This window comes from Oryctolagus cuniculus, chromosome 16, assembly GCF_051225735.1.
Source record: "Oryctolagus cuniculus isolate XC-2025 breed Fujian yellow rabbit chromosome 16, ASM5122573v1, whole genome shotgun sequence".
In the NCBI taxonomy this organism is placed as follows: domain Eukaryota; kingdom Metazoa; phylum Chordata; class Mammalia; order Lagomorpha; family Leporidae; genus Oryctolagus; species Oryctolagus cuniculus.
In genome coordinates this window covers 3375782-3647192 of record NC_142882.1, presented here as the reverse complement: position 1 = coordinate 3647192, position 271411 = coordinate 3375782, and the positions used below count along the sequence as shown (strand labels likewise).

The following is a 271411-nucleotide window of genomic DNA, read 5'->3' as shown; positions in this document are numbered from 1 at the left end:
TCTCTCTTGCACATTTTAGAATCTTTTCTTTATGTTTCACTGTGGTGAGTTTGATTACAATGTGTCATGGTGAGGATCTCTTTTGGTCATGTTTATTGGGAGTTCTATGTGCTTCCTGTACTAGGATGTCTCTGTCCTTCTCCAAACCTGGGAAGTTTTTTGCTAGCATCTCCCTAAAAATACCTTCTAATCCTTTCTCTCTCTCCATGCCTTCAGGAACTCCTAGAACTCGAATGTTAGGTTTTTTAAATAGCATCCTGAAGATTCCCAACAATATTTTTTAATTTCTAATTTCCTCTTCTTTTCTTTCATTTGACTTTATACTTTCCTGTGCTTTGTCTTCTAAGTCCAATATTCTCTCTTCTATCTCACTGATTCTGTTTTTAAGGCTCTCTAATGCGTTTGTCATTTGATCTATTGAATTCTTCATTTCATTTTGATTTCTCTTCAATATCACAATTTCATGGTCTACTAGTTTTCCTCATTTCATTTTCATTCCTCCTAAAGATTTCATTTTCAGAGAGAGATTTTCTATCCTATCCAGTAAGGCTTTCTATAGTTCATCAATATGAATTTGAGAACTTCTAAATGTGCTTATCATAAATTTTTTGAAACCTGAATCTTGCATTTCTTCAATCTCATCTTCTTCATAATCTTGTTTTGGAGTGTCATGTTCATTTTGTGGCATCATAATGTCTTCCTGTTCTAGTTTCCTCAGTTTCTGCATTTATTGTTTGGCATTGTGGAGATATCCTTTAGTTTCTTCTTTTTTTCCTCACTGTGGTGGCTTTTCTCATTATACTAAAACTCTAGATTAAGTGGACTGTCTGCATTTTATATATCCTTAGAGGCTTGTTGTGAGTGTGGCCAGAGAGCTCTGTTCAGTTCTTTAGGGTTAATGGTGTGCCAAAAGTGACACACCCAGGTTTGATGTGGTAAATCTTCTCTATCTCTCTCTTTTTTTTTATTCAGAAGGGAACTAATTCTGCACAGCTGAGCTATTCTCCTTAAAGGGAACCAGTGCCTGAGTGCTAGCCCCTGTGGATATAATATTCATCCGCTCTGTCACAAGGACAACACAAAGGATCTGTGCAGTTCTCAGTGTAAGCTCAGATTCCCTGCAATCTCCCACTGGGTTGCTAAGGTTACTGAGTTTGTGGCATCTCCTACCGAGGGTAAGTCTCAGGCACTCTGTGAATTCTCCCACACACCCTGCATTTTTTTTTCACAGTCCCAGTTCATAAGCTCCACACATTCACTAGGTCTTAACCTCCTGTTATTTCTCTCCACCAGAGTCAGATTTTTCTGCTTGGCTGTGGGCAGGACAGTCCTGAGCTGGCACAGCTGTTACATAGTTCCAAAATGGTGTCTGCTCTTAGTCTTGCTCACCTTTGCAAGGTGAGTGGGGAGAGAGAATCGTGTCCAATCCAGTCCCTTTTATTTATTTATTTTCTCTTCTCTGGTTATCCTGGTGAAATTTCCCCCACAGGGCTTCAAGCCTCGTTGCCTCTAGGCTCTTTCTGCCACTTTTCCATCAGTGTCTCGGGCTATTGCAGTTTTGCCTCAACTCCATTTCCAGTGCTGGTGCGTAGACTCAGCAGCTGGGGTCCCAAGCTGTGGGCTCCCCGTGTCCTCCATGTAGGTCTACCATGTCCCACTAGTTCCAGAAGAGTTTCCTCTCCAATTTTTCCCCTAACTCTTTCCCAAAACTACAGTATCTCCACTTTTATTAAAATATCTTTTCCCAGACGATTGTGCACTCCCTGCCTATTCTGCCATCTTGGAGCCATGCTATATTTGATATCTAAAGTAAATACTACAACAGGCTCTGGAATGCCCTCTCTAAAATTCATGCACAGCTAGGAAGAACATTCAAGTTGTCAAAAAAAGCATGACTAGAAAAGGCACATCATCTTTAGCACTGCATCTAAATGTTTCCAATATTCACAAACTACAATGATTCTTCATCTTATCATATCAGTAAATGTTCTTAAAATAAGAGTCACACATGGGACAGGCGCTGTGGCTCACTTGGTTAATCCTCCACCTGTGGCACTGGCATCCCATCTGGGTGCCAGGTTTTAGTCCCAGTTGCTCCTCTTCCAGTCCAGCTCTCTGCTCTGGCCCAGGAAGGCAGTTGAGGATGGCCAGAGTGGTTGGGCTCTGCACCCGCATGGGAGACTAGGAGGAAGCACCTGGCTCCTGGCTTCAGATTGGTGCAGTGAGCCGGCCATAGTAGGATGCAGAGCTTGAAAGAAGGGAAACACTGAAAAGGGTGAACCTCTTTAGAGAAGCCTAAAACAATAATAGGATGGACTGGAAACATTGCACTGCAAGACCTGTGATGCTTTACAATTAAGACAGTCATGCATTTGTTTAGAACACTAAGCATATGTTAAAGTAAATCATTACTAGTGGTATCAGTATTTATTCAAAACAGGCCTTCTTCATTCAATTTTCCCTACAGAATTGAACATAAATAGCATTGATGTAAAGAATACTATGCATTTCTACTTTCTGGGATCTGACATTTCGCAAAGAATGTGAATGACATGTCCCTTGTATTTATTTCTGATGTCCTGTGTGTCGAGTCCTAATGAATAGACCAGATCATGTACACAGTTTGTTGAAGGTCACTTTGTCCTTCAGAGAAAGTGACATTTTTTTCTTTTCTTGGTTCATGTTGCAACATAATATGCATGTATGAATTTATATTATATACTTATTCTCTCTATATTTATATATATTCTAAAAACTTTTGTACAGTTGCTATATAGTATTTTATTTTATTTTATTTTTTTAACTTTTATTTAATGAATATAAATTTCCAAAGTACAGAATATTGATTACAATGGCTTCTCCCCCCATAACGTCCCTCCAACCTGCAACCTCCCCTTATCCATTCCCTCTCCCATTCCATTCATATCAAGATTCATTTTTGATTCTCTTTACATACAGAAGATCAGTTGGGCATACATTAAGTAAAGATTTGAACAGTTTGCTCCCACACAGAAACATAAAGTGAAAAATACTCTTTGAGTACTAGTTATAGCATTATATCTCAATGTACAGCACACTAAGGACAATGATCCTACGTGAGGAGTAAGTGCACAGTGACTCTTGTTGTTGACTTAACAAATTGACACTCTTGTTTATGGCATCAGTAATCAACCTAGGCTCTTGTGATGAGTTGCCAAGGCTATGGAAGCCGCCTGAGTTCACTGACTCTGATCATTTTTAGACAAGGCCATGGTCAAAGTGGAAGTTCTCTCCTCCCTTCAGAGAAAGGTACCTCCTTCTTTGATGACACATTCTTTCCACTGGGATCTCACTCGCAGAGACATTTCATTTAGGTTTTTTTTTCCCCCAGAGTGTCTTGGCTTTCCATGCCTGAAATACTCTCATGGGCTTTTCAGCCGGATCCACAGGAATTAAGGGCTGATTATGAGGCCAGAGTGCTGTTAGGACATCTGCCATTCTATGGGTCTGCTGTGTATCTCACTTCCCATGTTGGATCATTCTCTCCCTTTTTTATTCTATCACCTAGTATTTGCAGACACTATTCTTGTTTATGTGATCCCTTTGGTTCTTAGTCCTATCATTATGATCAATTGTGAACAGAAATTGATCACTGGGACTAGTGAGATGGCATTGGTACATGCCACCTCGATGGGATTGAATTTGAATCCCCTGGTATGTTTCTAAGTCTACTGTTTGAGGTAAGTCAGCTTGAGCATGTCCCGAATTGCACATCTCTTCCCTCTCTTATTCCCACTCTTACATTTAACAGCAATCACTTTTCAGGTAAGTTTGAGCACTTAAGAAGACTTGTGTATTGATTATAGTATTCAACCAAAAGTATTAAGTAGAACAAAAAAAAATACAAAGAGGGATAACATATTAAGCTGCTCATCAACAGTCAGGGTAAGGACTGATCAAGTCACCGTTTCTCATAGTGTTCATTTCACTTTAACAGGTTTCCTTTTTGGTGCTCAGTTTGGTGTCACCTATCAAGGAGAACAAGTGGTATTTGCCCCTTTGGGACTGGCTTATTTCACTCAACATAATGTTTTCCAAATTTCTAACAGGGATCACTTTTCAGTTAAAATTTAAACACCTAAGAATAGTTGTGTGTTAATTACAGAGTTCAACCAATGGTACTAGAACAAAAAAATACTAAAATGGATAAAGTATTACATTGTACATCAACCGTCAGGACAAGAGCTCATCAAGTCACTGTTTCTCATAGTGTCCATTTCACTTCAACAAGTTTCCCCTTTGGTGCTCAGCTAGTTGTCGCCAATCAGGGAGAACATATGATATTTGTCCCTTTGGGACTGGCTTAATTCCCTCAGCATGATGTTTTCCAAATGCCTCCATCTTGTTGGAAATGACTGGGTTTCGTTGTTTTTGACTGCTGTATAGTATTCTATAGAGTACATGTCCCATAATTTCTTTATCCAGTCTACTGTTGATGGGCATTTGGGTTGGTTCCAGGTCTTAGCTATTGTGAATTGAGTGGCAATAAACATTAATGTGCAGACTGCTTGTTTGTTTGCCAATTTCATTTCCTTTGGGTAAATTCGAAGGAGTGGGATGGCTGGGTTGAATGGTAGGGTTATATTCAGGTTTCTGAGGAATCTCCAGACTGACTTCCATAGTAGCTTAACCAATTTGCATTCCCACCAACAGTGGGTTAGTGTCCCTTTTACCCCAAATCCTCTCCAGCATCTATTGTTGGTAGATTTCTGTATGTGAGTCATTCTAACTGGGGTGAGGTGGAACCTCATTGTGGTTTTGATTTGCATTTCCCTGATTGCTAGTGATCTTGAACATTTTCTCATGTGTCTGTTGGCCATGTGGATTTCCTGTTTGGAAAAATGTCTATTGAAGTCCTTGGCCCATCTCTTAAGTGGGTTGTTGGTTTTGTTTTTGTGGAGTTTCTTGATCTCTTTGTAGATTCTGGTTATCAACCCTTTATCTGTTGCATAGTTTGCAAATATTTTTTCCCATTCTGTCGGTTGTCTCTTCACTTTCCTGACTGTATCTTTTGCAGTACAGAAACTTCTCAATTTGATGCAATCCCAAATGTTAATTTTGGCTTTGACTGCCTGTGCTTCTGGGGTTTTTTCCAAGAAGTCATTCCCGGCACCTATATCTTTCAGGGTTTTTCCAATGCTCTCTAATAATTTGATGGTCTCAGGTCATAGATTTAAGTCTTTAATCCATGTTGAGTGGACTTTTGTGTAAGGTGAAAGGTAGGGGTCTTGCTTCATGATTCTGCACATTGAAATCCAATTTTCCCAGCACCATTTATTGAATAGACTGTCCTTACTCCAGGAATTGGTTTTGGACCCTTTATCAAATATGAGTTGGCTATAGATGTTTGGATTGATTTCTGGTGTTTCAATTCTGTTCCATTGGTCTATCCATCTGTTTCTGTACCATTACCATGCTGTTTTGTTTACAACTGCCTTGTAGTATGTCCTGAAATCTGGTATTGTGATGCCTCCAGCTTCATTTTTGTTGTACAAAATTGCTTTAGCTATTCGAGGTCTCTTGTGTCTCCATATGAATTTCAGCATCATTTTTTCTAGATCTGAGAAGAAGGTCTTCGGCATCTTGATTGGTATTGCATTGAATCCATAAATTGCTTTTGGGAGAATGGACATTTTGATGCTGTTGATTCGTCCAATCCATGAGCATGGAAGATTTTTCCATTTCTTGGTATCCTCTTCTATTTCTTTCTTTAAGGTTTTGTAATTTTCATCGTAGAGATCTTTAACGTCCTTGGTTAAGTTTATTCCAAGGTATTTGATTGTTTTGTAGCTATTGTGAATGGGATTGATTTTAGAAGTTTTTCCTCAGCCATGGCATTGTCTGTGTATACAAAGGCTCTTGATTTTTTGCATTGATTTTATACCCTGCTACTTTGCCAAAATCTTCTATGAGTTCCAATAGTCTCTTAGTAGAGTTCTTTGGGTCCCCGAAGTAAAGAATCATATCATCTGCAAAGAGGGATAGTTTGAGTTCTTCCTTCCCAATTTGTATCCCTTTAATTTCTTTTTCTTGCCTAATAGCTCTGGCTAGAACCTCCAGAACTATATTGAATAGCAGTGGTGAGAGTGGGCATCCCTGTCTGGTACCAGATCTCAGTGGAAATGTTTCCAACTTTTCCCCATTCAATAGGATGTTGGCTGTGGGTTTTTCATAGATTGTTTTGATTGTATTGAGGAATGTTCCTTCCAAACCCAGTTTGCTTAGAGTTTTCATCATGAACGGGTGTTGTATTTTATCAAATGCTTTCTCGGCATCTATTGAGATAATCATATGGTTTTTCTTCTGCAGTCTGTTAATGTGGTGTATCACATTGATTGTCTTGCGCACATTAAACCATCCCTGCATACCAGGGATAAATCCCACTTGGTCTGGGTGGATGATCTTTCTGATGTGTTGTTGCATTCTATTGGCGAGAATTTTATTGAGGATTTTTGCATCTATGTTCATCAGGGATATTGGTCTGTAATTCTCTTTCAGTGCTCCATCTTTTCCTGGCTTAGGAATTAAAGTGATGCTGGCTTCATAGAAAGAGTTTGGGAGGATTCCTTCTTCTTTGATTGTTCTGAATAGTTTGAGAAGAATTGGAGTTAGTTCTTCTTTAAATGTCTGGTAGAATTCAGCAGTGAATCCATCTGGTCCTGGGCTTTTCTTTGTTGGGAGGGCCTTTATTACTGTTTCAATTTCTGTCTCAGTTATGGGTCTGTTTAGGTTTTCGATGTCTTCCTGGTTCAATTTAGGTAGGTTGCATGTGTCGAGGAATCTATCCATTTCTGATAGATTTTCCTGTTTGCTGGCATACAAGTCCTTGTAGTAATTTCTGATATTCTTTTTATTTCTGTGGTGTCTGTTTTACGTTTCCTTTTTCATCTCTGATTTTATTGAGTTGGGTCTTTTCTTTTTTTAGTTAGTTGGACCAATGGGGTGTCAATTTTGTTTATTTTTTCAAAAAACCAGTTCCTCGTTTGGCTGATTTTTTGTAATTTTTTTTTGGATTCAATCCTGTTGATTTCTTCTCTGATTTTCATTATTTCTCTTCTCCTACTAGATTTGGATCTGGTTTGCTGTAGGTTTTCTAGATCCTTGAGATGTGTTGAAAGCTCATCTATTTGGTGCCTTTCCAATTTCTTGATGTAGGCACCTATTGATATAAACTTTCCTCTTAACACTGCTTTTGCTGTGTCCCAAGTTTTGGTATGTTGTGCTGTTATCCTCATTTACTTCCAGAAAATTTTTGATTTCTCATTTAATTTCTTCTATGAACCATTGTTCATTCAGGAGCATGTTGTTCAATCTCCATGTGTTTGCGTATGCTCTAGGGATTCCTGAGTTGCTAATTTCCAACTTCATTCCTTTATGGTCTGAGAAGCTGCATGGTAGGATTCTAATTCTTTTGAATTTGCTGAGACTTGCTTTATGGCCTAGTATGTGGTCAATCCTAGAGAAGGTTCCATGTACTGCTGAGAAGAATGTAAAATCTTTAGCTGTAGGATTGAAAGTTCTGTATATATCTGTTAGATCCATTTGGGCTATAGTGTCATTTAAATCTACTGTATCCTTGTTGATCTTCTGTCCTATTGATCTGTCTATTTCTGAGAGTGGAGTATTGAAGTCCCCCAGTACTATTGTATTGGGGTCTAAGTCTCCCTTTAAGTCACTTAACAAATCTTTTAGATAAACCGGTGCCCTGTAGTTAGGTGCATATACATTGATAATTGTTATATCTTCCTGTTGTATTGATCCCTTAATCATCATATAGTGTCCCTCTTTGTCTCTCTTAACAGTTTTTGTGGTAAATTTTATGTTGTCCAATATTAAGATGGCTATGCCCGCTCTTTTTTCATTTCTGTTGGCATAGTATATCTTTTTCCAGCCTTTCACTTTCAGTCTGTATGGATCTTTGTTGGAAAGATGTGTTTCTTGTAAGCAGCAAATAGATGGGTTTTGTTCCTTAACCCAATCAGCCAATTGGTGTCTTTTAACTGGACAGTTCAGGCCACTCACGTTCAATGTGACTATGAAAAGTGGTAACTTTGCCCTGCCATTTGCCAAAGATAAGTTCTAACATATGCTTTGAATTCCCTGTGATCTTTTGCTGTGAGGTTTCCTTCCTTTACCTTCATTCATATTGATGACCGTGTTTCTGTGTGTAACACATCTTTAAGCATCTTTTGCAGGGCTGGAAGAGTGGCGACAAATTCTTTCAATTTCTGTTTGCTATGAAAAGTCTTTATTTCACCTTCATTCACAAATGATAGCTTTGCAGGATATAATATTCTGGGCTAGCAGTTTTTCTCTCTAGTACCTGGGCTATATCTCGCATTCCCTCCTAGCCTGTAGGGTTTCTGATGAGAAGTCAACTGTGAGTCTGATTGGAGATCCTCTGAGAGTAATCTGACATTTCTCTCTTGCACATTTTAGGATCTTTTCTTTAGGTTTCACTGTGGAGAGTTTAATTACAACGTGTCGTGGTGAGGATCTCTTTTGGTCATGTTTATTAGGGGTTCTGTGAGCTTCCTGTACTAGGATTTCTCTGTCCTTCTCGAAACCTGGGAAATTTTCTGCTAATATCTCACTAAAAAGGCCTTCTAATCCTTTCTCCCTCTCCATGCCTTCAGGAACTCCTAGAACCCGAATGTTGGTTTTTTTAATAGTATCCTGCAGATTCCTGACAATATGTTTTAGATTTCTAATTTCCTCTTCTTTTCTTTGGTCTGACTGTATCCTTTCCTGTTCTCTGTCTTCTAAGTCCGATATTCTCTCTTCTGCTTCACCCATTCTGTTCGTAAGGCTCTCTATTGTGTTTTTCATTTGATCTATTGAATTCTTCACTTCATTAGGATTTCTCGTCACTATCACAGTTTCCTGTTGTACTAGTTGTTTCGTTTCATTTTGATTCCCCCTTAATATTTCATTTTCACAAGAGAGATTTTCTATCTTGTCCATTAAGGATTTCTGTAGTTCAAGAATTTGTTTTTGAGAACTTCTTAATGTTCTTATCAATTTTTTGAGATCTTCTTCTTGCATTTATTCTAACTCATCATCTTCATAATCTTGAATTGGTGTGTCTTTTTCATTTGGGGGCGTCATGGTGACTTCCTTGTTTTTATTGCCTCGGTTTTTGCGTTTGTTATTTGGCATATTGGAGATATTTGGTTTCTTCACTGTGGTGCTTTTTCTTGTTATACTATGACTCTAGATTAAGTGGACTGTCTGTCTTTGATGGAGCCTTAGGGCTTGAGATGGGTGTGGCCTGAGAGCTCTGTTTGGTGTGCCAAAGGTGACACTCCCAGGTTAGGCATGGTAGATCTCTCTCTCTCTCTTTCTTTCTTTTTTTGATTCAAAAGGGAAGTTATTCTGCACAGCTGAATGAAGTTGAAGGTAGTTAGCAGGCAAATGATATACCCACAGGAGCCAGAGATGGGAAGCTCTTTCCCAAGGACCACACAGGGTATCTGTTCTGCCCTCAGGGTGGGCTCAGATTCTCCTTCACTCTCCCACTGAGTTGCCAAAGTTACCGAATTGTAGCGTCTCTGGAGAGTACTCACGTGAATTCCGTGAGTTCTCTCCCCCACCGTCTCTTTTTTCACAGTCTCAGTTCAGTAGCACCACAAATTTACTAGGTCCTAATCTCCTGTCAATTTGCCCCACCCAGAGTCAGGTTTTTCTCCTAGGTTCAGGGCCGGTGCAGACCTGAGGTTGCTCTGCTTATGACGTATGTCTAAGATGGCACCTGCTCTTTGTCTTGCTCGCCCTTGAGAGGTGAGCAGAGAGAGAGAAACCCGTGTCCGTACCAGTCACCTTTTTTTTAATCTCTCTCTCTCTTCTAGTTAGCCTGGTGAACTTTTCCCTCCGGGGTCATTCCCTCTAGTCTCCTCTCTCCGCTTGCCTGCCGGTGTCTCAGGCTATTGAGGTTCGGCTCACCTAACGTTCCAGCACTGGTGTGTTGAGTCTGCCACTGGTGTCCCGAACTTTGGGCTCCCACGCTCTCCATGCAGGTCCACTGTGAATCACGCGTTCCGGAAGAGTTTCTTCTGCTGTTTCCTCCCCTACTCTTCCTTGAATCTGCAGTATCTCCACTTTTATTAAACTGTCTCTCCCCAGACTATCAGTGTGCTCCCTTCCTATTCCACCATCTTGCCTCCGACCGAATGCACAATTGCTATATATTATTTTATATACAGTTTTTTCCAGAGGAAGTGACAGTCTTTCAGTTCTTGGTTCATGTTGCAACATCATATGTACGTATGTATGTATATTATATAGATATTATCTCTATATTTTATATATAGGTGTTGTATAACCATGTATAGAGTTTCTATATATTGTTTGATATATAGTGTCCATAAATATTTGCTATCCACATTGGTCATTCATACTTTGTACATAGAATGAGGTAATTTGGAAATCCTAGCTGAATGTATCAAATAATATTTAGTTTTTTATTTCATATTTTTCTGTTTCTCTCCTCATTCTTCTACATGTCTGTCAATTGCTCATCCTCTCATTTCTTTCACCATCTTCTGCCTGGTGCCAAATGGTCTAGAAGGCTATTTGGTACACTGGGCATTTGTGATCTGTTTTATGCCATTTTGATCTGTTTTATGCTGTATTCCTTATCTCTAAGAACAGTTTATCAGGAATTATTGTATATTCTAATATTGGTGAATCTAACATTGGATGGTATAGTGTCTAAAACTATTGATAGTTCAATATGGCTTGTTTTCCAATTATCATCAACAAAGGTATTTTCTCCTGGGTTTGCATGTCTAATATTTGCACTGAAATATTCCAACTGTATTATAAAGCTGACTTTAATATTAAATGAGAATTGAATGAATAAATACACTATTGAATGTATAAAATCTGCAAACAGGGGAAGACGCTGTGGCACAGTAGGTTAGCGTCCTTGCCAGAAGCTCCAGCATTCCATATGGGGGCCGGTTTGAGACTCGGTGCTCCATTTATCATCCAGATCTCTGCTATGCCCTGGGAAAGCAGCAGAAAATAGACCAAGTCTCTAGGATTCTGCACTAGGAACTTCTGCCTCCTGGATTCAGATCACTGCAGCTCTGTCAAATGTGGCCAATAGGGAAGTGAATGAACAGATGGAAGACCTCTCTCCCTCTACCTCTTCTCTCTCTGTGTAAACTCTTCCAAATAAATGAATAAATCTTAGAAAACAGCAAATGTGTAACTCATTTTATTAAAATATGAATATTACAATGTCCACCAGGTGACAATGAAAACACAGAAATGAAAAGTTTCAAGGAGAGCTTTTATCTGAGATGAGTTTGTGTTTGTGAACATGAAACACAGGCTAAGAAATTTATACACAGTATTATTTTTGAAGAGAGGAGGATTAGGAAAAGTGTGAGTGTGTAGTGGATATAACCACCACTTGTAACTATGACATCCCATGTGGGTGCCAGTTCATATCCTGGCTGTTCCACTTGGAATCCTATTCCCTGTTAATGATTCAAAAAAAGCAGTAGAAGATGGCCGAAGATGCTGACACTCAAATGGACAACTGAAATGATCTTGCTTTGACATGAACCAGCACTGGGCCACAGCAGATATCTTCAGAGTCTATCACCAGATGGAAGGTTTCTCTGATTATCCCTTCCTTTTCTGTAATTGGTGCTTCAGAACAAAACCATTTTAAGAGAAACATAAACTGTTCATAAGAAGGTTACATTCTGCAAGTTATTTTATAACATCAGAATGCAAAATTGGTTTTAAAATCTTTTTTTAATCTTTTCTTAACTTTTATTTAATGAATATAAATTTCCAAAGTACAATTTATGGATTACAATGGCTTCCCCCCCATACCGTCCCTCCCACCCGGTTTTAAAATCTTAATCTCTAACAAATGAAAACTGTGAGAGCCTTAGGAGCTACACTTCAGAACATCTGTATCCTTGGAAACTATTCTATCCCTGAATCCTTTGAAAGCATTCTTCTCAGGTCTGAAAAGAATAATGTAGCACTTTGGAACAAAGATGCAGCCCAGGAGCCCTGCACTGGAGCACAAGATGGAGAAGACCTCCACAGCCACCATGACCTTCCCCTTGGTTCTGTGGTAGACAGGCAGGAAGGTCACCCAGACACTGCAGAACACCAGCATGCTGAATGTCAGGAACTTGGCTTCATTGAACTTGTCAGGCAGATTCCTGGCTAGGAAAGCCACAGTGAAGCTTGCCAAGGCCAAGGAACCCAGGTAGCCCAGGACACAGTAGAAGGCAGTGACTGAGCCCTTGTTGCACACCAGGATGATGTGGCCATGCTCAGAGTGTGCATCTGTGTCAACAAAGGGAGGAGAAGTCCCAAGCCAGATGGCACAGAGAGCAAGTTGGATCAGGGAGCAGATGGGGATAATGGAGTTAGGTGCCCCTGATATCAGCCAGTGTCTCATCCTTCTCCCTGGGGCAGTGAAATTGAAGGCCAGAATCACAGTGATAGTTTTGGCCAGGACTGTGGAAACAGCCATGGTGAACACCACTCCAAACGTGGTCTGCTGGAGGACACAGGTGGTTGTGTTGGGATGACCAATGAACAGTAAGGAGCAAAGGAAGCAGAAGATGAGGGTGATGAGAAGGATGTAGCTGAGACAACGATTGTTGGCCTTGACTATGGGAGTGTCTCGGTGCTTCAAAAAGACCCCAAGAACAACAGCAGTGAGGACAGAGAAGCACAGAGCTGTGCAGACCAGGGTCATCCCCAGGGGCTCTTCAAAAGACAGAAAGGTCAGTTTTTTGTAGAAGCACTGGTCTCGCTCTGTGTTGGCATACTGAAGATCTGGACACTTCACACACTGGTCCATATCTGGTGAGAAATGTAATTAACATCATCTCAAGTTCAGTTATTCCTGATTCACAAGTACCTTCTAGAATACCCAACATAGCTAGTTTAGGCAAATGGTCCTTATTTGATGTGAAAGAGAGCATATAAAATGACATATAAAATTATTGGCAATTATTTATGTCCATCTTCCTCATGTTAGCCAGAGTTAATACTTCATCTTCCTAAGTACCTTACATAATGATGAGTACATGCTCTTTTTCTCCTAACAATGCCCTAAGGGCTACTCTCTGAACCTATTCATGGTGCTTTAAAAGGATACCTTAGCCTGTGTTATTTTAACACCACAAATTCTTTCTTCATTGTTTCTTTGGATTGGGAACTGATGATCAAGGTGCCAGAGGGTTCCATGTGTGGTGAGGGCTACTCTGCCCTTATACAGGGCATATTCTGCTGCATGCTCACTTGGAACAAGAGCAAGCAGCAGCCCTCAGTTTTTGTTTTTATTTAATGATTGCATTTTTCATACATTCACCTTTAGGAATATAGGGGTTCTTTTCCCTATACCCACCCTCCCACTCCCACTCCCATCACATCTCCTTCTCCCTCCTCCTATACCATCTCCTTCTTCATTATGGTTCATTTTTAGTTTGATTTTAAATACAGAGGACCAACTCCATGTTAAGCATAGATTTCAACAGTTTGTATCCACACACACAGACCACATATAGAGCACTGTTTAGGAACAAAATTTGCAGTCGATTCTCATAGTACAACTCATTAGGGACAGAGGTCCTACATGGGACTAAATACACAGTGCCCTCTGTTGTTACTTGAACAATTAACATGTTTATGTATGTATGATGTCAGTGATCACCTGAGGCTCTTGCCATGGTCTGCCAAGCCTATGGAAGCCTTTTGTGACCAGAGACTCCATCGGTATTTGGACAGGGTCATGCACAAAGTGGTTGCTCTCTCCTCTCTTCAGACAAGAGTACATCCCTTTTTGATGACCCTTTCTTTCAACAGAGGTTTCACAGAGATCCTCCATGTAGTCTATTTTTTGCTGCAGAATCATGGCTTTCCATGCCTGAAATGAGCCCTTTTTTTAATAGTGCTATTCCCTCTGTACTTTCATGGCCTATTCAACCGTCCAATGGTTGCTGTCTTTGTTTTAATGAGTGTTCATTTATTTATAATTTACATGAAAGTCAGAGTTTCAGAAGGAAGAAGAGAAGCAGAATGGAGAGAGAGAAAGAAAGAAGGAGAGGAGGACAGGGAGAAAGGGAAAGAGGGAAAAAGAGGAGGGGAGAGATCTTCCCCCAGTGATTCACACCCCAAAAGTCATTAATAGCTGGAACTGGGCTGTTTTGAAGCCAGTAACTGGGAGCTTCTTCTGGGCTTCCTGTATTGGTGTGAGCTCTGAAACTGGGGCCATCTTCAGCTGCTTTCCCAAGCATCAGGAGAGAGCTGCATTGGAAGTGAAGCAGCTGGGACTGAAACTGCTGACCAACAGGGATGCTAGCATCCCAGCCAGAGGCTTAACCTACTATACCACAGCACCGGCCCCAGGTTCCCGCTCTTAAAATCATGGACTGGCAGATATACTTTGTGAATTTGGGTTGCACAGAAATCACCTAGCAATCTCACTAAAACATATCTCTTTAAGGTAGAATCTGGATTATGTCATGATAGGGGAAAGCACTGATTGAAAAACCACCATTAGAAGGCAAATGGTCAGGTTCTAGAGAAACACAGAACAGCTGTACACTTGATACCAGCTGGATTAGTTGCCACCCTTGAACGTTTTCATCAAAGAACACACTAGGATGCTGCCTATAATCAAAGTCAGTCTGTAGATCACCTTGAAACTTACTTGCATATTTCCACTTTCCTGTCTTTTTATCCTTGAACATGAATTTTCTCTCCAGCCCTGTCTGTATCCTCTTATGTTCAATATATTGTTCCATCGATGACTCATGTCTCAACTTGCAGATTTCTTCCAATATTTAGTTAGTCTTTCCTTTGGATATTTCATACTTTTGAGACATTACAAGTGCCATCTTTCATAGGTTTGTTTTCCAGAATTGGTAAGGAAAAGTATCTGCTTTGTATAATTTGGTATACCAGCACTACTTAATTCAATTACCAATTCACTGATTTCATTACACCATCCCAATATCACTTTAAATGATGCCACTTTTAAATCTTCCTTTTTAGTAAGTTGAATGTCATTCTTTTTTGACAATATGCATGGAGCCAAACCTCCTGTGTAATTTTCTGTAGAAGTTGCGTTCTTTTGTCAACTTTGTATCCAATCTTCAGTTGTAATTTCCATGTTTTGTAGCATTCTAAAATACTCTTTAGGATTGAAAGCTAATCCTTCTTTTTTCATGTTTAAGTGGTTTTGTTCTTTGTTTACAATTCATAGATCACTTAGATTTTATTAACTATTTTTCTTCAGTTATGCTAATTAATATTGCATTTTTCATGTACTATAAACTGAATTAGATTTTATGAAACTCTTTGGGCATGATGTAGCTTATTTAAAAAATACTGTTGGATTTACATTGTTTGAGATTTCAAATGTATGAATTTATTTCAATAACAGCGTCTTACAATTTCATTTTGCTGAAATATCTAGCAGTATTTGATCCATCAACTTGAGATGTTCCCATAGAAGAAACAGAATTTTTACATTTTTCCTGTTCTCTATAGGAGTCGAGAAAATATCTGAAAATTGTTTATCACAATTGAAGTATTGGGAATTATTTTAATAACTGTGAGGATATTTGGATTTTTCAAATATTGCTCACATATTTCATAATATTTCTATCTGAAAATATCTGAATTTCTTCTATATTTTTCAATGTATCAGAATTAAATGATTAACAAGCTCTAATATTAGTATTTTTATATCTAAATAGACCTCTTCAGCTCTCTTTGTGTATACACACACACACACACACAGAGTAATCTTATTGTTCGCACTGTTCCATCTTGCTGAGGTTCATAAATCTTTCTTGTTTATGATCACCAACTTTAAATTCTTCCAATTTTTACTTACTTCAATTTCCTTATAATGTCCACATTTTACCTTCAAGGTCTTGTGCTGAATTTGCAGTCATTGACCTACCTTGGTATGCATACTTATTTTTTTTTAAAGACAGAGTTACCAAGGAAGGTAGAGACAGAGTGAGGCCTTCCATCTGCTGATTCACTCCCCAGATGGCTGCAGCAACCAGAGCTGTGCTGATCTGAAGACAGGAGATTCTTCGGAGCCTCTCATGTGTGTGCAGAGGCCCAAGGACTTGGACCATCTTCTACTGCTATCCCAGGCCACAGCAGAGAGCTGGATCAGAAGAGGAGCAGTTGGGACTAGAACTGGCACCCATATGGGATGCTGGTGCTTCAGGCCAGGGCTTAAGCCCACTGCACCACAGTGCCAGGTCCACTATGCATACTTATTACCATGTATGTCAGGTTGAGTTCTTTTGATATGAATTTTATAAATGTGTGTACATATGTAAGTATAAGAATGCTCTTGAAGATTTATATTTTGAGCAGCAATGACTTTTGTCAAAGGCTAAGATTAGCCCCATTTATGATATTTGATGAGTATCATCCTCAGGATGATATACTGCATGATTTCTAAGATAGTTTTTCACATAACACACAGTTTGTGTAGAGTTGCACTTTCTCACTCCAAGCATGCTACACTTGAATTTGGTGAAAGGATTTTTACCTATATAAGCACAAGGAACCCAGACATGAGTTTTCCTATACTGAATTAGCACATACACCACACTACTCCCATGGACTGTACTCTGTTGCCAGAACCCTTCAATATCAATAATAAGTTTCAAAAAATTTGAATGATACTAAATATATGGTACAAATAACTACGCATACAACACAAGCAAAAACTGGAAAATTTTTATGATGCATGTGATGCATAGTTCTGATTCATGAAATAAATCTTAGAAATGCCACACTGTTTTATGGGGTGAATATTACCCAATCTTGGTTTCTATTCATTTTTTACCATATGTATATCAGCCTGAACTCCAACATGGTCAGCATTACAGAGACATTCAGTCTTTTATATGCTTTCAAAAATAATATAGGGAGTGTATTGTGGAAATTTTTATCCTTTTGTGGATTATTATTGATTATAAGGAATAATTTCTACCTGAAGGGGGGAAGACTGTTCTCAGCAGTCATATTCCACATACTTTTTTTCCATGGATAAGTTGATAATTTAAGAAACAGGTGGTAACTTCTCCAAGAGGCAGGCACTGACTTACCTGTCTGATTGGAAATCTCATTCTCAGGACAAGGTGTGCAATCAAAACAACAGGCAGGCTTTCCCTCCAGAGGGGTTTTCCTGAATCCAGGGCTGCAACTCACACTGCATACCGAGCGTGGAGTCTGAGAAAAATCAGATGAGTGTTGGTCATAGTTCAGACTATTACTTAAGTTCCAAGTAGAGGGTTTTCAAGTCCTGCAAACTTATTCACTGAAACTGTAAACATCTGTTTCTGACAAAATGACAACATCCAATTTGATTTTCTTAAATAGATTCAAAAGATGTGGTGGAAAATGTGTGTGTACTGTCCATCCTCATACACTAAAAACATAAGAAAGTATTTGGATTGGAAGTGGAGTGGTTTAATGTCTCTAAGTGTCTTTTTAATAAGCCATCCTGCACATACTCCCTTAGCAGTTGGGGAGCAACAATGTGTCATGTGAACCTTATGATCAGTCCAACTTACCTCTGTAATTCCTGTGGCCCACTCTATCAAATTCTCAGAGAGAGACAACTGTTCACTCTGTGAAACGTATGGGGAAAACCATCCTACTTTAACCTTATGTCCAAAACCATATGGAAAATTCCAAAAGTTGAGAATGTCGTATTCAGCTTCCAAATTTTTCCTGTGATTCAAATTCACTAGGTCACCAGCTGGATTGGTAAACTGGAGATTCTTCAGAAACGGGTGCAACTGAAAAAATGCATCATATTCTCATGAAGACTGCCCAAGTGATAACACACGAAACCCAGGTTAGAGAAAACCTCTCTTTGTCTGTAATCACAAATAAACAATAGAACCTGTTTAGAACCACCCAATGAATTGAAGTAAAAAAAAAAAAATTGATGAGAACTACATCAAGGTAAGTATGATTTCACTCATTTTTCTACAAAAACAAGTGGAATCAAAAATATCTAGCTGTGAGATTCCGACTATTTCCAACAGTGCAGTCCAAGCTACCAACACTCATTTTCTCAATGTACCTAGGACAACTATCTGTAATAAAGTTACTAGAATAAAGAACTGTGCAAATTATATGAGATCCCTTATGTTCATTGTAGATGAGCATCCTCAGTAGCATTTGGACCTGAAAATAATTACTGTACTGCTGAGACTGAAAATGGAATAACACAGTCTACGTATTTCAGATGTCAAAATTAAATTGACAGAATTGGAGAGTATTTTTAAGTCACAGCACTGATGCTTATCCAAGAGACCTGCCCACTTTTCATTGGAGCCCTTTTGCTAATGACAAATTACAGGCAGAGGCTCATTTTTATCTTCTGTTTTGCAGAAAGGTTCCCAAGCTACTTGGATTGAACCCCTGCAGAAGCTCTTATGGGGATCACTTTAGGAGTACATGTCAATAATGGAAACCAAGTTACCTGCCAGGGAGAAAATGCCACCTTTGCCCCATTGTTCACTGGCTGCATTTCTACCTCTTGTAGAAGCATCTCATGTATGCTGTGGGCCACAGCATACACGGCATTGTATATGTTGTAACTCCCATCACTCATGGTCATATCAAAATGATGTGGAGGCAAGGATTCCAAGGAAGCATTCAGTGGACAGTTCTGCAAAGTTTTACAGGATGTCCCAGTAACTGAGCAATTAAAAGCCAGCGACCAGAATCTGGAGAGGTAAGAGTCTTCTGGGTACTTGGAAGGGTTAGCTGTGCGAAGAAAGTTTTTGAAACCAGAGATCTCACTATGGTGGTCTGAAAAAATGAGAGTCCCATGGAATGAGTGGAACAAGAAAGGTTTCTCAGAACTGGCAAAATTACATTGTGAGGTGGTGACCCAGACTTTCCACATCATTAACTCCCTCCATGATTGAAAGCTGGTGCCTATGAGTGACTCAGTGACACAGAAAAGAATCACCACATTTGCTGATGATTTTAGGATCTGGATATGAAACGTACTTTGGAATGAAGAAAGTGACTCTAGAGTGGCTGGGATCAATTCCACAAAGTCTACACAGATGCCATTCTTCTGTAACTCTACTTTCAAATCAGACATAAACTGAATACCTTTTGGGAGGTCTGAGATGGTCAAACCCACCCAGGTCCACCCAAAATGGAGCATCAAGGAGGCCATGCCATGGGTCAGAGAAGTGTCTTTGGGTACCATCTGATAGAGGGAAGGAAAGTGACCACTGTCACTCAGAACAGGTTCAAAAGGTCCAAGGGTCAGCTAAGGGAAAAGGCAAGAAATCTGTGTAAGGTTATTGTCATAGTGTAAAACATTATTCCTGAAAAAATTAAGCAGATAACGGGAGTGTCAGATTTTAGGATATTTCATTTTTATCATGTCCCAGTACATAAAAGCTTCCTAGTTCATGAATCATTAGACTCACAGGTTGCAAATAATTTCTCCTTTTCATTCACCCACACCTCCGCTTCAGAACAAATGTGGCTAATCTACAAAATCTCTGCACACATTCTCTTTAGATCACATACTGTGTCAAATGTATAAGGTCTCTGTCCTTAAATTTTTGGTTCTAAGTAAGGCACCTAAGTTGATGTACTTTATCCCACTTTTTCACTACACACTCACCTGTGCAATTTTGTAGAGTTCCAGCAGGGTCCCCATTTGGACAGCAATGCTACTTTCTGAAATTACAGCAACAGACTTGCTCTGTTTCTAACATGTGTAATTAGGAATGTCCTCTTCCAGTCCCGCAAGCCAGATGAAGGGGTTCTCCATTACCGTCATATGACTGTGCATGACATTATAGAGACCAAATCCCAATGTCATGTTGGGTAAAAGATGGGGGTTTTTGTTGATCTCCTCAATAGCGAAAACCAAGGCCAGAACATACTGGTAGTTTTTGGACTGAAACCTGCATGAAAGGCACAAGGATTTTTAAGGGAAAAGCCTCCAATCCAGATTATCTTCAATTCTGTGATTACTGTGAGAGATGGAATGGTCATGGCCAAACATTCATATGTTCTAATCCATATGTGTAGATTTGCTGAGTACAGAGTGTGAACTGTTGTATTTGCAGGACACATGTCCTCACCAGAACCAAAGCTGCTACCGACTTTTACTGGTTTCCAAGCCTAAATGATTCTGAAAAATTAGATCTGCTTTTACATCATAATGTCTTGGGCATGTTGTAACATGGCTGTCTATGAAGCCAAAGAACATGATCTTATTTTTGGATGCATACCTCATCAATTTAAATCATCTCTGGCAGCAGCTACCTCTTCTAAGTGTTTGTATTTGATATCTAAAGTAAATACTACAACAGGCTCTGGAATGCCCTCTCTAAAGTTCATGCACACCTAGGAGTACACTCCAGTTATCAAAGAAAGCATGAGAAAGAAAGTCACACCATCTTTAGCACTGCCTCTAAATGTTTCCTACATTCATGAACTAAAATGATTCTTCATCTTATCACATCATTAAGTGCTTCTTGAAATAGCAGTCATAGGATCATAAGGCTGCAGGTTGTAATGGGAAGACAATAACTCACTTGAAGGCTATGTAATCGAGAAGAGGGATGATGTCATGGCACTGAAAATGGGAGTCTGTAAATGATCCTGAAAAATCTCTTCCCCATTAAACTTATCCATCAACCTCCATCACAAGCCATGAAAATAAAAATCGGGTTCAGAGCTTCAAATAAGGGAAATAGTGAAAAGGGAGGAGCACTTTAGAGAAGCTGGATACACTCCCTGGGTGAACATGAATCACTGGGCTATGATGCTTTACAATTAAGCCAGTCATGCATTTAGAACACTAAACATATGTTAAAGTAAATCATTATGAGTGGTATCAGTATTTACTCCAAACAGGCCTTCTTCACTCAACTTTTCCTACAATTTTGAATATAAATAGCCTTCCATGCAAAGAAAATGATGCATTTCTACTTTTTAGGATCTGACATTTCACTAAGAATGTAAATGAGGAGCCCCTTGAATTTATTTCTGATGTCCTGTGTGTTGATTCCTCATGAATAGACTATGTCATGTACACTGCTTGCTAAGGGTCACTGTGTGCTCCAGAGGAAGTGACAGTTTTTCAGTTCTTGGTTCTTGCTGCAACATAATATGTATATATGTATTCATATTATATACATATTCTCTCTATATATTTATACATAGGTATACCATGCATACAGTTGCTATATATATATATAGTGTTTTATGTATATATAGTTTCTATACATATTTGTTATCCAAATATGTCATTCATACTTTGTAGAATGAGGAAATTTGAAAATCATAGCTGTGAATCAAATAAAATTCAGTTTTGTATTTCATATATCTGTTTCTCTCCTCATTACTATGACACTTCCATTATTCCGCATCCTCTCATTTCTTTCTCCAGCTGCTGCCTTGTACCAAAATGTCTAGACGGCTCTTGGACACACTGGAATTTGTAAGAGTTTATCTCTTTTATGCTGTGTTCTTTATCTCTAAAAACAGTTTTTCAGTAACTGTTGTATATTCTAAAGTTGGTGAATCTAGCATTGGAGGGTATAGTGCCTAAATGTATTAACAGTTCAGTATTTCTTGTTTTTCCAAGTATCATCAACACAGATATTTTCCCTGGGTTTATTAAGATTTGATTATGATCTTCAGTTTGTATGGCATACATCTTGGAGGAACTTGGGCTCTATTCATAGCCTCTTTTCCTACTACTGGAAATTCACTATTTCCTGGTCTCCATCATTAAGGGTACACTTAATGATGTGCTGCATGCATAACCAGGGGGAATACTACTAGTAGTAATAAATATATATTTCATAAGTGGGATACCATGTGCACATATCAAAGAATGTGAATTTATAAAAATCAATGTGAAGTGAATACTATTGTTATGCCAAGTTAGTATTCATTAGATTTTTTTCTGCAGAGATCTTTGGACAAATGCCTAAAATACTTCATCAGTTGCATCTCCTTGGTGGCACCAACTATACTTCTCAAATCCATTGGCTTTAATGATACTGAAATTATCTATGTCCTAATACCTACCTTCTCTCAAAGTTCTATGCAGCTGCAGCCTACTTGCTGTAGCCTTACGGTAGAAACCAATTAGAAAATTGACACCTTCATAAACAGGTTTGAAGAAAACAGTCCCACTGTCCTACATGATACTATATTCTGTAGGCATGAAATTTATATATACTATATATATATATATACATATATATATAATGAAACACTTACATTTAGCTACAAATAAAGTACCTTTTAGAGGGGCAGAAACAGAATAATCCCCCTTAAAAAATCTATTTTGCCCAGAAAAGGCAGAATCGGGGAAAAATTGCAAATGTAGTAGATTAAAAACATTGAAATTCTTATGGGTATATTCATCAGTAAAATATAATTACTATATTTGTGCAAAGTGTTGCCCTGAGATTACTTTTATATAGAAAAACCTTTTTGAATCTTTTCTCCTTTACAACTGTAGAAGAAGTGAAGTGTTCTCATGGCCCCAAATCTAGTACGTAGCAGAAAAGAGTGTGAGCACGTGTGGAAGAGCTCATGTAACTCAGATTTGTTCATTTCACTGCATGGGTTCTGTAAGAATCTGCTACTGAGGCACAATAGGCCCCTGAGCTGATGAACCTGGACAGGGAAGGACAGGAAGATACCAACCGGACTCTGGTTCCTCCTCTCATGAGACACTATTTCCCTGAACCATCCACGGTGCCAGGCAGAAAGAAATGTCTTCCTCATGCCCCGAATCAATTACTAGCAGTTTTTAGGAGGAACAGAAGATGGACATGGCAGGGATACAAAACATATTTGCCTATAGAATTGCAGACCTAATAACAAGTAGGTAATATGTGAATTAATGGAAAATGATTATGGCAAGGACAACTTACCATCTGAATCTTCGATATTTGCTGAACCTCATCATGGTTCTGGGAACCTCATATGTGTAAATGTGCAAAAAAGCAGCAATCTCAATATCTCCATCCTTGTAAAAACTCTGTTCCATCTGGGAATAGCAGTCGGGACCATCCTGACATGTCACAAGGGGAAACAGCTGCAGAAAGAGCAACAGAAAAATCAAAGGAAACATCTTCAAATGTGTAAAACCCTAGGACACAACAGCAGTGAACATGCAGGGTCATGCAGGTGCATACATAGAGCGTGCGCGTGTGTGTGTGTGTGATTGCTTGAAACTAGCCACTTTAATACTGCTCCATCTGACTTCTTTCGAACAGCTGTCCACTCATCCATGGGAGAATCTGATACTTTTCCTGCCCTGAGGCTCTGCAGTTCAGGTCTTCTGTCCTGGTGAAAAACACAAGAAGAAAAACATGTTTGTGAATCATCCTCCTTGCCCCAGGTGCCAGGCTTTCCTCCAAGTCCATGGAGACAAAGATTCAAGGAAGAAACCCCTGATAGTTACATTTGTTGCAAGGGTTTGTCAATAAACCTCTCCATGAACTTTTTCCAATTATGTACTGGGATTGCATCAGAGGGCATAAAGGGAGGCATCAGTCAAGGCTTTCTGTAAGGATTCAGACAAGAAAATTCCAGTATCACACAATACAATGTCCCAAAGTGCAACAGGGCAGCCTCCCTCAGCCAGTGTTCTGGGCAGCCACACATCGCTTTGTTAGCACATAGACCCCAAACCAATCCTGTTTACAGAGATACCCACTAGGACATGTGGTTTTCAATCAGTGTGGAAACAGTAATCACCCTGAATTCAGATATTTTCATTCTGCATGTCTAATCACTTCATCTTTAGTTGTAAAGCATAAAACCCTTCCATGTTGCTGTTAACCATGGAATCCCATGATGATCTGTTTGCACGCCTACAACCTTGGTTGTTGCTCTCATGAAAACCTGGGACTATTTGAGTACTGCTCGCTTTTTACTCTAAAGCAGACAATACCAGCTGAATGTCACCTCTTTATCCCCACCACCACAAACACCATGGGCAGACACCTGTACTTCTTGAATGCAAGTGACTTTCAGGATTATTATGTAGGACACCATCAGGTCAGCTATGTACCATTAAACCATAGCCCAATCTAAATTCTGCACAATACAAGAGTGAGCACAATGGATGCCATGTCCTATAGGCAATAATGAGGATCAATAAGGACTAATAATTTAAGCTTGCATACCTGTGTGAGGTATTGCCAATGGAGAAATCTAGTAAGTGGGGTAGAGAGGGCATATATATGAGAACTCTATTTTTCCACTCAAAAGTTTTCTAAACTCAAATTACTGTAAATGTGGTCCCTAAATATTTTAAGCAAAACACATTTTCTATGGCCTAGCCACGGCTCTGATGTCATTAGTGAGATTTTGATTAGGTGCTCATGCAAAGTGAGATGCATTGTAGGGACAAAATACACAACAGAATTCAGTGACTTCCCTAAAAATGAAAATATAATGTCTTCATGAGTTAAGTTTATTACCAGTCAAATGATGAAACTTGTTTCTATTCAGATAAACAAGAAAAGTCAATCTAACTCAGAGAGCAAGTATCCACTGTTTTCTCTAATGTGTAGAAACTAAAAGTAGAGTCAATGTGAATGCACATGATTTACTAAAAAAAAAGAAAATTGGGAATGGAGAGGATGAACTCCATGCAATGAGTAGGATTCACAAAATTTGTGGCAAACGTGTGTTACGAAATAGTTGTACATGAATTTTAAAAAATTATCACCCAGATATATTCAATAATTTTTGCTTAAGATTTTCTTTCACATTTAACATTTTTATCTTCTACATTCTTAATGCTAAATTTGATAATTGATATTTTTATAGCTTGTAATGAATGCTTCCATTCTAGAACTTTAGACTTATTTTAGGGAATATATATTCTAACTGCATAAACATATATGGAATCTGAGATAATACATTTCTGTATAAATTGAACTTTAGCAACAACATCATAAAAGTTGATAATATTTTTTCTATTTGACACTTTTTTAACTTTTATTAAATGGATATAAATTTCCAAAGTACAGCTTATGGATTACAATGGCTTCCCCCCCATAACGTCCCTCCCACCTCCAACCATCCCCTTTCCCACTCCCTCTCCCCTTCCATTCACATCAAGATTCATTTTCGATTATCTTTATATACAGAAGATCAGTTTAGCATACATTAATTAAAGATTTCAACAGTTGGCTCCCACACAGAAACATAAAGTGAAAAATAATAGATGATTTTTTAAATGATGATGAAATCAGATCAGACCTATTGTCATGTTTAATTCCAGTGAGAGTCAAGTTGGGAATTGATAATTTCTTTTTTTTTCTTCTTTTTTTTTTTTTTACAGAAGATCAGTTTAGTATACATTAAGTAAAGAGTTCAACAGTTTGTACCCACATAGAAACACAAAGCAAAATATACTGTTTGAGTACTCATTAAAGCATTAAATCTCAATGTACAGCATATTAAGGACAGAGATCCTACATGAGGAGTAAGTGCACAGTGACTCCTGTTGATGACTTTACAAATTGACACTCTTGTTTATGGCATCAGTAATCTCCCTATGCTCCAGTCATGAGTTTCCAAGGCTATGGAAGCCTTTTGAGTTCTCCGATCCTTATCTTGTTTAGACAAGGTCATAGTCAATGTGGAGGTTCTCTCCTCCCTTCAGTGAAAGGTACCTCCTTCTTTGAAGACCTGTTCTTTCCACTGGGATCTCACAGAGATCTTTCATTTAGGTCTTTTTTTTTTTTTTGGCCAGATTGTCTTGGCTTTCAATGCCTGAAATACTCTCATGGGCTTTTCAGCCAGATCCGAATGCCTTTAGGGCTGATTCTGAGGCCAGAGTGCTGTTTAGGACATCTGCCATTCTATGGGTCTGCTGTGTATCTCATTTCCCATGTTGGATCCTTCTCTCCCTTTTTGATTCTATCTGCTAGCATTTGCAGACACTAGTCTTGTTTATGTGATCCCTTTGGTTCTTAGTCCTATCATTATGATCAATTGTGAACAGAAATTGATCACTGGGACTAGTGAGATGGCATTGGTACATGCCACCTTGATGGGATTGCATTGGAAACCCTTGGTATGTTTCTAACTCTACGGTTTGAGGTAAGTCAGGTTAAGCATATCCTGAATTGCACATCTCTTCCCTCTCTTATTCCCACTCATATATTTTACAGCAATCACTTTTCAGTTAAGTTTCAGCACTTAAGAAGAATTGTGTATTGATTACAGTGTTCAACCCAAGTATTAAGTAGAACAAACAAAAAAAAAATACTAAGAGGGATAACATATCATGTAGTTCATCAACAGTCAGGGTGAGGGCTGATCAAGTCACCGTTTCTCATAGTGTTCATTTCACTTTAACAGGTTTCCTTTTTGGTGCTCAGTTAATTATCCCCTATCAGGGAGAACAAGTGGTATTTGTCCCTTTGGGATTGGCTTATTACTCTCAGCATAATGTTTTCCAAATTCCTAACAGGGATCACTTTTCAGTTAAAATTTAAACACCTAAGAATAATTGTGTGTTAATTTCTCCCTTGGTGCTCAGTTAGTAGTCGCCTATCAGGGAGAACATATGATATTTGTCCCTTTGGGACTGGCTTAATTCACTCAGCATGATGTTTTCCAAATTCCTCCATCTTATTGCAAATGATCCGGTTTCATTGTTTTTGACTGCTGTACAGTATTCTATAGAGTACGTGTCCCATAATTTCTTTATCCAGTCTTCTGTTGATGAGCTTTTCGGTTGGTTCCAGGTCTTAGCTATTGTGAATTGAGCTGTAATAAACATTTTAATGTGCAGACCGCTTGTTTGTTTGCCAATTTAATTTCCTTTGGGTAAAGTCCAAGGAGTGGGATGGCTGGGTTGAATGGCAGGGCTATCTTCAGGTTTCTGAGGAATCTCCAGACTGACTTCCATAGTGGCTTGACCAATTTGCATTCCCACCAACAGTGGGTTAGAGTACCTTTTTCCCCACATCCTCGCCAGCATCTGTTGTTGGTAGATTTTTGTATGTGAGCCATTCTAACTGGGGTGAGGTGAAACCTCAGTGTGGTTTTGATTCGCATTTCCCTGATTGCTAGTGATCTTGAACATTTTCTCATGTGTCTGTTGGCCATGTGGATTTCCTCTTTGGAAAAATGTCTATTGACGTCCTTGGCCCATCTCTTAAGTGGATTGTTTGTTTTGTTTTTGTGGAGTTTCTTGATCTCTTTGTAGATTCTGGTTATCAACCCTTTATCTGTTGCATAGTTTGCAAATATTTTTTCCCATTCTGTCGGTTGTCTCTTCACTCTCCTGGCTGTTTCCTTTGCAGTACAGAAACTTCTCAATTTGATGCAATCCCAATAGTTGATGTTCGCTTTTACTGCCTGTGCTTATGGGGTGTTTTCCAAGAAGTCATTGCTGGTACCTATATCTTGCAGTGTTTTTCCATGCTCTCTAATAATTTGATGGTGTCAGGTCATAGACTTAAGACTTTAAATCATGTTGAGTGAATTTTTGTGTAAGGTGTAACATAGGGGTCTTGCTTCATGATTCTGCACGTGGAAATCCAATTTTCCCAGAACCATTTAGTGAATAGACTGTCCTTACTCCAGTGATTGGTTTTGGATCCTTGATCAAATATGAGTTGGCTGTAGATGTTTAGATTGATTTCTGGTGTTTCAATTCTGTTCCATTGGTCTATCCATCTGTTTCTGTACCGGTACCATACTGTTTTGATTACAACTACCCTGTAGTATGTCCTGAAATCTGGTATTGCGATGCCTCCAGCTTTGTTTTTGTTGTACAAGATTGCTTTAGTTATTCGAGGTCTCCTGTGTTTCCATATGAATTTCAGCATCATTTTTTTCCAGATCTGAGAAGAAGGTCTTCTGTATCTTGATTGGAATTGCATTGAATCTATAAATTGCTTTTGGGAGAATGGACATTTTGATGATATTGATTTATCCAATCCATGAGCATGGAAGATTTTTCTATTTCTTGGTATCCTCTTCTATTTCTTTCTTTAAGGTTTTGTAATTTTCATCGTAGAGATCTTTTATGTCCTTGGTTAAGTTTATTCCAAGTTATTGGATTGTTTTGGTAGCTATTGTGAATGGGATTGTTCTTAGAAGTTCTTCCTCAGCCATGGCATTGTTTGTGTATACAAAGCAGTTGGTTTTTGTGCATTGATTTTATACCATGTTACATTGCCAAAATCTTCTATGAGTTCCAATAGTCTCTTAGTAGAGTTCTTTGGGTCCCCTAAATAAAGAATCATATCATCTGCAAAGAGGGATAGTTTGAGTTCTCCCTTCCCAATTTGTATCCCTTTAATTTCTTTTTCTTGCCTAATAGCTCTGGCTAGAACTTCCAGAACTATATTGAATAGCAGTGGTGAGAGTGGGCATCCCTGTCTGGTACCAGATCTCAGTGGAAATGCTTCCAGTTTGCTTAGAGTCTTCATCATGAAAGGGTGTTGTATTTTATCAAATGCTTTCTCGGCATCTATTGAGATAATCATATGGTTTTTCTTCTGCAGTCTGTTAATGTGGTGTATCACATTGATTGTTTTGCGCACATTAAACCACCCCTGCATACCAGGGATAAATCCCACTTGGTCTGGGTGGATGATTTTTCTGATGTGTTGTTGCATTCTATTGGCGAGAATTTTATTGAGGATTTTAGCATTTATGTTCATCAGGGATATTGGTCTGTAATTCTCTTTCAATGCCGCATCTTTTTCCAGCTTAGGAATTAAGGTGATGTTGCCTTCATAGAAAGATTTTGGGAGGACTCCTTCTTTTTCAATTGCTCTGAATAGTTTGAGAATAATTGGAGTTAGTTCTTCTTTAAATGTCTGGTAGAATTCAGCAGTGAATCCATCTGGTCCTGGGCTTTTCTTTGTTGGGAGGGCCTTTATTACTGTTTCAATTTCTGTCTCAGTTATGGGTCTGTTTAGGTCTTCTATATTTTCCTGGTTCAGTTTAGGTAGGTTGCATGTGTCCAGGAATCTATCCATTTCTGATAGGTTTCCCTGTTTGCTGGCATACAAGTCCTTGTAGTAGTTTCTGATGATTCTTTTTATTTCTGTGGTGTTTGTGGTTATGTTTCCTTTTTCATCTCTAATTTTATTGATTTGGGTCTTTTCTCTTCTTTTTTTAGTTAGTTGGGCTATTTGGGTGTCAATTTTCTTTATTTTTTCAAAAAAGCAGCTCTTCGCTTGGCTGATTTTTTGTAATGTTTTTTTGGATTCAATCCTGTTGATTTCTTCTCTGATTTTAATGATTTCTCTTCTCCTACTAGATTTGGATCTGGTTTGCTGTATGTTTTCTAGATCCTTGAGGGGAACTGAAACCTCATCTATTTGGTGCCTTTCCAATTTCTTCAGGTAGGCACCTATTGATATAAACTTTCCTCTTAACACTGCATTTGCTGCATCCCATAAGTTTTGGTATGCTGTGCTGTTATCTTCATTTACTTTCAGAAAATTTTGATTTCTCTTTTAATTTCTTCTATGACCCATTGTTCATTCAGGAGCATGTTGTTCAATCTCCATGCATTTGCATATGCTCTAGGGATTCCTGAGTTGCTAATTTCCAACTTCATTCCTTTATGGTCTGAGAAGCTGCATGGTATGATTCTAATTCTTTTGAATTTGCTGAGACTTGCTTTATGGCCTAGTATGTGATCAATCCTAGAGAAGGTCCCATGTACTTCTGAGAGGGATGTAAAATCTTTAGCTGTAGGATTGAGAGTTCTGTAGATATCTGTTAGATCCATTTGGGCTATAGTGTTGTTTAAATCTACTGTATCCTTGTTGATCTTCTGTCCTGTTGATCTGTCTATTTTTAAGAGTGGACTACTGAAGTCCCCCAGTGTTATTGTATTGGGGTCTAAGTCTCCCTTTAAGTCCCTTAACAAATCTTTTAGATAAACCGGTGCCCTGTAGTTAGGTGCATATGCATTGATAATTGTTATATCTTCCTGTTGAATTGATCCCTTAATCATTATATAATGTCCCTCTTTGTCTCTCTTAACAGTTTTTGTGGTACAGTTTATGTTGCCCGATATTGAGATGGCTATGCCCGCTCTTTTTTCATTTCTGTTGGCATGGTATACCTTTTTCCAGCCTTTCACTGTCAGTTTGTATGCATCTTTGTTGGAAAGATGTGTTTCTTGTAAGCAGCAAATAGATGGGTTTTGTTCCTTAACCCAATCAGCCAATTGGTGTCTTTTAACTGGACAGTTCAGGCCATTCACGTTCAATGTGACTAATGATAAGTGGTAACTTTGCCCTGCCGTTTGCCAAAGATAAGTTCTAACATATGCTTTGAATTCCCTGTGATCTTTTGCTGTGAGGTTTCCTTCCTTTATCTTCTTTCATATTGATGACCGTGTTTCTGTGTTTCTGTGTGCAACACATCTTTAAGCATCTTTTGCAGGGCTGGAAGAGTGGCGACAAATTCTTTCAATTTCTGTTTGCTGTGAAAGGTCTTTATTTCACCTTCATTCACAAATGAGAGCTTTGCAGGATATAATATTCTGGACTGGCAGCTGTTCTCTGTTAGTACCTGGGCTATATCTCGCATTCCCTCCTAGCTTGTAGGGTTTCTGATGAGAAACACCTGTGTGTCAGATTGGAGATCCTCTGAGAGTATTCTGACGTTTCTCTCTTGCACATTTTAGGATCTTTTCTTTATGTTTCACTGTGGTGAGTTGAATTACAACGTTTTGTGGTGGGGATCTCTTTTGGTCGTGTTTATTAGGGGTTCTGTGGGCTTCCTGTACTAAGATTTCTCTGTCCTTCTCCAAACTGGGAAATTTTCTGCTAATATCTCACTAAAAAGGCCTTCTAATCCTTTCTACGTCTCCATGCCTTCAGGAACTCCTAGAACCTGAATGTTGGTTTTTTAATAGTATCCTGAAGATTCCCGACAATATGTTTTAGATTTCTAATTTCCTCTTCTTTTCTTTGGTCTGACTGTATCCTTTCCTGTTCTCTATCTTCTAAGTCCGATATTCTCTCTTCTGCTTCACCCATTCTCTTTGTAAGGTTCTCTATTGTGTTTTTCATTTGATCTATTGAATTCTTCACTTCATTATGATTTCTCATCACTATCACTGTTTCCTGTTCTATTAGTTGTTTCATTTCATTTTGATTCCTCCTTAATATTTCATTTTCACAAGAGAGATTTTCTATCTTGTCCATTAAGGATTTCTGTAGTTCAAGAATTTGTTTTTGAGAACTTCTTAATGTTCTTATCAATTTTTTGAGATCTGCTTCTTGCATTTCTTCTAGCTCATCATCTTCATAATCTTGAATTGGGGTGTCTTTTTCATTTGGGGTGTATAGTGACTTCCTTGTTTTTATTACCTCAGTTTTTGCGTTTGTTATTTGGCATATTGGAGATATTTGGTTTCTTCACTGTGGTGCTTTTTCTTGTTATACTATGACTCTAGATTAAGTGGACTGTCTGTTTTTGATGGAGCCTTAGAGGCTGGAGATGGGTGTGGCCTGAGAGCTCTGTTTGGTGTGCCAAAGGTGACACTCCCAGGTTAGGCGTGGTAAATCTCTCTCCCTCTCTCTCTTTCTTTTTTTGATTCAAAAGGGAAGTAATTCCACACAGCTGAACGAAGTTGGAGGTAGTTAGCAGGCAAATGATATACCCACAGGACTCAGAGATTGGAAGCTCTTTCCCAATGACCACACTGGGAATCTGTTCTGCCCTCAGAGTGGGCTCAAGTTGTCCTTCAGTCTCCCACTGGGTTGCCAAAGTTACAGAATTGTAGCGTCTCTGGAGAGTACTCACGTGAATTCTGTGAGTTCTCTCCCCCACCGTCTTTTTTCACAGTCTCGGTTCAGTAGCACCACAAATTCACTAGGTCCTAATCTCCTGTTAATTCACCCCACCCAGAATCGGGTTTTTCTGCTAGGCTCAGGGTCGGTGCAGACCTGAGGTCACTCTGCTTATGGTGTATGTCCAAGATGGCGCCTGCTCTTTGTCTTGCTCGCCTTTGAGAGGTGAGTGGAGAGAGAGAAACCTGTGTCCATATGAGTCACTTTTTTTTTTTCTCTCTCTCTCTTCTAGTTAGCCGGGTGAACTTTTCCCCATGGGGTCACTCCCTCTAGTCTCCTCTTTCTGCTTGCCTGCTGGTGTCTCGAGCTATTGAGGTTCGGCTCACCGCGTGTTCCAGCGCTGGTGTGTTGAGTCTGCCACTGGTGTCCTGAAATGTGGGCTCCACACTCTCCACACAAGTCCACTGTGAATCACTCGTTCTGGAAGCGTTTCTTCTGCTGTTTCTTCCCCTACTGTTCCTTGAACCTGCAGTGTCTCCACTTTTATTAAACTGTCTCTCCCCGGACTATCAGTGTGCTCCCTTCTTATTCTGCCATCTTGCCAACTCCCTCTATTTTTTTTTTCTTACCTGTGAACTAGAAAAGAGCATGAAATACAATCTCCTCACTCAGAATATGGTATATCATAAACATGTTTTACACATCAGTAATACATACCAGTAAATCAAACACAACCTTTATAAGCACGTGCTCCACTGAAAAACAGTGCCAGGTCCTGGGAAAATAAGGACTTGTAGTATTTATGTCTTCAATGTGATCTAAATGTAGTTTCACACTAAATGAAAAGTAGATACATATGATACCTGTGTTCACTCCATGATGAAGATGGAACTCAGGAGACTGAGCGGTGGTCAAGAGGAGTTTTATAAAGCCTCTAATGTCTGCTGTACGTGTAAAATAATGCCTGAAAACACATATGTCACTGAGTGAATGTTTAGACTATTGGTGAAGGCACACATGTCCCACATTTGAGTAACCAGGTTTGATTCCCAGATATGGCTCCTGTTCCAGTTTCCTGTCATTGAGGACCCTGGAAGGCAGGGGTGAAGATTGAAGTGGCATGGTTCCTAACACACACATGAGAGCTCTGGACTCAGTTCTCAGCTCCTGATTCCAGGAATGGTCCAGCCCTGGCCACTGCATACATTTTGGAACTGGATCAGAAGATAGGAGATTTGTTTATATCTGCCTGTCTTGTTCAAGGCAGATGCAAAGTAACATAATAGGGTAGGGTAAATATTTATAATAATAATTTCCTTATTAACTTACAAGTGGAGATCCTTGTCTCTGCAGTTCTCCTCTGGGCCCTTTCCAGTTCCTTGGATGGATGGGGGAGATTGAAGGAGAAATGAGGAATTTCTCCAAATAGGTACACTTATCTGTCTGATTTGAAATCTCATTCTCTTGGCATGGAGTACAATCAAAACAACAGGCAGCCATTCCCTCTCAAGGGGTCTTCCTGAATCCAGGGCTACAACTCGCACTGCATATGGACTGGGGAGGCTGAGGACATTCAGATATGTGTTGGTCACTACTGAGAGTACCACCCATTCTTCTACCAACTAGGGTGTTTTACAATACTGAAATCAAAATAAACTTAACTTGCACGTACATCTACATCCAATTTTATGGACTGAATGCCATGTTTATTGTATGCTGTGAAATGTATGAGAACTGAGAAATATTATTGAACAGCTGTGTTCCCTTCATATCCAACAGAAATACAGTAAGAAAAATCTCTTAGTTGGGAAGGTGTATTGTTAAATGGCATAAATAGCCATTTACTGTGCTATGAGTAAACAGAAACCTCCACAACAAGATTAATCATTTGGGGCTAGCGATGTAGCATAATAGGTTAAGCCTCTGCCTGCAGCATCGGCATCCAATATGGGTGCCAGTTCACATCCCTGCTGCTCCTCTTCCAATCAAGCTCCCTGAAAATGGCCTGGGGAAGCATTGGATGTTGGCCCAAGTCCTTGGGACCCGGCACCTACGTGGGAAACATGGAAGAAGCTCCTGGTTCCTGCCTTCAAGTAGACCCAGCTCTGGCCATTGTGGCCAATTGGGGAGTGAACCACTGGATGGAAGAACTCCCTCTGTCTCTCCCTCTTTCTGTCTCTAACTCTGCTTCTCAAATAAATAAATCTTTTTAAAAGATATTTTAAAAATATCTTATTATTTTATTTACTAATCTTATTTATTTATTTGAAAGGCAGAGTTAGAGAGAGGCAGAGGCAGAGACAGGTCTTCCATCCACTAGTTAACTCCCCAGATGGTGCAATGGCTGGAGCTAGGCTGATCCAAAGCCAGGAGCCAGGAGCTTCTTCCCAGTCTCCCACATGGGTGCAGGGGTCCAAGGACTTGGGACATCTTCTACTGCTTCCCCAGGCCATAACAGAGATCTGGGTCAGAATTGGAGCAGCTGGGACTCGAACCAGCACCCATATGGGATGCTTGGCACTACAGATGGCAGCTTTACCCACTATGCTACAACACTGGCCCCTGTAAATCTTTTTTTTTAAAGATTGGCTATTTATGAGTAGTGTAAAGAATTATTATTAGTTCCAATACACCTGTTCAATTTTTGTGCCCAGTCTATCAAAGTTTCATATAAAGACAGGTGTTGACCATGTGGAGCATATGAAGAAAACTTCCCTACTTTCACCTTAATTCCAACACCATCTGGGAAATTCCAATAGTTGAGAATGTCATACTCTCCACTCAATTTGTGTCCCTGATTGAAATTCACTGTGTCACCAGCAGGATTGTTAAACTGGAGGTTCTTCAGAAAAGGTTGCAGCTAAAAGAGATGCATCATCTGATGATAAATGGCATCCCAGGGTTCAGACACAAAGCCTAAATTACTGAAAGTCTCTTATCATTTGAAATGCCTTGCTGAAGATGTCAACGTATTACAGGCACACAAGGGAGTAACAGAAATGAAAGGCCACGGAAAACCAATCATAATGTTTCTAAAATATCAGTAAGAATCAACAGAAAACTCCCAAACATGCACACCTACACAGTAAGGAGGCTGACTGCTCAGACAAATCTCAGCTGTTGATCAAACCCACACCCTTTTCCTACTGAAGTATCCAGGACATCAATCTGCAAAGCGAGGTTATCAGTGACTCATTTCTGCTTAGTTACATTATATGATAAGGCTCAACATCTTTTATCAACTTAAAGAACTAATCCTCTTCCTGTTGGGAGGAAAGTACGGTTATCTTTTCAGAACTCTATGAAATATCTGAAATCCGTTCTCTGAAAAATTTTAAAAAGAACTTCACAGGAAACCTCTAGATTTCTTCTATAGAAAGCAGTAGAAGGGCAGGCTGTTGAGGCCTTATATAAAACAAAGCATCAGTCAAATTCACAATGACTTTCTGCTTGCCCACTTGGCTCCATGCTCTTGACAATCACTTATACCAAGTCTACATTTATGTCCTGGGCAATACATACAGTCATATTCCCCAATGCTTTTGGAGAAGGATTATAAATGATCTGGTTTGCTTAAAACATCTTGGCAACAAGTGACAGTATGTAACATCCAATGGCAGAGCCATTATCTACCAAGGAGAAAACACCAGTCCATTTCCATTTCCTCCTGGTGACATTTCTACTTGTTGAAGAATCATCTCATGTATGGCATGAGCCACAGCATACACAGCATTGTATATATTGTAACTCTCTTCTGTCATTGTCATGTCAAAATGGTGCCAAGGCAACCATTCCAAGGATGCACTGGGTGGACAGTTCTCCAAAGCTTTACAGTCAAGTTTAGAAATAGAGCAATTAAAATATGGCAACCACAGGTCAGCAAGGAAAGGGTCCTCTGGGTATCTGGATGGATTGGCTATTCGGATAAAATCTGTGAAACCAGAAATTTCACCATGGTGATGTGAGAAAATGAGTGCCCCATGGAATGAGTCAAGTAGGCAATGTCTCCTCCCAGTGGTGATATCCCATTATGAAGTGGTGACCCACACTTTCCACATCATTATATGTTGCCACCTTCCAAAGGTCAGGCCTAAAAAAGATTCATTGTCACCAAAAATAATAACAACATTTGCTGATGATTTCATGATCTGCCAGTGATACAATGAGGTTCTTGAGTAATACAGCAACACAGTAACAGGGATCATTTTCAAAAAGGCTATACAAACTCCATTCCTGTCCATCTCGGCTCTCAATTCTGAGAGAAGTTGCATACCTTTCTCATCAACTGAGATGGCCAGCCCCACCCATGTCCAACCGAAATGAAGCATCAGAGACACCATGCCATGCACCAGAGTCATCTCCTTGGGAGCCATCTGATAGAAGGGAGGAAAATTGCCATTGTCACTCAGAATAGGATCAAAAGGGCTGAAAGTTAGCCAAAGGGAAAATAAAATATGAAGCAACATGAGGAACAGGCTTTCCAAAAATCATAATCTCAGTTCTGACAGGCATTAATCAAAAGATGGTCAGAGGGGGCTGGCGCTGTGGTGCAGTGGGTTAATGCCCTGCCCTGAAGTGCCAACACATATGAGCGCTGGTTCAAGACTTGGCTGCTCCACTTCCAATCCAGCTTTCTGCTATGGCCCAGGAAAGCAGCAGAAGATGGCCCAAGTCCTTGGGTCCCTGCACTCACCTGGGAGATCAGAAGAAGCTCCTGGCTCCTAGCTTCAGATCAGTGCAGCTCTAGCCATTGCAGCCAATTGGGGAGTGAAGCATTCGATGAAAGAATTTCTCTCTCTCCCTCTCTCTCTCTCATTCCCTGTCTCTCCTCTCTCTGTTTAACTCTGACTTGCAAATAAATAAATAAGTCTCTTTAAAAAGCTGGTCATAACTCTTTAATTAACAATTATTCTTAGGTGTTTAAATTTAACTGAAACGTGATCCCTGTTAAATAGAAGTGTGGGAATAAGAGAGGGAGGAGATGTACAATTTGGGGCATGCTCAATCAGACTTGCCCCAAATGGTAGAGTTAGAAATGTGCCAGGGGAATCCAATACAATCCCATCAAGGTGGCATGTACCAATGCCATCTCACTAGTCCAAGTGACCAGTTTCAGTTCACAATTCATCATAATGATAGATTTAAGAGTCAAAGGGATCACATAAACAAGACTAGTGTCTGCTAATACTAACTGATAGAATTAAAAAGGAGAGAACGATGCAACACTTGAAGCAGAATACACAGCAGACTCATAGAATGGTATATGTCCTATTATTAAATAAAAATAAGAAAAAAAACTGGTCATAGGAAAAAAAACAATCAATCATTTATTTTTATTTTTCTTTTTTGGGGGGAGACATATTGGTTTTTATTAACATTTATAACTGAACTAAAGTTACATGATCAAAATGCAATAGAATTATTTCATTGGTAATAACTGGTTATATTGTATGATTTTTTTTAATTTAAAGATGAACTGTTATGTTCACAAATATTTTCTTTTTTTCAGATTCCATTGATACATTTATTTTTTCAACTTTCATTTAACTAACCTTTTCTTTTTCTAGTCATCCTCACTCCTTTAGAATATTCTAGGGAAAAATTAACAATATAATAGTTCCAGGAAAAAACTCTGTCTTCTCTCTCTCTCTCTCTCTCTCTCTCTCTTCTGCATTTCAAAAAGAAAATATGGCTTTTCCATCATTTTCCTGAGTATTTGCCCTTTGAGTTTATGTACTTTAACAGATGCTTAAATCCAGTATCCTCCTCTCACCCTTCAAAGCACCAGAGATTGGCATCAGCCAAAAACAGCTCTCTCTCCTCATGACACCCCGCTCACCTGTGGAAACTTGTAGAGTCCCAGCAGTGTCCCAATTTGGGCAGAAGTTGCCCACATTGTCCCTGTCAGTACCGCTGCAGAACTGCTCTCTCTTCCCTAAGTGTAATTCGGGATACTCTCAACCATCCCTGAGAACCAAAGGAAGGGAGTCTGTAACATCCTTCGATTACTGTGTAGGACACTGAAGACATCATATCCCAGAGACACGTTGGGTAGAAGATGTGGGCTCCTGTTGATCTCTTCAGTGGTGAAAACCAAAACCAGAACATGTTGATTGGTCTTAGACTCCAACCTGCATACAGGGCACAGGAGTCCTTAGGGAAAAGGCTCCAAACATGACTGGCCTCAAATCCAATTCAATGACTGCTGTGGCCTGAAAGTTTGTAAGATTCTTTCCAAATACATTATTTATGAAGTTTTCAGTTTGGTGTTTGCCTTTAACTGCATCTTTGCTTTTATGTGGTCTATTTCTATATTTCTTTATATTCTGAGGTGAGTACATTAAATGCCTGCAGGTTTAGGGGTATAATTCCATTTCTTTTTACTTTAATACCATTTATTTTACTGACACTCAAATTTTAAAGAGCTCAGAAAATTAGTACATATTATTCAGAACAATCATAAGGGGAGAATACAACTTTCCAAGGGGAAGAAAACAACAGCAATGACTTCTTATGTGCAACATTTTAAACAGATTGGCAATGGTTCCAGAAAACCCTGCAAGATATAGGTACCGGCAATGACTTCTTGGAAAACACCCCAGAAGCACAGGCAGTAAAAGACAAAATTAACATTTGGGATTGCATCAAATTGAGAAGTTTCTGTACTGCAAAAGAAACAGCCAGGAGAGTGAAGAGGCACCTAACAGAATGGAAAAAAAATATTTGCAAACTATGCAACAGATAAAGGGTTGATAACCAGAATCTACAAAGAAATCAAGAAACTCCACAACATCAAAACAAACAACCCACTTAAGAGATGGGCCAAAGACCTCAATAGACATTTTTCAAAAGAGGAAATCCAAATGGCCAACAGGCACATGAAAAAATGTTCAAGATCACTAGCAATCAGGGAAATGCAAATCAAAACCACAATGAGGTTTCACCTCACCCCAGTTAGAATGGCTCACATTCAGAAATCTACCAAAACAGATGCTGGTGAGGATGTCGGGAAAAGGTACTCTAACCCACTGTTGGTGGGAATGCAAACTGGTCAAGCCACTATGGAAGTCAGTCTGGAGATTCCTCAGAAACGTGAATATAACCCTACCATACAACCCAGCCATCCCACTCCTTGGAATTTACCCAAAGGAAATTAAATTGGCAAACAAACAAGCGGTCTGCACATTAATGTTTATTGCCACTCAATTCACAATAGCTAAGACCTGGAACCAACCCAAATGCCCATCAACAGTAGACTGGATAAAGAAATTATGGGACATGTACTCTATAGAATACTATACAGCAGTCAAAAACAACAAAACCCAGTCATTTGCAACAAGATGGAAGAATCTGGAAAACATCATGCTGAGTGAATTAAGCCAGTCCCAAAGGGACAAATATGATATGTTCTCCCTGATCAGTGACAACTAACTGAGCACCAAAGGGGAAACTTGTTGAAGTGAAATGAACACTATGAGAAACAGTGACTTGATCAGCTCTTGTCCTGACAGTTGATGTGCAATGTAATACTTGATCCATTTTAGTATTTTTTTGTTCTAGTACCATTGGTTGTACTCTGTAATTAACACACAATTATTCTTAGGTGTTTAAATTTTAACTGAAAAGTGATCCCTGTTAGGAATTTGGAAAACATTATGCTGAGTGAAATAAGCCAATCCCAAAGGGACAAATACCACTTGTTCTCCCTGATAGGGGACAACTAACTGAGCACCAAAAAGGAAACCTGTTAAAGTGAAATGAACACTATGAGAAACGGTGACTTGATCAGCATAGCCCTGTTGATGAAAAACTCGATATGTTATCCCTCTTAGTATTTTTTTTTGTTTGTTCTACTTAATACTTGGGTTGAATACTGTAATCAATACACAATTCTTCTTAAGTGCTGAAACTTAACTGAAAAGTGATTGCTGTAAAATATAAGAGTGGGAATAAGAGAGGGAAGAGAGATGTGCAATTCAGGACATGCTTAAGCTGACTTACCTCAAACGGTAGAGTTAGAAACATACCAGGGGATTCCAATTCAATCCCATCAAGGTGGCATGTACCAATGCCATCTCACTAGTCCAGTGATCAATTTCTGTTCATAATTGATCATAATGATAGGACTAAGAACCAAAGGGATCACATAAACAAGACTAGTGTCTGCAAATACTAGGTGATAGAATCAAAAAGGGAGAGAATGATCCAACATGGGAAGTGAGATACACAGCAGACCCATAGAATGGCAGATGTCCTAAACAGCACTCTGGCCTCAGAATCAGCCCTTAAGGCATGCACATCCGGCTGAAAAGCCCATGAGAGTATTTCAGGCATGGAAAGCCAAGACACTCTGGGAAAAAAAAAAAAAAGAACCTAAATGAAAGATCTCCATGAGTGAGATCCCAGCGAACCGAACGGGTCATCAATGAAGGAGGTACATTTCTCTGAAGGGAGGAGAGAATTTCCTCTTTGACTATAAACTTGTCTAAATAAGATAAGAGTCAGTGAACTCAAATGGCTTCCATAGCCTTGGCAACTCATGACAAGAGCCTAGGGTGATTACTGATGCCATAAACAAGATTGTCAATTTGTTAAGTCAACAACAGGAGTCACTCTGCACTTACTCCTCATGTAGGATCTCTGCCCTTAATGTGCGGTACATTGTGATTTAATGCTATAACTAGTACTCAAACAGTATTTTTCACTTTATGTTTCTGTGTGGGAGCAAACTGTTGAAATCTTTACTTAATGTATGCTAAACTGATATTCTGTATATAAAGAGAATTGAAAATGAATCTTGATGTGAATGGAATGGGAGAGGGAGTGGGAAAGGGGAGGGTTGCGGGTGGGAGGGACGTAATGGGGGGGAGCCATTGTAATCCATAAGCTGTACTTTGGAAAATTATATTCATTAAATAAACTACCTGAAAATAAAAAAAAGGCAGAAAGTAGAGGACACAAGATTTTTATATTTTACTCTCTTTAAAGTTCGAGTTTGTTTCTACTGTAAAGATCCCACACTCATCAATATTTAAGATAAGCAGCAACTTCATAATAACATTGCACAAAGTTCTTTAAAAGGGAAATAACAAGTTAAAATTAAGATAAAAAGAACAAGAAATCAAATAATATATGAAGACATGAGGTATACATATGATCAACCTATCTATACCTATCTATCCATAAAAATACTAATACAAACAATGAGAAACAATTTGTACATGGATAATGAGGAATAAATCCCTCTTTTAAAAGTAAACATGAGTGCCGGCGCCACGGCTCAATAGGCTAATCCTCCAACTGCGGCGCTAGCACACCAGGTTCTAGTCCCGGTTGGGGTGCTGGATTCTGTCCCGGTTGCACCTCTTCCAGTCCATCTCTCTGCTGTGGCCTGGGAAGGCAGTGGAGGATGGCCCAAGTCCTTGGGCACTGCACCCGCGTGGGAGACCAGGAAAAGCACCTGGCTCCTGGCTTCGGATCAGTGCATTACGCCAGTCGCAGTTCACCAGCCGCAGCGACCATTGGGGGTTGAACCAACGGAAAAGGAACACATTTCTCTCTGTCTCCCTCTCTCACTGTCCACTCTGTTTGTCAAAAAAAAAAAAAAAGTAAACATGAGGGGCTGAAACTATGACATAACAGGTAAAGCAGCCATCTGCAGTGCCAGCGTCACATACCGTGCCGGTTCAAGTCCCGGCGGGTCCACTTCTGATCTGGCTTTCTGCTATGGCATGGGATAACAGTGGAGGATGGCCCAAGTCCTTCAGCCCCTGCACACATGTGGGAGACCTGGAGGAAGCTCCAGGATCTTGGCTTCAGATCAGACCAGCTCTGATCATCGCAGCCATTTTGGGAGTGAGGCAGCAGATGGAAGATCTCTTTGTCTCTCTGCCTCTGCCTCTCTGTAACTCTGCCTTTCCAATAAATAAAATCTTTTAAAAAAGTAAACATGAAGTGGTAATTCTCTTCTGTATAGTTTTTGAAACAGGATATTTCCCTGGGTCAGGGCCAGGGCCAGGGCTAGTGGGTTCTTAGACTATATTCCTCTAACTGCTTTAAAATATAGATAACTCTGACTGCAAACAGTGAAAATTGTTGCAGATTAATTAACTTGACTTAATTGTTCTCCACAGTGTGGTCAATTTTACTCTTTAAAAATATAAAATTCTAATTTATTCATGTATAACAAAGTAAAACTAAATATAAATAGCAATGTACTGAGCTAGTTTCCATCTTATCAATTCATTAGTTTTCAAATTATACTGTAGATCTCTTTGTTATAATTGATCTTCAATCAAAGATCTTTCTACTGGAGCAGGTGTTTTTCAAAGCAATTAGGACAATATTGAGATACCCTCATCCCAAATTGGAGTGCCTCGGTTTCAGTTTGCTCTACTTCAGTATGTAGTTTCCTTCCAAGGCAAACGCTGGGAGGCAGTAGGTGTTGGCTCAAACATTTGGTTCCCTGCCACCCATGCCCATGGGAGACCTGGATGGAATTTCTGGTTCCTTCATTTGGCCTGGCCCAGATCTCACTGTGTTGGCAATTTGGGAAGTGAACCAGCAGATGGGTGATCTTCTTCTTTGTCTCTCTGCTTCTCATATAAAATACCTAATTATAGTACAGCAAATTGCAGTACCACAAACTAGGAATGCAATTAGAAAACTTAGAAACACCCCAAAATTGTTAAGAAACTAAAATTATGCTAACCCTACAAAGTAAAATAATAATAGGTATAAGATATAATTATGTGATCCCACTTGTCATGTCTTAATATTTACATGAAGTAATAGAAAGCATAAGATCAGGGTGATGTGATGATTTTGTGGAACTGAGGCATTTACACTTAGGTAGGCCTCTTTCTCCAATAAAGACAAATTGAAAATTTCATTTCACAAAAGTATTGAACTAAAAAGACAAATATATTAATTCTGCACATGGAAACATCCTCCCTGTCAAAAAATCCTTCTTTTTCCCTATCTGATTTATAAGGTAACGCATTCTCATGGGCCCATAAAGGCTTCTAGCTATTGGATAACTTGGTGTGAACAGGAGGACCTTGTGTAGCTTCAAATCTATGCACTTCAGGCATGGATAGGGCATCCAGCACATGGGTCTGGAGAGAAACACTGGCCCAGGCACCTTGGGCCCCTGAGCTGGGGACAGAGAAAATCAGAGGACAAGAAGAGCAGGAGGTTCACCGGGGCTATGATGAGAGACAACTGCCCTCTCCAGCACCCTAGGGAACCCTGCCTTCTGCCCTGGCCAAGATTCATTTCATCAAATTTGACTCAGCCTCCTCTGAATTGTTTTCATTTTACTATTTATTTTTATTAATATAAAGAGAACAGATTTAATATAGTTTATAGATAAAATTCTAATATGATACTTCTCACTTCCTCCCTCCCTCCCTCCCTTCCTCTCCATCCCTGATGCTTGCCCTTTTTAATTTTTATGATAACATTTTTAATTTATTGTACAGTATATGAGGTGTACATAACAGCTTCTATAGGGACATTAGGAATTGTACACTTGATGCAAACAGTCTCAAGATGCTGTGGAAAGAACACTTCTCTGTTCCTCTTAGAAATGAGCTCATGCAAATAGACTGCATTGTCATCCTAAGGGGCTTGGTTTGACCTCTGGCAGTGGTGGAGGGTCTAGATGACAGGGTAAGATGTAGAGTGATTGCTCACTCAGTCCCCAGCCCTACAAATGGGGAAAAACAAGGTATTCTGCCACCTCCTTTTAACAGTGGAAACACAGTCTGCCGAGGGAGAGAGAGAATACATTATGGACAGATGCTAAAGAGAAGGGCACCAAGAGCACTATTCTATCTAGGATTGAAACATGCAAGAAGGGTATAGGGATCCTTAGGGAAATGTCTCCAACCATGATTATTATCAACTCCAATGTGATAACCTCTATAGAATGAATGTTCTCTGCAAATATGCATAGGCTGAGATACTGCTCTTTAGTACGATCATATCTGATGTGGTTTCTGGGAGGTAAGTACAATTTTTTATGACTTACCTAACTACTTTCTTAGAAATTTTCAATATGAGATTGTGCAGTGAGATTGCTACATCTCTCTAACTGGTGAAGATAGTGAGAATAGGAAAGGAAAAATGTCTCTCCTTGAGGCAGGAAATGTGTCTTTCACAGACGCCAACCTCATGTATCTTGATCCTGGTCTTCCCAGCCTCAGCAATTCTAAAAAATAAATTCCTGTTGTTAAGTCACAAAGTCATGGTATGTTGTTATGTGGAAACTCTAGGTGACTAACACAACAATGAAATGGGGAAGAATGCAGGTTAATTTCATTTGTGTCAACAGCTGGCTATCCCAAGTCCTTGGATTTTGTATTTTTAGCAAATGGCAGAAAGGCTCTGGAATATTTTGTCTAAATCCCATGAACCATGAGGAAAAGAAACTGATTTTCAAGGGAAAGCAAAATTAATGAAATAGAAATCAGTCTTTGTTTTTGCACATGTTCTACTCATGGCCAAAAATGGTTATTTATATTGGCACACGATTAAATGATTCCCAAAACAGCATCAACATGAACATGACTCTGCACAAGGTCATGGGATTGATTACCTCACCTGAAGGCTAAGGGGCCAGCAGAGGCAGGATATCTAAGTGTGGCGAATGGTGGAGTGCAAGACTTGGCATTTATAACTCAAGCTTCCTCCTTATCAAACCTGAGCATCAGCTTCCATCCCAAATCAGGAAACTAACTCAAGTTTAAAGCTTAAAGGAAGGAGAATCATGAAAATGTAGAACATTTAGAAGATGTTGGAATCATTTATTGGGGGGATGTCAAGTACTATAGATCAAAAGCCTGCCACCTAGTGAAGTTTAATGGCTGCGATCTATTTTTCTTTTTTTTTTTTTAACTTTTATTTAATAGATATAAATTTCCAAAGTATAACTTTTGGATCACAGTGGTTCCCCCCCACAACTTCCCTCCCATCTCCTGCTCCCACTCCCATCCCATTCACATCAAGATTCATTTTCTTTTTTTTTTAACTTTTATTTAATGAATACAAATTTCCAAAGTACGGCTTATGGATTACAATGGCTTCCCCCCCATACCGTCCCTCCCACCCACAACCCTCCCCTTTCCCACTCCCTCTCCCTTCCATTCACATCAAGATTCATTTTCGATTATCTTAATATACAGAAGATCAGTTTAGTATGCATTAAGTAAAGATTTCAACAGTTTGCACCCCCATAGAAACACAAAGTGAAGTATATTGTTTGAGTACTCGTTATAGCATTGAATCTCAATGCACAGCACATTAAGGACAGAGATCCTACATGAGGAGTAAGTGCACAGTGACTCCTGTTGTTGACTTTACCAATTGACACTCCTGTCTATGGCATCAGTAATCTCCCTAAGTTCTTGGATCCTGGCTTCAGAATGGTGCAGGTCCAGCCATTACAGCCAACTGGGGAGTGAACCATTGGATGGAAGAACTCTCTCTCTGTCTCTCTCTCTCTCTCTCTCTCTCTGCCTCTCCTCTCTCTGTGAAACTCTTTCATAAATAAATTAATATATTAATATTTTAAAAAAGAAAAAAATATTTTCTCATGTCTCTATTCTTCCTCTTTTCCTTTGTCATTTTCTAGTGTTTCTCTAATCCCTCTGCCCTCTTCATCTCCTCATCCTCATCCTCCACCTCCTCTTCTTTATAAAGCTATATATGATCTCTGCCAAACAGGCTTTTGCTGACAGTTTGCATGTGGATACATTATATAATTCCATCCTTTATCTCTTTGAACAGGTAATCAGTAGTAAGAGATATTCTGATGCTGGGAAATCTAACAGTTGGGAGTTTAGAGTCTAAAGCAGTTATTTTAAATTCAATGTTGTTTTATTCTGCTGTCATCAACAATGGTCTATTTTTCTTCCATGTGTCTAATAAGGCTGCTTTATAAGGTCCTTATTGAATGATTTTTCACCTGTGAAGTACCTGTGTTCTTATCACGGTCTTTTCCTCCACTTAAGAACCATGTTGGTTTCTCCTGATCATGGGATGATCCCATGTTGAATGATTTCAAGTTCCTCTTCAGACTCAGTGTTTATCTGGGATTCCACATTAATTTGCCCCAGCTTGATGGGGACCTACACACAAATCTTTTCCTATTTTGATGGCTCTTGGCGTTTGTCTGTTGCTGGTTCATGCAAAAATGGACAAGTGTTAACAACCCACTTCCCTTCTTTCTGGGATTTTCTTCTCAAGCAAATTCAGCAAACTAATCAGAATGATATTGTTTGAAAGACCTTGATGTTTTGTTGTAGAAACTCTCATGCTTTATTTGAGAAGAAAGAGAAGGGAATTTCAGATCAATAAACTTGCATTTTTATTTAATGAGGAATAAGGGAAATCCAAAACACAAGGAAGCAGAATTGGGAGAGGATCCTAGTCAACACATGTGGAGCTGAATGCCACAGCCACCCCCAGGTCTACCAGATAAGGCATCACAGAGTGCATCCCAGCAGTCTCCCTGTTTCAGTAAGTGTTCAAGGTGATTCTGAGGGTTGCAGAAACAAGGAAACAAAATTACCCTCCTCTTAAAAAGTTGGCATCTCAGTGAGGTAAGACTTCCTATTCCAGAATTTAAAACTTCCATAATATACTGTTCAAGTAAGATGTAAATTCCTGGCCCAAGGGATACAGGTGCATTAGAATTATTTTACATTACAGGATTACTAGGTTTCACCAAAACAGTGGGGAAGAAACCAGAAGGACTCGCCCTCCTCACAATTCCCCAGGAGAACCCCCAGAGTCACCAACCCAGCTCCTCTCCAGGTCTCACAACCTGGCACAGAGCCTGGAAAGGCCTGTTGAGCTACAGAGCAGTGAGGAGCCAACAGGGGTCAGTGTCAGGAACACACTTTGCTCCTCTGCAGCTCGGCCCTCGGGGGTCGCACACATAAAGACCCAAAACCTCATATTCTGCACCAAAAGAGCAAGGTGGGTTGGGGCCTTTTCTCATTCCTTGTGACACGTGACCCATATTCCTGTACAGGACATGGTTCCTGCCTCTGTCCTCTCATGAGAAACTTGTGCTCACAGTGCTGAGCCTCCTGACTTTGGCTGCAGATCGATGTGGGGGTATTCATTATGGCTGATGTGTGGCTCTCTGCGAATTTCAGGTGTTACTCTGGAGGAGCTGACTTGAGAGGTTCTACAAGAAAAAGCCCTATACCCACCACAAATCACCTCAGTTGCATCACTGCATTCTTGCAGGAATGTTCAAATCCATCTTCGGCCTCAGGCTCCCTCTAGTGTTGTGGTCGGTATTGACCTGACTGAAAGGAAGGGAGACCTGGGCATAATAGCAGTAGACAGCTCCAAGTCAAGACTGGGTGAACTGAAACATCCATGTAATGGAAGCGATCTCCATGGGAACACCAGATGGCCCTGCAGAAATAAACAAGTGTGTGTACAGGAAGTCTGAAAGACTATTTAGATAGGAGCGGCCTCTGAGCAATGGGATTGCAGTTGGTTTTCCTTTCTCCTTTATAAGTGCTTAGATTTATTTGCCTTAAGGATACTATGGAACAGTAACTGAAAACAGGCCAATTTCACATTGAATTTAGAGCTAAATGTCAACGTGTTTCATTTTAATGAAATAAACAAGCCTATCATACAACAGACAACTCATGAAAGGTAAGTCAGCATGGAATATGCTACTCAGAAAATACATAAACATATGATCTAGCTATGGATGATAGAATTATAATCAGATATCATTGGCACATTAACTTGGGAATTAGTTTTTACACGCAAAAATATAGAATTTCAATTCCAGTGATCTTGCCTTTACACACACACACATACACACACAATTGTAAAATGCAAAGACTCAGAGACCAATTGACTTGGATATTGGAAGACACACATGCTAATGGCTATTCATACACAATTGAGTATGACTCAGGAAGTGTTGCTATGTTGAGACAGCCACATAAAGTTATGATAACTCCTACTAAAGTGCTTCTCAGACTATAGCTGCTGAAGACACTGATGGAGGTTTTGGGGAGAAAGAAGTAATTCTATGAAAAACTGATGACTGTACTAGAGAGGATGGGGACATTTAATTTAAGAAACCTCTATTGGGGTAAAGGATATCAAAAGATGATTAGAATCTGCGTGATCTGGTGCTTTTCCACTTATCTTTAAGAATAATGCAGGCCAGCGCTGTGGTTCAATAGGCTAATGCTCCGCCTTGCAGCACCGGCACACTGGGTTCTAGTCCCAGTCAGGGCACCAGATTCTCTCGCAGTTGCCCCTCTTCCAGGCCAGCTCTCTGCTATGGCCAGGGAGTGCAGTGGAGGATGGCCCAAGTCCTTGGGCCCTGCACCCCATGGGAGACCAGGATAAGCACCTGGCTCCTGGCTTCGGATCAGTGCGGTGAGCCGGCTGCAGCACGCCGGCCACAGCGGCCATTGGAGGGTGAACCAATGGCAAAAGGAAGACCTTTCTCTCTGTCTCTCTCACTGTCCACTCTGCCTGTCAAAAAAATAAATAAATAAAAGAAATAAAAAAAGAATAATGGAAATGAGCTGGGCTGTGGTGTAGTATGTTAAGTTTCCACCTTAAGTGCTAGCATCCCACATTTCGTAGGCTCAAGTCCCGGCTGTTCTATAGCAAGAACCCTGTAAGAGTGAAAGGAATTCAACAACAAAAAAACTAAACATCCAGTTAAGTAATGGGAAAAACCTTCATCATGCATTTTTCAAAAAGAAGAAACTGAAAAGGCCAAAGTCACTTAAAAAATTCTCAGGACTACTAGCCATCAGGGAAATGAAATCAAAACCACCATCAGGTTTCACCTTACCCATCATAATGGCTCTCATACAGAAATCAATTAACAACCTATTCTGGAGAGGACTCAGGAAAAAAGGTAGCCTAATCCACAGTTGATGAGAATGTAAACTGATACAGTCATTGTGGAATACAGTATGGAAATTTCTGAGAAAGAAAATAGATCTTCCATGAGACCAAGACAACTGACTCCTAGAAAGTTACCCAAACTAAATGAAATCAGCATGAAAAGGGGTCATCTGTACCCCCAAGTTCATTGCAGCTCAATTCAAAATAGCTAAGATATGGAATCAACCCAGATATCCATCAACTTATGACCGGATAAAGAAATCCTGGCGTGTATACTCTAAGAATGTTTATCAGTAGTAGAAAAAAAAAAAAGAATCCTCTCTTTTGCAACAACATTGATGCAACTGGCATCCATGATACTTAAAGAAATGAGCCAGTATCAGAAAAGACATATGCCATGTGTGTCTAGACAGAATCTAGAAGCAACTTAAAATACAAGGTCAATGGTTCTAAGAAAATGGACAACAGACTCGTTATTGTAAAAAGAAAGAATCATTATTTGACTTATGATATAAAAATGGGATGGTTCAACTTTCGCAAATCAATCAATGTGATACACCACATTAACAAACTGCAGAAGAAAAAACATATGATTATCTCAATAGATGTAGAGAAAGCATTTGATAAAATACAACACCATTTCATGATGAAAACTTACCTAAAGTTTTCATGATGAAAACTCTAAGCAAATTGGGTGTGGAACAAACATTCCTCAACACAATCAAAACAATTTATGAAAAATCCACGGACAGAACCTTATTGAATGGGGAAAAGTTGGAAGCATTTCCACTGAGATCTGGTACCAGACAGGGATGCCCACTCTCACCACTGCTATTCAGTATAGTTCTGGAAGTTTTATACACAGCCATTAGTCAAGAAACAGAAATTAAAGGGATACAAATTGCAAAGGAAGAAGTACAATTATCCCTCTTTGCAGATGATATGACTCTTTATTTAGGGGATCCAAAGAACTCTGTTAAGAGACTATTGGAGCTCATAGAAGAGTTTGGCAAAGTAGCAGGATATAAAGTCAATGCACAATAAGCAACAGCCTTTGTATACACAGGCAATACCATGGCTGAGAAATAAATTATATGATCTATCCCATTCACAAGAGCTACAAAAAAAAAACAAGTACCTTTGAATAAACTTAACAAAGGACATCAAAGATCTCTACAATGAGAATTATAAAATCTTTTTTTTTTTTTGTTTTTGAAAAGGCAGAGTGGACAGTGAGAGAGAGAGACAGAGAGAAAGGTCTTCCTTTTTGCGGTTGGTTCACCCTCCAATGGCCGTTGCAGCCGGCGCGCTGCAGCTGGCACATTGTGCTGTTCCGAAGCCAGGAGCCAGGTGCTTCTCCTGGTCTCCCATGCGGGTGCAGGGCCAAAACACTTGGGTAATCCTCCACTGCACTCCTGGGCCATAACAGAGAGCTGTCCTGGAAGACGGGCAACCAGGACAGAATCCGGTGCTCCGACTGGGACTAGAACTTGGTGTGCTGGCACTGCCGGTGGAAGATTAGCCTATTGAGCCATGGCACTGGCAAGAGAATTATAAAATCTTAAAGAAAGAAATAGAAGAGGATACCAATAAATTGAAAATTCTTCCATGCACATGGATTGGAAGAATCAATATCATCAAAACTTCCATTCTCCCAAAAGCAATTTATAGATTCAGTGTGATACCAATCAAAATGCCAAAGAAATTCTCAGATCTTGAAAAAATTATGCTGAAATTCATATGGAAGCACAGGAGACCTGAAATAGCTAAAGCAATCTTGTACAACAAAAACAAAGCCAGAGGCACCACAATACCAGATTTCAAGACTTACCACAGTGGATCTATAATCAAAACAGCCTGGTATCACAATGGATGGGTAGAACAATGGAACAGAATGGAAACACCAGAAATCAATCCAAGCATCTATAGCCAACTTATATTTGATCAAGGAGCTAAAACAAATTCCTGAAGAAAGGACAGTCCATTCAACAAATAGTGCTGGTAAAATGGATTACCCATGCAGAAGCATGAAGCAAGACCCCTACCTTATATCTTACACAAAAATCCACTCACTATGACCGGCACTTTCAAATTATTAGAGGACATCAAAGAAACCCTGCAAGATATAGGCACAGGTAAAGATTTCTTGGAATAGACCCCAGAGGTACAGGAAGTCAAAGCCAATATTCACAGTTGGATTACATCAAAAATCACTTTCTTATGTCTGGTATTGGCAAAAGTAAATCAAAGCCAGATTGATAATAAATAGAAATGAAGAGATGGAAAAGAAGTTTACAGAATCACTTCTATGTATAATGAAAACTTGATGTGTGATTATCACATCATTATATTTATTTATTTTTTTACATCATTTTAAATTCATATGAAATGATATATAATTCAGCATTTTCTTGACAATGAATTACACATTATAATGATTTAACATGTCTAAAGATTGTGCTGAAATATTTCAACTATATTAATAAGCTTATTTTAATATAGACTAATGAATTAATAAAAACAAAGAAATGTGTAACTCATTTTATTAAAATATGAATATGACAATGTCAATGAGTTGACATTGAAAATACAGGATTGAAAAGAAATGAAAAGTTTCAAGGGGAGCCTTTATCTGAGATTGGTTTTGTGCTTATGAACATAAAACCCAGACTAAGAAATTAGTTCATAGTATTATTTTGAAGAGAGAAGGAATGGGTACAGCATGGGGGTATAGTGGCTATAAGTAGCACCTATAACCCCAACATCCCATGTTGGTGCCAGTTCATGTCTTGTCCGCTCCACTTGCAATCCAGCTTTTTGTTAAGATCTAGAAAATGCTTTGGAAGATGGCCTAAGCCTTTCTGTCCTTGACACTCACATGAAAACCTGAATTAATCTCCTTGCTTTGGCATGAACTAGCACTGGGCCACTACAGATATCTTCAGATTCCATTACCAGATGGAAGGTTTCTCCCACTCTCTATCTTCATTTTCTGTAAATTGGACCTTCAGAACAAAAACATATTAAGAAAAGTATAAATTGTTCATAAGGAGGGTACATTATACAAGTTATTTTTAACATCAGAATGCAAAATGTTTTATAATATTAGATTCTAACCAATAAAAACTGAGAGAGCCTAAGAGCTACACCTGAGAACATATGTTTCCTTAGAAATTCTTCTATCCCTTAATCCTTTCAAAGCATTCTTCTCAGGTCTTAGGAGAATAATGTAGCACTTGGGGACAAAGATGCAGCCCAGGAGCCCCGCACTGGAGCACAAGATGGAGAAGACCTCCACAGCCACCATGACCTTCCCCTTGGTGCTGTGGTAGACAGGCAGGAAGGTCGCCCAGACACTGCAGAACACCAGCATGCTGAATGTCAGGAACTTGGCTTCATTGAACTTGTCAGGCAGATTCCTGGCTAGGAAAGCCACAGTGAAGCTTGCCATGGCCAAGGAGCCCAGGTAGCCCAGGACACAGTAGAAGGCAATGACTGAGCCCTTGTTACACATCAGGATGATGTGGCCATGCTCTGAGTGTGCATCTGTGTCAATAAAGGGAGGAGAAGTCCCAAGCCAGATGCCGCAGAGAGCCAGTTGGATCAGGGAGCAGATGGGAATAATGGAGTTAGGTACCCCTGATATCAGCCAGTGTCTCATCCTTCTCCCTGGGGCAGTGACCTTGAAGGCCAGAAGCACAGTGATAGTTTTGGCCAGGACAGTGGAAACAGCCACGGTGAATGCCACTCCAAACATGGTCTGCTGGAGGACACAGGTGGTTGTGTTGGGACGACCAATAAACAATAAGGAGCAGAGGAAGCAGAAGATGAGGGCGATGAGCAGCATGTAGCTGAGACAATGATTGTTGGCCTTGACTATGGGAGTGTCTCGGTGCTTCACAAAGACCCCAAGAACCACAGCAGTGAGGACAGAGAAGCACAAAGCTGTGCAGACCAAGGTCATCCCCAGGGGATCTTCAAAAGACAGAAAGGTCACTTTTTTGTGGAAGCACTGGTTTCGCTCTGTGTTGGCATACTGATGATCCAGACACTTCATACACTGGTCCATATCTGGCAAGAAACGTACAAGAACATCATCCTGAGTTCAGTTATTTCTGATTCACAAGGACCTTCTGGAATAACGGACATAGCTAGTTTAGGCAAATAGCCCTAATTTGATGTTGAAATAGCATATAAAATAACATCTAGGAAATTATTAGCCATTATTCATGCCCATCTTCCTCATGTTAGCCAGAGTTATTACTTCATCTCTCTAACTACCTTGCGTACTGATGAGTACATGTACTTTTTCTCCTAACCAAGACCTACAGGCTACTCTCTGAAACTACTCCTGGTGCTTTAAATCCTACCTTTTTTTGCCTGTATCATTTTAACACCGCAAATTCATTCTTCGTGGTTTCTCCACACTTGGAAGTGGTGATCAAGATTCCAGAGGTTTCCATGTATTATGAAGACTACTCTGACCTTTATATATGGCACATGCTTGATGCATCCTCACTTTAAACAAGAGCAAGCAGCAGTCCTTGTTTTCTTAAGTTTTTATATAGTGATTGCATTTTTTCATATTTTTTATTTTAAAGTTTTTATTCAACAAATGCATTTTTTCATAGATAGAACTTTAGAAATATTGTGTTTCTTTCCCCTAAACCCACCCTCCCATCCCAACTCTCATCCCACCTCCCTCACCCTCTCCCATCTCCTTCTTCATTATGTTACATTTTTATTTGATTTTATATACAGAGGACCAACTCCATATAACATATAGATTTCAATAGTTTGCATCCACACAGACACACTACATATAGAGTACAGTTTGAGAAAAAATTGCAGTCGATTCTCACAGTTCAACTCATTATGAATGGAGTTACTAAATGGGGAATAAATGCACAGTGATTTCGTTGTTCCGTTAACAATTAACACTTGTACGTATGATATCAGTGATCACCCAAGGCTCTTGCCATGGGCTGCCAAGGCTATGGAAGTCCTCTGTAACCATAGACTCCATCAGCATTTGGACACTGCCATAAGCAAAGTGGATGGTCTCTCTTCCCTTCTGAGAAGAGTATATCCTTCTTTGACGATCATTTCTTTCCACTGGGGTCTCACAGAGATCCTCCATGTAGCCTATTTTTTGGCCAGAGTGTTCGCTTTCCATGCCTGCAGTGAGCCCTTGTTTTATTGGTGTTATTCCCTCTGTACTCTCATCGCCTAATCAATGACCAAAGGCCCCAGTCTTTATTTCTAATGAGTGTTTTTATTTATTTATAATTTAATGGAAATGCAGAGTTTCAGAAGGAGGCAGAGAAGTATGAGGGAGAGAGAGGGAGAGGGAGAGAGAGAAGGACAGGAGGGCAGGGAGAAAAAGAGAGGGAGAAAGGAAAAGAGTGAAAAAGAGAAAGAAAGACATCTTCCACCAGTGATTCACACCCCAAATGATGGCAATAAATGGAACTAGGCTGTCTTAGGGCAATAAATGGGATCTTCTTCTGGGTCTCCTACATGGTGTGGACTCAGAAACTTGGGCCATCTTCTATTGCTTTCCTAAGCATCAGCAGAGAGCTGCATTGGAAGTGAAGCAGCTGAGACTGGAACCGCTGCCCAACTGGGATGCTGGCATCCCAGTCAGAGACTTCAACTGCTATGATGCAGCACTGGCCCCAGGTTCCCACCCTTAGTGTCATGCACTGGGAGATTGACTTTGTGAATTTTGGGTGCACAGAAAGCACACAACGATCTCACTAAACCACATCTCTCTAAGGTAGGATCTGGATAGTCATTCTATGGGCAAGCACTGATTGAGAGATCACCATTAGAAAACAGATGATCAAGCTCTAGAGAAACACAGAAGAGTTGTACACTTGATACCTTCTGGATAAGATGCCACCCTTGAGCAAATTTCCATCAAGGAACACACTGGGATGCTGCCTGTAATCAAAGTCTGTCTGTAGATCACCTTGAACCCTACTGGCATATTTCCACTTTGCTGCCTTTTTATTCTTGAACATGAATTTTATCTCCATCTCTGCCAGTATCCGCTTCTTTTTCCATACATTTCTCCATCAATGTCAGTTGTCACAACCCGCAGATGTCTTCCAAAGTTTAGGTGGTCTTATTTTTGGATAGTTCATACTTTTGAGACATTACATGTGCTCATCTTTCAGAGCTTTGTTTTCCAGAATTGATAAGCAAAAATATCTCTTTTTGTATTTAATCTAGTATTCCAGCACTACTTAACTCAATTACTGATTTTTGATTGTATTACACCATCCCAATATCAGTTGAGAATGATGCCATTTTAAATCTTCCTTTACAATAACTTGCATGGCTTTCATTTTTATTATATACACAAAGAGACCAATGGGTAATTTCCTGCAGAAGTTACATTCTTTCTGCAACTTTGTATACAATCTTCAGCCATAACTTCCATGTTTTTGGCATTCTAAAATACACTTTAGGATTGAAAACTGATCCTTCTTTTTGGCATTTTGTGTTGTTTTGTTCTTTTTTTATAATTCTTAGATAACTTAAATTTATTAAATGGTTTTCTTCAGAAATGCTCATTCTTATTACTATTTTTCAAGGATTATAAACTGAGTTACAATTTATGCAAGACATTGGGCATAATGTAACCTATTTAAAAATACTGTTGGGTTTACATTGTTTAAAATTTCTATGTGTGAATTTATTCCAACAACAGTGTCTTACAAGTTCATTTTGCTGAAATATCTGGCAGTATTTGATCAAACAAATTAAGATGTTCCTGTAGACAGTGAGAGACAGAGAGAGAGGTCTAACTTTTGCCGTTGGTTCACCCTCCAATGGCCACCATGGCCGGCACACCACGCTGATCCAATGGCAGGAGCCAGGTGCTTATCCTGGTCTCCCATGTGGTGCAGGGCCAAAGCACTTGGGCCATCCTCCACTGCACTCCCGGGCCACAGCAGAGAGCTGGCCTGGAAGAGGGGCAACCAGGACAGAATCCGGTGCCCCGAGAGGGACTAGAACCCAGTGTGCCAGCGCCGCTAGGTGGAGGATTAGCCTGTTGAGCCGCGGCACCAGCTGCTGAATTCTAACAGACATTTAAAGAAGAACTAATCCCATTTCTTCTCAAACTATTCAGAACAATCGAAAAAGAGGGAATCCTCCCAAATTCTTTCTATGAATCCAGCATCACCTTAATCCCTAAGCCAGAGAAAGATGCAACACTGAAAGAAAATTGTAGACCCATATCCCTAATGAACATAGATGCAAAAATCCTCAATAAAATTCTCGCCAATAGACTACAACAACACAACACAAAAATCATCCACCCAGACCAAGTGGGATTCATCCCTGGCATGCAGGGATGGTTCAACATTTATAAATCAATCAATGTGATTCACCACATTAACAGACTGCAAAAGAAAAACCGTATGATTATCTCAATAGACGCCGAGAAAGCATTTGATAAAATACAACACCCTTTCATGATGAAAACTCTAAGCAAATTGGGTATAGAAGGAACATTCCTCAATATAATCAAAGCAATTTATGAAAAACCCACGGCCAGCATCCTATTGAATGGGGAAAAGTTGGAAGCATTTCCACTGAGATCTGGCACCAGGCAGGGATACCCACTCTCACCACTGATATTTAATATAGTTCTGGAAGTTTTAGCCAGAGCCATCAGACAAGAAAAAGAAATTAAAGGAATACAAATTGAGAAGGAAGAAGTCAAACTATCCTTCTTTGCAGACAATATGATTCTTTACTTAGAGGATCCAAAGAACTCTTTTAAGAGACTATTGGAACTCATAGAGGAGTTTGGCAAAGTGGCAGGATATAAAATCAATGCACAAAAATCAACAGCCTTTGTATATACAAGCAATGCCATGACTGAGAAAGAACTGCTAAGATCAATCCCATTCACAATAGCTAAAAAAACAATCAAATACCTTGGAATAATCTTAACCAAGGACGTTAAAGATCTCTATGATGAGAATTACAAAATCTTAAAGAAAGAAATAGAAGAGGATACCAAAAAATGGAAAAATCTTCCATGCTCATGGATTGGAAGAATCAACATCATCAAAATGTCCATTCTCCCTAAAGCAATTTATAGATTCAATGCAATTCCAATCAGGATACCAAAGACATTCTTCTCAGATCTAGAGAAAATGATGCTGAAATTTATATGGAGGCACAAGAGACCTCGAATAGCTAAAGCAATCTTGTACAACAACAACAACAACAACAACAAAGCGGAGGCATCTCAATACCAGATTTCAGGACATACTACAGGGCAGTCGTAATCAAAACAACATGGTACTGGTACAGAAACAGATGGATAGACCAATGGAACAGAATTGAAACACCAGAAATCAACCCAAACATCTACAGCCAACTTATATTTGATCAAGGATCTAAAACCAATTCCTGGAGCAAGGACACTCTATTCAATAAATGGTGCTGGGAAAACTGGATTTCCACGTGCAGCACCATCAAGCAAGACCCCTACCTTACACCTTACACAAAAATCCATTCAACATGGATTAAAGACCTAAATCTATGAACTGACACCATCAAGTTATTAGAGAACATTGGAGAAACCCTTCAATTATTGGCACAGGCAAAGAGTTTCTGGAAAAGACCACGGAGGCACAGGAAGTCAAAGCCAAAATCAACTATTGGGATTGCATCAAATTGAGAAGTTTCTGTACTGCAAAAGAAACAGGCAGGAGAGTGAAGAGACAACCGACAGAATGGGAAAAACTATTTGCAAACTATGCAACAGATAAAGGGTTAATAACCAGAATCTACAAAGAGTTCAAGAAACTCCACAAAAACAAAACCAACAACCCACTTAAGAGATGGGCCAAGGACCTCAATAGACATTTTTCAAAAGAGGAAATCCAAATGGCCAAAAGGCACATGAAAAAATGTTCAAGGTCACTAGCAATCAGGGAAATGCAAATCAAAACCACAATGAGGTTTCACCTCACCCCGGTTAGAATGGCTAACATGCAGAAGTCTAGCAACAACAGATGTTGGCGAGGATGTGGGGAAAAAGGGACACTAACCCACTGTTGGTGGGAATGCAAACTGGTCAAGCCACTATGGAAGTCAGTCTGGAGATTCCTCACAAACCTGAAGATAGCCCCCCGTTCGACCCAGCCATCCCACTCCTTGGAATTTACCCTAAGGAAATGAAATTGGCAAACAAAAAAGCAGTCTGCACCCTAATGTTTATTGCAGCACAATTCACAATAGCTAAGACCTGGAACCGACCTAAATGCCCATCAACGGTAGACTGGATAAAGAAATTATGGGATATGTACTCTTTAGAATACTATACCGCAGTAAGAAACAACGAAATCCAGTCATTTGCAACAAGATGGAGGAATCTGGAACACATCATGCTGAGTGAAATAAGCCAGTCCCAAAGGGGCAAAAACCATATGTTCTCCCTGATCCGTGATGACTGACTGAACACCAAAAAGGAAACCTGTTGAAGTTAAATGGACACTATGAGAAACGGTGACTTGATCAGCATAGCCCTGACTGTTAATGAACAACTTAATACATTATCCCTCTTAGTATTTTTTGTTGGTTCTACTTAATATGACTGGTTTAATTCTGTAATTAATACACAGTTATTCTTAAGTGTTGAAATTTAACTGAAATGTCATCCCTGTTAAACATAAGAGTGGGAATAAGAGAGGGAAGAGATGTATAATTTGGGACATGCTCAAGCTGACTTGCCCCAAATGGTAGAGTTAGAACCATACCAGGGGATTCCAATTCAATCCCATCAAGGCGGCATGTACCAATGCCATCTCACTATTCCAAGTGATCAATTTCAGTTCACAATTGATCATAATGAAAGGACTAAGAGTCAAAGGGATCACATAAACAAGACTAGTGTCTGCTAATACTAACCGATAGAATAAATAAAGGGGAGAGTGATCCAACATGGGAAGGGAGATACTCAGCAGACTCATAGAATGGCAGATGTCCTAAACAGCACTGTGGCCTCAGAATCAGCCCTAAAGGCATTCGGATCTGGCTGAAAAGCTCATGAGAGTATTTCAGGCATGGAAAGCCAGGACCCTCTGAAGAAAAAAAAAAAAAAAAAAAAAACACCTAAATGAAATGTCTCTCTGAGTGAGATCCCAGTGGAAAGAACAGGTCTTCAAAGAAGGAGGTACCTTTCTCTGAAGGGAGGAGAGAACTTCCACTTTGACCATGGCCTTGTCTAAACAAGGTAAGAGTCGGAGAACTCAAAAGGCTTCCATAGCCATTGAAACTCTTGACTGGAGCATAGGGAGATTACTGATGCCATAAACAGGAGTATCAATTTGTAAAGTCAACAACAGGAGCCACTGTGCACTTACTCCTCATGTAGGATTTCTGTCCTTACCATGGATGTCAGCCTGTATTCTTTCAAAATAAATTTTACTCATGAGTGTGTATGAGTGTAAGCATATGAATGTTCCTGAAGATTTATATTTTGATATGCAATGATTTTGCTCAAAGGCTAAGGTTAGCTCGTTTATGATATCTGATGAGTATTATCCTCAGCATGATATACTGTATAATTTCTAATACAGTTTTTCAAATTACACACAGTTTGATGAGAGTTGTGCTTTCTCACTCCAAGCATGCTATGCTTGAATTAGTTGAAAGCGTTTTATCTATTTATGTACAAGGAACACAGACATGAATTTACCAAAATGATTTTGCAAATACTACATGCAGTAAAGTATAGTGTGCAAACTTTTATCATTTTAAGGGTTATTACTGAATATAAGGTTTAACTTCTACCAGAAGGTGAAAAGAATCTTCTCAGCAGTCATACTCCACATCCTTTTCTTTCCATGGAGAAGAGGAATATTTTAAGAAACAGGTGTTAACTTCTCCATGAGGCTGGCACTGACTTACCTGTCTGATTGGAAATCTCATTCTCAGGACAAGGTGTGCAATCAAAACAACAGGTAGGCTTCCCCTCCAGAGAGGCTTTCCTGAATCCAGGGCTGCAACTCTCACTGCATACTGAACGTGGAGTCTGAGAAAAATCAAATGAATATTGGTCATATTGGGAATGTTACTTCTGTTCCAAGTAGAGGGTTTTCAAGTCCTGCACAACCTGTTCTCTTAAGCTGTAGATACCTATTTCTGACAAAATGATTGCATGCAAGTTTATTTTCTAAATAAATGGAATCAAAACATGTGGAGGAACAAGTACGTGTAGTGTCCAACCTCAGACACTAAAAACATAAGAAAGTATTTAGATTGGAAGGGGTGTAGTTTAATGTCTCTAAGTGTGTTTTTAATAAGCCAAGTGGCACAAATCCCCATATGAATTGTGGGTAACAATGTGCATTGTGAACCTTATGATCAGGTGCAACTTACCTCTGTAATTCCTGTGGCCCATTCTATCAAATTCTCAGAGAGAGACAACTTCTGGCTCTGTGAGGCATAAGGGGAAAACTGTCCTACTTTAACCTTACGTCCAACACCATATGGAAAATTCCAAAAGTTGAGAATGTCATATTCAGCTTCCAAATTCGTCATGTGATTCAAATTCACTAGGTCACCCACAGGATTGGTAAATTGGAGGTTCTTGAGAAACGGGTGCAACTGAAAAAATACATCATATTCACATGAAGACTGCCCAAGCAATAACACATCAAACCCAGGTTAGAGAAAGCCTTTTGTCTGTAATCACAAATAAACAAAGGGAACTTTTTATAGCTACCCAATGAATTAAAACTAAAAACCTGATGAGAACTACATCAAAGTAAGTATGATTTCACTCATTTTCATCTAAAAACTAGGGCAATCAAAAATATCTAACTGTGAGATTCTGATCATTTCCAACTGTGGACTCCATGCTACCAACACTCACTTATTTTCTCAGTGTACCTAGGACAACCATCTGTAGTACAGTTACCAGGATAAAAAATATGCAATTTAATGAGATGTCTTATGTACATTGTGGATGAACATACTCAACAACATTTGACACTAAAAAGTAATAATTTTTTACCGTTGAGACTGAAAACAGAATGACAGAGTCTAGGTATTCACAAGTCCTAATTAAACTGACAGGATGGGAGAGTACTTTTTAAGACACAACACTGAAGCTTATCCAAGTTACCTTCCCACTTGTCAATGGAACCCTGTGTCTTATGACAAATTACAAGCAGAGGCTCATATATATCTTGTGATTGGAGAAATGTTCCCAAGCTACTTGGTTTGAACACCGGCAGAAGCTCTTAAGGGGATCACTTCAGGAGTACATGTCATACAATGGAAACCAAATTACCTGCCAGGGAGAAAATGCCACCTTTGCCCCATTGTTCACTGGCTGCATTTCTACCTCTTGTAGAAGCATCTCATGTACGCTGTGGGCCACAGCATACACAGCATTATATATGTTGTAACTCCCATCACTCATGGTCATATCAAAACGATGTGGAGGCAAGGATTCCAAGGAGGCATTCAGTGGACAGTTCTGCAAAGTTTTACAGGATGCCCCAGTAACTGAGCAATCAAAAACCAATAACCAGAATCTTAAGAGGTAAAAGTCTTCTGGATATTTTGAAGGATTAGCTGTCTGAAGAAAGTTTTTGAAACCAGAGATCTCACCATGGTGGTGTGAAAAAATGAGAGTCCCATGGAATGAGTGGAGTAGGAAAGGATCCTCAAAACTGGCAAAATCCCATTGTGAGGTGGTGACCCAGACTTTCCATGTCATTACACGTTCCCATGTTGGAAAGCTGATGCCTATGAGTGAATCAGTGTCACAGAAAAGAATCACCACATTTGCTGATGATTTTAGGATCTGGATATGAAACCTATTCTGGAGTGAAATATAAGACTCCTCAGTGACTGCGATCAATTCCACAAAGTCCACACAGATGCCATTCTTCTGCAGCTCTACTTTCAAATTGGACATAAACTGAATACCTTTTGGGAGGTCTGAGATGGCCAAACCCACCCACGTCCAGCTGAAATGAAGCATCAAGGAGACTATGCCAAGGGCCAGAGAAGTGTCTTTGGGGGCCATCTGATAGAGGGAAGGAAACTGACCACTGTCACTCAGAAGTGGTTCAAAAGACCCAAGAGTCAGCTAAGAGAAAATGCAAGAAATATGTGTAAGGATATTGCCATAGTGTACTATCTTACTCCTGAAGAAATTAAGCAGATGATGGAAGCATCAGAAGATTTTACAATATTTCATTTTTCTCATCCCCCTGCATGAAAACATCCTAGTTCCTGAGACATTACATTCACAGATTAAGGAAAACATTTCTCATTTTCACTTGCCAACACTCTGCTTCTGATAATATGTGGCTAATCCACCTAATCTCTATACGCCTTCACTTTTGATCACATGCTGTGGCAAGTGTATTTGGTTCTGTCACTTAAATTTTTGGGTCTAAGTCAGGCACCTCAGGTGATGTGTTTTATCCCTCTCTTTCACTTACACACTCACCTATGGAATTTTGTAGAGTTCCAGCAGTGTCCCTACTTGGACAGCAATGCTTGTTCCTGATATTACAGCTACAGACTTGCTCCATTTCCTACACATGTAATTAGGAACATCCTCTTCTAATCCTGCAAGCCAGATGAAGGGATTCTGCATCACCATCATGTCACTGTGCATGACATTATAGAGATCAAATCCCAAGGTCACATTGGGTAAAAGCTGGGGGTTCTTGTTGATCTCCTCAATAGCAAAAACCAAGGCCAGAACATACTGGTAGTTTTTGGACTGAAACCTGTATGAAAGGCACAAGGATCTTTAAGGGAGAAGCCTCAAATCCAGATTATCATCAATTCTTCTGTAATAACTGTAACAGATGGATTGGTCTTGGCCAAAGATTCATATGTTCTAATGATTATCTGCACATTTGCTGAGGACAGCGTGTTAAGAGTGTTGAATTTGCAGGACACATGTCCTCACCAGAACCATAGCTGCTACTCCCTTGACCTCGGTCTCCCAGCCTAAATGATTCTGAAAATAAGATCTGCTTTTACATTATAATGTCTTGGGCATGTTATCACATGGCTGTCCATGCAGCCAAAGAAAATGATCTTATTTTTAATATAAACCTATTAATTTAAATCATCTCTGGCAACAACTACGTCTTCTAAGTTTTTATATTTGATATCTAAATACTATAATATGCTCTGGAATGCCCTTTCAAAAGTTTATGCACACCTAGAAAGAACATTCATATTTCAAAGAAAACTTGACAAGGAAAGGTGCATCTTTAGCACTGCCTCTACAAATACTCCTATATTTGGAAACTACAATGATGCTTCATCTTATCACATCATTATATGCTTCTTGAAATAGGAGTCCTATGATCATAAGGCTGCAGGTTGTAATGGGATAAGAGAGTAACTCAACTGAAGGCTATGCGATCACATAGAAGGATGACGTCAAAGCACTGAGAATGGTAGATGTAAGTCTGGATATATCCTGAAAAATCTCTTCCCCAACAAACTCACCCATCAACCACCATCACAAGCCAGGAAAATGAAATCAGATTCAGAGCTTGAAAGAAGGAAATCAGTGAAAAGGGAGGGACACTTTAGAAAAGACTGAAACACTCCCCGGTTGGAGTTTTAATGCTTTACAACTAAGACAGTCATGCATTTATTTTGAACACTAGGTATATATTAAAGTAAATCATTATCAGTGGTAAAAGTATATACTCCAAACTGGCCTTATTCACCCAATTTTCCCTACAGAACCAAACATAAATATCCTTCCATGCAAAGAACATGATGCATTTCTACTTTCCAGGTTCTGACATTTCACAAAGTGTGTAAATGAGGAGCCCCTTGTATGTATTTCAGATTTATTGTGTGTTGAGTCATTATGAATAGACTAGGTCATGTACACTGATATTAAGGGTCACTGTGTGCTCCAGAGGAAGTGACAGTTTTTCTTTTCTTGGTTCATGTTGCAACATAATATGTATGTATGCATGCATATTATATACATATTCTGCCTATATATTTACATATAGGTATCTATTACCATGTAAAGAGCTGCTCAATATCTATTGTTTTATATAAATCTCATTTCTATAAATATTTGTTATCCAAATATTTCACTCATACTTTGTATATAATGAAGAACTTTAAAAATCCTTGCTAAGAGTATCAAATAATATTCCATTTTGTAGTTCATATTTCTCTGTTCCCCTCCTCATTCTTGACATTTCCATCAATTCCTTAACCTCTCATTTCTTATTCCCGCTGCCATTGGTATAAAAGGTCTAAAAGATTTTTGGACACACTGGGCATTTTTGAGAGTTGCCTTTTCAATCTGTTTTATGTTGTGTTTCTTATCTCTAAGAACAGTTTATAAATAATTATTGGGTGTTCTAAAGTTGTTGAATCTTATATTATATTCCCAAGTATCATTAACACAGGCATTTTCTCCTGGGTTTGCTAAGATTTGGTTATGATCTCCAGTTGGCAAGGTATACATCTTGGAGGAACCTGGGCTCTATTCATAGACTCTATTCCTACTACGGGAAATTTACACTCTTCTGGTCTCCATCATTTAGGGTACATGTAAATGATGTACTGCATGCATAACCATGGGAAATACCACTACTAATAATAAATAAATATTTCATAATTGGGATGTCATGTGCACTATCAAAATAGGCAAATTCACAAAAATCATGTGAAGTGAATAATATCATTATACCAAGCTGGTATCCATTAGATTTTTTCTGGATAGAACTTAGGACAAATGCCTAAAATACTTGATCAGTTGTCTCACCTTTGTGGCACTAACTATAGTTCTCAATTCCATTGGCTTTAATGATACTGCAATGATATATGTCCTAATATCTACCTTCTATCAAAGATCTATGTATCATCAACCTACTTTTATAGCTTACAGTAGAAACCAATTAGAAATTAGCACCAAAATAAACAGATGTGAGGAAAACAATTTCACTGTTCTACAAGATACTATATTCTGGAGGCATGAAATATTCCTATATAAATATATATGAAACATTTATATTTAGCTACAGGTAGACCGTATCTTAAAGATGGGCAGAGCAGAATAATCCCTCTTCTGAAATGTATTTTTCCAGAAAAAGAATCAGGGGTGCATCCTGAATGTGTAGATTCCAACCATTACAGTTCTTATGGGTATATTCATCATTAACATACAATTATTATTATACTTGTGGCCTGAGGTTACTTTTACCTAGTAAAATCTTACTTTCTTGAATATCTTTTCTTCTTTTTGACTGTAGAAGAAATGAAGTGAGCTCATGGCCCCAAATCTAATATGTAGCAGAAAAGTTTGTGAGCACATGTGGAAGAGCTCATGTAACTCAGGGTTGTTCATTTCAGTGCATGGGTTCTGTAAGAACCTGCTACTGAGGCACAATAGGCCCCTGAGCTGATGAACAGGGACAGCGAAGGACAAGAAGATCCCAACCAGACTCTCCTTTCTCCTATGATGAGATAACATTTCCCTGAACAATTCAATGTGCCAGGCAGAAAGAAATGTCTTCCACATGCCCCAAGTTAATTATCAGAACTTTTTAGGTGGGACAGAAATGGAAAGGGCAGGGACACACAACACATGTGCCTATCCATCTGCAGACCCAATAGCAAGCATCTATTATGTAAATCAAGGAAAATGATTATGGCAAAGAGAACTTACCCTTTGAATGTGATATCGTTTTTGAAAATATTAATCATTCTGTCCACAAGGTATATGTAAATAGGGAAAAAAGCAGCGATCTCAATGTCTCCATCCTTGTAATAACTCCGTTCCATCTGGAAAAAGCAGTTCTGATCATCATCACAAGTCACAAGGAGACACAATTGCAAAAAGAGCAACAGAAAATTCAAAGGGAACATCTTCAAAGTCTGTGAAAACCCTAGGACACAACCATAGTGGAACTTGAAGGGTCATGCATGTGCATACAAATAGCATGTGTGTGTGTGTGTGTGTGTGTGTGTGTGTGTATGATTCCTCGCATCAAGCCATTTTAACACTGCTCAATCTGATTTCTTTCTACCATCTGTCCATTCATCCATGTGGGAATCTTGGAACCCTTTCTACCCTGAGGCTCTGCAGATCAGGGCTTCTGTCCTGATAAACAACACAAGAAGGAAAACATGTTTGTGAATCATCCTCTTCACCCCAGGTGCAAGTATTTCCTCCAAGTCCATGGGTACAAAGACTCAAGGGCATAAATTCTATTAGTTACATTTGGTCCATGGGCTTTGTCAATAAACCTCTCCATGAACTTTTGGCAATTATGTACCTGGATTGCATCAGAGGGCATGAAGAGAGGCATCAGGTGAGTTTCTCAGAAAGTTTTCAGACCAGAAAAATCCAGTGTAACACACTTCAAAGACCCAAAGAACAATAGGGCAGCCTCCAGACACCATGTTCTGGGGAGCCACACATTGCCTTGATGCCACACAGACCCAAAGCACATCCTGTTTACAAAGATACCCAATAGGCCTTCTGATTCTCAAGCACTGTGGAACCAGTAATCACCCTGAATTCAGGAGTTTCATTCTGTATGTCAAATCATCACATCTTCAGTTGTAAAATATGAAACCCTTCCACATTGCTGTTAACCATGGTAATCTCATGGTAATCTGTTTTCACACTAAAACCTTGGTTAATACTCTCATGAGAACTAGGGACTATTTGAGGACTTCTCACTTTTTACTATAAGGCAGACAATACTAGCTGGAAGTCATCACTTTATTCCCACCACGACAAACACCAAGGGCAGGATGATGCATACAGATACTTGTACTTCTTGAATGTAAATGACTTTAAGGACTCATGTAGGACACCATCAGGGCAGCTACATACCTTTAACACTTTGCAAAACCAACAGACTGCACAACACAACTGAACAAAATGGATAGCATGTCTTGTAAGCAGTAATGATGATCAACACTGACTAATCATTTGTGCTTGCATATCAGTGTGAGGTATCACTAATGGAGTAAATCTAATGAGGAGGGAAACAAGAGAGCATGGAAGAGAACTCTGTTATTCCACTCAGAAGTTTCCTAAACTCAAACTTCTATCAATGAGTTCCCTAATATTATAAGCAAAACACATTCTCCATTGCCTAGTCAATGCTCTGATGCCATTAGTGAGATTTTGAATACAGGCTCATGCAAATTGAGATGAAGTATAGGCACAAAACACAGAAAATTCACTGACTTGCATAAAATTGAAAATATAATGTCTTGATGAGTTAGATTTATTACCAGTACAATGACAAAACTTGTTGTCTATTCAGTTAAACAAGAAAAGTAAATCTAAATCAGAGAGCAAACATCTCCCGTTCTCTCTAATGTGTAGAAACTAAAAGTAGAGTCAATCTGAATGCACAAGATTCACTGAATAAAGGTTGGGACTGGAAAGGATGGATTCCATGCAATGAGAAGGCTTCGAAAATGTATGGAAAATGTGTGTTATGAAACATTATGCATGAATTTCAAAAAATTTGGCACCCAGATCTATTCATCATTTTTTGCTTAACTATTTCTTTCATATTTATCACATATCTTCTACATTCTTTTTTATAGAAAACTTTTATTTAACAAATGTAAATTTCAAAAGTACCAGTTTTGGATTACAGTGGTTCTTCCTCCCATAACAACCCTCCCAGCGGCATACCATCCATCTCTTAATCCCTCTCCCATCCCATTCTTCACTCAGATTCATTTTATTATCTTTATATACAGATCAACTCTATACTAAGTAAAATTACAACAGTTTGCACCCACACAGACACACAAAGTATAAAGTCCTGTTTGAAGATTAGTTTTACCATTAATTCTCATAGTACAACACATTAAGGACAGAGGTCCTATATAGGAGCAAGTGTACAGTAACTCCCGTTATTGATTTAACAATTGACACTCTTATTTATGATGTCAGTAATCACCTGAGGCTTTCGTCATGAGCTGCCAAGGCTTTGGAGCCTATTTTTTTTATGAATAGAGTTAGACAGTGAGAGAGAGAGAGGCAGAGAGAAATGTCTTCCTTTGTTTGTTCACCCCACAAATGGCTGCTGTGGCCAGAACTATGCCGATCTGAAGCCAGGAGCCAGCTGCTTCTTCCTGGTCTCCCATGTGGGTGCAGCCATCCAAGCACTTTTGGCCATCCTCCACTGCCTTCCTGGGCCAGAGCAGAGAGGTAGACTGGAAGAGGAGCAACCAGGACTAGAACCCGGCGCCCATATTTGATGCCAGTGCCACAGCGGAGGATTAACTAATTGAGCCACGGCACTAGCCCCTGGAAGCCTCTTCAGTTCACAAACTCCAATCTTATTTAGACAAGGCCATAATTAAAGGGGAAGATCCCTCCTCCCTTCAGAAAAAGGTACTTCCCTCTTTGATGGCCCATTATTTACGCTGGGATCTCACTGACAGAGATCTTTCTTTAGGCTTTTTTTTTTTTTTTTTTTTTTTTTTTTTGGCTACAGTGTCTTGGCTTTCCTTGCCTCCATGCCTCACATAAGCTTTTCAGCCAAATCCAAATGCCTTAAGAGCTGATCCTGAGGCCAAAGTGCTGTTTAGGGCATTTGTAATTCTATGAGTCTGCTGTGTATCCAGCATCCTATGTTGGATTGTTCTCTCCTTTTTAATTCTATCAATTATTATTAGCAGACACTGGTCTTATTTATGTGATCCTTTGACACTTAATCCTATATTTATGATGAATTATGAACTTAAACTGATCACTTTAACTAGTAAGACGGTGTTTATATCTGCCAACTTAATGTGATTTTGAGTCCCATGACACATTTTTAGCTTTACCCTTAGGGATAAGTCCGAGGGAGGATGTGCCAAACTGTATATCTCCTCCATCTCTTATTCTCACTCTTATTCTTTTTGAAAGGCTTATTTTATTTATTTGAAAGACAGAGCTACAGAGAGAGGTAGAGACAGATAGAAAGGTTTTCCACCCACTGCATCACTTCCCAGATGGCCGCAACAGCCGGGGCTGCACCAATCGGAAGCCAAGAGACAGGAGCTTCTTCCAGGTCTCCCACGTGGGTGCAGGGGCCCAAAAACTTGGGCCATCTTCTACTGCTATCCCAGGCCATGGAATAGAGATGGATCCAAAGAAGAGCAGCTGGAACTTGAACCGGCACCCATGTGGGATACTGACACTTCAGGCCATGGCTTTAACCTGCTGCACCACAGGTTTGGCCCCTCCCACTCTTATTTTAACAAGGATCAATTTTCAGTTAACTTTAAACACCTAAGGATAATTCAATGTTAATTCAAGAGTTCAACCAATGGTATTAAGTAGAAAAAGAAAATACTAAAAAGAATAAAATAGTAAACTGTTGCTCAAAGCACTAATCAAGTCATTGCTTCTCCTAGTGTCAGTTTCACTTCTACAGGTTTCCTTTTAGGTGCTCAGTTAGATGTCACAGATCAGGGAGAACATAGGATATTTGTCCCTTTGGGACTGGCTTATTTCACTCAGCATGATGTTTTCCAGATTCCTCCATTTTGTTGCAAATAACCAGATTTCATTTTTTGCTTTTACCACTTTGTAGTATTCTATAGAGTTCATATCCATAGTTTCTTTATCCATTCTTCCATTGATGGGCATTTAGGTTGATTTCACCTCACCTGTCCAAATGGCTCTCCTACAGAAATCAACAAACAACCTGTGCTGGAGAGGATTTGAAGGAAAATGTACCCTCATCCACAGGTTGTGGGAATATAAACTGATTCAGTCATTGTGAAACACAGTATAGAAACCTATGAGAGCTGAAAATAGATCTGCCATATGACCCATCCAACTGATTCCTAGGAATCTCCTCAAACAAAATGAAATCAGCACGAAAAAGGGTCATCTATACCCCCATGCTCATTGCAGCTCAATTCAAAATAGCTAAGAAATGCAATCAACCCAGATATCCATCAATAGCTGACTGGATAAAGAAACCTAAGAATATTAATCAGCAGGAAAAAAAAAAAAGAAAAGAAATCCTGTCTATCGCAACAAAATTGATGCAGCTGAAAACCATGATACTTAAGAGAAATCAGCAAGTATCAAAAACAGACATAAACCATATGTATTCTCTTATCCATCATAACAAGTGCCTAAATGTAATGTTGGAGTAAAATTGACAATTTGAGATTCCATGGCTTTTTTTTTTTTTGTAACCTTTGTCTTTATTTTGAGGAATAGTGTTGGTTTCTTCATACCATTTGTAGAACACATTACATATGGTAAGGTTAATCTCCTGAGTATAAAGTAAACCAGAAAACAGTTCTTTGCAAAAATTAAGAGTGGCGATAGGAGAGGGAGGAGGAAGAAGAATAAGATTGGGGCTGGCGCTGTGGAGCAGTGGGATAACACCCTGGTCTGAAGTGCCAGCATCCTATATGAGCACCAGTTTGAGACTCGTTTGTTCCAATTCCTGTCTGGCTCTCTGTGTGGCCTGGGAAGGCAGTGGAGGATGGCCCAAATCATGGGAGACCTGGAAGGAGCTCCTGGCTTTGGATCGGCACAGTTCTGGCCATTGCAGCCAATTGGGGAGTGAATCATCAGATGGAAGACCTCTCTCTCTCTCTGCCTCTCCTCTCTCTGTTTAACTCTTTCAAATAAAATAAATAAATCTTTTTAAAAAAAGAAGCTTCAGATTTTTGTGGACAGGACGAATGGATAGGTGGGAAGTATCTCTGTGATCTAAAACTGTATATATGATATTCATGAAACTTGTATACATCAAGTAAAATTTGAAATAGAAACAAATTGAGTAACTTACAAACAAGAAAATATATTTTTAGAAAGCAGAAGTAACAACAAAATATAATTCATGAACAATGGGAATATAATATGATGGATATTTCTGCACAGATAAATAAATGACCAAAGGACATTACAAATGATGCTAATCAGTAATAAATATGGACAAGCCGTTCCACACCAGAAGGAGCCTCTACTTCACAAACACTAACTGGCTATAAAAACTTTCAAAGTTGTCAGGTGTCAGAGATGCCATAGGGAATTTGGAATCTTGAAACCATGCTAGAAAGTTACAACACATATGGTATGGAAGACAGTTGTCACCTCCTTAGCAAATTCAACATAAAATTCATTGATGATCAAAACATCCCACACCTAATGGTACACTCCAAAATTAGAAAATATGCAAAAATCTCTTGTACATCAGTGTGTGTCTCCAAACAGCCAAAGTGAAAAATAACACACAAGTCAGTGTATGGTTAACTGGACACACAAAACTCAATGAATTACTACAAGAAATTATCAGTTTGTCATGAAAAATGTAGATACCCGCAATGATGTGAATGCTCCTTGAAAACACCATGCAAAATCAAAGGTCACCTAAATCCACAGAGTCTAATATTTAATTTATACAAAACACTCAGGACATTAAATCCATGGAAACAGAAACAAACTGGTGGTTGTGTGACTTACAAGAGAAGGAACTGAGAGTGACCATTAATGGATAAGGAACCTGATTTGTAGCAAAGAAAATATTTTTAAAATATGACAGAGATAACAGTTGCACAAGAGAGTGAATGGTCCAAATGCCATTACTTCACTTTAAAATTGTTACTTTTTGTTGAATTATTTTCTGCTGAAGGAGATATAAAAATCACTTTCTTATGTCTGGTATTGGCAAAAGTAAATCTAAAGCCAAATTGATAATAAGCAGAAATTAGCAGATGGAAAAGAATTTTGCAGAATCAGTTCTACATATAGTGAAAACTTGGTGTGTGATTATCACATCATTTCAAATCTATATGAAATGATAACATAATTAAGAATTTCCTGGATAATGCATATACATATTAAAATAATTTAACATGTCCAATGATTACATGAAAATATTCCAAGTATATTATAAATCTGAAGTTAATATAGACCCTGAATGAATGAAAACAGAAAATAAACATGTAACTCATTTTATTAAAATATGAATATTACGAAATTGACCAGTTGACAATGAAAATGCAGAAATGAAAAGATTCAAGGAGAGCCTTTAACTGAGATGGGTTTTATTTGTGAACTTAAAACCCAGGCTAAGAAATTTGTACACAGTATTATTTTGAAGAAGAGAGGATGATTGCAGCCTGTGTTGGGGTGTAATGGATATAACCTTCACCTGTAACCCCGACATCCTATGTGGGTGCCAGGCCATGTACCGGTTGTCCACTTGCAATCCAGCTCCCTGCTGATGATCCAGAAAAAGCAGTGGAAGATGGCCTCTTGCAGTCCCTGACACCCACATGGAAACCTAACTGAGCTCCTTTCTTTGGCCTGAACCAGCACTGTACCACTGTGGATATCTTCAGAGTATATCACCAGATGGTTTTTCCCACTATAGCTCTGTTTTGTTATTCAGTGTATGAGAATTAAAAAGTTTCTAAGAGAAATGTAAGTTGTTCATAAGGTGATTAAAATGTTCAAGTTATTTTATAGCATCAGAATGCAAAATCAGTTTTGTAAATACTAGTTTCAAATCCTTGAAACTGAGAGAGCCTCAAAGGCTTCTCTTCAGAACCAATGCTGGGCACTTAGACATCTTCAGAATCTATCAGCAGATGGCAGGTTTGTCCCATTCTCCCTTTCTTTTCTGTGAATTGGTCCTTCGGAGCGAAAATATTTTAAGACAAGTATAAATTGTTCATAAGGCCGTTACATTCTGCAAGTTATTTTATAACATCAGAATGCAAAACCAGTTTTTTGAATTTTTGTTTCTAACCATGGAAAACTGCGAGAGCCTTAAGAGCTACTCTTCAGAACATCCATTTCCTTGGAAATTATCCTATCCATTAATCCTTTCAAAGCATCCTTCTCAGGTCTTAGGAGAATAATGTAGCACTTGGGGACAAAGATGCAGCCCAGGAGCCCTGCACTGGAGGCCAAGATGGAGAAGACCTCCACAGCCACCATGACCTTCCCCTTGGTGCTGTGGTAGACAGGCAGGAAGGTCACCCAGACACTGCAGAACACCAGCATGCTGAATGTCAGGAACTTGGCTTCATTGAAGGTGTCAGGCAGATTCCTGGCTAGGAAAGCCACAGTGAAGATTGCCATGGCCAAGGAGCCCAGGTAGCCCAGGACACAGTAGAAGAGCCCTTGTTGCACGCCAGGATGATGTGGTCGTGATCAGAGTGTGCATCTGTGTCAATAAAGGGAGGAGAAGTCCCAAGCCAGATGCCACAGAGAGCCAGTTGGATCAGGGAGCAGATGGGAATAATGGAGTTAGGTAACCGTGATATCAGCCACTGTCTCATCCTTCTCCCTGGGGCAGTGACCTTGAAGGCCAGAACCACAGTGGTAGTTTTGGCCAGGACAGTGGAAACAGCCACGGTGAACACCACTCCAAATGTGGTTTGCTGGAGGACACAGGTGGCTGTATTGGGATGACCAATGAAGAGTAAGGAACAGAGGTAGCAGAAGATGAGGGCAATGAGCAGGGTGTAGCTGAGACAACGATTGTTAGCCTTGACTATGGGAGTGTCTCGGTGCTTCACAAAGACACCAAGAACCCCAGTGGTGAGGACAGAAAAACATAGAGCTGTGCAGACCAGGGTCATTCCTAATGGGTCTTCATAAGCCAAGAAGGCCACAGCTTTGTGCAGGCAGTGGTCATGCTCTGTGCTGGCATACTGATGATCCAGACACTTCACACACTGATCCATATCTGGTGAGAAACTTACAGTAACATCATCCCCCGTTCAGTTATTTCTGATTCACAAGGACCTTCTAAAATACCCAACTGAGCTAGTTTAGACAAATACTCATTATTTGTTGTTGATGACAACATATAAAAATGACATCTATGAAATTTTTAGTCATTATTTATGCTTTTCAGGGGCAGGCTAGTGGCTCAGTAGGTTAATCCCTTGTGGGTGCCAATTCTAGCCCTGACTGCTCTTCCAACCTAGCTCTCTGCTATGGCCTGGGAATGCAGGAGAGTATGGCCCCTGTCCTTGAGCCCCTGAACCCCTGTGGAGATGGGAAGAAATGCCTAGCCCCTGGCTTTGAATAAGCACTGCTCTGATAATTGCAGCCATTTGGGGAGTAAACCAACAGACAGAAACCTTTCTATCTGTCTCCCCCTCTACTGTCTGTTACTCTGTTCTCAAATAAAAAAAATTATTAAAAATTAAAAATAAAAAATAAATAAAAATTCATGTCCATCTACCTCATATTAGTCAGTTGTTACTTACTCTCCCTAAGTACCTTACATACTAATGAGTACATTCTCTTTTTCTAATAACAGAGTCCTAAGACCTACTCTCTGAACCTCTTCATGTTGCTTTAAAAGTATATCTTAATCTGTGTCATTTTAACACCACAAACTCATTCTTCAAGATTTCTTAGGATTGGGAAGTTATGGTCAAGGTACCAGAGGATTCCATGTGTGGTGAGGACTACTCTGCCTTTATCCATGGTGCATACTTGCTGTGTCCTCACTTTGAACAAGAGAAAGCAGCAGCCCTTGTTTTAAGGGTGCTATTCACTCAATAATATGACCTACTCAACCAGTCAAGGTTCCTTGTGTTGGTTTATAATGAAAGTTAGTTGTTTATTTATTTATTTATTTATTTATTTTTAATTTTTTGACAGGCAGAGTGGACAGTGAGAGAGAGAGACAGAGAGAAAAGTCTTCCTTTGCCGTTGGTTCACCCTCCAATGGCCACCACGGCTGGCGTGCTACTGCCGGCACACCACGCTGATCCGATGGCAGGTGCCAGGTGTTTCTCCTGGTCTCCCATGGGGTGCAGGGCCCAAGAACTTGGGCCATCCTCCACTGCACTCCCTGGCCACAGCAGAGAGCTGGCCTGGAAGAGGGGCAACTGGGACAGAATCCAGCACCCCGACCGGGACTAGAACCTGGTGTGCCGGCACCGCAAGACAGAGGATTAGCCTAGTGAGCTGTGGCACCGGCTTATTTATTTTCAATTACTTGAAAGGCAGAGTTACAGAAATAGGAGAAGTAGAAGGAGGAAAGAAGAGGGAGAGTGACAGGGGGAGGAGGAGAGGAAAGGAAAAAGAGAGAGAGGAAGAGAAAGGGAGAGAAAATCTTTCACCTGGTCGTTCATACCCCAAAAGACTGCAATGGCTGGAGCTGGGCTGATCTGAAACCAGTAACCAGGAGTTTCTTCTTGATTTCCCAAGTGGGTGTGGGCCCAAAAGCCCAAGCATCTGCAGATAACAGGACTTGAAATGAAGCAGCTGGGACTGAAACTGGTGCCATCTGGGATGCCTGCATCAGGCAGAGGCTTAACCTGCTATGCCACTCTTAATATCATGGATTGGAAGTTTGCGAATTTTAGGTGCAGAGAAAGCATCCAGCTATCTCTGTGAAGCATAACTCTCTATGGTAGGATCTGGATTAAGTCATTCTAAAGGCAAGCTTCATTTTCCAGAACTGCTAAGTGAAAATAATTTTTCTCTGTGTTTAATCTTCTATTCAAGCACTAATTAATCAGTTACTGATACACTGACTTAATTACACAATCCCATTATCATTTTAAAACAATTCCACTTTTATATCTTCATTTCCAATAAGTTCAATGTCCTTCTTTTTGGATAATATGCAAATCTGAAAATTGTTCACCACAATAAAACTGTTGGGAATTATTTTAATAACCATGAGTATATTTGGATTTTTAATATATTTCTTAATATGCTTCATAATATTTCCCTCTAAATCTTTGAATTTCTTTTGTATTCTTTTTTTTTTGGACAGGCAGAGTGGATAGTGAGAGAGAGAGACAGAGAGAAAGGTCTTCCTTTTGCCATTGGTTCACCCTCCAATGGCCACCACGGCTGGTGCACTGCAGCCAGTGCACTGCTCTGATCTGAAGGCAGGAGACAGGTGCTTCTCCTGGTCTCCCATGGGGTGCAGCGCCCAAGCACTTGGGCCATCCTCCACTGCACTCCCTGGCCACAGCAGAAAGCTGGCCTGGAAGAGGGGCAACCGGGAAAGAATCCGGCATCCCGACCGGGACTAGAACCCGGTTTGCCGGTGCCACTAGGTGGAGGATTAGCCTATTGAGCCACAGCGCCGGCCTTCTGTATTCTTCAATGTAGCACCATTTTGTGATTATATTCTGCTATTAGTATTTCTTACATCTGTGCAGAAACCATTCAACTTTCTTTGTACACACACACTGTAACCAGAGAACTTCCACTTTGATTATGGCCTTGTCTAAATACTGATGGAGTTTGTGGTCACAAAAGTCTTCCATAGCCTTGGCAGCTCACGACAAGAGCCTTGGGTGATCACTGATATCATAAATAAGAGTGTCAATTGCTAAATCAACAACAGGAGTCACTGTGTACTTATTCCCCATGTAGGACCTCTGTCCTCAATGAGTTGTACTGTAAGAATGAACTGCAAAATTGTTGTTTTCAAACAGTACTTTTACACTGTATGTGTGTATGTGTGCAAACTGTTGAAATCTTTCCTTAGTATAGACTTGCTCTTATTAAAAATGAATCTTAAGGAATGGGATGGGAGAGGGAGTAGGAGGTAGGATGGGAGTTGGAAAGGGAGAGTGGGTATGGGAGAGGAACCACTATAATCTTAAAGTTGTACCTATGAAAATTGCATCCATTGAATAAAAGCTTTAAAAAAAAGGGTTGGAGATGTATGGGATACTATCAAATGACCCCATGTTTGGACTTAGAGATTCCTGAAAGTATGCAAAGAGAAAACGGATTAGAAAGTTGATTCACTGAAATAATTACAGAAACTTTCCCCAATTAGGAGAAAGGGGCATTCACGTACACTAGGAACATAGAACTCCTTATAGACAGGACCAGAAAAGATATTCACCACAACACACTGTAGTCAAATTTTCAATGTAAAACATTAAAAAAATTCTAAATCCTGCAAGAGAGAAACATCAGATTACTTTCAGGGGATATCCAGTTACGTTCACAGCTGACTTCTCATCAGAAACAATACAGGCTCAGAGAGAATGGTGAGACATAGTCCATATCTTAAAACAAAACTGTCAACGCAGAATACTGTACTGTGCAAACCTCTAATTTATGAATGAAGGTGAAATAAAGAACTTCCACAACAAGAGAAATTGAAAGAATTTGTCACCACTCGCCAAGCCTTACAAAAATGCTTATGGTGGGATGCACAGAAACACAGAAAGATAGCCATCATTATGCAGGAATATGAAGGCAGAAAATCCCCCAATAAAACTACAAAGGAAATCTAAGGCAAACAACAGGAGTGTTTACAACAGGAGTGTCTACAGTGAAGAGGCAAGTCCTAACTTATCAATAGTAACCTTGAATGCAAATGGCCTAAACTCCCCAAGTAAAAGATACTGGGGCCAGTACTGGCATCCCATGTGGGCAATAACTGGCATCCCATGGGGGCAATCTGATAGAGGGATGGAAACTGACCACTGTCACTCAGAAGAGGTTTAAAAGACCCAAGAGTCAGCTAAGGGAAAATGCAAGAAATCTGTGTACGGTTATTGCCATAGTGTACAGTATTATTCCTGAAGGGAATTAAGCAAATGGTGAAAGTGTCACAGAAAATTGAATATCTCATTTTTATCACCTCCCACTACATAAGAACTTCCTCGGTCATGAGTTTAGCTCAGAGGTTGAGGAAAATGTTTCCATTTTCACTTCACCTGTGATACCTCAGCATCAGAGCAAATGTGGTGACTCCTCCAAATCTCTGCATGCCTGCTCTTTAGATTACACACTATGACTAAATCTTAAGGTGTCAGTCATTTCAATTTTGGGCACTGAGTAAGGTACTTAAGGTAATGTGCTTTTTCCTTCTATTTCCCATACACACTCATCTGTGAAATTTTGTAGTATTCCAGCAGTGCCACTATTTGGACACCAATATTCATTCCTGAAATTACTGCTACAGATTTGCTGTTTCCTACACATGTAATTAGGAATGCCCCTTTCTGGCCCACAAGCCAGATGAAGGGATTATCCATCACCATCACACCACTGTGCATGACATTATAGAGATCAAATCCCAAGGTCATTTTGGGTAAAAGGTTGGAGTTCTTCTTGATTCCCTCAATAGCAAAAACCAAGGCCAGAACATACTGGTAGTTTTTGGACTGAAACCTGCAGGAAAGGCACACAGATCTTAAAGGGAAAAGCCTCCAATCCAGATTATCATCAATTCTACTCCCATAACTGTTACAATTGCACTGTTCTGGCCAAAATTCCTGAGTTCCAATCATTCTTTTTATACCTACTGAGGATAGAGTGTGAAGACTGTCGTATTTGCTGCAGGACACACCCTCACAAGAATCAAAGCTGCTACTACCTTAATCCTGGTCTTCTAGTCTAAATGATTCTGAAAATATGCTCTGCTATTACATCATAAAGTCTTGGGCATGCTATCACATGGCTGTCCATGCAGCCAAAGAACATGATCTTTTTGTATGCCTACCTCATCAATTTAATTCATTTCTGGCAACATCTTCTAAGTTATGATATTTGATATCTAAAGTAAATGTTACAATATGCTCTGGAATGCCCTCTCTACATTTCTTGCAAATATAGGAAATGGATTCAACTTGTTAATGAACACATGAACAAAGGAATGGCACATCTCTTTAGCACTGCCTCTATAGATGTTTCTTATATTCACAAACCACAATGATTCTTTACATTATTACATCATCAAATGCTTCTTGAAACAGTAATCATATACTTCTAAGGGTGCAGTTTGTAATGGGAAGAGAGAGTAACTCAACTGAAGGCTATGTGATCAGAAAGAGAGAAGATGTCAGACTATTGAGAATGGTAGATGGAAGTCTGGACTTCATCCAGAAAAACCTCTTCCCCATAAAACTTGCCCATCAACCACCATCACAAACCAGGAACATGAAATCAGATTCAGAACTCGAAAGAAGGAGAACAGTGAAAAGGGAAGAACACTTTAGAGAAGCCTGAAACACTCACAGGGTGGACTTGAAACACTGGGCTATGAGACCCATGGTGCCTAAAATTAAGACAGATAATCCTTTATTTGGAACACTAAGCATATGTTAAAGTAAATCATCAGCATTGGTATCAGTACTTACTCCAAACAGGCCTCATTCATTCAATTTTTGTTACAGAATTCAGGATAAATAGCCTTCCATGCAAAGAAAACAATGGATTTCTATTTTCTGGGATCTGATATTTCACAAAGAATGAAAATGAGGAGCCCTTTGTATTTATATTAGATGCACTGGGTGTTGAGTATTGATGAGTATACCACGTCATGTTCACTGCTTGTTAATGGTCACTGTGTGCTCCAGAGGAAGTGACAGTTTTTCATTTCTTCATTCCTGTTATTGTATAATATGTATGTGTGTATATGATATAAATATTGCCTCTTTCTCTATTTATATATAAGTGTTGTATACCATATATACAGTTGTTCTACCTCTCTATACTGTTTTTATATATACATATATAGCTTGTATTAATATTTATTATCCAAATTCCTCATTCATGCTTTGTAGAATGAGGAAATTTGAAAATCCTTGTGAAAAGTATCAAATAATACTCAGTTTTCTACTACATATGTTGCTGGTCTTCTCCTCATTCTTCTACACCTCCATCTATTTCTCCTCTAATTTCTTCCTCCTGCTCCCCCACTGGAATCAAAAGATCTAGAAAGCTCATTGTCACTCTAGGCAATTCTGAGAGTAACCCTTTTGATCTGTTTTATGCTGTGTTCCTTATTGCTAAGAACAATTTTTCAGCAATTATTATATATTCTAGATTTGGTCAGTATAACCTTGGAGGATATAGTGTCTAAATCTATTTTTAGTTCAATATGAATTATTTTTCCAAGTGTCATCAACATAGGTATTTTCTCCTGGACTTGCTGATATTTGATTATAATCTCCAGTTTGCATGGCATTCATCATGGGGGAACCTGGGTACTATTCATAGAATCTACTCTTGAAACTGGAAATTTGCTATCTCCTGGTGTCCATCATTTCAGGGTACACTTAAATCATGTGCTGCATGCATAACCATGGGGATTTGTACTACTAGTAATAAGTAAACATTTCATAAATGGGATGTCATGTGCACATATCAAATTAGGACACTTTATATGTGAAGAGAATAATATTACAATACCAAGCTAGTATCCATTAGATTATTTCTTGGAGAGATTTTTGGGCAAATGCCTAAAATACAAAATCAGTAGCATCACCTTGGTGGCACAAACTATACTTTTCAAATCATTTGGCTTTAATGATAATGCAATGATCTATGACCTAATATCTACTTCTATTGAAGATCTACGCAATGGAATCCTACTTCTTGTAGCATTACAGTAGAAATCAGAAAGTCAGCACCTTGATAAACAGGTGTGAAGGAAACAATTATTTTGTCCTACAAGTTACAATATTCTGTAAGATGAAATTATTGTATATTTATATGTGTAACATTTACACTTATCTCTAAAAGAAAATATACTAAAGAGGGGCAGAAGCAGAATGATCCCCCTTCTGGGATGTCTATACTTTTGTTCAGAAAAAGATAAAATCAGGGACACATCCTAAATTTTGAAGATTAGAAGCATTAAAGTTCACAAGTGTAATTCACTATTAAAATATAATTATTATTATATATTTGCCTGAATCAAGCCATTTTATAACTGCTCCATTTGACTTCTTTCCACCAGCTTTCCAGCAATCCATGGGGGAACCTGAAAGTTATCTGCCCTGAGGCTCTGCAGCTGAGGTTTTCTGTCCTGATGAATAACATAAAAAGAAAAACATATTTGTGGATGATCTTCTCCACCCCAGGTGCCAGGATTTTCTCCTTGTCCACGGATACAAAGACTCAAGGGAGAAGCTCCTGTTAGTAAAATTTGTTACAAGGGCTTTGTCAAAATACCTCTCCATGAACTTTTTGCAATTATATACTTTGATTGCATCAGGGGCCTCAAAGGGAGGCATTAGGCAAGTTTCTGAGATGGCCCAACTCATTCAGGTTTCAAACAAGAACTCTCCAGGATCACACATTCCAAAGACCCAGAGAGCAAAGGGGCAGCTTCCCACAAACAGTGTCCCTGGTAGTACACATTGCCTTGATGCCACAGAGACCCCAAACTAATCCTGTTTACAGAGATACCCACTAGGACATGTGGTTTTCAATCACTGTGGAACCAGTAATCACCCTGAATTTGGAAGTTCCCATTCTGTATGTCAGATCACCACATATTCAGTTGTAATAGAGTAAACCTTTCCACATTGCTGTCAACCACACTAATCCTATGATGACTGTTTTTGACCCTACAACCCTGGTCGATGCTCTCATGAGAATTAGGTAATATTTGAATACTTCTCACTTTTTACTATAAAGCAGAAAATACCAGCCAGAAGCCATGTATTTATTCTCACCTCCACAAACACTAAGGGCAGGATGATGTCTGCAGACACCTGTACTTCTTGAATTCAAGTGACTTTCAGGACTATTATGTAGGACACCCTCAGGGAAGCTACGTACTGTTAAACCTTTGCCAAAGGCACAGACTGAACAACATGAAAGAAAACACAATGGATACCATGTCATGTAGGGAATGATGATGAGCAACACTGACTAATCATTTGTGCTTGCATATCAGTGTGAGGTATTGCTGAGTAATCTAATAAGGAAGGAGACAAGAGGGCATTTAGGAGAACTCTATCATTCCATTCAAAAGTTTCTAAATTCAAGTTGCTCTAAATGCGGTGCCTAAAATTTTAAGCAAAACACATTTTCCATTGCCTAGCCACTGCTCTGATGCCACTAGGGAGATTTTGAATAGTGGCACATGCAAAGTGAGATGCTGAATAGGCACAAAATACAATCAGAATTCAGTGACTTGCATACAATGAAAATAGAATGCCTTGACAAGCTATATTTATTACAAGTACAATGGAGAAACTTATTGTCTATTAAGTTAAACAAGAAAAGTAAATCTAAATCAGAGAGCAAGTATCTCCTGTTCTCTCTAATGTGTAGAAACTAAGAGAAGAGTCGATCTGAATGCACACAGTTCACTTAGCAAAGGTTGGGAATGGAGAGAATGAACTTCATACAATGAAAAGGCTTCAGAAAACTCATGGAAAATGAGTGATATGAAACATTTATGCATAAACTTCAAACATTTTAGCACCCAGATAGATTATCTATGTTGCTTTGGTAAGATAAGTTGAAAATGCTCGTTCTAAGCAAAAATTACTTTCTGACCTATATCTATTCTTTCTCTTCTCTCTACCCATCATTCTTCCAGTTTTCATCTAATTCCTCTGCCCTCTTCATCTCCTCCTCCTCCTCTTCTCTAGAAAGCTGTATATGATTTCTGCCAAACAGGCTTTTGCAGAAAGCTTGCAAGTGGGTATGATATATAGATCCATCCTTTCTCTTTGAACAGGTAATCAGTACTAAGAAGATATTATGACACTGGGAAAACTAACAGTTGGAGGTTTACAGGCTAATGCAGTTATTTTAAATTTAATATTGTTTTAATCTGTTGTCATCAACAATGGTCTATTTCTCTTTCATGTTTCCAATGAGGCTGCTTTATAAGGCCTTACTGTGTGAATTTTCATCTGTGAGGTTTCTGTGTTCTTAATATAATCTTTTATTCCACTAGAGCCCATATTGATTTCTCCTGGTCATGGGATGATCTCATGTTGAATGATTTCATATTCTTGTCCTTGACTCAGAATTTATCTGGGATTCCCAGATTAATTTGCCCATTTTATGGGGACCTACAGACAAATCTTCTCCTTTTAGGATGGCTCTTGGCCTTTTTCTGTTTTTGGTTTATGCAAAAATATTCAAGTGTTTGCAATCCACTGCCTTTTTCCTTTCCTTTTTTTTTTTTTTGACAGGCAGAGTTAGACAGTGAGAGAGAGAGACAGAGAGAAAGGTCTTCCTTTTCCATTGGTTCACCCCGCAAGTGGCTGCTGTGGCAGGCACGTGTGCTGCGCTGATCTGAATCCAGGAGCCAGGTGCTTCTTTCTGGTCTCCCATTCAGGTGCAGGACCCAAGGACCTGGGCCATCCTCCACTGTACTCCCAAGCTACAGCAGAAAGCTGGACTGGAAGAGGAGCAACCAGGGCAGAATCCAGCCCCAACCAGGACTAGAACCCGGGGTGCTGGTGCCGCAGGCAGAGGATTAGCCTAGTGACCCATGGCAATGGCCAATCCATTGCCTTTTTCCTGGGGTTTTCTCCTCAAGAAAATGCAGCAAAGTAAACCAAACTACACTGTTTGAAAGACCTTGATGTTTTGTGATAGAAAACTCTCATGCTTTCTTTCAGAAAAGAAGAAAATTTCAAATCAGTGAACTTGCTCTTGTGTTAAATGAAGAAGAAGGGAAATCCACAAACACAGGGAAGCAGAATTAGGCAGAGGCTCTTATTTACCCCGTGTGGAGCTGAACACCATTGGCCATCTCCAGATCTATCAGGTAAGACATCAGCAGTACATCGCAACAACCTCCCTGTTACAGTAAGTTCTCAACATGATTACGAGGCAAGATTTATTTGAAGATATTTATTTAGGTAAAACCCAGGATATTAACATACACAGAGATTTCAGGCATTGTCTAAATAATTTCTCTTCATGAGTCCTTCAAAAAATATAACGTGCAAACTACCAAAAGGAAAACTCAGTCTCAAATTATTGGGATTAGGAAGATCACACCATACTCGATCAACTGGATTGTCAGAACAAGGAGAGCAAACAAATTAACTTCCTCATCAAATGCTGAAGTCTGTGTGAGGCAAGACTTTCTGTTCCAAAATAAAAAAAGTTCTACAATATACTGTTCAAGTAAGATGTAAATTTCTAGCCCATGGGAGACAAGGTACATTAGAATTATTTTACATTTCAGGATTACTAGTTTCACCAAAATTGTGGGGAAGAAACCAGGAGGATCTTCCCTTATCACGATTAACCAGGGAACCCACCCCTACCACTGCCATATCATATCACTGCCAGGTGCAGGTGCTCATCCTCTGACCTCCAAAAAGATCTACTGAATGTGAAGGCAGAGAGTATATCCACCAGCAGTCCTACTGTTCCAATACACCTGCCTGGCTAATTCTGATGCCAGGTAAGATCTGAAAGCAATGTTTAAAGAAATATTAAGGCTATGAAAGTAATCATAGTAAAAGCAGAGTACAGTCATTTTCAAAATATTTTGTTTATGCCCCACTCACAAAATGCAAAATACGAACCACCATAGGTTGCAAATGATATTTTAGTGCCAGCAAGAATAAAATGATCAAATTATAATCAGATAAACTGGAGAGGCAGAAAAAAGACAGAGGGGAAAGTGAGTTAAGTTTGTCATCTAACGTTGGGGAGTGAGTGAACAAGACTTGCTATTCTGAATTTTGGATATTTGAAAAATTGCAAATTATCTAACACGGATTATAAATAAGTGGAACTTTCCCACTTAGTGGTGAAAAGTTAAGAAAAATGTGTTTACTTCATAGAGAAACTGCATCTGATGAAACCATGAAGCCACACTGACACTGGCCCCTAGAAATCCCATGAGGATTCATCAGGGACTTTTCCACAACTTTCCACAGGACTGGGGGAATTCTCTGGGGCTGTCCCTGGGTGGCAGATCTGTGAGGAGCTGAGAGGAGGTGGTGAGAAGAAAGCAGCTCTCTCCCAGGGGTCTGGGGCTGTGCTGCTACATGAGAAGGCAACATGTCTCAAGCACCCCATGCTCTGGATGTGAAGAGGCAAGGTCAAGGGCATTTCCAACCACTGAGGGCTCCTGTCGACGATGAACCTCCAGCCTCTGCTGTTGCCTGAGAAGCCTCAGCTGAGCCTGTGGCACACAGGCTGTTGACTTGGCTGAATTCTCAATCACTAGGACTGCTAGCAGTGGTCATTTGAAGGCCTTCACTAACTCCCAGTGATGCTGCAGCCCGAGAGCTGCACAGTAAAGATCCCTGGGGGCGGCACTGTATTGCAGTAATGTAAGCCTGCACCTGAGGCACCAGCATCCTAACTGAGTGTCCATTCATGTCCAGGTGCTCCTTTTCTGATTCAGCTCCCTGCTACATCACCTGGGAAAGCAGTGCAGCATGGCCATGTGCTTGGACCCCTACACTCCAGTGGGAGACACAGAGGAATCTCCTGGCTCCTGACCTTGTATCAGCCTCCACTCCAGACTTATTGGCCATTTATGAAGTGAACCAGTGGATGCAAGATCTCTCTCCCTCTTTCTCCCCCCACCTCTTTGCCTTTTAATTATATAAATGAATATAATATAATAAAACATTAAAGTAGAGCCATGGTGGCTCCCCCTCCTTGAATTCCTTCTTTCTTGAGAAACTCATTTAACAGTGCCTTTCCCTCCTTCTGTCTCCTATGTGCCCTGGAGAGATAGCTCCTGTCTTGAAACACATGGCCTATTGTCCCATCTTGTGAACAGACCGGCTGGCGCACAAGCCTGTCAGTCCAGCGTTAAGTGGCATGGGCCAATAAATACGGGAGACTTGGGTTATTAGAAGCAGGCCAATGGAGGAGCTGTCTCCCCAGCTGGAAGGCGGGACTAGAGAGGGCGGGTTTGAAGGGCTTGAAGAGGCCGCAAAGTCACCTGACCACGGGAGGTTCTGCGCGGGGTATGTGCTGCTTGCAGCAGGCTCCGGGGAGTCGCCATGCCTACACCACAGCAGTCACCTCAGGATGAGCAGGAAAAGCTCTTGGATGAAGCCATACAGGCTGTGAAAGTGCAGTCATTCCAAATGAAGAGATGCCTGGATAAAAACAAGCTCATGGATGCTCTGAAATGCGCTTCTAATATACTTGGTGAAAGGCAGACTTCTATGTTATCAACAGAAAGCTACTATGAACGTTATATGGCTATTTCTGATGAACTGCACTACTTAGAGGTCTACCTTACAGATGAGTTTGCCAAAGGAAGAAAAGTGTCAGATCTCTATGAACTTGTACAGTATGCTGGAAACATTATCCTAAGGCTTTATCTGTTGATCACTAGGTTTCACCAAAACAGTGGGGAAGACTCTAGAAGGACTTTCCCAACTCACAATTCCCCAGGGGAACCCTTCACTCACCCATCCCTGCTCCTCACTAGTTCTCACACATTAGAACAAAGCCTCGTAAGGCCCATTGAACTGCAGAGCAGTGAGGAACCAAAATCAGGCAGTGGCATGGACACACTTTGCTCTTCTGCAGCTTGGCCCCCGGGGGCAGCACACATAAAAACCCATATCCCCATATACTGCACCTAAGAAGCAAGGTGGGGTGGGAATTCTCATTCCTCATGTTTCATGACAAATATTCATGTACAGGACCTGGTTCTTGCTCTGTCCTCTCAAGAGAAACCTGTGCTTGCAGTGCTGAGACTCCTGATATTTGCTGAAGATCTATGTGGGCGTATTCGTTATGGCTGACTTGTGGATCTCTGCAAACTTCAGGTGTCACTCTGGAAGAGCTGACCTGAGAGGTTCCACAAGAAATAGCCCTTGGAACCACCCCCAGTCTGCTCAGGTGCATTCACTGCAGTGTTGCAGGCAAGTTCAAATCCATCCTCTGCCTCGGGCACCCTCTAGTGCCTGAGGGCGGTATTGATCCTGACTGAAAGGAAGGGAGACCTGGGCATTAAGGGCACTAGAAAGCCCCAAGTCAACACTGGGTGAACTGAAACATCCAAGTATAATGTAGGGATCTCCATGGGAACACCAGATTGCCCTGCGGAAATAAATGTGTGGTCAAATATCCTAGAATAGGCTAATTTCACATTGAATGTAAAAATCAATGCCAATGTGTTTCTTTTTAATCAAATAAACAGGCCTATCATAAAATAGACAACTCATGAAAAGCAAGACAGCAAAGTACATATTATTCAGATAATACATAAACATATGATCTAGCTATGAATGATAGAAATTATAGTCAGATATATCATTGGGACATTAACTCATATTCTTTGCATGCAAAGAATATGGAATTTCAGTTCTAGTGATCTCGCCTTTGTAATAGAAAATGACTAATGAGAATAGACTTCACATGGTGCTACATGGCTTATAGCTTGGCATTGAAGAGCAAGGAACAGGTAGGATTGGGTGGAGGCACCATATCACTGCCAGGCACCGGTGCTCATCCTCTGACCTCCACAAAGACCTATTGAATGTGAAGGCAGAGAGTGCATCCACCAGCTGCCCTACTGTTTCAATACACCCACCTGTCTAACTCTAATGCCAGATAAGATTCAAAAGCCCTAGAGTTCCTTTGCAGTGTGAAGCTCCTGCCTCTGCTGTTGCCTGAGAAGCCTCAGCTGAGCCTGTGGCAAACAGGCTCCAGATTTGGCTGAAGTCTCTAGCTAGAGGCCAGTGGCATTCCACAAGAGAGCCTGTGCAAACTCCAGTGATTCTGGGGTGCTGCCAACCCCAGAGCTGCATGATAAAGATCCCTGGGGGCAGCACAATAGTGCAGTAGTGTAAGCCTGCACCTGCAGCACTGGCATCCTACCTGAGTGCAGATTCATATCCAGCTGCTCCTCCTCTGATTCAGCTCCCTGCTCTATCACCTGGGAAAGAAGTACAGGATGGCCAAGTGCTTGGGCCCCTACACTCAAGTGGAAGACACAGAAGAAGCTCTTGTCTCCTGGCTTCAGTCTTATTGGCAATTTAGGCAGAGAACCAGTGGATGTAATATCTCTCTCTCTCTCTCTCTGCTTCTTAAATAAGTAAATAAATATAATGTAATATAACATTAATCAAGAGACCCAATGGTCTTTCTAGGTGGCATTTAGCACAGTCCTGTGGAAAAATTCAAATTCACCATCAGCTGCGCGTGCACTCTTAGTGTTTGAGTTGGCCTTGATCTCCTGAAGGAACCCAGGCTTGTGCAAAAGAGTAAGAACAGACTCCCTATCTCCCACCACTGTTGGATGGCAAAGACAACATGGATGTGGTTGTGCAACATCAGTGTTTGTCTGGTTGCAATGTAAGGGGTTGCACTGGACCCCAGAAAAAAAGCAAGAAAAACATATTTGTGTACAGCATACTCTGAAATAACATTTTCATAGTTATTGCTTCTGAGGAATATGATTGTGCATGGTTTACCTATATTTCTTGATATCGAATTTTGGATTTAATTTTCCATGTTTACATCTTGTACAATAAAGGGGAAATGATGCTTCCACATTGAAAATAAATGACTATGCATTTCTACTTAAAATATGAACACTCCTATTTAAAACAAAAAGGAAAGAAGACAAGTCAGAATAGAATAGATTCTTCACAGAATGAAGACACATGTGTGACTCAATTATTACTAATAAATCAAAATATCAATGAGATACTATTTGAAGATACCTACTCAGGCCCCCTGTAGAGAATTATATTGTTATAACTGGCTAGCATCTATCATTGTAGTTCTGGAGGATTCTGTGGACATATGCCTAAAATACTGTATTGCAAGAATTGCTTGGTTGCACCAATTATATGATCCATTATAATGGAATCTCAGAATCCATTGGCTTTAATCATAATGAAAAGGTTGATGCCCTTATATCTATTTTCTATCAAAAATCTCTGTACTGTATTCCTACTGATTTGATTATTAATGTAGAAGCCAGTTAGAAAGTCAGGAATCTTCATATTTGGTATGAGAATAAAATTATGTTAGACCTAAAAGACATATTTAGGCCTGAATTACTCATAAAGATATTTACATGGAAGAAAATATTTATCATATTTTATGTGGAAGGAAAACCCAAGAAAGGAGGAATAAGAATAACCCCACTTTTGAAATATCTTCATATTTAGGTATGGTCTAAACACAGAAATGTTAATCTTATGAAGTGGAACATTTTCTTTCTTGGCCTATGTTTTAATTTCCATTGGGATTTTTAACAAAAATGCATTCTTTTTTTTACAACCTAGTGTTTATCATACACTTGTTTTTTTTTTTTTCTTTGTCTTTTTTCTTTTAACTTTTATTTAAGGAATATAAATTTCCAAAGCACAGCTTATGGATTACAGTGGTTTCCCCCACATAACTTCCCTCCCACCCGAAACCCTGCCCTTTCCCACTCCCTCTCCCCTTCCATTCACATCAAGATTCATTTTCAATTCTCTTTATATACAGAAGATCAGTTTAGCATATATGAAGTAAAGATTTCAACAGCTTGCACCCGCATAGAAACACAAAGTGAAAAATACTGTTTGAGTACTAGTTGTAGCATTAAATCTCAATGTACAGCACACTAAGGACAGAGATCCTACATGAGGAGTAAGTGCACAGTGACTCCTGTTGTTGACTTAACAAATTGACACTCTTGTTTATGGCATCAGTAATCACGCTAGGCTCTTGTCATAAGTTGCCAATGCTATGGAAGCCTTTTGAGGTCACCAACTCTGATCATATTTAGACAAGGTCTAGTCAGAGTGGAAGTTCTCTGCTCCCTTCAGAGAAAGGTACCTCCTTCTTTGATGACCTGTTCTTTCCACTGGGATCTCACTTGTGGAGATCTTTCATTTAGCTCTTTTTTTTGCCATAGTGTTTTGGCATTCCATGCCTGTAATACTCTCATGGGCTTTTCAGCCAGATCCATGTGCCTTAAGGGCTGATTCTGAGGCCAGAGTGCTGTTAGGACATCTCCCATTCTATGGGTCTGCTGTGTATCTCACTTCCCAAGTTGGATCGTTCTCTCCCTTTTTCATTCTATCAGCTATTTTGCAGACACTAGTCTTGTTTATGGGCTCCCTTTGGCTCATAGTCCTATCATTATGATCAATTGTGAATAGAAATTGATCACCGGGACTAGTGAGATGGTATTGGTACATGCCACCTTGATGGGATTGAATTGGAATCCCCTGGTATGTTTCCAACTCTGCAATTTGAGGTAAGTCAGCTTGAGCATGTCCTGAATTGCACATTTCTCCCCTCTCTTATTCCCACTCTTATATTTAACAGGGATCACTTTTAAGTTAAGTTTCAACACTTAAGAATAACTGTGTATTGATTACAGTATTCAACCAAAAGTATTAAGCAGAACAAAGAAAAAAAAATACTAAGAGGGATACGGTATTAAGTTGTTCATCAACAGTCAGGGCAAGGGCTGATCAATTCACCGTTTCTCCTAATGTTCATTTCACTTTAACAGGTTTCCTTTTTGGTGCTCTGTTAGTTCTCACCTATCAAGGAGAACAAGTGGTATTTGTCCCTTTGGGACTGGCTTATTCCACTCAGCATAATGTTTTCAAATTCCTAACAGGGATAACTTTTCAGTTAAAATTTAAACACCTAAGAATAATTGTGTGTTAATTACAGAGTTCAACCAATAGTACTAGAACAACAACCACAAAAAGAGAAACTTAAATGGATAAAGTATTATATTGTACATCAACCATCAGGACAGGAGCTGATCAAGTCACTCTTTCTCATAGTGTTCACTTCACTTCAACAAGTTTCCCCTTTGGTGCTCAGTTAGTTGTTGCCGATCAGGGAGAACATATGATATTTGTCCTTTGGGACTGTCTTAATCGCTCAGCTTGATGTTTTCCAAATTCCTCCATCTTGTTGCAAATGACAGGGTTTCATTTTTTTTTGATTGCTGTATAGTATTCTATAGAGTACATGTCCCATATTTTCTTTATCCAGTCTACTGTTTATGGGCATTTAGGTTGGTTCCAGGTCTTAGCTATTGTGAATTGAGCTGCAATAACCATTAATATGCAGACAGCTTTTTTGTTTGCCAATTTAATTTCCTTTGGGTAAATTCCAAGGAGTGGGATAGCTGGGTTGAATGGTAGGGTTACATTCAGGTTTCTGAGGAATCTCCAGACTGACTTCCATAGTGGCTTGACCAGTTTGCATTCCCACCAACAGTGGGTTTGTGTCCCTTTTTCCCCACATCCTCTCCAGCATCTGTTGTTGGTAGATTTCTGAATGTGAGCCATTCTAACTGGGGTGAGGTGAAACCTCATTGTGGTTTTGATTTGCATTTCATGATTGCTAGTGATCTTGAACATTTTTTCATGTGTCTGTTGGCCATTGGATTTCCTGTTTTGAAAAATGTCTATTGAGGTCCTTGGCCCATCTCTTAAGTGGGTTGTTTGTTTTGATGTTGTGGAGTTTCTTGATTTCTTTGTAGATTCTGGTTATTAACCCTTTATCTGTTGCATAGTTTGCAAATATTTTTTCCCATTCTGTCGGTTGTCTCTTCACATTCCTGAGTGTTTCTTTTGCAGTACAGAAACTTCTCAATTTGATGCAATCCCAAATGTTAATTTTGTTTTTGACTGCCTGTGCTTCTGGTATATTTTCCAAGAAGTCTTTGCCGATATCTATACCTTGCAGGGATTTTCAATGCTCTCTAGTAAGGTGTAGGGTCATAGATTTAAGTTTTTAATCCATGTGGAGTGAATTTTTGTGTAAGGTGAAAGGTAGGGGTCTTGCTTCATGATTCTGCACGTGGAAATCCAATTTTCCCAGCACCATTTATTGAATAGATTGTCCTTACTCCAGGGATTGGTTTTGGATCCTTGATCAAATATGAGTTGGCTGTAGATGTTTGGATTGATTTCTGGTGTTTCAGTTCTGTTCCATTGGTCTATCTGTCTGTTTCTGTACCAGTACAATGTTGTTTTGATAACAACTGCCCTGTAGTATGTCCTGAGATCAGGTATTGTGATGCCTTAGGCTTTGTTTTTGTTGTACAAGATTGCTTTAGCTATTCAAGTTCTCCTGTGTCTCCATATGAATTTCAGCATCATTTTTTCTAGATCTGAGAAGAATGTCTTTGGTAGCTTGATTGGCATCGCATTGAATCTATAAATTGCTTTTGGGAGAATGGACATTTTGATGATGTTGATTCTTCCAATCTATGAGCATGGAAGATTTTTCCATTTTTTGTTATCCTCTTCTATTTCTTTCTTTAAGGTTTTGTAATTTTCATCATAGAGATCTTTAACGTCCTTGGTTAAGTTTATTCCAAGGTATTTGATTATTTTTGTAGGTATTGTGAGCAAAAATGCATTCTTATGGACTCCAAATCAAGTGCCTAACAGAAAAGCTGATCATCACATGTAGAAGAGCTCAAGTAATCATAAGGATGTGCATTACAGGGCATGGGTTGGGAAACACCAATACACAATATTTTTGAACTGATAAAGTGGAGAATGGAGGATAAGAGAGGAGCAAATACATTCTCTTTTCTTCTATGAGCAGACACAGTCTTCATCCCACAATTCAGAGATAGGCCAAAAAGAAATGGCATCATGAGGACACAAATAAACTATCAACAATTACTATGAAGGGTAAGGGATGGGCAGGACAGGGACACAGACAGCATTTATCTAACCATTTACAGAATCCTCAGAAAGGAGCTACCAAGAAAACCTAGAGAAATATGAATAAAGCAAAGGACACTTACACTTGGCATATGAATATGGGATTATTGATGCTTCTGTTAGTAATGTATCTATACATGGGGAGAAAAGCAGCAATCAGCATATCTCCTTCCTTATGAAGGCTGTTTTGCATTTCAAGAAAGCACAGAGTATCATCCAGCCAACACACAAGGAAGGAAACCTGCAGTAGGGGAACAAGAGACAGCAAAGGAAGCTTTTTAGAAATTTGTCCAAAACCCTAGAAGTCAATTGTGGTGGAACATTCAGTGTCAGGTGGATACATATTGTGTTTCTCTCCATGTGTGTATGCACATCTGTGTGTTTATACTGGACTGGAGAGAACACTCTAATGCTCTTCCATCTGACTCCCAGGGAGACCTGGGCATTCAGAGCATCTCCAAATCAAGAGTTGGTGAACTGAGACATCCAAGAATAATGGAAGGGGGCAGAGCCAAGATGGCTGAATAGTGAGGACACACACTGAGTATCCGGGAAAAGATAGGTTAATAAAAGAGGAATTACAGTTATTACAGGGAAAGGCTCAGGGGAAAAATGCAGAGGAAACTCTTCCGGATCTAGTGGTTGTGACACAGACAACCAGCGGGGAGAGCAGGGATGCCCATGGCTCTGAGTCCACACATCGGTGCTGGAAGGGGAGGTGAGCTCAGTAACCTGAGACATTGGCGGGGGAAATGGTAGTCAGAGCCTAGAGGGTACTGGGCTTGAGGCCACACTGGGGAAAGTTCACCAGACTGACTACAGGAGAGAAGAGAAGGAAAAAAAGGGGGGAGTGGGACTGGTACAGACGAGTTTCTCTATCTGCCGACCTTGCAAAAGCGAGCAAGAGACAAAGAGCAGGTGCCATTCTGGATATACGTAAAAGGTGTGCGACATCAGCACAGTGCGCGACCTCAGGACTGTGCATGAACTCAGAGCTGAGCATGACAGACCTGCATCTGCCATCAGTCAAAGAGAAAAAACTGACTCTGGGACGGTGAAATACCAGGAGGTTAGGATTTAGTGAAAGGGTAGAGCTAATGAACTGAGGCAGGGGAAGAAAGAGATGGTGGGTGAGAGAAATCACAGAGGTCACGTGAGTACTCTCCAGAGATGCTACAATTCGGTAACCTAGGCAACCCGGTGGGAGACTGCAGGAGAAATTGAGCCCACACTGAGTGCAAAACAGATTCTTTGGGTGGTCTGTGGGAAAAAGTAGAAAAATGATATACACATAGAAGCCAGAGATCGGAAGCTAAATACCATCAATTCTTCTCAGCTGTGCAGTATTACTTCCCTCCTGAATAAATAAATAAATAAATAAATAAAGATTTACCACCCCTAACCTGAGTGTGTCACCTTTGGCACACCCTTAACCCTGAAGAAGTAAGCAGAGCTCTCTGGCCACACCCATCTCAAGCCTCCAAGGCTCCTCCAACAGCAGACAGTCCACTTAAAACAGACATAGTATTAAAAAAGAAAACACCACAGTGAGGGAAGAAGAATTCACAATGCCAAGCAACAAACACAAAAACCGAGGGAACAAGATCAACGATGACACTATGATGCCTCCAAATAAACAAAACACCCCAAGCCAAGATTATGAAGATGATGAGATAGATGAAATGCAAGATAAAGATTTCAAAAAATTTATGATAAGAACATTTTGAAGTCTTAAAAAGCAAGTTCTTGAACTACAGAAATCCTTATTGGACAGGATTGAAAATCTCTCTCATGAAAATGAAATCTTAAGGAGGAATCAAAATGAAACACAGAAACTAGTAGAACAGGGAACTGTGATAGTGAAGAGAAATCAAAATGAAATGAAGAACTCAATAGATCAAATGACAAACACATTAGAGAATATAAAAGACAGAGTCAGTGAAAGAGAAGAGAGAACATCTGACTTAGAAGACAGAGCACAGGAAAACATAGAGTCAAACCAAAGAAAAGAAGAGGAAATTAGAAATCTAAAAAATATTGTTGGGAATCTACAGGATACTATTAAAAACCCAACATTTGAGTTCTAGGAATTCCTGAAGGCATGGAGAGGGAGAAAGGATTAGAAGACCTTTTTAGTGAGATACTAGCAGAGAACATTCTGGGTTTGGAGAAGGACAGAGACATCCTAGTACAGGAAGCTCATAGAATCCCCAATAAACATGACCAAAAGAGATCCTCACCACGACACGTTGTAATTAAACTCACCGCAGTGAAACATAAAGAAAAGATCCTAAAATGTGCAAGAGAGAAACGTCAGATTACTCTCAGAGGATCTCCAATTCGACTCACAACAGACTTCTCATTAGAAACCCTACAAGTTAGGAGGGAATGGCGAGATATAGCCCATGTACTAAGAGAGAAAAACTGCCAGTCCAGAATATCATATCCTGCTAAGCTCTCATTTGTGAATGAAGGTGAAATAAAGACCTTTCATAGCAAACAGAAATTGAAAGACTTTGCAGCCACTTGTCAGGCCCCGCAAAAGATGCTTAAAGATGTGTTACACTCAGAAACAGAAACACAGCCATCAATATGAAAGAAGGTAAAGGAAGAAAACCTACCAGTAAAAGAGCATAGGATGCTCAAAGCATATACTAGAAAATATCTTTGGGAAAATGGCAGGGCAAAGACACTGCTTATCAATAGTCACATTGAACGTCAATGGACTTAATTCTCCAGTTAAAAGGTACAGACTGGGTGAATGGATTAAGGAACAAAACCCAACTATTTGCTGCCTACAAAAACACATCTTTCTACCAAAGATGCATGCAGACTGAAAGTGAAAGGTTCGAAAAAGATATTCCATGCTGACAGAAACCAAAAAAAGCAGGTTTAGCCATATTAATATCAGACAAAATAAACTTTAACAAAAAAACTGTTAAGAGAGACAAAGAGGGGCACTATATAATGATTAAGGGTTCAATTCAACAGGAAGATATAACTTATAAATATATATGCACCTAATTACAGGGCACCAGTCTATTTAAAAGATATGTTAAGGGACTTAAAGGGAGACTTAACCAAGGATGTTAAAGATCTCTATGATGAAAATTACAAAACATTAAAGAAAGAAGTAGAAGAGGATAACAAAAAATGGAAAAAATATTCTATGCTCATGGATTGGAAGAATCAACAACATCAAAATGTCCATTCTCCCAAAAGTAATTTATAGATTCAATGTGATGCCAATCAAGCTACCAAAGACATTCTTTTCAGATCTAGAAAAAAATGATGCTGAAATTCATATGGAGACACAGGAGACCTTGAATAGCTAAAGCAATTTTGTACAACAAAACAAAGCCAAAGTCATCACAATACCAGATTTTAGGACATACTACAGGGCAGTTGTAATTAAAACAGCATGCTACTGGTACAGAAAAAGATGGATAGACCAATGGAACAGAATAGAAACACCAGAAATCATTCCAAATATCTACAACCAACTTATATTTGATCAGGGATCTAAAACCTATTCCTGGAGCAAGGACAGTCTATTCAATAAATGGTGCTGGCAAAACTGGATTTCCACGTGTCGAAGCATGAAGCAAGACCCCTACCTTACACCTTACACAAAAATCCAATCAACATGGATTAAAGACCTAAATCTAAGACCTGACACCATCAAGTTATTAGAGAACATTGGAGAAACCCTTCAAGATATTGGCACAGGCAAAGAGTTTCTGGAAAAGACCCAGGAGGCACAGGCAGTCAAAGCCAAAATTAACATTTGGGATTGCATCAAATTGAGAAGTTTTTGTACTACAAAAGAAACAGTCAGGAATGTGAAGAGACAACCGACAGAATGGGAAAAAAATATTTGCAAACTATGCAACAGATAAAGGGTTAATAACCAAAATCTACAGAGAGATCAAGAAACTCCACAACATCAAAACAAACAACCCACTTAAGAGATTCGCCAAGGACTTCAATAGACATTTTTCAAAAGAGGAAATCTAAATGGCCAGCAGGGACATGAAAAAATGTTCAAGGTCATTAGCAGTCAGGGAAATGCAAATCAAAACCACAATGAGGTTTCACCTGACCCTGCTTAGAATGGCTCACATTCAGAAATCTACCAACAACAGATGCTGGAGAGGATGTGGGGAAAAAGGGACACTAACCCACTGTTGGTGGGAATGCAAACTGGTCAAGCCACTATGGAAGTCAGTCTGGAGATTCCTCAGAAACCTGAAGATAACCCTACCATTCAACCCAGCCATCCCACTCCTTGGAATTTACCCAAAGGAAATTAAATTGGCAAACAAAAAAGCTGTCTGCATATTAATGGTTATTGCAGCTCAATTCACAATAGCTAAGACCTGGAATCAACCTAAATGCCCATCAACAGTAGACTGCATAAAGAAAGTATTGGATATGTACTCTATAGAATACTATACAGCAGTAAAAAACAATGAAATCCTGTCATTTTCAAGAAAATGGTGGAATCTGGAACACATCATGCTGAGTGAACTAAGCCAGTTCCAGAGGGATAAATATCATGTTCTCCCCGATTGGTGACAACTAACCAACCACAAAAAAGGAAACCTGTTGAATTTAAATGGACACTATGCAAAACGGTGACTTGATCAGCCCTTGCCCTGACTGTTGCTGAACAATTTAATACGTTATCATTCTTAGTATTTTTTGTCTGTTCTACTTAATACTGTTGGTTTAATTCTGTAATTAATACACAGTTATTCTTAAGTGTTGAAACGTAACTGAAAAGTGATCCCTGTTAAATATAAGAGTGGAAATAAGAGAGGGAAGGGATGTGCTACTGGGGACATGCTCAAGCTGACTTGCCCCAAACGGTAGAGTTAGAAACATGCCAGGCGATTCCAATCCAATCCCATCAAGGTGGCATGTACCAATGCCATCTCACTAGTCATGTTGATCAATTTCTGTTCACAATTTATCATGATAGGACTAAGAATCAAAGAGATCACATAATCAAGACTACTGTCTGAAAATACTAACCAATAGAACAAAAAAGGGAAAGAATGATCCAACATAGTATGTGTGTTACACAGCAGACCCATAGAATGGCAGATGTCCTAAACAGCACTCTGACCTCAGTATCAGCCCTAAATGCATTCAGATCCAGCTTAAAAGCCCATGAGAGTATTTCAGGCATGGAAATCCAAAACACTCTGTGAAAAAAAAAATGACCTAAATGAAAGATCTCCACAAGTGAGATCCCAGTGGAAAGAACAGGTCATGAAAGAAGGAGGTACCTTTCTCTGAAGGGAGCAGAGAACTTCCATATACAGCTTTATAGAAAAGAGGATTAGGAGAAGGAGATGAAGATAACAGAGCAATCAGAGGAAAACTGGATGAATGACAAAGAAGAGAAGAGGAAGACTAAATACAGATCAGAAAATATATTTTTGCTTAGAATGGAATTTTCCACTTATCTCACCCAGAAAGCAACATAGATAATAAAGAGATACTTGAAAAGTCAAGTTTACAATTTGTCATGTTGGTAACATATAAAATCCTGTGCCCAACAATTGAAAGACACCTCTTCTGGTCAGAACATACGAGGGTGTATAAGCTGTCAACATGAAATACACTGTTCATCATGACTGAATACTCAGGACACTTGAAACACAAAGGGCACCTGTGTCCTAACCTTGGGGAAGCTTTGTGTCAGTGCCTGTAGAAATGCACGATGTGTTTCTTGACCTGCAAGTCAATCTGCATGCAAGTCTTGAGTTAAGATTCAGAGAATAAGACCTATTTGGAGTTAGAACTGCTACCAATAGTCATTATTTATATGAACATACTTTTCAGATTTCCATAGAAAACTAGATGGCAGCCATTCAGCTTCACTAGGTGCAGTGCCTTTTGATCTACAGTACTTGAAGTCCCCCCAGTGATTCTGGCATCTTCTGAATGTTCTGCATTTAAGATTCTCCTTCATTCAGGCTTTGAATTTGAATTAGTTTCCTGATCTGGGGTGGGAGCTGATGCCCAGTTTTGAAAAGGAGGAGGCTTAACAGTTATAAATGCCAAGCCTTCTACTCCACCATGCTCCACACTTAGATATCCTGCCTCAGCTAGCCACATAGCCCTCAGGTGAGTTATTCTTTCCCAAGACCTTGACAATGCCATGTTCATGATGATGCTGTTCGAGGAGACATTTAATGATGTGCTAATATAAATAACCATTTTTGTTCCATGATGGAACATGTGCAAAATTCAGCAAGACTGATTTGTATTTAGTTCATTTTGCTTTCCTTTGAAAATCAGTTTCTCTTCCTTGTGGTACATGCAATTTAGACAGAACATTCCAGAGCCTGTTCTGGCATTTGCTACAAAAACAAAATCCAAGGACTTGGGAGAGCCATCTGTTGACACAAATGAGAGTAACTAGTGTTCATCCCAATTTACTCATTGTGTTAGTCATCTAGTTTCCATTTAACAACATACCATGACTTTATGACTTAACAACAGGAATTTATTTTTCAGAATTGCTGAGGCTGGTAAGACTAGGGTCAATATACATGAGGTTGGTGTTTGTCCAAGACACGTTTCCTGCCTCCAGTAAAGATAGTTTTCCTTTCCTCTTCTCACAGACTTCACCTATTAGAGAGATGTAACAAACTCTCTCCACAGTCTCATATTGAAAATTCCAAGAAAGCATGATTCTGCCCTTTGTGTTTGTGGTGGTGGGAATAAAGAGGTCACTTCCAGCTGGTATTGTCTGCTTAGAGTAAAAAGCTATAAGTACTCAAATAGTTCCAGGTTCTCATGTGAGCATCAACCAAGGTTGTAGGTGCAAAAGCAGATCATCATGGGATTACCATGGTTAACAGCAATGCGGACGATTTTTATGTTTTACAACTAAAGATGAAGTGATTAGAGATACAGAATGGACATATCTGAATTCAGCCTGATTACTGGTTGCACAGTGGATTGAAAACCACATGTCCTAGTGGGTATCTCTGTAAACAGGATTGGTTTGGGGTCTGTGTGCTATCAAAGTGATTTGTGGCTGCCCAGAACACTGGTTGAGGGAGGCTGCCCTGTTGCACTTTGAGTCATTGTAGTGTGTGATACTGGAGATTTCTGGTCTGAAAGCTTACTGAAAGCCTCACCTGATGCCTCCCTTCATGCCCTCTGATGCAATCCCGGTACAAAATTGCCAAAAGTTCATGGAGTGGTTTATTGACAAAGCCCTTGGACCAAATGTAACTAGCAGGAGTCTGTCCCTTGAGTCTTTGTATCCATGGACTTGGAGGAAATCCTGGCACCTGGGGTGAAGAGGATGATTCACAAACATGTTTTTCTACTTGTGTTTTTCACCGGGACAGAAGATCTGAACTGCAGAGCCTCAGGGCAGAAACGTATCAGAATCCCCCATGGATGAGTGGACAGCTGGTGGAAAGAGGTCAGATGGAGCAGTATTAAAGTGACTTGTTTCAAGCAATCACACACACACACACACACACACACACACACACACACACACACACACTATGTATCCTCCTGCATGACCCTGCATGTTCCAGTGCTCTTGTCGCATAGGGTTTTTCACAGATGTTTATTTTGATTTTTCTGTTGCTCTTTCTGCAGCTGTATCTCCTTGTGACTTGTCAGGATGGTCCCAACTGCTATTTCCAGATGGAACATAGTTTTTACCAGGATGGAGATATTGAGATCGCTGCTTTTTTGCACATTTATACATATGAGGTTCCCAGAATCGAGAGAAGTTTCAGCAAATATCGCAGATTCAGCTGGTAAGTTCTCCTTGCCATAATCATTTTCCATTTATTTACATATTAGCTACTTGTTATTGGGTCTGAAAATGGATAGGCAAATATGTTCTGTATCCCTGCCCTGTCCATTTTCTGTCCCTCCTAATAACCACTGGTAATTGATTTGGGGCATGAAGCAGACATTTCTTTCTGCATGGCACCATGGATGGTTCAGGGAAATGGTGTCTCATCAGAGGAGGAACTAGAGTCTGGTCGGTATCCTCCTGTCTTACCCTGTCCACTTTCATCAGATTAGGGGCCTATTGTGCTTCAGTAGCAGATTCTTACAGAACCCATGCACTGAAATGAATGAACTGAGTTACATGAGCTCTTCCACATGTGCTCACACTCTTTTCTGCTACGTACTAGACTTGGGGCAATGAGAACACTTCATTTCTTCTACAGTTGTAAAGGAGAAATGAGTCAAAAAGTTTTTTATATGTAAAAGTAATCTCAGGGCAACAGCTTTCCACAAATATAATAATTATATTTTAATGATGAATATACCCATAAGAATTTCAGTGGTTGTAGATTACTACATATACAGTGTTTCTCTGATTCTGCCTCTTCTGGGCAAAATAGAGTTATTAAGGGGGATTATTCTGTTTCTGCCCCTCTTAAAGATACTTTATTTGTAGCTAAATATAAATGTTTCATATACATATATAGCATATATAAATTTCATGCCTACAGAATATAGTATCTTGTAGGACAGCAGAATTCTTTTCTTCAAGCCTGCTTATGAAGGTGCCAATTTTCTAATTGGTTTCTACTGTAAGGCTACAGGAAGCAGGTTGCAGCTGGATAGAACTTTGATAGAAGGTAGGTATTAGGACACAGATCATTTCAGTATCATTAAAGCCAATGGATTTGAGAAGTATAGTTGGTGCCACCAAGGTGATGCAACTGATGAAGTAGTTTAGGCATTTGTCCAAAGGTTTATGCAGAAAAAAATCTAATGGATACTAGCTTGGTATAAAAATATTACTCACTTCACATTGATTTTTATAAATTCACCTAATTTGATATGTGCACATGGCATCCAATTCATGAAATATTTATTCATTAGTAGTAGTATTCTCCATGGTTATGCATGCAGCACATCATTTAAGTGTACCCTTAATGACGGAGACCAGGAGATAGTGAATTTCCAGTAGTAGGAAAAGAGGCTATGAATAGAGCCCAAGTTCCTCCAAGATGTATGCCATGCAAACTGGAGATCATAATCAAATCGTAATAAACCCAGGGAAAATATCTGTGTTGATGATTCTTGGAAAAATAAGAAATACTGAACTGTCAATAAATTTAGGTGCTATACCTTCCAATGTTAGATTCACCAACTTTAGAATATACAACAGTTACTGATAAACTGTTTTTAGAGATAAAGAACACAGCATAAAAGAGATAAACTCTTACAAATTCCAGTGTGTCCAAGAGCCGTCTAGACATTTTGGTACAAGGCAGCAGCTGGAGAAAGAAATGAGAGGATGCAGAATAATGGAAGTGTCATAGTAATGAGGAGAGAGACAGGTATATGAAATACAAAACTGAATTTTATTTTATTCATAGCAATGATTTTCAAATTTCCTCATTCTACAAAGTATGAATGGCATATTTGGATAACAAATATGTAGAGAAACTATATATACATAAAACACTATATATATATGTATAGCTACTGTATGCATGATTATAGTATAACTATATATAAATATAGAGAGAATATGTATATAATATGCATACATATATACATACTGTGTTACAGCAAGAACCAAGAACTGAAAAACTGTCACTTCCTCTGGAGCACACAGTGACCCTTAACAAGCAGTGTACGTGACCTAGTCTATTCATGAGGAATTAACACACAGGACATCAGACATAAATACAAGGGATTCCTCATTTGCATTCTTTGTCAAATATCAGATCCTCGAAAGTAGAAATGTATCATTTTCTTTGCATGGAAGGCTATTTATATTCAATATTGTAGGAAAACTCGAGTGAAGAAGGCCTGTTTGGAGTAAATACTGATATCACTCATAATGATTTACTTTAACATATGTTTAGTGTTCTAAATGCATGACTGGCTTAATTGAAAACCATCAGGTGCCTCATAGCCCAGTGATTCATGTTCACCCAGGGAGTGTTTCCAGCTTCTCTAAAGTGCTCCTCCCTTTTCACTATTTCCCTTCTTTCAAGCTCTGAATATGATTTCATTTTTCCTGGCTTGGGATGGAGGTTGATTGATAAGTTTAATGGGGAAGAGATTTTTCAGGATCAATTACAGACTCCCATCTACCATTATCAGTGCTCTGACATCATCCTTCTTTTCAATCACATAGCCTTTAAGTGAGTTATTCTCTTCCCATTACAACCTGCACCCTTATGATTGTATGGCTGCTATTTCAAGAAGAACTTAATGATGTGGTAAGATGAAGAATCATTGTAGTTTGTGGATGTAGGAAACATTTAGAGGCAGTATTGAAGATGATGTGACTTTCCTTGTCATGCTTACTTTGAGAACTGGAGTGTACTCCTAGGTGTGCATGAACTTTAGAGAGGGCATTCCAGAGCCTGTTGTAGTATTTACTTTATATATCAAATACAAACAATTAGAAGAGGTAGCTGTTGCCAGCAATGATTAAAATTGATGAGGTATGCATTCAAAAATAAGATCATTTTCTTTGGCTGCATGGAAAACCATGTGATAACATACCCAAGACATTATGATGTAAAAGCAGATCTTATTTTTCAGAATCATTTAGGCCTGGAAACCAGTAAAAGTTGGTAGCAGCTTTGGTTCTGGTGAGGACATGTGTCCTACAATTACAACAGTTCACACTCTGTACTCAGCAAATCTACACATACGGATTAGAACATATGAATTTTTAGCCATGACCAATCCATCTGTCACAATAATCACAGGATTAATGATAATCTGGATTGGAGGATTTTCCCTTAAAGATCCTTGTGCATTTCATGCAGGTTTCATTCCAAAAACTACCAGTATGCTCTGGCCTTGGTTTTCGCTATTGAGGAGATCAACAAAAACCCCCATCTTTTACCCAACATGACCTTGGGATTTGGTCTCTATAATGTCATGCACACTCATATGACTGTGATGGAGAACCCCTTCATCTGGCTTGCGGGACTGGAAAAGCACGTTCCTAATTACACATGTAGGAAACAGAGCAAGTCCGTTGCTGTAATATCAGAAAGCAGCATTGCTGTCCAAATGGGGACCCTGCTGGAACTCTACAAAATTCCACAAGTGAGTGTGTAAATGAAATATCCTAAAATCTGACACTTCCAATATCTGCTAACTTTTTCAGGAATAATATTTTACACTATGACAATAACCTTACACAGATTTCTTGCCTTTTCCCTTAGCTGACTCTTGGGCCTTTTGATCCTCTTCTGAGTGACAGTGGCCAGTTCCCTTCCCTCTATCAGATGGCACCCAAAGACACTTCTCTGGTCCATGGCATGATCTCCTTGATGCTCCATTTTGGGTGGACCTGGGTGGGTTTGGCCATCTCAGACCTCCCAAAAGGTATTAAGTTTATGACTGATTTGAAAGTAGAGTTGCAGAAAAATGGCATCTGTGTAGACTTTGTGGAATTGATCCCAGTCACTGTAGAGTCACAAATTTCATACCAAAATAGTGCTCAAATTCAGATCCTAAAATCATCAGCAAATGTGGTGATTCTTTTCTGTGTCACTGAGTCACTCATAGGCACCAGCTTTCATTCATGGAGGAAGTTAATGATGTGTAAAGTGTGGGTCACCACCTCACAATGGGATTTTGCCAGTTCTGAGGAACCTTTCCTGCTCAACTCATTCCATGGGACCCTCATTTTTTCAGACCACCATAGTGAGATCTCTGGTTTCAAAAACTTTCTTCGGACAGCTAACCCTTCCAAGTACCCAGAAGACTCTTACCTCTCAAGATTCTGGTCACTGGCTTTTAATTGCTCAGTTACTGGGGCATCCTGTAAAACTTTGCAGAACTGTCCACTGAATGCCTCCTTGGAATCATTGCCTCCACATCGTTTTGATATGACCATGAGTGATGGGAGTTACAACATATACAATGCTGTGTATGCTGTGGCCCACAGCATACATGAGATGCTTCTACAAGAGGTAGAGATGCAGCAAGTGAACAATGGGGCAAAGGTGGCATTTTCTCCCTGGCAGGTAACTTGGTTTCCATTGTTGACATGTACTCCTGAAGTGATCCCCTTAAGAGCTTCTGCAGGTGTTCAATCCAAGTAGCTTGGGAAACTTTCTGCAAAACACAAGATAAAAATGAGCCTCTGCCTGTAATTTGTCATTAGCAAAAGGGCTCCAATGAAAAGTGGGAAGGTAATTTGGATAAGCATCAATGCTGTGACTTAAAAATACTCTCCAATTCTGTCAATTTAATTTTGACATGTGAAATACGTAGACTGTGTTATTCCATTTTCAACTTCAGAGGTACGGTAATTATTTTCAGGTCCAAATGTTGCTGAGGATGTTCATCTACAATGAACATAAAGGATGTCATATAATTTGCACAGTTCTTTATTCTAGTAACTTTATTACAGATAGTTGTGCTAGGTACAGTGAGAAAATGAGTGTTGGTAGCTTGGACTGCACTGTTGGAAATGGTCTGAATCTCACAGCTAGATATTTTTGACTCCCCTTGTTTTTGTAGAAAAAATGAGTTAAATCATATTTACCTTGATGTGGTTCTCATCTGCTTTATTTTTTTTTTACTTCAATTCATTGAGTGGCCCAAAACAGGTTCTATTGTTTATTTGTGATTATAGACAAAGAGAGGCTTTCTCTAACCTGGGTTTGGTGGGTTATCACTTGGGCAGTCTTCATGAGAATATGATGCATTTTTTCAGTTGCACACATTTCTGAAGAACCTCCAGTTTACCAATCCAGCTGGTGACCTAGTGAATTTGAATCACAAGAGAAATTTGGAAGCTGAATATGACATTCTCAACTTTTGGAATTTTCCATATGGTTTTGGACGTAAGGTTAAAGTAGGACGGTTTTCCCCATATGTTTCACAGAGTGAACAGTTGTCTCTCTCTGAGAATTTGATAGAGTGGGCCACAGGAATTACAGAGGTAAGTTGGACTGATCATAAGGTTCACATGACACATTGTTGCTCCCCAACTGCTAAGGGAGTATGTGCAGGATGGCTTATTAAAAAGACACTCAGAGACATTAAACCACTCCCCTTCCAATCCAAATACTTTCTTATGTTTTTAGTGTCTGAGGATGGACAGTACACACACATTTTCCACCACGTCTTTTAAATCTATTTAAGAAAATCAAATTGAATGTTGTCATTGTGTCAGAAACAGGTGTTTACAGTTTAAGTGAATAAGTTTGCAGGACTTGAAAACCCTCTACTTGGAACTTAAGTTATAGTCTGAACTCTGACCAACACTCATCTGATTTTGCTCAGACTCCACGCTCGGTATGCAGTGTGAGTTGCAGCCCTGGATTCAGGAAAACCCCTCTTGAGGGAAAGCCTGCCTGTTGTTTTGATTGCATACCTTGTCCTGAGAATGAGATTTCCTATCAGACAGGTAAGTCAGTGCCTGCCTCTTGGAGAAGTTACCACCTGTTTCTTAAATTGTCAACTTATCCATGCAAAGAAAAAGAGGTGGAATATGACTTCTGAGAATACTCTTCCCACCTTCAGGTAGAAATTAATCCCTATAATCAATAATAATCCACAGAAGGGTAAAACTTTCCACAATACACTCTCTGTATTATTTTTGAAAGCATATAAAAGACTGAATGTCTCTGAAATGCTGACCATGTTGGAGTTCAGGATGATATGCATATGGTAAAAAATGAATAGAGATCAAGATTGGAGAATAATCACCCCATAAAACAGTGTGGCATTTCTAAGATTTATTCCATGAATCAGAGCTATGCTATCACATGTATCATAAAGATTTTTCAGTTGTTGCTTGTGTTGTATGAGTAGTTATTTGTACCATATATTTAGTATCATTCTAATTTTTTGAAACTTATTATTGATATTGAAGGGTTCTGGCAACAGAGTACAGTCCATGGGAGTAGTGTGATGTATGTGCTAATTCAGTATAGGAAAACTCATATCTGAGTTCTTTGTGCATGTATAAGTAAAAATGCTGTCCCCAAATTCAAGTGTAGCATGCTTGGAGTGAGAAAGTGCAACTCTAAACAAACTGTGTGTTATATGAAAAACTATCTTAGAAATCATACAGCATATCATCCTGAGGATAATACACATCAAATATCATAAAGGGGGCTAAACTAGCTTTTGACAAAAGTCATTGCTGCTCAAAATATAAATCTTCAAGAAGCTTCTTATTCTTACATATGTACACACATTTATAAAATTTATATCAAAAGAACACAAGCTGACATACACGGTAATAAGTATGCATAGTGGACCTGGCACTGTGGCACAGTGGGTTTAAGCCCTGGCCTGAAGCACCAGCATCCCATATGGGTGCCTGTTCTAGTTCCAGCTGCTCCTCTTCTGATCCAGCTCTCTGCTGTCGCCTGGGATAGCAGTAGAAGATGGCCCATGTCTTTGGGTCAATGCACACACATGAGAGACTCTGAAGAATCTCCTGTCTTCAGTTCAGCACAGCTCTACTACTGCAACCATCTGGGGAGTGAACCAGCAGATGGAAGACCTCACTCTGTCTCTACCTCTCTCTGTAACTCTGTCTTTAAAAAATAAGTATGCATACCAAGGTAAGTCAATGACTGCAAATTCAGCACAAGCCCTTGAAGGCAAAATGTGGACATTATAAGGAAACTGAAGTAAGTAAACATTGGAAAAATTTAAAGTTGGTGATCATAAACAAGAAAGATTTATGGATCTCAGAAAGATGGAACAGTGTGAAGAATGAGATTTCTGTGTGTGTGTGTGTGTGTGTGTGTGTCTATACACAAAGAGAACTGTATATGTCTATTTAAATATAAAAATACTAATATTAGAGCTTATTAATAATTTAATTCTGATAGATTGAAAAATATAGAAGAAATTCAGATATTTCTTATATAAATATGAAATATGTTGAGCAATATTTGAAAAATCCAAATATCCTCACAGTTATTAAAATAATTCCCAATACTTGAATTGTGATAAACAATTTTCATATGAACTCCTTTCTCAACTCCTATAGAGAAAAGGAAAATATAAAAATTCTGTTTCTTCTATGGGAACGTCTCAAGTTGATGGATCAAATACTGCCAGATATTTCAGCAGAATGAAATTGTAAGACACTGTTGTTGAAATAAATTCATATATTTGAAATCTCAAAAGATGTAAATCCAACAGTATTTTTTAAATAGGCTACATCTTGCCCAAAGAGTTTCATAAAGTCTAATTCAGTTTATAGTACATGAAAAATGTAATAATAATTAGCATCACTGAAGAAAAATAGTTAATAAAATCTAAGTGATCTATGAATTGTAATCAAAGAACAAAACCACTCAACCATGACAAAAAGTAGGATTAGCTTTCAATCCTAAGGTGAATTTTAGAATGCTACAAAACATGGAAATTACAGCTGAAGATTGGATACAAAGTGGATGAAAGAATGCAACTTCTACAGAAAATTACCCAGGAGGTTCGGCTCCATGCATATTGTCAAAAAAGAATGACATCCAACTTACTGAAAAGAAGATATAAAAGTGGCATCATTTAAAGTGATATTGGGATGGTGTATTGAAACCAGTGAATCGGTAATTGAATGAAGTAGTGCTGGTATACAAAATTGTACAAAGCAGTTACTTTTCCTTACCAATTCTGGAAAACAAACCTATGAAAGATGGCACATGTAATGTCTCAAAAGTATGAAATATCCGGGCCGGCGCCGCGGCTCAATAGGCTAATCCTCCGCCTAGCGGCGCCGGCACACCGGGTTCTAGTCCCGGTTGGGGCGCCAGATTCTGTCCCGGTTGCCCCTCTTCCAGGCCAGCCCTCTGCTGTGGCCAGGGAGTGCAGTGGAGGAAGGCCCAGGTGCTTGGGCCCTGCACCCCATGGGAGACCAGGAAAAGCACCTGGCTCCTGGCTCTTGCCATCGGATCAGCGCAGTGCGCCGGCCGCAGCGCGCTGGCCGCGGCGGCCATTGGAGGGTGAACCAACGGCAAAGGAAGACCTTTCTCTCTGTCTCTCTCTCTCACTGTCCACTCTGCCTGGCAAAAAAAAAAAAAAAAAAAAAAAAAAAAAAAAAGTATGAAATATCCAAAGGTAAGACTAACTAAATATTGAAAGAAACCTGCAAGTTGAGGCATCAGTCATCGATGGAGCAATATATTGAAAATAAGAGGATACAGACAGAGCTGGAGAGAAAAATTCATGTTCAAGGATAAAAAGACAGAAAAGTGGAAATATGCCAGTAAGTTTCAAACTGATCTACAGACTGACTTTGATTACAGGCAGCATCCTAGTGTATTCTTTGATGAAAATGTTCAAGGGTGGCAACTAATCCAGCTGGTATAAAGTGTACAGCTCTTTTGTGTTTCTCTAGAACCTGACCATTTGCCTTCTAATGGTGGTTTGTCAATCAGTGCTTTCCCCTATCATGACATAATCCAGATTTTACCTTAAAGAGATGTTTTAGTGAGATTGCTAGGTGATTTCTGTACAACCCAAATTCACAAAGTATATCTCCCAGTCCACGATATTAAGAGTGGGAACCTGGGGCCAGTGCTGTGGTATAGTAGGTTAAGCCTCTGGCTGGGATGCTAGCATCCCAGTTGGTCAGCAGTTTCAGTCCCAGCTGCTTCACTTCCAATGCAGCTCACTCCTGATGCTTGGGAAAGCAGTAGAAGCTGGCCCAAGTTTTGGAGCTCACACCAATACAGGAAGCCCAGAAGACGCTCCCAGTTACTGGCTTCAAAACAGACAAGGTCCAGCTATTAATGTCTTTTGGGTGTAAGATCTCTCCCCTCCTTTCTTACCTCTTTCCCTTTCTCACTCTCTTTCTCCCTGTCCTCCTCTCCTTCATTCTCTCTCTCTCCATTCTGCTTCTCCTCCTCTTTCTGAAACTCTGACTTTCATGTAAATTATAAATAAATGAGTACTCATTAAAACAAAGACTGCAACCATTGGGTGGTTGAAAAGGCCATGAGAGTACAGAGGAAATAGCACCATTAAAAGAAGGGCTCATTTCAGGCATGGAAAGCCATGACTCTGCAGCAAAAAATAGACTACATGGAGGATCTCTGTGAGACCTCTGTTGAAAGGAAAGGTCATCAAAAAGGGATGTACTCTTCTCTGAAGAGAGGAGAAAGCAACCACTTTGCATACGGCCCTGTCCAAATACCGATGGAGTCTCTGGTCACAAAAGGCTTCCATAGCCTTGGCAGACCATGGCAAGAGCCTCAGGTGATCACTGACATCATGCATACATAAACATATTAATTGTTAAAGTAACAACAGAGGTCACTGTTTACTTAGTCCCCATGTAGGACCTCTGTCCCTAATGAGTTGTACTATGAGAATCAACTGCAAATTTTGTCCCCAAACTGTGCCCTATATGTGCTCTGTGTGTGTGGATACAAACTGTTGAAATCTATGCTTAACATGGAGTTGGTCCTATGTATTTAAAATCAAACTAAAAATGAACCATAATGAAGAAGGAGATGGTAGAGGAAGAGGAAGAAGGAGGTGTGATGGGAGTGGGAGTGGGAGGGTGGGTATAGGGAAAAGAACCCCTATATTCCTAAAGGTGAATGTATGAAAAATGCAATCATTAAATAAAAACTTAAAAACTTAGGGCTGCTGCTTGCTCTTGTCAAAGTGAGCATGCAGCAGAATGTGCCCTCTGTAAGGGCAGTGTAGCCCTCACCACACATGCAAACCTCTGGCACCTTGATCATCAGCTCCCAATCCAAAGTAATAATGAAGAATTAATTTGTGTTGTTAAAATAACACAGGCTAAGGTATGTTTTTAAAGCACCATGAATAGGTTCAAAGAGTAGCCCTTGCGGCTTGGTTGGGAGAAAAAGAGAATATACTCATCATTATGAAAGGTACTTAGAAAGACAAAGTGTTAACTCTGGCTAACATGAGGAAGATGGGCATGAATAATTGCCAGTAATTTTATATGTCATTTTTATATGCTGTTTTTCACATTAAATAAGGACTATTTCCTAAACTAGCTATGGTTGGTATTCTAGAATGTACTTGTGAATCAGGAATAACTGAACTTGGGATGATGTTATTGTACATTTCTCACCAGATATGGACCAATGTGTGAACTGTCCAGAGCTTCAGTATGCCAACACAGAGCAAGACCAATGCTTCTACAAAAAAGTGACTTTTTTGTCTTTTGAAGAGCCCCTTGGGATGACCCTGGTCTGCACAGCTCTGTGCTTCTCTCTCCTCACCGCTGTGGTTCTTGGGGTCTTTGTGAAGCACCGAGACACTCCCATAGTCAAGGCCAACAATCGTTGTCTCAGCTACATCCTACTCATCGCCCTCATCTTCTGCTTCCTCTGCTCCTTAGTGTTCATTGGTCGTCCCAACACAACCACCTGTGTCCTCCAGCAGACCACATTTGGAGTGGTGTTCACCATGGCTGTTTCCACTGTCCTGGCCAAAACTATCACTGTGGTTCTGGCCTTCAAGTTCACTGCCCCAGGGGGAAGGATGAGACACTGGTTGCTCTCAGGGGTACCTAACTCCATTATTCCCATCTGCTCCCTGATCCAACTGGCTCTCTGTGCCATCTGGCTTGGGACTTCTCCTCCCTTTATTGACACAGATGCACACTCTGAGCATGGCCGCATCATCCTGGTGTGTAACAAGGGCTCAGTCACTGCCTTCTACTGTGTCCTAGGCTACCTGGGTTCCTTGGCCTTGGCAAGCTTCACTGTGGCTTTCCTAGCCAGGAATCTGCCTGACACCTTCAATGAAGCCAAGTTCCTGACATTCAGCATGCTGGTGTTCTGCAGTGTCTGGGTGACCTTCCTGCCTGTCTACCACAGCACCAAGGGGAAGGTCATGGTGGCTGTGGAGGTCTTCTCCATCTTGGCCTCTGGTGCAGGGCTCCTGGGCTGCATCTTTGTTCCCAAGTGCTACATTATTTTCCTAAGACCTGAGAAGAATGCTTTGAAAGGATTAAGAGACAGAATAGTTTCCAAGGAAACAAATGTTCTCAGGTTTAGCTCTTAATGCTCTCACAGTTTTCAGTTGTTAGATACTAAGATTTACAAAACCGATTTTGCATTGTGATGTTATAAAATAACTTGCAGATTGTAACCATATTATGAACATTTTATGCTTCCCTTAAAATGTTTTTGTTCTGAAGGACCAATTCACAGAAAAGAAAGGGAGAGTTTTAGCAACCTTCCATCTGGTGATAGATACTGAATATATCTGCTGTGGCCCAGTACTGGTTCATCCAAAGCAAGATCATTTTAGTTTTCCATTGGAGTGTCAGCATCTTAGGCCATCTTCTACTGCTTTTTCTGGATCATTAACAGGGAGCTGGATTCCAAGTGGAACAGCCAGGATTTGAACTGTCACCCACATGTGATGTCATAGTTACAAGTGGTGGTTATATCCACTACACCCTCATGCTGATTGCAATCCTCCTTTCTTCAAAAATAATACTGTGTATAAATTTCTTAGCCTGTGTTTCATGTTCACAAACAGAAACTAATCTCAGATAAAGGCTCTCCTTGAAGCTTTTTATTTCGGTGTTTTCATTGTCACCTGGTGGACATTGTATTATTCATATTTTAATAAAATGAGTTACATGTTTGCTGTTTTTTAAGATTTATTCATTTATTTGAAAGAGTTTACACAGAGAGAGGAGAGACAGAAGGAGAGAGTTCTCCCATCTGTTCAGTTCACTTCCTATTAGCCACATTGGACAGAGCTGCACTGATCTGAAGCTAGGAGCCTGGGGTTCCTGGTGCAGGATCCTAGAGACTTGGGCCATTTTCTGCTGCTTTGCCAGGCCGTAGCAGAGAGCTGGATGAGAAATGGAGCACCAGGTCTCGAACCGGCCCCCATATGGCACACCGGAGCTTCAGGCCAGGGTTCTAACCTGCGGTGTCACAGCATCTGCCCCTGTTTGCTGTTTTTATGCATTCATTAGTGTATTTATTCATTCATTATTCATTTACTTAATTATTTTGAGGAATGTTCCTTCTAGACTAAATTTGTTTAAAGTTTTCATCATGAAAGAGTGTTGTATTTTATTATATGCTTTCTCTATATCTACTGAGATAATTTTATTCTTTGATTTGTTAATGTGATGTATCACATAGATTGATTTGTGAATGTTGAACCATCCTTGCATACCGGGGATAAATCTCACTTGGTCTGGGTGAATGATCTTCCTGATGTGGTGTTGAAATCAACTGGCCAGGATTTTATTAAGGGATTTTGCATCAGTGTTTATCAGGGAAATTGGTCTATAATTTTATTTCTCTATTGCATCTTTTCCAGATACAGGGATTAAGGTGTTGCTGGCTTCATAGAAGGAATTTGGGAGGATTCCATGCCTTTCAATTGTTTTAAATAGCTTGAGAAGAATTGGCGTTAGTTCTTCTTTCAATATTTGGTAGAATTGTGCAGTGAATTCATCTGGTCCTGGGCTTTACTTTGTTGGGAGGGTCTTTATTACTGACTCAATTTCTGTCTGTTATGGGTCTTTTTAGGATTTCTGTTTTCAAAGCTCAGTTTAGGTAAGCTGTATGTTTCCAGGAACCTATTCATTTCTTCTAGCTTTCCCAGTTTGTTGGCATACAGCTCTTTGTAGTAATTTCTGAGGATTCTTTTTATTTCTCTTGTGTCTGTTGTTACATTTCCTTTTTCATTTTTAATTTTGTTGATTTGGGTCTTCTCTCTCCTTTTCTTGGTTAGTTGGGCAAATGGTGTGTCAATTTTGTTCATTTTTTAAAAAAAACCAGCCGGTGCCATGGCACACTTGGCTAATCCTCTGCCTGCAGCACTGGGTCCCTGGGTTCTAGTACCGGTTTGGGCACCAGATTAGTTACCTGTTGCTCCTCTTCCAGTCCAGCTCTCTGTTGTGGCCAAGGAAGGCAGTGGAGGATGGCCCAAGTGCTTGGGCCCTGCACCCACATGGGAGGCCAGGTGGAAACACCTGGCTCCTGGCTTTGGATCGGCACAGCACGCTGCGTATAGTAGCCGCTTAGGGGGTGAACCAATGGAGAATGAAGACCTTTCTCTCTGTCTTTCTCTCTGTCTAACTCTGCCTGTCAATAATAAATAAATAAATAAATAAATAAATAAAACTAAATACAGGCTCTTTTTTGGCTGATGTCTTTTTTTTTTTTTTCTTTCAGTGTTGTTGATTTCTTCTCCAACTTTAATTATTTCTTTCCTTCTACTGGACTTGGGTTTAGTTTGCTTTTTTTTTTTCCATAGTCCTTCAGGTGGATAGATAGTTCATTTATTTTTTTTTTATTTTCAATTATCTTTATATATAGAAGATTGATTTAGTATAAATTAAGTAAAGATTTCAACAGTTTGCACCCACACCAGAACACAAAGTGTAAAATAGAGGTTGAGTACTAGTTATAATGTTAATTCACATTGTACAACACATTAAGGACAGAGATCCCACATGAGGATTAAGTGCACAGTGACTCCTGTTGTTGACTTAACAAATTGACACTCTTGTTTATGGTGTCAGTAATCACCCTAGGCTCTTGTCATGAGTTGCCAAGGCTATGGAAGCCTTTTGAGTTTACCGACTCTGATCTTATTTAAATGAGGTCATAGTAAATGTGGAAGTTCTCTCCACCCTTCAGAGAAATGTACCTCCTTCTTTGATGGCCCATTCTTTCCACTGGGATCTCACTCACAGAGATCTTTCATTTAGGTCATTTTTTTTTATTTGCAAGAGTGTCTCAGCTTTCCTTGCCTAAAATACTCTCATGCGCTCTTCAGCCAGATCCTAACGCCTTAAGTGCTAATTTGGAGGCAAGAGTGCTGTTTTGGGCGTCTGCCATTCTATGAGTCTGCTGTGCATCCTGCTTCCCATGTTGTATCCTTCTCTCCTTTTTTATTCTATCAGATAGTATTAGCAGACACTAGTCTTTTTTCTATGATCTCTGACTCTTAGACCTATCATTATGTTCAATTGTGAACTGAAATTCATCACTTGGACTAGTGAGATTTCAATGGTACATGCCACCTTGATGGGATTGAATTGGAATCCCCTGGCAGGTTTCTAACTCTACCATTTGGGGCAAGTCAGGTTGAGCATGTCCCAATAGATAGTTCATTTATTGGGTACCTTTGTAGTTTCTTCATGTAGTCACCAATTGCTATATACTTTCCTCTTAACACTGCTTTTGCTGTATCCCATAAGTTTTGATATGTTGTATTGCCATCTTCATTTGCTTCCAGAAATTTTTTAATTTCTCTTTTGATTTCTTCTATGATCACCTGTTCATTCAGGAGCCTGTTGTTCAGTCTCCATGTATTTGCATATGTTCTAGAGATTCTTGAGTTGCCAAATTCCAGCTTCATTCCATTGTGGTTCGAGAAGATGCATGGTATGATTTCAATTCTTTTTAATTTGCTGAGACTAGCTTTATGGCGTAGTATGCAGTTCAATGCACTGCTGAGAAGAATGTGTATTCTGCAACTGTAGGATGAAAAGTTCTGTAGATATCTGCTAGGTCTATTTGGTCTATGGTGTTGATTAAATTTGAAGTTTCGTAACTGATTTTCTGTTTTGTTGATCTGTCCATTGCTGGGAGTAGGATATTGAAGTCCCCCATTCCTATGGTATTTGAATCTATATCTCTCTTTAAATCTTTTAACATTTCTTTTTAATAGTCAGGTTCCCTGTAGTTGGGTGCATATACAATTCTAATGATCACATCTTCCTGTTGAATTGATCCTTTGATCATTATATAGTGTCCTTCTTTGTCTCTCTTGGTGGTCTTTGTGTTAAAGCCTATCTTGTCTTATATTAGGATGGCCATTTCAACTCTTTTTGGTTTCTGTCGGCATGGAATATCTTTTTCAATCCTTTCACTTTCAGTCTGCAAGCATGTTTTTTGGTCAGATGTATTTCTTGTAGGCAGCAAATAGATGAGTTTTCTTTTTAAATCCATTCACCCAGTCTGTGTCTTTTAACTGAGGGGTTGAGACCATTTACATTCAGTAGTATTATTGTTATGTACCGACTTTGCCCTTCCATTTTTCTGTAAATTGTTCTGCTTATGTACTTTGGATTTCATTTGTTCTTTTGCTGGGTAATTATGTCCTTTTCCAGTGATGTTCCTGTTTCTGTGTTTGTGTGCAGCACATGTTTGAGCATGTTTCCTAGGTCTGGGCATGTACATAAAAAGTTTCTTTCAATTTCTATTTGCTGTGAAAGATCCTTTTTCTCATGCATTCATAAATGAGAGTTTTTCAGGATATAGTAATCTGGGTCGACCGTGATTTTTCTCTTAAGACTTAGAATATGTCTTGCCATTCTCTCCTTTCCTGTAGGGTTTGTGACGAGAAGACTGGGATGAGTTTATTTGGGTTCCCTCTGAATGTAATTTGGCATTTCTCTAGGGCACATTTTAAGATCTTTTCTTTATGTGTTACTGAGGAGAGCTTCCAGTTCTGATGTTCTTTCTTCTTCTCTTTGAGGATTTTTCTGACACTATCCATTGTATTGTTATTTACTCTACTGAATTCCTCATATCTCAATTGCATTCTGATTTCTCTTCAATATCTCAATTTCCTGGGAGCACATTTCATTTGGGTTGTGAATGTGTTTCTGATTGCTTCTAAGTAATCTGATGATAAGTTTTCTGAATTCTGTTTCTGGAATATCTTCAATCCCTTGCTCTTCTGCTTCTATTAGTGAAGAGCTGTTGTAATCTTCCATTCTGGGGCTAATACTATCTTCCTTACTTTTATTAAAATTTTTCCCCTTGTTTTTCAGCACTTCCAATTTCTTTCCTCTTTAATATGTGTCTTGGTGCTTGTGGCAAGATTTCTCTCTGCTATGTGTCTATGTTGTCATTGGAAATATGTAGTTCCACCTCTGGAAGTCCTGCTTGCTTCTGGATGGTGATGGGGGCCGATAGAAGGGCTCTGGTGCACTAAGCCCTGCCTACTTGGGCCAGGCTCTGGTGCGTTAAATGAGCTAGGGATTTCAGTCTTTAGAACTTCTCACTGTCATATAGCTCATGTGGTGGTGGGGGGGAAAGTACTCTAAAATGTTGTGATCCTTGTTCTGGGAGGCAGGTGTGCAGTGAAGTAGCCCCACAGTCAATGGACATGCACACAGAAGGCAAATATGGTAGCACTGTGTTTATTTTTGGAGATGTAAACAGATAATATGGCTTCTCCCAGCTGATTGGTGGGGGAGACATAGGTGGGCAGGAGTATGCCCTAGTTCTCTGTCCTTTCCCATAACTTCCCTCTGGAATTTCAAGCAGTTGCCCACTGGTAACTGCAGCTCTGGGGTCTCGTAAACTTACATCTCACCTGGTACACCCGGGGGGGGGATGGTGTCATATCAGTTACCCCATTTGGGTTCTTCTTCACACCTCTTCTGTGGCTCAGTGGTTATTTGCTCCCTCTGTGTGGTCCTGCTCCATCTCTGCTGGACTCCCGGGCTTCTCCACTCAAAAATCTTGTGGCTCTGTCCCCAGCAACTATCACCTTTCCTAATTAACTATTTTCCACCTTGAGACTGAGAACATCTTGTTGCTCTACTGCCATCCTGGCTCCTCTCTGTTATTCTTAAAAGATAAGTGGAAAAGCATCAGAACAGGTTAATTCCAACCTCCTTTTGAGAGCCTTTTCCCCGATTGAGATATCTAAAATTACAAATGTCCTCATCATCTCCAACACAGTAGATAGTTCCTCATAGAATTACTTCTTTCTCCCCAAACCCTCCAACAGTGTCTCAGCTCCCATAGCCTGAGAAGCACTTGGGTGGGAGATACCATAACTTTATGGGGCTGTCTCAGAACATAGGAAAACTTCCTGAGTCATACTCAGTTGTGTATGAGTAGCCATTAGCAGATGCCTCTTCTAATATCCAAGTCAGTTTGTATTTGATTCCTTTGCATTTTAAAGCAATTGTGTACATATGTGTGTATGTAAATATATGTTATTATTATGATTATGTTTAGGAGATACAGAATGATCATTTCTATCATGTGTTCAGTAGATAATCAAATCACATATTTTTAGGTTCTTAAGTTATTTTACAGCTTTGATTAACACTTAATAGTTCTGTGATAGTTTAGTGTATGTATGCAACATGTCCAGAGAACCTCAAATTATTCATAGAAAATGGAAGATTGGTTCCAGGTCTTAGCTATTGTGAATTGAGCTGCAATAAACATTAGGCTGCAGACCGCTTTTTTGTTTGCCAATTTAATTTCCTTTGGGTAAATTCCAAGGAGTGGGATGGCTGGGTTGAACGGTAGGGTTATCTTCAGGTGTCTGAGGAATCTCCAGACTGACTTCCATAGTGGCTTGACCAGTTTGCATTCCCACCAACAGTGGGTTAGTGTCCCTTTCTCCCCACATCCTCACCAGCATCTGTTGCTGGTAGATTTCTGAATGTGAGCCATTCTCACCGGGGTGAGGTGAAACCTCATTGTGGTTTTGATTTGCATTTCCCTGATTGCTAATGACCTTGAACATTTTTTCATGTGCCTGTTGGCCATTTGGATTTCCTGTTTTGAAAAATGTCTATTGAGGTCCTTGGCCCATCTCTTAATTGGGTCATTGGTTTTGTTTTTGTGGAGTTTCTGGATCTCTTTGTAGATTCTGGTTATTAACCCTTTATCTTTTGCATAGTTTGCAAATATTTTTTCCCATTCTGTCGGTTGTCTCTTCACTCTCCTGACTGTTTCTTTTGCAGTACAGAAACTTCTCAATTTATTGCAGCTCAATTCACAATAGCTAAGACCTGGAACTAACCTAAATGCCCATCAACGGTAGACTGGATAAAGAAATTAGGGGATATGTACTCTTTAGAATACTATACCACAGTAAGAAACAACGAAATCCAGTCATTTGCAACAAAATGGAGGAATCTGGAACATATCATGCTGAGTGAAATAAGCCAATCCCAAAGGGACAAATACCATATGTTCTCCCTGATCGGTGACAACTGACTGAACACCAAAAAGGAAACATCCTGAAGTGAAATGGACACTATGGGAAACGGTGACTTGATCAGCATAGCCCTGACTGTTAATGAACAACTTAATACATTATCCCTCTTAGTAGTTTTTTTGTCTGTTCTACTTAATATGACTGGTTTAATTCTGTAATTAATACACAGTTATTCTTAAGTGTTGAAAATTAACTGAAATGTGATCTCTGTTAAACATAAGAGTGGGAATAAGAGAGGGAAGAGATGTATAATTTGGGACATGCTCAAGCTGATTTACCCCAAATGGTAGAGTTAGAAACATACCAGGGGATTCCAATTCAATCCCATCAAGGTGGCATGTACCAATGACATCTCACTATTCCAAGTGATCAATTTCAGTTCACAATTGATCATAATGAAAGGACTAAGAGTCAAAGGGAGCACATAAACAAGTCTAGTATCTGCTAACACCAACCGATAGAATAAATAAAGGGGAGAGTAATCCAACATGGGAAGTGAGATACTCAGCAGACTCATAGAATGGCGGATGTCCTAAATAGCACTCTGGCCTCAGAATCAGCCCTAAAGGCATTCAGATCTGGCTGAAAAGCCCATGAGAGTATTTCAGGCATGGAAAGCCAAGACACTCTGGCAAAAGATCTCTGTGAGTGAGATCCCAGTGGAAAGAACAGGACTTCAAAGAAGGAGGTACCTTTCTCTGAAGGGAGGAGAGAACCTCCACTTTGACTATGACCTTGTCTAAACAAGATAAGAGTCGGAGAACTCAGAGGGCTTCCATAGCCTTGGAAACTCATGACTGGAGCATAGGGAGATTACTGATGCCATACACAGGAGTGTCAATTGGTAAAGTCAACAACAGGAGTCACTGTGCACTTACTCCTCATGTAGGATCTCTGTCCTTAATGTGCTGTGTATTGAGATTTAATGCTATAACGAGTACTCAAACAATATATTTCACTTTGTGTTTCTATGGGGGTGCAAACTGTTGAAATCTTTACTTAATGTATACTAAACTGATCCTCTGTAAAAAAAAAAAAAAGCAATTATCAATTCCCAACTTGACTCTCACTGGGATTAAACATGACAGTAGGTCTGATCTGATTTCATCATCATTTAAAAAAAATCATCTATTATTTTTCACTTTATGTTTCTGTGTGGGAACAAACTGTTGAAATCCTTACTTAATGTATACTAAGCTGATCTTCTGTATATTAAGATAATCGAAAATGAATCTTGATGTGAATGGAAGGGGAGAGGGAGTGGGAAAGGGGAGGGTTGTGGGTGGGAGGGACGGTATGTGGGGGAAGCCATTGTAATCCATAAATCGTACTTTGGAAATTTATATTCATTAAATAAAAGTTAAAAAAAAAGAAAATGGAAGGCTCTTAGACAATTGAACTATTTTAATTCAATGCTTAATAAAGGCAAAGCACCAGTTGTGACAGGATGAAAAATATCTTTATATTAAAATTATTAGACTTTCTGTTTTACAGCAGTTTAAACTTGCAAAGTATTTTAGCAGAATACTAGAATTTTCTTATGTGTCCCCAAGTCCTTTAGCTATCCTCTATTGATAACATCTCATGACAGTAGGATAGTAGGATAAAATGGACAACTGATGAGCCACTGTTGATGCATCACTTTGCCTAAAGTTTCTAGTTTACTTTGGGGTTGCTTTTTTGTTGCAGAATCCACAAGTTTTGGCAGTGGAAAAATGATATATATTCTGCATGACGGTATTCTAGAGAGTAGTCCTGAAAGCCACTTGCACTCCAGATACATAGATACCTGTAGGGCATGATCCTGCCCTTGGTGGTTATCATGGTAAGAATAGAGATGATTTCCAGCTGATTTCTCTGCTTTAGGTTGAAAATGGAGACTTTGGCACTTAGCTCCCATGGCCTCATAAGGGCTTAAATGAGAAATACCCATGGTTGTAGGTGTAAATCTTCATGGAATTAGTGTGGATGTTAGAACATTGGGGAAAGGTGTCATACATGGATATGTGAACATAAAGATACATTGATGTCGATGTACTGATTAGGAATCTCTGAATTGAGAGTGATGAGTGGGGCCACAGTATTTGGGAAACCTGTACTTGTGGATTTCTTTGTGCACAAGATTGCTATGAGATCTGTATGGAAAACAAGGAAATGTTCTGTGGCTGCCCTGGATACTGGGTGTGTGGGGCTGCCACTTCCTCTTTTGTCCTCTGGGGAGTCTGATGCTGGAATGCTCTTGGCTAAGTGCTGACTGAGACTGGCCCTTTAGGTTCTCACCTGACAGCTCCCATTGCACCCTGTGAGGCAGTCTATTTGTGTCATATTAAACAGCAAAGTTTTTGGATCAAATCTAATAGCAGTTTGTCTCTAGGATCTTGCTAACCATAGACTTGGATAGCATCAAAGCACCTGGGTGTAGAAAAGATGTGCCAAAAATAGGATTTCCATCTTGTATTTTTCACCTGGACACAAGACCTCAGCTGCAGAGCCCCAGGGAAGAATGATTCTATACTCCATGGAAGAGGAGGTGGCTTGGCAGAAAGGACTTAAATTGAAGAGCATTGGAACGGCCTCTCCAGTGTAGTAGAAACACACACAGATGTGCATACATGAATGCAGAAAAATACAGTATGTGTGTGTACCTGCCTAGCACTGAAGGTTCCTCCACAATTGAGTTCTAGGGTTTTGTACAGATTTCCTAAATGCTTCCTTTGCTTTTTCTCATTCCCCTACTGTAGGTTCCCTTCCTTGTGTGTTGGCTGGTTGATAGTTTGTACTTTCTTGAGATGCAAAACAGCCTTCATTAGGATGGAGATATGGTGCTTGCTGCTTTTCCCCCATGTACAGATACATCACTAACAGAAGCATCAATAATCCCATATTCATATGCCAAGTGTAAATGTCCTTTGCTTTCTTTCTATTTTCTGTGGTTGTCCTGTTAATTACTTCTTGAGGATTCTGAAAATGGTTAGATAAATGCTTAGATAATTGGTAAGATAAAATTCTGTGTCCCTGGCCTGCCCATCCCTTACCTCACATAGAAATTGTTGATAAATTATTTGTGGTCTCATGATCACATTTCTTTTTCACCTATCTCTGATTTGTGGGATGAGAGACTGTTTCTCCTCATAGAAGAAAAGAGAGGGTATTGGCTTCTCTTCTTCTCCACTATGATCAGCTCAGAAATCCTATAAGCCTCAGCAAAACACTGTCTCCCAACTGATGCCATGAAATGAACATCCTTGTGTTTACTTGAGATCTTCTTGCTCTGATCTTTTCTGCAAGGCACTTGTTTTCGGGTCCATAGAAATGCATTTTTTTTTTAAATATCCCAATGGAAAATAAAAGATAGACCAAGATAGAATATATTTCATTACAGATGATTAACATTTTTGTGTTTAGACAACTACTTAAATATAGATATTTCAAAATATAGGTTATTCTGACTCCTCCCTTAGGTTTTCCTTTCATAGTAAAATACGATAAATATTTTTTCCTTTATGATTATTCAGGCCTAAATATATTTTAGGTATAGCATAATTTTATTTGAAACCAATTTTTGAATGTTCCTCACTTTCTAACTGACTTCTACATCAATAATGCAGTCTGTAGGAAGAGAGTACATAGATCTTTGATAGAAGATAGATGTTAGGGCATCGATCTTTGCATTATGATTTAAGCCAACGGATTCCAACCATCCATGATAATGTACCATATGATTTGTGCAACCAAGCATTTCATGTGATACAGTATTGTAGGCATATGTCCGCAGAGCACTCCACTTTTGTGATGATGGATAGTACCCAGTTATAACAATATTATTCCCTTCACATTGATGACCTTAACAGGTGGCCTGAGTTGGTATGTTCAAATAATGTCTCATTGACACTTTTATTTATTAGTAATTGTGCTGGCCTGCTGCACCAGAGGAACAGGACCTGAAGGAGGGAGTGGCAATGAAAAGAGGGACAAAGGTGCAGAGAATGGAGCCAAGACAAAAAGGATGATCAAGGCTCATTTATTCCAGTGTCTCAGCGATATTTATACACAACCAGCTACAACTCAAAGAAGCACAAAAGATAACAACATACACACGCAGCTTATCAGGCTTCCAGTAACACAGATAATTTTAACAGTGTTCTTGATCATCGTCCTCCTTCAGGATGGGAGTATGTGACTTTCTTATCCCAGGAATTCCACAAGCCAAGATTGGCCTTGACTTGTCCAAAGACTGCCTACATCTCCTCCTTTTTTTTTTTTTATTGAGAATGGCCTCTGTCTTAGGTTGCCCTCAGTCATCTCTGTACTTACCCATCATTGGTAACTCTGGCAGCTTGGCATAGAGCCTGTCTTAGGTTGGTACAGGATTCTGAGTGTCTTACCCAACTCTGAGGATCATTCCAGCTAGGCATTAGGTGAGAGTCAAGGATTGATAAGATATTTGGTCAAATATCAATTATTTTCATTACAAAGGAGGTTTAGTAAGAAGTTTTAAATGATGGATCTCAGCCCATATAGACTGTAGTGAAGTTAACATAAGTTGTAAAACACACGGAAAACTTCCCATACAAAGTAGGAAAAGCAGTAGCGGTCCAGCCAACATTAATAACCAATGGATCCTCTGAAACCCTCCAAATGATAGGGGCTTGTTAATGAACATATGTTGTATTTCACTCTTAAGCTTATCAATAACAGACTCTATATATAGCACTTTATTGTAATGTTAAAACAACATCCCCCAGGCACAGTTTCACAGCTTATATAATCTTTCAACAGCAAGTAATTGATAGCTGCATGGTTTAAAAGTACTCCTGAGTGAACTTGATACAATTCTTCAGCTATATTGGGTAGTGCAGTAGCAGTAAGATTGATTATTTTGGTAACCAAACATGCAAGCCTTCGTAGTCCATGATTATTTTCATAAGCCAATCCAGGAACTCCTACTACCAACATAGCCATGGTAAAGGCAGTGTCTTGTCTGATTAGGATGACATTGTCATCGCAGTTCTCAGGTAATGAACATTGTCATCGTCTCTTTGGAAATATGGATGTCAGCATCGGTGACACATGGCCCAATGAGCAGTTGCAGAAATTATCAAGGGCTAATGTTGTAAAAGCATATTAGCTGCATGAAAAATACCCATCCATTAGGAGCCCACATTCCATACCAGTACTGTATCAGGTCCATTCCATTGATTGGTGATAGGATCCCTCCATTTCACCATTGCTCTTTTTGCAGCTGTTTGTGTATGCCAGTGTCTATCAGCTGCAGAATGACCATCTTTATCCAATGTGAGAAAATTTAAAATGAATAAAACGTGTGAGAGCCATTTGTTAGGAGAACGGGCAGAAAGCCCAAATTCTCCCTTTTTTATTTGATTTAAATATTGCTTTAAAGTATTATGTGTCTGTTCAACATAGCATTGACCCTGAGGATTATAAGGGATACCAGTAACATGAGATATAAAAAACGTTGTGCAAAAATGTTAAAAGAAGTAGAAGTATAGGTAGTCCATTATCCATCTTGATTTGTTTTGGGGTTCCCAAGGAAGCAAAAGCTTACAAGCAATGGGCAATAACATGTTTTGTAATTTACCTGTATGTAAGGAAGCAAAAATAAATCCAGAACAAGTATTGCTAGACACATGTATATACTTCTGTTTACCAAATTCCATGAAGTGGATGATATCCATTTGCCATAGTTGATTGGGGAACAAACTGAGAGGGTTAATTCCATAATAAGGTACCTGAACAGGATAGAGCAGGTAGAACAGGATTTTACAACTTGTTGAGCTTTTTCTTTATGTTTTAAATGTAATGTATTAGCATTTAAATGATGTAAAGTGTGATATTTTGTTGTTCTTTTAATAGAATATACATGCAGAACAGAATCTGCCAAAGGATTGCCCTCTACCAAAGGTCCAGGAAGATTGGAATGTGCTCATATATGACCTATAAAGAAAGGGCAAGTACACTGTCAAATGATAGTGCAAATGTGAGAAAACAAAGTAGAAGCAGCAGAAGATTCAGGAATAAATGTACAAGTTTCTAATTCAGGCACCGATAGGAACACATACTTGCTATCAGTGTATATGTTAACTGCTACACCCAAAGTAGGCTGCAATGCAAGTGCACCAGCAGCTAATTCAACTAGCTATAGAGATGAAAAAGGGGTGTTAATAACTGTACGGTGACCATCATGAATTACAGAAGCTTGACCAGTGTTGAAACAGTCAGTAAATATCAAGGCAGCATTCTCTAAGGGTTGAAAGCTTGTATTTTGTTGGAATACACAGGAATGTTGTCACAAAAACAGCAATAATTTATCTGCTGGATAGTTATTATGAACTTGTCCTGAAAAAGAAGATAATCCAAGTGGCCAATCTTTGGGGAAAGACAGGAGCCAAATCAGCTGTTTGTCAGCATATGGTTGATATATACATGTCGGCTCTATCCCAAATATCTTTCTACATTCTAATCTCCCTTTAGCTATAATCTCAGCTATTGCATTATAATATGGTATGACATTCTTTTTAGGGGTAGCCTGTAAATATATCCAAAGTAATGGAGCTTCTTGCCCCAGCAGAGCAGAGGGTAAATAATCTGTAATCAAAATAATAAGAATTAAAGGCTGATTATAATCTATATAAGAAACAAAGCTCTGAGATAAGTCTTGTACCTTTTCCAAGGCCAGCCATGCTGCAGGAGTAAGCACTTGTTGGGAGGTAGGAGAACTATCTCCTTTCAGGATATCAAATAAAGGTTTAAGGTCTCCTGTTGTGAGGCAGAGATGGGGACAAAGCCAAATAATATCCCCTAGAAGTTTTTGAAAATTATTTAAAGTCCATAAAGAATCCAATCGTAAGGTGACTTTCTGTGGAAGTATTTTTCGTGGGTACAACTGGAAGCCAAGATATTTTTTGGACAGGCAGAGTGGACAGTGAGAGAGAGAGACAGAGAGAAAGGTCTTCCTTTGCTGTTGGTTCACCCTCCAATGGCCGCCGTGGCCGGCGCGCTGAGGCTGGCGCACCACGCTGATCCAATGGCAGGAGCCAGGTGCTTCTCCTGGTCTCCCATGGGGTGCAGGGCCCAAGCACTTGGGCCATCCTCCACTGCACTCCTGGGCCACAGCAGAGAGCTGGCCTGGAAGGAGGGCAACTGGGACAGAATCCAGCACCCCGACTGGGACTAGAACCCGGTGTGCCAGCGCTGCAGGCAGAGGATTAGCCTATTGAGCCGTGGCACTGGCGGAAGCCAAGATATTGATAAGGATATTGAAGTTGCATTTTTTCAGGGGCTATTATAAGACCAAAGGCAGATAACTGTTCTCTCTTTTCCGTCAAACATTGTATAACCAGAGGTTCCTCAGGACCAGCTATCAAAATATCATCCATATAGTGTGTAATATATAAATTGCTATATATCTCACTAATTTTTTGAAGAGCGACATCAACAAATTGTTGGCACAAATTAGGACTATTGGCCATTTCCTGAAGTAAAACCCTCTATTGTTATCTTGTCATAGATTTTTAAAATTTTACTGATGGAACAATAAAGGCAAACTAGGGACAATCTTCTGGATGTAAAGGTATTGAATAAATGCAGTCTTTTAGATCTATTACCATAATATATGAGTCTCTTGGAATAGCATTAGGCAGTGGTAGACCCAGTTGCAAGGCCCCCATAAGTTCCATAGTAGCATTAACTGCCCTAAGGTCCTGAAGCAACCACCATCTCCCAGATTTCTTTTTGATAACAAAAATAGGACTATTTCAAGGAGATTTAGAAGGAACTATATGCCCTGCTATAAATTGTTTTTTCACCAAAATCTGTGTAGCAGCTATCTTTTTCTGTGGTAAAGGCCACTGATCCACCCATATGGGATTATCCAATTTCCATTTTATTTTTTCTGCATTGGACACAGGCTGACCAGTTGCCATCAAGGGAAACCCTAGCCTCTCTGGTCATGATTGACAGTTAAAGTAACTGGAGATGTTATGCCTTGTTGTTGATTTCCTAAGCCTTTGCCTGGCAAATGACCTTGTCGAAGCATGTTAATGGTAACAATCTCATTTAGACTACACATTAAGGTCCCCATTTGAGTTAGAATATCATGTCCCCATAGATTAATAGGTAACCCAGCTAAAATACAGGGGCAACAGGTTCCAGCATTACCTGCTTTATCCTCCCATTGCATCAATTTGGAACTTTGTTTTAATATCTGACTCTGATCAATAGCTTGTAACTGAGTCATAGTTAACACTTTTTTCCATCCTTTAGGCCAATTTTTTTTGCAGAAATGACAGAAACATCAGCTCCCATATCTAGTAACCCCATGAACAATTTTTCATTTAATTTCAATTGAAATTCCAGTCTGTCCTTTGTTGTAGGCTGGACCCAATAAGCATCTGAGAACCAAAAACCCCTTTCCCCATGGGAATTTGCCAATATGGCTCCAAATAAGACAAGAGGAAGAAGGACCAACTGAGCAATGTGCTGTCCTGGAGAAAGTGTGACAATAGTATCATTAGCTTGTGCTATGATTTTAATTTCTCCCATGAACTCTTCATCTATAACTCCAGGTGAAACTTGCAATCTGGCCATAGTAGTACTACTTCTTCCTTACAAAAGCCCAAAAAATCCCTTAGGTACTGGTACACTGATCTCCATAGGGAGTGCCTGAGGTCCCATTTTGGGTGGTAGGACTGTGTAGATGGGGATACTGAGGTCCAGTCGTGCACTGCCCCTAGTGGCTTGCTGCAGGGTACTGACTGATTTAAGGTGCTTTGTTGAAGAAGAAATGTCATGGCCCCAAAGATTTGTCGGTTCTCTTGGGCTGGGTCCTGGGGCTGGCTGCACTTCCAGTTTCCCGAACTCTGTTCTTTTAATGAATTACCTTCTTTATTAGTTTTGGAGGGACATTTATTGGCCCAATACCTTCCACTTTTGCACCAGAGGCAAATCCCAGGAGGAGTTTATTTTGATTTTTAGCTTTTGGACAATTTTTTTCACACATGTCCCTTCTGCCCTCATTCATAGCACCCTCATTTATTGGGCATAACCCTCCTTATTGATTCTTGTAATGACATATCATGCAGAGTGGCAGGTCCTGAATGTCCTGTTTTTAAGTGAATCCATTTTGCTAATCCATCATCAAAGGGACTGTCACAGAACACCTTAGCCACAGTAGCCAATTGATCCATGTCTGCGCTGTACTTATGTTTTGTAAAATTTACAGAACTGTGGGCATCACTAGTCAATATTCACACAGCCCTGGAAAGGGATCCATACTGAGAATCAAACATCATCAGTAAACATCACGGGCACATTTAAAGTTCAGCTTGACTGTGTGTTCCCCCGGGATGAAACAGCAGCAGCAGAGGCTTGCTCCAGCTCCCTCTTAAAGCCCCCAAGGGCAAGGGTGGCTCATTGGCAAGATTTTAGGCAAGCAGTGTGTCCCATCTTGGATCTTAGCCAGAGAGCCAAGACACGAAGCATGCCTACTTGTTTACCAGAAACATTCCTTTATCCTCCTCCCTGTGAACTGGCCAGGTTCCCAAGGAGCAGGAGAAGGTCATCTGGCAGACAAGTTACTTGTTTATCAGAGCCAAACCTAGATACAAGCCTCTCCATCCCAAAAATCTGTCCTTACGTTTGGTCCTAGGGTTGCATCAAGGTGTAGGCATAATTAACATGGGCTCATTGCATCATAAGAATACAAATTTTTATACAAGTATACATCCAGTAATCAAACACAATAATATTCAATGTGTTTTAAGGATAAATTAAAACATATCTAAGGGGGAATTAGCCTCTTGGGCACCCATGTGGGGGACATAAAATCATCACCTTTTCAATAAAACAACTCAAGCTGCTGCCAACAGCCTCAGAACTGGCTAGACAATCTCATGGCATGGAGATCTGAGGCATTGTTACTTGTTAAACAGACATGTTGAGGTGCAACCTTATAGAGTAGGGTTCCTCACATTGTCTCTCATATTCAGGTCCCTGTTCAGGCACCACTTGTGTGGGCCTGCTGCACCAGTCAAACAGAACCTAACGGAGGGAATGGGAATGAAAAGAGGGACATGGGCACAGAGCATGGAGCCAAGACAAAAAGGCTGATCAAGGCTCATTTATTCCAGTGTCAGCAATATTTATACATAACCAGCCACAGCTCAAAGAAGCACAAAAGCTAACAACATATGCAAGCAACTTATTGGGCCTCTGCTAACACAGATAATTTTAACACAGTGTTCTTGATCATCAACCTCCTTCAGGATGGGAGTATGTGACTTTCTTATCCCAGGAATTCCACAAGCCAAGATTGACCTTGACTTGTCCAAAGGCTGCCTACAAGTGATAATTGTGTTGCATATATGTGTTTTCATTATGTAAAGATCTATTCTATTCTGACTTGGCTTCTTTACTTTTCTGTTTTAAAATAAGAGTGTTCATATTTTACGTAGAAACACATAAGCATTTATTTTCCATGTGGAAGCATGATTTACTCCTTTATTGTACAAGATGTAGACATGGGAAATTAAATCAAAAATTAGATATAAAGAAAAATAGATAAACCATAAACAGTCATATTACTCAGAGGCAATCATTATGAAAATGTTATTTCAGAGTATGCTGTACACAAATATGTTTTTCCTGGATCTTCTGCGGTCCTGTAGTATCCCTTACATTGTGTCCTTAGTGTGTTATACTATGCAAATTAATGATAAAACTAGTATTCAAACAGTACTTTATGCTATGTGTGTCTGTGCTGGTGCAAACTGTTGAAACCTTTACTTAGTATATACTAAGTTGATCTTCTGTAAAGATAATTAAAAATGAATCTTAATGAAGAATGAGATGGGAGAGGGAGTAGGAGATGGGATGGTTTTTAGGTGGGAGGTGGTTATGGGGGGAAACCTGAAAAATCCAAAAGTTGTATTTCATATTTATTAAATAAAAGTTCAAAAAAATAGAAACCAGGCAAACATTGGTGGCACAGAACCACATTGACATTGTCTTTGCCGTTAAATGATGGTTGGGGTTAGCGAGTCTATTCCTGTTATTCTGCACAAGTCTGGGTTTTTTCAGGGGATCAGGGTTGGCTTTGGACCCTAAGAGTGCACCCATGGCTGATGATGGATTTGAATTTTTCCTCAAGAATTTTCTAAATTCCACCTAGGGATACCTCTGGGCCTCTTCATTAAATTTTTTAGATTACATTTATTTACTTATTTGAGAGGCAGAGAGAAAGAGAGAGAACTTGCATCCAGTGGTTCACTCCCTAAATGGCCAATAAGTCTGGAGCTGGGCTGAAGCAAAGCCAGGAGCCAGGATTGTAGGGGTCCAAGCACTTGGCCATCCTGCACTGCTTTTCCAGGTGAAATAGCATGGAGCTGAATCAGAAGAGGAGCAGCTGGACATGTATTGGTGCTTGTTTCTGTGGATTCATTCTAAGAGGAGAAGTGCACTGGGGGCAAGAGAGCATGGAGTCATAGCAAAGACCCTGAGAGTCAGGTGATAGTGGGCCTGTGGTGAGCAACACACAGACTCATTAATTTCAGTTGGTGCAGCAGCTTAACTGAATGCATGTCTTGCTTGCTCACCAGTGCCATCTAGGCACAGTCTTCTCATTCTAGCAAAGGCACTCACATGGGATGCCGGTGCTGCAGGTGCAGGCTTATGTTACTATACCACAATGCCCTACTTGGGGCTCTTCATCGTGACCTCTGGGGTTGCCACATCCCCAGCGTCACTAGAAGTTTGCAGAGACCCTCATGTGGACTACCACTAGCCCCTAACTTGGAACTTCAGTCAAGGCAGGAGCCTAGGCCACACAGGCTCAGGTGAGGCATCTCAGGGAACAGCAGAGGCAGGAGCTTCACCCTGCATGGGAGCCCTCAGGACTTTCAAATCTTACCTGGTATCAGAATTAGCCAGGCAGGTGTATTGATACAGTAGGAGTGCTGGTGGATGCACTCTCTGACTTCACATTCATTAACTCTTTGTGGAGGTCAGAGGATGAGCACCTGCCCTTGGCAGTGATATGGTGCCTCTGCCCAATCCTGCTTCTTCTTGGCTCTGCAGTTCCAAGATGTAAGCATGTAGCACCATGTGAAGTTTCTTCTCATTAGTCATTTTTTATGACAAAGGCAAGGTCACTGGAACTGAAATTCCATATTCTTTGCATGCAACAACTATGTCCTGAGTTAATGTGACAATGATACCTCTGATTATAACTTTTATCATTAATAGCTAGGTCATAGCTATTAAATTAGTGTATAGTGGATAGTATATTCTTTGCTGACTTGCCTTTCATGAATTGTCTGTTTTAAGATAGGCTTGTTTATTTGATTAAAAAGAAACACATTGGCATTGATTTTTACATTCAATGTGAAATTGGCCTGTTCTCAGTTGTTGTTTAATAGTATCATAAGGCAAATAAAGCCAAGTATTTATAAAGGAGAAAGGAAAGCCAACTTCAATCCCGTTGCTCGGAGGCAGCTCCTATCTAAATAGTCTTTCAGACTTCATGTACACACACACGTTTATTTCTGAAGGACCATCTGGTGTTCCCATGGAGATTGCTTCCATTATGCTTGGACTTTTCAGTTCACCCAGTCTTGACTTGGAGCTGTCTATTGCTCTTATTCCTAGGTCTTTTTCCTTTTTGTCAGGGTCAATACCTCCCTCAGGCACTAGAGGGTGCCTGAGGCAGAGGATGGTTTTGAACTTTCCTGCAAGACTGCAGTGAATGCACCTGAGTGGGTAGGGGATGGTTCCAAGGACTCTTTCTTGTGGAACCTCTCAGGTCAGCTCCTCCAGAGCAACACCTGAAGTTTGCAGAGATCCACACATCAGCCATCATGAATGCGCCTACATTGATCTTCAGCCAAAGGCAGGAACCTCAGCATGGTGAGTACAGGTTTCTCATGACAGGACAGAGACAGCAAGCATGTCCTGTGCAGGAATATGGGTCATGAGGCATGGGGAATGAGAAGAGGTCCCACCTTGCCTTGGCTCTTTTGTGCAGACTCTGAAGATAAGAGGCTTTATGAGTATGGCCTCCAAAAGCTGAGCTGCAGAGGAGAAAAGTGTGTTCCTGTCAATGCTCCATCTGCTCCTCATTGCTCTGCAATTTGATGAGCCTCCCAGGCTCTGTACCAGGTTGTGTGACCTGGAGAGGAGCCAGGATAAGTCAATGTGGGGGTTCTCCTGGGGAATTGTGAGGAAGGAGAGTCCTTATGGCTTCTTCCCCACCACTTTGGTGAAACCTAGTAATCCTGTAATGGAAAATAATTCTAATGCACCTTGTCTCTCTTGGGCTGGAAATTTACATCTTACTTGAACAGTATATTATGGATTGTTTTTATTCTGGAATAGGAAGTCTTACCTCACTGAGACTCTAGTGTATGAAGAGAAAGTTATTTTTTTTCTTTCCTTGTTTCTGCAAACCTCAAAATCACCTTTAGAACATTCTTAAACAGGGGGACTGCTGAGATACACTCTGTGATGTCTTATGTGGTAGATCTGGGTGTGGCCAGTGGGGTTCAGCCCCACATGAGGTGAGTAGGAGCCTCTGCCCAATTCTGCAAAGTTACTGATTTGAAATTCCCCTCTCTTTCTTCTCAAAGAAATCATGAGAGTTTCTAACACAAAGCATCAAGCTCTTTCAAACAGTATAATTCTGATTACTTTGTTGAATTTGCTTGAGGAGAAAACCCCAGGAATAAAGGAAGTGGATTGCAAACACTTGAACATCTTTGCATAAACCAAAAACAGACAAAGGCCAAGATTCATCCTAATAGGAAAAGATTTGTGTGTAGGTCTATATCAAACTGGGGCACATAAATGTGGGAATACCAGATAATCAATGAGTATGGTCAAGAAAATGAAAGCACTCCACATGGGATCATCCTATGTCCAGAAGAAACCAACATGATTCTTAAGTAGAGGAAAAGATCCTCATAAGAATACAGGTACTTCACAGGTGAAAAATCACTAAGAAGGACCTTATAAAGTTGCCTCATTAGACATGTGAAACAAAAATAGACTATTTTTATGACAGCAGAATAAAACAATATTAAATTTACAATAAGAGCTTCAGACACTAAACCCCCAACTGTTAGCTTTCCCAGTGTCAAAATATCTTCTTACTACTTATATCTGTTTGAAGAGATAAAGGCTGGAATTATATATCATATTATTTTGCAAACTGTCAGACAACGCCTGTTTGGTAGAGATCATACACAGCTTTATGGAGAAGAGGAGGAGGAGGAGATGAAGAGGACAGAGCAATTAGAGAAAAACTGGAAGAATGATAAATAAAGGAATAGGAACAATATAGATCAGAAAATACATTTTTTCTTAGAAGGAGGATTTTCAACTTATCTCCTCAAAAAGCAACATACATAATATAAAGATACTTGAAAAGAGTGATATGTTGGAAACATAAAATCCTGTGTCCCAAAATTGAAAGATTCCTCTTCCTCTTAGGAACACAGCAAGCATGAATAAGCCATCAACATGAAGTAGCCAGTGCAACACGACTGAATTCATGGGATTATTGAAATACAAGGGGTGCCTGTTCTCTCCTTGAGGAAGTTTTGTGAAAGTGCCTGTAGAAATGCATGATGTTTTTTCTTCACCTGCAAGTCTATCTGCATGCAAGTCTGGAGGAAAGATTCAGAGAATAAGACCTATTTGGAGTTAGAACTTCTACCAGCAGTAATTAGTTATTTTAAGATACTTTTTAAATTTCCATAGAAAACTAGATAGCAGCCATTCAGCTTCACTAGGTGCCATGCCTTTTGATCTACAGTACTTGAAGTACCTCAGTAAGTGATTCTGACATCTTCTAAATGTTCTGCATTTCATGATTCTCCTTCTTACAGGTTCTGAATCTGAGTTAGTTTCCTGATTTAGGATGGGAGCTGATGCTCAGGTTTGATAAGAAAGAGGCTTAACAGTTATAGATCCCAAGCCTTGTGCTCCACCATTCTCCAGAATTGGATATCCTGTCTCTGCTGGCTATAGAGCCTTCAGGTGAGTTATTCTTCAATCCTATGACCTTTCACAAAGTTGTATTCATGTTGACACTGTTCAGGGAATCATTTAATGATGTGCTATTTTAAATAACCATTTTGGCCCATGAATGGAACATGTGCAAAAACTTAACAAGAGTGATTTGCATTTAATTTATTATAGTTTCCTTTGAAAATCAGTTTCTCTTCCTCATGGTGCATGCAATTTAGACAGAATATTCAGAGCCTGTTCTGACATTTGCTCAAATACAAAATCCAAGGACTTGAGAGAGTCAGCTGTTGACTCAAATAAAATTAATTAGTGTTCATATTAATTTGATTGTTGTGTTAGTCACCTAGATTTTTCCATATAAAAACATACCATGACTTTCTTACTTAACATCAGGAATTTATTTTTCAGAATTCTTGAGGCCAGAGATGAGGATACTGGGTGTGTGAGGTGACCCCTTCCTATTTTGTCCTCTGGGGAGTCTGATGCTGGAATGCTCTTGGCTAAGTGCTGACTGAGACTGTCCCTTCCATGTTCTCACCTGACAGCTCCCATTGCACCCTGTGAGGCAGTCTATTTGTGTCATATTAAACAGCAAAGTTTTTGGATTAAATCTAAGAGCAGTTTGTCTCTAGGATCTTGCTAACCATAGACTTTGATATCATCAAAGCACCTGGGTGTAGAAAAGATGTGCCAAAAATAGGTTTTCTGGGGGGCAGAGCCAAGATGGCTGAATAGTGAGGGTGCACACCGATAGTCCGGGAAAAGATAGTTTAATAAAAGTGGAGTTACTGTAGCCTCAGTAAAAGGCTCAGGAAAAAATTGCAGAGGAAACTCTTCTGGATCTAGTGGATGTGACACGGAGGACATATGGGGAGAGCAAGGTCACCCACCATGTGGAAGCAGAGCCGCGGACGCCGAGCTGCCACAGAAGCTGAGCTGCAGAGTCTGCGTGCCATCACTGGAAGGGGAGGTGAGACAAAAACCCTGGTAACCCAAGACATTGGTGGGGAAAGGCAGAAAGAGCCTACAGGGAACGAGGCCTGAAACTCCACTGGGGAAATTTCACCAGGCTGACTGGAGGAGAGAAAAAAAATGAATAAATAAGGGGAACCGGCACGGACATTGGCCTCTCTCTGCACTCACCTTATAAAGCCGAGCAAGACAAACAGCAGGCACCATTTTACGTATGTAAAGCAGCGCCCACCATTAGCCAAGCAGAAAAACCAGACACTGGTGGGGAGAAATAACAGGAGGATAAGACCTAGTGAAAGTGTGGAGCTAACGAACTGAGACTATGAAAATCTGAGGGGGGTGGCGAGAGAACTCACCGAGTACACAAACTTGGTTACCTGGGCAACCTGGTGAGAGACTGCAGAGAAATTTGAGACCACACTGAGGGCTGCATAAACTCTTTGTGTGGTCCCAGGGGTAAGCAGACGAATACCCACAGGAGCCAGATTTCATACATCAACTACCCTCAATTCCACTCAGCTGTGTGCAATTACTTCCCAACTGAGTCAAAAAGAGAGAGAGAGAGTGAGCAAGTGAGAGAACAATCTGGTGAGTCACCTTTGGCAGACCCTTCACCCTGAAGAACCAAACAGAGCTCTTTGGCCACACTCATCACAGCCTCTAAGGATCCGTCAAAAGCAGAGAGTTCACTTAACCTAGAGTCACAGTATAATGAGGAAAAACACCACACTGAGGAAACCAAAGAATATCTCCATTATGCCAAACAACAAACGCAGAAACCGAGGTAACAAAACAAGGAAGATACTATGATGCCTCCAAATGAAATAGACACCCCAATTCAAGATTATGAAGATGATGAGAGAGAAGAAATGCAAGAAGCAGATCTCAAAAAATTGATAAGAACATTAAGAAGTTCTCAAAAACAAATTCTTGAACTACAGAAATCCTTAATGGACAAGATAGAAAATCTCTCTCGTGAAAATGAAATATTAAGGAGGAATCAAAATGAAACGAAACAATTAGTACAACAGGAAACTGTGATAGTGACTGAAGTGAAGAATTCAATAGATCAAATGACAAACACATTAGAGAGCCTTACAAACAGAATGGGTGAAGCAGAAGAGAGAATATCGGACTTAGAAGACAGAGCACAGGAAAGGATACAGTCAAACCAAAGAAAAGAAGAGGAAATTAGAAATCTAAAAAATATTGTGGGGAATCTTCAGGATACTATTGAAAAACCCAACATTTGGGTTCTAGGAGTTCCTGAAGGCATGGAGAGGGAGAAAGGATTAGAAGGCCTTTTTAGTGAGATACCAGCAGAAAATTTCCCAGGTTTGGAGAAGGACAGAGACATCCTAGTACAGGAAGCTCACAGAACCCCTAATAAACACGACCAAAAGAGATCCTCACCACGACACATTGTTATTAAACTCTCCACAGTGAAACATAAAGAAAAGATCGTAAAATGTGCAAGAGAGAAACATCAGATTACTCTCAGAGGATCTCCAATTCGACTCACAGCAACTTCTCATCAGAAACCCTACAAGCTAGGAGGGAATGGCGTGATATAGCCCAGGTAATAAGAGAGAACAACAGCCAGCCCAGAATATCATATCCTGCAAAGCTCTCATTTGTGAATGAAGGTGAAATAAAGACCTTTCATAGCAAACAGAAATTGAAAAACTTTGTTGCCACTCGTCCATCCCTGCAAAAGATGCTTAAAGATGTGTTGCACACAGAAACACAGAAACACGGTCATCAATATGAAAGAAGGTAAAGGAAGGAAAGCTCACAGCAAAAGATCACAGGGAATTCAAAGCATATATTAGAAAATATCTTTGGCAAATGGCAGGGCAAAGTTACTACTTATCATTAGTCACATTGAACATTAATGGCCTGAACTGTCCAGTTAAAAGACACTGATTGGCTGACTGGGTTAAGGAACAAAACCCATCTATTTGCTGCTTACAAGAAACACATCTTTCCAACAAAGATGCATACAGACTGAAAGTGAAAGGCTGGAAAAAGATGTACCATGCCAACAGAAATGAAAAAGGAGCAGGAGTATCCATCTTAATATCGGACAACATAAACTTTACCACAAAAACTGTAGGAGAGACAAGAGCGGCACTATATAATGATTAAGGGATCAATTCAACAGGAAGATATAAGGATTATCAATGCATATGCACCTAACTACAGGGCACCGGTTTATCTAAAAGATTTGTTAAGTGACTTAAAGGGAGACTTAGACCCCAATACAATAGTCCTGGGGGACTTCAATACTCCACTCTCAGAAATAGACTGATCAATAGGACAGAAGCTCAACAAGGATACAGTAGATTTAAATGACGCCATAGCTCAAATGGATCTAACAGATCTCTACAGAACTTTTCATCCTACACAGAACGCAATTACATTCTTCTCAGCAGTACATGGAACCTTCTCTAGGATTGATCACATACTAGGTCATAAAGCAAGTCTCAGCAAATTCAAAAGACTTAGAATCATACCATGCAGCTTCTCAGACCATAGGGGAATGAAGTTGGAAATTAGCAACTCAGGAATACCTAGAGCATATGCAAACGCATGGAGACTGAACAACATGCTCTTGAATGAACAATGGGTCATAGAAGAAATTAAAAGATAGATCAAAAGTTTTCTGGAAGTAAATGAGAGTAACAGCACAAGATACCAAAACTTATGGGACGCAGCAAAAGCAGTGTTAAGAGGAAAGTTTATATCAATAGGTGCCTACATGAAGAAATTGGAAAGGCACCAAATAGATGAGCTATCACTGCATCTCAAGGATCTAGAAAATCTGCAGCAAACCATACTCAAACTAGTAGGAGAGATGTAATTAAAATCAGAGGAGAAATCAACAGGATTGAATCAAAAAAAAATTACAAAAATCAGCCAAATGAGGAGCTGTTTGTTTTGAAAAATAAACAAAATTGACACCCATTGGCCCAACTAACTAAAAAAAGAAGAGAAAAGACCCAAATCAATAAAATCAGAGATGAAAAAGGAAATGTAACAACAGATACCACAGAAATAAAAGAATCATCAGAAATTACTACAAGGACTTGTATGCCAGCAAGCAGGGAAACCTATCAGAAATGGATAGATTCCTGGACACATGCAACCTACCTAAATTGAACCAGGAAAATATAGAAGACCTAAACAGACCCATAACTGAGACAGAAATTGAAACAGTAATAAAGTCCTTCACAACAAAGAAAAGCCCAGGACCAGATGGATTCACTGCTGAATTCTACCAGACATTTAAAGAAGAACTAACTCCAATTCTTCTCAAACTATTCAGAACAATTGAAAAAAGAGGGAATCCTCCCAAATTCTTTCTATGAAGCCAGCATCACCTTAATCCCTAAGCCAGAGAAAGATGCACCACTGAAAGAAAATTACAGACCAATATCCCTGATGAACATAGATGCAAAAATCCTCAATAAAATTATGGCCAATAGAATACAACAACACATCAGAAAAATCATCCACCCAGACCAAGTGGGATTTATCCCTGGTATGCAGGGATGGTTCAATGTGTGCAAAACAATCCAGGTGATACACCACATTAACAAATTGCAGAAGAAAAAACATATGATTATCTCAATAGATGCTGAGAAAGCATTTGATAAAATACAACACCCTTTCATGATGAAAACTAAGCAAATTGGGTATAGAAGGAACATTCCTCAATATGATCAAAGCAATCCATGAAAATCCCATGGCCAGCATCCTATTGAATGGGGAAAAGTTGGAAGCATTTCCACTGAGATCTGGTACCTGACAGGGATGCCCACTCTCACCACTGCTATTCAATATATTTCTGGAAGTTCTAGCCAGAGCTATTAGGCAAGAAAAAGAAATCAAAGGGATACAAATCGTTGAGGAATTAGTCAAACTATCCCTCTTTGTAGATGATATGATTCTTTATTTAGGGGACCCAAAGAACTCTACTAAGAGACTATTGGAACTCATAGAAGAGTTTGGCAAAATGGCAGGATATAAAATCAATGCACAAAAATCAACAGCCTTTGTACACACAAGCAATGCCACAGCTGAGAAAGAACTGCTAAGATCAATCCCATTCACAATAACAACAAAAACAATCAAATACCTTGGAATCAACTTAACCAAGGACGTTCAAGATCTCTACGATGAAAATTACAAACCCTTAAAGAAAGAAATAGAAGAGGATACCAAGAAATGGAAAAATCTTCCATGCTCATGGATTGGAAGAATCAATATCATTAAAAAGTCCATTCTCCCAAAAGCAATTTATAGATTCAATGCAATACCAATCAAGATACCAAAGACCTTATTCTCAGATATGGAAAAAATTATGCTGAAATTCATATGGAGACACAGGAGACCTCGAATAGCTAAAGCAATCTTGCACAACCAAAACAAAGCCGGAGGCATCACAATACCAGATTTCAGGACATACTACAGGGCAGTTGTTATCAAAAAGGCATGGTACTGGTACAGAAACAGATGGATAGACCAATGGAACAGAATGAAACACCAGAAATCAATCCAAAAAAACTACAGCCCACTTATATTTGATCAAGAATCCAAAACCAATCCCTGAAGTAAGGACAGTCTATTGAATAAATGATGCTGGGAAAATTGGATTTCCACGTGCAGAATCATGAAGCAAGACCCCTACCTTTCACCTTACACAAAAATTCAATCAACATGGATTAAAGACCTAAATCTATGACCTGACACCATCAAATTATTAGAGAGCATTTGAAAAACCCTGTAAGATATAGGTACTGACAAAAACTTCTTGGAAAAGACCCGGGAGGCACAGGCAGTGAAAGCCAAAATTAACATTTGGGATTGCATCAAATTGAGAACTTTCTGTACTGCAAAAGAAACAGTCAGGAAAGTGAAGAGTCAACCGACAGAATGGGAAAAATTATTTGCAAACTATGCAACAGATAAAGGGTTGATAACCAGAATCTACAAAGAGATCAAGAAACTCCACAACAACAGGACAACAGTCCACTTAAGAGATGGGCCAAGGACCTCAATAGACAGTTTCAAAAGAGGAAATCCAAATGGCCAACAGGCACATGAAAAAATTTTCAAGATCACTAGCAATCAGGGAAATGCAAATCAAAACCACAATGAGGTTTCACCTCACCCTGGTTAGAATGGCTCAAATACAGACATCTACAAACAGTGCATGCTGGCGAGGATGTGGGGAAAAAGAGACACTAACCCACTGTTGGTGGGAATGCAAACTGGTTAAGCCACTATGGAAGTCAGTCTGGAGATTCCTCAGAAACCTGAAGATAACCCTGCCATTCAACCCAGCCATCCCACTACTTGGAATTTACCCAAAGGAAATTAAATCGGCTAACAACAAAGCTGCCTGCACCATAATGTTTATTGCATCTCAATTCACAATAGCTAAGACCTGAAACCAATCAAAAAGCCCATCAACATTTGCCTGGATAAAGAAATTTTGGGACATGTACTCTATAGAATACTATACAGCAGTCAAAAACAATGAAATCCAGTCATTTGCAACAAAATGAAGGAATCTGGAAAACATTATGCTGAGTGAATTAAGCCAGTCCCAAGGGGACAAATATCATATATTCTCCCTGATCAGCTACAACTAACTGAGCATCAAAGGGGAAACCTGTTGAAGTGAAATGAACACTATGAAAAATGGTGACTTGATCAGCTCTTGTCCTGATGGTTGCTGTACAATGTAATACTTTATCCATTTTAGTATTTTTTTGTTCTAGTACTATTGGTTGAACTCTGTAATTAACACACAATTATTCTTAGGTGTTTAAATTTTAACTGAAAAGTGATCCCTGTTAGGAATTTGAAAACATTATGCTGAGTGAAATAAGCCAATCCCAAAAGGACAAATACCACTTGTTCTCCTTGATAGGTGACAACTAACTGAGCACCAAAAAGGAAACCTGTTAAAGTGAAAGGAACACTATGAGCAAAGGTTACTTGATTAGCCCTTGCTCTGACTGTTGATGAACAAGTTAATACGTTACCCCTCTTACTATTTTTCTGTTTGTTCTACTTAATACTTTTGGTTGAATACTGTAATCACTACACAGTTATTCTTAAGTTTTGAAACTTAACTGAAAAGTAATCCCTGTTAAATATAAGAGTAGGAATTAGAGAGGGAAGAGATGTGCAATTTGGGACATGCTCAAGCTGACTTGCCCCAAAAGGTAGAGTTAGAAACATACCAGGGGATTCCAACTCAGTCCCATCAAGGTGGCATGTACCAATGCCATCTCACTAGTCCAAGTGATCAATTTCTATTCACAATTGATCATAATGATAGGACTAAGAGCCAAAGGGATCACATAAACAAGACTAGTGTCTGCTAATACTAACTGGTAGAATAAAAAAGGGAGAGAAGGATCCAACATGGGAAGCGAGATACACAGCAGACCCGTAGAATGGCACATGTCCTAAACAGCACTCTGGCCTCAGAATCAGCCCTTAAGGCATGCGGATCTGGCTGAAAAGCCCATGAGAGTATTTCAGGCATGGAAAGCCAAGACACTCTGGCAAAAAAAAAAAAAAAAAAAAAAAAAAAAAAAAAAAAACCTAAATAAAAGATCTCTATGAGTGAGATCCCAGTGGAAAGAACAGGTCTTCAAAGAAGGAGGTACCTTTCTCTGAAGGGAGGAGAGAACTTCCACTCTGTGTACAACCTTGTCTAAATATGTTCAGATTCGGCGAACTCAAAAGGCTTCCATAGCCTTGCCCACTCATGGCCAGAGCTTAGGGTGATTATTGATGCCATAAACAAGAGTGTCAATTTGTTAAGTCAACAACAGGAGTCACTGTGCACTTACTCCTCATGTAGGATCTCTGCCCTTAATGTGCGGTACATTGTGATTTAATGCTATAACTAGTACTCAAACAGTATTTTTCACTTTGTGTTTCTATGTGGGTGTAAACTGTTGAAATCTTTACTTAATATATGCTAAACTGTTCTTTTGTATATAAAGAGAATTGAAAATGAATCTTGATATGAATGGAAGGGGGGAAGGAAAGAAAGTGGAGGGTTGCGGGTGGGAGGGAAGTTATGGGAGGGGAAGCCATTATAATCCATAAGCTGTACTTTGGAAATTTATATTCATTAAATAAAAGTTTTTAAAAAAAGAAGAAAATTAGCAGTTTTCAAAAAAGATGTTCAAAGAATAATTATGCCTTCCTACAAGATACAATATTCTGTAGGCATGAAATTTTGATGTGTTTGTGTGTGTGTGTGTGTATGAAACATTTATATTTAGCTAGAAAAAGAAAACCTATTAAGGAGGGATAGAAAAATAATCCTCCTTATTAAATGTCCATTTTTGTCTAGATAAATAAAGGTGCAGGGACTCAACCTGAATTTTGTATTTTGGAACCATTAGAGTTCACATGGGTCACATTTACCATTAAAAATATATTTAATATTATATTTTTGCAGAGGTGTTGCCCTATGATTACTATTAACTGGTAAAATTTTACTTTCTTATGTATTCTTTCTTCTTCAGGACTGTAGGAGAAATAAAGCATTCTCATGGCCCCAAATCTAGTACATAGCAGAAAAGTTTGTGAGCACATGTGGAAGAGCTCATGGTAACCCAGGTTTCTCATTCATTTCAGTGCACTGGTTATGAAAGTCTTCTGATGAGCACAATAGGTCCCTGAGCTGATGAACATGGACGGGGGGACAGGAAGAACACCAACGAGACTCTCCTCTCCTCCTCTGATGAGACAACCTTTTCCTGAACCATTCAGCTGCCAGGAAAAAAGAAAATGTCTTCATCATTCCCAAAATTAATTATCAGCAGTTTCTAGGAGGGACAAAAGATGGACAAGGCAGGGACACAGAGCACATTTTTCCAACCATCTGCAGACCATATAAAAAGCTAATATGTAAATCAAGGAAAAATGATTAAAACCAAGAGAACTTTCCCTTCACATATGAGATTCTTTTTGAAAACATTCATGAATGTATCAGTGAGATATGTGTAAATGGGGAAAAATGCAGCAATCACAGTATCCCCATCCTTGTAAAAATTGCGTTCCACCTTGAGAAAGCAGTTGGGATCATCATGATAAGTTGCAAGGAAAAATACCTGCAGAAAGAGCAACAGAAAAATCAAAGCAAACATCTTAGAAGTTTGTGAAAATCCCTAGGACACAATGGCAGTGGAACATGCAGCACTAGGCAGGAGTATACATGCAGCATATGTCTGTGTGTGTGTGCCTGTGTGGAGTATGCTCTCATCATATGTGTTTGTGACTGAATCAAAGCTACTTTAATATGGCTCCACCTGACTTCTTTCAACAAGCTGTCCATCCATCCATGGGGTTTCTGGAACACTTTCTGCCCTGAGGCTATGCAGCTGAGGTTTGCTGTCCAGCTGAAAATTAAGGAAAATATGTTTGGAAAACATCCTCTTCACCCTCAGGGGCATAATTACCTACAAGTTCATGAATACAAAGACCCAAGTGAGGAACTCCTACTAGTTACATGTGGTCCAAAGGTATTGACAATAAACTCTCCATGAAAACTTTTTCCAAGTGTGCATGTGGATTACCACAGAAACACTATGGGAGGCATGAGGTGAAGGTCTGTGATGGCCCATCTCAGGATTCAGACAAGAAAAATCCAGTATCACACACTCCAAAGGCCCAAAGAGGAAGGCAGCATCCTCCCACACCCAGGGTTCATGGCAGCATACACAGCCTTAATGTACGCAGACCCCAAACCAATCCTGTTTACAGAGATACGAGTACGTGTGGGTCAGCAGAGTCCTGGGATGACATTCGCAGTGAATAACACTCTGACATCAGAATTAACCTTTAAGGCTTCCTGGTCAGGCTGAAAGGCCTGCGAGAGCATTTGAGGCATGAAAAGCCAAGACTCTATGACAAAAAATATCCTGCATGGAGGATCTTTGTGAGACCTCATAGGAAAGATAGTGTTGTCAAAGAAGGAGACATTCTTCTCTGAAGGGAGGAGAGAACATCCACTGTGCTTATGGCCGTTTCCAAAGACAAATGGAGTCTATGATCACAAAAGGCTTCCATAGCCTTGGCAGCCCATGGCAAGAGCCTCCGATGATCACTGATGTCATAAAAAGAGTGTTATTTTTTTCTTTTTTTTAACTTTTATTTAATGAATATAAATTTCCAAAGTACGGCTTATGGATTACAATGGCTTCCCCCCCATAGCGTCCCTGCCACCTGTAACCCTCCCCGTTCCCACTCCCTCTCCCCTTCCATTCACATGAGGATTCATTTTCGATTCTCTTTGTATACAGAAGATCAGTTTAGCATACATTAAGTAAAGATTTCAACAGTTTGCTCCCACACAGAAACATAAAGTGAAAAATAATAGATGATTTTTTAAATGATGATGAAATCAGATCAGACCTATTGTCATGTTTAATCCCAGTGAGAGTCAAGTTGGGAATTGCTAATTTCTTCTTTTTTTTAACAGAAGATCAATTTAGTATACATTAAGTAAAGATTTCAACCGTTTGCACCCCCATAGAAACACAAAGTGAAATATACTGTTTGAGTACTCGTTATAGCATTAAGCCTCAATGTACAGCACATTAAGGACAGAGATCCTACATGAGGAGTAAGTGCACAGTGACTCCTTTTGTTGACTTTACAAATTGACACTCCTGTCTATGGCATCAGTAATCTCCCTATGCTCCAGTCATGAGTTTCCAAGGCTATGGAAGCCCCTTGAGTTCTCTGACTCTTATCTTGTGTAGACAAGGTCATAGTCAAAGTGGAGGTTCTCTCCTCCCTTCAGAGAAAGGTTGTCTTGGCTTTCCATGCCTGAAATACTCTCATGGGCTTTTCAGCCAGATCGTAATGCCTTTAGGGCTGATTCTGAGGCCAGAGTGCTGTTTAGGACATCCGCCATTCTATGAGTCTGCTGAGTATCTCGCTTCCCATGTTGGATCAAAGAGTGTTATTTTTTTAAGGAAAGGTAGTTACTGTGCACTTGCTCCCCATGTAGGACCCCCGTTCCTATTGAAGTATAATATGGGAATCGACTGCAAATTCTCTCCCCAAACTGTATTATTTTTTGCATTTGTTTTTTTAAATTTATTTAATGCATATAAATTTCCAAAGTACAGCTTGTGGATTACAATGGCTTCCCCCCCCATAATGTCCCTCCCACCCGCAACCCTCCCCTTTCCCACTCCCTCTCCCCTTCCATTCACATCAAGATTCATTTCATTTCTCTTTATATACAGAAGATCAGTTTAGCATACATTAAGTAAAGATTTCGACAGTTGGCTCCCACACAGAAACATAAAGTGAAAATAATAGATGATTTTTTAAATGATGATGAAATCAGATCAGACCTATTGTCATGTTTAATCCCAGTGAGAGTCAAGTTGGGAAATGATAATTTCTTTTTCTTTTTTTTTTTCAGAAGATCAGTTTAGTATACATTAAGTAAAGATTTCAACAGTTTGCACCCCCGTAGAAACACAAAGTGAAACATACTGATTGAGTACTCGTCCCCAAACTGTATTCTATATGTTGTGTGTGAGTGTGGGTGCAAATTGTTGAAGTCTGTGATTAGCATGGAGTTGGTCCTCTGTATATAAAGTCATAGAAAAATGCACCATAATGAAGAAGAAGATGGAAGTGGCAGAGGGAGATGGGATGGGAGCTGTGTGGGAGGAGGTATGGGGGAAAGAACCACTATATTCCTTAAGTTGTATCTATGTAAAAATGCATTCATTAAAAAAAATTAAAAAAAACAAGTGTGTGTGGGTTTTAATTACTGTGGAACCAGTAATCACCCTGAATTCTGAGGTTCCCAATCAATATGTCAAATCATTGCTCCTTCAGTTCTAAAACATGAAAAGTTTCCAAACTGCTGTTACCCATGCTAACATTCGTTCTTGCACCTACAGTCTTGATTTATGCTCTTATGAGAACTATGGACTACTTGAGGAACTCTCCCTTTTTAATAGAAAGCAAAAAATGACCTCTAGAAGTGACTTTATTCCCACCACCATAAATACCAAGGGCAGAATGGTGCCTGAGGATACCTTCATTCTTTAATGCAAGCAATTTTCAGTACTACTATGTAGGACATAAGCATGGCAGCTACATACTGTGAAACCTTTCTCAAAACCTGTGGCGAACACAATGTATACTATGTTCTGTAGGCAAAAACAATAATCAATATTGATTAATCATTTATGCTACCTAGCATACCAGTATGAGATGTTGCTAATGGAGAACAATCTAACAAAGAGGGAGACAGGAGGGAATATGTGACTATTCTAGTCACAATTTTTCCCAACTCAAACTGCTGTAAATGACATGCCTAATAATTTTAAGCCAAACGTTTTCCATCACCTAGGCAATGCCATTACTGAGCATTTGAATAGTGTCTAGTGCAAATAGAGATGTAGGATAGACACAAAATACATAACAGAATTCAACAACTTCCATAAAAGTGAAAAGATAATGTCGTGAAAACATGATTTAGATCACTAATACAATGAATAAAAATATTATCTATTCAGTTGAATACAAGTAATTCTAAATCAGAGAGTGAGTATCACCTGTTCTTGCTAATGTTAGAAACTGTAGAGTTGATCTGAATGCACACGATGCACTGAGCAAATGCTTGGAAGGGAGAGGATGAACTGCATGCACATAGGGATTATTCAGAAAATTCATGGATACTAGGTATTATGAAAAATTACTCACAGATTTCAAAATACTTTGCACCCAGATACACTCATCATTAATATCTGTTTCCATAGTTTCTGATGTCCTCTGTACACACTCTACACATCGACTGAAATATCACAGCACGATTACTAAGTGTTCATCAGAACTTAATATATGTGTTTCAAAGGGGTTGGCACTGTGGCATAGTGGGCTAGTTCTCCTCCTGTGGCACCAGCACTCCATATGGTCACCCACTCTTGCTCCAGCTGCTCCTCTTCCATTCTAGATCCTTGCTTACAGCCTGGGAAGGCAGTGGAGGATGGCCCAAGTGCTTGTGCCCCTGAGCTTGTGTGGGAGACTCAGGGAAGCTCCAGCTTCTGACTTCGAATCTGCTTTGCTGCAACTACTGCAACCATTTGGGGGTGGAATCGTGGATGGAAGACCGTTGTCCCTGTTTCTTCCTCTTTCTGTCTGTAACTCTGCCTCTCACATAAGTAAATGTAAAAAATCTTTCTAAAACATGTGTAAGGAGATAAAAATGTTAACTTGATTTAAGCATCTGCTAAATACATGCATGTCATGTTTTTCCATGACTGAAGTGGTTCTGTTCATTTAGGAAGTAAGTTCACTGATGTAGACTACATGAACCTAATTTGGTCATGGTATACACTATTTATAGAACATATCTGGAGATGGAATAGGATATGTGAATTTCATTCAGGAAAGGAAACAGTCTGTCAATTTTGTCTTGTAATCATGTGGTCAGATATGGATACAAAAGTTTAGCTATTTTCATGAAAGGAATGTATGTCTTAAAAAATTATTTGTTTATTTATTTGAAAGGCAGACATAGAGAGCAAGGGAATGATCTTCCATCTGCTGGATGGAAAGTGGAACAACTGAGACTTAGAGGGGCACCCACATGAGACTCTCATGTCACATACAGTGGCTTATCTCACTACGCCACAACACTCACCCATCAAACGAATTAATTATAACAAAAAATACGGTAAAATGCCTTAAAAATAATCTTGATGAAGAAGTAGAAAGTACACCTGATCTGGAACACAAAACTTTGAAATTTTTCGGTGAGGAAAAAAAAGGAATAAAATGGAAAAATTAAGTGTTGGAAACTTATGGGACATTATCAAATGACTGATACAGGTCTCAGGAACTGAGAGGCGGCGGTGAGGCAAACACAGCTCCCTCCCCGCGGCTGGGCCAGCCCGGCTAGGACCCAGGACCCCATGATGCGGCCTGGAGACCAGAGGAGACCAATGGGGCAGCGCCACCATTTCCCAGCGCCTCAGCCAACTGCTTTGGATTCATTTCCCGCCTCTCTTCTCTCTCATGAGAAGACTTCAGCACCTCCCAGGCCTTCTGGCATTGGCTGAAGATCCAAACGAGGAGCTACTGATGGCCGGTGTGTGGATATCTGCAAACTCCCAGCATGGCAGGGAGGCGCCAACTTGAGAGGCTCCTCAGCAAAGAGTCCCTGGGGGGCCCCTTTGGGCGCCTTCACGCAGTCGCGGGGCCAGATTCCAACCCAGCACCATGGGCGCCCTATGGCGGCTGTGGACGGCACTGACCCCGACGGAAAGGCAGAAAGGCGGGGACAGGCCTGGCTGAGGCAGAGGTCAGAACCGCAGGAACGTTGCCCTCAGCTGGCGACATTTGTCCCATTTCACTCAGGGGGCTCCTCGGCACCGCTGCGGGGCCCCTGAAGAGGTGAAGCTGAGCAGGACACCTCTGACAAAAGACTGTGTTGGGAGCACCTCAACAGTAGGATCGTGGTGGTTTTCCTCTACAAATCTATCAATTTGGATTTAGTTGCCCTGTGCCTACTACTTGCACCACAAAGGCAGGAAAATGAATTCCACACGGAAAACAAAATAAATGTATGTTTTCATTTAAAAATACGTACAGGCCTGTGGTAAATGTGAAAAATGATGCGAGGTAATGCACGGAAGAATATATTCTTCAGATAATGCATAAACACCAACAACCCAACTAACAATACTAAATAATATATCATCAAGGAGATACCATTTGCATGTCAAGTCAGGACATTGTATAAAAAGATCAATGTGAAGGGAATAGCATTGTTATCCCCAGGTAATATCAATTAGTATATTTCCAGAGGGTTCTATGAACACTGCACCTAACAACCATTATCATATGCATTGCCTTACATCCACACATTGCATTTCTCAGGATATGTTTGCTTTAGTGATGATGAAAAGATCTATATGCTAATATGTATCTTCCATCAAGATCTATATACTCAGGGCCAGCGCTGTGGTGTAGCGAGTAAAACCACCGGCTATACTGCCAGCATCCTATATGGGTGCTGGTTCGAGACTCAGCTGCTCCATCTCCGATCAAGGTCCCTGCTATGGCCTGGAAAAGTAGTAGAAGATGACTCAAGTGTGTGGGCCCCTGCACCTGTGTGGGAGACCCAGAACAATCACCTAGCTCCTGGCTTTGGATCAGCATAACTCCAGCCATTTTGGCCATTTGGGGAGTTAACCAGCAGATGGTTAACTCTCTCTCTCTCTCTTTCTCACACACACACACACACACACACACACACTCATACTGCCTCTGCCTCTGCCTTTCTGTAACTCTGCCTTTCAAATAAAATAAATAAATCTTCTTAAAAAAGATTTAGTTGTATGTTTTCCTAGACTTAATTTTTTTAAAATATATACTCTGCTCCTATTTCATGTAACCTGCAAGGAGAAGCCAATCCAAAAATTGGCATCCTTGAAAAAATTATGTATGTATCAAATTTTAGTAGACCTACAGGATATACTACTCTGTAGGCCTGAAATCATCATATAACTCTTTACATAGGGAAATATTTATGATCTTTTGCTATGGAAGGAAATATGTTAAAGAGGGTTGGAAAGAGGTTAATTCCACTTTTGAAATATTTTTGTAATTATGTGTAGAAAAAGATATGGTCCACACCTTGAAATTTGTACATGTGAACCATTAATGTGCACCTGGGCTACATCCATCATAAAAATCTATTGAGCATTAGATTTTGCACAGGTGGTGGTATGAAGACATGTATTAGCCTTATTCAGTAACACATCTTCTTTTTGGGAAATTCTTTTATTTTATTTCTAGATGATTTTAGAAGATATAAACAATTCTCACATACCACTGTACTTTGCAGAAAGTAGGGCAGCACATGCAGAAAAGCTTACCTACCTGCACCTGTTGCAGTGCATAGGCTTGGAGAGAGCCCTTTGCTAAGGCACAGGAGACTACTCTGCTTAAGAACAAGGAGACTGAGGCTGCAATTGTGGTGCAGTGGGTAAAGTTGCTGCCCGTGATGCCAACATTCCAAATGGGCACCAGTCTGTGTGCCAGCTGTGACACTTCCAATTAAGCTCCCTACTAGTGGCCTGGAAAAAGCAGTGAAAGATGACCCAAGTGTTTCAGCCCCTGTCACCCACATGTGAGACTCAGATGAAGTCCCTGGCATTTGTCTGGCCCAGTGCTGGCCACTACAGACAGCATGGGAGTGAATTGACAGTAGAACTCTCCTTCTCTGTCTCTTCCTCTTTCTCATTAACTCAGACTTTCGAATAAAATTTAAGAACTTTTTTTAAAGATTCAGTTATTTATTTGAAAGTCAGAGCTACACAGGGAGAGAAGGAGAGGCAGAGAGAAAGGTCTTCTATCTGCTGGCTCACTCTCCAATTGATTACAATGGCTGGAGCCGCACTGATCTGAAGCCAGGAGCCAGGAACTTCCTTTGGATCTCCCATGCGGACGCTGATCCAAAGCCAGAACCAGGACTCCCATGCAGGTGCAGGAGCCCAAGGACCTGGGCCATCTTCTACTGCTGTCCCAGGCCACAGCGGAGAGCTGGATTGAAGTGGAGCAGGCAGTACATGAACTGACATCCATATGGGATGTCAGCAGTGCAGGCAGTAGCTTTACCTGCTACATCACAGTGCCTGCCCCAAGAACTTTTTTTTTTAAAGAATAAGGAGATTGAAGGACAAGAAGAGAGCGGACTGTCCTCTCATTATAGTCAATCACTCACTCCACCATTGAGAGAGTGAGGCTGAAAGCCCATGAGAGTATTCAGGCATGGCAAGCCAAGACACTGTGGCAAAAAATGACCTAAATGAAGATCTCTGTGAGTGAGATCCTCGGGGAAAGAATAGGCCATCAAAGAAGGAGGTACCTTTCTCTGAAGGGAGGAGAGAACTTCCACTTTGACTATGACCTTGTCTAAATAAGATTGGAGTTGGCAAACACAAGAGGCTTCCATAGCCTTGGAAACTCATGACAAGAGCCTCGGGTGATTACTGACAGAAATAAGAGTGTCAATTGTTAAATCAACAATAGGAGTCACTGAGCACTTACTCCCCAAACAGTATCTCTGTCCTTAACTTGTTGTACTATGAGAACTAACAGTAAAACTAGTTCTCAAACAGTACCTTATGTGTCTGTGTGGATGCAAACTGTTGAAATCTTTACTTAGTATAGAGTTAGTCTCCTGTATATAAAGATAATTAAAAATGAATCTTAATGAAGAATGGGATGGGAGAGGGAGAAGGAGATGGAATGGTTTGGGGGTGGGAGGGTGGATATGGGGGGAAGAACCATTATGATCCAAAATTCATACTTTCAAAATTTATAGTTATTAAATATGTTTTCTATAAAAATTGGAATTTTTCATTCCCTTTTGGGAAACTTTGGGAGTTTATTAACTTTTACTGAGAAATTGTAAACTTCATCTAGTTTTTAAAATACACTGAAAGATTATTCATATTATATTTGTAAGGTTAAAGTATTTCTTTTCTAAACATTCATTTATTTATTTGAGAGAGTTACAGAGACAGGGAGAGACAGAAAGAGTGATCTTCAATCCACTGGTTCATGCCCAAAAGGCCACCATAGCCATAGGTGGGCCAATTTGAAGCCAGCAGCCAGGAGCTTCTTTCAGGTCACCCATATAGGTGCAGGGGCCCAAGGACTTGAGCCACCTTCCAGTGATTTCACGGGCCATTAGAAGGAAGCTGGATAAGAAGTGAAGCAGCCATGATTCAAATCAATACCCATATAGGACACCAGCACCACAGGCAGAGGCTCCTCTTGCGATGCAGCTCTATGCTATGGCCTGGGAAAGCAGTAGATGTCCCAAGTCCTGGAGCCCCTGCACCCACATGGGAGACTGGGAAGAAGCTCCTGGCCCCTGGCTTTGGATTGGCAAAGCTCCAGCCATTGCAGCCATCTAGGGCATAAGCCAGCAAATGGAAGACCTCTCTGTGTCTCTACCTCTCTCTGTAACCCTGTCTTTCAAATAAATAAAATAAATCTTTAAAAAGAAAAAGAGATGGACTGGAGTCGGCATGGTGTTATAATGAGTATAATCACCACATGTAACAGCAACATCCACTATGGGTGCCAGTTCATGTTCTGGCTTCTGCATTTCTAACCTGGGAAAATCAGTGGAAGATGGTCTAAGTGTTTGGTCCCCTGCCACCCACCTGGACGCCCAGATGAAGCTCCTTGCTTTGGCCTGAACCAGCACTGGGCCATTGCAGAAATCTTCAGAGGGAATCACCAGATGGAAGATTTATCTCTCTCTTTTCTGTAATCTGCCCTTCAGAATAAACAAATTTTTTAAGAAACCTGAAAGTTCTTGAGAGGAGGTTAAATTTATAAGTTACTTTATAACATTAGAATGCACAATCAGGTTTACAAATTTTAGTTTCAAATCATAAAAAGTGAGAGTCTTAAGAGCTACTCTTTAGAACATCTGTTGCCTGGGAAACTATTCTATCCCTTAATCCTTCCAAAGAGTTCTTCTCAGATATAATGAGAATAATGTAGAGCCTTTAAAAACCCCTTTATGGGTTACTGCTCTAGGCTAGGGGAAGATAGTTTTCTAAAAAAAAGTAGAGAGAGTACTTTCTCAGGGGAGAGATAGGGATACTGTTGCAGTGCAAATTCTACAGGAGGAAGTGGGATGCTGTGGACCTACTTAAAGGGTACAGACACACAACACAAGCAGGGACATAACACAAGACCCCAGAAGCCAACATCCTGAGAGTGTTAGCGTTGGAGAGTTAGGTTATTTCAGAGAGCAGAAGCATGTGCTACTGGCAATAGAGCTGGGAGAATAGCTTGGTGTGAGTCTGGCCTGGAGCGCTGGACACAACCAGCACATGCCTCTTGCGATTCCTGAAAGAGCAGACACTTCACTAAGCCAAAGAGACTTAGTCCAAAAACAAAAGCCATCAGAGGAAAAAAAAATCATGTATTTTCACAAATGCCTAAAAATAAATGCAGAAATTCAAGAAACAAGAATAAGGAAGAAACATGCCAGACCACGAAGGAAGACAGCAATGTTTCAATATTAGAATGTGAAGATGAGAAGATTGTTGAAATGCCTGAAATGGAATTCAAAAGCTTAATTATAAGATTACACAGAAACAATGAGAAGCAAATTCATGAATGACAACTTGAGATTTTGATGCAAAATAAAAATGAAAATTTACAAATGAAAATTCAGTAAGTCAAATAAAAAATACAGTGGAAAGCCTTAACAATAGATTTGATAAGGTAGACAAGAATATCTGAGCTAGAAGACAAGTCTTTGGAAGTTTTTTAGTCATACAAAAAAGGGAGAAATTAGAAATATTAAAAAGAGTGTTGAACAGCAGACTTAAAGTAACACTCTAACCTCAGAATCAGCCCTTAAGGTATTTCATATGGCTGAAAGCCCATGAAAGCAATGCAGGCATGGAAAGCTAAGACACTGTGGCAAAAATATCCTAAATGAAGGATCTCTGTGAATGAGACCCCACTGGAAAGAAGAGGCCATCAAAAAAGGATATACTTTTTTGTGAAGGGAGGAGAGAACTTCCAATTTGACTATGGCCTTGTCTAAATACTGACGGCGTTTGTAGTCACAAAGGCTTCCATAGTCTTGGCAGCTCATGACAAGAGCCTCAGGTGATCATTGATATCATAAATAAGAGTGTCAATTGTTAAATCAACAACAGGAGTCACTGTGCACTTACTCCCCATGTAGGACCTCTGTCCTGAATGAGTTGTACTATGAGAATGAACTGCAAAATTGTTGTTTTCAAACAGTACTTTTACATTGTATGTGTGTATGGGTGCAAACTGTTGAGATCTGTACTTAGTATAGAGTTGCTCTTCTGTATATAAAAATAATTAAAAATGAATTCTAAAGAATGGGATGTGAGAAGGAGTAGGAGGTAGGATGGAAGTTGGAAAGGGAGAGTGTGTATGGGAGGGGAACCACTATAATCTTAAAGTTGTACCTATGAAAATTGCATCCATTAAATAAAAGCTTTAAAATAAAATAAAAAGTAGTGGAGATGTATGGGATACTATCAAATGACCCCATGTTGGGTCTTAGAATTTCCTGAAGGTATGCAAAGAGAAAATGGATTAGAAAGCTGATTCACTGAAATAATTACAGAAACCTTCCCCAATTTGGAGAAAGGGACAATCAAGTATACTAGGAACATTGAACTCCTTATAGACGTGACCAGAAAAAATATTCACCACAACACACTGGAGTCAAATTTTCTTTTTTTAATTAAAAACACTTTTATTTAGTAAATATAATTTTCCAAAGTAGTTTATAGATTATAATGGCTTCCCCTCCCATAACTTCCCTCCCACCTGCAACCCTCCCATCACCCACTCCCTCTCCCCTTCCATTCACATCAAGATTTATTTTCAAATATCTTTATATACAGAAGATCGATTTAGTATATATTAAGTAAAGATTTCATCAGTTTGCACCCACACAGAACATGAAGTGTAAAATACTGTTTGAGTACTAGTAATAGCATTAATTCACATTGTACAACACATTAAGGACAGAGATCCCACATGAGCAACAAGTACACAGTGACTCCTGTTGTTGACTTAAAAAATTGACACTCTTGTTTATGGCATCAATAATCACCCTAAGCTCTTGTCATGAGTTGCCAAGGCTATGAAAGCCTTTTGAATTCACCGACTCTTATCTTATTTAGACAAGGTCATAGTCAAAGTGGAAGTTCTCTCCTCCCTTCAGAGAAAGGTACCTCCTTCTTTGATGGTCTGCTCTTTCTATTGGGATCTCACTTGCAGAGATCTTTCATTTAGGTTTAGGTTTTTTTTTTTTTTTTTTGCCAGAGTGTCTTGGCTTTCCATGCCTAAAATACTCTCATGGGCTCTTCAGCCAGACTTAATGCCTTAATGGCTGATTCTGAGGCCGGAGTTCTGTTTAGGATAACTGCCATTCTGTGAGTCTGCTGTGTATCCTGCTTCCCATGTTAGATCATTCTCTCCCTTTTTTTATTCTATCAGTTAGTATTCACAGACACTAGTCTTGTTTGTGTGATCCCTTTGATGGAGTCAAATTTTCAATGTAAAAAATTAAAAAAAAATTCTAAAACCTGCAATAGAGAAACTTCAGGCCGGCGCTGCAGCTCACTAGGCTAATCCTCCACCTGCGGCACCTACAACCAGGGTTTTAGTCCAGGTCTGGGTGACGGATTCTGTCCCGGTCACTCCTCTTCCTGTCCAGCTCTCTGCTGTGGTCCAGGAGTGCAGTGGAGGATGGCTCAAGTGCTTGGGCCCAGCACAGACATGGGAGACCAGGAGAAGCACCTGGCTCTTGTCTTTGGATCAGCTGCGCTGGCCACAGAGGCACTGGGGGGTGAACCAATGGAAAAGGAAGACCTTTCTCTCTGTCTCTCTTACTGTCCACTCTGCCTGTCAAAAAAATAAAAATAAAGAAAACACGGGCACTTCTCAAACTTGTGAAGGTCATCTCCTCCAGGATGTAGAGATTAGGAAATCTTTCAAATAAAAAAATACATAAAAATGTACAGAAACTTCAGATTACTTTCAGGAAATATCCAATTACATTCACAGCTGACTTTTCATCAGAAACAATACAGGCTCAGAGAGAATGGCAAGACATAGTACAAATCTTAAACAAAAACTGTCAACCCAGAATACTATACTCTGCAACCCTCTTTTTTTTAAACTTTTATTTAATGAATATAAATTTCCAAAGTACAGCTTATGGATTACAATGGCTCCCCCCCCAATGACTTCCCTCCTTCCCGAAACCATCCCCTTTCCCGTTCTCTCTCCCCTTCCATTCATGTCAAGATTCATTTTCAATTCTCTTTATATACAGAAGATCAGTTTAGCATATATTAAGTAAAGATTTCAACAGTTTACACCCACATAGAAACACAAAGTGAAAAATACTGTTTGAGTACTAGTTATAGCATTAAATCACAATGTACCGCACATTAAGGGCAGAGATCCTACATGAGGAGTAAGTGCACAGTGACTCCTGTTGTTGACTTAACAAATTGACACTCCTGTTTAAGGCATCAGTAATCTCCCATTGCTCCAGTCATGGGTGGGCAAGGCTATGGAAGACTTTTGAGTTCACCAACTCTTATGTTATTTAGACAAGGTCATAGTCAAAGTGGAAGTTCTCTCCTCCCTTCGGAGCAAGGTACCTCCTTCTTTGAAGACCTGTTCTTTCCAATGGGATCTCACTCGCAGAGATCTTTCATTTAGGTCATTTTTTTGCCAGAGTTTCTTGGCTTCCCATGCCTGAAATACTCTCATGGGCATTTCAGCCAGATCCGAATGCCTTTAGGGCTGATTCTGAGGCCAGAGTGCTGTTTAGGATATCTTTCATTCTATGAGTCTGCTGTGTATCTTGCTTCCCATGTTGGACCATTCTCTCCCTTTTTTATTCTATCGGTTAGTATTAGCAGACACTAGTTTTGTTTATGTGATCCCTTTGACTCTTAGTCATTTCATTATGATCAATTGTGAATAGTAATTGATCACTTGGACTAGTGAGATGGCATTGTTACATGCCACCTTGATGGGATTGAATTGGAATCCCCTGTTATGTTTCTAATACTACCGTTTGGGCAAGTCAGCTTGAGCATGTCCCAAATTGCAAATCTCTTCCCTTTCTTATATTTAACAGGGATCACTTTTCAGTTAAGTTTCAACACTTAAGAATAACTGTATTAATTACAGAGTTAAACCAATTTTATTAAGTAGAACAGACAAAAAAATACTAAGAGGGACAACGTATTAAGTTGTTTATCAACAGTCAGGGGCATGGCTGATCAAGTCACCATTCCTCATAGTGTTCATTTCACTTCAACAGGTTTCCTTTTTGGTGTTTAGTCAGTTTTCACCAATCAGGGAGAACATATATTTGTTCCTTTGGGACTCGCTTATTTCACTCAGCATGATGTGTTCCAGATTCCTCCATCTTTTTGCAAATGACCGCTTTCATTGTTTTTTACTGCTGTATAGTATTCTATAGAGTACATATCCCATAATTTCTTTATCCATTCTAATGTTGATGGGAATTTAGGTTGGTTCCAGGTCTTAGCTATTGTGAATTGAGCTGCAATAAACATTAATGTGCAGACAGCATTTTTGTTTGCCAATTTCATTTCCGTTGGGTAAATTCCAAGGAGTGGGATGGCTGGATTGTATGGTAGGGTTATCTTCAGGTTTCTGAGGAATCTCTAGACTGACTTCCATAGTGGCTTAACCAGTTTGCATTCCTACCAACAGTGGATTAGAGTACCTTTTTCCCCACATCCTCGCCAGCATCTGTTTTGGTAGATTTCTGAATGTGAGCCATTCAGAAAGGGGTGAGGTGAAACCTCATTGTGGTTTTGATTTGCATTTCCCTGATTGCTAGCGACCTTGAACATTTTTTCATGTGCCTGTTGGCCATTTGGATTTTCTCTTTTGAAAAATGTCTATTGAGGTCCTTGGCCCATCTCTTAAGTGGGTTTCTTTTTTGATGTTGTAGTTTCTTGATTTCTTTGTAGATTCTGTTTATCAACCCTTTATCTGTTGCATAGTTTCAAATATTTTTTCCCATTCTCTCAGTTGTCACTTCACTCTCCTGACAGTTTCTTTTGCAGTACAGAAAGTTCTCAATTTGATGCAATCCCGTTAGTAAATTTTGGCTTTGACTGCCTGCACCTCCAGGGTCTTTTCCAGGAAGTCTTTGCCTGTGCCAATAATTGAAGGGTTTCTCCAATGTTCTCTAATAATTTGCTGGTGTTGGGTCTTAGATTTAGGTCTTTAACCCATGTTGAGTGGATTTTGTGTAAGGTGTAAGGTACGGGTCTTGCTTCATGATTCTGCACATGGAAATCCAGTTTTCCCAGCACCATTTATTGAATAGACTGTCCTTGCTCCAGGAATTGGTTTTAGATCCTTGATCAAATATAAGTTGGCTGTAGATGTTTGGGTTGATTTCTGATGTTTCATTTCTGTTCCATTGGTCTATCCATCTGTTTCTGTACAAGCACCATGCTGTTTTGATTGCAACTGCCCTGTAGTATGTCCTGAAATCTGGTATTGTGATGCCTCTGGCTTTGTTTTGGTTGTACAAGATTGCTTTAGCTATTCGAGGTCTCTTGTGCTTCCATATGAATTTCAGTATCATTAATTTTTCTAGATCTGAGAAGAATGTCTTTGGTATCTTGATTGGTATTGCATTGAATCTATAAATTGCTTTTGGGAGAATGGACATTTTGATGATATTGATTCTTCCAATCCATGAGCATGGAAGATTTTTCCATTTCTTGGTATCCTCTTCTATTTCTTTCTTTAAGGTTTGGTAATTTTCATCGTAGAGATCTTTAACATCCTTGGTTAAGTTGATTACAAGGTATTTGATTGTTTTTGTAGCTATTGTGAATGGGATTGATCTTAGAAGTTCTTCATCAGCCATGGCATTGCTTGTGTATACAAAGGCAGTTGGTTTTTGTGCATTGATTTTATACCCTGCTACTTTGCCAAATTGTTCTATGAGTTCCTATAGTCTCTTAGTAGAGTTCTTTGGATCTCCTAAATAAAGAATCATATCATCTACAAAGAGGGATAGTTTGAGTTCTTCCTTCCCAATTTGTATCCCTTTAATTTCTTTTTCTTGCCTAATAGCTCTGGCTAGAACTTCCAGAACTATATTGAATAGCAGTGGTGAGAGTGGGCATCCCTGTCAGGTACCAGATCTCAGTGGAAATGCTTCCAGTTTGCTTAGAGTCTTCATCATGAAAGGGTGTTGTATTTTATCAAATGCTTTCTCGGCATCTATTGAGATAATCATATGGTTTTTCTTCTGCAGTCTGTTAATGTGGTGTATCACATTGATTGTTTTGTGCACATTAAACCACCCCTGCATACCAGGGATAAATCCCACTTGGTCTGGGTGGATGATTTTTCTGATGTGTTGTTGCATTCTATTGGTGAGAATTTTATTGAGGATTTTTGCATCTATGTTCATCAAGGATATTGGTCTGTAATTCTCTTTCAATGCTGCATCTTTTTCCAGCTTAGGAATTAAGGTGATGCTGCCTTCATAGAAAGAATTTGGTAGGACTCCCTCTTTTTCGATTGCTCTGAATAGTTTGAGAAGAATTGGAGTTAGTTCTTCTTTAAATGTCTGGTAGAATTCAGCAGTGAATCCATCTGGTCCTGGGCTTTTCTTTGTTGGGAGGGCCTTTATTACTGTTTCAATTTCTGTCTCAGTTATGGGTCTGTTTAGGTCTTCTATATTTTCCTGGTTCAATTTAGGTAGGTTGCATTTGTCCAGGAATCTACCCATTTCTGATAGGTTTCCCTGTTTGCTGGCATACAAGTCCTTGTAGTAGTTTCTGATGATTCTTTTCATTTCTGTGGTGTTTGTGGTTATGTTTCCTTTTTCATCTCTGATTTTATTGATTTGGGTCTTTTCTCTTCTGTTTTTAGTTAGTTGGGCTATTTGGGTGTCAATTTTGTTTATTTTTTCAAAACAAACAGCTCCTCGTTTGGCTGGTTTTTTGTAATGTATTTTTTTGATTCAATCCTGTTGATTTCTTCTGTGATTTTAATGATTTCTCTTCTCCTACTAGGTTTGGGTCTGGTTTGCTGTAGGTTTTCTAGATCCTTGAGGTGAATTGAAAGCTCCTCTATTTGGTGCCTTTCCAATTTCTTCATGTAGGCACCTATTGATATAAACTTTCCTCTTAACACTGCTTTTGCTGCATCCCATAAGTTTTGGTATGCTGTGCTGTTATCTTCATTTACTTCCAGAAAATTTTTGATTTCTCTTTTAATTTCTTCTATGACCCATTGTTCATTCAGGAGCATGTTGTTCAATCTCCATGTGTTTGCGTATGCTCTAGGGATTCCTGAGTTGCTAATTTCCAACTTCATTCCTTTATGGTCTGAGAAGCTGCATGGTATGATTCTAAGCCTTTTTAATTTGCTGAGACTTGCTTTATGGCCCAGTATGTGGTCAGTCCTAGAGAAGGTTCCATGTACTTCTGAGAAGAATGTAAAATCTTTAGCTGTAGGATTGAGAGTTCTGTAGATATCTGTTAGATCCATTTGGGCTATAGTGTCGTTTAAATCTACTGTATCCTTGTTGATCTTCTGTCCTGTTGATCTGTCTATTTCTGAGATTGGACTATTGAAGTCACCCAGTGCTATTGTATTTGGGTCTAAGTCTCCCTTTAAGTCCCTTAACAAATCTTTTAAATAAACCGGTGCCCTGTAGTTAGGTGCATATGCATTGATAATTGTTATATCTTCCTGTTGAATTGATCCCTTAGTCATTATATAGTGTGCCTCTTTGTCACTCCTAACAGTTTTTGTGGTAAAGTTTATGTTGTCCGATATTGAGATGGCTATGCCCACTCTTTTTTCATTTCTGTTGGCACGGTATACCTTTTTCCAGCCTTTCACTTTCAGTCTGTATGCATCTTTGTTGGAAAGATGTGTTTCTTGTAAGCAGCAAATAGATGGGTTTTGTTCCTTAACCCAGTCAGCCAATCAGTGTCTTTTAACTGGACAGTTCAGGCCATTAATGTTCAATGTGACTTTTGATAAGTAGTAACTTTGCCCTGCCATTTGCCAAAGATAAGTTCTAATATATGCTTTGAATTCCCTGTGATCTTTTGCTGTGAGCTTTCCTTCCTTTACCTTCTTTCATATTGATGACCGTGTTTCTGTGTTTCTGTGTGCAACACATCTTTAAGCATTTTTTGCAGGGCTGGACGAGTGGCAACAAAGTTTTTCAATTTCTGTTTGCTGTGAAAGGTCTTTATTTCACCTTCATTCACAAATGAGAGCTTTGCAGGATATAATATTCTGGGCTGGCAGTTGTTCTCCTTTATTACCTGGGCTATATCTCGCCATTCCCTCCTAGCTTGTAGGGTTTCTGATGAGAAGTCAGCTGTGTGTCTGATTGGAGATCCTCTGAGAGTAATCTGACGTTTCTCTCTTGCACATTTTAGGATCTTTTCTTTATGTTTCACTGTGGTGAGTTGAATCACAACGTTTCGTGGTGGGGATCTGTTTTGGTCGTGTTTATTAGGGGTTCTGTGTGCTTCCTGTACTAGGATGTCTCTGTCCTTCTCCAAACCTGGGAAATTTTCTGCTAATATCTCACTAAAAAGGCCTTCTAATCCTTTCTCCCTCTCCATGCCTTCAGGAACTCCTAGACCCCAATGTTGGGTTTTTTAATAGTATCCTGAAGATTCCCGACAATATGCTTTAGATTTCTAATTTCCTCTTCTTTTCTTTGGTCTGACTGTATCCTTTCCTGTTCTCTATCTTCTAAGTCCGATATTCTCTCTTCTGTTTCACCCATTCTCTTTGTAAGGTTCTCTATTGTGTTTTTCATTTGATCTATTGAATTCTTCACTTCATTAGGATTTCTCATCACTATCACTGTTTCCTGTTCTATTAGTTGTTTCATTTCATTTTGATTCCTCCTTAATATTTCATTTTCACAAGAGAGATTTTCTATCTTGTCCATTAAGGATTTCTGTAGTTCAAGAATTTGTTTTTGATAACTTCTTAAGGTTCTTATCAATCTTTTGAGATCTGCTTCTTGCATTTCTTCTATCTCATCATCTTCATAATCTTGAATTGGGGTGTTTTTTTCATTTAGGGTCGTCATAGTGACTTCCTTGTTTTTATTACCTCGGTTTTTGCGTTTGTTATTTGGCATATTGGAGATATTTGGTTTCTTCACTGTGGTGCTTTTTCTTGTTATACTATGACTCTAGATTAAGTGGACTATCTGATTTGATGGAGCCTTAGAGGCTTGAGATGGGTGTGGCCTGAGAGTTCTGTTTGGTGTGCCAAAGGTGACACTCCCAGATTAGGCGTGGTAAATCTCTCTTCCTCTCTCTCTTTCTTTTTTTGATTCAAAAGGGAAGTAATTCCGCACAGCTGAACGAAGTTGGAGGTAGTTAGCAGGCAAATGATATACCCACAGGACTCAGAGATTGGAAGCTGTTTCATAAGGACCACACAGGGAATCTGTTCGGCCCTCAGAGTGGGCTCAAATTGTCCTTCAGTCTCTGACTGGGTTGACAAAGTTACCGAATTGTAGCGTCTCTGGAGAGTACTTACCTGAATTCTGTGAGTTCTCTCCCCCACCGTCTCTTTTTTCACAGTCTCAGTTCAGTAGCACCACAAATTTACTAGGTCCTAATCTCCTGTTAATTCTCCCCGCCCAGAGTCGGGTTTTTCTGCTAGGCTCAGGGCCGGTGCAGACCTGAGGTCGCTCTACTTATGACGTATGTCCAAGATGGCACCTGCTCTTTGTCTTGCTCGCCTTTGAGAGGTGAGCGGAGAGAGAAACCCGTGTCCATATGAGTCACTTTTTTTTTTCTCTCTCTCTCTTCTAGTTAGCCTGGTGAACTTTTCCCCCTGGGGTCGTTCCCTCTAGTCTCTTTCCACTTGCCTGCTGGTGTCTCGGGCTATTGAGGTTCGGCTCACCGCATGTTCCAGTGCTGGTGTGTTGAGTCTGCTACTGGTGTCCAGAACTGTGGGCTCCCACACTCTCCACACAGGTCCACTCTGAATCACTCGTTCTGGAATAATTTCTTCTGCTGTTTCTTCCCCTACTCTTCCTTGAATCTGCAGTATCTCCACTTTTATTAAACTCTCTCCCCGGACTATCAGTGTGCTCCCTTCCTATTCCGCCATCTTGCCAACTCCCTCTATTTTTTTTTTCTTACCTGTGAACTAGAGAAGAGCATGAAATACAATCTCCTCACTCAGAATATGGTATATCATAAACATGTTTTACACATCAGTAATACATACCAGTAAATCAAACACAACCTTTATAAGCACCTGCTCCACTGAAAAACAGTGCCAGTTCCTGGGAAAATAAGGACTTGTAGTATTTATGTCTTCAATGTGATCTAAATGTAGTTCCACACTAAATGAAAAGTACATACATATAATACCTGTGTTCACTCCATGATGAAGATGGAACTTAGGAGACTGAGCGGTGGTCAAGAGGAGTTTTATAAAGACAGTAATGCCTGCTGTACGTGTAAAATAATGCCTGAAAACACATATGTCACTGAGTGAATGTTGAGAATACTGGTGAAGGCACACATGTCCCACATTTGAGTAACCAGGTTTGATTCCCAGATATGGCTCCTGTTCCAGTTTCCTGTCATTGAGGACCCTGGAAGGCAGGGGTGAAGACTGAAGTGGCAGGGTTCCCAACACACACATGAGAGCTCTGGACTCAGTTCTCAGCTCCTGATTCCAGGAATGGTCCAGCCCTGGCCACTGCAGACATTTTGGAACTGGACCAGAAGATAGGAGATTTGTTTATATCTGCCTGTCTTGTTCAAGGCCGATGCAGACTAACATAATAGGGTAAGTATTTATAATAATAATTTCATTATTAACTTAAAAGTAGAGATCCTTGTCTCTGCAGTTCTCCTCTAGGCCCTTTCCACTTCCTTGGATGGATGGGGGAGAATAAAGGAAAAATGAGGAATTTCTCCAAATAGGTACACTTACCTGTCTGATTGGAAATCTCATTCTCTGGGCACAGAGTGCAATCAAAACAACAGGCAGCCTTTCCCTCTCAAGGGGTCTCCCTGAATCCAGGGCTACAACTCGCACTGCATATGGACTGGGGAGGCTGAGGACAATCAGATATGTGTTGGTCACTACTGAGAGTACCACCCATTCTTCTACCAACTAGGGTGTTTTACAATACTGAAATCAAAATAAACTTAACTTGCACATACATCTACATCCAATTTTACAGACTGAATGCCATGTTTATTGTATGCTGTGAAATGTATGAGAATTGAGAAATATTGAACAGCTGTATTCCCTTCATATCCAACAGAAATACAGCAAGAAAAATCTCTTAGTTGGGAAGGTGAGTTGTTAAATGGCATAAATAGCCATTTACTGTGCTATGAGTAAACAGAAACCTCCACAACATGATTAATCATTTGGGGCTAGTGATGTAGCATAGTAGGTTAAGCCTTGGCCTGCAGTATCGGCATCCAATATGGGTGCCAGTTCACATCCCTGCTGCTCCTCTTCCAATCAAGCTCCCTGAAAATGGCCTGGGGAAGCAGTGGATGTTGGCCCAAGTCCTTGGGCCCCTGCACCTACGTGGGAAACATGGAAGAAGCTCCTGGTTCCTGCCTTCAAGTAGACCCAGCTCTGGCCATTGTGGCCAATTGGGGAGTGAACCACTGGATGGAAGACCTCCCTCTGTCTCTCCCTCTTTCTGTCTCTAACTCTGCTTCTCAAATAAATAAATTTTTTTAAAAGATATTTTAAAAATATCTTATTATTTTATTTACTAATCTTATTTATTTATTTGAAAGGCAGAGTTAGAGAGAGGCAGAGGCAGAGACAGGTCTTCCATCCACTGGTTAACTCCCCAGATGGTGCAATGGCTGGAGCTAGGCTGATCCAAAGCCAGGAGCCAGGAGCTTCTTCCCAGTCTCCCACATGGGTGCAGGGGTCCAAGGACTTGGGACATCTTCTACTGCTTCCCCAGGCCATAACGGAGAGCTGGATCAGAAGTGGAGCAGCTGGGACTCGAACCAGCACCCATATGGGATGCTTGGCACTACAGATGGCAGTTTTACCCACTATGCCACAACACTGGCCCCAGTAAATCTTTTTTTTTAAGATTGGCTATTTTTGAGTAGTGCAAAGAATTATTATTACACCTGTTCAATTTTTGTGCCCAGTCTATCAAATTTTCATATAAAGACAGGTGTTGACCATGTGGAGCATATGGAGAAAACTTCCCTACTTTCACCTTAATTCCAACACCATCTGGGAAATTCCAATAGTTGAGAATGTCATACTCTCCACTCAATTTGTGTCCCTGATTGAAATTCACTGTGTCACCAGCAGGATTGTTAAACTGGAGGTTCTTCAGAAAAGGTTGCAGCTAAAAGAGATGCATCATCTGATGATAAAGGGCATCCCAGGGTTCAGACACAAAGCCTAAATTACTGAAAGTCTCTTATCATTTGAAATGCCTTGCTGAAGATGTCAACGTATTACAGGCACACAAGGGAGTCACAGAAATGAAAGGCCACAGAAAACTAATCATAATGTTTCTAAAATATCAGTAAGAATCAACAGAAAACTCCCAAACATGCACACCTACACAGTAAGGAGGCTGACTGCTCAGACGAATCTCAGCTGTTGAGTCAAACCCACACCCTTTTCCTACTGAAGTATCCAGGACATCAATCTGCAAAGCGAGGTTATCAGTGACTGATTTCTGCTTAGTTACATTATATGATAAGGCTCGACATCTTTTATCAACTTAAAGAACTAATCCTCTTCCTGTTGGGAGGAAAGTACGGTTATCTTTTCAGAACTCTATGAAATATTTGAAATCCGTTCTCTGAAAAATTTTTAAAAGAACTTCACAGGAAACCTCTAGATTTCTTCTATAGAAAGCAGTAGAAGGGCAGGCTGTTGAGGCCTTACATAAAACAAAGCATCAGTCAAATTCACAATGCCTTTCTGCTTGCCCACTTGGCTCCATGCTCTTGACAATCACTTAGACCAAGTCTACATTTATGTCCTGGGCAATACATACAGTCATATTCCCCAATGCTTTTGGAGAAGGATTATAAATGATCTGGTTTGCTTAAAACATCTTGGCAACAAGTGACAGTATGTAACATCCAATGGCAGAGCCATTACCTACCAAGGAGAAAACACCAGTCCTTTTCCATTTCCTCCTGGTGACATTTCTACTCGTTGAAGAATCATCTCATGTATGGCATGAGCCACAGCATACACAGCATTGTATATATTGTAACTCTCTTCTGTCATGGTCATGTCAAAATGGTGCCAAAGCAATCATTCCAAGGATGCACTGGGTGGACAGTTCTCCAAAGCTTTACAGTCAAGTTTAGAAATTGAGCAATTAAAATATGGCAACCACAGGTCAGCAAGGAAAGGGTCCTCCGGGTATCTGGATGGATTGGCTGTTCGGATAAAATCTGTGAAACCAGAAATTTCACCATGGTGATGTGAGAAAATGAGTGCCCATGGAATGAGTCAAGTAGGCAATGTCTCCTCCCAGTGGTGATATCCCATTGTGAGGTGGTGAGCCACACTTTCCACATCATTATATGTTCCCTCTTTCCAAAGGTCAGGCCTAAAAAAGATTCATTGTCACCAAAAATAATAACAACATTTGCTGATGATTTCATGATCTGCCAGTGATACAATGAGGTTCTTGAGTAATACAGCAACACAGTAACAGGGATAATTTTCAAAAAGGCTACACAAACTCCATTCCTGTCCATCTCGGCTCTCAATTCTGAGAGAAATTGCATACCTTTCTCATCATCTGAGATGGCCAGCCCCACCCATGTCCAACCAAAATGAAGCATCAGAGACACCATGCCATGCACCAGAGTCATTTCCTTGGGAGCCATCTGATAGAAGTGAGGAAAATTGCCATTGTCACTCAGAATAGGATCAAAAGGGCCGAAAGTTAGCCAAAGGGAAAATAAAATATGAAGCAACATGAGGAACAGGCTTTCCAAAAATCATAATCTCAGTTCTGACAGGCGTTAATCAAAAGATGGTCAGAGGGGGCTGGAGCTGTGGTGCAGCGGGTTAATGCACTGGCCTGAAGTGCCAACACATATGGGTGCTGGTTCAAGACTTGGCTGCTCCACTTCCAATCCAGCTTTCTGCTATGGCCCAGGAAAGCAGCAGAAGATGGCCCAAGTCCTTGGGCCCCTGCACTCACATGGGAGATCAGAAGAAGCTCCTGTCTCCTGGCTTCAGATCAGTGAAGCTCTAGCCATTGCAGCCAATTGGGGAGTGAAGCATTGGATTAAAGAATTTCTCTTTCTCCCTCTCTCTCTCTCATTCCCTGTCTCTCCCCTCTCTGTTTAACTCTGACTTGCAAGTAAATAAATAAGCCTCTTTAAAAAGCTGGTCATAACTCTTTAATTAACAATTATTCTTAGGTGTTTAAATTTAACTGAAACGTGATCCCTGTTAAATAGAAGTGTGGGAATAAGAGAGGGAGGAGATGTACAATTTGGGGCATGCTCAATCAGACTTGCCCCAAATGGTAGAGTTAGAAATGTGCCAGAGGATTCCAATGCAATCCCATCAAGGTGGCATGTACCAATGCCATCTCACTAGTCCAAGTGATCAGTTTCAGTTCACAATTCATCATAATGATAGGATTAAGAGTCAAAGGGATCACATAAACAGGACTAGTGTCTGCTAATACTAACTGATAGAATTAAAAAGGAGAGAACGATGCAACACTTGAAGCAGAATACACAGCAGACTTATAGAATGGTATGTGTCCTATTGTTAAATAAAAGTAAGAAAAAAAACTGGTCATAGGAAAAAAACAATCAATCATTTATTTTTATTTTTCTTTTTTGGGGGGAGACATATTGGTTTTTATTAACATTTATAACTGAACTAAAGTTACATGATCAAAATGCAATAGAATTCTTTCATTGGCAATAACTGGTTATATTGTATGATTTTTTTTAATTTAAAGATTAACCGTTATGTTCACAAATACTTTCTTTTTTTCAGATTCCATTGATACATTTATTTTTTCAACTTTCATTTAACTAATCTTTTCTTTTTCTAGTCATCCTCACTGCTTTAGAATATTCTAGGGAAAAATTAACAATATAATAGTTCCAGGAAAAAACTCTGTCTTCTCTCTCTCTCTCTCTCTCTCTCTCTCTCTCTCTCTCTTCCTGTATTTCAAAAAGAAAATATGGCTTTTCCACCACTTTACTGAGTATTTGCCCTTTGAGATTATGTACTTTAACAGATGCTTAAATCCAGTCTCCTCCTCTCACCCTTCGAAGCACCAGAGGTTGGCATCAACCAAAAACAGCTCTCTCTCCTCATGACACCCCACTCACCTGTGGAAACTTGTAGAGTCCCAGCAGTGTCCCAATTTGGGCAGAAGTTGCCCACGTTGTCCCTGTCAGTACCGCTGCAGAACTGCTCTCTCTTCCCTAAGTGTAATTCGGGATGCTCTCAACCATCCCTGAGAACCAAAGGAAGGGAGTCTGTAACATCCTTCGATTACTGTGTAGGACACTGAAGATATCATATCCCAGAGACACGTTGGGTAGAAGATGTGGGCTCCTGTTGATCTCTTCAATGGTGAAAACCAAAACCAGAACATGCTGATAGGTCTGACTCCAACCTGCATACAGGGCACAGGAGTCCTTAGGGAAAAGGCTCCAATTATGACTGGCCTCAAATCCAATTCATTGACTGCTGTGGCCTGAAATTTTGTAAGATTCTTTTCCAAATACATCATTTCTGAAGTTTTCAGTTTGGTGTTTGCCTTTAACTGCATCTTTGCTTTTATGTGGTCTATTTCTATATTTCTTTATATTCTGAGGTGAGTACATTAAATGCCTGCAGGTTTAGGGGTATAATTCCATTTCTTTTTACTTTAATACCATTTATTTTACTGACTCAAATTTTAAAGAGCTCAGAAAATTAGTAAATATTATTCAGAATAATCATAAGGGGAGAATACAACTTTCCAAGGGGAAGAAAACAACTGCACCGACTTCTTATGTGCAACATTTTAAACAGATTGGCAATGGTTCCAGAAAACCCTGCAAGATATAGGTACCGGAAATGACTTCTTGGAAAACACCCCAGAAGCACAGGTAGTAAAAGCCAAAATTAACATTTGGGATTGCATCAAATTGAGAAGTTTCCGTACTGCAAAAGAAACAGTCAGGAGAGTGAAGAGACAACTGACAGAATGGGAAAAAATATTTGCAAGCTATGCAACAGATAAAGGGTTAATAATCAGAATCTACAAAGAGATCAAGAAACTCCACAAAAACAAAACAAACAACCCACTTAAGAGATGGGCCAAGGACCTCAATAGACATTTTTCAAAAGAGGAAATCCAAATGGCCAACAGGCACATGAAAAAATGTTCAAGGTCACTAGCAATCAGGGAAATGCAAATCAAAACCACAATGAGGTTTCACCTCACCCCGGTGAGAATGGCTCACATTCAGAAATCTACCAACAACAGATGCTGGCGAGGATGTGGGGAAAAAGGGACACTAGCCCACTGTTGGTGGGAATGCAAACTGGTCAAGCCACTATGGAAGTCAGTCTGGAGATTCCTCAGAAACCTGAAGATAACCCTACCATACAACCCAGCCATCCCACTCCTTGGAATTTACCCAAAGGAAATTAAATTGACAAACAAAAATGCTGTCTGAACATTAATGTTTATTGCAGCTCAATTCACAAGAGCTAAGACCTGAAACCAACCCAAATGCCCACCAACAGTAGACTGGATAAAGAAATTATGGGACATGTACTCTATAGAATACTATATAGCAGTCAAAAACAATGAAACCCGGTCATTTGCAACAAGATGGAAGAATCTGGAAAACATCATGCTGAGTGAATTAAGCCAGTCCCAAATGGACAAATATCATATGTTCTCCCTGATCAGCGACAACTAACTGATTACCAAAGGGGAAACTTGTTGAAGTGAAATGGGCACTATGAGAAACAGTGACTTGATCAGCTCTTGTCCTGACGGTTGATGTACAATGTAATACTTTATCCATTTTAGTACTTTTTTTGTTCTAGTACCATGGGTTGAACTCTGTAATTAACACACAATTATTCTTAGGTGTTTAAATTTAACTGAAAAGTGATCCCTGTTAGGAATTTGGAAAACATTATGCTGAGTGAAATAAGCCAATCCCAAAGGGACAAATATCATATGTTCTCCCTAGTCGGTGACAACTAACTGAGCACCAAAAAGGAAACCTGTTAAAGTGAAATGAACACTAGGAGAAACGGTGACTTGATCAGCATAGCCCTGTTGAGGAACAACTTAATATGTTATCCCTCTTAGTATTTTTTTTTTGTTCTACTTAATACTTTTGGTTGAATACTGTAATCAATACACAGTTATTCTTAAGTTCTGAAACTTAACTGAAAAGTGATTGCTGTTAAATATAAGAGTGGGAATAACAGAGGGAAGAGATGTGCAATTTGGGACATGCTCAAGCTGACTTACCTCAAATGGTAGAGTTAGAAACATACCAGGGGATTCCAATTCAATCCTATCAAGGTGGCATGTGCCAATGCCATCTCACTAGTCCAAGTGATCAATTTCTGTTCACAATTGATCATAATGATAGGACTAAGGACCAAAGGGATCACATAAACAAGAATAGTGTCTGAAAATACTAGGTGATAGAATAAAAAAGGGAGAGAACGATCCAACATGGGAAGTGAGAAACACAGCAGACCCATAGAATGGCAGATGTCCTAAACAGCACTCTGGCCTCAGAATCAGCCCTTAAGGCATGTGGATCTGGCTGAAAAGCCCATGAGAGTATTTCAGGCATGGAAAGCCAAGACACTCTGGGGGGAAAAAAAAAAGAACCTAAATGAAAGATCTCTGCGAGTGAGATCCCATTGGTAAGAATGGGTCATCATAGAAGGAGGTACCTTTCTCTGAAGGGAGGAGAGAACTTCCACTTTGACCATGGCCTTCTCTAAATATGATCAGAGTCGGTGAACTCAGGGGGCTTCCATAGCCTTGGCAGCTCATGACCAGAGCCTAGGGTGATTACTGATGCCATAAACAAGAGTGTCAATTTGTTAAGTCAACAGCAGGAGTCATTGTGCACTTACTCCTCATGTAGGATCTTTGTCCTTAGTGTACTGTACATTGAGATTTAATGCTATAACTAGTACTCAAACAGTATTTTTCACTTTATGTTTCTGTGTGGGAGCAAACTGTTGAAATCTTTACTTAATGTATGCTAAACTGATCTTCTGTATATAAAGAGAATTGAAAATGCATCTTGATGTGAATGGAAGGGGAGAGGAGTGGGAAAGGGGAGGGTTGTTTGTGGAGGGACGTAATGGGGGGGAGCCATTTTAATCCGTAAGCTGTACTTTGGAAAATTATATTCGTTAAATAAACTACCTGAAAATAAAAAAAAAGGCAGAAAGTAGAGGACACAAGATTTTTACATTTTACTCTTCTTTAAAGTTCATGTTTGTTTCTATTGTAAAGATCCCACACTCAACAATATTTAAGATAAGCAGAAACTTCATAATAACATTGCACAAAGTTCTTTAAAAGGGAAATAACAAGTTAAAATTAAGATAAAAAGAACAAGAAATCAAATAATATATGAAGACATGAGGTATACATATGTTCAACCTATCTATACCTATCTATCCATAAAAAATACTAATATAAACAATGAGAAACAATTTGTACATGGATAACGAGGAATAAATCCCTCTTTTAAAAGTAAACATGAGTGCCGGCGCCATGGCTCAATAGGCTAATCCTCCAACTGCGGCGCTAGCACACCAGGTTTTAGTCCCGGTTGGGGTGCTGGATTCTGTCCCGATTGCTCCTCTTCCAGTCCATCTCTCTGCTGTGGCCTGGGAAGGCAGTGGAGGATGGCCCAAGTCCTTGGGCACTGCACCCATGTGGGAGACCAGGAGAAGCACCTGGCTCCTGGCTTCGGATCAGTGCATTACTCCAGTTGCAGTGCACCGGCCGCAGCGACAACTGGGGGTTGAACCAATGGAAAAGGAAGACATTTCTCTCTGTCTCCCTCTCTCACTGTCCACTCTGTTTGTCAAAAAAAAAAAAAAAAGTAAACATGAGGGGGTGAAACTATGACATAACAGGTAAAGCAGCCATCTGCAGTGCCAGCGTCACATACGGTGCCGGTTCAAGTCCCGGCGGGTCCACTTCGGATCTGGCTTTCTGCTATGGTGTGGGATAACAGTGGAGGATGGCCCAAGTCCTTCAGCTGCTGCACACATGTGGGAGACCTGGAGGAAGCTCCAGGATCTTGGCTTCAGATCAGACCAGCTTTGACCATTGTAGCCATTTTGGGAGTGAGGCAGCAGATGGAAGATCTCTTTCTCTCTCTGCCTCTGCCTCTCTGTAACTCTGCCTTTCCGATAAATAAAATCTTTTAAAAAAGTAAACATGAAGTGGTAATTCTCTTCTGTATAGTTTTTGAAACAGGATATTTCCCTGGGTCAGGGCCAGGGCCAGGGCCAGGGCTAGGGGGTTCTTAGACTATATTCCTCTAACTGCTTTACAATATAGATAACTCTGACTGCAAACAGTGAAAATTGTTGCAGATTAATTAACTTGACTTAATTGTTCTCCGCAGTGTGGTCAATTTTACTCTCTAAAAATATAAAATTCTAATTTATCCATGTAAAATAAAGTAAAACTAAATATAAATAGCAATGTACTCAGCTAGTTTCCATCTTATCAATTCATTAGTTTTCAAAATATACTGTAGATCTCTTTGTTATAATCGATCTTCTATCAAAGATCTTTCTACTGGAGCAGGTGTTTATCAAAGCAATTAGGACAATATTGAGATACCCACATCCCAAATTGGAGTGTCTTGGTTTCAGTTTGCTCTACTTCAGTATCTAGTTTCCTTCCAAGGCACACGCTGGGAGGCAGTAGGTGTTGGCTCAAACATTTGGTTGCCTGCCACCCATGCCCATGGGAGACCTGGATGGAATTTCTGGTTCCCTCATTTGGCCTGGCCCAGATCTCACTGTGTTGGCAATTTGGGGAGTGAACCAGCAGATGGGTGATCTCCTTCTCTGTCTCTCTGCTTCTCATATAAAATACCTAATTATAGTACTGCTAATTGCAGTACCATAAACTAGGAATGCAATTAGAAAACTTAGAAACACCCAAAAATTGGTGAGAAACTAAAATTATGCTAGCCCTACAGAGTAAAATAATAATAGGTATAAGATATAATTATGAACATTTTTATATAAAATATTTACGGTATTTTGTAACACAAGGAAAATGAGCTAGGAGGAGTCAAGGTCAAATGATCCCACTTGTCATGTCTTCATATTTACATGAAGAAATAGAAAGCATAAGATCAGGGTGATGTGATGATTTTGTGGAACTGAGGCATTTACACTTAGGTAGACATCTTTCTCCAATAAAGACAAATTGGAAATTTCACTTCACAAAAGTATTGAACTAAAGACAAATATATTAATTCTGCACATGGAAACATCCTCCCTGTCAAAAAATCCTTCTGTTTCCTTATCTGAATTATAAGGTAAGGCATTCTCACAGGCCCATAAAGGCGTCTAGCTATTGGATAACTTGGTGTGAACAGGAGGACCTTGTGTAGCTTCAAATCTATGCACTTCAGGCATGGATAGGGCATCCAGCACATGGGTCCGGAGAGAAACACTGGCCCAGGCACCTCGGGCCCCTGAGCTGGGGACAGAGAAAATCAGAGGACAAGAAGAGCAGGAGGTTCACCGTGGCTATGATGAGAGACAACTGCCCTCTCCAGCACCCTAGGGAACCCTGCCTTCTGCCCTGGCCAAGATTCATTTCATCAAATTTGACTCAGCCTCCCCTGAATTGTTTTAATTTTACTCTTTATTTTTATTAATATAAAGAGAACAGATTTAATATAGTTTATAGATAAAATTCTAATATGATACTTCTCACTTCCTCCCTCCCTCCCTCGCTTCCTCTCCATCCCTGTTGCTTTTCTTTTTAATTTTGGTCATAACATTTTTAATTTATTGAATAGTGCATGAGGTATACATACCAGTTTCTATAGGGACATTAGGAATTGTACACTTGATGGAAACAGTCTCAAGATGCTGTGGAAAGAACACTTCTCTGTTCCTCTTAGAAATGAACTCATGCAAATAGACTGCATTGTTATCCTAAGGGGATTGGTTTGACCTCTGGCAGTGGTGGAGGGTCTAGATGATAGGGTAAGGTGTAGAGTGATTGCTCACTCAGACCCAAGCCCTACAAATGGGGAAAAACAAAGTATTCTGCCACCTCCTTTTAAAGGTGGAAACACAGTCTGCAGAGGGGAGAGAATACATTATGGACAGATGCTAAAGAGAAGGGCACCAAGAGCACTATTCTATCTAGGATTGAAACATGCAAGAAGGGCATAGGGATTCTTAGGGAAATGTCTCCAACCATGATTATTATCAACTCCAATGTGATAACCACTATAGAATGAATGTTCTGTGCAAATATGCATTGGCTGAGATACTGCTCTTTAGTATGATCATATTTGATGTGGTTTCTGGGAGGTAAGTACAATTTTTTATGACTTACCTAACTACTTTCTTAGAAATTTTCAATATGAGATTGTGCAGAGAGATTGTTACATCTCTCTAACTGGTGAAGATAGTAAGAATAGGAAAGGAAAAATGTCTCTCCTTGAGGCAGGAAATGTGTCTTTCACAGACTCCAACCTCATGTATCTTGATCCTGGTCTTCCCAGCCTCAGCAATTCTAAAAAAATAAATTCCTGTTGTTAAGTCACAAAGTCATGGTATGTTGTTATGTGGAAACTCTAGGTAACTAACACAACAATGAAATGGGGAAGAATGCAGGTTAATTTCATTTGTGTCAACAGCTGGCTCTCCCAAGTCCTTGCATTTTGTATTTTTAGCAAATGGCAGAAAGGCTATGGAATATTTTGTCTAAATCCCATGAACCATGAGGAAAAGAAACTGATTTTCAAGGGAAAGCAAATTTAATGAAATAGAAATCAGTCTTGGTTTTTGCACATGTTCTACTCATGACCAAAAATGGTTATTTATATTGGCACACAGTTAAATGATTCCCAAAACAGCATCAACATGAACATGACTCTGCACAAGGTCATGGGATTGATTACCTCACCTGAAGGCTAAGGGGCCAGCAGAGGCAGGATATCTAAGTGTGGAGAATGGTGGAGTGCAAGACTTGGCATTTATAACTCAAGCTTCCTCCTTATCAAACCTGAGCATCAGCTTCCATCCCAAATCAGGAAACTAACTCAAGTTTAAAGCTTAAAGGAAGGAGAATCATGAAAATGTAGAACATTTAGAAGATGTCGGAATCATTTATTGGGGGGATGTCAAATACTATAGATCAAAAGCATGCCACCTAGTGAAGTTTAATGGCTGCGATCTATTTTTTCTTTTTTTTAAACTTTTATTTAATAGATATAAATTTCCAAATTATAACTTTTGGATCACAGTGGCTCCCCCCCACCCCGCAACTTCCCTCCCATCTCCTGCTCTCTCTCCCATCCCATTCACATCAAGATTCATTTTCAATTATCTTTATATACAGATCAATTTAGTATATATTGAGTAGTTTTCAACAGTTTGCACCCACACAGAAATACAAAGTGTAAAGTACTGTTTGAGTACTAGTTATACCATTAATTCACATAGTAAAACACATTAAGGACAGAGATCCTACATGGGGAGTAAGTGCACAGTGATTCCTGTTTTTGACTTAACAATTGACACTCTTGTTTATGGCATCAGTAATCACCCTAGGCTCCTGTCATGAGTTGCCAAGGCTATGGAAGCCTTGTGAATTTGCCAACTCCAATCTTATTTAGACAAGGCCATGGTCAAAGTGGAAGTTCTCTCCTCCCTTCAGAAAAAGGTACCTCCTTCTTTGATCTCCTGTTCTTTCCACTGGGTTCTCACTCACAGTGATCTTTCATTTAGGTCTTTTTTGTTTTGCCAGAGTGTCTTGGCTTTCCATTTCCATCAACAGCAGACTGGATAAAGAAATTAGGGGATTTGAACTCTATACAATACTATACAGCAGTAAAAAAAAATGAAATTCAGTCATTTGCAACAAAATGCAGGAATCTGAAAAACATCATGCTGAGTGAAATGAGCCAGTCACAAAGGGACACATATCATATGTTCTCCCTGATGGGGGATAACTAACCTAGCACAAAAAAGGAAAGCTGGTGAAGTGAAATGGACACTGTGAGAAACAGTGGCTTGATCAGCCCTTGTCCTAACTTTTGAGGAACAGCATACCGTTTTATTGCTATTATTATTTTTGTTCTACTTAATACCATTGGTTGAACTATTTAATTAACACACAATTATTCTTAGGTGTTTACATTTAACTGAAAAGTGATCTCTGTTAAATATGAGTGGGAATAAGAGAGGGATGAAATGTATAGTTTTGCACATGCTCAAACGGACTTGTCCCAAACAGTAGAGTTAGAAATGTGCCAGGGGATTCCCTTTCAATCCCAACAAGGTGGCTGCTATCTATTTTTCTATGGAAATCTGAAAAGTATGTTCATATAAATAATGACTATTGGTAGCAGTTCTAACACCAAATAGGTCTTATTCTCTGAATCTTTCCTGGAGACCTGCATGCAGATAGACTTGCAGGCCAAGAAAAAACACCACACATTTCTACAGGCACTGACAGAAAACTTCCTCAAGGAGGGAAGGCAGATGCCCCTTATATTTCAAGTGTCCCGTGTATTCAGTCATGATGAACTGTCTACTTCATGTTGATGGCTTGTTCATGCCCACTGTGTGCCAGACAGAGGCATCTTTTGGGTACAGGGTTTTATGTGTTTCCAACAAATCCAATTGTGCACTTGATTTTTCAAGCATCTTTTTATTACCTATGTTGTTTTCTGGGTGAGATACGTTGAAAATCCTCCTTCTAAGAAAAATATATTTTCTGGGGCTGGCGCTGTGGTGCAGTGGGCTAACACCCTGGCCTGAAGTGCTGGCATCCCATTAGGGCAGTGGTTTGAAATCCAGCTCCTCCACTTCTGATCTAGCTCTCAGCTATGGCCTGGGAAAGCAGCACATGGCCCAAGTCCTTGGTTCCCTGCAACTGCATGGGAGACCTGGAAGAAGCTCTTGGATCCTGGCTTCAGATTGGTGCAGGTCCGGCCATTACAGCCAACTGGCGAGTGAACCATTGGATGGAAGAACTCTCTCTCTCTGTCTCTCTCTCTCTCTGCCTCTCCCCTCTCTGTGAAACTCTTTCATAAATAAATAAATTAATATATTAATATTTTAAAAAAGAAAAAAATATTTTCTCATGTCTCTATTCTTCCTCTTCTCCTTTGTCAGTTTCTAGTGTTTCTCTAATCCCTCTGCCCTCTTCATCTCCTCATCCTCATCCTCCACCTCCTCTTCTTTATAAAACTATATATGATCTTTGCCAAACAGGCTTTTGCAGACAGTTTGCATGCGGATACATTACGTAATTCCATCCTTTATCTCTTTGAACAGGTAATCAGTAGTAAGAGATATTCTGATGCTGGGAAATCTAACAGTTGGGAGTTTAGAGTCTAAAGCAGTTATTTTAAATTCAATGTTGTTTTATTCTGCTGTCATCAACAATGGTCTATTTTTCTTCCATGTGTCTAATAAGGCTGCTTTATAGGGTCCTTATTGAATGATTTTTCACCTGTGAAGTACCTGTGTTCTTATCACGGTCTTTTCCTCCACTGAAGAACCATGTTGGTTTCTCCTGATCATGGGATGATCCCATGTTGAATGATTTCATGTTCTTCTTCAGACTCAGTGTTTATCTGGGATTCCACATTAATTTGCCCCAGCTTGATGGTGACCTACACACAAATCTTTTCCTATTTGGATGGCTCTTGACCTTTGTTGCTGGTTCATGCAAAAATGGACAAGTGTTAACAATCCACTTCCCTTCTTTCTGGGATTTTCTTCTCAAGCAAATTCAGCAAACTAATCAGAATGATACTATTTGAAAGACCTTGATGTTTTGTTGTAGAAACTCTCATGCTTTATTTGAGAAGAAAGAGAATGGAATTTCAGATCAATAAACTTGCATTTTTATTTAATGAGGAATAAGGGAAATCCAAAACACAAGGAAGCAGAATTGGGAGAGGCTCCTAGTCACCGCATGTGGAGCTGAATGCCACAGCACCCCCAGGTCTACCAGATAAGGCATCACAGAGTGCATCCCAGCAGTCTCCCTGTTTCAGTAAGTGTTCAAGGTGATTCTGAGGGTTGCAGAAACAAGCAAACAAACAAAATTACCCTCCTCTTAAAAAGTTGGCATCTCAGTGAGGTAAGACTTCCTATTCCATAATTTAAAACTTCCGTAATATACTGTTCAAGTAAGATGTAAATTCCTGGCCCAAGGGATACAGGTGCATTAGAATTATTTTACATTACAGGATTACGAAGTTTCACCAAAACAGTGGGGAAGAAACCAGAAGGACTCTCCCTCCTCACAATTCCCCAGGAGAACCCCCAGAATCACCAATTCAGCTCCTCTCCAGGTCTCACAACCTGGCACAGAGCCTGGAAGGGCCTGTTGAGCTGCAGAGCAGTGAGGAGCCAACAGGGGTCAGTGTCAGGAACACACTTTGCTCCTCTGCAGCTCGGCCCTTGGGGGTCGCACACATAAAGACCCAAAACCTCATATTCTGCACCAAAAGAGCAAGGTGGGTTGGGGCCTTTTCTCATTCCTTGTGACACATGACCCATATTCCTGTACAGGACATGGTTCCTGCCTCTGTCCTCTCATGAGAAACTTGTGCTCACAGTGCTGAGCCTCCTGACTTTGGCTGCAGATCGATGTGGGGGTATTCATTATGGCTGATGTGTGGCTCTCTGCGAATTTCAGGTGTTACTCTGGAGGAGCTGACTTGAGAGATTCTACAAGAAAGAGCCCTATACCCACCACAAATCACCTCAGTTGCATCACTGCATTCTTGCAGGAATGTTCAAATCCATCCTTGGCCTCAGGCTCCCTCTAGTGTTGTGGTCGGTATTGACCTGACTGAAAGGAAGGGAGACCTGGGCATAATAGCAGTAGACAGCTCCAAGTCAAGACTGGGTGAACTGAAACATCCATGTAATGGAAGCGATCTCCATGGGAACAGCAGATGGCCCTGCAGAAATAAACATGTGTGTGTACAGGAAGTCTGAAAGACTGCCTCTGAGCAATGGGATTACAGTTGGTTTTCCTTTCTCCTTTACAAGTGCTTAGATTTATTTGCCTTAAGGACACTATGGAACAATAACTGAAAACAGGCCAATTTCACATTGAATTTAGAGCTAAATGTCAATGTGTTTCATTTTAATGAAATAAAGAAGCCTATCATACAACAGACAACTCATGAAAGGTAAGTCAGCATGGAATATGCTACTCAGAAAATACATAAACTTATGATCTAGCTATGGATGATAGAATTATAATCAGATATCATTGGCACATTAACTTGGGAATTAGTTTTTACACGCAAAAATATAGAATTTCAATTCCAGTGACCTTGCCTTTACACACACACACATACCCACACAATTGTAAAATGCAAAGACTCAGAGACCAATTGACTTGGATATTAGAAGACACACATGCTAATGGCTATTCATACACAATTGAGTATGACTCAGGAAGTGTTGCTATGTTGAGACAGCCACATAAAGTTATGATAACTCCTACTAAAGTGTTTCTCAGACTATAGCTGCTGAAGACACTGATGTAGGTTTTGGGGAGAAAGAAGTAATTCTATGAAAAACTGATAACTGTACTAGAGAGGATGGGGACATTTAATTTAAGAAGCCTCTATTGGGGTAAAGGCTATCAAAAGATGATTAGAATTTGCGTGATCTGGTGCTTTTCCACTTATCTTTAAGAATAATGCAGGCCAGCGCTGTGGTTCAATAGGCTAATGCTCTGCCTTGCAGCACTGGCACACTGGGTTCTAGTCCCAGTCGGGGCACCAGATTCTCTCCCGGTTGCCCCTCTTCCAGGCCAGCTCTCTGCTATGGTCCAGGAGTGCAGTGGAGGATGGCCCAAGTGCTTGGGCCCTGCACCCCATGGGAGACCAGGATAAGCACCTGGCTCCTGGATTTGGATCAGTGCGGTGAGCCGGCTGCAGCACGCTGGCCACAGAAGCCATTGGAGGGTGAACCAATGGCAAAAGGAAGACCTTTCTCTCTGTCTCTCTCACTGTCAACTCTGCCTGTCAAAAAATAAATAAATAAAAGAAATAAAAAAAGAATAATGGAAACTGGAGCTGGGCTGTGGTGTAGTATGTTAAGTTTCCACCTTAAGTGCTAGCATCCCACATTTCGTAGGCTCAAGTCCCGGCTGTTCTATAGCAAGAACCCTGTAAGAGTGAAAGGAATTCAACAACAAAAAAACTAAACATCCGGTTAAGTAATGGGAAACACCTTCATCATGCATTTTTCAAAAAGAAGAAACTGAAAAGGCCAAAGTCACTTACAAAATTCTCAGGACTACTAGCCATCAGGGAAATGAAATCAAAACCACCATCAGGTTTCACCTTAGCCATCAGAATGGCTCTCATACAGAAATCAACTAACAACCTATTCTGGAGAGGACTCAGGAAAAAAGGTAGCCTAATCCACAGTTGATGAGAATGTAAACTGATGCAGTCATTGTGGAATACAGTATGGAAATTTCTGAGAAAGAAAATAGATCTGCCATGAGACCAAGACAACTGACTCCTAGAAAGTTACCCAAACTAAATGAAATCAGCATGAAAAGGGGTCATCTGTACCCCCAAGTTCATTGCAGCTCAATTCAAAATAGCTAAGATATGGAATCAACCCAGATATCCATCAACTGATGACCGGAAAAAGAAATCCTGGCATGTATACTCTAAGAATGTTTATCAGTAGTAGAAAAAAAAAGAATCCTCTCTTTTGCAACAACATTGATGCAACTGGCATCCATGATACTTAAAGAAATGAGCCAGTATCAGAAAAGGCATATGCCATGTGTGTCTAGACAGAATCTAGAAGCAACTTAAAATACAAGGTCAATGGTTCTAAGAAAATGGACAACAGACTGGTTATTGTAAAAAGAAAGAATCATTATTTGACTTACAATACAAAAATGGGATGGTTCAACTTCCGCAAATCAATCAATGTGATACACCACATTAACAAACTGCAGAAGAAAAAACATATGATTATCTCAATAGATGTAGAGAAAGCATTTGATAAAACACAACACCATTTCATGATGAAAACTTACCTAAAGTTTTCATGATGAAAACTCTAAGCAAATTGGGTGTGGAACAAACATTCCTCAACACAATCAAAACAATTTATGAAAAACACACGGACAGAACCTTATTGAATGGGGAAAAGTTGGAAGCATTTCCACTGAGATCTGGTACCAGACAGGGATGCCCACTCTCACCACTGCTATTCCATATAGTTCTGGAAGTTTTATCCACAGCCATTAGTCAAGAAAAAGAAATTAAAGGGATACAAATTGCAAAGGAAGAAGTACAATTATCCCTCTTTGCGGATGATATGACTCTTTATTTAGGGGATCCAAAGAACTCTGTTAAGAGACTATTGGAGCTCATAGAAGAGTTTGGCAAAGTAGCAGGATATAAAGTCAATGCACAAAAAGCAACAACCTTTGTATACACAGGCAATGCCATGGCTGAGAAATAAATTATATGATCTATCCCATTCACAAGAGCTACAAAAAAATCAAGTACCTTTGAATAAAATTAACAAAGGACATCAAAGATCTCTACAATGAAAATTATAAAATCTATTTTTTTGAAAAGGCAGAGTGGACAGTGAGAGAGAGAGACAGAGAGAAAGGTCTTCCTTTTTGCAGTTGGTTCACCCTCCAATGGCCGTTGCAGCTGGCGTGCTGCAGCTGGCACATTGTGCTGTTCCGAAGCCAGGAGCCAGGTGCTTCTCCTGGTCTCCCATTTGGGTGCAGGGCCAAAACACTTGGGTAATCCTCCACTGCACTCCTGGGCCATAACAGAGAGCTGCCCTGGAAGACAGGCAACCAGGACAGAATCCGGTGCTCCGACTGGGACTAGAACTTGGTGTGCTGGCACCGCCGGTGGAAGATTAGCCTATTGAGCCATGGCACTGGCCAGAGATTTATAAAATCTTAAAGAAAGAAATAGAAGAGGATACCAATAAATGGAAAATTCTTCCATGCACATGGATTGGAAGAATCAATATCATCAAAACTTCCATTCTCCCAAAAGCAATTTATAGATTCAGTGTGATACCAATAAAAATGCCAAAGAAATTCTCAGATCTTGAAAAAATGATGCTGAAATTCATATGGAAGCACAGGAGACCTGAAATAGCTAAAGCAATCTTGTACAACAAAAACAAAGCCAGAGGCACCACAATACCAGATTTCAAGACTTACTGCAGTGGATCTATAATCAAAACAGCCTGGTATCACAATGGATGGGTAGAACAATGGAACAGAATGGAAACACCAGAAATCAATCCAAACATCTATAGCCAACTTATATTTGATCAAGGAGCTAAAACAAATTCCTGAAGAAAGGACAGTCCATTCAACAAATAGTGCTGGAAAATGGATTACCCATGCAGAAGCATGAAGCAAGACCCCTACCTTATATCTTACACAAAAATCCACTCACTATGACCCGGCACTTTCAAATTGTTAGAGGGCATCAAAGAAACCCTGCAAGATACAGGCACAGGTAAAGATTTCTTGGAATAGACCCCAGAGGTACAGGAAGTCAAAGCCAATATTCACAATTGGATTACATCAAAAATCACTTTCTTATGTCTGGTATTGGAAAAAGTAAATCAAAGCCAGATTGATAATAAATAGAAATGAAGAGATGGAAAAGAAGTTTACAGAATCACTTCTATGTATAATGAAAACTTGGTGTGAGATTATCACATCATTTTATTTATTTTTTTACATCATTTTAAATTCATATGAAATGATATATAATTCAGCATTTTCTTGACAATGAATTACACATTATAATGATTTAACATGCCTAAAGATTGCGCTGAAATATTCCAACTATATTAATAAGCTTATTTTTATATTGACTCTAATGAATTAATAAAAACAGCAAAGTAATGTGTAACTCATTTTATTAAAATATGAATATGACAATGTCAATGAGTTGACATTGAAAATACAGGATTGAAAAGAAATGAAAGTTTCAAGGGGAGCCTTTATCTGAGATTGGTTTTGTGCTTATGAACATAAAACCCAGACTAAGAAATTAGTTCATAGTATTATTTTGAAGAGAGAAGGAATGGGTCCAGCATGGGGGTATAGTGGCTATAAGTAGCACCTATAACCCCGACATCCCATGTTGGTGCCAGTTCATGTCTTGTCCGCTCCACTTGCAATCCAGCTTTTTGTTAAGATCTAGAAAATGCTTTGGAAGATGGCCTAAGCCTTTCTGTCCCTGACACTCACATGAAAACCTGAATTAATCTCCTTGCTTTGGCATGAACTAGCACTGGGCCACTACAGATATCTTCAGATTCCATTACCAGATGGAAGGTTTCTCCCACTCTCTATCTTCATTTTCTGTAAATTGGTCCTTCAGAATAAAAACATATTAAGAAAAGTATAAATTGTTCATAAGGAGGGTACATTATACAAGTTATTTTTAACATCAGAATGCAAAATCAGTTTTATAATTTTATATTCTAACCAATAAAAACTGAGAGAGCCTAAGAGCTACACCTGAGAACATCTGTTTCCTTAGAAATTCTTCTATCCCTTAATCCTTTCAAAGCATTCTTCTCAGGTCTTAGGAGAATAATGTAGCACTTGGGGACAAAGATGCAGCCCAGGAGCCCTGCACTGGAGCACAAGATGGAGAAGACCTCCACAGCCACCATGACCTTCCCCTTGGTGCTGTGGTAGACAGGCAGGAAGGTCACCCAGACACTGCAGAACACCAGCATGCTGAATGTCAGGAACTTGGCTTCATTGAACTTGTCAGGCAGATTCCTGGCTAGGAAAGCCACAGTGAAGCTTGCCATGGCCAAGGAGCCCAGGTAGCCCAGGACACAGTAGAAGGTAATGACTGAGCCCTTGTTACACATCAGGATGATGTGGCCATGCTCTGAGTGTGCATCTGTGTCAATAAAGGGAGGAGAAGTCCCAAGCCAGATGGCACAGAGAGTCAGTTGGATCAGGGAGAAGATGGGAATAATGGAGTTAGGTACCCCTGATATCAGCCAGTGTCTCATCCTTCTCCCTGGGGCAGTGACCTTGAAGGCCAGAAGCACAGTGATAGTTTTGGCCAGGACAGTGGAAACAGCCATGGTGAACACCACTCCAAATGTGGTCTGCTGGAGGACACAGGTGGTTGTGTTGGGACGACCAATAAACAATAAGGAGCAGAGGAATCAGAAGATGAGGGCGATGAGCAGGATGTAGCTGAGACAACGATTGTTGGCCTTGACTAGGGGAGTGTCTCGGTGCTTCACAAAGACCCCAAGGACCACAGCAGTGAGGACAGAGAAGAACAGAGCTGTGCAGACCAAGGTCATCCCCAGGGGATCTTCAAAAGACAGAAACGTCACTTTTTTGTGGAAGCACTGGTTTCGCTCTGTGTTGGCATACTGATGATGCAGACACTTCATACACTGGTCCATATCTGGCAAGAAACGTACAAGAACATCATCCTGAGTTCAGTTATTTCTGATTCACAAGGACCTTCTGGAATAACGGACATAGCTAGTTTAGGCAAATAGCCCTAATTTGATGTTGAAATAGCATATAAAATAACATCTAGGAAATTATTAGCCATTATTCATGCCCATCTTCCTCATGTTAGCCAGAGTTATTACTTCATCTCTCTAACTACCTTGCATAATGATGAGTACATGTACCTTTTCTCCTAACAAAGCCCTACAGGCTACTCTCTGAAACTATTCCTGGTGCTTTAAATCCTACCTTTTTTGCCTGTATCATTTTAACACCGCAAATTCATTCTTCATGGTTTCTCCACACTTGGAAGTGGTGATCACGATTCCAGAGGTTTCCATGTATTATAAAGACTACTCTGACCTTTATATATGGCACATGCTTGCTGCATCCTCACTTTCAACAAGAGCAAGCAGCAGTCCTTGTTTTCTTAAGTTTTTATATAGTGATTGCATTTTTTCATATTTTTTTCTTTTAAAGTTTTTATTCAACAAATGCATTTTTTCATAGATAGAACTTTAGAAATATTGTGTTTCTTTCCCCTAAACCCACCCTCCCATCCCAACTCTCATCCCACCTCCCTCACCCTCTCCCATCTCCTTCTTCATTATGTTACATTTTTATTTGATTTTATATACAGAGGACCAACTCCATATAACATATAGATTTCAATAGTTTGCATCCACACAGACACACTACATATAGAGTACAGTTTGAGAAAAAATTGCAGTCGATTCTCACAGTTCAACTCATTATGGATGGAGTTCCTAAATGGGGAATAAATGCACAGTGACTTCGTTGATCCTTTAACAATTAACACTCGTACGTATGATATCAGTGATCACCCAAGGCTCTTGCCATGGGCTGCCAAGGCTATGGAAGTCCTCTGTAACCATAGACTCCATCAGCATTTGGACACTGCCATAAGCAAAGTGGATGTTCTCTCCTCCCTTCTGAGAAGAGTATATCCTTCTTTGATGATCATTTCTTTCCACTGGGGTCTCACAGAGATCCTCCATGTAGCCTATTTTTTGGCCAGAGTCTTGGCTTTCCATGCCTGCAGTGAGCCCTTGTTTTATTGGTGTTATTCCCTCTGTACTCTCATTGCCTAATCAATGACCAAAGGGCCCCAGTCTTTATTTCTAATGAGTGTTTTTATTTATTTATAATTTAATGGAAATGCAGAGTTTCAGAAGGAGGCAGAGAAGTATGAGGGAGAGAGAGGGAGAGGGAGAGAGAGAAGGACAGGTGGGCAGGGAGAAAAAGAGAGGGAGAAAGGAAAAGAGTGAAAAAGAGAAAGAAAGACATCTTCCACCAGTGATTCACACCCCAAATAATGGCAATAAATGGAACTAGGCTGTCTTAGGGCAATAAATGGGAGCTTCTTCTGGGTCTCCTACATGGTGTGGACTCAGAAACTTGGGCTGTCTTCTATTGCTTTCCTAAGCATCAGCAGAGAGCTGCATTGGAAGTGAAGCAGCTGAGACTGGAACCGCTGCCCAACTGGGATGCTGGCATCCCAGTCAGAGGCTTCAACTACTATGATGCAGCACTGGCCCCAGGTTCCCACCCTTAGTGTCATGCACTGGGAGATTGACTTTGTGAATTTTGGGTGCACAGAAAGCACACAACGATCTCACTAAACCACATCTCTCTAAGGTAGGATCTGGATAGTCATTCTATGGGCAAGCACTGATTGAGAGATCACCATTAGAAAACAGATGATTAAACTCTAGAGAAACACAGAAGAGTTGTACACTTGATACCTTCTGGATAAGATGTCACCCTTGAGCAAATTTCCACCAAGGATACACTGGGATGCTGCCTGTAATCAAAGTCTGTCTGTAGATCACCTTGAACCCTACTGGCATATTTCCAATTTGCTGCCTTTTTATTCTTGAACATGAATTTTATCTCCATCTCTGCCAGTATCCGCTTCTTTTTCCATACATTTCTCCATCAATGTCAGTTGTCACAACCTGCAGATGTCTTCCAAAGTTTAGGTGGTCTTATTTTTGGATAGTTCATACTTTTGAGACATTACATGTGCTCATCTTTCAGAGCTTTGTTTCCAGAATTGATAAGCAAAAATATCTCTTTTTGTATTTAATCTAGTATTCCAGCACTACTTAACTCAATTACTGATTTTTGATTGTATTACACCATCCCAATATCAGTTGAGAATGATGCCATTTTAAATCTTCCTTTATAATAACTTGCATGGCTTTCATTTTTATTATATACACAAAGAGACCAACGGGTAATTTCCTGCAGAAGTTACATTCTTTCTGCAACTTTGTATACAATCTTCAGCCATAACTTCCATGTTTTTGGCATTCTAGGATTGAAAACTGATCCTTCTTTTTGGCATTTTGTGTTGTTTTGTTCTTTTTTTATAATTCTTAGATAACTTAAATTTATTAAATGGTTTTCTTCAGAAATGCTCATTCTTATTACTATTTTTCAAGGATTATAAACTGAATTACACTTTATGCAAGACATTGAGCATAATGTAACCTATTTAAAAATACTGTTGGGTTTACATTGTTTAAAATTTCTATGTGTGAATTTATTTCAACAACAGTGTCTTACAAGTTCATTTTGCTGAAATATCTGGCAGTATTTGATCAAACAAATTAAGATGTTCCTGTAGACAGTGAGAGACAGAGAGAGAGGTCTAACTTTTGCCGTTGGTTCACCCTCCAATGGCCACCATGGCCGGCACACCGCGCTGATCCAATGGCAGGAGCCAGGTGCTTATCCCGGTCTCCCATGTGGTGCAGGGCCAAAGCAATTGGGCCATCCTCCACTGCACTCCCGGGCCACAGCAGAGAGCTGGCCTGGAAGAGGGGCAACCAGGACAGAATCCCGTGCCCTGAGAGGGACTAGAACCCAGTGTGCCGGCGCCGCTAGGTGGAGGATTAGCCTGTTGAGCCGCGGCGCCAGCTGCTGAATTCTACCAGACATTTAAAGAAGAACTAATCCCATTTCTTCTCAAACTATTCAGAACAATCGAAAAAGAGGGAATCCTCCCAAATTCTTTCTATGAAGCCAGCATCACCTTAATCCCTAAGCCAGAGAAAGATGCAACACTGAAAGAAAATTACAGACCAATATCCCTGATGAACATAGATGCAAAAATCCTCAATAAAATTCTCGCCAACAGACTACAACAACACAACAGAAAAAATCATCCACCCAGACCAAGTGGGATTCATCCCTGGTATGCAGGGATGGTTCAACATTCGCAAATCAATCAATGTGATTCACCACATTAACAGACTGCAAAAGAAAAACCATATGATTATCTCAATAGACGCCGAGAAAGCATTTGATAAAATACAACACCCTTTCATGATGAAAACTCTAAGCAAATTGGGTATAGAAGGAACATTCCTCAATATAATCAAAGCAATTTATGAAAAACCCACGGCCAGCATCCTATTGAATGGGGAAAAGTTGGAAGCATTTCCACTGAGATCTGGCACCAGGCAGGGATGCCCACTCTCACCACTGCTATTTAATATAATTCTGGAAGTTTTAGCCAGAGCTATTAGGCAAGAAAAAGAAATTAAAGGAATACAAATTGAAAAGGAAGAAGTCAAGCTATCCTTCTTTGCAGACGATATGATTCTTTACTTAGAGGATCCAAAGAACTCTTTTAAGAGACTATTGGAACTCATAGAGGAGTTTGGCAAAGTGGCAGGATATAAAATCAATGCACAAAAATCAACAGCCTTTGTATACACAAGCAATGCCACAGCTGAGAAAGAACTGCTAAGATCAATCCCATTCACAATAGCTACAAAAACAATCAAATACCTTGGAATAAACCTAACCAAGGACGTTAAAGATCTCTATGATGAAAATTACAAAATCTTAAAGAAAGAAATAGAAGAGGATACCAAAAAATGGAAAAATCTTCCATGCTCATGGATTGGAAGAATCAACATCATCAAAATGTCCATTCTCCCAAAAGCAATTTATAGATTCAATGCAATTCCAATCAGGATACCAAAGACATTCTTCTCAGATCTAGAAAAAATGATGCTGAAATTTATATGGAGGCACAAGAGACCTCGAATAGCTAAAGCAATCTTGTAGAACAACAACAACAATAACAACAACAACAACAAAATGGAGGCATCTCAATACCAGATTTCAGGACATACTACAGGGCAGTCGTAATCAAAACAACATGGTGCTGGTACAGAAACAGATGGATAGACCAATGGAACAGAATCGAAACACCAGAAATCAACCCAAACATCTACAGCCAACTTATATTTGATCAAGGATCTAAAACCAATTCCTGGAGCAAGGACAGTCTATTCAATAAATGGTGCTGGGAAAACTGGATTTCCACGTGCAGCAGCATCAAGCAAGGCCCCTACCTCACACCTTACACAAAATCCACTCAACATGGATTAAAGACCTAAATCTACGTCCTGACACCATCAAGTTATTAGAGAACATTGGAGAAACCCTTCAATTATTGGCACAGGCAAAGAGTTTCTGGAAAAGACCCCGGGGGCACAGGAAGTCAAAGCCAAAATCAACTATTGGGATTGCATCAAATTGAGAAGTTTCTGTACTGCAAAAGAAACAGGAGAGTGAAGAGACAACCGACAGAATGGGAAAAAATATTTGCAAACTATGCAACAGAAAAAGGGTTAATAACCAGAATCTAGAAAGAAATCAAGAAACTCCGCAAAAACAAAACAAACAACCCACTTAAGAGATGGGCCAAGGACCTCAATAGACATTTTTCAAAAGAGGAAATCCAAATGGCCAACAGGCACATGAAAAAATGTTCAAGATCACTAGCAATCAGGGAAATGGAAATCAAAACCACAATGAGTTTTCACCTCACCCCGGTTAGAATGGCTCACATTCAGAAATCTACCAACAACAGATGCTGGCGAGGATGTGGGGAAAAAGGTATACTAACCCACTGTTGGTGGGAATGCAAACTGGTCAAGCCACTATGGAAGTCAGTCTGGAGATTCCTCAGAAACCTGAAGATAACCCTACCGTTCGACCCAGCCATCCCACTCCTTGGAATTTACCCAAGTGAAATGAAATTGGCAAACAAAAAAGCAGTCTGCACCCTAATGTTTATTGCAGCACAATTCACAATAGCCAAGACCTGAAACCAACCTAAATGCCCATCAACGGTAGACTGGATAAAGAAATTATGGGATATGTACTCTTTAGAATACTATACCGCAGTAAGAAACAAAGAAATCCAGTCATTTGCAACAAAATGGAGGAATCTGGAACACATCATGCTGAGTGAAATAAGAAAGTCCCAAAGGGACAAAAACCATATGTTCTCCCTGATCCGTGATGACTGACTGAACACCAAAAAGGAAACCTGCTTATGTGAAATGGACTCTATGAGAAACGGTGACTTGATCAGCATAGCCCTGACTGTTAATGAACAACTTAATACATTATCCCTCTTAGTAGTTTTTTGTTGGTTCTACTTAATATGATTGGTTTAATTCTGTAATTAATACACAGTTATTCTTAAGTGTTGAAATTTAACTGAAATGTGATCCCTGTTAAACATAAGAGTGGGAATAAGAGAGGGAAGAGATGTGCAATTTGGGACATGCTCAAGCTGACTTGTCCCAAATGGTAGAGTTAGAACCATACCAGGGGATTCCAATTCAATCCCATCAAGGCGGCATGTACCAATGCCATCTCACTATTCCAAGTGATCAATTTCAGTTCACAATTGATCATAATGAAAGGACTAAGAGTCAAAGGGAGTACATAAACAAGTCTAGTACCTGCTAATACTAACCGATAGAATAAATAAAGGGGAGAGTAATCCAACATGGGAAGTGAGATACTCAGCAGACTCATAGAATGGCAGATGTCCTAAACAGCACTTTGGCCTCAGAATCAGCCCTAAAGGCATTCGGAGCTGGCTGAAAAGCTCATGAGAGTATTTCAGGCATGGAAAGCCAGGACACTCTGAAAAAAAAAAAAAAAAGAAAAAACACCTAAATGAAATATCTCTCTGAGTGAGATCCCAGTGGAAAGAACAGGTCTTCAAAGAAGGAGGTACCTTTCTCTGAAGGGAGGAGAGAACTTCCACTTTGACCATGGCCTTGTCTAAACAAGGTAAGAGTCGGAGAACTCAAAAGGCTTCCATAGCCTTTGAAACTCTTGACTGGAGCATAGGGAGATTACTGATGCCATAAACAGGAGTGTCAATTTGTAAAGTCAACAACAGGAGTCACTGTGCACTTACTCCTCATGTAGGATTTCTGTCCTTAATGTGCTGTACATTGAGATTTAATGCTATAACGAGTGCTCAAACAGTATATTTCACTTTGTGTTTCTATGGGGGTGCAAACTGTTGAAATCTTTACTTAATGTATACTAAACTGATCTTTTTAAAAAAAATGAAAAAGAAAAAAGAAATTATCAATTCCCAACTTGACTCTCACTGGGACTAAACATGGCAATAGGTCTGATCTGATTTCATCATCCTTTAAAAAAATCATCTATTATTTTTCACTTTATGTTTCTGTGTGGGAACAAACTGTTGAAATCTTTACTTAATGTATGCTAAACTGATCTGTAGATAAAGAGAATTGAAAATGAATCCTCATGTGAATGGAAGGGGAGAGGGAAGTGGAAAGGGGAGGGTTGCAGGTGGGAGGGACGTTATGGGGGGTAAGCCATTGTAATCCATAAGCCGTACTTTGGAAATTTATATTCATTAAATAAAAGTTAAAAAAAAAGATGTTCCTGTAGAAGAAACAGAAATTTTCCTATTCTGTACAGGAATTGAGAAAAAGAGTTCCTTTCCTATGCAAACGTTTGATAAAGGTGTTTATCTCAATAAAAGTATTGGGAATTATATTAATAACTGTGAGGTTACTTAGATTTTTCAAATATTTCTGAAAGTATTTCATAAAAATTCTATCTGGAAATTTTTGAATTTCTTCTATATTCTTCAATCTATCACCATTAAATGATTCACATGTTCTAATATTAATATTAGTATCTTTTATATCTGTACAGAGACCTCTTCAGCTCTCTTTGTGTTACACACACAGACATTGTAATCTGGTTTTTAGTACTGTTCCAACTGGCTGAGGTTCATAAATTTTACTTGTTTTATGATCACCAACTGTAAGCTCTTCCAGTTTTTATTTACTTCAGTTTCCTCATAATGTCCACAACCAATCTTCAAGCGCTTGTGTTGAATTTGCTGTCATTGACTTACCTTGATATGCATGCTTTTTACCATGGATGTCAGCCTGTATTCTTTCAAAATAAATTTTACTCATGAGTGTGTATGAGTGTAAGCATATGAATGTTCCTGAAGATTTATATTTTGATATGCAATGATTTTGCTCAAAGGCTAAGGTTAGCTCGTTTATGATATCTGATGAGTATTATCCTCAGCATGATATACTGTATAATTTCTAATACAGTTTTTCAAATTACACACAGTTTGATAAGAGTTGTGCTTTCTCACTCCAAGCATGCTATGCTTGAATTAGGTGAAAGCATTTTATCTATTCATGTACAAGGAACACAGACGTGAATTTACCTAAATGATTTTGCAAATACTACATGCAGTAAAGTATAGTGTGCAAACTTTTATCATTTTAGGGTTATTACTGAATATAAGGTTTAACTTCTACCAGAAGGTGAAAAGAATCTTCTCAGCAGTCATACTCCACATCCTTTTCTTTCCATGGAGAAGAGGAATATTTTAAGAAACAGGTGTTAACTTCTCCATGAGGCTGGCACTGACTTACCTGTCTGATTGGAAATCTCATTCTCAGGACAAGGTGTGCAATCAAAACAACAGGTAGGCTTTCCCTCCAGAGGGGTTTTCCTGAATCCAGGGCTGCAACTCTCACTGCATACTGAGTGTGGAGTCTGAGAAAAATCAGATGAGTGTGGGTCAGAGTTGGGACTATTGCTTATGTTCCATGTAGAGTGTTTTCAAGTCCTGCAAAACCTGTTCAATTAAACTGTAGATACCTATTTCTGACAAAATGATTGCATGCAATTTGATTTTCTAAATAAATGGAATCAAAACATGTGGAGAAACAAGTGTGTGTACTGTCCAACCTCAGACACTAAAAACATAATAAAGTATTTAGATTGGAAGGGGTATAGTTTAATGTCTCTAAGTGTGTTTTTAATAAGCCAAGTGGAACAAATCCCCATATGAATTGTGGGTAACAATGTGCATTGTGAACCTTATGATCAGCTGCAACTTACCTCTGTAATTCCTGTGGCCCATTCTATCAAATTCTCAGAGAGAGACAACTTCTGGCTCTGTGAGGCATAAGGGGAAAACTGTCCTACTTTAACCTTACGTCCAACACCATATGGAAAATTCCAAAAGTTGAGAATGTCATATTCAGCTTCCAAATTCGTCATGTGATTCAAATTCACTAGGTCACCAGCTGGATTGGTAAATTGGAGGTTCTTGAGAAATGGGTGCAACTGAAAAAATACATCATATTCACATGAAGACTGCCCAAGCAATAACACATCAAACCCAGGTTAGAGAAAGCCTTTTGTCTGTAATCACAAATAAACAAAGGGAACTTTTTATAGCTACCCAATGAATTAAAACTAAAAACATGATGAGAACTACATCAAAGTAAGTATGATTTCATTCATTTTCATCTAAAAACTAGGGCAATCAAAAATATCTAACTGTGAGATTCTGATCATTTCCAACTTGGACTCCATGCAACCAACACTCACTTATTTTCTCAGTGTACCTAGGACAACCATCTGTAGTACAGTTACCAGGATAAAAAATATGCAATTTAATGAGATGTCTTATGTACATTGTGGATGAACATACTCAACAACATTTGACACTAAAAAGTAATAATTTTTTACCATTGAGACTGAAAACAGAATGACAGAGTCTAGGTATTCACAAGTCCTAATTAAACTGACAGGATGGGAGAGTACTTTTTAAGACACAACACTGAAGCTTATCCAAGTTACCTTCCCACTTGTCAATGGAACCCTGTGTCTTATGACAAATTACAAGCAGAGGCTCATATATATCTTGTGATTGGAGAAATGTCCCCAAGCTACTTGGTTTGAACACCGGCAGAAGCTCTTAAGGGGATCACTTCAGGAGTACATGTCAAACAATGGAAACCAAATTACCTGCCAGGGAGAAAATGCCACCTTTGCCCCATTGTTCACTGGCTGCATTTCTAACAATTGTAGAAGCATCTCATGTACGCTGTGGGCCACAGCATACACAGCATTATATATGTTGTAACTCCCATCACTCATGCTCATATCAAAACGATGTGGAGGCACGGTTTCCAAGGAGGCATTCAGTGGACAGTTCTGCAAAGTTTTACAGGATGCCCCAGTAACTGAGCAATCAAAAACCAATGACCAGAATCTTAAGAGGTAAATGTCTTCTGGGTATTTGGAAGGGTTAGCTGTCTGAAGAAAATTTTTGAAACCAGAGATCTCACCACGGTGGTGTGAAAAAATGAGAGTCCCATGGAATGAGTGGAGCAGAATATGACGCTCATCGCTGGCAAAATCCCATTGTGAGGTGGTGACCCAGACTTTCCATGTCATTACACGTTCCCATGTTGGAAAGCTGATGTCTATGAGTGAATCAGTGTCACAGAAAAGAATCACCACATTTGCTGATGATTTTAGGATCTGGATATGAAACCTATTCTGGAGTGAAATACGTGACTCTTCAGTGACTGGGATCAATTCCACAAAGTCCACACAGATGCCATTCTTTTGCAGCTCTACTTTCAAATCAGTCATAAACTGAATACCTTTTGGGAGGTCTGAGATGGCCAAACCCACCCAGGTCCACCCAAAGTGGAGCATCAAGGAGACTATGCCAAGGGCCAGAGAAGTGTCTTTGGGGGCCATCTGATAGAGGGAAGGAAACTGACCACTGTCACTCAGAAGTGGTTCAAAAGACCCAAGAGTCAGCTAAGAGAAAATGCAAGAAATCTGTGTAAGGATATTGCCATAGTGTACTATCTTATTCCTGAAGAAATTAAGCAGATGATGGAAGCATCAGAAGATTTTAGAATATTTCATTTTTCTCATCCCCCTGCATGAAAACATCCTAGTTCCTGAGACATTACATTCACAGATTAAGGAAAACATTTCTCCTTTTCACTTGCCAACACTCTGCTTCTGATAATATGTGGCTTATCCACCTAATCTCTATACCCCTTCGCTTTTGATCACACGCTGTGACAAGTGTATTTGGTTCTGTCACTTACATTTTTGGGTCTAAGTCAGGCACCTCAGGTGATGTGTTTTATCCCTCTCTTTCACTTACACACTCACCTGTGGAATTTTGTAGAGATCCAGCAGTGTCCCTACTTGGACAGCAATGCTTGTTCCTGATATTACAGCTACAGACTTGCTCTGTTTCCTACACATGTAATTAGGAACATCCTCTTCTAGTCCTGCAAGCCAGATGAAGGGATTCTGCATCACCATCATGTCACTGTGCATGACATTATAGAGATCAAATCCCAAGGTCACATTGGGTAAAAGCTGGGGGTTCTTGTTGATCTCCTCAATAGCAAAAACCAAGGCCAGAACATACTGGTAGTTTTTGGACTGAAACCTGTATGAAAGGCACAAGGATCTTTAAGGAAGAAGCCTCAAATCCAGATTATCATCAATTCTTCTGTAATAACTGTAACAGATGGATTGGTCTTGGCCAAAGATTCATATGTTCTAATGATTATCTGCACATTTGCTGAGGACAGTGTGTTAAGAGTGTTGCATTTGCAGGACACATGTCCTCACCAGAACCATAGCTGGTACTCCCTTGATCTCGGTCTCCCAGCCTAAATGATTCTGAAAATAAGATCTGCTTTTACATTATAATGTCTTGGGCATGTTATCACATGGCTGTCCATGTAGCCAAAGAAAATGATCTTATTTTTTAATATAAACCTATCAATTTAAATCATCTCTGGCAACAACTACGTCTTCTAAGTTTTTATATTTGATATCTAAATGCTATAATATGCTCTGGAATGCCCTTTCAAAAGTTTATGCACACCTAGAAAGAACATTCATGTTTCAAAGAAAACTTGACAAGGAAAGGTGCATCTTTAGCACTGCCTCTACAAATACTCCTATATTCGGAAACTACAATGATGCTTCATCTTATCACATCATTATATGCTTCTTGAAATAGGAGTCCTATGATCATAAGGCTGCAGGTTGTAATGGGAAAAGAGAGTAACTCAACTGAAGGCTATGTGATCACATAGAAGGATGACGTCAAAGCACTGAGAATGGTAGATGTAAGTCTGGATATATCCTGAAAAATCTCTTCCCCAACAAACTCACCCATCAACCACCATCACAAGCCAGGAAAATGAAATCAGATTCAGAGCTTGAAAGAAGGAAATCAGTGAAAAGGTATGGACACTTTAGAAAAGCCTGAAACACTCCCAGGTTGGATTTGTAATGCTTTACAATTAAGACAGTCATGCATTTATTTTGAACACTAGGTATATATTAAAGTAAATCATTATCAGTGGTATAAGTATATACTCCAAACTGGCCTTATTCACCCAAGTTTCCCTACAGAACCAAACATAAATATCCTTCCATGCAAAGAACATGATGCATTTCTACTTTCCAGGTTCTGACATTTCACAAAGTGTGTAAATGAGGAGCCCCTTGTATGTATTTCAGATTTACTGTGTGTTGAGTCATTATGAATAGACTAGGTCATGGACACTGATATTAAGGGTCACTGTGTGCTACAGAGGAAGTGACAGTCTTTCTTTTCTTGGTTCATGTTGCAACATAATATGTATGTATGCATGCATATTATATACATATTCTGCCTATATATTTATATATAGGTATCCATTACCATGTAAAGAGTTGCTCAATATCTATTGTTTTATATAAATCTCATGTCTATAAATATTTGTTATCCAAATATTTCACTCATACTTTGTGTACAGAATGAAGAACTTTAAAAATTCTTGTTAAGAGTATCAAATAATATTCCATTTTGTAGTTCATATTTCTCTGTTCCCCTCCTCATTCTTTACATTTCCATCAATTCCTTAACCTCTCATTTCTTATTCCCGCTGCCATTGGTATAAAAGGTCTAAAAGATTTTTGGACACACTGGGCATTTGTGAGAGTTGCCTTTTCAATCTGTTTTATGTTGTGTTTCTTATCTCTAAGAACAGTTTATAAATAATTATTGGGTATTCTAAAGTTGTTGAATCTTATATTATATTCCCAAGTATCATTAACACAGGCATTTTCTCCTGGGTTTGCTAAGATTTCGTTATGATCTCCACTTGGCAAGGTATACATCTTGGAGGAACCTGGGCTCTATTCATAAACTCTATTCCTACTACGGGAAATTTACACTCTTCTGGTCTCCATCATTTAGGGTACATGTAAATGATGTACTGCATGCATAACCATGAGAAATACCACTACTACTAATAAATAAATATTTCATAATTGGGATGTCATGTGCACTATCAAAATAGGCAAATTCATAAAAATCATGTGAAGTGAATAATATCATTATACCAAGCTGGTATCCATTAGATTTTTTCTGGATAGAACTTAGGACAAATGCCTAAAATACTTGATCAGATGTCTCACCTTTGTGGCACCAACTATAGTTCTAAATTCCATTGGCTTTAATGATACTGCAATGATATATGTCCTAATATCTACCTTCTATCAAAGATCTATGTATCATCAACCTACTTTTATAGCTTACAGTAGAAACCAATTATTTGGGACATGCTCAGGCTGACTTGCCCCAAGTGGTGGAGTTGGAAGCATACCAGGGGATTCCAATTCAATCCCATCGAGGTGGCATGTACCAATGCCATCTCACTGTTCCAGGTGATCAGTTTCAGTTCACAGTTGGTCATGGTGAAGGGACTGGGAGTCAAAGGGAGCACATAGACAAGTCTAGTACCTGCTAACGCTAACTGATGGAGTAAATAAAGGGGAGAGTGATCCAACATGGGAAGTGAGAATCTCAGCAGACTCATAGAATGGCAGATGTCCTAAATAGCACTCTGGCCTCAGAATCAGCCCTAAAGGCATTCGGAGCTGGCTGAAAAGCTCATGAGAGTATTTCAGGCATGGAAAGCCAAGACACTCTGGCAAAAGATCTCTGTGAGTGAGATCCCAGTGGAAAGAACGGGCCATCAAAGAAGGAGGTACCTTTCTCTGAAGGGAGGAGAGAACCTCCACTTTGACTATGAGCTTGTCTAAACAAGACAAGAATCGGAGAACTCAGAGGGCTTCCATAGCCTTGGAAACTCATGACTGGAGCATAGGGAGATTACTGATGCCATAGACAGGAGTGTCAATTGGTAAAGTCAACAACAGGAGTCACTGTGCACTTACTCCTCATGTAGGATCTCTGTCCTTAATGTGCTGTACATTGAGATTTAATGCTATAACGAGTACTCAAACAATATATTTCACTTTGTGTTTCTATGGGGGTGCAAACTGTTGAAATCCTTACTTAATGCATACTAAACTGATCCTCTGTAAAAAAAAAAAAAAAAAAAGAAATTATCAATTCCCAACTTGACTCTCACTGGGATTAAACATGACAATAGGTCTGCTCTGATTTCATCATCACTTTAAAAAATCATCTATTATTTTTCACTTTATGTTTCTGTGTGGGAGCAAACTGTTGAAATCCATACTTAATGTATACTAAACTGATCTTCTGTATATTAAGATAATCGAAAATGAATCTTGATGTGAATGGAAGGGGAGAGGGAGTGGGAAAGGGGAGGGTTGTGGGTGGGAGGGACGGTATGGGGGGAAAGCCATTGTAATCCATAAGTCGTACTTTGGAAATTTATATGCATTAAATAAAAGTTTAAAAAAAAATAAAAAAAAAAGCTTTCCTTCCAATAAAAAAAAAAAAAGAAACCAATTAGAAATTAGCACCAAAATAAACAGATGTGAGGAAAACAATTTCACTGTCCTACAAGATACTATATTCTGGAGGCATGAAATATTCATATATAAATATATATGAAACATTTATATTTAGCTACAGGTAGACAGTATCTTAAAGATGGGCAGAAGCAGAATAATCCCTCTTCTGAAATGTATTTTTCCAGAAAAAGAATCAGGGGTGCATCCTGAATGTGTAGATTCCAACCATTACAGTTCTCATGGGTATATTCATCATTAACATACAATTATTATTATACTTGTGGCCTGAGGTTACTTTTACCTAGTAAAATCTTACTTTCTTGAATATCTTTTCTTCTTTTTGACTGTAGAAGAAATGAAGTGAGCTCATGGCCCCAAATCTAATATGTAGCAGAAAAGTTTGTGAGCACATGTGGAAGAGCTCATGTAACTCAGGGTTGTTCATTTCAGTGAATGGGTTCTGTAAGAACCTGCTACTGAGGCACAATAGGCCCCTGAGCTGATGAACATGGACAGAGAAGGACAAGAAGATCCCAACCAGACTCTCCTTTCTCCTATGATGAGATAACATTTCCCTGAACAATTCAATGTGCCAGGCAGAAAGAAATGTCTTCCACATGCTCCAAGTTAATTATCAGAACTTTTTAGGTGGGACAGAAATGGAAAGGGCAGGGACACACAACGCATGTGTCTATCCATCTGCAGACCCAATAGCAAGCATCTATTATGTAAATCAAGGAAAAATGATTATGGCAAAGAGAACTTACCCTTTGAATGTGACATATTTTTTGAAAATATTAATCATTCTGTCCACAAGGTATATGTAAATGGGGAAAAAAGCAGCGATCTCAATATCTCCATCCTTGTAATAACTCCGTTCCATCTGGAAAAAGCAGTTCTGATCATCATGACAAGTCACAAGGAGACACAGTTGCAAAAAGAGCAACAGAAAAATCAAAGGAAACATCTTCAAAGTCTGTGAAAACCCTAGGACACAACCATAGTGGAACTTGAAGGGTCATGCATGTGCATACAAATAGCATGTGTGTGTGTGTGTGTGTGTGATTCCTCGCATCAAGCCATTTTAATACTGCTCAATCTGATTTCTTTCTACCATCTGTCCATTCGTCCATGTGGGAATCTGGAACCCTTTCTACCCTGAGGCTCTGCAGCTCAGGGCTTCTGTCCTGATGAAAAACACAAGAAGGAAAACATGTTTGTGAATCATCCTCTTCACCCCAGGTGCAAGTATTTCCTCCAAGTCCATGGGTACAAAGACTCAAGGGCATAAATTCTATTAGTTACATTTGGTCCATGGGCTTTGTCAATAAACCTCTTCATGTAATTTTGGCAATTATGTACCTGTATTGCATCAGAGGGCATGAAGAGAGGCATCAGGTGAGTTTCTCAGAAAGTTTTCAGACCAGAAAAATCCAGTGTAACACACTTCAAAGACCCAAAGAACAATAGGGCAGCCTCCAGACACCATGTTCTGGGGAGCCACACATTGCCTTGATGCCACACAGACCCAAAGCACATCCTGTTTACAAAGATACCCAATAGGCCTTCTGATTCTCAAGCGCTGTGGAACCAGTAATCATCCTGAATTCAGGAGTTTCATTCTGTATGTCAAATCATCACATCTTCAGTTGTAAAATATGAAACCCTTCCACATTGCTGTTAACCATGGTAATCTCATGGTAATCTGTTTTCACACTAAAACCTTGGTTAATACTCTCATGAGAACTAGGGACTATTTGAGGACTTCTCACTTTTTACTATAAGGCAGACAATACTAGCTGGAAGTCATCACTTTATTCCCACCACGACAAACACCAAGGGCAGGATGATGCATACAGATACTTGTACTTCTTGAATGTAAATGACTTTAAGGACTCATGTAGGACACCATCAGAGCAGCTACATACCTTTAACACTTTGCAAAACCAAGAGACTGCACAACACAACTGAACAAAATGGATAGCATGTCTTGTAAGCAGTAATGATGATCAACACTGACTAATCATTTGTGCTTGCATATCAGTGTGAGGTATCACTAATGGAGTAAATCTAATGAGGAGGGAAACAAGAGAGCATGGAAGAGAACTCTGTTATTCCACTCAGAAGTTTCCTAAACTCAAACTTCTATCAATGAGTTCCCTAATATTTTAAGCAAAACACATTCTCCATTGCCTAGTCAATGCTCTGATGCCATTAGTGAGATTTTGAATACAGACTCATGCAAATTGAGATGAAGTATAGGAACAAAACACAGAAAATTCACTGACTTGCATAAAATTGCAAATATAATGTCTTTATGAGTTAGATTTATTACCAGTACAATGACAAAACTTGTTATCTATTTAGTTAAACAAGAAAAGTAAATCTAAATCAGAGAGCAAACATCTCCCATTCTCTCTAATGTGTAGAAACTAAAAGTAGAGTCAATCTGAATGCACAAGATTCACTGAACAAAGGTTGGGACTGGAAAGGATGAATTCCATGCAATGAGAAGGCTTCGAAAATGTATTGAAAATGTGTGTTATGAAACATTATGCATGAATTTCAAAAAATTTGGCACCCAGATCTATTCATAATTTTTTTGCTTAACTATTTCTTTCATATTTATCACATATCTTCTACAATCTTTTTTATAGAAAACTTTTATTTAACAAATGTAAATTTCAAAAGTACCGCTTTTGGATTACAGTGGTTCTTCCTCCCGTAACAACCCTCCCACCAGCATACCATCCATCTCTTAATCCCTCTCCCATCCCATTCTTCACTCAGATTCATTTTATTATCTTTATATACAGAAGATCAACTCTATACTAAGTAAAATTACAACAGTTTGCACCCACACAGACACACAAAGTATCAAGTCCTGTTTGAAGATTAGTTTTACCGTTAATTCTCATAGTACAACACATTAAGGACAGAGGTCCTATATAGAAGCAAGTGTACAGTAACTCCTGTTTTTGATTTAACAATTGACACTCTTATTTATGATGTCAGTAATCACCTGAGGCTTTCTTCATGAGCTACCAAGGCTTTGGAGCCTATTTTTTTTATGAATAGAGTTAGACAGTGAGAGAGGGAGAGGCAGAGAGAAATGTCTTCCTTTGTTTGTTCACCCCACAAATGGCTGCTGTGGCCAGAACTATGCCAATCTGAAGCCAGGAGCCAGCTGCTTCTTCCTGGTCTTCCATGTGGGTGCAGCCACCCAAGCACTTTTGGTCATCCTCCACTGCCTTCCTGGGCCAGAGCAGAGAGCTCAACTTGAAGAGGAGCAACCGGGATTAGAACCTGGTGCCCATATTTGATGCCAGTGCCACAGCGGAGGATTAACTAAGTGAGCCACGGCACTAGCCCCTGGAAGCCTCTTCAGTTCACAAACTCCAATCTTATTTAGACAAGGCCATAATTAAAGGGGAAGATCCCTCCTCCCTTCAGAAAAAGGTATTTCCCTCTTTGATGGCCCATTATTTACGCTGGGATCTCACTGACAGAGATCTTTCTTTAGGATTTTTTTTTTTTTTTGGCTACTGTGTCTTGGCTTTCCATGCCTCCATGCCTCTCATAAGCTTTTCAGCCAAATCCAAATGCCTTAAGGGCTGATCCTGAGGCCAAAGTGCTGTTTAGGGCATTTGATGTTTTCCAGATTCCTCCATTTTGTTGCAAATAACCAGATTTCATTTTTTGCTTTTACCACTTTGTAGTATTCTATAGAGTTCATATCCATAGTTTCTTTATCCATTCTTCCATTGATGGGCATTTAGGTTGATTTCACCTCACCTGTCCGAATGGCTCTCCTACAGAAATCAACAAACAACCTGTGCTGGAGAGGATTTGAAGGAAAATGTACCCTCATCCACAGGTTGTGGGAATATAAACTGATTCAGTCATTGTGAAACACAGTATAGAAACCTATGAGAGCTGAAAATAGATCTGCCATATGACCCATCCAACTGATTCCTAGGAATCTCCTCAAACAAAATGAAATCAGCACGAAAAAGGGTCATCTATACCTCCATGCTCATTGCAGCTCAATTCAAAATAGCTAAGAAATGGAATCAACCCAGATATCCGTCAATAGCTGAATGGATAAAGAAAACATGGTATATATACTCTAAGAATATTAATCAGCAGGAAAAAAAAAGAAAAGAAATCCTGTCTATCGCAACAAAATTGATGCAGCTGAAAACCATGATACTTAAGAGAAATCAGACAGTATTGAAAACAGACATAAACCATATGTATTCTCTTATCCATCATAACAAGTGCCTAAATGTAATGTTGGAGTAAAATTGACAATTTGAGATTCCTATGGTTTGTTTTTTTTTATAGCCTTTGTCTTTATTTTGAGGAATAGTGTTGGTTTCTTCATATCATTTGTAGAGCACATTACATATGGTAAGGTTAATCTCCTGAGTATAAAGTAAACCAGAAAACAGTTCTTTGCAAAAATTAAGAGTGGCGATAGGAGAGGGAGGAGGAAGAAGAATAAGATTGGGGCTGGCGCTGTGGAGCAGTGGGATAACACCCTGGTCTGAAGTGCCAGCATCCTATATGGGCACCAGTTTGAGACTCGTTTGTTCCAATTCCTGTCTGGCTCTCTGTGTGGCCTGGGAAGGCAGTGGAGGATGGCCCAAATCATGGGAGACCTGGAAGGAGCTCCTAGCTTTGGATCGGCACAGCTCTGGCCATTGCGGCCAATTGGGGAGTGAATCATCAGATGGAAGACCTCTCTCTTTCTCTCTGCCTCTCCTCTCTCTGTTTAACTCTTTCAAATAAAATAAATAAATCTTTTTAAAAAAAGAAGCTTCAGATTTTTGTGGACAGGATGAATGGATAGGTGGGAAGTATCTCTGTGATCTAAAACTGTATATATGATATTCATGAAACTTGTATACATCAAGTAAAATTTGAAATAGAAACAAATTGAGTAACTTACAAACAAGAAAATATATTTGGAGCATAGGGAGATTACTGATGCCATAGACAGGAGTGTCAATTGGTAAAGTCAACAACAGGAGTCACTGTGCACTTACTCCTCATGTAGGATCTCTGTCCTTAATGTGCTGTGCATTGAGATTTAATGCTATAATGAGTACTCAAATAATATATTTCACTTTGTGTTTCTATGGGGGTGCAAACTGTTGAAATCTTTACTTAATGCATACTAAACTGATCCTCTGTAAAAAAAAAAAAAAAAAAAAAAAAAAAAGAAAAGAAAAGAAAAGAAACTATCAACTCCCAACTTGACTCTCACTGGGATTAAACATGACAATAGGTCTGATCTGATTTCATCATCATTAAAAAAAATCATCTATTATTTTTCACTTTATGTTTCTGTGTGGGAGCAAACTGTTGAAATCCTTACTTAATGTATACTAAGCTGATCTTCTGTATATTAAGATAATCAAAAATGAATCTTGATGTGAATGGAAGGGGAGAGGGAGTGGGAAAGGGGAGGGTTGTGGGTGGGACGGTATGGGGGGGAAGCCATAGTAATCCATTATTCGTACTTTGGAAACGTATATTCATTAAATAAAAGTTAAAAAAAAAAAAGAAAAACATTTAAAAAAAAAAAAAAAGAAAACAAAACAAAAAAAAAAGAAAATATATTTTTAGAAAGCAGAAGTAACAACAAAATATAATTCATGAACAATGGGAATATAATATGATGGATATTTCTGCACAGATAAATAAATGACCAAAGGACATTAGAAATGATGCTAATCAGAAATAAGTATGGACAAGCCGTTCCACACCAGAAGGAGCCTCTACTTCACAAACACTAACTGGCTATAAAAACTTTCAAAGTTGTCAGGTGTCAGAGATGCCATAGGGAATTTGGAATCTTGAAACCATGCTATAAAGTTACAACACATATGGTATGGAAGACAGTTGTCACCTCCTTAGCAAATTCAACATAAAATTCATTGATGACCAAAACATCTCACACCTAATGGTACACTCCAAAATTAGAAAATAGGCAAAAATCTCTTGTACATCAGTGCGTGTCTCCAAACAGCCAAAGTGAAAAATAACACACAAGTCAGTGTATGGTTAACTGGACACACAAAACTCAATGAATTACTACAAGGAATTATCAGTTTGTCATGAAAAATGTAGATACCCGCAATGATGTGAATGCTCCTTGAAAACACCATGCAAAATCAAAGGCCACCTAAATCCACAGAGTCAAATATTTAATTTATACAAAACACTCAGGACATTAAATCCATGGAAAAAGAAACAGACTGGTGGTTGTGTGACTTACAAGAGAAGGAACTGAGAGTGACCATTAATGGATAAGGAACCTGATTTGTAGCAAAGAAAATATTTTTTAAATATGACAGAGATAACAGTTGCACAAGAGAGTGAATGGTCCAAATGCCATTACTTCACTTTAAAATTGTTACTTTTTGTTGAATTATTTTCTGCTGAAGAAGATATAAAAATCACTTTCTTATGTCTGGTATTGGCAAAAGTAAATCTAAAGCCAAATTGATAATAAGCAGAAATGAGCAGATGGAAAAGAAGTTTGCAGAATCAGTTCTACATATAATGAAAACTTGGTGTGTGATTATCACATCATTTCAAATCTATATGAAATGATAACATAACTAAGAATTTCCTGGATAATGCATATACATATTAAAATAATTTAACATGTCTAATGATTACATGAAAATATTCCAAGTATATTATAAATCTGAAGTTAATATAGACCCTGAATGAATGAATACAGCAAATAAATATGTAACTCATTTTATTAAAATATGAATATTACGAAGTTGAACAGTTGACAATGAAAATGCAGAAATGAAAAGATTCAAGGAGAGCCTTTATCTGAGATGGGTTTCATTTGTGAACTTAAAACCCAGGCTAAGAAATTTGTACACAGTATTATTTTGAAGAAGAGAGGATGATTGCAGCCTGTGTTGGGGTGTAGTGGATATAACCTTCACCTGTAACCCCGACATCCTATGTGGTTGCCAGGCCATGTCCCGGTTGTCCACTTGCAATCCAGCTCCCTGCTGATGATCCAGAAAAAGCAGTGGAAGATGGCCTCATGCAGTCCCTGACACCCACATGGAAACCTAACTGAGCTCCTTTCTTTGGCCTGAACCAGCACTGTACCACTGTGGATATCTTCAGAGTATATCACCAGATGGTTTTTCCCACTATAGCTCTGTTTTGTTATTCGGTGTATGAGAATTAAAAAGTTTCTAAGAGAAATGTAAGTTGTTCATAAGGTGATTAAAATGTTCAAGTTATTTTATAGCATCAGAATGCAAAATCAGTTTTGTAAATACTAGTTTCAAATCCTTGAAACTGAGAGAGCCTCAAAGGCTTCTCTTCAGAACCAACGCTGGGCCACTTAGACATCTTCAGCGTCTATCAGCAGATGGCAGGTTTGTCCCATTCTCCCTTTCTTCTCTGTGAATTGGTCCTTCAGAGCGAAAATATTTTAAGACAAGTATAAATTGTTCATAAGGCCGTTACATTCTGCAAGTTATTTTATAACATCAGAATGCAAAACCAGTTTTTTGAATTTTTGTTTCTAACCATGGAAAACTGCGAGAGCCTTAAGTGCTACTCTTCAGAACATCCGTTTTCTTGGAAATTATCCTATCCATTAACCCTTTCAAAGCATTCTTCTCAGGTCTTAGGAGATTAATGTAGCACTTGGGAACAAAGATGCAGCCCAGGAGCCCTGCACTGGAGGCCAAGATGGAGAAGACCTCCACAGCCACCATGATCTTCCCCTTGGTGCTGTGGTAGACAGGCAGGAAGGTCACCCAGACACTGCAGAACACCAGCACACTGAACATCAGGAACTTGGCTTCACTGAACTTGTCAGGAAGATTCCTGGCTAGGAAAGCCACGGTGAAGCTGGCCATGACCAAGGAGACCAGGTAGCCGAGGACACAGTAGAAGGCAGTGACTGAGCCCTTGTTGCACACCAGGATGATGTGGCCAGGCTCTGAGTGTGCATCTGTGTCAATAAAGGGAGGAGAAGTCCCAAGCCAGATGGCACAGAGAGCCAGTTGGATCAGGGAGCAGATGGGAATAATGGAGTTAGGTGCCCCTGATATCAGCCAGTGTCTCATCCTTCTCCCAGAGCCAGTGACCTTGAAGGCCAGAACCACAATGGTAGTTTTGGCCAGGACAGTGGAAACAGCCACGGTGAACACCACTCCAAATGTGGTTTGCTGGAGGACACAGGTGGCTGTATTGGGATGACCAATGAAGAGTAAGGAACAGAGGAAGCAGAAGATGAGGGCAATGAGCAGGATGTAGCTGAGATAACGATTGTTAGCCTTGACTAGGGGAGTGTCTCGGTGCTTCACAAAGACACCAAGAACCCCAGCGGTGAGGACAGAAAAACACAGAGCTGTGCAGACCAGGGTCATTCCTAATGGGTCTTCATAAGCCAAGAAGGCCACAGCTTTTTTCAGGCAGCGGTCATGCTCTGTGCTGGCATACTGATGATCCAGACACTTCACACACTGATCCATATCTGGTGAGAAACTTACAGTAACATCATCCCCCGTTCAGTTATTGCTGATTCACAAGGACCTTCTAAAATACCCGACTGAGCTAGTTTAGACAAATACTCCTTATTTGTTGTTGGTGACAACATATAAAAATGACATCTATGAAATTTTTAGTCATTATTTATGCTTTTCAGGGGCAGGCTAGTGGCTCAGTAGGCTAATCCCTTGTGGGTGCCAATTCTAGCCCTGACTGCTCTTCCAATCTAGCTCTCTGCTATGGCCTGGGAAAGCCGGAGAGTATGGCCCCAGTCCTTGAGCCCCTGAACTCCTGTGGAGATGGGAAGAAATGCCTAGCCCCTGGCTTTGAATAAGCACTGCTCTGGTAATTGCGGCCATTTGCGGAGTAAACCAACAGACAGAAACCTTTCTATCTGTCTCCCCCTCTACTGTCTGTTACTCTGTTCTCAAGTAAATAAAATTTATTAAAAATTAAAAATAAAAAATAAATAAAAAATTCATGTCCATCTACCTCATATTAGTCAGTTATTACTTACTCCTCCTAAGTACCTTACATACTGATGAGTACATTCTCTTTTTCTAATAACAGAGCCCTAAGACCTACTCTCTGAACTTCTTCATGTTGCTTTAAAAGTATATCTCAATCTGTGCCATTTTAACACCACAAACTCATTCTTCAAGATTTCTTAGGATTGGGAAGAGATGGTCAAGGTACCAGAGGATTCCATGTGTGGTGAGGACTACTCTGCCTTTATACATGACACATACTTGCTGTGTCCTCACTTTGAACAAGAGCAAGCAGCAGCCCTTGTTTTAAGGGTGCTATTCACTCAATAATATGAGCTATTCAACCAGTCAAGGTTCCTTGTGTTGGTTTTTAATGAAAGTTAGTTGTTTATGTATTTATTTATTTATTTTTAATTTTTTGACAGGCAGAGTGGACAGTGAGAGAGAGAGACAGAGAGAAAAGTCTTCCTTTGCCGTTGGTTCACCCTCAAATGGCCACCATGGCTGGCGTGCTACTGCCGGCGCACCACGCTGATCCAATGGCAGGAGCCAGGTGTTTCTCCTGGTCTCCCATGGGGTGCAGGGCCCAAGGACTTGGGCCATCCTTTACTGCACTCCCTGGCTACAGCAGAGAGCTGGCCTGGAAGAGGGGCAACTGGGACAGAATCCAGCACCCCGAGCGGGACTAGAACCCAATGTGCCGGCACCGCAAGGCAGAGGATTAGCCTAGTGAGCTGTGGCACCGGCTTATTTATTTTCAATTACTTGAAAGGCAGAGTTACAGAAATAGGAGAAGTAGAAGGAGGAAAGAAGAGGGAGAGTGACAGGGGGAGGAGGAGAGGAAAGGAAAATGAGAGAGAGGAAGAGAGAGAAAGGGAGAGAAAATCTTTCACCTGGTGGTTCATACCCCAAAAGACTGCAATGGCTGGAGCTGGGCTGATCTGAAACCAGCAACCAGGAGTTTCTTCTTGATTTCCCAAGTAGGTGTGGGCCCAAAATCCCAAGCATCTGCAGATAACAGGACTTGAAGTGAAGCAGCTGGGACTGAAACTGGTGCCATCTGGGATGCCTGCATCAGGCAGAGGCTTAACCTGCTATGCCACTCTTAATATCGTGGATTGGAAGTTTGCGAATTTTAGGTGCAGAGAAAGCATCCAGCTATCTCTGTGAAGCATAACTCTCTATGGTAGGATGTGGATTAAGTCATTCTAAAGGCAAGCTTCATTTTCCAGAACTGCTAAGTGAAAATAACTTTTCTCTGTGTTTAATCTTGTATTCAAGCACTACTTAATCAATTACTGATACACTGACTTAATTACACTCCCATATCATTTTAAAACAATTCCACTTTTATATCTTTTTTTTTTTATTTTTAGGCAGAGTGGACAGTGAGAGAGTGAGGCAGAGAGAGAAAGGACTTCCTTTGCCGTTGGTTCACCCTCCAATGGCCGCCGCTGCAGCCGGCGCACCGCGCTGATCCGATGGCAGGAGCCAGGATCCAGGTGCTTTTCCTGGTCTCCCATGGGGTGCAGGGCCCAAGCACCTGGGCCATCCTCCACTGCACTCCCTGGCCATAGTAGAGAGCTGGCCTGGAAGAGGGGCAACCGGGACAGAATCCGGCGCCCCGACCGGGACTAGAACCCGGTGTGCCGGCGCCGCAAGGTGGAGGATTAGCCTATTGAGCCACGGCGCCGGCTCTCCACTTTTATATCTTCATTTCCAATAAGTTCAATGTCCTTATTTTTGGATAATACGCAAATCTGAAAATTGTTCACCACAATAAAACTGTTGGGAATTATTTTAATAACCATGAGTATATTTGAATTTTTAATATATTTCTTAATATGCTTCATAATATTTACCTCTAAATCTTTGAATTTCTTTTGTATTCTTTTTTTTTTTTTTTTTTTTGGACAGGCAGAGTGGATAGTGAGAGAGAGAGACAGAGAGAAAGGTCTTCCTTTTGCTGTTGGTTCACCCTCCAATGGCCACCACAGCTGGCGCGCTGCGGCCAGCGCACCACTCTGATCTGAAGGCAGGAGACAGGTGCTTCTCCTGGTCTCCCATGGGGTGCAGGGCCTAAGAACTTGGGCCCTCCTCCACTGCACTCCCTGGCCACAGCAGAGAGCTGGCCTGGAAGAGGGGCAACCGGGAAAGAATCTGGCACCCCAACCGGGACTAGAACCCAGTTTGCTGGCGCCGCTAGGTGGAGGATTAGCCTATTGAGCCACAGCGCCGGCCTTCTGTATTCTTCAATGTAGCACCATTTAGTGATTATATTCTGCTATTAGTATTTCTTACATCTGTGCAGAAACCCTTCAACTTTCTTTGTACACACACACTGTAACCAGAGAACTTCCACTTTGATTATGGCCTTGTCTAAATACTGATGGAGTTTGTGGTCACAAAAGCCTTCCATAGCCTTGGCAGCTCACGACAAGAGCCTTGGGTGATCCCTGATATCATAAATAAGAGTGTCAATTGTTAAATCAACAACAAGAGTCACTGTGTACTTATTCCCCATGTAGGACCTCTGTCCTCAATGAGTTGTACTGTAAGAATGAACTGCAAAATTGTTGTTTTCAAACAGTACTTTTACACTGTATGTGTGTATGTGTGCAAACTGTTGAAATCCTTCCTTAGTATAGTCTTGCTCTTATTAAAAATGAATCTTAAGGAATGGGATGGGAGAGGGAGTAGGAGGTAGGATGGGAGTTGGAAAGGGAGAGTGGGTATGGGAGAGGAACCACTATAATCTTAAAGTTGTACCTATGAAAATTGCATCCATTGACTAAAAGCTTTAAAATAAAAAAAATGTGTTGGAGATGTATGGGATACTATCAAATGACCCCATGTTGGGTCTTAGAGATTCCTGAAGGTATGCAAAGAGAAAATGGATTAGAAAGTTGATTCACTGAAATAATTACAGAAACTTTCCCCAATTAGGAGAAAGGGGCATTCACGTACACTAGGGACATAGAACTCCTTATAGACAGGACCAGAAAAGATATTCACCACAACACACTGTAGTCAAATTTTCAATGTAAAACATTAAAAAAATTCTAAATCCTGCAAGAGAGAAACATCAGATTACTTTCAGGGGATATCCAGTTACATTCACAGCTGAGTTCTCATCAGAAACAATACAGGCTCAGAGAGAATGGTGAGACGTAGTCCATATCTTAAAACTGTCAACCCTGAATACTGTACTGTGAAAACCTCTAATTTATGAATGAAGGTGAAATAAAGACCTTTCACAACAAGAGAAATTGAAAGAATTTGTCACCACTCACCAAGCCTTACAAAAATGCTTACAGATGGGATACACAGAAACACAGAAAGATAGCCATCATTATGCAGGAATATGAAGGCAGAAAATCCCCCAATAAAACTACAAAGGAAATCTAAGGCAAACAACAGGAATGTTTACAACAGGAGTGTTTCCAGTGAAGAGGCGAGTCCTAACTTATAAATAGTAACCTTGAATGCAAATGGCCTAAACTCCCCAAGTAAAAGATACTGGGGCCAGTGCTGGCATCCCATGTGGGCAATAACTGGCATCCCATGGGGGCAATCTGATAGAGGGATGGAAACTGACCACTGTCACTCAGAAGAGGTTTAAAAGACCCAAGAGTCAGCTAAGGGAAAATGCAAGAAATCTGTGTACGGTTATTGCCATAGTGTACAGTATTATTCCTGAAGGGAATTAAGCAAATGGTGAAAGTGTCACAGAAAATTGAATATTTCATTTTTATCACCTCCCACTACATAAGAACTTCCTCAATCATGAGTTTAGCTCAGAGGTTGAGGAAAATGTTTCCATTTTCACTTCACCTGTGATACCTCAGCATCAGAGCAAATGTGGTGACTCCTCCAAATCTCTGCATGCCTGCTCTTTAGATTACACACTATGACTAAAGCTTAAGGTGTCAGTCATTTCAGTTTTGGGCACTGAGTAAGGTACTTAAGGTAATGTGCTTTTTCCCTCTATTTCCCATACACACTCATCTGTGAAATTTTGTAGTGTTCCAGCAGTGCCACTATTTGGACACCAATATTCATTCCTGAAATTACTGCTACAGACTTGCTGTTTCCTACACATGTAATTAGGAATGCCCCTTTCTGGCCCACAAGCCAGATGAAGGGATTATCCATCACCATCACACCACTGTGCATGACATTATAGAGATCAAATCCCAAGGTCACTTTGGGTAAAAGGTGGGAATTCTTGATTCCCTCAATAGCAAAAACCAAGGCCAGAACATACTGGTAGTTTTTGGACTGAAACCTGCAGGAAAGGCACACGGATCTTAAAGGGAAAAGCCTCCAATCCAGATTATCATCAATTCTACTCCCATAACTGTTACAATTGCACTGTTCTGGCCAAAATTCCTGAGTTCCAATCATTCTTTTTACACCTCCTGAGGATAGAGTGTGAAGACTGTCATATTTGCTGCAGGACACACCCTCACAAGAATCAAAGCTGCTACTACCTTAATCCTGGTCTTCTAGTCTAAATGATTCTGAAAATATGCTCTGCTATTACATCATAAAGTCTTGGGCATGTTATCACATGGCTGTCCATGCAGCCAAAGAACATGATCTTTTTGTATGCCTACCTCATCAATTTAATTCATTTCTGGCAACATCTTCTAAGTTATGATATTTGATATCTAAAGTAAATATTACAATATGCTCTGGAATGCCCTCTCTACATTTCTTGCAAATATAGGAAATGGATTCAACTTGTTAATGAACACATGAACAAAGGAATGGCACATCTCTTTAGCACTGCCTCTATAGATGTTTCTTATATTCACAAACCACAATGATTCTTTACATTATTACATCATCAAATGCTTCTTGAAACAGTAATCATATGCTTCTAAGGGTACAGTTTGTAATGGGAAGAGAGAGTAACTCAACTGAAGGCTATGTGATCAGAAAGAGAGAAGATGTCAGACTATTGAGAATGGTAGATGGAAGTCTGGACTTCATCCAGAAAAACCTCTTCCCCATAAAACTTGACCATCAACCACCATCACACACCAGGAAAGTGAAATCAGATTCACAACTCGAAAGAAGGAGAACAGTGCAAAGGGAAGAACACTTTAGAGAAGCCTGAAACACTCACAGGGTGGACTTGAAACACTGGGCTATGAGACCCATGGTGCCTAGAATTAAGACAGATAATCCTTTATTTGGAACACTAAGCATATGTTAAAGTAAATCATCAGCATTGGTATCAGTATTTACTCCAAACAGGCCTTATTCATTCAATTTTTGTTACAGAATTCAGCATAAATAGCCTTCCATACAAAGAACACAATGGATTTCTATATTCTGGGATCTGATATTTCACAAAGAATGAAAATGAGGAGCCCTTTGTATTTATATTAGATGCACTGGGTGTTGAGTATTGATGAGTATACCACGTCATGTTCACTGCTTGTTAATGGTCACTGTGTGCTCCAGAGGAAGTGACAGTTTTTCATTTCTTCATTCATGTTAGTGTATAATGTGTATGTGTGTGTATATGATATAAATATTGCCTCTTTCTCTATTTATATATAAGTGTTCTATACCATATATACAGTTGTTCTACCTCTCTATACTGTTTTTATATATAAATATATAGCTTGTATTAATATTTATTATCCAAATTCCTCATTCATGCTTTGTAGAATGAGGAAATTTGAAAATCCTTGTGAAAAGTATCAAATAATACTCAGTTTTCTACTACATATGTTGCTGTTCTTCTCCTCATTCTTCTACACCTCCATCTATTTCTCTTCTAATTTCTTCCTCCTGCTCCCCCACTGGAATCAAAAGTTCTAGAAAGCTAATTGTCACTCTAGGCAATTCTGAGAGTTGCCCTTTTGATCTGTTTTATGCTGTGTTCCTTATTGCTAAGAACAATTTTTCAGCAATTATTATATATTCTAGATTTGGTCAGTATAACATTGGAGGATATAGTGTCTAAATCTATTTTTAGTTCAATATGAATTCTTTTTCCAAGTGTCATCAACATAGGTATTTTCTCCTGGATTTGCTGATATTTGATTATGATCTCCAGTTCGCATGGCATTCATCATGGGGGAACCTGGGTACTATTCATAGAATCTACTCTTGAAACTGGAAATTTGCTATCTCCTGGTCTCCATCATTTCAGGGTACACTTAAATGATGTGCTGCATGCATAACAATGGGGAATTGTACTACTAGTAATAAGTAAATATTTCATAAATGGGATGTCATGTGCACATATCAAATTAGGACACTTTATATGTGAAGAGAATAATATTACAATACCAAGCTAGTATCCATTAGATTATTTCTTGGAGAGATCTTTGGGCAAATGCCTAAAATACAAAATCAGTAGCATCACCTTGGTGGCACAAACTATACTTTTCAAATCATTTGGCTTTAATGATAATGCAATGATCTATGACATAATATCTACTTCTATTGAAGATCTATGCAATGGAATCCTACTTCTTGTAGCATTACAGTAGAAACCAGAAAGTTAGCACCTTCATAAACAGGTGTGAAGGAAACAATTATTCTGTCCTACAAGTTACAATATTCTGTAGCATGAAATTATTATATATTTATATGTGTAACATTTACACTTATCTCTAAAAGAAAATATACTAAAGAGGGGCAGAAGCAGAATGATCCCCCTTCTGGGATGTCTGTACTTTTGTTCAGAAAAAGATAGAATCCGGGACACATCCTACATTTTGAAGATTAGAAGCATTAAAGTTCACAAGTGTAATTTACTATTAAAATATAATTATTATTATATATTTGCCTGAATCAAGCCATTTTATTACTGCTCCATTTGACTTCTTTCCACCAGCTGTCCAGCAATCCATGGGGGGACCTGAAAGTTACCTGCCCTGAGGCTCTGCAGCTGAGGTTTTCTGTTCTGATGAATAATACAAAAAGAAAAACATGTTTGTGGATGATCTTCTCCACCCCAGGTGCCAGGATTTTCTCCTTGTCCATGGATACAAAGACTCCAGGGAGAAACTCCTGTTAGTAAAATTTGTTGCAAGGGCTTTGACAAATAAACCTCTCCATGAACTTTTTGCAATTATATACTTTGATTGCTTCAGGGGCCTCAAAGGGAGGCATTAGGCAAGTTTCTGAGATGGCCCAACTCATTCAGGTTTCAAACAAGAACACTCTAGGATCACACATTCCAAAGACCCAGAGAGCAAAGCGGCAGCTTCCCACAAACAGTGTCCTGGGTAGCACACATTGCCTTGATGCCACAGAGACCCCAAACTAATCCTGTTTACAGAGATACCCACTAGGACATGTGGTTTTCAATCACTGTGGAACCAGTAATCACCCTGAATTTGGAAGTTCCCATTCTGTATGTCAGATCACCATATATACAGTTGTAAAACAGGAAAGCTTTGCACATTGCTGTCAACCATGATAATCATATGAATACTGTTTAGGCACCTACAACCCTGGTCGATGCTCTCATGAGAACTAGGGAATATTTGAGTACGTCTCACTTTTTACTAAAAAGCAGACAATACCAGCCAGAAGTTATGTATTTATTCTCACCTCCTCAAACACTAAGGACAGGATGATGTGTGCAGACACCTGTACTTCTTGAATGCAAGTGACTTTTGGGACTATTATGTAGGACACCATCAGGGAAGCTACGTACTGTTAAACCTTTGCCAAACCCACAGAATGAACAACATGAAAGTAAACACAATGAATACCATGTCATGTAGGGAATGATGATGAGCAGTTTGATGGGGGCATTCAAAAATATTCAACTGTTTTCAATCCACTTCCTTTGTTCCTGGGATTTTCTCCTCAAGCTAATTCAGCAAAGTAATCTAAATTATACTATTTGAAAGTCCTTGGTGTTTTCTGGCAGTAATTCTCATGCTTTCTTTGAGAACAGAAGGGAATTTCAAATCAATGAACTTGCATTTCTATTAGATGAAGAAGGGAAATCCAAAAACACAGGGAAGCAGAATTGGGCAGAAGCTCCTATTTACCCTGTGTTGAGCTGAACACCACTGGCCATCCCCAGATCTACCAGGTAAGACATCAGAGTACATCCCAATAATCTCCCTGTTACAGTAAGTTCTCAACATGATTCTGAGGCAAGATTTATTTGAAGACATTCAAATTTAGGAAAAACCCAGGATATTAACATACACAAAGACTTCAGGCATTGTCTAAACAATTTCTCTTCATGAGTCCTTCAAAAAGTATAACATACAAACTACCTAAAAGGGAAACTTAAAGTCTCAAATTATTGGGATTAGGAAGATCACATCATATTAGACCAACTGGATTGTCAGAACAAGGAGAGCAAACACATTAACTTCCTCATCAAATGCTGGAGACTCAGTGAGGTCATATTTCTATTCCAAAATAAAAAAAAAATCTACAATATACTGTTCAAATAAGATGTAAATTTCCAGCCCAAGAGAGACAATGTACATTAGAATTATTTTACATTTCATGATTACTAGGTTTCACCAAAATGGTGGGGAAGAAGCCAGGAGGACTCTCCCTCCTCATGATTCCCCAGGGAACCCATCCCCACCACTGCCATATCATATCACTGCCAGGTGCTGGTGCTCATCCTCTGACCTCCACAAACACTACTGAAGGTGAAGGCAGAGCATCTATCAACAAGCACTCCTACTGTTTCAATACACTCACCTGGCTAATTCTGATGCCAGGTAAGATCTGAAAGCACTGTGTAACAAAATATGAGACTATGAAAGACTTTATTATGAAAGACTATATTAAGACTATCACTGTAAAAACAGAGTACAGTCATTGTGTAAATATTTTGTTTATGTGCCAGTCACAAAATGCAAAATACAAACCACCATAGGCTGCAAATGAAAATTTAGTGCCAGCAAGATTAAAATGATCAAATTACAATCATATAAACTGGACAGGCAGAATAACGACAGAGGGAAAAGTGAGTTAAGTTTCTCATCTAACATTGGGGAGTAAATGAACAGGACTTGCTATTCTGAATTTAGGATACTTGTACAATTACAAATTCTCTAACATCAAGTACACATAAGTGGAACTTTCTCAACTTAGTGGTGAAAAGTTAAGAAATATGAATTTACTTTATAAGGAAATTGGATCTGATCAAACATGAAGTCACACTATTACTGGCCCATAGAATTCTGATGAGTATTCATCAGGGATGTTTCCACAGCTTTCCATAGGCCTAGGTGCTTTCTCTGGGGCTGTCCCTGGGTGGCAGAGCTGTGAGGAATTGAGAGGAGGTGGTGAGAAGAAAGCAGCTCTCCCAAGGGTCAGGGGCTATGCTGCTACATCAGAAGGCCCCATGTAACAAGAATCTCTCACTCTGGACTGGAAGAGGCAAGGTCAAGGGCACTTGAAACCACTGAGGGTTCCTGTGCAGGATGAAGCTCCTGCCTCTGCTGTTGCCTGAGAATACTCACTTGAGACTTTGGCGCACCAGCTCTTGACTTGGCTGAAGCCTCAATCTAGGGGCTAGTTGCAGTTCACATGAAGGCCTCTGCAAACACCCAGAGATGCTGAGAAGGTAGCAATCCCAGAGCCGTACCATAAAGATTCCTGGAGGCTGCAGTGTGCTGCACTAGTGTAAGCCTGTACCTGAGGTGCCAGTATCCTATGTGAGTGCCAATTCATGTGCAGCTGCTCCTTTTCTTATATAGCTCCCTGCTATATAACCAGGGAAAGCAGTGCAGGGTGGCCAAGTGCTTGGGTCCCTATACTCAAGTGGGAGACACAAAAGAAGCTCCTGGCTCCTGGCTTTGGATCAGCCCAGCTCTAGTCTTATTGGCCATTTATGAAGTGCATCAATGGATGCAAAATTCTCTCTCTCTCTCTCTCTTTCTCTGTGTGTCTCTCTCTTTGTCTCTCAAATATATAAATAAATATAATCTAATAAAACATTAATGAAGAGCCCCAAGGTTCTCCCTTAGTGGTATTTAGTAAAGTTCTATGGAAACATTCAAATGCATTGGGGCCAGCACTGTGGCACAGCAGGTTAACGCCCTGGCCTGAAGCACTGGCATTCCATAAGGGCACCTGTTCAAGGCCTGTCTGCTCCACTTCCTATCCAGCTCTCTGCTATGGCCTGTGAAGCAGAGAAATGAAGCAGAGAAAGATGGCCCAAGTCCTTTAACCCCCACACCCATTTGGGATACCCAGAAGAAGTTCCTGGCTTTGGATTGGTGCAGCTCCAGCCATTGCGGCAAATTTGGGAGTGAACCAATGGATGGAAGACCTCTCTCTCTGTCTCTGTTTCTCCTCTCTCTGCATAACTCTGATTTTCAAATAAATACATAAATATTTATAAAAAATTTCAGGCCATCATCAGCTATGGACACACTTTTCGTGTTGGAGGTTAGCCCTGATCCCTTGAATGAACCAAGACTTGTGCAGAAGAGCAAGAAAAGACTCCCTAACACCCACCATTGTTACACTGCAAAGACAACGTGAATGTGGTTCTGCAGCACCAATATTTTTCTGGTTTAAATGTAAGGGATTCCATCGGACCCCAGAAGACCCAAGGAAAGCATATTTGTGTACAGCATACTCTGAAATTACATTTTATAATTATTACCTCTGAGGAATATGATTGTGCAAGGTTTATCTATTTTTCTTTATATCTAATTTTGGATTTAATTTCCCATGTCTAAATCTTGTACAATAAAGGGGTAAATGATGCTTCCACATGGAAAATAAATGCCTATGTGTATCTACTTAAATATAAACAGTCCTAATTTAAAACAGAAAAAGGAAACATGGCAAGTCAGAATAGAATAGATTCTTCACATAATGAATATACATGTGTGCAACTCAATAATTACTAATAAATCAAAATATCAAGAGACACTATTTGCAGGTACCAACTCAGGCCACCCATTAAGATCATCAATGTGAAGGGAATAATATTGTTATAACTGGCTGGTATCCATCATCATAGTTCTGGAGGGTTCTGTGGACATATTCCTAAAATACTGTATCACATGTATTGCTTGGTTGCACCAATTATATGGTCCATGAGAATGGATTCTCAGAATCCATTGGTTTTAATCATAATGTGAAGATTGATGCCCTAATATCTATCTTCTATCAAAGATCTATGTACTGTATTCCTACTAACTGGATTATTAAAGAGAATCCAGTTAGAAAGTCAGGGACTTTCAAAAATAGGTTTGAGAATAAAATTATGCTAGACCAAAAAGAGATCTTTAGGCCTGAACTAATCATAAAGGTAGTTACATGAAAGAAAGATATTTATCATATTTTACTATGGAAGGAAAATACAAGAGATGAAGAGGCAGAATAGTCTTATTTTTGAAATACCGTCATATTTAGTTAGCTGACTAAACACAAAAATGTTAATCTTATGGAGTGAAACATTTTCTTTCATGGCCTATATTTTAATTTCCATAGGGATTTTTAAAAAACTACATTCTTATGGACCCCAAATATAGTGCCTAGCAGAAAAGTTGATCAGCACAAGTAGAGGAGCTCAAGTAATCATTAGGATGTGTATTTCAGGGCATGGGTTGGGAGACACAGCTTTGCTGAGCCATGATGGATTTTTGACCTGATAAACTGGAGAATGGAGGACAAGAGGAGGAGCAAATACCTTCTATTTTATTCTACAAGGAGACACAGTCTCTCATCCCACAATTCAGAGATAGGCCAAAAACAAATGTCATCATGAGCCACAAATAATTTATCATCAATTACTATGAGGGGTAAGTCATGGACAGTCCAGGGACACAGGCGTCATTTATCTAAACATTTGCAGAATCATCAGGAAGTAACTAACAGGACAACTAAGGAAATATGAATAAAGCAAAGGTCATTACCCTTGGTATATGAATATGGGATTATTGACACTTCTGTAGTGATGTATCTATAAATGGGGGGGGGGGGAAGCAGCAACCACCATTTCTCCATCCTTATGAAGACTGTTTTGCATGTCAAAAAAGCACAAACTATTGTCCAGCCAACACACAAGGAAGGGAACCTACAGCAGGGGAATGTGAAAAATCAAAGGAAGCATTTTAGAAATCTGTATAAAACCCTAGAACTCAATTGTGGTGGAACCTTCAGAGTCAGGCAGGTCCTTGTGACAGGCTGGTTTTAAGTTTAAGGTTTTCCCACAGGATATAGCCTGCCTGAGGGGTTCTAGGTTATCTTCCTTGGTTGCTTCAGAGCAGGGACTATTCCTTTGCGAGAAACAAGTTATAGATATCAGTGTGTTCCTGGCTGTAACTAGCACATTTCTTGCTTCTGCATTTCTGCTTGCTTGCCTGCTTGATAGTGGTCAAGGCCAAGAAATGTAGTTTCTGTCTTATACCCCCCCCAACTTCTGCAACTCGGGGCATTCTTCTCCAGACTTACTCTGTGAAAGGGCAGTCACTAGCTGGCTAATAAAGACTCCTAATTTGACCTCAAAAGTCTCTGTGTTTTTTTGTCTGTGTGCTCAAGAGTCCATACACATATTGAGTTTCTGTGTGTTTGTGTGTGTGTGCACATTTGTGTGTGTTTCTACTAGAATGGAAAAACCATTCTCATGCTCTTCCATTTGACACCTCTCTGCCAAGCCTCCTCCCCTTCCCTATAGTCGGGAACCTTTTATTCCACGGGGCTCAGCAGCTGAAGCCTCATATACATGTGAAAAATAAAAGATGGAAAGCATATTTTTGGCTGATCCTTTACACCCCCAGGTGCTTTGATGTCATAAAATTCTATGGTTAGCAAGCTCTCAGAGAGGTATTGCTGTTAGATTTGATACACAGATCATGACCCTTTAGATAATGGAAATAGACAGCATCACAGGGTGCAATGGGACTTGTCAGGTCAGAGTCTAGAAGGGCCAGTCTCAGTCAGGAGGTAACCAGGAGCATTCCAGCATCAGACTCCCCAAAGGACAAAAGAAGTAGGGGTAGTGTCAGACAGACACCTTGCATACAGGGCAGCCAGAGAACATCTCCTTGTTTCGCACAGATTTCATAGTAATCCTGTGCACACAGACACCCAAAAGTACAGGTTTGCCCAAGTACTGTGGCACCACTCATCACTCTCAATTCAGACACTCCTAAACAGTACATCAACTTCAATGTATCTTGGCTGCCATATATCCATGTGTGACACCTTTCCCCAATGTTCTAACATCCACACTAATTCCACAAAGATTTACACATACAGCCATAGGTACTTCTCATTTATGTCCTTATGAGAACATGGGACTTAGGTGAGAAAGTCTCTTTTTTTCACCCTAAAATGAGAAATCAGCTGGAAATTATCTCTTCCCACACCTACAATCACTAAGGGCAGGTTCACACCCTACAAATATCTACATCTCTGGATTGCAAGTGGTTCTAGCAATACTGTGTAGGATTCAGTCATGGTGATTACATATCATTATTCCACTTCAAAACCTGTGCATTGTGCAACAAAAAAGCAAACCCAAGGTAAACTGCAAACTTTAGGCAAAGGGATGCATCAACAGTGGCTCAGCAATTCTCATATATACCCTACTATCGACTTTCACAAGATGTTGTACATGGAGGATAGCTAAAGGGGTTGGCAACATATAAGCCAATTCTAGTGTTCTGCTCAGATATTTTATAAATTCCAACTGTGGTAAAACAGAAAGCCTAATAGTGTTATAATAAACAGATTTTTCATCCAGGCACCCCCAGTGTCTTGCCTTTATTAAGCACCTGAATTAATACAGTTCAATTGTCTAAGATCCTTCCATTTTCTGTGAAATTTTTTGAGGTACTCTAACATGTTACATACATAGACTAAAATATCACAATACTGTTAAGTGTTAATCAAAACTGTAAAATAACTTAAGAACATAGACACATGTGATTTGATCATCATCTACTGAACACATGGAGGAAATGATCTTCTGTATTTCCTAAACATAATCAAAATAACAATATAAACATACACACACATATGCACACAGTTTTAAAATGCAAGCACTTTTAGATATCAACCGATCTGATATTAGAAGATGCACCTGCTAATGGCTACTCATACACAAATGAGTGTGACTCAGCAAGTGTTCCTATGTTCAGAGACAACCCCATAAAGTTATGACATTTCCCACCCAAGTGCTTCTCAGGCTATAGGAGCTGCAGACACTGTTGGAGGTTTTGGGGAGAAAGAAGTAATTCTATGAGGAACTGACTACTGTGTTGGAGTCGATGGGGACTGGTGAAGCCACAGCAACTTCAGCTGGCTTACAAGGTCACAACAGAAGTACTATGTCAGCAAGGCTGGGAATGACAGCTGTGGTCCTGTTGGTGGTTTTAGGTTTGTTGAGAACTACACTCTGCATAAGAGAGCTGGAGCTTCCTAGTGGTACCACTAATCATTGCTATATTCCTATTTTTAGAGAAGAATGCTTAGACTCATAATCCCCAAAATGACTTTATTTTGCAGAATTTTCATCAAGCAGAATGTGAGTGTAGGAGAAGGGGTTAATGCTTTACGCAAAGTTGAGCTGTTTGTGGAAAAGAATTAAAATGCTACAGGCTCCCAGGTATACACATCCCTCTGAGTAAAGATAAATGTTATTAAAGTTTTAATTCAATATGTGCTACAAATACAATAATGGTTAGGATGCCAAAACTGTGGAATAGACCTAAGTGAAACTTTAGATAGGTACAATAAAGAAATTGAATAGCTACAGTAAGAACTGCAAAAGAGGGTATATATTTAAAAATTGTAACTAGAAGTAGACAAACAATCTAGAGGCAACATAAAATACAAGGTCAATGGTTCTAAGAAAGTAGAAAACAGACTTGTTATTGTAAGAAGAAAGAATCACTATATGACTTATGATATAAAAATACAGTCTAGTGCTCGAGAGCCAGGGCCATGCCATCAGCCTTGCTGTGAGTGTGTCTCTCATTTATTCCTACACTGACACCTCCCACCACTTCAGGAACCCTTGGACTTGCTGGAGCTAGACTCAAGCAGGGGACATTTGCAATTTAAATGCCTCAATTGGGAAAAAGGCTTTCAAAATGTGATACAAATCAGTGGAGAATCTGGTGCTTCTTCACTTATCTTTTAAGAATAATGAAAACTGGAGCTGGGCTGTGGTGTAGTATGTTAAGTTTCCACCTGCAGTACTGGCATCCCTTATATTAACACCTCGAGTCCTGTTGCTCCACATCTGATCCAGTTCCCTGTAAGACTCAAAGGAACTCAAAAGAAACAAACTAAACATATAGTAAGTAATTGGAAATGGCTTCTATGCATATTTTAAAAAAAAGAAAGAAACTGAAATGGCGAAAGGTACTTGAAAACATGCTCAGGACCACTAGCCATCAGGGAAATGAAATCAAAACCACAGTCATGTTTCACCTCTCCCATCAGAATGGCTCTCATAGAAAAATCAACAACCAACCTATGTGGGAGAGGATTTGGGGGAAAAACTACACTAATCCACAGTTGGTGGGAATATGAACTGTTGCAGTCTTTGTGGAAGACAGAAAGGAAATCTCCAAGACTGAAAATAGATCTGATACATGACCCAGCCAACTGACTCCTAGGAATTTACCCAAATAAAATGAAATCATCATGCAAAATGGTCATCTGTACTCCCATGTTCATTGCAACTTGATTTAAAATAGCTAAGATATAGAATCAACCCAGATATCCATCAACTGATGACTGGATAAATAAACTATGATATATATACTCCAGTAATATTAATAAGCAGCAAACAATTCTTGATTTTGCAACATTGATGCAACTGGAAATCAAAATACTAAGAGAAATAAGCCGGTATCAAAAAAGACATGTACTATATGTGTTCTCTTCTCTGTTATAACAAGTACTTAAAATGTAATGTATTTGAGTGAAATTGATAATTTGAGATTCCATGTTTGTTTATAGCCTTTGTCTATTTTTTGGAGAAATAGTGTTGTTTTCTTCATACCATTTGTAGAAAACTCCACACACAGTAGGGTAAATCTCATGAGAATAAAGTAAACTAGAAAATAGTTCTTTGCAAAAATCAGAGTAGGAATAAGAGAGAGAAAAAGAAAACCATGAGATTCTGGACAGGAGGGAGGGTTAGGTGAGAAGTATCTCTGTGTTCCTCACAGAGATATATACGAAGTTCATATATATATGAAGTTTATGAGATTTGTATACCTCAACTAAAATTTGAAATATAAACACATTGAGTAACTTACACACAACAAAATATATTTTTAGAAAAGGAGAAGTAACAACAAAATATAAGTAATCCATGAACAATGGGAATAGGGTATGATGGACATTTCTGCACAGATAAATATATGAACAGAGGGCATTACAAAGGACACTAACCAGCAATAAATATGGAGAAACCATTCCACACCAGAAGGAGACTCCACATCACATCTACTCCAGGGCTACAATAAATTTCAAAATTGTTCATGTGATGGAGATGCCATGGGGAATTTGGAACCTTCAAAATCATGATAGTGAGAAAGTTACAACACCAATGGTATGTCACCTCCTTAGCAAATTGAACATAAAATTCCTCTAGGAACAAAACATTCCACATCTAGGGTACACTAAAAATTAGAAAATATGCAAACATCTCTTGTACATCAGTGTTTTTCTGCAAATAACCAAAGTTGAAAACAACGCACATGTCAGTAAATGGTTAACTAGAGACACAAAACTAATGGGATTAATACAATGAATTATCAGTTTGCCATGAAAAATGTAGATTCCTGCATAATGTGGATGCTCCTTGAAAACACCATGTAAAAGTAAAGGTCATCTAAATCCACAGAGTCCAATATTTAAATTATACAAAACACTTAGGACCATTTAATCCATGCAAACAGAAAGAGATTAGTGGTTGTGAGACTGGCAAGAGAAGGAATGGAGAGTGACCATTAATGGATAAGGAGCTTGATTTGTAGTGATGAAAATACTTTAAAATATGACATAGATGATGGTTGCAAAAGAGTGTGAAAGGTCTAAATGTCATTAGTTCACTTTAAAATTGTCACTTTCTGCTGAATTATTTTCAGGTCAAGATGTAAAAATTACTTTTTTTTTACCTGATATTGGCGAAGGCAAATCTAAAGCCAAAGTCAATAAAAAACAGAAATGAAAAGATGGAAAAGAAGTTTGCAGAATCCTTCTACCTACATATAGTGAAAACTTGGTGTGTAATTATTACATCAATTCAAAACTATGTGAAATGATAGACAGTTAATCAGTTTCTGGACAATGCATTATACACACTAAAATGATTTAACATGTCTAATGGTTGCACTGAAAATACTCTGTTATAAAGCAGAATTTAGACTCTAATGAATGAATAAAAACAGCAAATGAATGTATAACTTATTTTTTTCTATCAGACATTTAAGGAAGAACTAACTCCAATTCTTCTCAAACTAGTCAGAACAATCTAAAAAGAGGGAATCCTCCCAAATTCTTTCTATGAAGCCAGCATCACCTTAATCCCTAACTCAGAAAAAGATGCAGCATTGAAAGACAATTACAGACCAATATCTCTGATGAACATAGATGCAAAAATCCTCAATAAAATTCTGGCCAATAGAATGCAACAACACATCAGAAAAATCATCCACCCAGACCAAGTGGGATTTATTCCTGGTCTGCAGGGATGGTTCAACATTCACAAATCAATCAATGTGATTCACCACATTAACAGACTGCAGAAGAAAAACCATATGATTATCTCAATAGATGCAGAGAAATCATTCAATAAAATACAATACCCTTTCATGATGAGAACTGTAAGTAAACAGGGTATAGAAGGAACATTCCTCAATATACTCAAAGCGATTTATGAAAAACCCACGGCCAGCATCTTATTGAATAGGGAAATGTTGGAAGCATTTCCACTGAGATCTGGTACCAGAGAGAGATATCCACTCTCACCACTGCTATTCAACATAGTACTGGAAGTTTTAGCCAGAGCCATTAGGCAAGACAAAGAAATTAAAGGGAAAAACCTTGGGAAGAACTCTACTAAGAGAATTGGAACTCATTGAAGAGTTTGGCAAAGTAGCAGGATATAAAATCAGTGCACAAAAACCAACAGCCTTTGTATACAGAGGCAATGCCAAGGCTGAGAAAGAACTGCTAAGATCAATCCCATTCACAATAGCCACAAAAATAATCAAATACCTTGGAATAAACTTATTTTATTCAAATATGAATATTACAATGTTGACCAGTTAAAAATGAAAATACATAAATGAAACTTTAAAGGAGGGCCTCTATCTGAGATGGGTTTTTGTGTGTGAACATAAAACCCAGACTAAGATTTTTACACAGTATTATTTTTAAGAAGAGAGGAGGATTGGGGCCAGTGTGGGGGTGTAGTGGATATAATCACCACCTGTAACCCTACCATCCCATGTGGGTGCCAGTTCATATCCTGGCTCTTCCACTTACAATCCAGTTCACGGTTTATGATCCAGAAAATGCAGCGGAAGATGGCCTAAGTCCCCGAGTCTCACATGGACAGCTGAATTAATCTCTTGGCTTTGGTATGAACCAGCACTGGGCCACTGCAGATATCTTCAGAGTCTATCACCAGATAGAAAGTTTCCCCCACTCTAACACTGATTCTGTGAATCAGTGTTTCAGAACAAAAATGCATTAAGTGAAGTATAAATTGTTCATAAGGAGGCTACATTCTGCAAGTTATCTTATAACATCAGAATGCAAAATCGGTTTTATAAATTTTAGTTTCTAACCATTGAAAACTGAGAGTTTCTTAAGAGCCACTCCTGATAAAACATGTTTCCTTGGACACTATTCTATCTCTTAGTACTTTCAAAGCATTCTTCTCAGGTCTGAAGAGAATAATGTAGCACTTGGGGACGAAGATGCAGCCCAGGAGCCCCACACTGGAGGCCAAGATGGAGAAGACTTCCACAGCCACCATTACCTTCCCCTTGGTGCTCTGGTAGACAGGCAGGAAGGTCACCAAGACACTGCAAAACACCAGCATGCTGAATGTCAGTAATTTGGCTTCATTGAACTTCTCAGGCAGATTCCTGGCTAGGAAAGCCACAGTGAAGCTGGCCAGGGCTAAGGAGAACAGGAAACCCAGGACACAATAGAAGGCAGTGATTGAGCCCTTCTTGCACACCAGGATGATGTGGCCATGCTCAGAGTGAGCATCTGTGTTGATAAAGGGAGGAGAAGTCCTAAGCCAGATGGCACAGAGAGCCAGTTGGCTCAGGAAGCAGATGGGAATAATGGAGTTAGGTGTCCCTGATAGCAGCTACTGTCTCATCCTTCTCCCTGGGGCCATGACCTTGAAGGCCAGAACCACAGTTGTAATTTTGGCCAGGACAGTGGAAACAGCCATGGTGAACACCAATCCTAATGTGGTCTGCTGGAGGACACTGGTGGTTGTGTTGGGACAACCAGTGAACAGCAAACAGAGTAAGCAGAAGATGAGAGCAATGAGCAGGATGTAGGTGAGACAACGATTGTTGGCCTTGACTATGGGAGTGTCTCGGTGCTTCACAAAGACCCCAAGAACCGCAGCGGTGAGCACAGAGCAGCACAGAGCTGTGCAGACCAGGGTCATCCCCAGGGGATCTTCAAACGACAGAAAGGTCACTTTTTTGTGGAAGCACTGTTCTCACTCTTTGTTGGCATACTGGTGATTTGGACACTTCACTAACTTGTCCATATCGGGTGAAAGACCTACACTAACATCATCCCACGTTCAGTTATTTCTGATTCACAAGGACCTTCTAGAATAACTGACAGAGTTGATTAGGCAACTTATCCTTTTCTCTTTTTGAAGAGATGATACAGAAATTACTTGCAATTAATTATGCCCATCTTCCTCATGTGAGACAGGCTGCTATTACTTCATCCCCCTATTTTATATTACATACTGTTGTGTATATTGTCTTTTTCTCCTAACGAAGCCCTAAGACCAATTCTTTGAACCTATTCATGATGCTTCAAACAATACTTTAGTCTGTGTCATTTTTAACACCATAACTTCACTGTCCATGGTTTCTTGAGTTCAGAAAGTGATGATCTAGAGGATTCCATGCATCGTGATGGCTACTCTGCCTTTGTACATGGCAGATTCTTGCTGCATCTTCTCTTTCAACGCTAGATAGCAGTGTCCCTCAGCCATTACTTTAATGGTGTGATTCGCTCCCTACTCTCATAGCCTAAAAACTGCCCAAGGCTCACACTATTTGTAATGAAAGATTATTGATCAAGAGCTTGATTTAATTTGTTTCGATCACCATGTTACAGATAGAGGAAGAATGACATGGAGACAGTGGGAACACTTCCATCTGCTGGTTCACACCCTACATGGCCACAACAGCCAGAGATGAGCCAATCTATAGCCAGGAGTCAGGGGTTTCTTCCCAATCTCCCAATTGGGTAAAGGGGCTCAACCTCTTGGCCTGTCCTCCACTGGTTTTCCAGGCCATCAGCAGAGAGGTGGAACAGAAGAGGATCAGGGGTCAGAGCAGTGGCACAGTAGATTAACCCACTCTCTATGGCATCGGTATCAAATATAGGTGCTGGTTCCAGTATTAGCTGTTCTGCTTCCATTCCAGCTCTCTGCTATGGTCTGGGAAGCAGTGAAAGATGGCCCAAGCACTTGGGTCCTTGCATCTGCCTGAGAGACCCAGAAGATGCTCCTGGCTTCAAATTTGCAGAGTTCCAGCCATTGCGGCCATCTGGGGAATAAACCAGCATATGGAGACTCCTCTCTCTGTTTCTCTGCCTCCCTGTAACTCTGTTTTTCAAATGAATTAAAGAATAATTTTAAAAAATAATATGCACAGAGCAGAGCCCCCTGAGGGCCTCTAGCACAAGTTGTAGTGTACAGCATTCTTGCTTCAACTTTGTTTCCAACCTTCTCACAATTGCCACATTTCTTAAGCAATATTAATATACCCTTTAGGGCACAAAAGCTTTCTTTTTTGCATTTATTGGGTTGTTTTAGTTCTTTGTTTACAAATCACAGATCTCTGTTCATTTTATTAAATGTTTTTCTGCAGTTATGCTAATTACTATCACTAGTAATTCATGGGCTAATAAACTGAATTAGATTTTGTGCACCAATTTGAAAAATAACTGTAGATCAATAACCTGATGTACATAGACACAATAAACGTAGGCAAAATACTAGCCACCCGAATCCAACAACACATCAGAAAGATCATTCTCCTATACCAAAGGGGATTATTTCTTGTATGCAGGGATGGTTCCACATCCAAAAATCAATAAATGTGATATGCCACATTAACAAAGTGAAATCCAAAACCACATCATTATCTCCATAGATGCAGAGAAAGCCTTTGACAAAACTCAGCACCCCTTTATGATGAAAACCTTGAGCAATTGGATATAGAAGGAACACTCAACATAATCAAAGCAATTTATAACAAACCCACTTCCAATAACCTACTGAATGGGGAAAAATTGCATGCATACCTATTAAGAACTGTAACCAGACAAGGTTGCCACCTCGCACCCTTGCTATTTAATATAGTCCTAAAAGTGTTAGCCAGAGCCATCAGGCAAGAAAAAGAAATCAAACGGATAGAAATAGGGGAGGAAGAATCCAAACTATCCCTATAAGGAACCCAAAATACTCCACAAAGAGATGACTGGAGTTCACAAAAGAGTTTGGTAAAATTGCAGAATATACAATCAACACACAAAATCAGTAGCCTTTGTATACACAAACAGCCCCACGGCTGAGAAAGAACTTCTAAGATCAATTCCATTCACAGTAACTACAAAAATTTAAATACCTTGGAATAAAAAAGGACATTAAAGATGTCGATGATGAAAATTACAAAACATTAAAGAAAGAAATAGAAGAATGCATAAAAATGGAAACATATTTCATGTTAATGGATTGGAAGAATCAATATCATCAATATATCCATACTACTGAATGCAATTTATAGATTCCATGCAAACCAATCAAAATACCATGCAACTGGAAATCATTATGTCTAGTGAAATTATCCAGTCACAAAAATATAAATATCATATGGTTTCTGAGTTGTGGTAATTAGTTGAATACCTAAAATGTAATCTATAGGGACAAAACTGACACTTTGTGTACCACCTTCTTGTGTACCTGAGAAGATCACCTGAATGAATGTGAGTTTTCTCTCTCCCCTTCTTACCTAATTTCATCTGTGGTAATTTTTAGAATACAGGAGTGTCCCAATATGAGCAGAAATTCTTGTTCTTGAGAGTACTCCTACAGTAGAGGTATCACTCTCCTTCAGCTGTAATGTGGGATGTCTTTGTCCAGTCCTGAAAGCCAGATGAGGGGACTCTTCCTGTCCTTATCTCACTGTGCATGACACGACAGAGGTCAAATCCCAGAGCCACACTGGGCAAAAGAGAGGGGCTCCAGCTGATGTCCTCAAATTCAGAGTCTGAAAGAAGGAGAATCATGAAAATGCAGAACATTTAGATGTCATAATCACTCACTGGGGAGCCTCAAAGCACTGTAGATCAAAAGGCACTGCAGCTAGTGAAGTTGAATGGCTGCCATCTATTTTATATGGAAATCTGAAAAGTATTTTCCAATAAATAATTACTATTGGTAGCAGTTCTAACTCCAAATAGGTCATATTCTCTGAATAGTTTCTCCAGACCTGCATGCAACTAGTCTTGTAGGCTAAGGAAAAATATCATGCATTTCTACAGGCACTGACACAGAACTTCCTCAAGGTTAGACTACAGGTACCCCTTGTATTTCAAGTGTCCTGCACATTCAGTCATGATGAACTGTCTATTACATGTTGATGGCTTGTTCACACTTGATTTGTGCCTGACAGGAAGAGGCATCTTTGAATTCTGGGGCACAGGTTTTTATATGTTTCCAACATATCAAATTATAAACTGGCTTTTCAAGTATCTTTTTATTATCTATGTTGCTTTCTGTGTGAGATAAGTTGAAAATTCTCCTTGCATGATTTTTTCACTTGTGAAGTACCTGTGTTCTTATCACAGTCTTTTCCTCCATTTAAGAACCGTGTTGGTTTCTCATGGTCATGGGATGATCTCATTTGAGGTTTTCATTTTCTTCTCCATGACTCAGCATTTATCTGGGATTCCAACATTAGATTGCCCTAGTTTGATGGTGACCTACACACAAATCTCTCCTATTACATTGGCTCTTGTGCTATGACTGTTGTTGCTTCAGGCAAAAATTCTAGGGTTTTCTGCTCAAACACATTTTGCAAAGTAATCCAAATGATACTTTTTAAAAAGACATTGATATTTTGTGGTAGAAACTCTTATGCGTTTTTTATTTTTTTGAAGACTGAAAAAGGTACTTCAAATCAAAGAACTTGAATTTTTAGTAAATTAAGAATGGAAATCCAAAAAGACAAGGAAGCAGAATTGGGAAGAGGCTCCTACTCAATACATGTGGAGCTGAATGCCATGACTACCCCCAGGTCTACTAGGTAAGACATTCCAGAGTGCATCCCTACAGTCTTCCTGTATCTGTAAGATATCATTGTGATTCTGAGGGTTGAAGAACAAGGAAAACAAACAAATTAACTCCCTCTTCAAATGCTGGAGTCTCAGTGAGGTAAGACTTCCTATTCCAGAATAAAAATATTCCACAATATACTGTGCAAGTTAAGATGTAAATTTCCAGCCCAAGGGAGACAAGGTACATTAGATTTATTTTACACTGCAGGATTACTAGGTTTCACCAAAAAGGTGGGGAAGAAGTTAGAAGGATTCTCCCTACTCACGATTCCCCAGGGGAACATTCCACTCACCCATCCCCACTCCTCTCCAGGTCTCACAACTTGGGATAGAACCTGGTAGGGCCTGTTGAGCTGCAGAGCAGTGAGGAGTTGACATGGGGCAGTGGCATGAACACACTTTGCTCCTCTGCAGTTCAGCCCTTGGGAGCAGCACACATAAAGCCCCACAGCCTCATATTCTGCACCAAAGAAGCAAGGCAGGTTGGGGCTTCTCACTCCTGATGCACATGACCCATATTCCTGTACAGGACATGGTTCCTGCCTCTGTCCTCTCATGGGAAACCTGTGCTCACAGTGCTGAAGCTCCTGACTTCGTGTGAAGATCAATGTGGGGGTACTCATTATGGCTGATGTGTAGGTCTCTGTGAACCTCAGAAGTCATTATGGAGGAGCTGACCTGAGAGGTTCCACAATAAGGAGCACTTGGACCCATCCTCAACCCCCTTAGGTGCATTCACTGCAGTCTTGCAGGCATGTGCAAATCCACCCTTTGCCTCAGGCACCCTCTAATGCCTGAGGGCAGTATTGACCATGACTGAAAGGAAGAAAGACCTGGGCTTAAGAGCAGTAGACAGCTCCAAGTCAAGAGTGGGTGAACTGAAACATTCAAGAATAATGGAAGGGATCTCAATGGGAGCACAAGGTGGCCCTGCAGAGATAAAATTCAATGCCAATGTGTTTCTAGCTAATCAAATAAATAAGCCTATCAATACATAAGTAGATAAAACTCTCCATTTTCCTGTTTATCTATTTGTGAAATTAATTCAGTCACATATCCTCTCATTTTAACACAAGCACTTGTACAACTGCCTCAAAGGAAGCAACCGGCCCCAGCTTTCAAATGTTTCATCCTCTCACTCACTCATCTATACAGTACAAGCATATTTCAGGATGCCCTTACATCAGGAGGAATACTGTTGAACACATTCACTGTATGGAACAACCTCCTAATTCTTTGTGTCCTGGAGCCATGGCCTGGATCTTCCCCGTTTCAGAGAAAGTCTTCCCAGTGTCTGCTTACATGAGCTCACATGAAATTTCCAAAATTCAATGGAACCCTATGCCACCACTCACACTTTCCTTTATACAATCTTGACCACCAGTATCTTACTTCTCACTTCTGTTTGAATGCTTCATCTTATGTATGTACTGCAGCTTTCCAATCTCTGTGTCGCACCATGTAACACATTTTTATCACCTCAGAATGCTTTTCCTTCATACCATACAGGTTGATAGGTGCTTCATTGGTAGCATTCACCTTCATCATTCATTTCCTATAAAAGATTTGAGAAAGAGTCAGAAATTTCTCCATGTTGAAAACCTTCCAAAACCTATTTGCCTCTTGTCAACATGCATGCATGTAGCACACATGCACAATGCAGATTTGTTTTCAATCTGTCACATTAAAAGCCATGTTCTCTGTCATTATGAAGCCAGACATACAGGTAATAAAAGGAAAATAAGCTAATGGGATTACATCAAACTAAGGAGCTTTTGAACAGCAAAGGAAACAGCAACATGAAGAAACAACTGATAGAAGGGGAGAAAATATCTGCAAACTAGTCAGCTAATAAAGGATTAGTATGTAGGAGTAATAAGGACCCCATGAAACTCAGTATACACAAAACAATCAATCCAGTGAAGAAATGGGTAAAGGACATAAATAGGCATTTTTCAAGGGATGAATTACAAAAGGCAAATAGATGACATCAGCATTGTAGTGTAGCAGGTTAAACCTCTGCCTGTGATGCTAGCATCCCATATGCACATAGGTTGGAGACAGAGCTGCTTCACTTCAGATCCAGCTCCCTGCTAATGTACCTGGGAAAGCAATAGAAGATCACCCAAGTCCTTGGTTCCCTGCACCCACATGTGAGACCCAGAAGAAGCTCTAAACTTCTTAGCTTGAGCTAGGAAGTTTATGAACAGCAAAGGAAACACTCGACAAAGAGAAAAGGAATCAGGCTGAATGGTAGAAAATATTTACAAACTATCCTCCTGATAACCAATTAAGACATAAAACGTATAAGAAGCTCAAGAAATTGAACCAGGCTGGTGCTGCAGCTCAATAGGCTAATCCTCCACCTAGCAGCGCCGGCACACCAGGTTCTTGTCCAGGTCGGGGAGCCAGATTCTTTCCCAGTTGCCCCTCTTCCAGGCCAACTCTCTGCTGTGGCCCGGGAAGGCAGTGGAGGATGGCCCAAGTGCTTGGACCCTGCACCCCATGGGAGACCAGGAGAAGCACCTGGCTCCTGCCTTCAGATTAGCATGGTGCGCCAGCCACAGTGCGCCAGCCGTGGTGGCCATTGGAGGGTGAACCAACGGCAAAAGGAAGACCTTTCTCTCTGTCTCTCTCTCTCACTATCCACTCTGCCTGTCAAAAAAAAAAAAGAAACTGAACCACAACAAAACAAATAACCCAGTGAATAAATGGGCAAAGTAAATGAAAAGACATTTTTCAAAGGATGAAATACAACAGACACATGGACAAATGACCATCATGTAAATGCAAATAAAATTTCATGTGAGCTCATGGAAGCAAATATTGTGAAGCTGTCCTCAAATCAGGTTTAAAGGAGGCATCCCATGGAGCTGTACTCAATGAAACAAGCAATTTCTTATCACCTAAGTTAGAATGGCTATCAACCAAAACTTAAAAGGAAAAAGAAAAAGTGCTTGTGAATATGCGGGAGAAAAGGTACCTAGTCCACTGTTGGTGGGAATGTATACTAGTACAGCCATTGTGGAAGACAGTATGGGGATTCTTCAAAAATCTGAAAGTAGATCTACCATTTGACCCAGTCATTGCACCCTTGGGAATTTATCCAAAGGAAATTAAATCAGCATATGAAAGGGTCATCTGTAACCCCCATTTTAATGTATATGAGTGAAACTGACAGCTTTATATTTGATATTTTTTTAATAATCCTTATCTACTTTTGTACAACAGTGGTGTTTGTATTTTTCTTGTTGAATTCTTAATTTAGTACAGAATTAAACTGATGAGCATGAAGTGAATTGAATGTATGGGGTTCAGTGTTGTGTGGCCACCAGCATCACACATGGGTTCTGGTTTATGTCCTGTGTGCAACAACTGCTAAAGGCCTGGGAAAACCAGCAGAGATTAGCTCAAGTGTTTGGACTGTGATATCCCATGTAGGGGACCTGGATGAAACTCCTGGCTCCTGCATTTGGCATGGCCCAGCCTGGCCATGGTGGCCATCGGGGAAGTGACCCATTAGATGGCAGATCTCTCTTTCTCTCTCTCTTCCTAACTCTTGCTTTCAAAAAATAAATAATATTGAAAGGAAAAAGGCAGGAGGAGGGAGGGAGGGAAAGCAGGAGTCAGTGAAAGTGGGAAGAATCATTGCAGGTTTAAAATTGTATATATGAACTACATGAAATGTGTTCTCTTTCTGAAATAAATATGTTTAAAAAGAGGTTATTTTAATGCTAGTACCAGTACAACTTCTATGAAGGGGTGGGCCAGCTCTGGTTTCACAAACCCCTAAACATCAACTCATGTGTGTCCTTTCTCACTATGTACTCCACTTGTTTCTTTCCTCACACAATTGTGAAGAACAAGTATAGTTCAGGACGTACTTATATCAGGGAGGAATGCACTTGAAACATGCATTGTATGGAACAACTCTGATTCTATGCATTGAGTACAGCTCCACAGGATGCCTCCTTTAAACCTGATTTGAGGACAGCTTCCCAATATTTGCTTACATGAGCTGACATGAAATCTTTCAAAACATATTCTACACTCTACTGCACCCACATACTTCTCTTTATTAACCTTCTGCCCTGATATCTCACCCATCAGTCTTTGGGGACTATAATGTAGCCTTCTGTGTGACATAAGCCTGGTGTCATGTTAGCCTCTATGTTGTAGAGTTGCCCACCTTGGATCCCACCACAGAATATCTTTCCCTCATACCACACAGGTGGGACTTGCTTTATTGCTGATACTCACATGCATCAATAATGGGCTATAAATGATTTGCAAAAGAGTCAGAAGTTACCTTATCTTGAAGTTAGGAACCCATATCCCAAAACTCCTCTGCCTACTGTCAACATGAGCGCACATACATGCATGCATGCACGCATGTGCACACACACACACACACATCCAAACACACACAAATCTAGACTGTTTCCCTTCTGTCAAAACATTGATATCCATTTTATAATGATCTTATTATGCAACAATATAGAGAGCATGATCTTTTCCTGTTCATATTCTCAGTAACTTGGAGTTTTTCGCACCCATTCATCTACTCTGCATTACCCCGTGAAATCTTCAATTTCCTTTCTGGTTCTGTGTAGTGGATCCCTCTTCATCTGTCATAAAATACCATTAATTAGTGGTATTTCAATGTCCCACACTCAAAAAATGCCATTGATATATTTCAGTATTGATATATTTCATCTGTGCAAACATTCCAAATGATTTTTCCAATATGATTTTTAGAACAATCCACATAGAACAGTCCTTTGGCTCTCTGTCACTCAGTGTGATTTTCACAACCATTCAATATTCAATGACTCTCTATTTTCTTTTTTCTGTGTGTGTTTCTGGGATATTCCATTTTTTTATATATTTTGGTGACCTTGTTGATCCACATACTGTATTTAAAACAGGGCATTTTAAAGGAAACCGCACTAGGACTGCTAGGTAGCAAGGAACAAAACTAGCTTAAAAGCCTTCCAACACTGACCCTAAGCCTGTGCTTCTTCCTCATTATGTACTTGGTAATGCTTTTCCTCACTCGGTTGCAGTGGACATGTTTGATTCCATGTGCCTTTCCATTTGGAAGGAGCACTGTTGAACACATTATTTGTCTGGAACAAGTACTTCAGAATTCCCTTCTTTGTGTCCAGCCCTGTGGTGTGACATTCTTTCTGCCTTTCTTCCCAAGAAAACCTATGCAATGTTTTTATGCTCATGTGGAGTTTTCAGAGATCCAGCTTCACATCTGGCTTATCTTCTTCTGATACACACCCCTGACCCCTGTAATGTACCTTGAGTACTCACATGGAGTTCCAGGCTTCTGGCTTCAGCCTGGCTTGGTCCTCGTTGTCCTTTGGGGGAGAAAACTGGCATCTGGAACTCTCTCTCTGTCTCTTTCTCTACCTCACTGTCAGTTGGTGTTTCAAGGAAATGTAAACAAATGGGCATTTAAAAAACCCACTCTGTCCTCTGTTGTCCCTAGTGGCATATATTTTGTGCACTGTTTTACTGAAAATACCTCATGTCATGACCTTACTTTGTGACTGAGTGTCCCATTCCATCCCCTGTCCCATTCCAGCTCTGAACTTACCTGGCCCAGTGCTTCAGATTTGACTCTGCCATTGGGCCACTTCAGGATACCACCAGAACAGGGCTTGGCTTGGGGTTGTGTGGCAGAAGCAGGAAGCAGTCACCTGCTGACTGGGCCTCATGTAAGCAAGTCTGCTGAAAAAGATTTTGGAGGAAGTCAAACATCTCACACTTTGAAACAGATGCCCAGAAGATAAACCCTCTGCTTATCTCACACACAAAATACATATGACTACATGTTATTTGTTTATATTCCTGCAGGGCTTGGCCATTGGTTTCTGTTCAGCTCTAACATGTGGAGAATCATTTTATGAACAAGTGAATGGAGGTTATAAGGCTGCTGGGGCCCATCTGAGGACATGGAGAGCTATCATGTGAATACCACCATTGCAACCCAGCAGACTACTAATTATTTACAAATGATGACATCCCAAGAGAGATGCCAGATGGCCTTCCTTTCCTCAATACTGGATACAACATATTATATTGGTACAAGTTATTCCTAGGGAGACTCTTGCTATCAACTCTAAAGATGGGGACATTCAGAATATTCAACAGGCTGCCTATGTACTTCTGATGTCACCAAGTGGTACTCTGTCACCTATATACCTTCCTTCTGGTTATATGTCTCAGGTGGTGAAAGACAATGGGATTCATAAAATTCACATTGTGCTTCAGACAATGTCATGTGTCCATACCAGTTTGATGCAAGTACCAAAGTTCATACTATCATTCTCTCCTATATATCCACAGACCCTGACTGATGCATTCCTCAAATCAAGGAGAATTTCCCCCACCTTATGTCCCACAGCCTACACCACAGCAGCTGAGGCCATCACCACCAGCAACATTTATGTACCAACAGAATAATGGTAGGATATGAAGTTCCTAAATAGCACATACTTTTAGTTTATTAAAATTAACACATTTGGATAATCATTAAAATGTCAAAGTAGGAAAACAATAACATTTCAAGGAATTTGGGGATTTCATGCAGCCATGTCAGGACTGATGATAATCCTTGGGTCTAAGGTTTCTGTTTTGTGCAAAATACAAGTTTATATATATATATATATATATATATATATATATATATATATATACACACACTATAGATCAAATAGCAAGAAGGTAATGGCTACTAGGAAAAATTTTATTGAGAAGGGGAGGTGCGCTGATCCTATGGGGTTGAACCCACATTCATAGGGGCTTGATTTTTCTGAGTAAATATTTAGTTGTGGCAGTCAAAATGCAATGGTCACTAGAATTAATGAAATGGTTACATTAATTAATAAAGCTAGAATTAGGTTAATTACTCTTTTTTGGGGGTTGTTCCAAAACTAACTGATTGGAAGTCAGATGTACTAATTAATACTAAAAGAGTAAGACCCTCATCAATAAATTGCTACATATAGGAATAGTCAGACTACATCTACAAAATGTATCATGCCGCTGCTACAAAGCCAAAGTGATGATTTGATGTGAGGTGGAAATTAAATTGTCATAGGAGGCAAACCATAAGGAAAGTGGACCCAGTAATCACATGAAGGCCGTGAAATCCTGTGGCTCTAAAAATGTTGAGCCATATACTCCATCTGAAATAGTAAATGATGCTTCATAGTATTTGGATGCTTGGAGGAGGATAAAATAAATGCCTAGAAGGATAGTGACAGCCAAGGCTTGTTGCATGTTTTCACAATTTCCTTCTATTAAGCTGTGGCAAGCTGAAGTAATTGAAATTCCTGAGGCCAGGAGGACTGAGGTGTTAAGTAGGGGTACTTCAAGGGGGTTCAGGTGGTTAATGCCTGTTGGAGGTCAGCAGCCTCCTAGTTCTGGGGTAGGGGCTAAGCTCGAGTGGTAGAAGGCTCAGAAGAAGCCTGCAAAGAAAAAGACTTCTGAGACAATGAATAGGATCATTCCATATTGTAGGCCTTTTTGTACAATGGGAGTATGATGGCCTTGGAATGTGCCTTCTCGTGAGATGTCTCATCATCATTGATATATAGTGAGTGTATTTGTTAATAGAGCAATCAGGAGAAGTGTAGGGGAATTAGAGTGAATCCATATGGTTAAGCCTCATGTTGAGAAGGGTGGATAGGGCTCCGGTAAGTGGTCATAAGCTTGGGTTAACTATATGATAAGCATGGGTTTGGTGTGTCATTAGGTATTATCGTGTAGATATAGGCTTACAAGAAGTGTGAAGACGTAGGCTTGGATCAAGGCTACGGCAAATTCTAGGATTGTGAGGAGGATAAGAATGATAAAGGTGATTTCAGCTGCTGTAGGACTAATTGAGTTAGGGCAAGCGCTGTGCCTCCAATGAGATGTATAAGTAGGTGACCTGCTGCGATGTTAGCTGTAAGTCACATGGCTAGAACTATTGGTTGAATAAAGACACTAATTGTTTCAATAATTACTAGTATGGGGATAAGGGGTTAGGGGTACCCTGTGGGAGGAAATGAGCTAGTGATGCTTTGGTCTTGTAGTGGAATCCTGTGATTACAGCCCCTGCTCATAGTGGGATAGCCATCCCTAAGTTTATTGACAGCTAGGTCATTGGTGTAAATGAGTGGGGTAGTAGGTCTAGGAGATTGGTTGAGCCAATAAATATAATTAGAGAAATTAATATTAGGGACCAAGTCTGTCCTTTAGGGGAATGCATTGTTATTATTTGCTTCAGAATTAGTTGGGCTAATCACTGTTGAACTGAAACTAACCAATTATTGATTAGGTGAGTAGGGGCAGGAAATAATAGGGTTGGAAATATAATAATTAGCACTATGATTGGAACTCCTATTATTGTAGGGGTAATGGGAGAGGAGAATAAATTTTCATTCATTTTGTTTCTCATGGGGAGGGGAAAGAAGTGGACTAAAATGCCTTTAGCACAGGGTTCATAGGGTAGGTGTACTTATGAAACTTAAGTTGGATTAGGGCAAATTGTGAGAGAATTATAGCAATAGTAGTGATTAGTCATGTGGATGTATCAAGTTGTGGCATTTCATTATATATCATTCTCTAGCTTAAAAAGCTAGTGCTAATTTAGCTTCATAATGAGTTTAAATCATAGATAGTGATCAATTTTCAAAGTGTTTTAGTGGAACTATTTCAAGAACAATAGGCATGAAGCTGTGATTTGAGCCACAGATCTCTGAGCATTGGCCATAGAAAAGTCCTGGACGAGTTGAGATAAGGGTGGCTTGGTTAAGGCATCCAGGGATAGCATCTGTTTTTAGTCCTAGTGAGGGGATGGCTCATGAATGAAGCACATCTTCTGATGAGATTAATATATGGATTGGTAATTCCATTGGAAGACCAACTCGGTTGTCAACTTCCAGTAGTCATAAGTCACCTGGGTTTAAATTGGATGTTGGGATTATATATGAGTCGAAGTTCAGGTCTTCATAGTCTGTGTACTCATAACTTCAATATCACTGGTGGCCTATGTTTTTTACTGTCAGGGAGGGGTTATTGATTTCACCTATTATATACAAGATTTGTAGGGAGGGAAATGCAATTAAAATTAGAATAATAGCTGGGAGAATAATTCAGATGGTTTCTACCTCTTGGGCATCTATTGTGCTTGTGTGGGTAAGTTTTGTAGTCAGTATTAGTGAAATAATATAGAGGGCCAATGAGTTAATTAGAAAAATGATCATAAGCCTGTGGTCATGGAAGTGGAGTAATTCTTCTATAATAGGAGATGAGGCATCTTGGAAGCCTAGTTGAAATGAATATGCCATAAAGATATATAGGGGTTGAACCTATAAATTAACTTCAACAATGTTATGTAATAGTTTTACTAATATCTTATTGAGAAAGTCAGAATAGTTATGCAGCTGGCTTGAAACCAGTCTTAGGGGGTTCGATTCCTTCCTTTCTTGGCCTAGGCTTTTACGTAAGCAGGCTCTTTGAATGTATGATATGGGTGTGGACATCCGTGAAGTCACTCTAGATTTGTAGTGGTTAACTCAATAGTTTCTACCTCTTGCTTTGAGGCAAAGGCATCCCAGATTATGAAAATTATTACTATTATAGCAGTGAGGGAGATGAAGGAGCCCATTGATGAAACAGTGTTTCACATTGTATAGGCATCTGGGTAATATGAATATCGTCAGGGCATGCCAGAGAGTCCAAGGAAGTGTTGAGGGAAGAAAGTTAAGTTCACTTCTACAAATATTACAGTGAGGTGGATTTTGGCCCAAGCAGGGTCCAGAGTGTAGCCTGAGAACAGAGGGAATCAATGAGTGAACCCCCCCTATAATGGCAAATACAGCTCCCGTGAATAAGACATGGTGGAAGTGGGCTACCACGTAGTACGTGTCTTGGAGAACAATATCTAGGGAAGAGTTGGCTAGTACAATTCCTGTAAGACCACCTACTGTAAATAAGAAAATAAACCCCAGAGCTCAAAATATGGCTGGGGATCACTTAATATTTCCACCATGTAGGGTTGCTAATCAAATAAATACCTTTACTCCCGTAGGAATGGCAATAATTATAGTAGCTGATGTGAAATAGGCTTGTGTATCTACGTCCATTCCTACTGTGAATATGTGGTGAGCTCAGACGATAAACCCAAGGAAACCAATTGATATCACAGCCCACACTATTCCCAGGTAGACAAATGGTTCTTTTTTGCCAGAATAATATGTTACAATATGAGAAATTATTCCAAATCCTGGAAGGATAAGAATATATACCTCAAGGTGTCTGAAGAATCAAAATAAGTGTTGATAGAGGATAGGGTCTCCTCCTCCTGCAGGGTCAAAAAACGTTGTGTTTAGATTTTGGTCCATTAAGAGTATTGTAAGGCCAGCGGCTAAAACTGGCAGGGAAAGAAGAAGAACGGCTCTTATGAGAACAGATCATATGAATAAGGGGGTTTGATACTGAGATATAGCAGGGGGTTTTATATTGATGATAGTTGTAATAGAATTAATGGCCCCTAGAATAGAGGACACCCCAGCCAAGTGAAGAGAGAAAATAGTTAGATCAACCAAGGCTCCTGCACGGGCTAAGTTACCCACTAGTGGTGGGTAAACAGTTCAGCCTGTACCTGCACCGGCTTCTACTATTGATGAAGCTAACAGAAGAAAGGATGGTGGGAGGAGTCAAAAGCTTTTATTGTTTATACGGGGGAAAGCTATATCGAGGGCCCCAGTTATTAGTGGGACTAACCTGTTTCCAAAATAGGTATCACTATGACGAAAATTATTACAAAGGCATGTGCAGTGATGATTACATGATAAATTTGGTCGTCTCTAAGTAAAGTTCCTGGTTGGCCTAATTCTGCTCGAATTAACAGATTAAAGGCTGTTCTTACCATTCCAGCTCAGGCTCCAAATAGGAGATAGAGAGTTCTGATGTCTTTATGGTTGGTAGAGTATAATCATCGGTTAATAAACAGAAGCATTGGTAAAATGGCTGAGTAAGCACTAGACTGTAAATCTAAAGACAGAGGTTGAGCCCTCTTTACCAAGCCCTGAGGTGAAATTTTCATGTTGAATTGCAAATTCAAAGAAGCAGCTTCAATTCTGCTAGGGCTTCTCCCGCCTTTTTTTTTGTTTTTTTCTTCTGGAGGAAAAGGAGATTGAAGCCAGTTGATTAGGGTATTTAGCTGTTAACTAAAATTTCGTGGGGTTGGATCCCACCAATCTAGGGGGACTTAGCTTAATTAAGGCACCTGATTTGCATTCAGAAGATGTGAAGTTAATTTGCAGTCCTTAAGCAGGAGTTAAGTATAATTTACTTGCTTAGAGCTTTGAAGGCTCTGGGTCTGTGTAACATACACTTCTAATGTTAGCTTAGTACTGAAAATATTGTTGTGAGAGGAAGAAATATTGTTGATAAAATGATAAATAGTATGTGTTTCATTGATTCGAATTGTCATTTTATTTTTAAGTTGGTTGTTGGGAATATTGTCAGTGAGGTAGATGAGTCGTAAATAGAAGTATAAATTTAGAAGTGCTTATATAGCCATTGTGGTGGGTATGATGATATTGCCATTTTTTGTTAGCTCTATTCACTTAGGGATAAAGCCTGTTAGTGGGGGTAGGCCTCCTAGTGATATTAAGGTAATTAGGATGGCTGAAACTATTAGTGGGGTTTTATTTCATATTTGTGATAGTGAAAGTGTAGTTGTGCTTGTGTGATGTATAAATATTATGAACATGTGAATTTTTAATAGAATATAAATAATTAGACTGTGAATTATAGTATTTGGATTAAATGTAATAATGGCTACCATTCATCCCATGTGGGCAATTGAGGAGTACACTAAGATTTTGTGGAGTTGGGTTTGGTTAAGCCCTCCTCAGCCACCGACTATAATTGATAGGATGGCTACTAACATTGTTAAAGTTGAGTCAATTGATGGTGAGATTTGGTAAAGGATAGATAGGGGTGCTAGTTTTTGTCATGTAAGAAGAATGAGTCCTGATTTTAGGGGGACCCCTTGGGTTACTTCTGGGACTCAGAAGTGAAAGGGAGCTATTCCTAATTTAATGATTAATGCTAATATAATTAAGATTGGGGTAAAGTGATTTTGTGGATTATTGTTCATTGGCAAGAGTCAAGAATGTTAAGCGTAATTTCTATTATTAAGATTATTGATGCTGTGGCTTGTGTTAAGATATATTTAGTTGCACCTTCTGTTGATTATGGTGTGGCTTTGTTAATTAAAATTGGAATAATGGCTAATATATTTATTTCTAGGCCAACTCATATGGTTAATCAGGGAGAGCTAAATACTGTAATTATTGTGCCTAGGAACAGGTTGACTAGAATAATAGTTAGGACTAAGGGGTTAATTAGTATGGGAAGGATATAAACCAACATTTTCGGGGTGTGGGCCTGATAGCTTATTTAGCTGACCGGTAGCATGAAGATTTTGAGTTCTTGGGTGTAGGTTCAAGGCCTATAGTTCTAGAAACAAGAGGGCTTAAATCTCTATTATTTACTCTATTAAAGTAACTCTTTTGTCAGACATATTTCTATATGTGAGGGGGAATGTTTGAAAGTATACTGGGTACGGAGATGTGTCACATGCATAGAGCTATTGTAAGAGGTAGGAAACTTTTTCATAGGAGTTGTATGAGATGGTCATAATAAAATTGAGGGCAGGATGCTCAAATTTATAGGAATGACATTGTTAGTAGGAGGGTTTTTACAGCAAAATTAATTGTAAACATTTCTGGATTAGTGTGGCTGTGAAATGAGCCTAAAAATAGGATGGTTGTGAGAGCATTTATTATAATAATATTAGTATACTCAGCTAGAAAGAATAGAGCAAATGGGCCACCTGCATACTCTACATTGTTCCAGGCTACTGGCTTCAGCCAGGTTTGGCCGTAGTTGTTGTACTTTGGGGGAGAAAACTGGTAGCTGGAACTCTTCTTTGTCTCTTTCTCTAACTCATTTTTGGTTGGTGTTTCAAGGAAATGTAAAAAAATAGGCATTAAAAAAACATTCTGTCTTCTGTAGTCCCTAGTGGCACATATTTTGTGCACTGTTTTACTGAAAATACCTCCTGTCATGACCTTACTTTGTGACTGAGGGTCCCATTCCATTCCCTGTCCCATTCTAGCTCTGAACTCACCTAACCCAGAACCTCAGATTTGACTCTGCCACTGGGCCACTTCTGGATACCACCAGAACAGGGCTTGGGTTGTGTGGCAGAAGCAGGAAGTAGTCACCTGCTGACAAGACCTCATGTAGGCCAATCTGCTGAAAAAGATTTTGGAGGTGTATACATATGCACACACACACACATATCAGTGTGTTGCATTTTGATATGGCAGTGTCAAAATTTAGGACCTCAATAGCAACCAAGTGCTACAGATTGCACAGCATGATACTCCTGTTGGAAGCAAACATTTCCTCAAAGCCCCAGTCTACAGTTGTGTGATGTGTGATGACCAATTGCTTGGATGAGACTCAAGTTTTGGGATGCCTGTTTATCAAATCCTATGATGATGTTGCAACACTCTGAAGAGATTTCCTGTACAGATGATACAGTATGACCATGGTAGCAACTGTGGAGACAGGCTGACTATCAATAAGAGAATCAACCTTCTGAATTCAGGGGAATTGAAAACTCCACTGAAACATCAGCCTTGACATGTGGCTACTTTTATAAACAAACAGAACAAGCCAACTGGTTTTGCCCTGGGAACTATTGCAAGGAGAGTTGCTAATCATTATATCAATATTGTAAATCCAGCCAAAGATAACTGCATATCTAAATGTCATCTATCCAATGGAATCAGCACTTCAGTGCCTCAGGTTCTCTATGGAGTAAATGGAATTTCAATCCATTTTAGTTTGGCACCCTTGCAACTGTGGGGCCTGTTTTGTCAGTTCTGGGACAAAGATGCCAGAAGAAAACTAAAAGCTTCAGGACAACTCAATCACAGGACAATTTGCTGACTCAATAACAATGGAAACAGGTTGCCTATTCTTGCAGCTATGACTTGTCCAAGGGACATGCGGTTTTTAATCCCTCAAAGAAAGACTGCATTTTCCTGCATAAGGGAGCAGAAGAGTATAGCTTAGAGGTCAGAGGCATCAGAACTGTCCAGAATTTTTCACACTTCTCTGCACACATTTGAGTACCATGATTGGACAGCTTAATGGATGGAAATGGAGTTTATCCTGGGAGATAATATCCTATTGATAGTCAGCCAATCAGTGACTCCTTCTCTCCATTGCACGCCTGCTACAGGGATTTTCTGAAGTTCCAAGGAGATGGAAATTACTATAAAAGTTAGATTTCTCTGGGCAATGCCAGAGACTGCGTCATGCTTATTCAACAACATGTATATTCAAGATTATTAGAAAACCGTCTATGGGCCCTGTACTTTGTTATAAAACATTTGGGAATTAAAAGGAACAACAAAGTTTGAGCACAACCAGATCAAGTCAACTACAACTACTACCACCCTCCAACTCCAACACTCCCCACCAAACCAACAACAAACAAAAACCACACAGGTCCCCATCTACCTACAGTGGAATCTTCATGCCCTGTAGGTGAGGTCTCAGGGTCCCCATTTCTTTCACTGACTTTAACTCAGGGCAAATCAACAGAACTTACCCTCCTGGGGAACAGAGGGGATGAATCTCCCTCATTCTTCTCTACAATGCAGTCCTGCAATTTGATCTGCTCTAGCCATGTTGTAAGGTAAAGGCTAATGGAAGCACATTGATCAGGTGGTAGAGGATCTAACTGCCTGTTCAGGGAATAGGAAATAGTTAAAGGTACTCTAGTCTATTAAGAGGAACCAAGTGGGGTGAAGGCAAAGTACTTTAGTCACATAACCAGGATTTGATCATGGAAAAGGGGCCTGTAATGAACCAAATAGTATTTCAGGCTGAGGGGTGATGTGCCATTGTGCCACACCCTATACCCACCATCCAGTTTCTGGGAGTCCAGTCTTCACAACTGTGAACTTCACCAAAACCATCGCAGTGGGAAGCAAACTTCCTTCCAGGATTATATTTGTGAACCAGTAGGTATGGATAGGGCGACTGGATCACAAGTGGGTGGGGCTCTGTTGGGGTAGAGAAGACTAGTAAGTAGATTTGTTAGCAGGAGTTGGGGATAACATAGAGGCCTAACAAGTAGGATAACACAGGGCAATTAGCAGGTTAGGTATTATAGGAACAGAGACTTGAAGAGCTGGGCATGGAGTAAATGAGGTCAGGTACTGGAAAGGAGTGTCATTTGTCAGGGAAGGAAAAGGGTGACAAAATAAGGAGAACTTGGAGAAGGGTAGATTAGAGGATTATAATTTGATGGGCCTGAGGCATGGCAAGACTGAGGTGAGAGATCATACGAAGGTAAGGACAGTGTGGAAGATCAGGCTGGTGTGGGAAGCAAGTGGGCAGACAGGATGTAGTCACAGAAGGTTGAAGTTGCTATGTAGAAATGAGAGGAAGGAGGTGGGGGAAGAGGGAGGTAGAGGAAGAGGAGGGTGAGGCTAGGGAGAAGGGCGAGAAGAACAATGAGGAGGGAAGGAAGGATGAGAAGCAAGGTCAGGCTGGGATGGGCAAGCAGAAGACAGGTGAGGCAAGCATCGAGGTACAGAGCAAAGGTGAGGATGGCCAGGAGGGTGAGAAGCAGGAGCAGCACAAGGCTGAGATGGAGGATAAGGAGGAGGGTGAGGCTGGAATGACATACCGGAAGGAAGGTCAGGCTAGGGTGCAGGGACAGAAGGAACTTGAGGCTGGAGTTGAACAGAAAGAGGAGGTGGCTGATAAAGAGAAAGAAAAGGAGGGTGATGCTTGGAAGGAGGACCAGGAGGAGGGTGTGGCTGGAGCAGAGGATCAGAAAGAGGCTGCAGTGGAGAGGGAAGACCAGAACGAGGGTGAAGCTGGTGTAGAGGAAAAGGACAGTGGATAGGATGGCAGGGAGAAGGAAAAGGAGGGTGAAGAGGAGGGTCAGAAGGAGGGTGGTGCTGAGTCTGGGAGAGAGCATCAGGAGGAGGGCGAGCCTTGGGGGCAGGATGAGAAGACAGGCTAGGATGGCACAGAAAAGCAGGAGGACACTGAGAGCAGGGTGGGGGACTAGGAGGGCAAGGTTGGTGTACAGGTGCAATGAACAGCTGGCACCATGTTGACTGCACAGAAGGATGTCTGCACTGTGGAGAAAGACTGGAGGAAAGGCCAGGCTTGTGGAGAGCAGTGACAGGAAGGTGGTGTCTTCATAAAAGGCTAGGAGACGGGTGAGGCTTTTGTTCAAAAAGTGTTAGAAAGCATTTCTGGAGATCATGGCCACAAGGAAAAGGAAGGCTGGGAGGAACATCTGGAGGAGGCTGCGACTTGTGTTTAGATGCAGGAGGGTGAGGCTTGTACTTGGGAGCAGGGGGTGGGTGGGGCTTCTGTTCAGAGACAGAAGAAGGGCAAGGTTGGTGTTTAGGATGAGAAGGATGATGAGGTTTGAGTGAGGAATTAGTAGTATGATGAGCCTTTTGTGGAAGCCCAGGATTGTGAGCAGGAGGTGCAGGAGCAGGATCAGGACCTGGCTGGGGCGCAGGATGATCAGAGGGAGAGTAGGGCCAGTATGGAGGAGCAGGAGGAGGAAAAGGCTCAAATACTGAACCCAGAGGAGGGTCCAGGGGGAGAAAAGGAAAGTCAGATATGGGGGGGCTCTAGGAGGAGGATGAGTCCAAGATGCAGGATCTGGGTTTTTTGCCTGGTGTGAAGGGACAGAAGGAAAGTAACAATGGTATGGCTGACTTGGATAGTTGGGCTGGAGTGGAGGGCCTGGAGGAGGATGAGGCCAGTATGGAAAAGCAGGATGGTAAGGCTCAAACACAGAGCTAGTAGGGTCAGGCTGGGGTGGAGGACCAGACACATGGGCCGGGCTACAGGATCAGGAGGGTCAGGCTGGAGGGAAGATAAGGAATATGGGGGAAGATGGCATTGGGAGGCAAGAATTATTTGAGGCTTACCTGTCATGTTCTTAGGAGAGGCTCCTAGCAATCAGAACCAGTGACTGGTAAGGGTCCAGGACTATAGCTGCTTTTATTGGCCAGCCTGTGTCACAGTGTCCCTTATGACATAACAATGCCCCACCCACCTGGGCAGTGAGTAGCCCCACCCATCAGGGAAATGGTTCCATGGTATAGGTTCAAGAGTAATCAAGGGAAATAGGACAGAGAAGAAATGGCTCTATATGATATAGTCCTTTTTCTTGGGGTAACATGTACCTTGGCCTATCATAGGCAGAGTGATGAAAGGTCATGGATACCATTAGAATGTTGGCACCTAGAACTGAGGTGTGATGTAGAAATTGGGAGATGTGAGAATACACCAGTTCCCCAGTTCAGCTAACTCATTCTCTTTTATTTTTTTAAAAGATTTTATTTATTTATTTGAGAGGTAGAATTACAGACAGTGAGAGGGAGAGACAGAGAGAAAGCTCTTCCTTCATTGGTTCCCTCCCCAAATTGCTGCAATGGCCAGAGCTATGCCAATCAGAAGCCAGGATCAAGGAGCCAGGACCTTCTTCCTGGTCTCCCACATGGGTGCAGGGGCCCAAGGACTTGGGCTATCTTCCACTGCTTTCCCAGGCCATAGCAGAGCGCTTGATTGGAAGAGGAGCAGCCAGGACTATAACTGGCACCCATATGGGATGCCGTCAGCTCAGGCAGATGATTAACCTACTGCACCACGGTGCCGGCTCCAAGCTAACTGATTTTCTAAAGCCCTTTGACATCACTTATATATGTGCATAAATATGAGGTAGCCAAAGTTGCTCTGCCCCTTTCATTAGTGTGGAGAGTGGGAGAAGCCAGAGAGGGAATTCTCCTGGGCTGATTGTTGGTGATAAAAAGTGGGATGAGAACTTGGGCCAAAAAAGGAGATGTATAGGAGTGCTCCCAAAATCCAATCCTTATCATTGCTCCCAAAAATCCAATCCAATCCTTAACTCCTTATCAAAATCAGGAGGACAAGGTTAGGAAATAAGAGAAAGATGGGGATGATAGCAGAAGGGGGGGGGTCCCTCACACTTCCATCTCGCTCAATGTGGGCAGAATGACCAGCATCTAACACATTCTGCTTCAGAGCACAACTTAATAAATATAAATTTCATAAGTACAACTTTGGATTGTAGCAAATGGTTTTTCCCCACATACCCACACTCCCACCTCCAAAACCATTGCACCTCCACTCCCTCTCCCATCACATGCTAGATTCATTTTTAATTATTGTTATATACAGAAGATCAACTTAGTACATACTAAGTAAAGATTTCGACAGTTTGCACCCACACAGACATACAAAGTATAATGTATTGTTTGAAGACTAGTTCCACAGTTAATTCTCATAGTACAACTCATTGAGGACAGAGGTCCTTCATGGGGCAAGTGCACAGTGAATCCTGTTGCTGATTTAACAATTGACACTCTTGTTTATGAGGTCAGTGATCACCTGAGGCTCTTGGTATGAACTGCCAAGGCTATGGAAGCCTCTTGAGTCCACAAATGCAGACATCATTTAGACCAGGCCATAATCAAAGTGGAAGTTCTCTCCTCCCTTCAGGGAAAGGTACCTCCTTCTTTGATGGTCCCTTCTTTCCATTGGGATCTCCCTCACAGAGATCTTTCATGTAGCTCATTTTTTGCCACAGTGTCTTGGCTTTCCATGCCTAAAATGCTCAGAGCACAACTTTTCTGCAGTGTAGTTTTCAGCCCTTGTGACTCTGTATTTCCTCTTCCTGGGGCCCAGAAACCTAGGGCCATAACTGGTAGGAAGGCACACATTACTTACTATGCATACTAGGTACACACATCTGAGTGTGTGCACTATTGAGTCCACTACCTGAGATGGGTAACCCCATGTTGGTTGACCTTTGTTTTTTTTTTTTTTTTTTTTTTTTGGCAGTGGCTTCTTTACTCCCTGAAGTCCCCTCTTCCATGCAGACTATTTACAAACTAGGATGGGTGCAGCATCTTTTCCACTAAACTAGAGGCCAGGGAGTGCAATGCTGCTTAGATGCAGATCAGCACAGTGAAGGGTTCCTGGGGAAGGCCCAGGGCTGGTCGGGCCTAGGCAGGTCCATGGCTGCTTGCTGTCCAGGAGCAGGAGGATGTCTGCACTCTCTGATTAAGCCTGCAGCCTCTGATGGTTGTGCCTCTGTCTCTGCACCTCCTCCTCCAGGGCAGCCCTGTCAGTTTCTTAAGTAAGTTCTCCTGTAGCTTCCTGAGCATTGTCTCCAGGTGCAACATCTTCTCTGACAGCCTCCCAGGCTCTTGCTCAGCAAGGTTCCCTCAAGGTCTCTGCTCTCTGGGATGGACTGTCCCTCTGAGATAGTGAGTCCACAATGGAGTAGCAAGTAGAGGTGATCTTATGAGACACACTTACACTCCTCCCCTATGGTCTTGCTGCCTGTTTCCAACATGATCTTGCTGATGGAGTTCCTCAGGGACAAGGTTTGTGGTATGAAGGAGGACCTCACTTCAGGGGCTGGATCACCCTTGTCCTCCTGGCCACCAAAGCCAAGCTGTCAGGTGCCAACAAGGAGACATCCCCTATCCAAGATGAGCCAGGCAGCTTCGGTGGCCAGGAAGACAAAGGTATACACAGGTATACACACTTCATGCATTTCATATAAATATAAATTCCCACCTCCAAAACCATTGCACCTCCACTCCCTCTCCCATCACATGCTAGATTCATTTTTAACAAATTTGGAAACATAGTGATTCTTCCCCACTGTACTCTCACCCTTCTTCCTCCGACCTCTGCTATTCCCATTCTTATTGTGTTTTTGTTATAATCATTCCAAGTGGAACAGCATGATTTCTCATTGTGGTTTTATAAAAAAGTATTTAAATATTTGAGATTCTTATGATGGTGGAATAGGGAAAGGACATACCGCTTTGTGCCAGGAAGAAACAGTAGCAAAAAAGTGGAGGAAAGGGCATTCACACAAGAAGAGTTGGAGAGAAACCTGCAGGAGAAATTCTACAGCAGGAAGAGGGATGCCAATGATCCACATGGAAGGTGCAGTTACATCAAAGACATGACCCCTGCAGCTAAGAGCTGGAGGAAGCAACAGCTTTAGATAGCAAGGTGAGAGCAGACTGTGGGTACCCATGCCATAGGTGATACAGCTGGAGTGACAGCTTGGTGTGAATCTGGCTTGGAGTTCAAACAAGGACAGTGTACTCCCTCCCTTAAAACAGCAAAAATGGGCATATTTATCTCTCCCATTCCCCAACAATGGTACCTGGCAACCAGCTGGGAGAGGGCACCATACTGTCAAAAGTAGTGGCTGTATAACCTTGGGTACACTCATGTGGCAATGGATGTGGAAAAGGCATTATTCTGAAATCAGTAGCAGCTATGGTGGCTCTTGTGTGTGCTAAGCAACACGCAGGGAAAGTTGCCATTTTCAAATGAGTAATGGCTGTATTATCTCTTGTGCATACGTGTGATCCAGGGATTTTACTAGAGGGAAAAATCCACATTTCCCATTGATTTTCAGTCTAGCTTGGAGGACTGAGAGGGGTTGGGTACTCAGGTGGGACTGTGAGGTGTTCCCAGACTCTCTGCCTACCAGAGGCTCAGGGCTCAAAGTGCCAAGGTGCAGCACCCACAGGCAGCTGGCTCTGGGAACATCTCTTCCACTCCTTGGATGGGACAGGCTAAAAGCGTGCAGCAGATCCTTTGCACCCATGACCATGGGAGCCTTGTATGCAGAGACTGTGGGAATCCTGTGACTACATGTTAGGGCACAGACTGTAACTGTATATCTAAGCAATCACTGAGTGTGGTGCCAAGGGCTCAGAACTCCATGACTGCTGGGGTGGGTCATGATAGTGGGGACCATGTTCACATGAAGACTGCACAGATCCTTTATGCAGTTCTTGTTGCTGTGCAGATGAGTGCTGCACCCACTGTGGGCTAACCCAGGACATTTTCCACCTTGGAAGAGAGTAAGTGAGGTTTTGATTATGCCAACAGGGGTGATCAAACCCTCCTTCCTGCTTAAAAGAGGAGATCTACTGCACTCCACTGAGCTCTTGCCACATTTTGTGCACTGACAGAGCTCTGTGACACCACCCAATATATGCCAGTAGGTATTGACTGAAGGAACAGACACTCAACTAAAACACAGATGCATAGTTCAAACACAAAATCCGTCAGAGGAGAAAACTGAGTAATTTTGACCATCGGCAGTTCCAAGCTGGCAGAATAGGGAGAGAGCTTACTGATCTAGTCCAGGAGAAGATAGTTTAATAAAAGTGGAGATAATGTAGTCTCAGGGAAGAATTAGGGGAAAACAGCAGAGGAAGATCTTCTGAAATTAGAGAGACATGGTAGACCTATGTGGAGGGCATGTGTGTCCACAGCTCAGGACACCAGCAGCCGAGAGCCTCCACACTAGCACTGCAAAGTGAGGTGAGATGAGTCCACAGTAGCTGAGACACTGGCAGAAATGTGGTAGTAAGAGACTAGACGGAATGATGCTTGAAGCCCTGTGAGAAAAAGAACACCAGCCTTACTAGAGGAGAGAAAAAATAAAAGGTCACAGACATGTTTCTCTCTCCAATCACATAAGGTGTATGAGCCAATAGAATGGGAACCATTTTGGACATACATAACAGCTGCACCAGTTAGTGTCTGCACCCAGAAATCAGCTGAGCAGAAATATGGGAATAATAAGAGGAGACTAAGACCTACTGAATGTGTGAAACTTCTGAACAGAGACTGCAAAAAACAAACAAACAAAAAACTGTGATTATGTGGGAGAACTCATGCTGTGGATGAGACTTGGAGCAGTCTCAGTGGGAGGCACCACAAACTTGGGTGGCCCTGGCTACCTGGTGAGAGACATTGCAGAGGAATCTGAACTTACACTGAGGACTGAACAGATCATTTGTATGGTCCTTAGGACAGAGCAGAAAAATATTATACTAACTGGGGATAGTGCTCAGGCACTGATCACCATCAAGGATAACAATACAGCTGAGGAGAATTACTTCCCTTCTGATTAAAAAAAAAGATTAACCATGCCACATCTGAGTGTGTCATCTTAGGCACACCATAACTGAACAAAGCTCTCTGGCAACACTCACCACAAGCCTCTAGAGATTCAGTGAAAGCAGATAGTCCATTTCTCTCCAGAGTCATAGTACAATGAGAAAAGCCACCACAGTGAAAATCACAAAAGAAGAAGAAACCAATGAATATCTCCACAAATGCTGAACAAAAGCAATGATCCAAAAAAAAAGGAAAGAAAAAAAGAAGACAACATGATTCTCCCAACAGAACATGACGCTTAAGAACAAGATTATGAAGATGATGAGAGAGAAGAAATACGAGATATGGATTTCAAAAAATTTATGATAAGAATACTTAGAAGTAATCAAATGCAAACACACGATATACTGAAATCCATGTAGGACATGAAAGAAAATCTCTCTCATTAAAACAAAATGTTAAGGAATAAATAAAAAGAAATGAAGAATTCAACAGAACATGAAATTGAGAAAATGAAGAGAAATCAAAATGAAATAACGAGTTCAATAGGACAAATAAAAAACACAGTTGAGAGCCTTAAAAATAGAATAAGTAAGGTGGAAAAGAGAATATTGGACTTAGAAGACAGAGCACAGGAAAGTATACAGTCAGACCAAGATGAGGAAATTAGAAATATAAAAAAAATATTGTTAGGAATATACAGGATACTATTAAAGAACCCAACATTCGAGTTCTTGGAGTTCCTGAAGGCATGGAGATAAAGAATTAGAAGGCCTTTTTAGTGAGATACTAGCAGAAAATTTCCCATATTTGGAGAAGGACAGAGACATCCAAACACAGGAAGCTCATAAAACCCCCAATAAACATGACTGAAAGAGATCCCCACCACAACACATTGTAATCAACCTCACCACAGTGAAACATAGAGAAAAGATTCTAAAACGTGCATGAGAGAAACACCAGATTACTGTCAGAGGATCTCCAGTTAGACTCACAGCAGACTTCTAATCAGAAACCCTACAGGCTAGGAGGGAAGGGTGAGATATAGTCCAAGTACTAAGAGAAAAAACCTGCCATCCCAGAATATTATATCTTGCCAAGCTCTCATTTGTGAATGAAGGTGAAATACAGACCTTTCATAGCAAACAGAAATTGAAAGAATTTCTTACCACTCATTCGGCCTGCAAAAGATGCTTACAGATATGTTACACACAGAAACACGGTCATCAGTATGAAAGAAGAAAAAGGAAGAAAAACTCTAATAAAATATCACAGGAAGTTCAAAGTATATATTAGAAGTATCTTTGCAAAATGGCAAGGCAAAGTCACTATTTATCAATAAGCACACTGAATGAAAACGGCCTCAACTCTCCAGTTAAATGACACAGACTAGCTGAATGGATTAAAAAACAAAAACTATCTATTTGCTGCTTAGAAGAAACACATCTTTCCAACAAAGGAGCATGCAGACTGAAAGTGAAAGGTCGGAAAAAGATATTCCATTCCAACAGAAACCAAAAATAGCTCATGTAGCCATCTTAATATCAGACAAAATAGACCTTAACAGAAAAACTGTTACAGCAGACAAAGAGGGGCACTATATAATTATATATAATGATTAGGGGATCAATTCAACAGGAAGATGTAACTATTATAAATGTATATGCACCTAATTACAGGGCACTGGGCTATTTCAAAGATATATGAAGGGACTTAAAGAGAGACTTAGACTCCAATACAATAGTATTGGTAGACTTCAATACTCCACTTTCAGCAATTGACAGATCAACCAGACAGAAAATCAACAAGAAAACAGCAGATTTAATCGACACTTTACACCAAATGGATCCAATAGATATCTACATAACTTGTCATCCTACACTTGAAGAATACACATTCTTCGGCAATGCATGGAACTTTTTCTTGGATTGACCACATACTAAGCCATAAAGCAAGTCTCAGCAAATTCAAAAGAATCGAAATCATACCATGCACCTTATCAGAGCACAATGGATTTAAGCTGGAAATTAGCAACTCAGGAATTACTAGAGCATATGCAAACACATGGAGACTAAACAAAATGCTCAAGAATGAACAGTGGGTCATAGAAGAAATCAAAAGAGAAATAAAAAACTTTCTGAAAGCAAACACAACATTTCAGAAATTATGGGATACAGCTAAAGCAGTTTTGAGAGGAAAGTTTATAGCAATAGGTGCCTACATAAAGAAATTGGAAAGGCACCCAATAAAAGAGCTATCAATGCAATTGAAAATAAATCTTGATGTGAATGGAAGGGGAGAGTGAGTGGGAAAAGGGAGGGTTGTGGGTGGGAGGGACGGTATGGGGGGGAAGCCATTGTAATCCATAAATCGTACTTTGGAAATTTATATTCATTAAATAAAAGTTAAAAAAAGCTATCAATGCAAATCAAGGACTATAAAAACTACAGCAAACAAAACCCAAAACTAGTAGGAAAACAGAAATAATTGAAAGTATAGAGAAATCAACAGAATTGAATAAAAAAATTACAAAAGATTAGCTAAATGAAGAGCTGGTTTTTTGAAAAAAAATAAACAAAATTGACACACCATTGGCTCAACTAAGCAAAAAAAGGAGAGAGAAGAGCCAAATCAATACAATCAGAGATGAAAAAAAGAATATGACAACAGACTCCAGAGAAATAAAAAGAGTCATCAGAAAATCCACAAAGAGTTGTATGCCAGCACACTGGGGAATCTATAAAAAAATGGATAGCTTTCTGGACACATCCAACCTACCTAAATTGAACCATCAAGTCACAGAAAACCTAAAAAGACCCACAGCCAAGTCAGAAATTGAATTAATAGAAAGTCCCTCCCAATGAGGAAAAGCCTAGGAACAGATGTATTCACTATTGAATTCTACCAGACATTTAAAGAACTAACTCCAAATCTTCCCAAACTATTCAAAACAATAAAGGGAGGAATCCTCCTAATTATTTCTATGAATCCAGCATCAGCTAAATTTCTAAACCTGAAAACTATGCAGCAGAGAAAGAGAATTACAGACCAATTTCCTTGACGAACACAGACACAAAAGACCTCAATAAAATTCTGGCCAATAGAATGCAACAAGAGATCAGAAAGATCATCCACCCAGACCAAGTGGGATTTATCCCTGGTATGCAGGGGTGGTTCAATGTGCGCAAAACAATCAATGTGATACACCACATTAACCCACTGCAGAAGAAAAACCATATGATTATCTCAATAGATGCAGAGAAAGCATTTGATAAAATACAACACCCTTTCATGAAGCAAACTCTAAGCAAACTGGGTATGAAAGAAACATTCGTCAATACAGTCAAACCAATTTATGAAAAACCATGACCAGAATCCTATTGAATGGAGAAAAGTTGGAAGCATTTCCACTGAGATCTGGTAGCAGACAGGGATGTCCACTGTCACCACTGCTATTCAATATAATTCTGGAAGTTCTAGCCAGAGCTAGTAGGCAAGAAAATGTAATTAAAGGGATACAAATTGGGAAGGAAGAACTCAAACTATCCCTCTTTGCAGATGATATGATTCTTTATTTAGGGGATCCAAAGAACTCTACTGAGAGACTATCGGAACTCACAGAAGAGTTTGGCAAAGTAGCAGGATATAAATTCAATGCAGAAAAATCAACAGCCTTTGTATATACAGGCAATGCCATGGCTGAGAAAGAACTTCTAAGATCGATCCCATCCACAATAGCTACAAAAACAACCAAATACCTTGGAATAAACTTAACCAAGAATGTCAAAGACCTCTGTGATGAAAATTACAAGATCTTAATGAAAGAAATAGAAGAAGATACCAAAAATGGAAAAACCTTCCATGCTCATGGATTGGAAGAATCAATATCATCAAAATCTCCATTCTCCCAAAAGCAATTTATAGATTCAATGCAATACCAATCAAAATACAAAAGACATTCTTCTCAGATCTGGAAAAAATGATGCTGAAATTCCTATGGGGCACAGGAGACCTCGAATAGCTAAAGCAATCTTGTACAACAAAAACAAAGCCGGAGGCATCACAATAGCAGATTTCAGGATATACTACAGGGCAGTTGTTATCAAAAAGGCATGGTACTGGTACAGAAACAGATGGATAGAACAATGGAACAGAAGAGAAACAGCAGAAATCAACCCAAACATCTACAGCCAACTTATATTTGATCAAAGATCCAAAACCAATCCCTGGAGTAAGGAGAGTCTATTCAATAAATGGTGCTGGTAAAACTGGATTTCCATGTGCAGAAGCATGAAGCAAGACCCCTACCTTTCACCTTACACAAAAATGCACTCAACATGGATCAAAGACATAAGTCTATGAACCAACACCATCATTATTAGAGAACATGGTAGAAACCCTACCAGATGGGCCAAGGACCTCAATAGACATTTTTCAAAAGAGGAAATCCAAATGGCCAACAGACACATGAAAAAAATGTTCAGGATCATTAGCCATCAGGGAATTGCAAATCAAAACCACAATGAGGTTTCACCTCACCCCAGGTAAAATGTCTCACATTCAGAAATCTACCAACAATAAATGCTGGCGAGGATGTCGGGAAAAAGGGACACTCACCCACTGTTGGTGGGAATGCAAACTGGTCAAGCCACTATGGAAGTCAGTTGGAGATTCCTCACAAACCTGAATATAACCCTACCATACAACCCAGCCATCGCACTCCTTGGAATTTACCCAAAGGAAATTAAATTGGCAAATAAAAGAGCTGTCTGCACCTCAATGTTTATTGCAGCTCAATTCACAATAGCTAAGACCTGGAATCAAAATAATTGCCCATCAACAGTAGATTGGATAAAGAAATTATGGGACATGTACTCTATAGAATACTATACAGCAGTATAAAAACAATGAAATCCAGTCATTTGCAACAAAATGGAAAGGAATCTGGAAAACATCATGCTGAGTGAAATAAGCCAGTCCCAAAGGACAAATATCATATATTCTCCCTGATTGGTGAAAACTAGCTCTGCAACTGAAAGGAAAACTTTTGGAGTGAAATGGATACTATGAGAAACAGTGGCGTCATCATCCCTTGTCCTGATTGTCAAGGAACAACTTATTACTTTATTCCTTGTAGTATTTTTTTGTTCTACTTAATACCATTGTATGAACTCCTTAATTAACACACAATTATTTTTAGATGTTTAAATTTAACTGAAAAGAGGGAATAAGAATGATAATACGAGAAGGAGGAGATATACAGTTTGGCACATACTCACTAAGACTTACCCATAATGGTAGAGTTCAAAACATTCCAGGGGATTCCAATTCAGTCCCATCAAGGTGGCATTTAACAATGCCATCTCACTAGTCCAAGTGATCAGTTTCAGTTCATAATTTATCATAATGATAGGACTAAGAGTCTAAGGGATCACATAAACAAGACTAGCGTCTGCTAATATTAACTGATAGATCTAAAAAGAGAGGACGACCCAACATGGGAAGTGGGATACACAGCAGACTCATAGAATGGCAGTTTCCTAAACAACACTCTAGCCTCAGAATCAGCCTTAAGGCATTCAGATCTGGCCAAAAGTCCCATGAGAGTATTTCAGGCATGGAAAGCCAAGACACTTTGGCAAAAAAAAAAAAAAATGACCTAAATGAAAGATCTCTGCGAGTGAGATCCCAGTGGAAAGAATGGGCCATCAAAGAAGGAGGTACCTTTCTCTGAAGGAAGGAGAGAACTTCCACTTTTACCATGGCTTTGTATAAATAAGATAGGAGTTCGTGAACTCATGAGGATTCTTAAGCCTTGGCAGCTCATGACAAGAGCCTCAGGTGATTACTGACATCATAATTAAGAGTGTCAATTATTAAATCAACAACAGGAGTCACTGTGCACTTACTCCCCAAGTAGGATCTCTGTCCTTAATATGTTGTACTATGTGAATTCACGGTATAACTAGTACTCAAACAGTACTTTATACTTTGTGTTTCTGTGTGGGTGCAAAGTGTTCAAATCTTTACTTAGTATATACTAAATTGATCTTCTGTATATAAAGATAATTGAAAATGAATCTGGATGTGAATGGGATGGGAGAGGGAGTGGAAGATGGGATGGTTGTGTGTTGGAGGCTGGTTATGGGGGGGAGCCAATATAATCCAAAGTTGTATTTTGGAAATTTATATTTGCTAAATAAAAGTTAAAAAAATAGCACCCACACAGATTCATCATTTTTTTGCTTAAGTGTTTCTCTCATATTTACCACTTTTATCTTCTACATTCTTAATGCTCAATTTGATGAGTTTTTTTATAGTTTGTTGTGAATTCTCCAAATGTAGAACTTCAGTTTTTATAGGAAAGTATATATTATATTTGCAAAAAAGTATATAGAATCTGAGATTATACATTTCTGTCTTAATTGAATTTTACCAACACACCCTTAGAAGTGGATATTTTTCTATTTGAGACTTTTTATAATTGCTATTAAAGTCCAATAACATCTAGCTTACTGTAAAGCAATTTTGAAAAATAAAAATGTGGATTTTTGAGTTGGTAGGTACAGAGTTCTCTGTGTGTACAGGGAACACACACAAAGCTTACACTCAGTCTGCATCATGAACATTGCCCCCAATGGACTCTGTCCTAGACTGTCTTCTCAGGCTCAACACACTTCAAATCAAATGTAGAAATAAATATAAGCATGTTGTAGGATTAATGTCATAGCAAGCAGAAAAAAGTTAAGGAAATCCACATCACAGAGGTGATCTAGCATGTCAGCACTGACTATATAAATTCTCAGTAGCTCCAAATTAAATACGCTGGTATGTAAAGCCTACAATAGTGCATTTTTGTTATCCTTTCTGTATTTTGTCCCAAACAAGAAGCTCCACATCATCCATCATCCAGCCATACAGAATCTTATGTAGCTTGTCTGAATATAACAGAACATGAACTTTGCTAGTTTTGCCACATATGGAAATCTACCAAGAATCTGTTTCTACCATTATCCATCTAACCTAGGACTAATATTGCTGATTACTGGGAAGAGTCCAAGATGGTTGAATAGGAAAGGGCTTACTGTTCTAGGCTAGGTGTAAACAGTAAAAGTAAAAGTGGAAGGAATACATTCTCAGGGGAGAGTTAGAGTGAAAATTGCAGTGGAAATTCTATGGAAGGAAGAAGAATGCTGTGAATCAGTGTGGAAGGTGCAGATGTGCATTATGATCAAGGACACAACACAGAATCCCAGCAGCCAAGAGCCGGAGAAAGCATCAGCTTAGGAAGGGAGGGGAGATTAGACTACAGTGCCCTGAGCTACTGCATGCATAACTGGAAGGAGAGCTCTCAAGAATCAAACACCAGCAAAATGGGAAATATGGCTACATATCCTTCCAGAAACATTTTACAACTTACATTTTAAAAAGCAGAAGGAACAATAAAAATATCATCAAGAATGTGTTGAGGAATTAAACAGACATTCCTATACAAATAGATGATGAAAAGACCTTACCAAGGATGCTAATCATCAATGAACTTGGAATAGTATTCAAAGCCACACAGAGATAGCACCTCAATCTGCTTCATTGGCTACAATAGTTTTTGTTTTTAAAGATCACATTTGAAAGGCAGAGTAACAGAAAGATAGATAGAGAGAGAGAGAGAGAGAGAGAAAGTGTCTTCCATCCCCTGGATCACTCTCCAAATGGCCACAATGGCCAGAGTTGAGCCAATCAAATGCAGGAGCCAGGAGCTTCTTCCAGGTCTCCAATGAGGTGCAGGTTCCCAAGTTTTTGGGCCATCTTCTTCTGCTTACCAAGACAATAGCAGACCTGGATTGGAAATGGAACAGCCAGAACTGGAACCAGTGTCCATATGGGAGGCTGGCACTAGAGGCAGAGGCTTTACCTGTTAAGCCACAACACCAGCCCAATAATAGTTTTTTACATGAAGTCTGTATACCTTAAGCAAAAAGATAAATAACAGAAAGTGAAAAAAGTAAAAAAAAAATTAAGGTGTTGCAGGATACCCCCAGAAACTGAGCAAGGAGAAACGTCAACCAGAATCTAGTGAGGTAAATGCATTCTGGATATGTGGAGGGGTTAGCTTTCTATAAAGTTTCAAAACCAGCAAATGAGTGGAACAGAAAATGGAACGGCATGGGCAGGAAATGGAATGAGTGGAGCAGGAAATGTGTTTCACTGTTGGCAAAATCCCACTGGGAGATGGGGACCCAGATTTTCCATGCCATTAAGTGTTCTCATGTTTGAAAACTCATGACTATCAGACATTTGCTTTCAAAGCAAAGATTAACCACATTTGATGATGATGTCCTGATCAGTATATGACATGGCCAGGCTGTTGCATAATTTGTCTTCTTGGTCACTGGGATCAATGCCACAAAGGCTACACAGATGCCATTCTTGTATATCTCTAACTTTGAAATCTGAAATAAATTGAATACCTCTCAGGTGATCAACTGGGCTGAAATGAAGCATCTAGGAGACCATGCAAGTGTCAGAGGTGTGTTCTTCAATGTCATCTGAATGAGAGAATGAAAACTGAATGGTCACAGAGGACAGACTCAAAATGCCCAAAGGTCAGCTACAAGGGGAGAGAAAATGGCATGCAGCATAGGACAACAGCCATAATGTATAATCTCAACCTTGAAAGTTATTAACCAGGCTTGAAAGTGGTGGAAGACTAGAATATTCCATTTTCCTAATAATCTCCCACAGTTTGAGAGATTGTAGATCATAATTCTTCTGACACAAATGTCCAGGAAGCTCCCTTTTTCCTTTTCCACTTCCTCCTCTCTACTTAGAACAATGAAAATATGGCCACTAAAATCTCTGTGTACTTCCTCTTTAGATTATACTTTTAGACTAAGAAAATCTCCAATTTTTCTTTTTTTAACTTTTATTTAATGAATATAAATTTCCAAAGTACAGCTTATGGATTACAATGGCTTCCCCCCCATAACATCCCTCCCACGTGCCAGCCTCCCCTTTCCCACTCCCTCTCCCCTTCAATTCACATCAAGATTCATTTTCAATTATCTTTATATACAGAAGATCGATTTAGTATATATTAAGTAAAGATTTCATCAGTTTTCACCCACACAGAAACACAAAGTGTAAAATACTGTTTGAGTACTAGTTATAGCATTACTTCACATTGGACAATGCATTAAGGGCAGATCCCACATGACAAGTAAGTACACAGTGACACCTGTTGTTGACTTATCAATTTGACACTCTTGTTTATGGCGTCAGTAATCTCCCTAGGCTCTAGTCATAAGTTGCCAAGGCTATGGAAGCCTTCTGAATTCATTGACTTCAATCTTATTCCAACAGGGTCATAGTCAAAGTGGAAGTTCTCTCCTCCCTTCAGAGAAAGGTACCTCCTCCTTTGATGGCCCCATTCTTTCCACTGGGATCTCACTTGCAGAGATCTTTTATTTAGGTCATCTTTTTCTTCCCAGAGTGTCTTGGCTTTCCATGCCTAAAATACTCTCATGGGCTCTTCAGCCATATCCGAATGCCTTAAGGGCTGATTCTGAGGCCAGAGTGCTGTTTAGGACATCTGCCATTCTATGAGTCTGCTGTGTATCCTGCTTCCCATGTTGGATCGTTCTCTCCCTTTTTGATTCTATCAGTTAGCATTAGCAGACACTAGTCTTGTTTGTGTGATCCCTTTGACTCTTAAACCTATCAGTGTCATCAATTGTGAACTGAAATTGATCAGGTGGACTAGGGTAATGGCATTGGTACATGCCACCTTGATGGGATTGTATTGGAATCCCCTGGCACGTTTCTAAATCCACCTTTTGAGGCAAGTCCAATTGAGCATGTCCCAGATTGTACATCTCTTCCCTCTTTTATTCCCACTCTTATATTTAACAGGGGTCACTTTTCAGTAAAAATTTAAACACCTAAGAATAACTGTGTGTTAATTACAGAGTTCAACCAATAGTACTAGGACAAAAAATATACTAAAAGGGATAAAGTATTACATTTGCATCAACAGTCAAGATAAGGGCTGATCAAGTCACTGTCTCTCATAGTGTCCATTTTACTTCAACAGGTTTCCTTTTTGGTGCTGGGCTTGTTATCACTGATCAGGGAGAACATATGATATTTGTTCCTTTGGGACTGGCTTATTTCATTCAGCATGATGTTTTCCAGATTCCTTCATTTTGTTGCAAATGAAGGAATTCCATTGTTAATTTGTTTTTTACTGCTACATAGCATTCTATAGAGTATATGTCCCATAATTTCTTTATCAAATCTACTGTTGATGGGCAATTAGTTTGAATCCAGTCTTAGCTATTGTAAATTGAGCTGCAATAAACCTTAATGTGCAGACAGCTTGTTTGTTTGCCAATTTAATTTCCTTTGGGTAAATTTCAAGAGTGGGATGGCTGGGTTGTATGGTAGGGTTATATTCACGTTTCTGAGGAATCTCCAGACTGATTTCCATAGTGGCTTTACCAGTTTGCATTCCCACCAACAGTAGGTTAGTGTCTCCTCTTTCCCCACATCCCTACCAGCATCTGTTGTTGGTAGATTTCTGTATGTGAGCCATTCTAACTGGGGTGAGGTGAAATCTCATTGTGGTTTTGATTTGCATTTCCCTAATTGATAGTGATCCTGAACATTTTTTTCATGTGTCTGTTGGCCATTCAGATTTCCTGTTTTGAAAAATGTCTATTGAGGTCCTTGGCCCATCTCTTAAGTGGGTTGTTTGTTTTGATGTTATGGAGTTTTTTAATCTCTTTTGTAGATTCTGGTTATTAACCCTTTATCTGTGGCATAGTTTGCAAATATGTTTCCCATTCTGTCGGTTGCTTCTTCACTTTCCTGACTATTTATTTTGCAGTACAGAAACTTCTCAATTTGATTCAATTTCAAATGGTAATTTTGGCTTTGACTGCCTGTGCTTCTGGGGTCTTTTCCAAGAAGACTTTGTCAGTACCTATATCGTGCAGGGTTTCTCCAAATTTCTCTAATAATTTGATGGTGTTGGTTCATAGATTTAAGTCTGATCCATGCTGAGTGGATTTTTGTGTAAGGTGAAAGGTAGGGGTCTTGCTTCATGCTTCTGCACATGGAAATCCAGTTTTACCAGCACCATTTATTGAATAGACTCTCCTTACTCCAGGGATTGGTTTTGGATCTTTGATCAAATATAAGTTGGCTGTAGATGTTTGGGTTGATTTCTGCTGTTTCTCTTCTGTTCCATTGTTCTATCCATCTGTTTCTGTACCAGTACCATGCCTTTTTGATAACAACTGCCCTGTAGTATATCCTGAAATCTGCTATTGTGATGCCTCCGGCTTTGTTTTTGTTGTACAAGATTGCTTTAGCTATTCGAGGTCTCCTGTGCCCCATAGGAATTTCAGCATCATTTTTTTCCAGATCTGAGAAGAATGTCTTGGGTATTTTTTTTTCATTTCTTAAAGTTTGTTGTCCTTTTAATGACAATTAATCTAAACTATGTAAACATTTACTTCATAAGAACAGAAATTTATATATTACAGTTGCAATGCATGTGACATTTACACTTTTTTAAAAACTTTTATTTAATGAATATAATTTTCCAAAGTACGGCTTATGGTATTTTGATTGGTATCACATTGAATCTATAAAGTGCTTTTGGGAGAATGGAGATTTTGATGATATTGATACTTCCAATCCATGAGTATGGAAGATTTTTCCATTTCTTGGTATCTTCTTCTATTTCTTTCTTTAAGAACTTGTAATTTTCATCATAGAGGTCTTTGACATTCTTGGTTAAGTTTATTCCAAGGTATTTGGTTGTTTTTGTAGCTATTGTGAATGGGATCGATCTTAGAAGTTCTTTCTCAGCCATGGCATTGCCTGTATATACAAAGGCTATTGATTTTTCTGCATTGATTTTATATCCTGCTACTTTGCCAAACTCTTCTGTGAGTTCCGATAGTCTCTTAGTAGAGTTCTTCGGATCCCCTAAATAAAGAATCATATATCTGCAAAGAGGGATAGTTTAAGTTCTTCCTTCCCCATTTGTATCCCTTTAATTGCTTTTTCTTGCTTAATGGCTCTGGCTAAAACTTCCAGTACTCTGTTGAATAGCAGTGGTGAGAGTGGACATCCCTGTCTGCTACCAGGTCTCAGTGGAAATGCTTCCAACTTTTCCCCATTTAATAGGATGCTGGACATGGGTTTTTCATAAATCACTTTGATTGTATTGAGGAATGTTCCTTCTATACCCAGTTTACTTAGAGTTTTCATCATGAAAGGGTGTTGCATTTTATCAAATGCTTTCTCTGCATCTATTGAGATAATCATATGTTTTTTTCTTCTGCAGTCTGTTAATGTGGTGTATCACATTGATTGTTTCACACACATTGAACCATCCCTGCATACCAGGGATAAATCCCACTTGGTCTGGATGGATGATCTTTCTGATCTGTTGTTGCATTCTCTTGGCCGTAATTTTATTGAGGATTTTTGTGTCTATGTTCATCAAGGAAATTAGTCTGTAATTTTCTTCAATGCTGCATCTTTTTCCAGCTTAGGAATTATGGTGATGCTGGCTTCATGGAAAGAATTTGGGAGGATTCCCTCTTTTTTGATTGTTCTGAATAGTTTGAGAAGAATTGGATTCAGTTCTTCTTTAAATGTCTGGTAGAATTCAACAGTGAATCCATCTGGTCCTGGGCTTTTCTTTGTTGGGAGGGCCTTTATTACTGTTTCAATTTCTGTCTCAGTTATGGGTGTGTTTAGGTTTTCTATGCCTTCCTGTTCAATTTAGGTAGGTTGGATGTGTCCAGGAATCTATCCATTTCTGACAGATTTTCCTGTTTACTGGCATACAAGTCCTTGTAGTAATTTCTGATGATTCTTTTTATTTCTGTTATGTCTGTTTTTATGTTTCCTTTTTCATCTCTGCTTTTATCCATTTGGGTCTTTTCTTTTTTTAAGTTATTTTGGCCAATGGTGTGTCAATTTTGTGTATTTTTTCAAAAAATAGCTCCTCGTTTGGCTAATTTTTTGTAATTTTTTTGATTCAATCCTGTTGTTTTTTTCTCTGATTTTAATTGTTTCTCTTCTCCTACTAGATTTGGGTCTGGTTTGCTGCAGTTTTTCTAGATCCTTGAGATGCATTGAAAGCTCATTTATTTGGTGCCTTTCCAATTTCTTGATGTAGGCACTGATTGTTATAAATTTTCCTCTTAATGGTGCTTTTGCTGTATCCCATAAGATTTGGTATGTTGTGTTGTCATCCTCATTTACTTCCAGAATTTTTTTATTTCTCTTTTCATTACTTCTATGACTCAGTGTTCACTCAGGAGCATGTTGTTCAATCTCCATGTGTTTGCGTATGCTCTAGGGATTCCTGAGTTGCTAATTTCCAACTTCATTCCCCTATGGTCTGAGAAGCTGCATCGTATGATTCTAATTCTATTGAATTTGCTGCGTCTTGCTTTATGGCCTAAGGTGTGGTCAATCCTAGAGTAGGTTCCATGATCTGCTGAGAAGAATGTAAATTCTTTATGTGTAGGATGAAAAGTTCTGTAGATATCTGTTAGACCCATTTAGGCTATAGAGTCATTTAAATCTACTGTCTCCTCATTGATCTTCTGTCCTGTTGATCTGCCTATTTCTGAGAATGGAGTATTGAAGTCCCCCAGTACTATTGTATTGGAGTCGAAGTCTCTCTTTAAGTCCTTTAACAAATCCTTTAAATAAACCAGTGCCATGTAATTAGGTGCATATACATTTATATTCGTTATATCTTCCTGTTGAATTGATCTCTTAGTCATTATATAATGTCCCTTTTGTCTCTCTTAACTGTTTTTTTGTTAAAGTTTATTTTGTCTGATATTAAGATGGATATGCCCTCTCTTTTTTTTCATTTCTGTTGGCATGGTATATGTTTTTCCAGCCTTTTACTTTCAGTCTGTATACATCTTTGTTGGAAAGATGTGTTTTTTGTAAGCAGCAAATAGATGGGTATTGTGCCTTAACCCATTCAGCCAATCTGTGTCTTTTAACTGGACAGTTCAGGCCATTAATGTTCAATGTGACTATTGATTAGTAGTAACTTTGCCCTGCCATTTTCCCAAAGATATTCACAATAAACATTCAGAAGTCCTACTATTTCCATTCAGGAAATCTTGCAGTTTGTTGTTTTATTTAACAGTATTAAGTGACTTTGTATATTTGATTTTAACGTTATTTGTGAATATTGAATGTTTGGGGTATTATTTTAATTTTTCATGATACTGAAGTTTCAACAAAAAATGTTCTGGAAGAAAGAGATTCATGCTATAATGGTGAATAGGCCCATTTTAGCTTTTCATATGTGTAAGTTGGTTTTATGTTAAAACCGGTAGCCTAACAAACTGCTATTTCCAACCGATAGGCATGTGTTAATATTGTAGTTTGAAGGTTATACATATTATGTAAAATTTAAAAAAAAACTCTTTATTCTTGATCAATCTTCTAGGGTTTAAGCAATTTTGCTTCTTTACTAGAATCAATATTACCTTTGATATTTACCATTTTTATCTTCTAGTTTCTTTGCATTTAATGTACTATTATTTATAGCTTGTAATGATTCAAATGTAGAATTCCAGTTTTTTCTCAGTGATATCTATAGACAAAGTTGCATATGGGTTTATAGAATCTGGGATTGTACATCTGTCTGAAGGGAATTTTAGCAACATCTCCACAAAATTCGATGATGGTTTTCTATTTGAGACATCAAAAATTCCTATTGAAGACCAGTTTTTTTAACATTTGGGTTATTGGAAAGAACATTTCTTAAAATAAAAGCATGTGGAGGCTGAAGTTGGTAAGTGCAGCATTGTCTATCTGTGCACATGGAAGGCACACATGAACTTAACTTATACCCAATGTGCATGGACAGCACTGACTCCAACTATCTCTACACTGGACAATCTTGTCAAGCTCAATACATTTCAAAACAAAAGAATACAGCACTGTAAGTACATTGTAAAATTAATGTCTTATCAAATAGAAAAAAAAAAAGAAAATCCACAACACAAAGGTGGTTCTAGCATGTCACCATTTACCATTACCAATCTCAGAATTCCAAATGGGTTATGCTGGTATGCAAAGTCTACAATACTGGTTTTCTGTTAACTGTCTGCATCATGTCTCACCCCAACAGCAGTACATTTTCCATGTTCCAGTCACGCTGAATCTTATTTACTCTGAATAAAATACAACTTGGTAGTTTGCTACTTTTGCCATTTATAAACATTCTAACAAGAATTTGTTCTATGATTCTGCATCTAACCTAAGGATATTACAGAAAAAATACATTAACACCCTCTGAAAATGTAGACCTGGCTCATTTAATATGAACTCTAAAAATGTAGAGCTGGTTTATTTGACACAAACTCTTTTTTTTTTTTTTGACAGGCAGAGGTAGACAGTGAGAGAGACAGAGAGAAAGGTCTTCCTTCCATTGGTTTACCCCTCAAATTGCCACTACGGCTGGTGTGCTGCACTGATCCAAAGCCAGGAGCCAGGGGCTTCCTCCTGGTCTCTCATGTGGGTGCAGGGCCCAAGGACTTGGGCCATCCTCCACTGCCTTCCCAGGCCACAGCAGAAAGCTGGACTGGAATAGGAGCAACCAGGACAGAATCTGGCACCCCAACTGGGACTAGAACCAAGGGTACCAGTGCTGCATGCAGAGGATTAGCCTAATGAGCCGTGGCAACAGCCCTTGACACAAACTCTTAAAACAATGAGATTTACCCTACCTCATGCCTTACCCAAAATTTAACTCATGTTGATTCAGCAGCCTGAATGAAAATTCAAACATTTTTAATAATACTTAGAAGAAAAAAGTGTAGTTCTTCATGGCTCTGGATAAAATAATGTATCCTATGATACAACAGGAAACGCAAAAGAAAGCATAGAAGAAAAGGTGAACAGGGTTTGACCAAAATTAAAAAGATTTGTACAAGAAAGGACAGAACCAAGAAAGAGCAAAGACTCAATAGAAAATGGAAGAATATGGCTGCAAATCCTCCAGGTAAGTGTCTAGTATCAAAGTGAAATGAACTGTATGAGAAACAGTGACTTGATCAGCTCTTGTCCTGACGGTTGATGTACAATGTAATACTTTATCCATTTTAGTATTTTTTTTTGTTCTAGTAACATTGGTGGAACTCTGTAACTAACACACAATTATTCTTAGGTGTTTAAATTTTAATAGAAAAATGATCCCTGTTAGGAATTTGGAAAACATTATGCTGAGTGAAATAAGCCAATCCCAAAGGGACAAATACCACTTGTTCTCCCTGATAGGTGACAAAGAACTGAGCACCAAAAAGGAAACCTGTTAAAGTGAAATCAACACTATGAGAAACGGTGACTTGATCAGCCCTCACCCTGACTGTTGATGAGCAACTTAATATGTTATCCCTCTTAGTATTTTTTTTGTTTGTTCTACTTAATACTTTTGGTTGAATACTGTAATCAATACACAATTATTCTTAAGTGCTGAAACTTAACTGAAAAGTGATCGCTGTAAAATATATGAGTGGGAATAAGAGAGGGAAGAGATGTGCAATTTGGGACATGCTCAAGCTGACTTACCTCAAATGGTAGAGTTAGAAACATACCAGGGGATTCCGATTCAATCCCATCGAGGTGGCATGTACCAATACCATCTCACTAGTCCAAGTGATCAATTTCTGTTCACAATTGATCATAATGATAGGACTAAGAACCAAAGAGATCACATAAACAAGACTAGTGTCTGCAAATACTAGGTGATAGAATAAAAAAGGGACAGAATGATCCAACATGGGAAGTGAGAAACACAGCAGACCCATAGAATGGCAGATGTCCTAAACAGCACTCTGGCCTCATAATCAGCCCTTAAGGCATTCGGATATGGCTGAAAAGCCCAGGAGGCCATAAACAAGAGTGGCGAATTGTTAAGTCAACAACAGGAGTCACTGTGCACTTACTCCTCCTGTAGGATCTTTGTCCTTAGTGTGCTGTACATTGAGATGTAATGCTATAACTAGTACTCAAACAGTATTTTTCACTTTGTGTTTCTATGTGGGAGCAAACTGTTGAAATCTTTACTTAATGTATGCTAAACTGATCTTCTGTATATAAAATGAATTGAAAATGAATCTTGATGTGAATGGAAGGGGAGAGGGAGTGGATAATGGGAGGGTTGCGGGTGGGAGGGACGTTATGGGGGGGAAGGCATTGTAATCCATAAGCTGTACTTTGGAAATTTATATTCATTAAATAAAAGTTAAAAAAAGAAAGAAAATCACTCATAAAAAAAGCAGATAGGAACAACAAAAATACAAACAGAATCAACATAATGGGGATATAAATTGAATGGACATTTTTGCATAGATAAAAATGAGACCAAAAAGCATTACAAAGCATGCTCATCAGAGTCTGTGCTGTATCGTATTGGGTTAAAGCCCTGGTCAACAGCATCAGCAGCCCATATGGGCAGCAGTTCAAATCCTGGTTGCTCTACTTATGATCCAGCTGTCTTCTGTGGCCTGGGAAAGCAGTACAAGATGGCCCAAGTCCTTGGTCCCCTAGACAAGCATGGAAGACCAGGAGAAGACTCCTGGATCCTGGTTTTGCATCAGCCCAGCTCCAGCTGTTAGTTTGTGGGGAGTGAACCAGCAGATGGAAGAACTCTCCCTCCCCCTCCCCCTCCCTCTCCTTCTTCTCTCTGTAACTCTTTCAAATAAATAAAGCTTTTTTAAAAAGGAATTCATACATAATCAAACCATTCCACTCCTAGGAGTAAAATCAACATAACTGAAAATAAACAAACAACCCCTTGTACATCAGTGTTCACAGTTGTCTATTCCAAACAGTCAAAGTTTGTGACAAATCATGTTCTATCTCTGAAACAAAATTCAATGAATTAGGGGCCAGTGCTGCAGTGTAGCAGGTAAAGCTGCCACTTGCAGCACCAGCATTTCATATGGGTACCAGTTCAGTTCCCAGATGCTCCACTTCCAATCTAGCTCCCTGCAAAGGTGCTTGGGAAAGCATCACAGGACTGACGAAGTCCTTGGGCCCCTGAACCCACTTGAGAAACCTGGAAGAGGCTCCTGGCTTCAGATTGGGCCAACTCCAGCCACTGTAGCCATTTGGAGTGAACCAATGAATATAAGCTCTCTCTCTGTATTGCTCCAACTCTGCCTTTCAAATAAAAAACTAAATCTTTTAAAAATTCAATGAATCAATTCAAAGAAATAATAGTTTGTCATGAACATAATGCATACGTACTATAATTTGGATGATGCTTTGAAACAGTATGCTAAGTGAAAAAGGGCCACCAAACCAGTCTGCACAGTGCAGGATTTCATTTGTATGGAACACTCAGCATTGTCAAGTCCAGAAACACAAAGCAGAGGGTGGTTGTCTGATTGTGAGGAGCAGGAATTGAGTGACCACTGAATAAAGACGTTGATTTTGGAGATGACAGTATTTTAGAACTTGACAAAAATGATGGTTGCACAAAACAGTGAATGCCACGCATGCAATTAGTACAATCTAAAATGGTTACTCTTTTGTTGTATTAATTTCACCTCAAAAGTAAAAACCAATTTTTTAAGTCTGGAATTGGCAACAGAAAACCTAAAGGCAAAATAAATAAAAAGCAATAAGCAAATGGAATACAAATTTGTATACTCTGCTACATATAAAAAATTGATGTGCAATAATTACAGCGTTTAAAATTTGAAAGTGATAAATAATTAAGGGGTTTGTGACAATGTTGTAAACATATGAAACATGATTTATTTATTTTTTTAAACTTTTATTTAATGAATATAAATTTCCAAAGTACAGAATATGGATTACAATGTCTTCCCCCCATAACATCCCTCCAGCCTGCAACCCTCCCCTTATCCACTTCCTCTCCCCTTCCATTCACATCAAGATTCATTTTCAATTCTTTTTATATACAGAAGATCAGTTTAGCATACATTAAGTAAAGATTTCAACAGTTTGCTCTCACATAGAAACACAAAGTGAAAAACACTGTTTGAGTACTAGTTATAGCATTACATCTCAATGTACAGCACACTAAGGACAAAAATCCT

The 271411-nt window shown here is 39.7% G+C and overlaps 3 protein-coding genes and 3 pseudogenes across 3 annotated transcripts; 2 read left to right on the top strand and 4 right to left on the bottom strand.

The window, feature by feature from the left end:
- Nucleotides 1-11947: 11947 nt before the first annotated feature.
- Nucleotides 11948-37992, bottom strand: LOC127490094 (vomeronasal type-2 receptor 116-like; annotated as a pseudogene).
- Nucleotides 37993-51921: 13929 nt separating this feature from the next.
- On the bottom strand, nucleotides 51922-65702 carry LOC100338377 (vomeronasal type-2 receptor 116). Its single transcript, XM_051827904.3, is given in 6 exon segments — nucleotides 51922-52856; nucleotides 59727-59850; nucleotides 60198-60425; nucleotides 61114-61920; nucleotides 62287-62572; nucleotides 65503-65702. Coding segments are annotated over 6 exon segments (2580 nt in total).
- Nucleotides 65703-72600: 6898 nt separating this feature from the next.
- LOC127486338 (vomeronasal type-2 receptor 116-like) lies at nucleotides 72601-176661 on the bottom strand (annotated as a pseudogene).
- LOC149121397 (vomeronasal type-2 receptor 116-like) lies at nucleotides 86900-111188 on the top strand. Its single transcript, XM_089316271.1, has 7 exons — nucleotides 86900-86935; nucleotides 99819-99982; nucleotides 102983-103268; nucleotides 103388-104194; nucleotides 104890-105117; nucleotides 105462-105585; nucleotides 110254-111188. Exons 1-7 carry the CDS (start codon nucleotides 86900-86902, stop codon nucleotides 111186-111188), a joined length of 2580 nt encoding a protein of 859 aa, XP_089172397.1.
- A 5966-nt stretch (nucleotides 176662-182627) lies between the features above and the next one.
- LOC127486448 (vomeronasal type-2 receptor 116) lies at nucleotides 182628-206120 on the bottom strand. Its single transcript, XM_089316300.1, is given in 7 exon segments — nucleotides 182628-183562; nucleotides 191403-191526; nucleotides 191875-192102; nucleotides 192790-193596; nucleotides 193963-194248; nucleotides 198357-198472; nucleotides 205734-206120. Coding segments are annotated over 7 exon segments (2883 nt in total).
- A 19856-nt stretch (nucleotides 206121-225976) lies between these two features.
- On the top strand, nucleotides 225977-244399 carry LOC127489432 (mRNA export factor pseudogene; annotated as a pseudogene).
- The last annotated feature ends 27012 nt before the right edge of the window (nucleotides 244400-271411 follow it).

Coding starts and splice junctions, on each gene's coding strand:
- LOC149121397 (XM_089316271.1), top strand. CDS start 86,900: ATGGCTTATAGCTTGGCATTGAAGAGCAAGGAACAG. Junction 86,936..99,818: donor CATTGAAGAGCAAGGAACAG/GTAGGATTGGGT, acceptor CTCTTTCTGCAG/CTGTATCTCCTTGTGACTTG. Junction 105,118..105,461: donor GGGCCACAGGAATTACAGAG/GTAAGTTGGACT, acceptor GATTTTGCTCAG/ACTCCACGCTCGGTATGCAG.